Source organism: Carcharodon carcharias, chromosome 19, assembly GCF_017639515.1.
Source record: "Carcharodon carcharias isolate sCarCar2 chromosome 19, sCarCar2.pri, whole genome shotgun sequence".
NCBI classification, from domain to species: Eukaryota; Metazoa; Chordata; class Chondrichthyes; order Lamniformes; family Lamnidae; genus Carcharodon; species Carcharodon carcharias.
The window spans coordinates 29,478,454-29,766,811 of NC_054485.1; the positions used below are offsets into that span (position 1 = coordinate 29,478,454).

Here is a 288,358-nt window from a genome sequence, read left to right on the forward strand (position 1 = left end):
GTGCACTTTGATTGATAATGTTCTTCCACTTTTGTGAACAGGCTACACTTGCACAGTAATGAAGTCTGATGTGGTTTAATTGTGATTCGTACTCCTTAAGCCTGTGTGCACCGCACCCCTATCCCCCGAAACTTCAGGGGGATAGCCCAGGCTGGCTCTATGTCCCCAGAAATCATGCATGTGCAGCGAGGCAAGGATCTTTGCCAGAGCCCTTGTGAGCCGTGTGCCAAAAGCTGCCTGTGCACGCTCAGCCTTTATCCCATGCACTCATGTGTTGAAATGCCCCAGCAATGTTGATACTACATGCTGGGACTCCCCTTCTGTTGTCCTGTTGAGCTGACCTGCCGTTCCGCCCACCCCTGCTGACCCAACTCCCATGCAGCACCTCGAGGTCTCACCTCAAGGCTCTAGGTAGTTGCAAGTGGCCATGGTGCGTGTGACTTTTCTGGTTGAGTCCAAACCTTTTAACCTCCCCACCCCCCGCCCCCCCGCCACCCCCAGGGACCCACATCCTACCCCCATAACCATTGACCCTCCTGGTGTGACCTTACATCTCCTCACGTCACCCTACAACCCTCCTCCATCTCTCTCCGTCCCATGCAGGTCCCCTACCTTCCCAGGGAGCCCACACCCCTGAAAATAGACATTCACCACCCGCCCCCACCCTACCCCACCCCCAACCCCCAATCCTGCCAACACCAGGAATCTGGTTTTACTTGCATGTGCTCTCCATCAGCCTTCAGCGTCCCTTCACCTGTCATCACAGGACACTCACCCTCCCACCCTTCCGGCTCCCACTACCCCCTTTAACCCTCATCATCACTCCCTATCAACAATTCTCTCAGTATGCCCCACAGGAGTCCAGTTGACATCACAGACCCTTCCCTCTGAACCCCTTTGCCCTCTTCCCCCCCATGCCCGTTCACACCTGCACACCTCCCATGCCCATTCATACCTGCACACCCTGCCCAAACCCCTGCCTGCACTCCACCTGGCCATTCCCATCCTCCCACTCTATACCACCTCACCCATTCCATGACCCAACAGCATCTCTCTCTTTTCCTTACCAGCCCCATCCTCCCCCGCTCACCACAGGGCCTCCACCTCTTCATTCCTCTCCTCCCCGTCTAATCATCCCCCAGGACAGACCACGCGTCCAACAGTACCTCAGGCAGCTGTCCACCTGCAGTGCGAAGATCCACATGCTGGAATTTCCAGCAGCGCTATAATCCACGTGGTAGATGCTCCACCCACTGCTGCATGCGGTGTTCCAGGGTCCATGGTTGCTGGAGGGTTCCATCTTCCGATCTCCGCAAGCTGCCCCAGGCTTTCTTCCAGATGAGTCCTGATGTCCATGCCACGTTGGTCCGGAGTAGTGATATCCCGCTGGTGGCGCAGATAATCGGACAGAGGGAGACAATCCTGGTTGCGCCTTCATCTGCACCCCATTAACTGGTTGCAAAACGCCTTCACACTGGCCTCTGGTTGAAATGGTGAACTGCCAAATCAGGTGGGAGTGCACGTTCCCACCCTCATTTCACACCGGCAGGAAACCGGTTTTTCAGCTCCCGCTGCATTGTCTCCCCGACCCGCCATTAAACTCACCACAGGGGGTCTGGAAAATCTCAGCCACGGTCTCTACTTCAGTCAATAACTCTGATATTCCATGCCACAATCTTAAAACCCTCTGTGTAAACATGTTTCTCCTTCTCTCTATCCAAATCTCTTACATTCAATATATATATAAGATTATGCCTATATATTATTATATATAAAGCAAAACTGGCACCAATTTTTCCAGTCTTTCTCATTTGTACTTGCTCATGCCAGGCAATACCCTGGTCAATCTGCACTGTGCCCTCTTTGTTGTCTCAACATCTTTCCCAAAGAATAGAGACCAAAACGATAAATCGACTGTGGTATTACCAAGCTATCTTGTGGATTATATTTCGACTTTTATATTCAATGGCCACAAAATTTGATTGCGTAGGCTGTATTTTCAATGTTTTGTTTCAGTACCAACATGGCATCCATGCCGTGTGCACACGCTTCTGATGCAAGCCTGTGCCAGTCACCCTATTGGTAAGTTATTAACGCAGGCTCTGGAACCTGCACCAGAACTATGCAGAGAAGGCTGATTGTCACGCTATTTTGAGGCCAGTGGTGCCATTTTTGACCTGAACATTGACCTGAACATTAACCTCGCATGGCTGACATACATACAGCAAATGGAACTTAGTCCCCACTATAACCTTTTAAAGAGATCGCCTACTTTCAGGTTGGCTGCTGATTTCGATTAACTGTTGCTGAGTTAGTAGTTTTGCGGTTTGTATTGCTATTTAAAGTTGCTAAAGTCTACAGGGAGCTGTGTGGTGTGATCTTGGTTCTGACTTTGAGAGTTCTGCTCAGACCACTTCATCCTAATCATAGGCGATGTTTTTTTCTCCCCTCCTTGGCCTGCTGCACGAGAGGGAGGATGAGCAGAGACAACACAGAGGAGGATCACTGAGGGAGGAGGAAGAGAGACACCTGGGCTCTAAAAGGAAGCCATATCTGCTCATGGTCTTCAGGGAGCAGTGAGGGACTGTGGGCTGAATTTTCACCACGGAGGTGGGAAACAGGAGGCATGTTTGTTTCTGGATTAGGAGCCTGCTTCTGGCTGGAAATGGATGAAAGTTAACATTTTCAAGTGTGAGCTCTTTATTGGCATGGAGACAGGTTCCCTGTCCAAGTAAGGAAAGCCGTCCAGCTTCAGAGGAACATTCAGCTGCAATACAATTAAATAACTGGGAGGCACTTCAACAAGAAAGTACCCTCTCAACCACTTTTCAAAAACATTACTTAAAAAGAAGAAAAAGCAGCCAGGCCAGCACTGTTGTGGGGGAACCCCTATACAGGGTGCCCTTTGGCTGTACTCCACCTAGGCAGGCAGTTAAGGCCTGCAGGCCTCCCAGGAGCATTGGCATCCAAGCCTACTACTGGGTGCCCGCTTCCAGGCAGTTGATCTGCCCCCCTGCCACATTGGAAAATTAGAGGCTTACTGGAAATTCCCAGTCAGCCTTCTAAACATAGGGTGGAATCATCTCAGATTTGCACTAAGTGGGGTAGTAGGTGGGTAAAATGACATTTTACCCGCCGGCTGCAATGGTAGCTTCTCACGCTGTATTGTCCCAAACCCGCCACATTAATTATGCATTCCCAGGAAACACACCATTTCCAGGCGGGCTCACATTCACCTGCCACATCGTCACCTCACTGCTTCATTACACTGGGTGCCACATTTAAAGTGTAACTGTGCGCACACCACTCAGTGCACCAGCCCAGGACTGCTGCACAGAAGACAGGATGGCCCTGAAAGGCAAAAGGACTGCAGCCACCTGCTTCAGTGACGCGTTCCTCTAGCACCTTTTGAATGCCATGGAGGCCCACTCTGATGTCCTTTACCCCACCTTTGGCTGCAGGATGGGCAGCTGCATCACCAATCCAGCACGTGAGGTGATGGCAGTGGTGGTCAGCGCCAGTGCCCTGCAAAAGAGGACAGCCTTCCAGTGACACTACAGGATGAACGGTCTCATCGGTTCCGCCAAGATAACTCACTGTTCTCATCACTCTCATCTCACACACTCACAAACCCATCACACACCCACAGGGATCTTACACCTCAAGGGACAACACCACTAACTTTCACACACACCCTCACATCTCCATCAGGCTCATATCCTCTCAAGCTCGTGTCCTCATCCTGTCCGTGGCTCTGTTCACCACACACACATTCCATGCAGGGCCATGTGTCTGGCTCACACTCTATCCATCTGTTTCTACACAGGAAAAGCTGGCTCATAATAGCAGGGAGAGGTCCCAGAACAAGGGTGGAGTGGCCCACATTAAGTCCTCATTCACTTCAAGGAGCATGCCATCTCACTGACTGGTGAGGACATGGACCGTGCCTGCAGTGATGGTGAGGTAGGCAGCAAACACCCACCTAAGGATCCTGCACTATGTCATCCCTCTCTCAGCTCAACTGTGAGTGCTCTCTCTCCTGCCTTTGACTCTTGCTGCCATGCACTAACTATCTCTCCTTTGGTTCACAGGGAGTTCTGCCAAGTGACCAACACCCTCTACCAGCCAGTCCCTCAGCTGCATCCAAGACTTCACCTCCAACCAAGAGGACACCTCCTCCATTGAAGAGCTGGGAATAAGCAGCCTGGTGGAGGCAGGTTCGGCCGAGCTCCCTGGTGCTCGGAGGACTGCTGGGGAAAAGGAATCTATGAGGTCCGAGTCAGATGATGAGCCTCTGGATTTGGCCTTCGAACTGACCTGTGGGGTCAGTAGAAAGCGGGGGAAACCTCATGTAGAGCTGTTGGAAGCCCTCAACAGAGTGGCACGCAAGTTGGGGGAGTGCCCACATGTGTGTGTATGGAGGTCTCCATGGGGAGGATGGTGAACGGCCATGGCCCAGCAGAACATGGAGATTTATGCAGGCCTGCACTCCATCGCAGGTGAGTTCCTGCAGCGGCAATATGAGAGGGAAACGGGACATCTTGACGTCCCTCCAGGTGCTCCTTCCCCTCAAGGAGCCAGGCCAGGGCCCCCGGGCATCCAAAAGTAGGAGGAGCGGCAGCTGGACATGCCTGGGTCACCCTTCCAGGAATCTCAGAGATTCTCCTTTCTCTCTGAGTTCCCTTTGCCTGTGAGGCCCTCAATCTCATCCTCTGTCACCGCAGGGAGAGCAGCTGACCCACAAGTGAATCTGGAAGGAGAAGTGCTTGTGCCGACAAAGCCTTTTGGAGCCTCATGCAAGCTCTCTCCCACATACGCGGATCCTTCTCATATCACACTCACCTCAATGTCCTGAGCATTTTCAATGCTGTGAACTGGGGTTCACTTTCAGTTGTCCTTCTGAGCTGACCTGCATCCCCACCCACTCAATCGTCAAACTCCCGAGAACCTGATCTCGCCCACTATGACTGTTGTTTCACTTTCGATTTAGACAGCATGATCTTGATTCAGTTTTTCATGAACTCCCCAATCTTTTCTCCTCCCCTATTCACACATTTCATTTCCCCCCCATCACTGTTGACCACCCCCACCGGCATCACATTTCACCTCCCCTCCATGATCTACCTGCCACAATCCTTTTCTTTCAGGGATGTGCAGGTGAACATGCACATTCCCTGCCTTCCTGAAAATCCCACCCCCATTGACATTCGCCTCTCGACCTCCTCCTTCCAACCCCCAGGGTCCATGTCTGCCTCTGAGTCCCCATCAACCACCCTCACCATTCCTTGTAACGCCACCTTCGAACCATCACCCTCCCACTGTCCCGACTCACTCTGCCCTAAGCCATTCTCACCAATCTTTCATTCTGCATCCACCCTCAGCTTCTCCCCAGGACGCAGTCATGGACTCATCAGATCTCTCCTTTGCACATTCACCTGGTCTTCCCCCTGATCTGGACCCCTTCCTCCCTTGGAACCCCTACCCACCTTGGAACCCCTTCTCCATTCTGGACCCCTTCCCCCCCCTTGGAACCCCTACCCCCCCCGCACCCTCCCGGACTCCTCACCCCTTGATCCTCCCCCCACCATGGGATCTACCCCTGCTTAGTCCTTTCTCCTTCCTGACTTCTTCCGACACCCTTACTTCTCCTGCCACCCTTAGTCCATCCCCCCTCCCAACTCTTTCCTCTAGCCTTACTTCTTCCTCCAGCATTACTTCTTCCCACTTCCTGACTCCTTCAGATGCCCTTACTCCTTCCTCCAGCCTTACTCTTTTCTTCAGTCTTACTCCTTCCTCCAGTCTTACTCCCTTTGCTCTCCAAACTCCTTCCTCCCCCTCAAGCTCTGTCCCCTTTCAGCACTCCTTCCTCCCTCCCGGACTCCCTCCCCTCTCTGCACTCCTTCTTCTCCCCAGTCTCCTTTCCCTCGCCACACTCCTTCCTCCCCCGGACCCCTTCTCCTCTCCAAACTCCTCTCTCGCCTCTCCCCACCGAAGCTCTTCCCTTACACCTTCCATCCTCCCTTACACCTACCTCCCCAGTTGCTGTCTTACCCCTTTTTCTCTTCTACTCCCCCCCACCAACCTCCCCCCGACACGTTCATTCCCCCTTCTCCCAACCTCACCCCATCCTGAGACCTTCATTCCCCCCTCCCAACCTTGTACCATCCTGTCACCTCTTTCTCTCCCAGTCAATCCTAGGCCTTCTTCTCCCACCCCCCATTATATCTTCCTCTCCCAAACACAGCTGGACCTTCCTCTCTACCCCCTCGACCATCATCCGTTGTGAGCAGACCCATAACAGTGACTTTCCAACTTCCGTGAGCTGCTTCGCAGCAGAGCCATGTCCATGAGAATCCACCCAGCGTGTCACGGATGTTCCTCCAGTGAGCCATTGCTGTCAGGCTCCAGCACCTTCTGCTCCTCGTTTGTCCGCGATGTGAGCAAGGCCCTGGCGGTAAGTCTCAACTTCTGCACATCACACTTGTCAAGACGCGTTCTGCACCAGCATGTTTTCCTGCTGATGTGTTTGGACAATCCAGCATGGGGGGATGATTCCAGCAGGCTGGCCTTATAATGATATACAGATCTATTCCCTACGTCCAATGGCAGGGAACGCAGCCCGCCATCGACAGGCTGAGCGGACGATCGCAAACTGGTTTCACGATGTCATGAAAGCGATCTCTGGTCTTCTCGCCATATTGTCCACTCACGCAGCCAAGCACGCCCGATGCCAGCGGGCACGGAAAATTCCATCCATAGTTTTAACAAACCCTTTAAGGAGGTTGATTGTCATACCTACCTTGTGGGGGTAGGCGGTCTTTCTGGATCCCGAAGTTGCCTTCCCCAAAATGGAACAACGTCCCAAAATTGACATGCCAGCGGCGTCAGTATATTTGGGTCCCCAGCCTCTGTTCCCAACCTCGGCAGTGCCTGAAAGTTCGGCCCAGTGTGTGTGATATCTCCGCTTCACTAAGGAAGTTCTTACTGAAATCTGCCACCTGTTGCCGGCAGAACTGCAGGCGCAGAACAAAGACAACATTGCCAGTAGCTGCGAAGGTGACAATGGCCATGAATTCTTTATACGCCAGGCTCCTTCCACATTAGAGCAGACAACATATCCACCATCACCTAGCATCACATCCACTGCTGTGTGAATGAAGTTGCTGAAGCAATGTATGCAAAGAGAGCTGAGTACATTTCTACATCTCTTGCTGGAGAAAAGCAGATGGAGCAAGCTCATGGTTTCACCAGGATCAGAGATGTATCACAACCAGGAGGGGTTATGTTCCCTCAATGGCCAGTTGGTGTGTGATTATACTCATCACGCAGTTCAATGCCTGGCATCCTGCCATCAATTATGATGCCCTCATTCTGCAGCAGCCCGCTGAACCAATCAGCATTTGAGGCACCATGAGAAACCAGACAGTGGCTACTGGGCGACAAGTTCTATTGGCTGACAACATGACTCATGACTCCAATGTGCAACCCATGCAGACAAGGGCAGCATGAATCTAAAAAGAACCATGCTGTCACATGAAATATTGTCAAGAAGACCATTTGGGTGCTTAAACAATGTTTCCACCGCCTGGACCTCTGTGGAGGAGCTCTGCCGTGTTCACCAGAGTGCCTGTGGTGAATTGTCATTAGCTGCTGCATCCTGCACAACCTCACCATCATGAGGGCATAACCTTTGCCACCAGCTCTACGGTGAGCTGGTGAGGAAGAGAAAGAAGAGGAGAAGGAAGGGAGCTGGCAACCGACACATCCTCTTTCCAGCCATGTTGCCTGTGATGGGCTCATGCATCAGTGATACCAGAGAAAAGAAGCCTAATTCCCCACTAACCAACAGTCTCACATCTTATCTCCCCTCTGTTACTGACCATTACATCAACATCTTGGCCACAATGCTGAAATAAAAGGCACAAAACAAACCATTCAAAACCACTTTAAAAAATAAATCATTCAATATTCCATACACAAGTCAATTAATTACCTTTGTTCATTCCTATGTTGCCTGCCTTCTGTGTGCCTTTGCCTGGTTTAGTGCTCCTCTGCAGTGCTACGTCAGTGGCTGCAGCACAGCTGGTGAAAGGCTGCTGATTCTCAGTGACAGAGACTGCAGGTAGTCTTTCAGAACAGCCTCGAGCATCTCTGAGCCTAGAAGGTCCAGCTCTAGACTGCACCATCTCGGCCTGGGCAGCAGCAGCCTGGGCTGGCGAGCTGAGAGGCAACAGCAAGAGCACTGGCAGAGTAGCAGTAGTGGAAGCACATGCTATCATCCTGAGAGGGGACAACAGGTCTTTTTCTCATGGACAGCTCCATGCACCTTGATGGAAACCCCTGGCTTTCTGGCAGGCCTGCCAATGCAATAAGCTTTTATGTGTACATGTCCATCAGCCTTTTTGTGTACGCTGCCCCATTGAAGGTCTCATCTGTGTCCTCTGTAGCAGAACTAATTTGTGAACTTACCTTCCCGGAAGCTGATATCTCCACTATCCTTGTCTCCCTGCTCTGACTGCAGGCCACTCAAATTGGTGTCTGACCATGTACAAATCCTGCCTCTAAATTATCCTGTAAATTATGTACAATGCCAGTACCAGAGCTGGTGCCTGTGAGCGTCAGAGTGAGTGAATTTGTTTCTTCATCTTCAGTCTTCTCCTCCTCCTCCACTTCTTGCCTCTGCTTAACCAAGTTACAGTTATTCAGTATCTGAAAAGAGAAAGGCATACGTCTAGGGTTGTAGTGAGGGGCTGAAAGGAGGGTTCCATGGTGGGCCAGGAAAGCAAGGGGTGCATACTTACATCATCCGCAGCCTGTATTGTGGGATGAGAGGGAAGTGGAATGTGAGAAGGAAGATTAGATATGAACATATCCAACACCCTCAATGGCTTCAGCCCTGTTGCTAGCCACAACCTCACTCAGGGTCACTCTGCTGATGGTGAGCACCATCTCCTCCAATAGGGTGAGGACATGCAGCCACGCCTGTCCCTTGCCAATTATCTTGTGCTGCCTGTGATTGTGCATCACCTTATCCTACAAGAGAGAGCGAAGTGTGGACAGTGTGTTTGAGCGATGTATCTGTCCTGGTTGAATAGCTGGCAATGTGTGCAAGGTGTGAGATGTGTTTGTGAAGCTTGCAGCAGTGCCCAGTGTGTGAGGGTGAAGTAGAACCATAAATGTGTGGTATGAGCCATGGATAGAAACTGTTGGTAGGCGGGTGAAGTGGGATGGTGAAATGAAAAGTATGTGAGGTGAATGGTTCATTTGGTATGATTTGGCATTCAAAGATGTTTTCACTAACCTTGGCTGCTCATTTGAGGGTATTGAACTTCTTTCTGCTTTACATCCAGGTCCTCGGTGTGACACTGCTGGCATTGAGTGCAATGTCTAGCTGCTCCCACTGCCTTGTCTGGAGGGCCTCCTGGTCTGCTCCTGACCACTTCCTGCACTAAGGCTCCAACACTACCTTGGAGCAAGCTCTCTGCCTTCTTGCATCATTTGTTTTTTCCCACACCTGCTGCAGCCTGAATGCACCTCCCCTTTAAGAGTTATGTCGTGCAGGCTAGCTTTAAGCGGTCTTAACCTCGCACAAACCAGGGCTCCCTGCTGAGGCGTGCAGCCACTCAGCAGCCAGTTTAACGTTAGCTGCATGCTACAATCATGGTAATGAGCAGGCACCACAAGATTTGCATGCTGCCTGCCTTGGAAAGGATCAGCAGGGGTTAATCATACATCACAACCCCTGTGTGCCTGTGTTTGGGAGAAATCCAATGTTGTCCCCTCTGTCTTGCTATGGAACTCAGTAAGTCATTTTTAAAAAATGTTTTATTCCACTTTGGGTGCTGCTTTGAATGCCCTGTGAGCCAGGATCCCAAATCCTTCTGCTCTTCCACCTTCCCTCATTCAAAGTTTACTTTGATTGTTTTGTAAAAGGTGTCCCACCTCACATTTACTGACATGGTGAGGTAGTCTGCTTCTGAACAAGCTGCCTCTATTAAGTATCAGCAGCCCTGGAATCAAACGTGTGCCAGTGGGCCTGAGAAATAAGTCGAGCTGCTGCAGAGACAAGTTGGCACTGAAAACAGACAGCCTGGGGCATTTTCCATCATACCAGTGGGATTCTAGGACTCTACCCTGCTTTCTTGCACGTCAAATTCGGTCATCAGGGGAGACACTGGGGTCAGTCACTTTGCCATATCAGAGCTTCAATAAGTTTATTTGCAAAGTCCAATTATTTTAACCTCTATGTTTTTAAACTGGAGTGGAATGATTGTTTTATATTGCAGCCTTTATATTATGCCAGTTTTAAGCTAGCTTTTCTCCAACACCGTCAACACCGTGGAAATGGCTTCCAGGTATGAGTGGGGCCAAACCAGTTGGATATTGATTCAGTTCAAATACATTTCGCTTCCTTATACCCTTACTGAATTGAAAGTAAGATTCGTTGATCCGAGCGATACTCCCCCACCTCACCACCACCACCCCGCCCCCACCACCCCACCCCGCATAAAATTCAGCCCAATGACCTCTCCACAGTAGAATTTCTCACTAAACTCAGCCTTTCCTCAGGTTACAATCCAGAGGACTTAAATCCCAAATAAAAACAGAAAATGCCTGAAATGCTCAGCACCTGTGGAGACGGAAACATGGCTAACATTTAAAGATGTTAACCTCCGAAACATAAACATTTTCATCTCCGTCTACCAGTTCTTTATGCATTTCTGATTTCCTCAAATTAGGCACTCCAAGAAGAGAAAATAAGAAAGAGGAGGCTTTTAGATTTGTCAAGTCCATTTCCTTCATAAACAATGTACTATCAGATTCATATGGGGACAAAATTGGTGTACTTGGCCCCTGTTCTTTTATCAATAGGATGGACTGTACCCAGTTGCAATGGCTAGGATTTTACCAATGCCCAGGAGGCAGGGTGGTAAATGGAGGGGTGGCGGGGGGGAGTGAGCGGGGTGGTGGAGGTGGAGGGGGGTGTGGTCTGGTAAAATTGCAAGGAGCTGAGTTGTACAAGCTCCCCAATGTCACCACACCATCAGGGCACACCGACAGTGGGACCGATGAAGAGCCGAATTAGGGGCTGCTTTATGGTGCCATCAGCATTTTGCTGATGGCAGGGTGATCCCCCACCACATGGAGAGGCTGCTGGTGAAGTGGAGACAGCCACCTTGCAATGGCCCAGTGTGTTGGTTTAATGTGAACAAAGAAGGGGCTGTGAGTAGGGAAGGCAGCACCCGCAGCCCCAACAACCTCCCTGGAAGGGTTTCCGCTCTGAGCCTGGGCCCTATGAAATTTAACTTTTTTTTTACTTATCTGATGATCTCCTAGGGTCTCCTGCATTCCTCAGCAGCAACGACCTGCCAAGTGGCACAATTGTGGCTTCAGAGGTGCCAGTTCTGTGGTTGGGGCAGTGACATCAAGATCCTGCCCACCATCCTTAATTGGGCAGTGGTCCCACAGGCCACCTGTGTTAGAATTGCCGAGCAGGTCCTGGTAAGTAGGGGTGCAAACCTGCTTTTTACCCTGTCACGGAATCCCAACTCAGCTCATTTGTGTTTGGGCCACTACCAAATTTGTTGAGCTCATTTTTTCGATATCCCTGGCTGTCGACCATAACAGATTTAGGATGCTTGCATATATCAATGATGGGCATCGTGCTTCTTTCAGGACTCTGCGGGATGTGGGCGTCACTGGCTAGGCCAGCATTTATTGCCCATCCCTAACTGCCCTTGAGAAGGTGATGGTGAGCTGCCTTTTTGAACTGCTACAGCCCATGTGGTACACCCATGGTGCTGGTAGGCAGGGACTACCAGGATTTTGAGCCAGTGACAGTGAAGGAATGGTGATATATTTCCAAGTCAGGATGGTGAGTAACTTGGAGGAGAACGTTCAGGTGGTGGTGTTCCCATCTATCTCCTGTTCTTGTTCTTCTAGATGGTAGTGGTCGTGGGTTTGGAAGGTGCTGTCTAAAGAGCCTTGGTGAGTTCCTGCAGTGCATCTTGTAGATGGTAGACACTGCTGCTACTGTGCATTGGTGGTGGAGCGAGTGAATGTTTGTGGATGTGGTGCCAATCAAGCGGGCTGCACTCATCTAGGCAAGTGGAGAGTATTCCATCACACTCCTGACTTGTGCCATGTAGATGGTGGACAGGCTTTGGTCAGTCAGGAGGTGAGTTACTCATCGCAGGATTCCTAGCCTCTGGCCTGCTCTTGTTGCCACTGTGTTTATATGGCTAGACCAGTTCAGTTTCTGGTCTTCAGTGACCACTGCAGCCTAAGTGGATGCTGCCACCTAAGTAGGTTTAATGCTGTTGCGGAGCCAGTGGAGGAGGGGTGCACCTCAACTTAACAGTATTCAGAATGGAACCTTCTCACCGCCCACCATTTTTGCCCCAACCCACTCCTCTCCCTAGGGATTAGCATTGGCCTTTGCTGCCAGGTTAAGCCACCCAAATTACCTTTAGTTCCAATGGCTAAATTGCCTGTGGAAATGTGACTGGTGCCGGCAACCCACCAAATTAAAATGAATGAGAGTCAACTGCCCATTTTGCGTTGGCTTTAGGCCTCCTGATTTGGATTCGCGTTGTGGCCACAGCACTAAAACTGTGCACCGTTGATTTTCTATTCCACGAATCAATCCATTTAACCTCCTGAGGAATATGGGAATAGTTCTTTAAAGTCCTCCAAATAAACCCAGAAAAATCCAAGATAGATCTTCTAACTACAGATACTATGTGCAACTCCTAAGTAGCTGCTTCCAAATGCTTGAGAGTTTGGAGGTGCCAGGGGTCAGAAGCCATCATGATTCACAGAGCATACAATTATCTTTATCTGCGATTAGCCATAAGACCATTCCTAATCAAGCCCTTTCAAAAGGTGTTAATTGGCTTGTGATTAACTCTAAGGAATCTAATAAAATGTACTGGATGGAAGCCCAAGGACATTGAGCTAGCAAATCATCAGCAAACTCCAGCTGTTTTATGGTGGCAAGAGTGGGGATGGGACATTGGATTTCGAAGGGAGGAAGATGGTGAAGTCAGAGCTGAAGCATTCAGCATAGGCTAGGGAAAGAGAATCAGCAGAGGCGAGCAGAAGCACTTGGCAAGTGGGAGGGCAGAGAAGCAGGGTATATTGGATAAAATGGCCCGAATGCAAGAGTAAATGGGAAGCCGTCATGGTGGCTGAAACACAAGTTGAAATTGCTTTTCAACAGCCTAATTGCTCCTTGTCACACGATAATGATAATCTGGAATCTGATTGATCCATGATATGGTGTGGTTCATTTGGTCCAATCAGCAACTTTAGAAGTAAACTACAATTTACTAACATACAATGTCATAGATGCAAAATTTTAACTAATGTAAGTAGATAGGTGTTCACTCATATGCCTTAAAATGTTGTCTAGAGATGCACCCTAAACCAAGCTAATGACGTTAAAAATTGTTCCAACACTTGATTTTGTGGCACCTCTGATTACCTCAGCTATAGGTATCAGATTAGCTGAAGGATTTTTAATAAGACAATTGTAACGTGATAATTATAGCTTTATAAATAATCTTTTTTTCATCTCACTGAACAGTCCCACCCATTAATAATTCACTTAACCGCAGACGAGACAAAAATTATGTGAACTATTCATTATAAATGTTGGCACATCAATGATTCCGTTTTTGTTTTGAAACTGGTTAAGTGATAGACAAAGAGGCCTTCAGGGCACACCATAACCTTATAAGCACTGCCAAACATCCTAAATGTAAAAACATCTTAACTGCATGCTCACATATTTCCAAACATGTAATGTCTTCGTTCTTTACACACCTGTATTTTGATAAGTGAGATGGTTAATATGTGAGATTTGTATGATGTAAACCCTCCAGATTCTAGTTTTGGAATTTCTATTTTCTTTCTATTCTTCATGATAAGTTCCATTGTCCAGAGAGGCGCTGTCACAAAGTCTCCTTATGTACACCTGAGTGGGACTGACTTTACTAGTAACAGCTGGAGTCGCTCAGCTATGTGGGTCATTCCATAAGAAAACTGCTTTTGTTTCCTTTTAAGCTAAACTCCAAGAAGCTCATGTTACTTTGCAGAGCCGTGTAACTCTTTAACACGGCTGTGATGGTGCAATTATATTCTATATTTTTCTCTTTGGTGGAAGCATTAATCGCAGTTGAGTTAAACTCAGTTCCTTCATACTGGCAACGACTTCAGGCCTCTTCATAACATTGTCACTTCTAACCGCTTTGTGATTTCATCCCACCTACTTTAGCCTGTATCCGTCCAGCTATTTAGCAAGTAATCCTTTTGCCAGTTTGTTATCATTGTTTCTACATATGGATACAAGCATAAAACATTGTTACCCTGTAGTGTGGTGCACAACATGTACAGTGGTTATGATCTGTATGAGTTTATATGTTGCAATAACTATTGGGTTTTATGGTATGTGTGCTGTTTACAGTAATACTGCATAATTAACAAGTCTATTAATACACCTTTTACAATGATAATGGTTACAATGAATAACAATTAACTTTAGTAATCTTTTATTTCCTATGCTTCTGTTCATTTTTTGAATATTTTTGTTTAGGCATACTGATGATGTCATTGGGGAACTGGCAGGGAAAAAAAATGAACAACTTGCATTCATATAGCAACTTTCATGACCACAGGACATCCCAAAATATTTTACAGCCAATGAAGTAGTTTTGAAATGTAGTCCCTGTTGAAATGTAGGAAACACAGCAGCCAATTTGTGCACAGAAAGCTCCCACAAACAGTAATGTGATAATGGCCAGAAAACTTGTCTTTGTAATGTTGAAACATCCATTCAACATCCACCCTATCCTCTCAGTAACTTATATGTCTAATAAGATCAGACAATCTTTTCACTCAGAGGTGAGGGTGCTACCTATCGAGCCACAGCTGACAAGTTATTGAAGGGACACATAGGGGCACTGAAGAGACATTGAACCTCCTCTGAGCAGGTACAATAACAGCAATATAGAAGCACCTGGTTTTAATGAAAATCTCGGTTTTCCAGAATAATAATTACAATACTATGCATGTTTTTTTCTGGCTACATTTCCACCAAATAATCATTTCTTGATGGCAATGGAATATAGGTGTTGCAGGGAGCTATCTATTTTCCATTAATGACAAGCCCATTGCCTCATAACTGCAAGATTCATCTGCCTCACATTTCCATTGATATTAGTTCAACCCCTTCCTTGAGTCAATATAGGTAACTCCTCTATCTTGAAGTACTCACTGCTTTATAACAATTATAAATATAAAATTAAAAGTGAAACAGAAAAATGAGATGGCTAGGCTAATCATAAATTATTTCAATGGCTTAATTTTTTTAAAATGCCATTGATGAAATACTCTTGATTGGTCTTTAAATCAAATATATCGTTAACTTATAGCCTCCACTGACTTCTGCTACTATTAGCACAGGACAATTTTCTCTACAGCATGCATCTATCATATTTCACGGCGTATAAGTTGACCTGGTGTATAAGATGACCCAACTTTTTGGTGGCAAAATGCAAATTAGGCCTATATGTCTAAGTATAAGTCGAACCCCCAGCCCATTTTTCAGCTAATAAATGTTCTTTAGGGCTATACTTTCATTAGGAGTCGGTCTCAATTTTCAGCTCAGAAATACACGTTTAGTGCTATATTTGCTTTATAAATCTGCGCATGGAACCAAGCAGGCAATCGGGGCCTGTTGTCAAGAAGATGCATGGAAGTTTAAGACACACACGCAGAGTAGGCTGCTCATGGTGACTTTCTTCAAAAGGAATGAAGCACGAAGCTACTTTCAAGTTAAATGTCGTAACATTTGCTAATGCTTGAAATCACCATGCTGCACTGAGGGAATTCGATGTTAGTGAAAAAATGGTGCTAGAATGGAAAAAGAAGGAATTCATCCTGAAAAAGATGCCCAAGACAAAATGTGCCATGAGAACTGGGACCAGCCACTGACCTGATCCTGAGGAGCATATATTGGAATGAGTCCCGAAAATCATCTGAATGGTTACATAGTCACCAGAAATGCAATGCATTTAAGTGGGCAAAGTCAAGCCCTGAGTTCAGCAAAGATTTCAGAGTAAAAGCTCGTGTAGCTGCGTTATGGACTACCGAAAGACATCAGTGCCAAAATGACCAGTTTTCAGTGATTCATCATCAGACAGTGGCAAAAAACACGAGTATCCATTATGCCATGTCAGCAACATGGATAAAATGCCCATGAATTCCGATATGCCCAACCTCCGAACTGTGAAGTCGGAAGGTTCGAAAGCAATTCTGGTGAAAACCACAAGACATGAGAAGACAAGATTCACAGGGATACTAGTCTGCATAGCCAACGGAGCAAAATTGAAGCCTATGGTAATTGTCAAATGTCTGAAAATCAAGTTTCCTGCAGGAGGATTTGTGCATGTCCATGACACGTTGGATGGATGAGGATGGAGTGAAGTTGCAGATCAATAATATGTGGAATAGACATCTTGGTAGTCTACACTAAGAAAACAGCTTATTTAGAATGATGGAACCATAGAACACTACAGCACAAAAAACAGGCATTCGGCCCTTCTAGTCTGTGCCAAAATATTATTCCGCTTGTCCCATTGACCTGCACCTAGTCCATAACCATCCAGACCTCTCCTATCTATGCATCTATTTAATTTATTCTTAAAACTTAAGAGTGAGCCCGCATTTACCACGTCAGATGGTAGCTCGTTCCACACTCTCACCACTCTCTGAGTGAAGAAGTTCCCCCTAATGTTCCCCCTAAACCTTTCCCCTTTCACCCTAAAGCCATGTCCTCTCGTGTTTATTTCTCCTAATCTAAGTGGAAAGAACATACTCGCATTTACTCTGTCTATACCCCTCATAATTTTGTAAACTTCTATCATATCTCCCCTCATTCTTCTACGCTCCAAGGAATAAAGTCCTAACCTGTTTAATCTTTCACTGTAACTCAACTCCTTAAGACCTGGCAACATCCTAGTAAATCTTCTCTGCACTCTCTCAATCGTACTGATATCCTTCCTGTAGTTAGGCGACCAGAACTGCACACAATACTCCAAAGTTGGCCTCACCAATGTCTTATCCAACCTCACCGTAACATCCCAACTCCTATACTCAATACTTTGATTTATGAAGGCCAGTATGCCAAAAACTTTCTTTACAACCTTGTCTACCTGTGACGCCACTTTCAGGGAACTATGTATCTGAACTCCCAGATCCCTTTGTTCCTCCGCACTCCTCAGTGCCCTACCATTTACTGTGGGACATGTTCCACAATACCGATGAGATCAAAAGGCACCTGCAAAGAAATAACACCAAAATTGCAGTTATAACAGGGGATCTAACATCCATAATTCAATCTTTGGATGTGTGCCTCAACAGGCCATTCAAGGATCATGTTCATATCGAATGGAGTAGGTGAATGACTGACTGAGAAAAAAGGCTGCACAAAGAGTGCATGCAGCCCTGCTTGATGTTTTGTGGTTTCTTCATTACATCGTGGGATGCTATTACTGGACAAACTGGCATCAGATTGTTCCAAAAAAGTGGAATATCCAACTCAATGGGTGGAGAGAAAGATGATTTATTGTGGAGGGATGCTTATGAAACTGAAGGCATCATATCAGATCCGGGGTGGGATCCTTATGATGATGCCATTGCCAAAGTGACTCAGAATGAAGTCAATGAACTCCTTGTGTTGATGCCGAAGACGATGAATTTGATGGCTTTTTAAAACATTATGATTGTAGATCAAACTAGCCCTGTAAAATTATTTCATTAAATAAAATGTGACACGTTGATTTAATTTGAAGTTTTATTTTATTTTCACTTTTCAAATTGGTGACCACCCACGCCAAAATTTAATCATACTGAAAATAAAAGTGGAAACTTTAATCACGTGCAGTTCCCTTTAGGCTCAGGTGATGCCAAGAGCTTGTGTCTGTCCAGGAGACTGTGGGCTGGGTTTGAGCTCTCACTGGCAGTTTATATTTTATACTCAGCATATAAACCAAACCCAGTTTTTGAAAGGATTTTTTGAAGATACGGTCTGTTGTATGTAATAGTATAAAATAAGAACAACTTACATTAATATAGTGCTGTTAATGTGGAAAAATAACCCAAATGCTTCACAGAGCATCATCTAAAAAGAAAAGACATGAAGTTTAGTCAAAGACATGGGAGTAGAAACTCATCTAAGGCTGTGGCACAAAACGGGCATAAAACACGCACTGTCGGATAGAAAACATGCTTGATATTCAGTTCCAAGTCTTAATAATAAGAGAGTGAACACTGTTAGGGTTTATGGGAATATGAACCAGAGCAGAGAAGAGAATCAAGCGTGGCAGAACATCTAGGGAGCAGTAGTATTGTGGCTCCAGCATTAACACACCTGTTTCTGAAATGGGATGCTCTGAGTTCGATTCCCTCTCCAGCACTTGTCTGCCACAAAGAACCCAACCACTGGTACATGAAAGCCTGTGTGTATTGGTGCCACTCCCCAGTCTAGAAAAAATTAGGATGGCTAGTGAGAGGAAGGGCATCCAGCTGTAAAGCTACCTCACAAATCCACAAAAGATGATTGATACAAATAGAGAAAGGTAATGAGCCAGCATTAAGGCAACCCCATGTAAAATGGGAAAAAGCCAAATGAGATAGAGAGGACTTCTAGGGAGTAGTGATCAATATATAAAAAGAAATAAGTCCTGGTTGGCAAATTGCTAAAAATATTGCTGCAAAAAATGCTTCCCAGTTACAAAAATTACTCTTCAAATACCCCAAACACTTCTGTTTCAAAAGTTCCTCACTTCTGCCTGTATCAACTGGTCCTGGTACCTGCAAGACCTTATGATTCTCAGAAAAAAAACAAAAACAGAATTACCTGGAAAAACTCAGCAGCTCTGGCAGCATCGGCGGAGAAGAAAAGAGTTGACGTTTCGAGTCCTCATGACCCTTCGACAGAACTACTGATTCTCAGTCTGTTCTCAAAGTGTGTTAGGAGTAAACCTCCAAAACACTGCACCACTGACACTTATTATACTATGTAAAAACAGGACAATCAGGATTCAGCAGGCCAATTGGGAATGACCATAGAAGTGTAAGGAAACTTAGGGGAAAAACATTTATATGTGGAAGTCAGGAGGAATTGACTTCCACCCAATTCTGCTGGAACAGTTTCCTGCACCTTATCCATTATGCCAAAAACGGAGAGTAAATTCACTCCCACAGACTTTTCACCATGTTTGTTAATGCTTGCCATCCCAAAAAGTGCATTATTCACTTGTTTTAATTACACATAGGTCCTGTGTATGTTATAACATGGATTCTGAGCCTGATATTATTAAAGCATTATGACTGTGAAAGTTAAAAGCAAAATACTGTGGATGCTGGAAATCTGAAACAAAAACAAAAATAGCTGGAAAAACTCAGCAGGTCTGACAGCATCTGCAGAGAGGAACACACTTAACATTGACTGTGAACGTTTTGGTTCATTTTTATTTTAGTTTATCTTAATGATTATTTTTGGAATTTCACATTCTTGGAGCTGGCATCTTTCAAAGGGGGTATCAAAATGGAACATTAAACCAAATATGTTTCAGTACTTCAAGTGGATATTTACAATCCTTTGACGGTAAACTGTAATTGTCATGGTTTAAATTAGAAATCTGTGGATTGAGATTCAATAATAGGATAGTAATTGAAAGAATTGGCCCTGATGACATACGGACACAGAATAAGAAGAGGAAGTTCTCTGGGTATGTTAACTAATAGGGCAGAATTTTGCCGTCGGTGAGCAGGGGGCGGGGCCTGCTCGCCAACGCGTAAAATGACGCAGGATGATGTCGGGCGGAACCCCCTAAGTCATTTCGCCCCATTTAAATTTTCAGGAAGGAGGAGGCACAGCCACATCAGCTGTGTGCCCGCCGACCTGTCAATGGCAGGATGAAGTTTCATGCAGGGTTCTAAAAAGTTTAATTATGTTTCACTGTAATTTATGAACATGTCCCATCTCATGTGACATTGTCACATGAGGGGGACATGTTAAGGATTTTTTTTTCTATTCTTAATATTTTTAAAAGTGTCAGTGATCTCCCTGAGGCTGCACTTTGCCTCGGGGAGATGTGGGCTCTTTTGTGCGCATGTGTGAAAGAGCGCAATCTTGCTTTTAGGGAATCCCCCCACCCCTGCCCACACAGGGAGCGCATAGCACTTCCCGCCGGACGTCATGCTGGGCAGGCCTTAATTGGACCCCCCATGTAAAATGGCGGCGGGGCCCATTTCTCTGGCGGGGATCGGCTCTCTACCTGCCGGGTATTGGGTCAGGCCTGCCCGCCTGGTGGGCAGAAAATTCTGCCCATAGTCTTACTTCAACCAATGCCACCAAAAACAGATTTATCGATCATTCATCTCATTGATATAGGTTGGATCATGCAATGTGCAAAATGGCTGCTGTATTTTTTTGTCACTCCGCCTCAAAGCAATTCAATGTATATGAAACACTTTCAGATGTGCAGGACTCTCACCTTCCTCTCCCTCCCAGAACCATGATAGGGTCTCCCTTGTCTTCACTTTTCACCCCACCAGCCTCCGCATTTATAGGATCATCCTCCTCCATTTCCGCCAACCCCAGCCTGATGCCACCACCAAACACATCTTCCCTTCACCCCTCCTGTCAGCATTCCATAGGGATCGTTCTCTCTGAGACACCCTGGTCCACTCCTCCATCACTCCCTACACCTCAACCCCCTCCCACAGCACCTTCCCATGCAATCACAGAAGATGCAACACCTGTCCCTTTACTTCCTCCCTTTTCACCATCCAAGGGCCCAAACACTCCTTTCAAGTGAAGCAGCAGTTCACTTGCACTTCCCTCAATTTGGTCTACTGCATTCGCTGCTCCCAATGCGGTCTCCTGTACATTGGAGAGACCAAATACAGACTAGCTTTGCGGAACACCTCTGGTCTGTCCGCAAGCATGATCCAGGCCTTCCTGTCGCTTGTCATTTCAACACACCACCCTGCTCTCATGCCCACATATCCATCCTTGGCCTGCTGCAATGTTCCAGTGTAAACTGGAGGAACAGCACCTCATCTCCAAATTAGACATTTTACAGCCTTCCGGAATTAACATTGAGTTCAACAGCTTCAGATGATGAACTCTGTCCTCCATCCTCATCCCTTTTTGGTCCCCTTTTTTCAAATATTTATTTTTAAATTTTGATATATATTTTTTCCCACCTATTTCTATTATTATTTTTAAAATTTATTTCTATTCATTGTTCTATCCCCACCTTTTAGCCGATTTCTATCTTTTCACCCACACCGTCTTCTCCCCTCCCCCCACCCCACCCCAACTAGTGCTCTCTGCCACTTGCTCATCCTGCTTTCTACTCTTAATGTCACCATTAGCACCTCCTTTAGCCAGTATCATCACCATCAACACCTTTTCATTCTTTTGTTTATAACATCTTTGTCAATCTCTCCTTTGCCTCCACCTATCACTGGCCTTCTATCCAGCTTCATCTGTCCCACCCCCCTTAAACAGTATATATTTCACCACATTTCTCCTTCTCTTTAGTTCTGAAGAAGAGTCATATGGACTCGAAACGTTAACTCTATCTCTCCACAGATACTGTCAGACCTGCTGAGTTTTTCCAGCAATTTTTGTTTTTGTTGTATATAAATGCAAGTCACTTTCTTCCTTACCCACCTTCTCACCAGGAAATTCCTTTTTGTGGGTAAACTGTGGGCTTCTAAAAGTTATTGGGAGTGATTACCCATGCTGGTTTACCTACAAATTTCCTGTTTCCTATCTGTGGGCTGAAACTGTGGGATGCCTCTCCCACACAGTACGTCAACAATTGAGGTGGCGTTCACAGTCTTTGAACAAATAGTGCAACTAGGAAGGCATCTGGAATTACAGCCTGCTTTTATCAGTCTTCTATGCTGCTTTTCTGGTTCACTCCTAGTTCCTCAGTGACAATTCTTCTGCTATGGCATTGATATCTGGTTCATTGAGAGTTGAGATAAGGGCTCTGCAAATAGGAACATAGGGACAGGTGTACAACAATCAGTCTCTTAACATGTTCCACCATTCAATCAGATCATGGCTGATCTGTACTTCAACCCTTTTGATCCAAATCCTTTGATACCTTTCCCTCATAAAAATTTATTGATCCTGAAAATTCCAATTGACCCAACATCCATAGCTATTTGGGGGCAGAGAGTTTTCCGCTCTCCATTGCCACCCCAGCCAGCTAGGTTTTGATTTTATTCCTTTGCATTTCTGTAGGTTCTTTCTTTGAGTCTGACACTGTCCCTCACAGCAAAACATTGTTGACCATGTATTAGACCATAATTATTGTGGAGTCCATGGGGAGAGGGATTGTAATGTGGGGCTGGCCCGATACTTGAAGATACCAATAATTCTAGTTGCAGCATCAAATTTGTTGCAGCCATGTTCTGCTTCCATGCTTAACGATGCATGGCTGTCATGCTTATTATCTGCATGGAGTTCTTTGGCATTTTTGGAGCAATGAGTTCGCTCTTAATTCCTCTTCAACTAAAGATTATCTCAAATAAGAAAGGGAAGGCTTTTGGAGAAGCAGACATAAGATTGTGTGCTGGCGGTTACATGCCTTACCCACATTGATGGTAAAAATGCCTTCATGTCATATAGAACACAGTAATTGTCCCTGAGGTCGCAAACAGCAACATGGCTATAAGTAATGGCCCTGGAGACTCTGATAAAACTTGCAGTTCAGCAGAATTGCATTGCCTTCTCATGTTACTGCTTTGGCCAGTGGTGAACATGATCAAGTCATTGGCTAGGAATGTTCAAATTATGTCTCAAATGCTTTATGTGATTTATAAGACCAAACCAAGAAAGAGAACAACCAGCTCAGCTTGGCAAAGTTAATTATTATCTCCAATCAACCTTATTCTTGATGGGACATTAAATCATTTTGTCGAGTTGGTCATTTTCTTTCCTGGTTTAATGGATTAATCACATGAAAGGGCAGGAAAGCGATTTAAACTTTCTGAGTGCAGCAGCCAAAATGAACGCTGCACTTCCACCAAGACATGCTAAAAATGTAAATGTTTACAGAAGTTTTGACATTGGACTTTAAATAGTTACCTAATGCAAAACTGTAGCTTTGGTTCCAAAAAATTGGAATTGTCACAGTTTAAGTATAACTTTGTGAACTGAGGTGGAATCATAAGACAGTATTTGAAACAGCTGGTCCTGGTGATATGGAGACATCGAAATGAAATTTATGAATGAGAAATAAAACAAAAATAATACATTCTCACACTTATGCCCATCTGAGCTAAGAACACTGTGTCTGAACCTTATGTCTCCAACACTTCACAATTCAGTAATTGCTTTCAATCCTGACATACAAGGACCATGGTGACGCCATTTCAAAAGGTTGATATAGTACATTGTGGAATTGGCAATGTTCTTCAGGAACATTGCAAGATAACTTGCAAAGTACTTTTTCTCAATGTAATTAAATACAAAATCCTTGAAATGCCTGATGTGTGGAGGAGAGCACATGCCTGGCAGGTACCCAGTCCAGAAATGTAATGACAATGCCAAGTGCAAGGGGATCCAGCAAGCTCAGGAACTCCCAGTTTTCTGGATTCCAATTATAATTCACCCATTTACACTCTCTTCATTAATTGATCACATGATGATCTCAACCCACCTCCAAAATATCCAATTCTGAGCAGAACTCCATTTTTACTATTCCATCTGCATATCAAGTTTCTGAATGAATGGGTAACTCAAGGTTGTCTTGAAGTGATCATAAGCAGCACTTTGGGACTCAAATTCCAAACTGACCCTGGATGCATCTCCAGTTAAGTCCATGATATCTGGTTCTGACAAGTTCTGCCAAGGTTCTGCCGCATTTTAAGGAGATTGGAAAATTCTGGCGTGGTGAACTGGCACAGATCTTCTACCAGCTCTTCTACATTAAGGGGCATGGTTGGCAGAGCTCTGGTATGAGCCTTACAAAGGTGCCAAAATGCAAGCGGGAGGAGGTAATCAATCTCAGAAGAGCTGAATTGCTTTCCATAGTTGGATCAACAGTTTGGGAGATGCACCCACTCTGGACCTGGGAATGGCCTTTTAAGGCCCCCTAAGCATGATATAGCTCCAACTTTCAGAAGGATGAATAATAAGGTGGAGTGCTGATGGCAGGTTCTAAATCAAGAAGTCGGCAGCGGTCCAACTTCCGTTCCCGTCATCAAAACACACCCAATAGTATGTAAATTGCCACTCGTTCATGATAAGGGTGGGTTAGAGGTCTTCATCCCACCCAATCACTATTGGAAGGTGGGATGTCCAGCCTCCAAGATCATTGGCTGTGACCTGGAACAAGGTCACGACTGGTAGTTTAAAGGGCCCCCTGGCACAGGACAATGTCAGGTGACCCAGCAAATGCAAGGTCACTTCAAACCTTGCAGGATAATTTGAGAGCAGTTTGCAGGCTTCTATGGTGAGTGCAGTGTATTTTGAGTTCTGCTGTCTCCACACCTTGGCACTGATCAGAGGTGGCATTCTTTTTTAATTTGAACAAGTTAACCACTTATTTTCATGAAGGAGTTGTCTAGTTGTTGCATGTTTCCCTCCAGACCTGTCTGTGCCATTGTAGTGAGTGGAGAGGTGGGGAACAGGGCCAAACCAGCACTTAGATTCAACATGGACTCCCTCAGAGGCCTCCTATGTGCAGTCCCTGACCAACGCAAGCAGCCGATGCCTACCCCTGGTAAGAGGAGGAAGCCAAGCCAGACACGTGCAGCCTGAGCAGAGATGGCCAAGGAGCTCAGTAGTTTTGAGCTGGTCAGAAGGACATGGTCCCAATGCCAGGAAAGGCTCAATGACATATGGAGGGTGGCCAGGGTGAGTAAGGCCTCAGTATATGCAATCTTGAGCCAGTGTGCTACAGGGAGCACTCATGAATGCAGGGAGAAAGTCAGTTTGGCTGGGCCTCAAACACAGCAGTATTCGACAAGGACACAGCTGCTTTCGACAATGTCATTGTACATTTAAAGCTCTGGTCCAGTTGTAGGACGAATAGGTGGTAGAATGAGCACATGACAGATGAGCGCAGCATCCAGGCTGCCACGCACTTAGCCAATAACGATCGGTAACATGCCTTAAAATAATCTAAAACTGTTAATGAGTGCACTCTTACACACCCTTTCCTCCTACAATGCCCGTTTCTCTCTTATACTTTATAGCCCTAGGAGATGGCCAGGAATAAAATGTAGCACTTGGCAGAGCACACAGCAGCTTAGAAAAGGCCTCTAACTCACATGATTTTAAGATGGATAGTCTGCTCATTCAAATAAGCAAGCCCAGCAGAGTAACAGATCTGCTAACTGCTAAACAGAGAATCAGGGCTCAGCTGTATCTTTTAAACCCACCCTAATAAGCCGCCCCTTAAAAAAAAGGAACCACATGTGGCGTGCATCTGACTCTAAAGACATATTGTAGTGCTCACACTGTATAATCAAGTTGTTAAAGACCCTAAATACACTAATAATTGACATTTACATAACATAGGCCGGGTTCTAACTTGTAAGACCGCCTGCCTGCTGTAATACAAAACTGGTGTGATGAAGTTGGGAACGCTGCTCAACATCATCACACCCGATAATACGCCTCCAGATGCGGAAAATGCTTCTGGCCAGAGTATCCGGGGTGCCCCAAAGTGATACTTCATGCAGCTCCGATCTAATTGAGATGGGCACTTTAGATGGGAGATAGTACTTAATGTAAAGTGTCTCAGATCATCTATTTACTTCTCCAATTGGGAACAGCTAATATATGCATAACTGGGGGGATCCAATCAGAAAGTCCACACTCCCTGGTCACTGAAACTATGGAATACCTAGTACATGATATCATTGTTTCTTATGTGGGTGTAAAGAGGTAATTTCTGAAAGGAGTGCCTGTGGTAGTATATGATAATATAGAGGAGTTCAATCGAGGATAATATGGAATGCTTCAGCTATCTCCAGCCGGGCCAAGTCATTTCATAATAATGAATGTCCGTTGACACATAGGTACAACCATTTTTAATGCTTGACAATGTTTTTTGACCAACAAAGCAAGCAGCAGTGAGGAATTGGCTAACACGTCCTTGCAGCTATAACATTATGCATGTGCTATTCTTTTTAGAGTGGAACTCTGTAGCCATGTATATACATATAATCCTGTGTACTGTTGTTGAGCAGCTTACACTGGGACATTATGTCTGTTGTGCTGCTTTAACCGATGTTAACCCTGAATACAAAGGAATAAAATTAATATTCTTGTGCAGGAGATAACAAGTGACGTGATTCTCACTTCCAACAGGGAGCAGGTCTTCAGTAGTACATTTGGGAAAGTTTATGGATGTACCCTGTAATTTTTTGATCTATTTAAATGAATAACTAAAAGGGAATTAATTAAAATGAATGGATGGCAAATCACAGGCTACATAATCCATGGAAATAATGGATTGGACAATCACTCCTAACTGGTCTTTATTTCACACATTCATGGGCCATCAAGCAAGTTTATGGTAAGTCAGTCAGTCTGAAATTGGAAGATGTTACACACCAAAACAGTGACCGGGTGTGGATATTTTAGGGTCTTCTGAAATAGGGATAAATGGAGGTCGTTTCTCCAATCTTTTATGGAACCGATTTATACAAGTTACACATCAGGGTCCTGCATGATTACCAACAAATGTGTTAACTTTTTCAAATTAAATTTATTTATGAAGGTGTTGACCTATTTATTTTAATAAGATTATTTCCTTTGTTAGAACAGCAGACAGTGGAATCACTTAAATGTGTTAATATTCATATATACATTTTGCAGCATCTGCAAGAAAGTGCAGAGTTGAGCTTCACATATCCTAAGTTTTCTTTCTTCCAAAAGGGTACATACATCAACATCAGTTTGTTCCACAAAAGAAGGAAATTACAGTGTTAGTATCACAATATTATAATATGCTACGTGCAATAAATCTTAATTGTGAATGAGAAGGTCTAGCTTTTTGGAAGAAGTGGCTATGCCTTATGGCTAGATTTCTAAAAAGCTCAATCTTAGCAATTAGGGGGCAGAAGGCTAAAGGTTAACGACTTTTTCCTGTGTTTTAGGTCCTGTCACTGCAGGTATTGAAAACTGGCTTCAAATACAGTCTACAAAGAATAATAATGACAGCATATATTTTCCATTGAACATTTCAACCCTTCTATATTTATAGGGCTTGCTAAATTTCCCAGAAAGAATGATGTGAATACGTATATGGGGAGCAAAGTAAGGATTGCTTGTAACCTGTTAGAGAAGTAGGAGTGGTAGATAAAGAAGTAAAATGTCAGGGAAGTATGGGGAAAATGTACAGTCTGTGCTGTGTTCAAATTTATTCAAACCCAACTCCTCACATACAAGTTTATAAGAAATTGCCGAGGAACACTTGTGTAAGTTAAACAAGTATTTTACAATGATGGATTTATTTGTCCTTTCTACACACCACTAAGAAGACAAAAAAGTTACATTTTGCTGTTTCACATTCAGCTGTTTTTATACTATTTCTTGGTACAAACAGGGGATGTGGGGAAGGTAAGGAGCACTTAAAGTTGGAAATGTGTGATGTGTAAGAAAGATCCATTCAAGATACGCAAGAGCTGGTAATTTCACTTTACAGGAAGTCAGTCCCTTCATTTCATCCTACAATTAGGGAGGAACGTTTTGGCATCATTAAAGCAGCATGATATTCCTGCTGGCGTATATTCCAACGCGTATCAATTAGTTAAAACATTTACATACATGTCCTGTTGGGATTATTATGCATTCTTATATGTTAACATGTTTTATTGTTTAGAAGTTTAGAAGCAAAACTAGGGATACTTCAAATGAATGCAGCCTTTGTACAGACTGTTGCTTGATAAATGCACTGCACCAACTGGATTATTTTCAAAGTTTTAAAAATTGAAGTCAGTATGGTGTCCTTTCATGTTTCAGCCCTGTTTCCTTTTTGTACAGGGATCAGTGAGGCAGTATGTTTGTGAAAAAAATCAACTTTTGCATTCTCAGATGGAAAATCGATTTGGGCTTTCCTAACTGAGTTCTGCTGGCTTGGTTGACATGCTAACAGCAGTCAGGATTTGCTAACTGTGGCATCAGGAGCGAAGGCCAGCAGAGGCTAATAAAGAAACATAGGGTGGAATCATCCCAGATTTGCACAAAGTGCGGTAGCATGCGTGAAGAAAGACATTTCACCTGCCGGCCGCAATGGCTGATCATCACACTATATTGTTTCCTTCCCAGCACGTCCTGCCTCATTAATAATGCATTCACGGGAAATGTGTTGGGTTGCTGGCGGACTCAGATTTGTCCACCACACCATGACGTCAGAGCTTCCTTGCTCCAGGTGCTGTATTTAAAGTGCACCAGAGTGCAGCCTACTTCATGTCTACAGACTAGGACTGCTCCAGGCAACAGATGGACCCGAAAGCAAAGGTGACGGCAAATCCCGAATTTAGTGACCCCTCTCTGGGGCACCTACTGGATGCAGTGGAAGGCCCGCCACAATGTCCTCTACCCACTCTGGCTGTAGGAGGTCCACCAGAGTCACCATCTGGCCTGGGAGGCGGTGGCAGTGATGGTCAGTGCCACTGGAGCACAGAGGAGGTCAGCCATTCAGTGCAGGAAGAGGATGAATGCTCTCATCTGTTCCACCAGGGTACGTCAACCACCTCATCATCTCAACTCACACACTCAGAAACATACCACACATACACAGGGATCTCACACCTCAAGGGACAACACCACTAACTCTCACACACACCTTCACATCTCCAGCATATTCATACCCTCTGGAACTCGAGTCCTCATCCTGTCCACGGCTCTGCTAACCACACAAACGTTCCAGGCAGTGCCATGTGTCCTGCTCACACTCTCTCCATCTGTTTTCATGCAGGAGGAGCTGGTTCACAACAGGAGGGAGAGGTCCCAGACCGGGGTAGGGGGGGGGGGGTGGGTGGAGTGGCCCACATTACACCCCTCACTTGCTTTGAGGACCGTGCCATCGGCCTGACTAGTGAAGACGTGGACCATATCTGCAACAATAGTAAAGTCAATGGTTAACATCCACATGAGGACCCTGCACTATATCATCCCCCTCTCAATGCAACTGTTAGTGCTCTCTCTCCTGCTTTTGACTCTGCTGACATGCACTAATTATCTCTACTTTGGTTCAGAGGGAGCTCTGTCAAGCAACCGATGCCCTCAGCCAGCCAGTCTGTCAGCTCCATCCAGGTCCTCACATCCAGCAAGGAGGACACCTCCTCCATTGAAGAGCTGGAAAAAAGCAGGTTGGAACACCCATCACAGCGCTTACACACACGCTCCACCAGCGCAGAGACACACACCTCAGTGAGACCTAGATCTAGAGCAGGCTCGAGTTCTCATTCTGGTGGTCACAGCACAGACACATGTCCACAGCAGGAGGAGGCAGATTCAACCCACCTTCCTGGCACTTGGAGGACTTCTGGGGAAGAGGCATCTATGAGATCCAAGTCAGATGACAAGCCTCTGGATTCAACCTTCCAACTCATTGTGCAGAGTCAGTGGAAAGCGGGGGAACTCAACAGAGTGGCACGCAAATCAGAGGAGTGCGTCCTCCTGCTCTCTGATGAAGTGGTGCGCACAAGTACGTACATGGAGGTCTCCATGGGAAGGATGGCGGACGCCATGGACCCTGGTCCAGCAGAACACGGAGATCCACGCTGTCATGGGTGAGTTCCTGCAGTGACAACAAGTGAGGGGGAAACAGAACCCCTTGATGTCCCTTGAGGTGCTCCTTCTCCTCAAGGGGTCAGGCCAGGGCCCTTGGGCACCCGGAGGGAGGAGGAGCAGCAGCTGGACACCCCTGGTCATCCACTCGGGAATCTCAGAGGCTGTCCGCTCCCTCCGGGTTCTCTTTGCCTGTGATCCCCTCAACCTCATCCTCTGTCACCACAGGGGGTGCAGCTGGCCCACAGGAGGACTGCCAAAGCAGTCCGGGGCCTTCAAGGCCTCAACTCTCCAGAGGATGCATGCTGAAGCCATCAAAGGCAACAGGGTCAACCATTGCATAGACTGTCTCTACCCCTCCTGTGGGTGTCAATGCAACACGCAGAAGAAGTGGTAGGCCTAGAAAAGTTAAAAAACCATGATCACAAGTGGTTGCTTGGGTGAACACATTTTGCCACTTTATAACCTGCAAGTATATTCACTTTCACTGAATAATGTGTAATGTTGTCTTTCAGCTTCATTTACAGGCTTCGCGTGTCCTTGCACTGCATTCCACCCCCGCCCCCCCCCACCCCCCCCCACCCCAAACCACCACCACGCCCCCACCCCCCCACTAGCAGTTTAGCTGCACACAGCTGGATCACGAGTGATTCTGGAGGGAGAAGTGTGTCTGTGGCAGGGTATTATGGAGCCTCGTGCAAGCACTCTCCCAAACATGCGGAACCTTCCTCCATCACATTTACCTCACTGTCCTGGGCATTTTCAATGCTGCCTGCTGGGGTTCTCTTTCAGTTGTCCATCTGAGCTGACCTGCATCTCCACCCACCCACTGATCACACTCCCATGCAGCACCCATGCCCGTCCAACGTGAGGCTCTGCTCACTTTCGGTTTGACAAACATGGTAATCGTCACATTTCAGATCAGCTCCCCTGTCCTTTCCCCTGCCCCAGTCACCCATTTCCTTTCCCCCATCACTATTAACATCACCTTCGACCTCCCCATCTTTAGCCTAATGCCCGAACCTTTGTCATTCCAGGATGTCCATGTGAACGTGTACATTCCCTACCTGCCTAAAAATCCCACCACCTTTCACCCTGATCTCTCTAACCTCCTCCTTCCCACTCCCAGGGTCTGTCCTCAACAACCACCCTCGCTGCCCCGTCTACCAGTGCCGACGCACGCTCACCCTCCCACCCTACCGACTCCCTCTGCCCCCTCTCACACTCATCATTCCCTCCTACCACATCCACCCTGAGTTCGCTCCCCAAGAGGCATTCATTGACTCCACAGATCCCTCCCTTGCATGTTCACCGTGACATTCCACTCCCCCTAACTCCTTCCTCCACACTTACTCCTTCCTTCACCCTTACTCCTTCCTGCCCCTGGAAACCTTCCCCTGCCTAACTCCCTCTTCCCCCCTGGAGACCTTCTCCCCTCCTAACTCCCTCTGTTACACGTTCCTCCCTCCTTACATCCACTTCCCTACTTGCAACATTTTCCCCCATTACACCGTCCTCCCCTGCGCTCCCTCCTCACCCATACTCTGTCTTCCACCCGGACACCATCGTTACCTCTCCCAACCTCAACCCCACCGACACCTTCATCTGCCCCCCATCCAACCTCACACTTCACTGACACCTTCGCGCCCCCAACACCTTCGTCCCACCCCAACCTCTCCCCCCCGACACCTTCGTTCCCCCTCCCAACCTCTCCCACCAACACCTTTGTTCCCCCCTCCCAACTTCTCACCCCAAACAACTTCGTCCCCCACCAACCTCATTCCCCTCCCCCCCAGTACTCGTTCCTCCCCCATTCACATCTAGACCTTCCTCTCCCACTGCCTTCGCGGGTCATCCATACCAGCCTATGGCAATGTCCAGGAAGTTCCGAAGTTGGCCCGAAACATGAACGCATGTCCGCGATCTGAGAAAGGCCCTAAAGGTAAGTCCTGACTTCTACATGTCCAGCTTGCCCAGGCATATTCTGGGCCAGCGTGTTTTCCTGTGAGCGGGATGCAAATCGGGTTCACGCTGGCCTCTAGCGGGATTTGCAGGAACACCATCAGGTGATCTCGCTGTGAATTCACGCTGGAGTGAAACCGATTTTTTGGGCCTTTTCACCATCTTGACGGCTCACGCCCACCATGACAACCACTGCCAACAGGAGCAGACGATTCTGGCCATAGACTAGAAAACAGCAATGTTCGATTCAAAAGGCATGAAGGAAATGGAAAAGTACGTAAATACCGGACACTTAAATGTCTATGTCCATACTAGAAAAAATTGTGCTTAAGAATGTATATAGGTTTTGTGCTGTGTGCACGTTAAAGAAAAATTATTGTACTGAACTGTCCCTGTAAACCTCGTAGTACAGTGTGATTGTCACAGTGAATACATAGGGCAGTATTTTACATCCCACGGGCAGGCGCATGCCCGACCCGATCGGGCGTAAAATGGCACGCAATGATGTCGAGTGAGCGTCCTGATGTCATCACGCTCTCGCGCGACATCTCAGTCGGCGGGTGCACACAAGAGTCAGCAGTGTGCCCACCGACATTTAACAGGCCTATCAAAGTTTCAGTTAGCGGGTATATTCCGCTGCCCATCCAACGTTACAGTTGGCAGATGGGAGAATCGGCCAGGCGGCCTTTGCATTTTTGGGGAAACCTCATCCGAGGGCGGGATAAGCTTTCCGAGACTCATTTAAAAAAAGATAAAAATGTTTGGACATAAATTTCAGCATCCATATGTTTAGGTGACTCACCCTCCTCCCACCCCCCCACCTCAGCAGCGCTCAGCATTTCAGCATGCGCTTCACCCTGCCTGACCTTTAATTTGCCAGCCAGCGTGAAGTCATGTTCGGGGGCCGATCGCGGGTGGCGGTCCATTCCCCAGCCCCTCCCAGGCCCACCAACCTGAAAATCCACCAACCTGAAAATCCTGCCCTTAGAATCAAGTTTTCTTATCATGTCAACAAACTCAGGCTGCTACCCTGAAATACTCCTGGATGCCCCACCCTTTCCCCACCAACTACAATTTTAACTTGTCTTTCTAGGTAGGGGAGGGGGACACCTGCCAGAAACTGGCAGAGCCCTTCGTTAAGTATGAAGATCTAACTCCAATGATGCAATTGAGACCTGACTTCAATTTTAACCATCGGCAATGAGCCATGAAGCCACTGTGCCTTTCTTGCTTGATCAAGCCACCAGGAAGAGGAGTCAGAGCCAGAAGAGACCCAGCGACATCAATTCTTTTTTTCATAACCATTTTTGTTACTTTTATTGTGCACCCAGGAGAAGCTGGGCTTATAGCTTCAGTTGCAGTAAGGAAACCAAATATCCCAAACAGAGTCATGACTTCATTAAAATAAAAGCAAAATACTGCAGATGCTGGAGATCTGAAATAAAAACAGCAAGTGCTGGAAAACTCAGCCGGTCTGGCAGCACCTGTGGAGAGGGAAACAGGGTTAACTTTTTGACTCCAGTATGGCTCTACTTTGGAATTCATGACTTACCTAATCTTGAAGTGGTATAAATGGGAACAAGGCGCTCCTATACATTTAACCCTTAGATTGCTGGTAGGCCGAGGCACATCAACGTCTTGTATGTTTTCAGCTCAGTCATTGTTACATTAATAAATCAGTGTAATTGAAGTAAAACTATTCAAGTTCCAGGAGTAGCTTTTACTGTAATTTTAAACTTAAACAACTAAAATACTAAAAGTTCCACTTTAAGTCAAATGTAAATAAGTGCCTGTGCTGTACCCCTTGTTCCTCCTCATTCTCTCTCTGCTGTGTTTCAACATTAGTTTTGATTTTATCCCTTTACTAGCTAATATAATTTATCCAACATATCCTTACTCATTTCATATTTTTCTGAGGTTTAAGTCATTAACTTACCAATTTTTTTCTGATGTTCTGCCCTCACAATCAAAGAAAAATAGCTAAAATTCAGTTACAAAGAGCTTTTTTAAACAATCAAAAGTAGGAAATCCTCCATTATTTATTTCACAGAAAGATAACATTTATATAGTGCCTTTGGCATAATACAACACCCTCAACCAGATACAACCCCAAGCCAGCATTTCCGCTTTTTCTCCCTCGAGCAACGGTCAAAAATTTTTGTACTTGCAGCAGCCCCACAGAGTCTCAATTGTAGTATAAAGGATTAACAGATGGGATGTGCTAATGCATGACATAGATGATAACATACCATTGACATCAGTCAGTCATGTGTTAGACTCATGAGAGCAAGGGAGAGCAAGGTTGGAACACCATGCCTAGAAGCAACGTGCCTACTCTGTAACCTGTTTAAAAGCAGTGCTAATAAACAAGTGTTAAGCAGATACCAGCATATGGCTGCAGTCTGTCCACTAACCAAGTACCATGTGTAGACTCCACAGATAGAAGGACCATCTCAGAACTTGGTGGCAGCAGGGGAGGCATCGATGTACATCGGTGTTCTCAAAGGAACCATAGAGAGAAGAAAACCTTGATAGCAACTCGTAACAAATTGAGGGAAAGAGGAGCCAACTGGACAGAGGTAAAAATGTCCGTGCCAGGTGAGCAGTCCCTACCTCTATGCTGCCCATTTGACTGCCTCAAAGGCCTGCAGAGAGGCCAGCAGTGGGAGTTATGGAAACATCATTTTCTCTGGTATCAAGCAGTATCAGGCCTTCACAAAAATGACCAAAAACATCAAGTCAGTTCCTTTCTTTATGCTGTAGGTCCAGTAGCAGATGACGTTCTCCTAAGGCAGGGTGTGGAGGAATCTGCTGTGGACTTTGAGACCATTCTTAAAGCCTTTGACACTTATTTTAACCTGAAGCAAAACTTCGGAATTGAATGAGCATGTTTTAAGCAGCAGTCGCATTGACCTGGGGAATTGACTGAATTATTTCTAAGCGATCTATATCACCCAGTAGTCCTTGCAAATATGGGGCGCTGAAGGATGAGGTAATCCATGGTTGCATAGTTGCAGGTGTCTGGGATGAAAAACTCTCCAACTTTCTGTAGACCAAAGATGAATTTACTCTGGATCAAGCTGTCCAGTATGTGAGACAGGCCAAGCTTAGAGAATTTAATTGGGCTATAATTCGGCACTGCTCTGCGGCTTCTCGTGACTCCATTGACTGGGGACACCCACAGACAGTGGCCACACCCACAAGGAAGCTCACTAAACCAGGCGAAAGGACAAGAAACTCCACACCAGCAACCATTTTGAGGTGCTTGCATTGTGGTGAGAAAACCCAGCATCGACTGCCCAGCAGGGAGTGTGGATTGCTTCCACCGCCAAACTGAACATGTCAAGTGTTTCTACAAATCTAACAATTTTAATCGAGGTAGAAGACAAGAAAGTTTTTATGGGACACACTCCATTCCAGAAATGGAAAATCTAAATACAGACGAAATTACAGAGTTCCTAGGAGAAGTTGATTGTCTTAGTCCAGACTATTGGTCAGTTACAATGGAACTTCAAGGCTGCGATGCCACCTTTAAAATTGATACTGGAGCTGGCGTTATCATCTTAGCAGATTACTTCAGCTGGCTTCAGCCAATGACCCATCGTCCATCAAACATCAAATTGCAAGGTCCAGACGGCAGAGACCTTTCAACTAAAGGCAGGATTATTGCTCCTCTTTACTACAAGGGGTGACAACTTGTCGATCCTCTCTATGTTCCTCACAATCAACGCACATCCTTATTGAGTGTGATGTTGTCATAATTCTAGGAATCCCAGGAAAAAACAGATGCCCACCATTTGAATGACTCACTTTCTTTTTAGCAACAACCTTCAAACTTTTATTTAGAACCAGTAGACCTTCGGCCTTCAGAAGCTGAGGAAGTTTATGCACTCAGCAGTAAGTTCCTTTCTTTTACAAAGACACCATCCACTAGATCCCAGGCAGAGATTGAAGTTATGGATCTTTCAGTTCTTCATGAAGACAGGCCAGAGGTGGAGGATACAGGATGCACTGCAACAGGCGGTGGCTAACCAATACTAAAGAAGGTGGCCATGGAAATAGTGGATGCATTGGTTGTCATCTTCCCAAATCCTGTAGATCCTGGGACAGTCCCAGCAGTTTGGAGGTTGGCAAATGTAACACCACTATTTAAAAAGAGGGAGGGAGAAAACAGGAAATTACACACCGGTTAGCCTAACATAAATGGTAGAAAATGCTACCATTGGGAAAATGCTAGAGTCTATTATAAAGGATGTGATAACAGGACACTTAGAAAATATCAATGGGATTAGACAAAGTCAACATGGATTTATGAAAGGGAAATTACGTTCAGCAAATCTGCTGGAGTTTTTTGAGGACGTAACTAGCAAAATAGATAAGGGGGAACCGGTGGATGTGGTGTATTTGGATTTTCAAAAAGCTTTTGATAAAGTCCCACCTAATAGGTTAGTGTGCATGGGGTTGGGAGTAATATATTGGCATGGGTTGAGAATTGGTTAGCAGATAGGAAACGGAGTAGGAATAAATGGGTCTTTTTCAGAATGGCAGGCAGTGATTAGTGGGGTACCACAGGGATCAGTGCTTGGGTCCCATCTATTCACAATATATACCAATGATTTGGATGAGGGAACCAAATGTAATATTTCCGTTTGCTGATGACACAAAGGTAGGTGGGAATGTGAGTGGTGAGGAGGATGTTAAGAGGCTCAATGCAATTTAGACAAGTTGAGTGAGTGAGTAAATACACGGCAGATGCAGTACAATGTGGATAAGTGTGAAGTTATTCACTTTGGTAGGCAAAACAGAATGGCAGAGTATTATTTAAATGGTGATAGATTGGGAAATGTTAAAGTAAAGAGGGACCTGGGTGTCCTTGTACACCAATCAATGAGAGCAAGCATGCAGGTGCAGCAAGCAGTTAAGAAGGCAAATGCTATGTTGGCCTTCATTGCGAGAGGATTTGAGTACAGGAGCACGGATGTCTTACTGCAGCTGTACAGGGCCTTGGTGAGACCACACCTCGAGTATTGTGTGCAGTTTTGGTCTCCTTACCTAAGAAATGATATACTTGCCATAGAGGGAGTGCAGCGAATGTTCACCAGACTGATTCCTTGGGATGGCAGGATTTTTGAGGACACGAGATGTGACGAGACCATTCTCATGAACAGCAAATGTATTTACAAAGGTGCATGAAATATACAAGTGATTGAACACCCATGACCCAGAAGTGTATCAAAGCTCCTTAATATTTCTAACACTTGCTCTACTTCTTGTTGTATGAGGAGAGGTTGGGCCGACTAGGTCTATATTCACTGGAGTTTAGGAGAATAAGAGGGGATCTCTTGAAACGTATAAAATTCTGACAGGGCTGCACATACTGGATGCAGGGGTGACCTTTCCTCTGGCTGAGGGGTGTCTAGAACAAGGGGTCACAATCTCAGGATATGGAGTTGGCCATTTAGAACTGAGATGAGGAGAAACTTCTTCACTCAGAGAGTGGTGAATCTATGGAATTCTATAACACAGAGGGCTATGGAGGCCAAGTCACTGAATATATTTAAGAAGGAAATAAATAGATTTCTGGACTCTAAAGGCATCAAGGGGTATGGGGAGAGCGCGGGAGTATGGCATTGAGATAGAGGATCAGCCATGATCATATTGAATACACGTCATGTGAATGTGAGACTCACAAAGGGAGGTGATCACCGAGTGGGAAAGTGGCTGATCCTCGCAATAAGACCCCGCTTTCAAGTGACGAGACCATTCTCATGAACAGCAAATGTATTTACAAAGGTGCATGAAATATACAAATGATTGAACATCCATGACCCAGAAGTGATATCAAAGCTCCTTAATATTTCTAACACTTGCTCTACTTCTTGGTGAATCCCCGACATCCGCAGCAGAAGTGGAGGCAGCCGGCTGACTGTCATGCCCTGTCATCTTTGATGACTTTGGCAGGCGTCCTCTAGAGGGCTAAGAGCTGGAGGGCCTCGGCCTGCTTTGGGTGTCATGCTGTGGGGCAGGTGAACCCTTCTTGGCCTGTACAGCTAGAAGTGACGGAGTCACAGGCAGAGGGGCTGGACACTCTCGGAGTCACCTGGGTGGATGGCCTTGGGGTCTCCAGCTGCTGGTTCTCCCTATGAGTGCCTGAGGGCCCCTGTCTGACTCTTTGGGGAGAAGGGGCTCCCAGAGGGAGGTCAAGGTGCCCCCCACCCTTCGCCCAGCCACAGATGGATCCCACCAATGCCTATAGCAATGGAGTGCAGGTCCAAGCGCAAATCCGGCAGGATCTGCTGGACCAAGGTCTGCCACCCTTCCATGGAGACCACAAGGCACTTGTACGTCAGAGGCACAACATCAGACAGAATGCGGACAGACACCTCCATCTTTTGCTCTAGTCTGTTGACTGCCTCCCGCAACTCTACCTGATTTTCCGCTGCCTGTCGTTGCACCTCCAGCATGTTAGAGACGGCCGTTTTCAGAGGCTCATCATCTGACTTGGACTCAGCGATTGTCTAATCTCCAGCAGTCCTCCGAGTGCCAAAGGCCTGGGCTGTCACTGCCTCCGACTGCTGTGGGGATGTGCCAATAGGTTTTTCCCCAGAAAGTAACCCCAAGCCTAATCTCGGACTATGACCCACTGGGGTGTGTGTCTTTGAGCTGGTGGAGGATGCAGGTGAACACAGTGACGGGTGTTCTTCAAATGAACGTTCACCATCCTTCTCTAAGGTGGGCTGGGGGCTGGGGCCTATGTTGGCTCTGCTGGTCTGTTTGGACCTGTTGCTGCCTGTAAGAGAGATGTTAGATTTAGATCATGAACAGGCTGAATACAACATTGCAAGCCACTAACTGAGAATATTAGGATTAGCTCACGGAGAGCTCATCCATACTGGTTTGCTGGGAGATGCTGATCTCGCCTTCCCCACAGGAGCGACCTCTGTCCTCCCCCACCAACTCAGCATCTTCCTCCTCGAATTTGGAGAGCTCCTGGATGTCAGCCGTGCCTCCTCCCGTCTGGGACCTCTCCCTTTTGTCGTGGGTGAGCTTGGCCTGGATGAAGACAAATGGATGGAATGTGATGAGAAGGGATGGAGCAGAGGTTGGGAAGCATGCATGCCTGGTCTGTTTGTGCTGAGCCCTACCCAGTAAGGGCTGAGGAAGGAGTTTGTGCAGCATGATTATGAGATGCTGGTGATGTTGAAGCGTTCGTGTGACAATTGGTGCCGATGTGTCCCCCGCTCATGTTGTGTGAGATCCCCGAGCAGTGTCACCCTTTGAATGCATCATGCCATTATGAGAGGGTGAGATGGGAGTGAGTTGAAGGTTGACTTACCCTGGCAGAGTGGATGAGATCATTCATCCTCTTCCTGCACTGGGTGGCACTTTTTGGGCAGTTACCTGACAAGCTAACCTCCCTTGCAGCTGCCTCCCAGGCTCGCGAGGTGAGGCTGATGGGCCTCCATTCCGTTGCTGGCAGATTCCATGGACAAGGGCCTCAAGGGCCTCATTACTGAACCTTGGTTCAGCTTTTTACTTGGGCGCAGCCATCTTGAAACGTTTCTTCATACAGCTGGGCTGGAGAGAATGAATGTGTGTGCGTGGGTGGTGTTTAAATATGGCGTCCGGGCCTTCAACCCCATTGGTTAACAGCAAGGTGGAGGAATCAGTTCCCATCCCACCACGTGATTTGGAGAGCTACTTGTCCATGCATAATTAATGAGCGTCCGAGCCTGAAATCAGGCGCGAGTTCCCATCACGCTGACCAGTGGGAATCCTGCCACAAGACCCACCCGCCACCGCACTTAGTCTCCAAAATGGAAAATTCCGCCCATGATTTTATGTTCTTGTTGAAAGTGGAATGGTGGGCAGAATTTTGCTCTTGGTGGGCGGGCGGGTCCCACCGGCTTGGCGGTGGGCGGACTATCAACCCCCACCACTGAAATGGAGCCCGCCGCCATTTTGAGTGGGCGGGCCAATTAAAGCCCGCCCGGCGGGCTGCCCGACAGGAAGCGCTATGCACTGCCTGTGCACCGGGGCGGCGGGGGGGTGGGGCGGGTGGATTCCCCAACTGTCAAAGTGCGCGCATGCTTGCGAAAGAGCACACAGCTCCCTGAGACTAAGTACTGTCTCAGGGAGATTAGTGACAGGTTTAAAAACTCTAAAAATAGAAAAATAAAAACATTATTAACATGCCCCCCACATGTGAAAATGTCATACAAGATGGGACATGTTAATAAGAAGCACTGGAACTTTATTAAAGTTTTTAAACATGAACATGAAACCTCACCCCGCCAGTGGATGAGGTTTCATGTATTATCAGAAGCCCGCTGGGGCTCCTGGCCTGCCCGCCAGCCTTAAGGTTGGACAGGCAGGTCTTTAATGGTCTTAATTATCCTGTCAATGGCCTCAATTGGCCATTGACAGGTCAGCGGGCTGTCCGCCTGCCTTCCTAAAGATTTAAGTAGGCCGGGATGATGTTGGGGGTTCCTCCTGACATCATCCCACATCATTTACCCGTCGGCGAGTGGGCCCCACCCCCAAATCGTCGACGGGAAAATTCTGGCCAGTATACTTGTGGGGCAGATGTAGTATAAAGGGTTAACAGATGGGAGGTAGATGATGATGTACCATTGACATCAGTCAGTCATGTGTTAGACTCTCGAAAGAGGTTGGAGCACCTATGCCCAGGAACAATATGCCTAGAACAACCTGTTTAGAAATAGTACTAATAAACATCTGTTAATCAGAGACCAGAGTATGACTGCAGTCTGTCCACTAACCAAGTACTACGCCTAACGTCCACCATCTCAGAACATCAATAATTTGGGTCTCCTTCATATTTTAATTAGGCCATAATATTTGTTGTCAGAAATTGCTTTAGGTATCAAACAGCAGCTCCATTCAATGCAACAAGTAGGGGGAGAGTGCAGGGGAATAGGACCAGCTAAATTGCTCTTTGCAGTTAGCTGATGTGGACTTGATGGGCTGAATGGCTTCCACCTGTACTATAACGATTTTATGATTCTATGATGATAAAAAATTGTCTTAGGGAGATGATTCGGAGCCACTGACCCTGATACTGTCTGGATACTATTGCATGCAACATAAAAAAAATCAGAAAATACTCCCCTTACATTTTTATACCCTTTTTGTGTTATTTTTTAAAGAGTATTTTTTCCATACCTGATTGCAGTTACTTTCACTAATGTGTAGGAGTGTCAATTGGCACTCATTTTCTCTCATCCTACATTGTGAACACTTGGGAGGTCCCTGTTCTCTGAGGCCTAAGATTAGCTATAGCTCTGGAGTGTCTGATAGTGTTGTTAGATAAAAGAGATCCAGTGTAAATAAATTAACAGTGTAATAGTTATCAGGTAAGCGTTGCCTGTCAGTATACTAATTTTTATTGGTGTGTAATGATGCTCACATTGAAGATTTAATAGTCGTTCCATCATTATTACAGTTTTAGCAAGAAATCACTTGCAGTTGAGTATTGGTAAATCTATTGCTGATTATCATCTGGCAAATCACGGAATCAAGGCCTTTCATGTCAGCAATGGCTCCCCAAATGAGTGACTCCCTTGGTCTCCCGCTTTCTATGATGAAGCCATATAATTTAAGTGAAATTTAAAGTAGTTAACAAAATCAGAAGAGAAATCTTACTTTTACAGAAAGTGGTTAAACAGAAGTTAACAATATGCTTGTGGGCACAGCTAAGAATGAATATGCAGTTTTATAAATACTACATGGCTACTGGGATATGCAGTCTAGAAAGCTACAGTGTACTTGGGAAGAACAGCAGGTCCTTGGTTTTTGTGCATGTGTTTTTAATGGACTTGTCATTTCCTATCCATTACTCTGAAAAACACCCCCTCTCAATTACACAACATGTCCTTGATTTACATGCATCACAATCTGCTCAAACCATCAATTTTGATCCTATTTTTGCCACATGAAAAATATCCCGAATGTTTCATTTTACCACCACATGTGGAGTCTGAGCCACGCCCTAGGTGGAGAAGGATGAAGGGTTATTAAACTGTTCTGCGTTTGTGAACGGAAGAAATTGCAGCTTGTTGTAGCTGGGATAATAAGGAATGTTAAAAACAGAGAGCATAAACAAGGGTAGCGCGGCGAGCATTGAACCAGATTAACCCTTATAATGACAGCAGATACAGAGATAGTCGTTTTTACAGCAACATGGACTGATTGCATGTGTAACCATTCAAAAGTCAAGACTACTTGCATTGCGTAATATTAACTCTATAAACTGCTAAAATAAACATCTAAAACTGAATTCTAAGTAGAAACAAAAATATTTATTATTTTTATTATTATTAAGACCCATTATCTCAAACCTTCCTTTTCTCTCCCTCCCGTTGTGATTTTAACTTTAATTTTACTTTTTTCCCCAGCTAGTCTAACCTATTATCCTTCTTGTAGTCCTCCTACATCTTTTATTTTCAATCTTCTTTCTTCCTCCTGGCTCATTGTCCCGGTCAGATTTTGGACCAACTTGCAAAAAAAATCTGATTTCCATTTGCTGAAAATCGATTTCAAAGTGAATTTCCCATCCAACCGATAGCCCGAAGTGTAATGATCAGCTAGGTCAATTATTGACATAAAAAAGGTGTTAAACACTGGAGAAACTCTGCTAACACGCCCACTTGGCGACAGCTTCTGGAGAGACGGTTCCCACGAGTAACATCTGTGACACTGAAAAAGTCAAATCTTATTTGTCCCACTTCCCAAATCTAACAGCCTTTACATTTCCCACCTACTGGGAAGGAGGATGGGCAGCCGGAGTGTGCAGTCAAATTGCCATAATGCGGGTGAAATTCTTTAGGGAATTGCCACTATGGAAAAGAGTTTTCTTGCCGCTGCAGGGCTTAAAGATCTGGAAGAAGAAAACACCCAACTTAGGAATTTCTAGCCACCCTGGAAACCAGGAACCCAGAAAATTCAAAATTGTGACACCTATTTTTTTGGATGAAGTGGTAGAAGTGCTTCGAACCGATTTGGTAGTGGGTGGTATCCTTGTTTAGAACTCCATCACTGTGATCAGCATGGAGAGCTTGGATTAGTAGACACTTCACATTCCTCACCCATGAAAATTGTAACTGGGATTCTACAATTAACGTAGGTCCCCAATTTGCGTATTTAAATGGCTCTAACCCCATTTTGGGTGAAATTTGGACAGCAAATTCAAGAGAGTGTTGAATCAGGCAAGCAAATATGTACCGAAGGCTCCCAATCGGATTTTTCTCTCTTGGAGCAAATATTGGAGTCACTGTTTGAAAATCTACCCTACCTCCATCACAATCAGGAATTATTTCTGTTTTATTTTTTAAACAGTGGCACATTCCTATCATGGACCAGTCCTTTCAAACTTTTGTCGTTGCCACCTGTAAGCACGTCATCCTTCTAAGCTCATTCACCTGCTTAAATTACGTTTCAATGAGTCTTTTCAAATTTTGTAAAATGTATTAATTTCTTGATGTTTCTTAGCCCAGAAACTCAATAATTAGCAGCTGCTGTAAATCAGAGGTGAAAATGTCCTTCCTTTAGTGAATTATTTCCACAAAGTTCCCGTTCTCTGAATGTAGTTTCCACATTACTTTGGTTTTGTAGGTGATTTTCCTGCATTTATTGGCACATAGCTAAAGCCACAATCATTAGTGAAGTTTACTGGTTCATCTCTGGTTGTTAAGTTGCGATGTGTGCATTGGTAGAAGCTATATTCCACTTGGTGGCTTAAGTTATCAGCAGCAGCAATTTACTCTGCCAGAATGTGAAACGTGGTATCCCTGTGACTCAGTGCACCAATACTTATTGCAGATAGAGTTACTATCAAAGTGTTTTACACGTGTGCAAAGGATGATTCAATTCTATATCATTGTGGCATGAGTCATGGTACAATGGGATTGCATTGTGACTTACAATGTACAATAACACTGCAGTTTGAGTAGCATGTTTGTAGCACACAGAAAATTTTCACTATTGACTTTGAGGTGCGTTGTAAAAGATTTCAAACCAAAATATCTTTTTGAATCACTGCTAGAACATTAACACACGGCACAACTGAACCGTTTGAGTGATATGGACAAACTGCATGGAGTTTACTATCACAGCTTAGATAATGTATACCTCTCAATATTTTCATGTGTTGTAAAATGCTTCTAATTATTAGTTCTGTTGCGTCTGCTGGGAATGTCAAGTATTGAGACATTAACAGGAATCAACCACATTCCAGATTTTGTGATAATATACCAGAAGCAGAAGAAATCTACGTTTCAGTAGGAAGAAGAAACCCCCAGAAAAGGGGAAGGACAGCCTGACTCTCCTTGGTTCTCATAGTTTGCTTCCTCCTTGAACACATACTTAAACCTTGAATGTCTACAAATACTATCATTTCACATTGGCTACTAGAGTCACTGTGAATGGGAATCAGACCCTCAATGAAACAGTAATAGAAAAATACTTATACCAGCCTTGGTGGTAAAGATCATAGGGTCATTATATTTGCTATTCAAATGTATGTTTTTATGTACATTACTTCAGTGCAATATTGAGGGAGTTCTGCAGTGTCAGAGGTGCCTTTCTTCACAGGAGACATTAAAATAAGGTCCCATCTACTACTCAGGTAGACATAATAGATCCAATGGCACTATTCGAAGAACAGAGGCAGAGATGTCTCCAGTGTCCTGGCTAACATTTATCTCTTAGCTAATGTCAATAAAGCAGATTATCTGGTCATATTCTCATTGTTGTTCGTCAGACTTTGCTGTGTACATATTGGTTAACATGTTTTTGACATTACAACAGTGATTACACTTCAGATATTTCTTTGGCTGTAAAGCATTTTTGAACATCTTAAGGTTATGAAAAGTGTTATATAAATGCAAGTCTTTCTTTCTTTCCTGATTTACCTAATTTATTCTGGTGTGGAGACAGGGATAAATAAGAACATAAGATGAAGATGCACACCCTTCCTTCTCAAGGGCAACTAGGGATAGGCAATATGATAGCAATGCTCATATCCTGAAAATGGTATAAAAAAATGTAGCCCATATACCCGTGTATACTCCATATCTATTGACTAAATGGGGTCTGACCTGGGCTCTGCACAACTGAGGCATCACTTCCTGACTTTTGCATTCAAACCCCTCTGAGATAAAGGCCATCATTCTATTAACCTTTTTTTTAAATTACTTTTTGTATCTATGCACAAGCTAAACTATTTTTCTCCTCTCCAGCTCCTAGCCTCTCACTTCTAACTAAATATTCCAATTAGTCTTTTTTGCCATTTTTACATATTGAAATCCATTTGCATAGTGTTTCCCACTCACTTACTCTGTCAAAGTTCTTTTATAGCTCCCTGCTCCATCTACACAACATGTGACAAGTGGTGTCCCCCAAGGCTGTGCCTCCTGACTTAGGCCGAGATTTTCATCCAAGAGTTGGGTACACAGAGTCGGGAGAATTGCCAACTCTGTGAACCTGACTTTTAAAAATGTCTGCCTGTATGTCAGATTTTTAGACCTGGGGTGGCAGGTAAGTCTGGAAGCAGTGAGGTTGGAGGTGGGCCCGGCGCTCGCTGGGTGACCCAAGCGTGTATGAAAAGCAGACTTTCAGAAAGGTCCGTTTGGGAGGTTGGTCATCCATGGTTAACTTCCTGTGCATCGGAGAAGACGTCACTGACTTGTCAGGTGAGTGTGAACAATGTAAATGTTATTCAACTGTTAGCTGACCCTGGAATGGATGGCCCATCATGGGTTTTCCCTATGGGAGAATTGTCAATGTTGCTGCCCAATCAAAGTGGACTCTACTGAACCACTGAAAGCATGGAGGGGATTCTCAGGACACAGCCATTAAAATGGCATTGTCTTGCCACCACGACCTGGTACAAAGATAATGCATCAAGTTGTTAGTTGCCAAGACCTAGTGGATGAATGATGGACAGTGCCATGGTCATTATACTATCCGCTTACCCTCTTGGCATCCATCTATCAGGTGTTGACCCTTGACCAGATCCCTCAAATCTGCACATTGTCACGGTACAACAGTGTGACTATGAGAAAGTAAACCCGTAGGGCTGTCAGTTGTCGTGGCACACTGCATGTTACCTTGGAGTCACAGTCCCAACTTGCATGGCACTTGTGCAGAGCATTCTCCCCACCACATGTTAACAGTAAACATTGATGATATGGAGAAAATTGTTCATGCATGTGAGCTTACAAAAGTGAATGAGTGCATGGTAGTTGAAGTTGCTCAAGAGCCTTTTTGCCTTACATTTTTATTGATAGAATGTCACACAGAGGAGATGCAGTGGAAAGGATGGGTCCAGCTGCCCCATGCTTCTCCGATTAGGACCTTCAAGTGTTAATGCAAGAGGTCCAGAGGAGGACGTGTTGTACCCTGCTGGCCATCGAAATCCACCTGCCAGAACTAAGAAGGCCTGGATACAAATTGTGGCTGTGGTGAGCACAGCAGGAAAGCGTGAGCATTCCTGGATTCAGTTCCAGAAAAGGTTCAATGACCTGTTGCATTCTGGCAAGGTGAATAGCTTGGCTCGTCCACATGGAGCTCCAAGGGAAGGGTCACATCTGCATGCTGCAGCTAAGGAACGAGACTTGGGACATACCTGTGCTTCAGCATTGAAACTTGTATGTGTACTCAACTCATGTAGGTACACACAGACGCTGTGAAGAAAAATATCCCTCTTTGCACTCTATATATATTAGGCTAACATCAATTCATATTGCCATTGCAGTCAAAAAGGAAGAACGCTAAGGTGATGGGCTGGACTGAGGGTTGGTCAGCCTGACTGAGAACAATTCATTTGGTTGGCCATGAAGATTGCCGGGGGCTTGAAAAGCTGTTGGTGATGGTGAATCACCGTTAGTGGGTGATAAAGGCAGTGTTGAAATCACCTTGGCAGATGGTGGTAATGTTGGAGGTCAGGATGTCACTTCACTGAGTACAGTGGGACGTTGGCATGAAAGGGAGTGCAAGGATGGGGTGCATCATAAGGGCAATGCAAGCATAGTTAAGGCAATGGCTGTGCATCAGCGCGTGCTTTCAAAATGTGAAAGGCCATACCTAAATAACTGCTTTTGTGTCTCACACAGCTCTGCTCACTCACTCACCACTCCCACCCACCCACCACGCTCACCCTGGGCCACCTCATCCCTCAGGTATCAGGAGAAGGAAGAGATGCCTGAGGAGGCAGTGTCCCATCTTACTAGCCCACACACCACCAACTCGTTTACAAGCACTTTGGAGGATCTAGTGTTTTTGTGTAGAGTCGGTGACACAGGGTGAGGGGCACTGCAGCAGAGCGCAGGAGGAGGTATCAGATTAGAGAAATCTGTGCACAGTCCCCCTCAAAGGAGGTAGAATGGTCCTCCATTGGGCAAGAACGTGGAGCCTCAGGAGTCACATTTTGGGACACAGTATTTAGATAATCAGCAACAGATGTATGGACATCTGGCAGAGTTCCTGAGGAAGTGGGAGCTCTTGCACTGCGAATGGAGAAGCCCATCACAGTCATGAACTCCACATTGTCCCAGGAGCTGAACCACATGAGCTCTGACCATCATAGATTGGCCACTCTCACAGAGACAAATGGAGCAGCATTCGGAGTGGATGCAAGGAAAGAGTATAAGCCTCCCTCAGTAGCCTGGATCAGTCCACTCAAGTATGAGCTCTGACATCCATGGAATACATGAGGAGCTGCGTTTCCTTAACAGGACAGTTTCACTGTTGGCACAATGGTTGTTGGAATGGACAATTGCTGCACACCAGCAGTCGGCCCCATCAACCCTATCTGAAAGCCAACCCAGGGTTATGGAGGCTACTGAGGAGGGTGAAGGTACCAAAATCTCCTCAGCACCCTCATTTTCCTCCACCTCCCCAGCCCCTCTGCCAGAGCCCTTGTCAGCTGCATATATGCCAGTGACCAGGGTTGCCCATGTAGGGATGCAGAGGGCACAGTCTAAGGAGGGTCCCCAATAGGTGCCTGCATGACATGGCAGGCCACCACACTCTTCATTGCTGCATAGACAGGGAATTGAGCAGCCTGCCTCCACCTCCGCTAAGGCAACATGTGGAGGGCACTTTGGAGGAATATGCGAGAGCGAAGAGTGCAGTCTTGCCTAGGGCACTAATAGGTTCGCCATGGTTAAACATTTCACATTGTATCTAGCATATTTCAGCATTCTTGAATTTACTTACTTACGCTTGCACATAACTCGAGACGCATTTGTATACTAGACAGCTCAAAAATTTATACCTTTTAAATCATTTATTAAGGGAATGTAGGCATCGCTAGCTAGGCCAGCATTTATTGCCCATCCCTAATTGCCCTTGAGAAGGTGGTGGTGAGTTGCTTTCTTGAACTGCTGCAGTCCATGTGTGTAGGTACATCCACAATGCTGTTAGGTAGGAAGTTCCAGGATTTTGATGCAGCAACAGAGAAGGAACGGTGATATAGTTGCATGTCAGGATGGTGAGTGATTTGGAAAGGAACATCCAGGTGGTGGTGTTCCCATACATCTGCTGCCCTTATCCTTCTAGGTTTTGAGGTCATGGGTTTGTAAAGTGCTGTTAAAGGAGCCTTGGTGAGTTGCTGCAGATGGTACATGCTGCTACCACTGTGTGTTGGTGGTGAAGGGAGTGAATGTTTAAGGTGGTAATGGGGTGCTAATCCAGTGGGCTGCTTTGTCCCAGATGGTGTTGAGCATCTTGAGTGTTGTTGAAGCTCCGTTCATCCAGGCAGGTGGGGAGTATTCCATCACGCTCCTGCCTTGTGGTTTGTGGATTGTGGACAGGCTTTTGGCAGTCAGGAAGTGAGTTACTCCTTGCAGAAGTCCCAGCCTCTGACCTGCTTGTTTATATGGCTGGTGCTATTCAATTTCTGGTCAGTGGTAACCCCCAGGATATTGATAGTGCGGAAATTCAGCAATGGTAACGCCATTGAATGTCACAAGTAGATGGTTAGATTCTCTTTTGTTGGAGATGGTCATTGCCCGGCACTTGTGTAGTGCGAATATTACTTGCCACTTATCAGCCCAAGCCTGATTATTGTCCAGGTCATGCTGCATATGGACAGGGACTGTTTCAGTATCTGAGGAGTCACAAATGATATTGAACATTGTGCAATCATCACTGCACATCCTCACTTCTGCCCTTATGACGGAGGGAAGATCATTGATGAAGCAGCTGAAGATGATTGGGCCTAGTACACTACCCTGAGGTACTCCTGAATCGATGTCCTGGACCAATATAATTGACCTCCAACAACCACATCCATCTTCCTTTGTGCTACATATTACTCTAACCAGCGGAAAGCTTTTCCCCTGACTCCCATTGCCTTCAGTTTTGCCAGGGCTCCTTAATGCCACATTTGGTCAAATGCGGCTATGATGTTAAGGGCAATCATTCTAACCTCACCTCTTGAGTGCAGCTTTTTTATCCATGTTTGGACCAAGGCTGTAATGAGGTCAGGAATACAGGTGGAGGAGGATGAGAGGGCTCGTCACTCACCTTTGGATGAGGAAAACATAGAAAAGGAGCAGGATGAAGATAGGCCATCCATTGCCAGACCAGCCATTTACATTGCTGCCAGGGTAACATTATGAAGGCGGCTCTTACCAGTAATAATGATGATGCTATGCTGAGGTAAATCTTGATGTGACGTCATGAGGAGCAAGATTGTCAGCTGATTTGTGATGCATTCAAGGCTTCTTCCTTCTCTGCTGTATCACATAAGATTCCATTGTACAAAGGCTCAAGCACTGAGATACTCCTTGTGTCTTTCATTGTCTATTCGAGCTTGACTTTAAAGGAGACTTAATGATCAGACTCCATGAGGAAATGCTGGGTAGGACGTGCACCTGAAGCATGAGTGCTGGGTTCAAGGCATTTATCTGCACTGTAGTGTTACACATTGTCCTAGGTGTAGGCATTGCAGCTCAAGAGGCCATGTATGCTCCAGGTAATATTGCTTGTTTGTTGTGTCCACTCCTTTGGCTGCATTTGCCTTCCAGGCTGTGTCGGAGGATGTGATTTCTGTGGGAAACAGAGGTGTATGTGTCACCCATTCAGAAGCTGAACCATTGGCCAGAATGGATGATATACAAGTTCTTTCAAGGAACACAGTTATAGGCTGGTCATGCGCAAGATGCCTTATCTGTATGTATGCTGGAACATACAATCTTCCTATCAGCATGTAGAGGGTATAAAATCTTAAATCGTGTAACTCTCAGCATTGTGGGCATGATTTTATTATGGACAAGGTGGCAGCTTTAGCACTTCATTTACTATCATTGGCTTTCATGTGAGAGGGCCAGGTTGTGAAGGACTCATTACCATGTGTGTTTGCCTTATGATGAGGCCTGTGGTGATGATCTGGTTGCAGTAATTTGAATGTGACTGAGTCAAACTCATTGATGTTGATTCTCTCAATTATGGTGGAATCAATGTACAAGATTCTTCAGGTAGAAGTTGCTCACTAGGGATGGACTGATGGTAATTGCGATATGAGAGGACCTTATGAGAATCTATTTTGCACAAGGGCCCGTCTGGCAGTGATTCCCCTCCTGCACAGAGTCAGCCCTGGCTTCATGGTTATGCATCCAAGCTACTCTGTCATTGGCAGCCTCCTCATCCTCATCCAGTTGTGAGTCTTCTGAATGAACAGGGGCTTCCTCCTCCACAGAGGTTGGAGCTCTGCCCATGGTGTCATCATCATCGATTTGTATGGCCCTCTGCTGCGCAATGTTGTGCAGCATCCAGCACACCACTACTATCCTTGATATCCTTATTGGGGCATATCGCAGAGCTCCACCTGAGCAATTAAGGCATCTGAAGAGCATTCCTGCAATGCCAATTGCCTACTCAATTGTGACAACATGGCTGCTGTTATAGTTGTACTCTGACTTAGCCTGAGGGGTCCCAAAGGGGATCATTAGCCAGATTCTTAAGGGGCATCACTTGTCCCCTAGAAGCCAACTGCAGATCTCCATTGGTGGCTGAAATAGCTGAGGGAATTGGGATCTCCTTAGTATGATGGAGTTGTGGCAACTGCCAGTGAACATTGCAGCCATATGAAGGAAGACCTTGTTATGTACATTGGTTGAGTGAAAGAGCTTTTGGTTGACAAAGGTGTCTACATTTCAAATTGGGGCCTTTATGGCAACATTAGTGCAAAATACCCTGCACCTGAGGGATTCCTGCTAATTGGGTAAAGGCCATGGCTCTCTGTGACTGAGATGCCAAATCTATAGGGAAATTAATTTGATTCTCCACACAAGCAAACAGGGCATTAGTTACAGTCTTAATGGGAGACCAAATGTGTATCCCTAGAAGATGATCCCTAGAAAGATCCTGAGGCAAAAAAAATGACAGCCACGGTTACCTTCACAGCCACTGGCAGAGCATGGGGGTCGATGGGTAACGGCTGGAGTTGCTGCTGGACCATGTGACATTTCTCTGTCATCGCCTCATGGCTTAGCCTCAATCACGTTCAACACTGATGTCCGTCATATTGAGGTATGATATCCTAGATCTGTACACCCTTCCCACAGGGTAGTACCTGGTTGTCCTGCCTCTCTTCCTCCTCCTTCCTGCTGTGCATGCAGCAACCTCTTCCTCCTGATCTTCTGCCCTCCCTCTGGCCACCTGCTGCTCAAGGTAACTGCCTTCTATGATTGCTATGTGCGAGGGTACCATACCCATTCTCTATCTTCCTTCGCACACAACACAATGAGCTCTTCTCCAGCACAAAGTTCTTCCTGGCACCAGGGTGCATGAGTCAGCAGGGGCAAAAAAAATTGCTCTGCGAGTCCCTCCTACCCCCTTGGCTTAAGGCAAGATGGGTGGAATTGAGTTTGTGCCAGTGAAGACAAATTAAAGCAAATTCCACAGGGGTATCCACATCTCTCCAAATGAGTACCCTGACTATCCAAAGAAATGCACAAAGTTCAGACCTGCTCTCACCAGTTCTGTTCTGCACACTTCGAGTTCCACACTCCTACGCTATCAAAACCCGACTTGAGTGGAGGCAGCCGATGATTCAAATGGCCAGCTACCTCCGTGAACTGCACATGCACGAAACACTCCCGTGACAATGGGTAGAGCCTTGTCTAAGGGCGGTACTTGTGCTTTCTGTGCTCCTTCACCATTTTCACCATGATGCAGAGGCTGTCCGTCATGGTGAAAATCTAGGCCTTAGTGTCATCTGCAGGTTTGGGTGTACAATTCACTATTCCTTCATCCAATCATTAATATATGTGATGCAAAGCTGAGGACCCAGTATAGATTCCATGTGAAACACTAACCACATCCTACCAGAGAATGTTCCCTGGGTAGATAGGGAGCAACTGCTTCTGTTAGTTGAGTAGGACTAGCGAGCACAGAAGAGGAGTGAAAGAGTGAAATTAAGTAACTCTTTGACACACAAAGGGTGATAGAAGTTTAGAAATTTCCTCTGCAAATGACAGTTGATGCCAAATGAACTGGTAACTTCAAATCTGAGATTGATAGATTTTTGTTAAAAGAAGGTATCATGGGTTATGGGGAGGGTATCTGGAGTTTGGTCACAGATCTCGATAGGGAACAAGCGCAAGGGGCTAAATGGCCTACCCCAGTCTCTATGTTATCCCTACTCTATGTCTCCTGCTTTACAACTTATTTTTAATTCATTCTTGGGACATTAGCATTGCTGGCTAGTCTAGCATTTATTGCCCATCCCTAATTGCCCTTGACAAGGTGGTGTTGAGCTACCTTTTTTGAACTGCTGCGGTCCATGTGATGTAGGTACACCCATAATGCTTTTTGCTGGGGCATTTTGATATAGCTGCTGGGCCATTTCAGAGGGCAGTTAAGATCTGGAGTCACATGTAGGCCAGACTGGAGAAGGATGGCAGATTCCCTTCATGAGGGTCATTAATGAACAAGATGGGTTTTTACAACATCCAGTAATTTCAGGATTACTAGTCCAGGAACATTACCATTATGCTACAGCCCCCTTATCAGTCAAATGCAGTAAGATTACCCCATATATTTTCATTTCACTAACAATTTCTCATGAGGGATCTTATCAAATACCTTTTAAAAACCCATATGGACAGATCCATAGACAAGCTCCTAACCACAATGGCAGTGAACTCCTCAGGAAATTCAAATAGATTAGTCAGACATGACCTACCCTTCACAAAAATTTGCTGACTGTTGCCCAAATGTTCAGTCACTGTCTCTGATGACCGATTCCAGCAACTTCCCACAACTGAGGTTAAATGAACAGCTCTGTAGTTGTCTGGGTTCTCCCTTCCTCTATTCTTAAATAATAGAGTAAGAGTTTGCAATCTTTCAATCCAAAAGCATGATTCCTGAATCTTGAGAGTTTTGACTAATGTACCTGCAGTTCCGTTATTTGTTTCTTTTCTTGGTACTCCATCAGGGTGCACAGGGGGTGGGGGTCTACCATTGCCATCAGTGACAAGCAGAATTGCTCTTCTAACTCTTCTGGATCCACATCAATATAAAATAAAATTAAACCTATCCTTTCAGTGGCAGCCGCTGGCTAGACTACATCTGCATCTAGACAACTTGAATGGAGCAAACATGATGGCTGATGTTAGACCTATCATAGGCATGCGCAAGCAGACAATACTGAAAAATGGCCCATATCTTTACTTGCACCAAGGTTCACCCATCAATGCTAACAACGCCTCAAGTTTAAAACTCTCATCCCCATGTTTTAACTCTTCCATGACCTCACTGCGATTCCTATCTCTGTAACCTCCTCCAGCCCTGGAACCCTCCAAGAATTCCAATTCGGGTCTATTCTGTATCCCTGGCTTCCTTTATGCCTCCACTTGTGGCTGTGCCTTCAGCTGCCTGGACTCCAAAGACTGGATTCCTTCCCTAGACCTCTCCTCCTCTCTTACCTCCTTTTTAAGATGCTTCTTTAAACCTGCCTTTTTGACTAAGCTTTGGGTCAACCTGTGTAGTTAGTGTCTCATTTTTTTTCTAATAATGCTCCCATGAAGTGCCTTGGGACTTTTGCTATGAAAAGGCACACTAAAAATGCAGACAGTTTGTTATATTTATATACTTGCCAGTACATATAATCAGGAGATTATATAGACAACAAGGCCGGGATTTTCCAGTCCCGTAATTGGCGGACATCATCATGGGCGGGACAATGCCCACCGCTGGCTGGGGCGGAAAGTCCCGGCCAAAATCTTCCATCCTCTGCTGTTCTTTAATTCTACCCTAGAGTTTCCATGGCCTGACCTCTCCTTTCTACTGCTGTCACTGCCTTTTTTATCAATATTCCTTCACCCCCATGGCCTTTCCCAATTTCCATCTCCTTGCTAAAGATCCTGTCATCTGGGATATTTAGCTTCCAATGATACCCAGCTTGTAGCCAGGTCTCTGGTATGAGCATTACATCATTCTCTTAAAGGTGATTTTGTAATTCCAACTATATTTCTTATTCCATGTGCATTTATGTACAGAGCTCTTATTTGGTTAATGACACCACCCTGCCCAATTGTTATGTTGGTCTTTTATTCACACTTATTGTAATGCTTCTCTTCCTACTCCCTAACTAGTTAAAAGAAAAAAAGAAAGACTTGCATTTATATAGCTCCTTTCATGACCACCAGATGTCCCAAAACACACTACAGCCATGAAGAACTTTTGAAGTGTAGTCACTGTGGTACTATAGGAAACAAAGTAGCTAATCTGTGCACAGCAAACTCCTACAAGCAGCAATGTGATTATGATCCATTTTTGTGATATTGATTGAGGGATAAATATTGGGCAGGACACCAAGGATAATCCCCCTGCTCTTCTTCCACTAGTTCCATGGGATCTTTCACATCCACCTGACAGGGCAGACAGGACCTTGATTTAATGTTTCATCTGACAATTTCTTCTTCTTAGGCAGTTCCTTGGGATCAAGGACAAATTCCTTCCACTTGGGTTCGATGGGTTCTGACATGACTGATAAGTCCAATGCATGATCTTCAGACTCTGCCACATGTGAGGCTAGCGGTGCTTGAAGGGTTGGATAGGTTGGCTGCTCTGGCACCTCGACTTTGCCTCGGCATGTTCCTGATGATATTCGGCACCTTCCTGAATGAACCGTCTCCATTTGGTTGGTCACAAGCCAGAGACTCCCATGAGCCAGCAGGGATGTTTGACCACTTCAGGGATGCTTTGAGGACACCCCATTGTCCTCCTGGGAGCCTCCTGCTGCAACCAAGTTCGGAATAGTTGCTTCGGGAATCTGGTGCCAAGCATATGAACTATATATCCTACCCAGCGGAGCTGGTTTTGAGTGATTAGTGCGTTGATGATGGGCAGGTTGGCTTGGGAGAGGGTGCTGCTGTTGGACCAACTTCCTTGCCACGAGGTTTTGAGGATATTGAAAAGCACCATCGATTTCACTTCTCCAGTGTTTTGAGGAGTCTGCTGTAGGTTGCCCAAGTCCCCGAGCACAAAGGAGCACTCCCTTGGCGTGGCATTGGACTATCAGCTTTGATTTTTGTGCTCAAATCCTGGAATAGGACTTGAAGGCAAAACCTTTTGACTTAGAGGCAAGGGTTCTATCAACTACATTTAAATTTATCCCCACTCTCATATTCACACTTCTCGTAAGGATACAGATGTCTCTATGGTTTGGGTGAAGGCCATTCCATTTGTATAAACTTCACAGCACCAAAAATAGTCCCAGTGCCCCATGAGTCAGAAATGTATGTGGAGTTTTACTGGCCCCCAGGCAGTGGGAACAGATATGGGGGGATGGGGGAAGACACCCATAAATTGCCATTGGGGTGGTTTAACAATGCAGTCCCACCACTGGGGAAGTTTCCCTCCATTGGGTAGGCAGCCAATTTGAATTATTAATAGCCCTATTAAGGGTAATTTTCCCATACCGTTGGAAGCAAATGACGCACCTGTGGCGCTATTGCTGCCACTGGAGAGGTTCTCTCTCTATTCTTCAGGCCCTGTCTGCTTGACCCATTCAAAATGGTGGTTCCCTCATGAGCTTATTGGCTGCCTCAGCGCTGACCACTCTCTCACTGCTGCTGCTTAGGTTCCAGAGGTGCCAGCCCTCTGACTGGGTTGGCCGGTTGGAAGGCACACTCACCTTCCTTAACTTGCTGCAAACCATGTCTGCTGGCTCTGCCTGGCAATATCGCATGGGATGTCCCAACTCCTGTCCGAGCAAGCTGGCTACCCAGAAACCACCTCAATGAAAGGACCTCCATCTCTTCGGCCAAATCTCCTCCTTGGCGAATTCTGCACAAGCATTTCCAGCAACATGTTGACAATCCTAATCTTTCCCTGTCTGGCCCAGGGTATAGTATTGGATTACCATTCTGGTGGCACTGCTCATCCAGAACTTAACTCCTTGAAATCCCTTTGCAGAACCTCAAACCTACTCTTATCTATGTCATTCATTCCCATATGAATCATGGCCGCTGGCTGCTTGCCCTTCCATTCCAGGACCTTTGTATTTGCACAATCCTTAACCCATAGATCTATGTCGACTGGGTTTGTGAAGCAGAATGCAACCTTAGAATTATAGACATAGCACATAGTATACTGGCTCAGTACTGTAATAACTCTGTAAATACTGGGGAACAGATCTGTTCAAACTTAAAAATATCATATGATTGCAGGAGTATTGATCAGAAACTGAACTGACCAGCCATATAAACACTGTAGCTATGAGAGCAGGTCAGAGGCTGAGAATTCTATGCAGAGTAACACACCTCCTAACTCCCGAGGCCTGTCCACCATCTACAAGGCACAATTCAGGAGTGTGATGGAATACTCTCCACTTGCCTGGATGAGTGGAGCTCCAGCAACACACAAGTGGCTCCACACCATCCAGGACAAAGCAACCTGTTTGACTGGGACACCAGTCAATATCTTAAACATTCACTGCCTCCACCACTGACGCACAGTGGCAGCAGTTTGTACTATCTACAAGATGTACTGCAACACCTCACCAAGCCTCCTTCGACAGTATCTTCCAAACCCATGACCTCGACCACCTAGAAGGACAAGGACAGCAGATGCATGGGAACACCACAACCTGCCAGTTCCCCTCCAAGCCACACACCATCCTTACTTGGAAATATATCACAGTTCCTTCACTGTCGCTGACTCAAAATCCTAGAACTCCCTCCCTAGCAGCACTGTGGATGTACCTACACAAATGGACTGCAACGGTTCAAGAAGGTGGCTCACCTTCTCAAGGGCAGTTAGGGATGGGCAATATGTTCATGACACCTTTGTCAATCTCTCCTTATTCTCCACCTATCACTGGCCTTCTATCCAGCTTCACCTGCTCCACTCCCCTTAAACAGTATAAATTTCATCACATTTCTACTTCTCTTTAGCTCTGAAGAAGGGTCATATGGACATGAAACGTTAATTCTGTATCTGTCCACAGATGCTGCCAGACCTGCTGTGTTTTTCCAGCATTTTCTGTTTTTATTACACTGTTTCTTAATTTCTCCTGACTAGGTGAAACATTTCACCCCCTCTTTTGAATTCAAGCTACTGAAAGAATTTTTTTAAAAAGTATGATTATGACACCGAAATTAATGAGTCAATTTTTGATACTCATGATGAGAATGTTAAAAAATTCAAGACTGCTAAGCACCACCACTCAATGTGGGCTGATAATGTAGACTCAAAACCAACCTATTATTTCCACTGCACGATAGTAGCATTGAATGCCTTCCACATTGGGAAAACTATAATTGCATACAGGAGCCACTTTCAGAAATAATTCAGGAGGGGTAAGAACTGAACACACAACTGGTAAATATTTGTGTTTGTTTCTTGTGGGGAAAATGTTTTGTAGATGTGACAGCAAAATGTAAATGAGATTCTGTCAGGAAGATATAATAATTTTCATAATGTTATTGGTACTTTATGAAGTAGAGTAATAGTGGGTGTGTGTGTGTTTGTGTGTGTGTGTGTGTGTGTGTGTGTGTGTGTGTCTGTGTGTGGAACTTAATTAAATTAAAGACATCTTGCCTGAAGGCTTTGATGTAAGAAGAGAAGCTAGGTTTGGAATGCTAAATAGGGAAACCTGGATGAAGTTTTAGAATGTATTTTTAAAGAAACCAGCGTAGCTTGAATTCAAAAGAGGGATTAAAATGTTTCACCTAGTCAAGAGAAATTAAGAAACAGTGTAATAAAATCAGAAAACGCTGGAAATCTCAGCAGGTCTAACAGCATCTGTGGAAAGAGAAACAAAGTTAATGTTTCAGGTCCATATGACCCTTCTTCAGAGCTAAAGAGAAGTAGAAATGTAATGAATTTATACTGTTTAAGGAGTTGGGAGCAGGTGAGGCTGGATAGAAGGCTAGTAATAGGTGGGGGCTAAGGAGAGATTGACAAAGATGTCATGGACAGAAAGACAAAACGAGTGTTAATGGTGCTGGTAAGGGCTAAAGAAGGTGCTGATAGTGGCATAAAGGTAAGAAAGCAGAATGTGTTAATAGCGAAACAAGGGTCAGCACTCTGTGAAAGAACAACATAGAACATGTAACAGATGGCCCTTATGGGGGGCATGAGGGGGAGGGGGTGGTTAGGGAAAAACAGATAGAAAAGGGGATAAAAAAGGGAGGATAAAAAAGGGGATAAAACAATTAATGAATCAAGAAAAATAAAAATAAAAAAGTAAAAATGAGTAGATAAAAAATAAAAATAAATTTGAAAAAGGGGGTTAAAAAGGGGTGAAGATAGAGAGTTCATGGTCTGAAGTTGTTGAACTCAAGGAACAGTATGTTTATTTTTCTCAAAGATTGCTGGTAAAATTGTTACTATGATAGATTTTTATTATTCTGAGAGATAGAGTCTAAAGACATAATGAAACAATTGGAATTTGCATTAAAAGGGGAAAATATATATAAAGGAGAAAAGGCTGTGTGCAAGGGAAGGTGTTTTGTAAGATCTAAAACAAGTGCAAGAAGCCTCAAATTGCCGTCTCCAAGGAACCGAAGCAAAGAAAAACTCACTTTGAATTTGACTGTCCAGGGTGTGTGCTTTGCCTGGTTCTGTTTAAATCTATGTGTCTTACTGTTGCCTTAATGGAGGTGTAACTGGGAGTTAGATTAATCAGGGGAATGAGGTGTTATCATTGTAGTAATTTGTAGACCTGTGTACTTAAGCGTTACGTGCTTAAAATCTTTTTATTTTATTAATAAATGTTTAATTTAGTTTTGTAAAAACCCTTGAAGACTCAGTGGACTTATTACTACTGAATTCAAGGCATACATCTCGAAATACATATACAAATTGCAAAACAGTTTTGGCAGTTGTTTCAAGTTTCCCTTTGGGATTTGAACAGCTCAGCATTTACCATGTGCTGTTCCATAACAATTCTCAAGGGCTTCTGCTGCATTCAATTTGCTGATGTGACAGCACAGACAAAAGGTATTTAAATTACATGCAAATTATACGAATGATAGGGCTGGGCCCTAATTGCATGATTGCAACATCTTTAAAATGTTTAAAGTTCCTAAATTGTTAAAGCAAATTACCAATGGTGACAAAAAATGTCAAAACATGTAAAAGCAAGGCTCTGTGAGAATGAATGACTGTGCTCCCAGAATTGCAGTAAGAAATGGAGACAAATTTCATATGATTAAAATGGCTTTGCGATATAACACCGGTTGCGTATAATGCAGATTGGAGATTGCCATATGGACGGATATGTGAAGGAAGGCTTTAGAGAGGGTGCAGAAAATATTTTTTTTCTTTATTCTTTCACAGGATGTGGCATCACTGGCAAAGCCAGGATTTGTTGCCCATCTCTAATTATCCTTGAACTGAACATTTCAGAATACAGCTGAGTCAACCAGATTGCTGTGAGTCTAAAGTCACATGAAGGACAGGCCAAACCAGGTAAGGGGGCAGATTTCCTTCCTGAAAATACAATAGAGAGTGAGCCAGATGGGTTTTTACAACAATCAACAATGGTTTCCTGATCACCATTACAGTGGCTAACTTTATGTTCCAGGTTTATTAATTGAATTTAAATTCCATCAGCTGCGATGGATGGGATTTGAACCTGTGCCCCCTGAGCATTAGCTTGGGTCTCTGGATTATTAGTCCGGTGACATTATCCAATGCCACATCTGCTCAATTACAAAAATAGTTGCATAAATGAGGGACTTCAGTTACATAGGTAGATTGGAGTCTGTTTTCCTATAGCGAAGAGTAGGGCTTAGAAGAGAATTGATATGGATGTTCAAAATCATGAAGGGTCTGGACAGATAGAGAGAAACTGTTACCATTGGCAGAAGGGTCAAGAACCAGAGAAAAATAATCAAAGGCAACAAGAGGATAACCTTTTTAAGCAGCGAGTGGTTACAATCTGCAATGCACATCTGAAAGGGCGGTGAAGGCAGGTTCACCATGGCTTTCATAAAGGAATTGGATAAGCCCCTAGTCGAGAGAAAATTTGCAGGGCTAGGGGTTAAAGTGGGGGAGTATGAGCAGCTAAATTGTTCTTGCAAAGATCTGGCCTGGGCTCGATGGTTACGGAAGGAAGACATTCTACACTCAGAATTTCAGAAGGAGGTCTGGGCCTAACACAGTTCCTGTTCCACTATTGTGGTGAACTGAAACGCAATAGGCACTGTACATTGACAAAACATGCCACAAAAATTATCAACTTCAAAAGTAATAAGTCATCTGTAAACGGATTGAAAACACACTCCAAGGTGTAGAAATTCATCTTGAGTGGGAGCACAAAACAGGTGGTATTACATTGGCTGCCTGTTGCACTCCCCACCCTGATAGTGAATGCCATTGTCTGCAATGGACTGAACAAGATGGCCACCATGGAGATACTGCCAGTTTTGTACTATAGTCCAAGCTGATTTTCTACCTCAGAATATTTGTATCCAAGATTTTGATACTATGATTTAGGATTAAAGAGATAGAAGGACTCAGAAGAGGTACAGGCAGTCTTTTTTACCACAGACAATGGAACTGGTGTGACAAGGCCCTTCAACATAATTCTCATAACTAACTTTAACTGCACTCAACAACTCTAAGGTGAAACACAGTACAACTGCTTATTTAACCAGGAATTCTTTTTATGGGAGCAAGGGAAATGCGAGCACTAACCCTCCCTTGTTTATGTCACACAGCCAGCTGCTTGCCCAAAATGCACAGAAAGAAGCAGCTGGCCAGCTTTTGGGACTCAAATAAATTGTGCAGCCCGAAGCCCACCTACTGGCACTTGGCTAATGTCATGAGCGGGTACTATTCACAGGTACGAAGGGGGAACCTGGGACAGCAGAAGCCCAGATGTTTCTTATAGGGCCTAGAAAACACTGCTGCTTTTCCTGGCCCAACCAAGTTTTTGACTGACCTTAGAGAACCTCTTCTTCTTTTATTTCCAGGAATTACTGAGCTAGTGGCCCACATCAGGCACCCTGCTCAATAAGGTCGTTAAAATAGGGGCATTGGGGTCCTAATGACATCATGTATTAATTATTATTAATGATGCACCCAACTTCCATTTGACCCACCTAAAACAATGGCTCATTTAAGGTGATGGCAGGCAGGAGCTGCACAGGAATGGTGTGGGAAGTCTTTGCAAAGCTACTTTAACTGTGTGCTCACTCCAATCCCACTAGACGAGGTGCGTTAAAAATCCCTGCTATGTATTTTGCAAATGAAATTACATTTGGTAGACTATGCTAAAGAGTGAATAATTTTTTACTATGGGGGCAATTTTTCTAGGATTCTGACCCCGTAAACAGGGTTTCTGCTGAACATCATCTGTTGTTGGGTGTGACAGACTAAGGGAACTCCTACCCAGAAAATTCACCCCACCAGTAGAGAACACATTGAACACAGCAGTTTGCATTGTGATGATACTTAGCATTCAGCATCTTTCAATTACTTTAAATCACTAGTTTGCATTGAAAAACAGAATCTGTTCAGCTCTGAAATCAGTCGGATGGTGAGATCTCCTTGTGTTTCAAAGGGAGTGGTGATCAAGCTGCAGCAAGTTTGATGGAAAGTTTTGCATGTAATTTTTCTTGCTACCTCTGCTGTTTTTAAATGCTTGCCTCCTTTAAAAAATAATGAAACCCTCGAAGGCAGTTGCTGAACAAACCTGTTGAAGAGTACTGTGAAAATGCTTAAACTCCACTTTTATGAGAATAACAAAAATGGGCCTGAACTGGCTCGCCTATGTCAGCGGTTCAAAGGCCAGGGTGCACTGAATTTTGCACTGGGAGTCTCTTCCCCTAATTTGACAGGTTACATGTGAGTTACAATAAAAAGGGAAGTTTTGATAATGGCAGAAACAGTTGGCTAATTTCTCACAGCAGAGATATGAGGACATACTGCTCCCCCTTGGTGCTGCTGCAGGAAATGCCCCGAAGGAGGATGGGCCTCTGTGTGGCTGAAGACCCCCCTCTTGTAAAAATACCGGTGAGAGGTGTGATATCGCTAACCAGGTCAACCTGGCTAAAAATGAAAAATAAGCTTCTTGGCATCAAGAGTAAGGTGATAGGAACTGTGATTCTCACTTAAACAGACATTTCTCCCGAAGCCAATCAAACCTGGCACAAATGTAAAATAGGACCTGCCACACCCACCCTCTGGGACATACTATTTAAAGCTCCCTACACAGCCATTGCCCTTTTTCATTGCGCCGCTGCTGGATTATACACTTTTCTTGCATGTGGAGGTGGCAGCCAAGGAACAACAAACAGCTGCTCAGGCAGGCAGCCCTTGATGCTCCTCTACTATTAGCAGCATTCTCAACAGAGGCATGGATCCAGATGTTGGGCCTGGTCTTTTATGACTCATTCATCAGTGCTTCTTCCCTTTCCAAAAATTCAGGCTCCATGGACTGCCTCAGAATTCCTACACTGACATGCACAATGATGGGTGGAATCTTTGCCTTCCCCCATGGTGCGTTTGGTGGCCAGGGAGGTGGTGGGGGGCATTTAATCAGGTGGAAGATTGTCAGGTTGGTATCCTGCTGCCTTCCTGCCTCCACCCCGATTAAGTCTGTGGCAGGAAGGCTTGTGTAATGCCTTCGGGCCCCGCCGCCAATTGAGGCACTTAAGTGGCCAATTAATAGCCATTTAAGGGCCCCATCCCACGGCTCATGGTCCTAACCCAATGACATGCAGCGGACTTGCCTTGCAGGGAACACGACAAGCACATCCTGCCACCTAGCGTGTCAAGCTTGCAGGATCCCAGCAAGGTTGGGGCAGGGGATGGTGATGTCCCTCATTCAAGGGCACTTAGTGACTGATCAAGGGAACAGGCACTGAAAAGAAGGGCTTTGTCCATCTGAGCTGACCTGCATCTCCATCCGCCCACTGATCACAGTCCCATGACCAACACAAGGCTCCCCTCACTTTCGATTTCAGAAGCACGCTGGTTGTTAAGAATGTTTCAGCTGCCCCATCCTTTCCCTTCCCCCAGTTACCCATGTCTTTTCCCTCAGCACTGTCGCCACCAACCCCCCCCACCCCACCCCCAGCATCACCTTCCATCTCCCCACCGTAACCTACCAGCTAGAATCATTTTCTTTCCAGGATGTCCAGGTGAATGTGCATGTTCCCTATTTCCCGAGAATCCCACCCCCATCCACACTGACCTCCTCCTTCCCACTTCCAGGGTCTGTATCTGCCTCCAAGTCCCTACCAACCACCCTCACCATCCCTTCTACCGCGGCCATTGCACACTCACCTTCCCACCTTACTGGGTCATGCCTTTCTCTTTTTCATCATTCCCGCATACCACTCTCGCCCTCATTTCACTCCCCAGGAGGCAGTCATCGACTCCACAGATCCCTCTCTTGCACATTCATCTGGCTATTCCTCCCCCCAACTCCTTCTTCCGCTCTTACTTCTTCCTCCACCCTAACTCTGTCCCCCCTTCGAACTATTTCCTTTACACCTTCCTCCCCACTTACAGCTATCTCCTTAGTTGCCGGATTCTCCCTCGTTACACCCTCCTCCCCCCCCCCCGTACTCCCTCCCTCCTACAACCTCACCCCCCCGACACCATCAGCGCCCCTCACAACTTCACCTTCTTGACATCATCATTCCCCCCGCCTCCCAACTTCACGCCCTCAACTCCATCGTTCCCCACCTCCGAACGTCTCGCGCCCCCCCCCCAACCCGACACCATTGCTTCCCCCGCTCCAAATTGTCCTCCCCCTCTCAACCTCACAGCCCCCCACCAGTACATCTTGCTCTCCCAGTCAAACCTAGACCTTCCTCTCCGCCCCCTCAATGGTCATCCAAGACACTGATGACCCAAAGCAGACCCCAGGTATTAAGGGGGACCTCCCACCTTCCGTGAGCTGCTTCGCAGTAGAGCCATATTCATATAAATCCACCCAGCATGCACGTGTTCCTCAAGGGTCTGGATGCTGTAGGGCTCCAGCATCTTCTGCCCCTCAAATGCACAACGTGAGCAAGGCCCTAATGGTAAGTACCGACTTCTGCACGTCACACTTGTCGAGACGTGTTCTGGGCTGGTCTGTTTTCCTGTCGACATGGGCAGTAAATTTGACTTGGGAGGATGATTCCAGTGAGCAGGGCTTATAATTAGGTGCAGATATATTAAAATGATGTTTCCGATGTGGAGTGGTGGGAAAGGTGACCCGCCATTGGCAGGTGGAGCGGACGATCACAAACTGGCTTCACAATGGCGTGAAACCGACTTTTGGCCTTTCCAACATATTGTCCGCTCATGCCAACGGGGACAGAAAGTGTTGATTCTGTTTTGCTTATTTAAAAATGAACTTTGCTGAACCAAAAGATGGCCACCACAAGTCACTTCTTGTCTGGAATTTTAAGGTGACTGTTAAGAATTGCACTGGAGACATCCCCTGATACATTGCTTATGAGACCGCATGCCTGGGACTGTCAAGGTCCATTTCAAAAAGGAACTATTGAAAAGAAATGGACGTCATTTGCCTCTTTATAAGCTTACCCCTCTAGCAGAGTCCGAGGGTCTACCAAGACAATAGCTACCTGGAACAGGGTCGCCAATATGGATACTGACTCTCTCAGAGGCTAATGGCTGTGCCATTATAAGCCACAAAACAAAAGCCTATTCCAGACACCAGCCAAGCATCCCTTTATGAAATCATTGTGGAGGAAGGAGGGCACATGACTCGAGTGGCCATTCTAAAATCTCTTTATACGGTTGAGAGATCAATGGCAAGGCAGACTGCTGATTTAACTCCAACCTTCAAACATCTGGCAGCAGGACACCAGGCTGACCAAGCAGCCTGCAACAGGCCCTCCTCGAAGCCTGTTTACCTGGAAGCCACTGGACACTGCCTGCCAAGCAGACCAACTCTCTGAATGTCGACCTCAAGTCACTACATCACCAGCATTTTTAAAGAAATCTTGCACTTCTGCCTGCAGCCAGGAACCTGGCTGAACTGGAACTTCTCTAAGAGGGAACCCCCTCTGGATTTGAACTTACCGGACTTTGGCAATCACGTGATCTGATGTGCATTTCTGTGGTTCTTTTTACTGTTAAGTTATTAAGTTTTATTAAGTTTTAAAACCCCTCTTTCCTATTCCATTACTGTTTACTTATGTGTGTGTGTGAAGTTGCAATCATCACCCCCCCCAGGTTTGAAACTGTGAACAAACCAAACTTCTGATTTAATCCTAAGAGAGTTTGCTGTGAGTCACTTTAAAAACAGACTACATAAACAAAGGGTTTTTGGAATAAGTGCCACAGCCAATTTTAAAACAAAAAACACCTCTGCTTACGGACAAACGGCAAGAGAATAAAGGAGTTCAGTTTTGCCTCTCACTCCTGTCAGTAAATATGTCTTATTTTTCTAGCTGATTTAAAATAAACGATTATTCAGCATCACTTCAATGTAATTTTGGAACATCATTAACTAAAGTTTGTGCAGATAAATGCATGGCTGGAGAAGTGGTGCAGGGATGAGGGTTTCAGATTCTTGGGACTGTGGGGCAGGTTCTGGGGAAGGTACACCTGTACAAGATGAATTAATTGTGCCCGTACATAGCCAGGACCAAGGTTCCTATTGTGAGGTTAGCTAATACTGTTGGCGAGAATTTAAGCTCATTTGGCAGGGGAGGACACCAGAAAACAGCAGAAAGCAATGAAATCAGAGGTCAAAGAGATATAAATAGCAGTAATCTCAGAAATGCTGCAAAAATTGCAGGGACCAGGTTGAGGAAAATAGCAAAAGTGATTCAGTCTGTGTTACACTGTATGTACATCAATATCCATAGTTTACTAACTTGATTGGTGAGTGACAGGCACAAATTGCTACATGGGATTATGACATGGTTGCAGTAACAGAGACATGGCTCAAGCAAGGCCAGGAATGGGTTTGTAATGTTTCTGGTTATCAAGTATTCAGAAGCAGTCAAGAAGGAAAAAGCAAAGAGACCCATGACAATATTGATTAAGAATGTTAACAGTTCTTCTAAATAGTTCTGGAACTGAAGCTGCTTGGCTTGAGTTGAGGAACAGAGGGGGGGCTGTTACCTGGAGCTCCAAACAGTGAGAATTAAGGAGATAGAAGAGAAAACTTGTTGGCATGTAACAAAAGTCGAGTAGTAACCTTAGGCAACTTTAATTACCCTATTATAGAAACAACAAGTGCTAAGTGTAGGGAAGGAGAGGAATTTCTGATATGTATGCAGAACTTGCTTGATCAATATGTTTCTAGCCCAACAAAGGAAGCAGAGTAGGAGGAGAAGTAGGGGAAGTGGAGCACATTACAGTAGGAGATCATCTAGCTCAGGGGTTCTCAAACTTTTTTGTTGCAGGACCCCTTTCCACACGGTTTAGTAATCAAGGATGCTCATCAAAATTATAATACAATATAACGTTCATAATATGAAAGTCCTGCATGTGTTTTTAATAAAGCTTTTGAGAATATTCATTAATGTCCTTTATGGGAGGAAATCTGCCATCCTTATTCGGTCTGACCTGCATGTGACTCCAAACCCACAGGTTAACTCTTAACTGCCCTCTAAAATGGTCTAGCAATTAAGTCACTCAGTTGTACCCAACTGCTACAGCAAAGTGGCAGGGAAATAAGGTGGACCATCCAGCATCAACCTAGGCACCAGGAATAACAAAGGCACAAGCTGTTGAAGTTGACCTTGCAAAGTCCTACTCGCTATCATCTGGAGACTTAAACCAACATTGAGAGAGCTGTCCCACAAATCAGTTAATCATGGGTTAACCTTGACTCGCAATCCCTTCTCCTGTTTTTGGGGGTATCGAATTTTGCCCCCAATATTTTTCTGAATTTCACACTCGTAAAAAAAATTAATTCTGCAGTCAGCTAAATTAATATTTGGAATTGTCTACCCCAGAGGGTTGTGCATGTTGCATCATTGAATATACTTAAAGCTGAGATGCACATAATTTTGGCCTCTCAGGGAATCAAGGGATTTGCGTAACGGGCAGGAACGTGTAGTTAAGGTGGAAGATCAGCCATGATCATATTGAATGGTGGGACAGGCTCAAGGGGCTGTATGGTGTACTTTTGCTCCTATTTCTTATATTCTTATGTTCTTTCTACACCTGCAGAACTAAGAACTAAATAACATCTCATTCTAATTAATTGAGACTGCACTTTTCATTTTTATTAATATACAATGATAAGTTGTGGGGTCAAATTAATTGAATGTGATTGTGCCTGTCAGTCTGTACATTCAACTTACTGTGAAATAATTAAAGCAGCTTATAGATTCATATAAGGCCACATATCACCAAATGTTTGTTTGATCCGTCTTTGGATAGATTGAAGAAGCGTTTGTGCAAAAGGCACAATTATCAATTCAGATTATGAGCGGATGCTATTATTATGTCTCTGGTTTACATTATCATACTAGTAGATATAGGCATGTGAAACATAAAAATAAGACAGCCAGAGCACTTACGAAAGCAACAGACGCCACTAAACCAAAGTAGATATTTACAGCAGAGCAACTTTTATAGAACTTCCACTCTGACATACATCATTGTGTACTATAAGAGGCAAGTGGCAGGTCTCCAAAGAAAAAATGGGGAAGGCAGAGGGGGAAATCAATAATAATTTTACTAAAGGGTTTTCCATCAATTTTTCAAATGATATATGAGGGGAAGTATTTCATTCTGAGGATCAGCCCATGTTAGTCTCTTTCAAACAAACTGGCAGATGCTTGATCTGTTCAAATAAAAAAATGAAAATTATCATCCACTCCTCAGCACATAAGAACACAGAAACAGGAGTAAGACATTTAGCCACTCATGATCATGGCTGATCTGTATGTCTAGCTCTGCCCCAACTAGATCAGTGGTTCTCAAACTTTTTGTTGAAGGATCCCTTTTCAAATGGATTAATAATCATGGATGCCCATCAAAATTATAATACAATGTAATGGTTAATGAAAATCTATTAATCCCAGATTGATGGAAGGCTGCGGACTCTCACAGGAGGAACTGTAGATGGGAGTCCAGGGTTGTAGAGGAGAATTTTGTTGTCATTGGTGGGGTTGGACGGGAGCAGGTGCGGGTGGGCGCGTAGCCAATCACCGCCCGCTGGAGACTGCATCTCAGCATGGGCAACAACTGTCTAGGCTGGCAGGTTAAGAGACACTCAGGAGGGGATGGCTGGAGTGAGGGAAGGAGGAGTTGGGCAGAAAGCAAGAGGTCCATTGTTGCACCACCTACAGTTTGAACTTCACACCAGATAGCAGGATGAAGATGAGGGAGGGAATTGAGAACTGGCATAAGGCTGTAACATCACTCTCAATGTTCTTAGTGATGCCAGATGCAACGAGCTCTGTTGCTGCTGAACCCATGAGACAGAGCACCATCTTCTACATAGGGCTCAGGGGATACAGGCTTGCCTCTGCCCTGCCACTTCTGCTCTGCTGTTTTCCATTTTGTGCTACCTTGTCTGGCAAGAGAAAGGGAAGAATGCCAGTGACAGTGTTGCACTACGTTTGGGTGATGTACCTGCTTGAGGTATTTGGAGGAAGAAATGGGTGTGAGGCAGGCATCAATGGAAGGTGTGTCAGGGTGCAGTGAGTATGTGAATTTTAGGCCTGAGTCCTAACTCCTAGGGATTGCTGATGGTGAGTGATGGAAGTGTGGTGTATTGAACAGTGTGCGAGTTTGATGGTGTGGTGGGTACAAGGTATCATGTGAAGATTCATTCACTGACCTTGAGCACCCTTGTGAGGTCATTGAGCTTTTTCTGGGACTGCTGCCAGGTACTCAGCACCAGACTCCTTGCACTGACCTCCCTGGTTGCCTGTTCCCCCTCCCTTTCAAGGCCTTGATGGCCTCCTGATCCCCAAAAGCAACATAAACCCTCTCCTTCTGTCGACCTCCATGACTATGGCCTCTCGTGCCATATTTATTCACCTGGAAGCTTTCTCTCTGCACTGGTGCTTTATTTGCTTTGTTTTCAATTGCAGTCCTGGCAGTCAGCAGCAGCTTCCTTTCAGTCAGTGCAGCGCCCCTTTAAGAGAGACAGATTGCCTTCAAGAGCTGGACCCTAGCTGAAACACCTGCTAACCTTGCTCCCTGTTGAGTGTGCAGCCAGCCAGTAGTGCAGGTAGAGCTTTGTTACAGGCAAATAAGGGGGCAGCACGAAGTTTGCTTGCTGCCCGCCTCAGCAGGACTGGGAGTGTGGTGGGGAGCGAGGTCACAAGTAGCGATCCCTGTGCCCGAAAATGGGTGCAGACCAATTTTTAGCCCATAGAACCATAGAACCATAGAAAAGTTACAGCACAGAAGGAGGCCATTTGGCCCATCTTGTCCATGCCAGCCCGAGGACACCCAGGTGCCCTTTCTAGTCCCACCTTCCTGCACCCGGCCCATAGCCCTGCAGCTTACAACTCTTTAGGTGCAGATCCAGGCACTTTTTAAAAGAGTTTAAAGTTTCTGCCTCTACCACCAACTTGGGCAGCGAATTCCAGACACCCACTACCCTCTGCATAAAAAAGTTCTTCCTCATGTCCCCCCTACACCTTCTGCCACTTATCTTGAATCTATGTCCCCTGGTTCTAGAATTCTCCATCAAGGGAAACAATTTTATCCTGTCCAATCTATCTATTACCCTCATAATTTTGTACACCTCAATCAAGTCACCTCTCAGCCTTCTTTGTTCCACGGAAAATAACCCCAATCTCTACTTGTAGATTCACTTTTCTAACCCTGACAACATTCTTATAAACCTCCTCTGTAGTCTCTGTAGAGCTATTACATCCTTCCTGTAATGTGGTGACCAGAACTGCACACAATACTCCAGTTGTGGCCTCACCAGTGTTTTATACAATTCCAACATTATATCCTTACTTTTATATTCTATACCTCTGCCAATGAAGGAGAGCATTCCATTTGCCTTCTTTATAACCTTGTCTACTTGAACTGCTGCCTTCATGGACCTGTGTACTTGTATGCCAAGATCTCTCACTTCATCTACCCCTCTTAGTATATTCATCATTTTAGCATTTTGTATTTGTTCAATCTAAAAATGAATAATTAAATGTAATCCCCACCCACCCACCCCATCACCCCCCCTCCCCCCAGCCTCAACCAGGCACAGCTATCACAAATGGTTGAGAAAAGTTAAAGTCATATAGTGCTATACTGTCAGACAAATACATGGGCTGGCAGAACTCAAACATATGGATCGGTAAACTCAAGCCCTGAGTTCTGAGAACATCAACTGTTTTTTTGGGGGTTTGGACTGAAACCACGACTGTTCGGTGCTACACACATTGCGAGCCACAAAGACAGAAGAGCTCGCACAGGGAGTGAAACTAACCAGTAAAGAAAAAAAGCCTCAGATCAAAACGGAGCATCGTTATTATCAGATATTATCATAGCAGCTACAGTATTTAATGCAGGCGTTTCTCTCACAACTTGCTAGCCACAAGAAATTCCCAGTGATTCGACCAAATTTTGAAGAGCTCAACCACGGGCTCACCAATCTTCTGCTCTAAACCAATAGCAAGGGCCACATACTTAAAGAAGTTTGATGACCTCATGTACCATGTGAGACGGTTTTCCAATGAGCAAGTGACTAGCTGGAGATTCTTCAGGCACAGAGCTCTGGTTGAGCCGACACTCTCTCGGGCCTCACTTTGAACCACAGAACCACAAGTGCGGTGCAGCCTACATCTCAAGACTGCACCTGAACCTCAGCGGATTTATATATTTTTTTAAGCAGGCTACCCACCCCACCTCCAACCCTAGCTGGACCCTCCGCATTTACGGTAAGCAGTACCCCCTCATTGAGGGACTTCATAGAGATGCCACACTTCCACTGCTGCTGCTTCTTCATAATCGCTCTTTATTTTGAGTGCCTGCATATAGCTCTTGCTAAGCTTGTGGCTGAGCATTCCTGTGGCAGTATAAACCCAGACTCTTGGTTACAAACAGACACTCAGTTTCCTTTGGGATTTTTCAGCTTTCTCTTGCTTATTTCAGTGTAACGTTCTAAAGAGTGACAAAGGAAAATACCACAAGGACCGAGAGTATCATCTGTAACGGACCATGGCATCCAACAGCATATTCGATTCATTTACAACCTATCCACAGACCTTCTTGCGGGGTGAGTACAGGCCTCTTTTGTCTTTCAAGGCAGGAAACCTCACAGTCTAAGAGTAATCTTTTTGAAGATGTATCACTAGTTCTAGTAAGTTCAGTTCAGTGCAGCTTTCCAATGACTACAAGTTATACAACAACGAAATGAAATGGAACAGATCAAAATGCTTTGCATATCGGATTGAGTGAATTAATGATTTCAACAGCTTTGGTATTTAAGAGTGAATTTGTGGCTTCACAGGACAGAAAGGTAGGAGCTGTGACCAGCAGCGCAGCAACCAAGTCATTATTTTCCAACTCTTTGCCTTGTAATAAACTTATAGCACATCAGACGCAGTTTGAAGTCAGCATTGACCACAAGGATTAATCACTTTTTCAAAGCTACATTTCCATCTGACTAAAGCTATTTCTTTACAGGAATGGTTCACCATTATCCAACACCTCCCCCATCCCACGGCCCCGATTCCTAACAGGGAGGTCAAAACATATTCATTTCCTGGATTTAGATGAAATGGTTTAGCTGTAAACCAGATCTTGAATTTTGCCCCTGATGGCCAGAAAACAAGACTTAATTATTGCTTTAGATTGAATGTGTTAAATTACAATGTTTCTTCAAATTGTACCACTGACTTCCTCGTTTCAAACTGTATCCGAAGTCCTGCCCTCAGCATTCTAATTGGTTGGGCTACACTTTCTTACTCTATTAGAAGGAACACCAAAACCAGACTCGAATTGTTAAATTGCGAAATGATTAAATATTCATTTACATTTCTTATATGCTAAGTTCGAGGCACTTTCCAAAGCACATACAAGTTGTTTTATTCCCATTGCACAACTTAAAGTTTACCATTTTTGATAAATTTGCGGAACAATATGGCACTTGGAGGTTGCCATTTATTTAAGAGCAAAACTTATCCCAAATTTCGATATTCAAGAGTGATCCAAATAAAATTTTACATTCACTAAATGAAAATAATACATGTCTGAACATTTGATTTTGCTCAACTGAGAATATCACTTCAGGTACTAGCTTCCTTTCAGCTTCATTGCATTTCCACTGTGAGCTGTCTTCCAACTGGAGTATCTGGTTGGGAGTGCTGAAGGCTATTATCAGTTCCTTATGTTACTTATATGATTCTGGCAGCAACACCTATGAAGTACAGCAGTTACCTTTAGTGAGTACTTCTGCACTGTTTTCAATGAGTAATCCCAACTGTGGTCTCAGTGAAAGAGATCTATTCCAGCCACGGTTTTTAAAATTGAACTGTTTTGTTCTCAACTTGTGGGTTTGAGCATGTAATTGTTTTATTCAAGAGGCCAATTACAACTTTGGTTGGCGCATTTCACTCAGCAAGCTGAACATGAACCATTTCTCCCCAGTGTATCATTGCAATCTCAAACTCTTTTCATTTTGATAGAATATGAGAATGCATTTGTAGAAGTGCAAAATTTTTTACTATTGTGTGTGCTGCAACATGAAAGTAAAATTGCAACTGGCTCAGAAACAATGAATGGGAAAAATAAATCAAAGGCGGTAACTAAGGGTAAACTGATGTCATCTTCATGCCATCAATGTAACTGGCATTTTATGCTGTTTGTATAAATTAGGTTATATTCACTTCACTACAGTACATATAGCCTACCTCGCATTCAGTCATTTCACCTGAAAATGGTAATCATTGTGGAAAAGAATTTTAAGTATTTGCTTCACAAAGTGTGACTTTCTTTTTAATTTTTGCTTTACACTTGAATTACAAAGATAAGCCTATGCCAAATTTGGTTGTCAGTGACCATAGAGAAGTCTGCTACCTCAACCGCCCAAGCCTCCTAGCCAAAAGAGGAAGTATTGCAGTGGTGGCAACACTGGTAAAATTTGAAAAGGGAAATGGGGAAAATTAAATTAAGTTTAACAAAGAGTTACACTAAATTCCAAATATCACTTTTATGTTTTGTTCGGTTACAATGAAAGTTCCATTTTCTGAAAAATGCTTCAGTTCATTACTGTTGAGCATTAGAATCACCAAAAGCAAAGGCTTAATTAAATAGCATTCCAGATTTAAAGAGAATTCAATGGTCATGTGGGATTTACAAGAGTTTAGTTACCAATAGCTCATACCACTGCTCCTGACCAACTTCCAGATACCTGCTGTCTCCATATTACTCTGTCTCCATAAGTAACACTACAACGCTCACCAGCTAATGGGCATCTTGTTAACAGGAACATTAACTTAAAATAAGACCTGTGCCCACTAACAGGGTGCTCCCATGGAGAGGCTTCTACTGTATGTACGTCAAAGCCACATATTCTTCTGTTCTGTTAATCTGTTCCGTTCAAAGGCTGGTGGTCGAGGCTCGTCACAAAATGATGTAAGTGAGATTTTATGAAAGCGCTTGGCATTGGAAGGTTTACAAAGATTAAGATGACAATTTTTCAAACAGCTTTGTGCAGCTAAGCACAAATTGTAACTAAATATCACAGAACAGCTCATAAACATCTTGGACATAAGCATTTAAAGAAGGAGGGGGCAGTTTGCCTCACTTGAAGGAAAGTCAAACTCTAAATGTGGTCTACAGGCCCAGTGTTCTTAATTAAAGGCAATGCTTTGCCAAAATAAGTTACAGACTATTTAAGAAAAAAAAATTGTACAATCATTTTCAAAACCTCCTACTTTTCCTCTGATCCAGATGTGCACATTGGGGAAGGTCCTAGAACAGTCATTTAATTCCAATTGGCAAAAAGCTACAATTTACTAAACACTTCGAATATTCTACACAGCTGCTGAGCAATTAGAGACTCAAGAAGAATATCCCTATTGAACATTGTACTTAACATTTGTAATGGATATATATTAAAAGACAAAATTTCTTTAGAGATGAGATGATCCTTCTGAAGGTACAAGTTGAGGAAGGGAGAGACAAAATTGAACCTCACTTTTTTGGGTGTGAAACAGGTCCACGACATAACAATTTGTAGTGTAGATTGCACACACCCAAAGTGCATTGATCACCATATTGGTTCCACATACTTGCCGAAAGCCAATTAAAACATTTTATTGAGGGTCCTTGCACTGATTTAGGACCCAATGGAGAAATTAGTTTGTACCAATCCATGATATCTCAGTTCTTAAGCCAACCTAGTAAATCTTGGAGGCATCAGTCAGGAAACAGCCTTCACAGCTGCTATTCAAATTGCTCTTCCCCCTCCATTAAGGTAAGTCACTTGTTTGGTTATTTCAGGCTATTTGTGGAACAATTTTAGCTGTCATAGCAGTACTTTAGAACATCTTCAATCTACCTTTACCAGGAGGATGTATCCCCTTGTGAGGGAGTCTAGAACTAGAGACACAGGCTGGAATCTTCCAGCCCCCCTTCAGCAGGTTCTCCAGGGCAGGGCCAGCGAGCCATTGAAAGCTTGGCAGGACTGGAGGATCCTGCAGACGGTGGGGCTGGGAAAGGGTCTCCTTTTTAAGACAGTGATATGGAGAAATGTTTTTCTCTCAGAGGGTCATTCTGTGAAAGCCCCCTCCGTGGAGGCCGGGTCATTGAATTTATTTAAGGCTGAGTTGGACAGATTTTCGATAAAGGGAGTCAAGGCTTGGGGTGGGTGGGCGGGTGAGGTTGCAGACAGGAGCTGAGACCACGACCAGCTCTGCCATGATCTTATTGAACGGCGGAGCAGGGTCAAAGGGCTGAATGGCCTACTTTGCTCCTAAGTCCTTTCTTTTTACAGAGGTGCGGCTTTATTATCACCTTTACAATTCTTCACAATTGCTGCTGTCGTGGGTGTCCTGCTAGATCCACCATTATGGCTGCCAGCAGAGGAACAACAACACCAGCAAGAAACAACCTTCAGAACTGCATTTGCTGCAAGAAAAGGGAGAAGGATGTCCGGCCACAGGACCTCAGGAACCATCGTACATCACGTTCACTGATGAGCAGTGTACCAGACCTCTCTGCTTCACAAAGGAAGTGGTCACAGAGCTGTGTCGCCTATTGTAGTACAAGCTCGAGTGCCAAACCAGGGTATGGAAGCACTGCCTGTGGCTTGCATTATCACCATGGCTCCGAGTTTCTATGCCACACAGTCATTCCAGGAAACATCAGGTGGCATCACTCAATGTGCTGTGTATTGCTGTATCAGGGATGTCCCCGAGGTTCTCTGGTCCAGGATGGAACAAATTCATTTCCTTTCCCATGGAGACAGCGAAGCAGGATGAGATGGCCAGGAGCTTTTCCATGATTGCAGGCTGCTCATGAACACAAGACTACACCCACACCTTGCATGCTCTGTGTTATGGCCTGCACTTGAATGTCAACAGGAAGGGATTCCACTCCCTCAATGTGTAGGCAGTATGTGAAAACAGGCAAACGTCATGCAGGTCTGTGCATGGTTTTCTGGCAGTAGTCATTTTGACTTAAATCTGACCCAATCCTCAATATCCCCTGTATTTTACCCAAACTATTGTACATCAGGTTGGTCACCAAGAGAGGGTAGCCCTTCTCTTGGCTCATGCATTCTGTCAGGTACAGGAACATAGAACCCAATGAGTGCTTTAATTTGATCCATGTGTCCACCAATGCTTTAATTAAACATCAACCTTCTTAAGCAGAGGTTCCACAGTCTCAACAGCTTGGCCTAAATAGCCAAGTGGTTATGGTACTGGGTTTGTAATCACGAGTTCAAATCTCACAATGGCAAACTATGAAACAATGATTATGAACTTAATGAGTGCAAAAACAATGTGTTAATTTTGGCTTGGCCTAAATAGCCAAGTGGTTACGGTACTGGGCTTGTAACCCCAAGATCAAGAGTTCAAATCTCACAATGGCAAACTATGAAACAACGTAACTTCATCTGAAACAGATAGAAACGTGTTTGTACTCGAAAGAGTTACAACATTAGCAGACCTCCAATGCTCTGGCACCTCACCTGTATCCAATGGGGATTGGAAAACGATGGTCAGACCCTCTGCAATTTCCTTCCACAGTCTCAACCATTTAGGAGAAATTCTGCAATGCAGCGTCTTGGGGTCTTGAAATTCATGGTTGAATTTGCATGGTATGTTTGCTCTAAGCCCTTGGAACCAACTGAAGAGGTAGTCAAAGCTTCAGGATGATGAGCAAGTTGCGAATGAGAAGAAAGAAATGGGGGTGCAGAGGGGTGGAATTTATGCTGACTGTCAAACAGCAAATAATCAAGAGACAGTCACCTGAACACTCCCTGATCCCATCTCATCAAGTTCACCATGGTGGTTGGATTTCTTGTTGCATTGCAGCTATGTCCTGGATGCAGTGCTCCTCCACATCTTGACTGGTCACCTGTCAGGAATTTCCCCATTCATACCCCTCCATCCCCCAGTAGGAAAAGCATCTCCCATCACTGGTGGACTGCACTCACTAGGATCACCAGTGCAGCACGTGAGAACCAGAAGGCTCTCATGAAAATTGTTTTAGGCATGTCTGGTGTCCACAACAGAATCTAGTATTCAGCAGCCAAAGTCCACCTGATGCAGACTCCTTTTAAATAGTGTCATGGACATCTCATTTCCAGAGCCCCAACTGGGCAAGCTCCAATGAGCAACGTAAGTAGCACTGGCAGCAACATGAATAGCGTTGGCAGCCAGCCTATTCAATGTTAATGGGTTACAGTGGCGGTGTAGTTGGCGGGGTGGGGGGGGGGGGGGTGGTGGGGGGGTGGGTTAGGGGGGTGGGGGGGGGGGTGTGGGGGGGTGCACAGTTTCACTTCTTAACAGCACCCAGGCATGGGTTGTGTGCACCATGCCAATTTGTTGCACACAGATGGGTGCAGACCATTTTCTACCCCAAGGATTCTGCAACACAACTGATTCCTTATGACTGAATTATCCAACCACATTTGCTTTCGTAGTTCATTTTTACATAATTGTTTCTGGTGATTGAATCCCATTGTATTTCTACATACATTTTTTAAAATGACTCAGTTGGCTCCCCCAATGGGTCAGCAAATTTATCCAGTGTAGCTAGTTGCACAGGACTGAGAGCAGCTAACTCACCACAGACAGAATGTCGAAACTGGGATCTTCCAAGTTTGCACAGCTTAGCAACTTTATCTAGTGAGTGGCTGAGCAATAGAGATCAGAAAATGCCCATGTCTGAAACCAAGCCTATGTTGAGTTAGTGGATCTTGAATAAGGAGTCAATTTCCCCTTCACAAGAGAAAAGAAAATTGGTAAGAGAAAGATCAAAAAATCCAACGTTACAATAATGACTATTTAATTAGTATTCTAAGCATAACCAATCAAATGGAATCCTCCTCAATAACATTTAAAAAGTGACCCGTCGATTGATGGTAATTTTTCATTCATCTAAATTACGTTTTCATTCACTAAAACCAATTGCCTGAAGTTCAACCTTTGAACAACAATCTTGATATAAAATAACTAGTCAGTAGGGAAGGGAAATGGTACAGCAAAAGGGTAGTGAGAAAATTAAGGGCCTGCACAAAAAGAGACAAGATTATGACCAGTAATCAAGTAAATGAGTTGGTCATTGAGCTGGCTTCAACTGAAATGTCCAAATACGGTTGGAAAGTGAGATTCTCAGCCAGAAAACTATAGAAATCCCAAAGAGGTTTGTTTTAATACATGGAACTCAAATTGTTACAGGATTCCACCAGAAGAATCAGACACTATATAAGCTGCTGTTTGCTCTAAGCTCCCTCCATGTCATAAAATGTTAAAATAAGTGGACGTGCATTGTTGTGAATAGGACAATCGAGAAGCATGAATAATTCAAAAGCTTTATCTGGAGTCTTTAAGGGCCTGACACACAAATTGGCCCAATGTTCCAACATCACTTTATAACTGGTGGCAAATTCTTCATCCCATTCTCAGAAATATAAATGTTCGAGATTAAGGGCGGCCTATCACCTCAACCACTGATCTTATTTGATTAATTATGTTATGGCCGGGCTGCTATATAAACTCAATGTAGTACTGGTGGATGGAGGGGCTATCTGAGAGGCACAAGCAGACACAAATGGACTAGTTCTACAGAATTGTGCCACCTCCCCTTCTGCTCAATTATGAAGCGCCATAGTTCAAAATTCATGACCCAGACCACCTTACTCTGACTGGAAGTTGTACGCTGATAAATGCATAGTCAAAGGCAAAAGATTTAAGGCTTAAATAACAAAGGACTGCACACGATCTTTATATTAGAGTTATGAAAAGGCTTAACCTTTCACTTTGTACCATAAGTGTCGAGAGAACTTGTGTTTTTTTTTCTCTCAATTAAGCATGATAACACATTTTTAAACCATTTGGTCCCTCGTCTACATAAAGATTGTGACAAATCCTCATGTTTACACAGCAGAAATTACCCGAACTCCTAATATAAATAAAGCCATAATGATAATCAAGAACAAAATAAAATGAAAGCAATATGGTATAATCAGGGTAATATCTGATCATGTAGTTTGATTCCACTCATTTAGGTCAGCTCTATTGCTTGCAACTAGTATGGCCAACCTTCTATCATGGAATAAAAGTCATATCAAATACTTCATCACATAGTTCTCTGATTCACAATACCAATGTAGGTAATGTCGTCAAGTCAGATTTTCACCGGTATATACACTGCAGAATTAAACTTGAATCATCATCTGATGCCAACATCCTGAACGTACTGTCTTTATTGTTGTCTGCACTAAATATTAGAAATGCTAATCACAGTTAAAGTAATTAAAAATGGAATATTGGCTAACCTGTGTTATTTCTTGTTTTGCAACTGTCATTATAAATGTATGAAGGAATCTATTTCTAACAAATAATTATAGCTTTACAGAAGAGTGCCTTTATAGAAGGAAATCAAATTCAAAGTTTTGGTTCATTGTGTCCAACTCATGTTGCAGTCTGTCTTTATTGGGATATTGGATTGCGATGCATATTATCAAAGTTAACTGACATTGCAATCTGAATGAGCCAGGGAAGGGGTTGGACCATTTGAGGCTATGGATTTTCATGGTTGTGTAATGCTGGAATTTGAATGCTCATAACTGTGCTGACAAGTTTTTATTGAAAACCGGCTACAGTATAATTCCAAACCCCAAATGCTGGTCAAGGACCAAAGACTTAATTCTAATCAGTATGCACTTATTATAAATTGGCATGCATTGTTGGTGAATTTGATATGTCAAGCTAACTCAGGTGAATGATGATTAGAATCAGGACCATGGCTGTTTTCATAACAAGGAAACTAACTAATCAATGTATTTGTAGTTAGTCATTACAATCTGTGTAAATCAACCACAAAGGACTATTTTATCTTACTACTTGATCCTAAATATGTTAGAGATGCGCCATTGTGGTGAATGTTGTACATAGTCCATAAAAAGATATCACCTCAATAAATCAAATATTGCTTTTCTCCAGTTTTCCTTTCTTACCAATGAATTCTATAAAATCAACAGCAACTTGCATTTATATAGTGCTTTAAACATAGAAAGACATTTCAAGGCCCTTAGCAGAGGTATGAGGAAAAACACTTGTTGAAATAAGGAAGAGAGATTTGGAGGGGTGACCAAAACATTGTTCAATGAAGTAGGTTTCAACGAGGGTCTGGAATTAGAAAAAGTAGGCCCTGGGTGGTTGAAGCTAAATGTCCAATGGTGGGGCCAAGAGAGGGGGAGATATCCAAGAGTCAGATGAATGGTGGGGGTTGGGTACATGGTAATTTGTGAAACAGAAGAAAATTACAGATGAAGGCATGTGAGGTTGTAGGGGTACTCAAATATAAACCATGCCTGTAGAGGAGGCACCTAACCTTACTGACATTCCTTGATCTTAAATATTCAACTTACAATTAGGCAGCATGGCAACCCTTGTTTTTAGTTGCTTGTTATGATTTTATTTTCTTCTTTATTGCATTTTTCAGAATTGATTTCCAGTAACATATATTGTGACTCTATGATATGCAAATTTTTTAATGGTGCTTAGAGTAGATCGGGGCTTGATGACTGGCACGGACACAGTGGGCCAAAGGGCCTCTTTCTATGACTCTACTGGAAAGTGCCCATCACGCATTAGGCGGTTTTAAATGATTGGGAATGCTCAAAGCCCAATGCATTATAGTTGAAACATTACAATTGGTTTTGGTCCCTGAGATTCAGTTGACTAGAGAGAACATGCCCTCCTGGGTCATTTTTATTGACTTATTTCCCTTCTCGTGTTGGTCTCCTTATTTCTTTTGGAAAAAGTCTTGGGCTTTTGGGAGGAGAGTCACATTCACCAAGTACTTCTCTAACTCCAGGCATTATTAGTTCCAACTGAAATACCATCCTATCAGTGTTTTACTGCAGAGAGGGCTGCATGACATCACAGGAGGAACATACAATCTTGCTATAGTTAACAGTGAATTTTATGCCAGCCTGTGTGTTGCTATTTGACAATGGCTATAGGCCTCAACCTGTAATGGTTCCTAGGCCTTTATAGCAACTTTGCCTTCTCAGACTATTGTTCAGATTGGTTGAATATGGGAATATGATCAAAACATGCGTAGTAGAGTAACCATCAGGCTGCACCCCCTTTACACATCCAATTAACTGTACCTTACTGTAACACATTTATTCTGCCAATCTATTTAGGTTATTCCAAGATCATTATTAATTTGTAATTATAATTGATGGTTGTAAATTTCTCCCCTCCTAACTTAGAACATCACCAGATAGAAACTTGAGGAGAATCAGTTCTGCAACTGAAATAGGGAAATGAACTGTGCATTACTGAAGCTAGAAAAGCTTTTCATTATTGAAAGAGATAATACACTGGGTTGAAGTGAACCTCTGACTGTTTGGAATGTACTGTTGTCTTACCTTGGTTTGTGAATTAAATGTGTTTACGTTGTATTTATGTGAACTGGGAACTTTGCTGTGCCTATCATTTTGGTTCAGAATGGTATATAATGATCTGGCTTTAAATTATTGTAACTGTTAGGAATGTTTGCATTACAATTACTGCAAATGAGAGTCAGAGATGTTTGCATTGCATCTATTAGGCAAACCTAAATGTGTCTAAAGGAATGAGAGGTGAGAATGAATTATCCAAGCCAGGAATGAAGGAGGAATGTTTGACATTATTTCAGGACTTGTGTACTATCGCTAAGTCCCATAATGTGGCTTTCAATCTTAAAATGGAAATTCTGAAATTGTAGTTTACTTTGTTAATATCATCATTTTACATTGAAAACCTTTTATTCAAAAAAGTTTATTTTACCATTGCTTATTAATTCTCAATGTTATGAATTGTGTTGAAAATTTTATGGAACAGGATCTACTTTATGTGTAATTAAGCCATTAATTGATAGAATCTGACAAGACAGTGAAAGACAGTTGTATGAAACACTCATATAGTAAACAAAAACTCTTTGTACTTAAGTGCTTAAATACCTTTGGAACTTAAATACAATTGTGGTTTCATTCAATGTGATCTTATAGTTTCTCTAAGTGAACAAGATTCTTTTCTAACTGAAATGGTCAAGAACGAAATGTAGACCTGTATTCATTTATATTATGCTTGTACAAGTTAGGTTAAGAACAGTAGCATCAAGAAAGCATGAAAATCAATTTCACAATTTTAGGTGTCCCTAGCATCACCTCACCCATGCAAATAGATACATTGGTAGTTCTGTGAGTTGGCCTGCTTAAAGAGGATTGTTAAAGGGAGATTATTGTCCCACAACTGTTCTTACAAATGTTTGTTTCCATTTGCAGTTAGATTTTAATATATTTTGTTTCCTCTGACCCATAATACAGATGTCCAACCTCAATCGTTGCATTCTGCCAAAGCTGGGCATCTGTCAGCGACAGATTAATGGAACAATTTTAACAGAAATTCTGTTGGAATGATAACTTGCAGCAACAAAGTTAAGCCTTCGAAAATCTGCCAGAATTGCCATTCCTATTTGTTATCCAGCCCTGTTGGAGAGTGGATTTATGAGGACATTGTTATTTTTATCTTCAGTTAACATAGTTTCTTTATACCAGTCAAGTTGGCTAACTAACAGCATTTTGACTGAAAAATTCAATTCCCTTATAAACTATTGTTCATATTGACAACAGTAAGAATGGACTCCAATTTCAGATTCAATTCTTATCCCAGAGTCTAGTGTGAAAATTCCTCATGTCATTCAAGGAACGTGGAGATAAATTAATTCTTTCCATCCCCTCTCATGATCATATTGAAAGATGTAAATGCAAACTCACTCATATGCTGGTAGACTTCAGACATAAATCTTATGAACATAGGACGATGTACAAATCCTTTACCACTTTCACTGGTTGGTTCACTGACTAATGATCCATACCTCACAACTCCATTGCCAAAAACTGATAATCCCACCCTGCTATGGATGCATTACATATACCGTACCACATTATACTATGTGTGCTAATTGGGGAAATAGGTAACATTGAGTAGACAATCATTTATTGGTAATGATTTACAAAGAAAGATAATAATAAATTAAAAAGAAAGCATTTAAAAACAACTTATCTTTGTTACTGAAGAAACCTATGGCAATTTACAGAGAATGGTGCCAGACATGCTGTGCACAGTGAGGTTTATTCTTTTAAATATTCATTGCACCATTTAAAAAAAAACATATAAACTGGCTTCCCAATTATCTGAGTGGGTATATTTTGCTAATGAGCCATATTAGGCCTGGAAGGTCCCAGCTTTAATATGTGTTGAGTTTCAAGACTTCAGGTAAAGCAGTAATGAAGGCACTGCAATCGGCACCAGCAACCTTGACATAGGGAAGATTTGACCAGATTTCCTGCAAAATCCCATGATCCCTATTGGAATTGCATACTGAGTGAGAATAGAATCTGACCTCTCTATGAAGCCTGCACAAAATCTTCACTAATACATTATTTAGAGTTATATTTGAAGAGGGGTACCAGTGGGTTACTACTACCATTATCATGGGTGCAAATTAATGCCCTCCTCTGTGGCAAGTTTGGAGGTGCAGGGGCATTTAATTGGGTGGGAGAGTGGCAGGCGGGGACCCCACCACCTTTCCGCCTTCACCCTGATTAAGTCTGTGACAGGAAGACCCGCAGATAGCCTTCTCACCGCACCACCAATTGAGGCACTTACGTAGGCAACTAATGCCCACTTAAGGGCTTCATCCCATCACAGCTGATATTAACCCAGCGTTGGGAGGGGAACTCATCATGCAGGAACATGACAAATCAACCTGTGTGGGGTTGCTTGCAGGCTTTCAGTGGTGTTCTTCATGCAAAGTGCCTGATTGAGGGATTCTGCATTGGGAAGTGGTCGGGGGGGTGGGGTGGTGGCCTGCAGAGAGCTACCCCCTTGCAATGCTGCTGACCCGCTCTCCCTCCCCCTTGCAACGCAGCCCCACCCCAACACCCCCCACCACTATCACTCACCCATAGCCTGGAATCCTTTGAGTGGGTGTTGTACCAGCAAGTGCCACTAGCTCCTTGGTGGCACTGCCATTCAGTAGAGACTGCCAGCCTCTGATTGGCCAGCAGCTCTCAGCAAACAGGACTTCCACTGACCTCGGGGAAGCCCTGCTGCTGTCCAGTTATGTGCCTGTCCTTAAAAGAGGTGACGTGGGGCTATCACCAGCTTGCCAGTCGCTTATCATGGCATGAGTTAGCAATTTCACAAATGTCAGGGGAAAGGTACAAGCCTAACTGGATTGGATTTAATTAGGCCATTTGACTCAATTCAACTTGTCCCGAAATGACTGAAATCAGTTCTGGTCCAAAATTGATTTTCAAACCTAAAGTCTCTTAGCAACACATTGATGCTGTGAACATGTCTTTCATGGGAGTTTTGATGCAGTCTAATTAGATAGACTGAAGCAGATAAAAAATTCATCAGACTGGAACAAGTGCAAGACTGAAGAGCGGGGAGTATTAAAACTTACTAGGCCAAATATCAGGCACAGTTTACATTCTACACCAGAGCCTTCCATGTCAGAAATTCCAAAACTGTTACCAATAATATCAAAGGCTATCTCTGAGTTTGATGTTTCATGTAATATGTAAAATCAAATTTATGTCACTGAAATAGTGGTTAGATGTCTGTCCTCAGGCAGGCTCTTATCAATTATTGACAAGCGTGTGGTAAGTTATACTAGCAAGAGACTTCACCAAGGTGTTAAACCAGCAATCTATTTAAAGAATAAAGAAGTTGTCATCTGTTCACCTTCATGTTCAAAAAGAGCAATTTCAATACATTCTCAAGGAATAGTGTAGATGAAATCATTCAACAACTAAATTTCCTGATATGCATTCTATAAAATTCCAAATCCTACAAGAACATGGTAATATTAACAGTGCTTTAAAACAATAACTGAGGTATTTCCCCAACTTCCTCTTAGAAATGCTTTGTCATGTGTTAAAGTTGGAAGTGTCTTTTAATGATTTGTATGACTAATTTTTTTTGCCTCTAAGGTTGTTTTTACAATGTCTTCTAAGATGCAATTTAGCTGGCACTCTGCTGATAGTAGTGTGAGGTGTGTTACAATAAATAAGCAAAAAATAATCATTAGTATATGATTCAATCATGACTGAAGTTTCTTCCAATTTGTATCTAGCATTTGTTTAACAAGAGCATGCTTAACAATTTGCGCTATGTGTTCTGCTGTTCTATTTGAAGCAGGATGATATGATGGAACTCTGGTGCATTTTATCCCATTCATTCTCATGAAATTTGAAGACTCTTCTGAACAAAACTGAGGCCTGTTGTCAGACACAATTTCCTCTGGCAACCCATAAGCAACAAACAAACTATGCAAAATATCTAGAGTTTTGCTAGTTGTTGTTCGATTCATCGGAAATCCCTCAGCCCACTTTAGATGGCTATCTGTCACAATGAAAAGCTGTTGCCCTTCAAATTCTTCAAAACCTATCTGCAGCCTCTGCCACACTCTAGCAATCATGGAAATGACCAGCTAAAGTACCGATGGCAGTTTCTCTTCTATAGCTTGACATACTCTACACTGTTTCACTGTGCACTCTATATCCTTATCTAACCCTGGCCACCAAAGCTAGCTTCTCACTGACTCTTTGTCAAGCTCATCCCTAAGTGTTGATCGTGAAGATCATGTTGCCACTGCAACCTGTACCCTTCAGGAATTACAACTCTAGCTCCCCACATAAGACAACATTTATCAATGGACAACTCATTTTTATGCATAAAAAATGGCCTGATTTCGAAATCCATTATCTGTATTTGCCACCCATTTGCAATTTAGTTGTATATCCTTGCCAATACAGGGTGCCTGCATGTTTTACCAATGTCATCTGCTGTGACTGGCAACTCATCTACGTGTGAAAGGAAAAATACATCCTCCCTGTTGGGCTCTTACCTCAACCTGAGGGGACTAGTAATCTAGACATTGCATCAGCATTACAATGATCTTCTGATCATCTGTATTTAATGTCATGCTGGTATGCAAAGTCAAAACCTATCTCTGCACTCAATTTGCAGCTAAAATAGGTACTGGAGGCTTTGGAATCAAAATAACTGTCAGTGGTTTATGATCAGTTTCAATCATGAAACTATGACCATACAAGTCTTTATGAAACCTTCTTACACCAAAAATCAAAAACAATGCCTCATGTTCTGTCTGAGCATAATTTTGCTCATTGCCAATTGGAGCGGATGAGGCAAATGCAATCATTCTCTCCTCGCCAATATCCAATACATGAGAGATCACAGCACCTACTCCTTATGGAGAAGCATCACATGTTAGCTTAATCTTCTTGGACATATTGGAATGGACATTGTACCATTTCCAAGTTGACTTTTACATGACTTGAATGCATTGCCACACTCCTTTGTCTAAATTCATGGAAGAACCTTCCTCAAGAGTTCATTCAATGGATTCAATAATGTTGCATCAGCATTCTGGGGGTTACCATGGACCAGAAACTGAACTGGACTAGCCATATAAATACTGTGGCTACAAGAGCAGATCAGAGGCTGAGAATTCTGCAGCAAGTAACTCACCTGACTCCCCAAATCCTGTCCACCATCTACAAGGCAGAAGTCAGGAGTGTGATGAAATACTTTCCACTTGCCTGGATGAGTGCAGCTTCACCAACACTCAAGAAGCTCAACACCATCCAGGACAAAGCAGCCCACTTGATTGGCACCCAATCCACCACCTTCAACATTTACTCCCTCCCCCATTGATGCAGAGTGGCAGCAGTGTGTATCATCTTCAAGATGCACTGCAGCAACTCACCGAGGCTTTTTGACAGCATCTTCCAGACCCATGACTTCTACACCTAGAAGGACAAGGACAGCAAATGCATGGGAACACCACCACACATGCAAGTTTCCCTCCGAGCCATACACCAGTCTGACTTGGAACTATATTGCCGTTCCTTCATTGTCGCTGGGGCAAATTTCTGGAACATGCTCCCTAACAGTACTGTGGGATGAAAAACAAAGGCATGAATCCACATCCTACCCCATTCTTTTTTACAGTGCCCTGGTCAGTCACCATGGTGCTTCATTGTTATCACTTTATAAAAACACAATGTAAGACTTTTTACATGTAAGAACAGACTGATAAATATTTATTAGACATAGGTATTAAGTAGTAATCTTTCAATACGTGCAGTATTTCAAGCCATTCCACGCACTTTTTGATACCATTATCAACAATCTTGTCCAACTATTTATAATTCATTTGTTTATGTAAAAATGTGATCAGTGCTCCAAGGGAAAGGTCTTTGTGATTGGTTATCTATAAGCAAATAACATTTTACTAAAGTACATACATTCATCTAATAATGGGTCCATACATGGACCTGAGAAGAGGTGCACCTGTCTTAAGTTGGATTTTGATTGTTATACAATCATGGAAAATTTCTGAAAAGAGGAACACATTGCTAAAGCTCTTTGTCTTGCACTCATTTGAACAAAAGCAAGAATGCTAAATTTCAAATGATCACAACAATTAATAACAGCCAATTTAAGATTATCTCTTGAGCTCATAAAGTGGCTCATTTACGCTTGCTACAAGTGACATACATTCATGTGCAGGGACTTGTTCTCTGCACCCAAGAGGAATATGTTCAAGCCTTGTGCATTTTTTTGAATTATCAGAGAGTTTGGAAAGCCTATAGTTCCCAATACCTCGCCAATCAGAGTCGACTTGCCAACCAATCTGTACGCTTTTCTCCTGGAGTATAAATTGTTGAGGTCTTTTGAAATTTGACATTCCTGCATTTATCCTGAAGAGCGCAAGACAAAAAGCTTTGGCAACCTGTCTCTCTTTTCAGCAATATTCAAGTTCAGTGCTACCAAGCGACCATTGAAAATTCATTCATTTCTGTTGACATGTGGCAGCTGGAGAGAGGTACTTTTCCAGCTGTAGTTTTAGACAGAGAAGCAGTTGGTGTAGTACAATTGGCCTCAGGAATCCCTAGGCTAGGCAGCCAAGATAAGTGAATATCCAGTAACTCCTCCTAGAAAGTATGTTCACTCGAGGACAAGATCAGGCTCAATGTCCAGGATCAAATAGCCTGCTCACACCAACAGATTGGCCAGTTTGATAAAGTAGTGGAGGGTGGGTGGAACCAGTGGAGTCATAATCCAGCATCAGCCTGCAGCTTTAGCAGAAGAAGAAAGAGCAAATGCAGAAAAAAGTAACATTTGTGACTATAAGTAGTTAAACATCACATGTTCTTCTTGACCTTAAAATCAGAGGTGAAAGTAAGCCAATACAGTCCAGTATGGCATATCGGTAAGAAAGTGGCAGAGGAAATGGAGAGGAAATGGGAATGCAGAGACGTGGGGAGGGAGAATGACATGTGGCATCTGGAAAAGGTACTTTTCCAGTTGTAGTTAAGGAATCGAGTGGTTAACCCATTGAATTGTGTTTAAAGGACTGAATGAGAGGGGAAATTGGAAATGAGAATGGAAGTTACTCAGTTGTAGTTAATTATGTCTTAGTGTGGGTGTGTGGGGATGACAGTTTCTCTCAGTTTCTGTGTCGACGTTTCACGTCTTTACATAATGACCACTATTAAAACAGATAAACCAACTGACTTTGTGTGAGGATTAGTTTGGGCAGAATATGGCGGATTTTTTTTTATTCTTTAAGTAAATAAAGGGCACTTTTTTTCCACGCTTTTTGTACAGTTGGAATTTAAAATATTGCATGTTGCTTTGGTCTGCTTTCATCCCGTCACTTGAAATATGAACAAGCACCAAACTCATTCATCATAGCTGATTGCGATGCTTTGACAATTTCCACCACCAACATTACTTGATCCCAGAGACTTCAATGGTTGGCTGATTGTTGTATTCATGAGATTGATAGGTGATATTTTCGAAAGTGCACTGCCACCTTTTAAAGCTGGCCCACTGCAAATCAGAATATTCCCAACGCAGTGAGGAATCATGAGGTTTTCTCATTAGTCTTTTCTGACAGCGGATGGCTTGTTGTGAACCAATTTGGTTGTCCAAGGTTTAGGGAATGAGCCTGTGCTGTTGTTTGTGGATTATTGGCTGTCCAATCTGTCCAGTTCTTTGGTGCCAATCATGGTGTGAATTCTTTATTTTGTTCAAACATGCCTTGGGGGCAATGGATTGATAATCAAAGTGCTTTGAACACGGAAACCACAAATTCAATAAAAAAAAGTGGTTACTGGTCGAAGAAATGACCTTCCACGCATTAAATTATAATTAGTCAAAGTTGGGATTCATTATACAACTGTACCAGTAAGAAATTCAAGTTACTTTCACCCTGCCTAAAATGTTAAACAAAAATATTCAATCATGTCGCAGATTTACATAAAGCATCATATGGTTTCTCTAAAACCAAAGGTTTATTTTGGCAGGAGTTTCATCATGTTTAGAGCTAACAAACTGTTTACTGCCTTTATTTGAATAATAACACGCAACCTGTAAAGCCCATCTGAGTAGGCCTCAATTTGACATCTCAAAGGATGGCACCTCTGATATTATAGCCATCTCTCAGTCATATAAAGGAATGTCGGCCTCAAATCCTGAAAACTCCTGACCCAGAGGTGAAGGAGCTTCAGCCTTGATTAAAGTGGCACATAGCATATTTACAACTAAACATTAACCGACCTGTACAGCAGGAGTTTTAAAATTTTTGCTTCTGAGGCCCCACTCCCATGTTATAAAAAATTCATGGACTCCCTTAACACAGACAATTTTTCTGTATAAAATTTAGTTATACAATTAAACACATATTTATTACTTTTGGTTCACTTACTGAATGTAAAACTTGTTGCTGGTGCTGAGTAACAATTCTGTCAAGGCAAGCACATGCACATGTCATGGTCAATGCTCATCCAACCTTGGTATTTTGTTTTCATTGGAGACAAAGGTGAAAACCCAGCTTTGCATAAGTAGATCGTACTAAACGGAACCAGTACTGTGAGTGCTGTGGAAAAAAACAGTACTGTATTCAGCTGCATCATAGCCAATATGATCCAGCTCCATGCGATGTCCGCACGCATGTACCTTCTGGTAGGGGTCACTGGATGGCAGTCAGGAGTGGGAATCCTGACTTACCCTTCTAAAAGATGTTGGAAGCACTCTATTACAGTTTGGCTGTAGATGGTTAACTGAGCACAGCCCAGGGATCTCACCAGGACAGTCTTTTGTGCTTGTATCACACTGGGTTTGTACAATTTACTCAGTGATTGTCCCACTCAGAAACCTTTTCAATATTAGAAGTGAAACAGTCTGATAGGGTGGTCATCGTGCCTGCCCACTCTAAATGGTCAGAAAACCCGAAAGTCAGGTGCAAATGCAGCGGCCCGTTAAAAAGTTACTGACAAAACATAATGCTGAAATTCTGGGTTCCTAATACACCACTGGCTCCACCCACTGTGAGAGGGCCTGGCAATTAAATGTCAGTGCAAAAAGTATAGAAACTGTCAGCAGTGGGTTGAATAAATGAATGAAGATGGAGGAAAAGGCATATTGTTCTCCTGAAGCAAATGGTGGATAAAAAGAGGCACACAGTAGAAGCAAGATTGGGGGGGTGGGGGGTACAACTAATTCAACCTGACCTGTTTTTAAAAGAAGAGGTGCATAGGTTATAGGTTTTGATAAACTAATTGGAAACAGTAAATGCAGCAAAGGAAAGGTTAATGTTTGAGTATCAAAAACATTCAGAGAAGCTTTGCTGAGGATATTTCTGTTGATTGGAGAAAGATCACCCAGAAAAATATAACGGTTTAGTATATTTCTCAAGAAAGGCACTTCCTGTAGCCAGGGAGAGACAGTGGCCGGAATTTTTCGTGCCCGCTGGCATCAGGCATGTTTGGTGGCGTGAGTGGACAACATGGCGAGGAGGCCAAAGTTCGGTTTCATGTCATCATGAAACCAGTTTGAGATCGTCCGGTCCACCCGTTGATGGTGGGCCACGTTCCCTGCCATTAGAAGTAAAACTCATTGTAATACATCAGCACATCATTATAAGGCCAGCCTACCGGACTCATCCCGCCCCCACACCCCCACTGCTAGATCATCTGCCCACGTCGGCGGGAAAACACACCGTGTTTCACAACAGCACACATAAGGCATGCGCTTGGCAGGCTGTACTTCATTCGGGACTTCAAGGTTTATTTGCCTACTTTGCTTCAGGCAGCACTTGCGGTCATCAGCACCAGGCTTCACAGACAGCACCACGTCGCTTTTGGGGGCTGCTCACGGGTAGGTCTCTATCTACCAGATCAGTCATATGTGGGTTGCTTTTCAATGGCTGCAGGGCAATATCTTGCTTGGAGAAGAGGGAGAAGTGGCCTCAGGCAAGGGAAGAGGCTGCAGGACTAGAGCGGTACTGGGGGAGGAGGGTATCCCAGGGTGTGTGTGAGGGCACATGTTGATTTGCACAAGTGGCCTCAGGATAGTGAGAGCTGAGGAAGCAGTCTCCAGAGGAGATGAGGTCAGATGGACATGTGAGGTTATATGTGTGAGCATGGATGGTGATGTCCCTTGAGCTGGCAGTGAGTGAGATGCCACTGAATGTGTGATGGGCTTGAGTGTGTGAGTTTAGAGTGATGAGGTGGATGCATCTGGCTGCACAGATGAGATCATTCATTCTCTATCTGCACTGGATGACCAACTTCTTCTGTGCAGCATTGGCACTGATCACCACTGCCATGGCCTACCAAGCCAGAGTGGTAATGTAGCTGTCTCTCCTGCGGCCAGAGCGGGGGTAGATGACATCACAGCGGGCCTCCAGGGCATCCAAAGGGTGCCCGAGGGCTGCAGTCTCCTTGCCTTTCAGGGCCATGTCTTCTTTGCTGCAGTACTGAGCTGGAAGCACTGAGTGCAGCTATACTTTAATTGTGGTGCCTGGCGTGTAGAAGTAGTGAGGTGATGGTGTGGCTGGTGAATGAGAGCCCACCCGCCATCAAAACGGCGTGTCTTCCAGGAATGCATAAGTAATGCAGCAGGTTTGGGACGATACAGCGTGAAAACCGCCATCGCAGCCGGTGGGTAAGACGTTTTACCCACTCACTACCGCACTTAGTGCAAATCTGGGATGATTCTGCCCAGTGTACCTGATTCTGGGACTCCCAGATAGAACTTGCAATTTTCAAAGGAGGATCTATATTGTGTAATTATTTTTTGGAGGACCTCTTGAAACCTTGCTGATACCTGGGACCCGTAGTTGAGACCCCCTGCTGCTTGATATTAGGTTTTATGTAATATTTTCATGAGAGGGAAGTTTTCCTCTATTCTCTAATTGTAGTGAGACGTAAACATTTTCTTTGCTCAGCCAGTCAGGATGTTCCTACAAATGGCAAAAGGAAAATTTTCCCAACCTTGTGGTCTCATTAAATAAGTTTGTGTCCAACAATAAATCTGGTTAACGTGGCAACGGTGAGGTGAATTTCCTCCCAGGGGGTGGGGGGGAGTTATAGAAAATGCCACCATAACTTCAGCCTAAGATCAAAGGCAAACAAGATTTCTGTCAAGCCTTCACCAAAGTTACAACAGAGGCTGCAGGAGAAGCCCTGAGGAAATTTCTGGCAACAGGATGTTACATTCATGGTAGTATGCTGCCAATGTCAATTCCTCAATATAAAAAAACCCAAATTAATTAGCACTATCAATTTCATTAAGCATGGCAACTTTCTCATCTTTAGAATTGCAACCAATCGAACAATCTATACTTAGGTATGCTTTGTGTGTGTTAGACGTGGCTCAGTGATAGCAACCTCTTGCCTCTGAGTCAGAAGATTAAGCACAAAAATCTAGACTAATTGATCAGTGCAATCCAGTGCAATACTGAGGAAGTGCCATACTGTCAGAGGTGCTATCTTTCGGATGGGACAGTAAACCCTCCTAGGTGGATGTAAAAGATCCCATGGCACTGTTCGAAGAAGAGCGGGAGAATTATCCCTGCAGTCCTGGCCAAACAATATAACTGAAACAGATTATCTGGGCAACATCATACTGTTGTTTGAGGGAGCCATGTACAAATTGTATGTTTCCTACATTATAACACTGGATGCATCTCAAAAATACTTCATTGGCTGTAAAATGATTTGGGACATCCTAAGGTTATGGAAGGGGATATTTAAATGCATGTCTTTCTTTTATTAATCGTGCAATTCAGAGGCAACAGTGCCTGAGCCACAACTAACAAGTAGATTGTTCAATGGTCACAATTCTACAGATGAGAGAGTTGACATGCTTTATGAGCCTGAAAGTGCATATGAATTTGGGTCTTTTATATTCAGGAAATGGCATTGGCAGCATTCTGCCATGAATATAATATACTGTTGCCAGAATTATCCTCAAGCATTCTCCTGAAGCTTCTGTTGTAACTTTGCTGGAGGTTTGGCAGAAATCTTGTTTTGCCTCGGTAGCCTGAAGTTGGTGGCGTTTTGTATAAATCCTCGAGGAAATTCACCTCACCATCTCTACACCAGATTTTATTAAACATAATCTCTCAAAAGGCAAATGACACTGCAGATTAAGTCAGGAAAACATATTTAGTAACAGTAAAGCAGCTACACACAGAAGGAAAGTTCATAGTCAAGGAATCTGATTTCATCACGTCACCCAGATTCTAGAACAATTGCAGGGCACACAGCCAAGGCACTTAGTGACAGAGAGTTGTTAATGTAATGACAATAGTAAGAAATGCAAATAAAATGTATTATCAAATCTGTTTTTGTCCCCAAACATATATGGCTCATTACCAATTTAATTTCAATAATAGCTATAAAAACAGGGGTGTGACTTAAATGGTGGATTTTGCAGTTACCAAGCTGTCAACCACCAAAATGAAAGTTTCAGTTATCACCTTTCCCGGGCGTGTCACAGAACAAAAACTGCCATTCTTGAGAGCCCACTGTAAATGTTCACTCTGATTCACAATATGCAAAAACAAACATCAAAATATAACACCCTTTTATTGCAGCCTTATCTGATAATCGCATCTAACTTTGCAGAAGTACTTCTGCCCCTAAAGAGAAAATAAAGATTGCAATCATTTTGTTCAGAGGATTAGGGAGGGGTAGATTTAGAAACCTTTAGTTTTCCACAAATTGTTGTCTTGTAATATTCAACATTTAAAATGAATGGAAAAACGTCACTGTAAATGGAATAGGAAAGATGCATTCTGGAATTATAAGATATAATTCCACTTAAAGTAATGGATTTAAAAGCTCTATGTTATGATTTTCTGTGGAGTATTACACTTTTGAACTTTTCATATGTGGCCGTAGAGAAGTTAACTGACATAGTTTGGGGTGCAACTGAAATAGTTTATTATTGTGGTGGAACATATGAAGCTGTGGGTGTGGGTTAAATAGCATTCTGAATTCTCAAGGTGAGAAGGTAGAGCACAATTTACACACATGTTTTGGACTGGTTTAATAAAGCTATCTGCAACAAATGCAAATTGAAAAATGTTCTATAACCAGTCCCAGCATAAATCACTTAATTGCATAAAGACAGTCTGATCCTTCTATTGCTACAACCCTCTGTACATATTCTTCCACTTCTGTCATTATATGAGCCATACAATCTGACCCTTTCACCTCTTCAAGCCAACACAAAGTCTCATTCTTCGAACACTACTTTAACCCACACATTCTTCCATCACTGTCTTAACGCCAACAATTTCTCAGCCTTGCACCATTGTATAGAACTTTAAATTCACACTTACGCTTGCATGATAAACATAAATGGATTGACCTTTTGTCCAAATAAACAATCCATGCATCTGAACACAATGGCTCTTGACAATTAATTACTGCTCCATTCCTTTGAGTACAGTTGCCAAAATTAAAAGTCATATCTGGGTGCCATACTGAGGGCATTGTTAATTGCCTCACATGTAAATCAAGAATGACTTTACCAGACTGACACTACAAACTCTGTCTAGCAATATCAGAAACAAATGCTGGACACAGCATCTCAGACGCAGATCTTAATACTGATCTGAGTCTTTCAATAAGTGAACTTGGATAGTGATCAGATTAAAAAGCAATCTACTTTACATGGGATTTATCTGAATTCCAATTTTTTGATTACAATGCTATGGTCAGATTATAGTTTCAAATAAAATGTATTGCAGATGTGCTTTATAGATTGAACATTGTTGAAAGAAATCTGTTTTGCATTATATTTAGAAGGATTAGGTGTGAGCAATGATTTATAATTTAAAGCATGATCCTTTAAACAAACTGAAATTCAAGATATATTTCTTGTAGATCTACTAAAAGACAGCAAAAGTTCTAAAGGCTGTTCAATGTATCCTATAATGCAGGAGATGACATGGTTTTTGAATGGAGGCTGCTACACTCAAGAATTTACTTCACAAAAGAAAACACAACATATATATATATTAAGAATCATCACAAGGGAATCATATACTTCTAAGTCCAGTCCTGAGATATCATAATGGCAAAAACATTAGTCACGAAAATGTATAAGCAAAATACGGCGGATGCTGGAAATCTGAAACAAAAACAAAAATTTTTGGAAAAACTCAGCAGGTCTGATAGCATCTGTGGAAAGAAAGTCAGAGTTTTTTTTTAATTATACTTTAATCATAAAATATCTGGAAGAACATTACAAAACATTTCTAATTCGCCATCACAAAAAGTATTATCAGATTGAATTTTTACACATGGATCATGAGATGCTTCAATACAATCAATGAATATTACAATCGTTTCAATATGGTCATTACAGACAGTCAGACAGTGCAATGGTATTGGAGTTATCGATCATTAATCATGCTGCACTCTGAGGTGCTTAAATACAATTAGTATTCAATGCATACATTCATTGTGAGCCGTACAGCCCGAGAGGTCTATACCTTTCCCAGCTCCTCGGTGCAGGAACGTTTTGAGTTCGTATGACTCTTCTTCAGAACTAAAGAGAAGTAGAAGTGATGTGAAATATATACCGGTTTGGTGGGTGGGGGGGGGTTGGTGTGGCAGTGGGACAGATGAAGCTGGATAGAAGGCGATAGGTGGAGGCAAAGGAGAGATTGCCAATGATGTCATAAACAAGAGGTCGAAGGGGTGTTGATGGTGGTTGTACTGGCTAAATGGGGTGCTAATGGTAACATTAAGAGTAGAAAGCAGGATGAGCAAGTGGCAGATGGCCCTAGTGAGGGTGGGCTGGGGGGAGGGGACAGTGTGGGGAAAAAGATCGAAATAGGCTGAAAGGTGGGGATAAAACAATGAATGGAAATAAATTTTTAAAATAATAATAGAAATAGGTGGGAAAAAATATATATTAAAAAATTTAAAATATTGACAAAAGGAGATCAAAAAGGGTTGAGGATGGAGGAGAGAGTTCAGGATCTGAAGTTGTTGAACTCAATGTTAAGTCCGGAAGGCTGTAAAGTGCCTTGTCGGAAGATGAGGTGCTGTTCCTCCAGTTTGTGTTGAGCTTCACTGGAACAATGCAGCAAGCCAAAGACGGACATGTGGGCATGAGAGCAGGGTGGTGTGTTGAAATGGCAAGCAACAGGGAGGTCTGGGTCATGCTTGCGGACAGACCGAAAGTGTTCCGTGTTTGGTCTCTCCAATGTAGAGGAGACCGAATTGGGAGCAGCAAATACAGTAGACTAAATTGAGGGAAGTGCAAGTGAAATGCTGCTTCATTTGAAAGGAATGTTTTGACCCTTGGATAGTGAGGAGGGGGGAAGTAAAGGGGCAGATGTTGCACCTTCTGCGATTGCTTGGGAAGGTGCCGTGAGAGGGGGTTGAGGTGTAGGGGTTGATGGAGGAGTGGACCAGGGTGTCCCGGAGGGAACGATCCCTATGGAATGCCGACAAGGGGGGTGAAGGGAAGATGTGTTTGGTAGTGGCATCATGCTGGAGTTGGTGGAAATGGCGGAGGATGATCCTTTGAATGTGGAGGCTGGTGGGGTGAAAAGTAAGGACAAGGAGGGCCCTATCATGGCTCTAGGAGGGAGGAGAAGGCGTGAGGGCAGAGGCACGGGAGATGGGCCAGACACGGTTGAGGACCCTGTCAACCACCGTGGGTGGAAAACCTCGGTTAAGGAAGAAGGAAGACATGTCAGAAGCACTGTTTTGGAAAGTGGCATCATCGGAACAGATGCGATGGAGGCGAAGGATCTGAGAGAATGGGATGGAGTCCTTACAGGAAGCAGGGTGTGAGGAGTTGTAGTCGAGGTAGCTGTGGGAGTCATTGGGCTTGTAATGAACATTGGTGGACAGTCTATTAGCAGAAATTGAGACCGAGAGGTCAAGGAAGGGAAGGGAAGTGTCAGTGATGGACCATGTGAAAGTGATGGAGGGGTGGAGATTGGAAGTAAAATTAATACATTTTTCCAGGTCCAGACGAGAGCATGAAGCGGCACCGAAACAGTTATCGATGTACTGAAGAAAGAGGTTGTGGGAGGGGGCCTGAGTAGGATTGGAACAAGGAATTCTCCACATACCCCATAAAGAGACAAGCATAACTGGGGCCCATGCGGGTACCCATATCCACACCTTTTATTTGGAGGAAGTGAGACAAGTTTAAGGAGAAATTGTTCAGTGAGAGGACAAGTTCAGCCAGATGGGGGAGAGTGGTGGTGGTTGGAGATTGTTCGGGCCTCTGTTCAAGGAAGAAGCGGAGAGCCCTCAGACCATCTTGGTGGGGGATGGAGGTGTAGAGGGATTGGACGTCCATAGTGGCAGTTGGGGCCAGGGAACTGGAAATTGTTGATATGATGTAGGGCATCAGAGGAATCACAGATGTAGATGGGAAGAGATTGGACAAGGAGAGAGAGAATGGAGTTCAAGATAGGAAGAAATGAGTTCCGTGGGGTAGGAACAGGCTGGCACAATCAGTCTACCGGGACAGTCCTGTTTGTGGATTTTGGGGAGGAGGTAGAAGCGGGCTGTCCGAGATTGGGAGACTATGAGGTTGGAAGCTGTGGAGGGAAGGTCTCCAGAGGAGATGAGGTCAGTGACAGTCCTGGAAACAATGGCTTGATGTTCAGTGGTGGGGTCATGGTCCAGGGAGAGGTAAGAGGAAGTGTCTGCGAGTTGACGCTCAGCCTCTGTGAGGTAGAGGTCAGTACGCCAGACAACAACAGCACCACCCTTGTCAGCAGGTTTGATGACAAAGTCAGGGTTGGACCTGAGAGAACAGAGTGCATCAAGTTCAGAAGGAGACAGGTTAGAGTGGGTGAGAGGAGCAGAGAAATTGAGACAGCCGACGTCACGCCAACAGTTCTCAATGAAAAGATCAAGAGCAGGTAAGAGGCCAGAGGGAGGGGTCCAGGTGGAGGGGGAATACTGGAGACAGGTGAAAGGATCCGTTGAACGGGGGGAGGACTCCTGCCCAAAGAAATGAGCATTGAGATGAAGGCGGTGAAAGAAGAGTTCAGCATCGTGCCAAGCCCGAAATTCATTGAGATGAGGGTGTAAGGGTATGAAACGGAGTCCTTTGCTCGGTACTGAACTAAAGGAGCATTAAAATGTAACTGATCTTTCATGACCAGAACACTACGCAGTTAGTGATTTTGAACTGTCTTGTTCAGGTGGCAACTTTAAATTATAGATAGAAATGCAAACTGAATGCTGGAAATCTGAAATGAAAACAAAACATGCTGGATATGCATAGCGGGTCAATAAGCACTTGAAAGGGAAGTGAAACAATGTATCACAATAGGTTTGCAGATTTAGTGTCTCATCAGAAACATTAATCTGCTTTTCTCTTTCAGATGCCGACTGGCCAGCTATGTATTTTAAGCCCTTTTGGGTTTTATGTCTGCTTTATAAGTTGAACAATAGAATCTTACAGCACAGAAGGAGGCCACTCAGCCTTAAGTGTTTGAATGGTTCTTCGAGCGAGCAATACACTGCATCCCACCTTTCCTCACAGCCTTGCAAATTTTTCATTTACAAGTGTATATCCAACTCCATTTTGAAAGTTCCTATTGAATTTGTTTTTCAGGTGATACATTCCAGATCAATTACATGAGACCTTTAAACCAACTCAAGTTGACTATTGGGCACATCTTCTTCTGGTTCTGATTCTGTCAATGTATTTTTACAAAATGGGCATTTGAATGGTGTTGACGTTTCACTGATCTCTTCATTTTAAGTTTATTTTGATTTCCCTAAATTTAACACCTCAGTTAGCTATCAGACTCACAGGTTGGAATTTAATGCCCTGCTCCGTGGCGGGTTTGCTGATGGGGGTGCATTTAAGCAGGTGGGGGGGGTGGTAGTGGGTTGGAACCCTGCCGCCTTCCTGCCACCACCAGAATCAAGATCATGGCTGGAAGGCTCATGGACAGCCTTCCTGCTCTGCCGCCAATTAATTGCCCGCTTACGAGTCTCGTCACACCACCGCTAGTATTAACCCAGCGGCAGATGGGGGACTCACCATGCTTGGAGCATGACAAGAAAACCTGTACGTGGTTGCTTGTGGGTTCCTGGGATTGGGGGCGGGGGGAGCCCTCATTCAAAGGCACTCAGAGCCTGATCAAGGAACCCTGCATTGAGAAGTAGGGGCCCACACACAGTCATCCCCTTGCCTTTGCTGCCGGCCTTCTCTCCAGCAACGTCCCCTCCTCCAACCCACACTCAACTGTGGCCTGGGACCCAGTAATGATCTTAGACCTTGGATGGGTGTCGTACCAGCAGCAACCACCACCACCCCAGTGGCGCTGTTGTTCAACAGGGTTGCTGGCCTCTGAATCCTCAGCTCCTGTTGGGGGGGCACTTTCATCCCCAGAGCCCTTAATCCTGGGAAAGGTCCGCCACTGTCCAGTTAAGTGCCTGAGTGGCACCTAATTCAGTGGGCCTTCCCTAAAGAAGCGACATAGGGCTTGATCGCTAGGTGGCAGGCAAGATCCCCGTCACCTCCATTCAAAACCACCCAAATCCTACTGTGCATTGTTATACAAATAATCTGTTTCATATCAGAACAGTGTCATTTATTGGGCCTGATGAAAATCTGTAGTTCAAATTTAAAACATGTCCCTTACCACAGAATCCTCTTGGAATTCCCAAAGGATCTTACATTCCATAACTAACAATAACTATACTGTAGTATTTATCATTTGTGTTATGCAGCATTTATTTAAAAGCCTGCAAAAGATCTAAAGTCTCAAAATGGATTTGAAGAATATCTGAAACCTTGTGATGAAGTGATTCATATTTTGGGTAAAAAAAAATACCTGAACGGTTTTTATGAATCTTTGTCCAGCTATAGTGGAGAGAAAGAAAGAAGGAAATAAGGAAATTGGAGGAGGTCAGAAAATGGAAGTAAATTTAAAGCAGAAAAAAAGTAGGAAAATTGTGATTAAAAAGCAGAAAATGTGAAAGGTGAAAAATATCACGTACTCTCTACACAGTCTGGTAAAAGAAACAGTAGCCTCTTTGAAGGGTTGCATAACATAGATTTTAAAACTGTCATAAATCAAATTGAAAGTACCGTCATTTCCCAGCCTTGTGTGAGAACGTTAAACATATTTTTGATATATTTATTCTATACGACAGCGCTACCACAAAAACTGTTCATTAAACAAAATCAATTGCAAGATTAAACCAAAAAGTAAAATATAAACAATCTAGAAAGTTTCTTAAAGCTGAGGAGTTATTTTGTTCTGTAAGTAGTTTAGCTTTGCAATATAAACATCAATAACTGTAGTGAGCAGAATCATAATGCAGAATAAATATCGTTAACAAAGTTTAGGGTGGGGTCCAGATTTTTAAAATACGTTGAAAATACTTCTGATGATTAACGCTTTAATTGTGGACTTTCTGTTTATTTAATGACACATTACTGATATTTTCATTTGTATTTTGTTATGTGAGAAATGCATTCCCATTTAATGCAATAAAGTGTGCCTAATATAAACAGATTAAGCAATGCAAATACTCGGGAAATAAGTGTTTCCCTCTCAGCGTAAACCAGATTCTGCTCCATATTTTTGGCCAGCTTCATTTAGTTCTTCCTGATCTGCACCTGGAATAACAACTGTAAGGTCCTATAATTAAATGATTTATTTTTCTAAAGTCGTCCATGATTGGCCAATCTGAATCTTTATTTACTGAATCTGTGGCATTGAAGAAAAATACCGGCCAAAGTGTGAAATTGCCGTCAGCCCTGTATTGATTGTCCCAGCTCCTTTATTTTTAGATGCATGGGGCAGGGGCTGGTGGGCAATGCAATCACCTCACAGCTGTGTAGCACTTGGCATGCCATTGCATAATAAACAGATAATGAAAAGTACTGCCTGTGATACCTTCCAGAATATTTCAGAATTCCACTTGTTTCTGGGACTACCATTATGTGATGAATAGAAAGAAGAAATTCAGCTATGATTTCAATCTGAGCAGATCAGAGATGGTGTGGTAATCTGAGGTGTAATACACCTTTAAGAGAATGTGAGTAGATCGGCCACGTGACTGTAAGACTCAATAGCTGTTGTAGCGCAGGCTACCATGTTAATGTTAGTCTAGAGTAGGGTCTGGTTGAAGAAGCACACATCATGTCAGTGCTCTGTTGTCTGTGTAAATAAATAGCATATGCTTCATTCCATATTGGTCTCTGCATCTGCAGTATATTGTAATCAATTCACCTGCCGACAGATAAGTGTGCAACCGGTTCACGAGCAAAGCGACCCTGTAGTAGAATACAACAGATGGATAAAAAATTCTTGGAGCGCTGGACACCAAGAACATTCAGGGACCTGCCATACCTACATGAACAACTCTCCCCACTGCACCACCACCACCACCACCCCCCCACCCCCCCAACCACCCCCCCACCACATGTCAATTAAAACACACCCATGTGATAAAATGAAGAAGAAACAAGAATATTTACAAAATATATTAATAGCAAAGCAAATCATATCACCATATACTCTACTTAATTGAAACCAATCTATCTGTTGTATACAGCTTTTTTGTATTATGTTGAGTATTATCAAGGGCCCGATATCTGACTAGAGCTTCTGGGAACAAGTTTCTTGGGCCAAATGTTAATCTGCCCCTGAAGCAGATGATTTCAGATCATTGGATCACTATGACTTAGTATGTGGTTCTGCCACTGTGAAAGTTAGAAATGAAGATGGACAGAGTATCATAGTATGATTAATAAAATTGTCGATTTAGAACCAGAACTCTGAAAGATATATTTAATTATTAGAAAAGAATGGATGTCTGCGAGCGATTTCATAGAGCACATGAATACCTGAATAATGAGGACCCAAAATGATTAGGTGGAAAGTAATCAATTCCTGGAATGATGAAGTACGAAATAGAGAATACCTGGAGGATATGGCATACACAATAGTGCTACATTGAATGATTGCAAAGAGGTCAATTTTCACTTGTCAACATAAGCGTTAATGGGGCAGTAAAGGCTTCAAAATGTGATTGTTAAGCTGTGCTCCTTTTTCACCCACTATCAGCTGCTTTTAGTGTACTAAGCAATTGCTTCTTTAGGGCAGAACTTGTCAAAGTCTACAGTTTTACTGCTGATTCAGCTGGTGGGCCTGAAAAGATTTAAATTATTTTCCTCCCAGCTCCACTAAATGTATCTGAGCCACTGTTGTCTTAGGCTGCACCCTCCCACAATTGCAATTTTTCCCGCGTACTTCATCAATATCCTCACTTGGGTTAACTTGCTTCTGCCCAATATTGGGCTCACCCGACTCATATAAGCTGTGTCAGGATGCCCATTTAGCACCCTCTGATTGATTATTCCACTTAAATAATATCTGGGTCTCAGAGTGGCTTGAAGCAGCTTTGCCCCTGAATGGGTTGTCTGTCATCACATTCCACTGGTCAGACTCTGAAAGGTTAAAATAAACCCTATAGAGAGTCATGGTCACTTGAAATGATAACATAGATTAATTACACAGAAAGTAATGGACACCCAGCGATTAAATAGAGAGTAATGAATACCTGGAGTGATTATGCAGAGTAATAGATACTTGGAATGATTAAACAAAGAATAATTGATACCTGGAGCAATGCTTCCTTTTTATTTATTTATTCACGAGCTGTGAGCTTTGCTGGCTAGGCCAGCATTTTTTCCCATCCCTAATTGCCCTTAAGAAAGTGGTGGTGAGCCACCTTCTTGAACCGCTGTAGTCCATGTGGCGTAGGTACACCCACTATGCTGTTAGGGCTGTGAAGAGTAATAGATACCTGCAGTAATTATATAGAAAGTAATAAATGCTGGAGTGATCACACAGAGAAGAGTGGATATTGGATTGGTTACACAGATAGTACTGGATGTCTGGAGCGACAACACAGAAAGTAATGGGAATCTGTCACAAACAGGCAGTTCACAGAATATCAGGACCTTCCGTCATAATCCTATTGGATGAGTTCAGGAGAAAAATATCAACCTCAAACAATTTATAACGGCCATCCACCAGTCTCTAAATTTAAATTGATTAATGTATTCCACTTGTTTTAAGTTGGTCACAGTGTCAAAACTGACACTGATGGTCACTTGTTGTCTGCACAGAAGGATTAATAATTGTGCTGTAGTTGTTGGTAGATTTGACACTGATAATTTGAATTGATTACCAGATGGTCACCATATCACTATACTATAATCTGCTAAAACTTTCGGCTGAATAACTAGGGAGTTATCCTCAGTGCCCTGGCCAATATTTAACCCTCAATTAACATCACAAACACAAATGTTCTGGTCATTATTGCATTGCTGTTTGTGGGAGTTTGCTGTGTGTAAATTGCTGTGTTTCCTACATTACAACAGTGACTACTCTTCAAAAGTACTTCATTAACTGTAAAGTGTTTTGGGACGTTTTGAGATTGTGAAAGGTGCTATATAAATGAAAGTCTTTCTTTTTTTAACATTATCCTAGAGGGCTTGTGCAAAATAACAAGAACACATGCGCACATGTTAAAAAGTATCCCACTAATCTCCAGCAATTAGTCTATTTATATATTTGAGGCACCTTAATAAACTAAGAAGCCAAGAAAATAAAAGTCTTTACAAATAACCTCAGAATAAGGGGCTGGATGCTGAAACACATCTGTCCACATTTTTAAACATAATTACTTATTCCAATCATTCCTAGCGATTATTTTTGCTGTGGTATTGTAATGAAACAGCTTGTTAACCTTGAGAGTTCTGTTAAGTCATTTTTCCTGCTGCATTAGACTGTCTATATATTGTGAATGAGAAATTCTATCAAAAATATCCTGAACTTATTATTACAGCATTTCACAACTTAGGTTATTAAAGACATTTTGGAAAATAATTGCACATTAGCAATCATAATTGCTACAGACCATCTTTTCATAATCTCTCCACAGGGCTAAATGCCACGTCAGTATGTTATGCAGTGCATGTGAAGCTGTGCTTTCTCTTTTCCATTGATTTCTTTCATAATTTCAGGTCAATTGCACCATCCAACCAGTGATCCCTGTGTGCTGATATTGATTTCGGAGTGAGCACTATTAGCAAATAGACAACTGCACTTGTAGTTTAAATACAGCTTACACGTAGAAACTGATATATTTGCTATTAGGATTGGCACTAATGCAATGCTGATGTTTGAGCTGAAGTAATACTCTGGCATTTTATACTATAGTGCCACCATTCAAAGTGTATTTATAAAGCACCTTCAACAGAAAATAAAATGGCATGGTGCTTCACAGAGTCATCAAACAAAAATGGGCACAAAATAGAAGAAGGGTGGTCAAAGAGGCGGAGAATTATAAATTTGAGGCATTGGGGAACTGGAAGCCAATGTATTTCACTGAGCAGAGAATTGAAGTATGGAATAGGCTAAAGGTAGCATAAGTTTGTGATGAGTTGAAGTTAATGGAAGGTTTGACTATGAGCGTGACCAGGAGATTATTGGAATAATCGTGTTTGGAGGTAACAAAGAGATTTGGCAGCAGTTGACCTAAGGCAAAGGCAGGGATGGACAACGTTACAGAGTTGGAAGTATACAGTGACAAGATGAGGGTGGAGAAGGCATGTGGAGAGATAGAAGGGAAACTAGAGAAAGATGCAAATTCAGATCTAGGGCAGGAAGAAACGTTAGGGGAAATTTGGCTTTTTGTGCTTGGGGAGAAAGAGGGAAGCTAATTGGATAGTTTCAATCTTAATCACAAAGAAGCCCATGAGCTCCTTTCACTTGTTGAAGGTGAGGGTCAAAGGGACAGGAAAGAAAAGGTTTAAGAAGATGGCTTGTAGCAGAAAACAGAAGCTGGGGTTTTTCTGCATTCCAGGGTAATCCTGGAAATATGAGCAATTTTGGTAGAGTAGAGCAGGATCCAGTTGTGCTTTATGTGGTTCAGCCAGATCTGTTGATGAATGGTTAAGCCAGTTGTCTGCCATCAACCTTCAAGTTTCACCCTTTGTACTTAAGGTCTCAGAGATGGGGGCCTTTCTAGGAACATGGTCAGGCAAGAGAAAGTAATTATTTTAATTGAAACAAGTGGAAATGAGGATGTGATTGAGCAGGTGGGTGGCGCAGAAATGTTGCGGCGAATGGAGGGCCAACAGCTAGACAGTAGGGAGTTTGAAAGTGTCATTGTAAGTGACTTGGGGAAGAGCTTTATTCTAGGAGCAAACACAGATGAAGGAGGGATAGGGAGGGGAAAAGGGGATGTAAGCAGAGGGTGGGGGGGCGGGAATAAAGGAAGTGGTCAGAGATGGTCAGGGTATCTCTGCGTATGTGATGGGTGAAGAGAGGCCACATCAGATGGCAAGGGGGTGGCTGTGAATACAGATAGGCAAGTTTACATGGAGCAGTTGAGGCGAATAGCTTAGATGCATGGAAAGGAAAGCTAGGTATAAACATGAGGGTGATGGAATAGAAGAATATGTTGATGCGGTGCGGTGAAATAAGGTGGGAGGAGGCTCGTGTGGAGCATAATTATGGCATAGATCTGTTGGGCTGAATAGCCTGCTTCTGTACTGTATTATTCTTTGCAACTCTACATAAGAATGGTGGAAACCAACATCTGAGGCTCTTTCCTGAATCTCTGACACGATCAAAACTAGTCCAGGCGGCTACGCAGGGCCTGATTAATATCATGCAATAGCTACCTTGTGATCTCTGATCCAGCCAGATACAGTTCCAGCCCTTGCTTGAAGAAAATCAGCAAATTGATGTCCACTGAATGAGCTCACAGCCTGATCCGTAGGCTCACTAGTCAATGCGTTTTAAAGCACCAAAACCATCTGGCCCAAAAGGTTTACAACAGTGTTTATGCTTCTCGTGAGCCTCTTCTGACTTTACGTTCCCTTAAATGCATCTATGCTAATCACCTAAACCACTCCATGTGGTAGTGAGTTCCACATTCTCATCATTATCTGAGTAAAGCAGTTTCTCATATTCTCTGGGCAAAGAGCCACCTCCTAACATCTAGCCTAGTTCTGGCCTTATATAACTTGAAATTGCCGCCTGGTCTTCCCAAACCTATTTAGTTGAAACAAGCTGCCCACTCAAAAAGCTGCCCACTCAAATACAATCTATTCCCTTCATCATCTTAAACCTTGATCAAATCACCCCTAAATCTCTGGTTCTGTAAAGTATAGAGTCCCAGCTCTTTTAGTCTATCTTAGTAATTAAGATAATTGTTTCTAAATGGTTGGCTTGCTTTACTTTTTCAAGTTTTCTGCCACTAGGCACGTAACTAGCTGCCTTTTCCAACATTCATATTATTTAAATCTTTGGTGCAATTGCTTTCATACTGGCCTCTGGAGATGATTCATCAACAAACACACATCACGGACACTAAACCTCTTGGATGGGATCAGCTTGCAGCTTTTCAATGTTCTATAGATCCAAGAAAATCTCACAATCCGTGAATGAAGTCTAATTAAAGTAGGTGGTATTCTAATTCAAGAAAAGTAAGATATCTATTTATGTTTAAAGTACAAAAAAAATCAACTGATACAAAACTACAGTTGAGTGCTGAAAAGGTTAATTTCCAATGAATCATCTTTAATGTGTGCATATTATATACATATCATTCCCACAATTAAGGCCAAGATACATCTGAAATGATGTTTCCATGGGACAGATTTTGTTTTTCTTTGGGAATGAATAATTTGCCATTTAACTGCGTCTGAGTATATATACTCTTCAGACTATATGCTACCACAGATGGAAAGCAAAACCAACATTGCAATCTGCTTCTGCAAGTCAAGCAACCTGCAAAGCTGTGCTCACAGATAAGGTTCAAACTTTACCACAAGAGCTATAGTACTCACGCTATGCTAAGCACATAACCACCATTTTGTCTGGCAAGTTCTGCATTTCTAGCAGGCTTCTAGTCTACCAAACCAATTTTCCTGCCTGTGAACGAGACATTTTTTTCTCTCCTATGTCTGAAGCTTGAGTTTCAGTCCTGTCCACAGACAAACAGCTGACCAATTCAGACAGACATCCTCTGTGTGGTCACAAACTCCCAATAAGGAACTGCTGCAGACTTCTCAAGAGCATAAAAGATTGTGGCAGCAATTGTTACTCAACCATCTGCTTCAAATCAGCTCATAGAAACGCTAAATCATTATAATAGAAATTATAAAGTAGCAAAATATAGCTTTAGCAGGACGGAAGAAGATTTATACATTTTTAGTTTATTTCGACTGATTCACCAGACATAGAGATTTGTGAGAGTTTTGAAGACTTTGTGCCTTTCATTTTGGAACATTTTTAATTAAATATCGACATCAATCAATGTATTGCCTGCATTGCCTCTTTTTAAAGAAGAACATGAACAGATAGCAGTCTCCTCCATGAGTCCTTGAGCTGAAGTGATTCCTTATAGCAAATGTGAGTTGAGTTGGACAGAATATCAGAATTTCCCATAGGGATAGACAATTTGGGCCCTGATTTTGGAAAGGTATAGAGTGCCTGAGCCCCAAAGCAGGTGATGCACCCATCCAGATCAGTGATATAGAGACCCTGCTGGTTTTAACGCTGGGGCTTGATTTAAGTAAAACCAGAAGGAATCGCACCCAACTAGTGGATGGGAGCGGGAATTTGGTTTCAGGCAACCACAGCTGACAACCAGCGGGAGTGGTTTCCCCGGCAGTCACTGGATGCATTGGTTCCAGTGGGAGGTATTTGAGGGGAGGCCAAGCCCAAAGACTCCAATTCCACCTGACCCACAAGGAGTTGGAAAGGGAGGATATCTCTGCTTGTCAGACAATGCTTCCAACCAAGGGTCTGCGAGCAGACTGTGTGGAAGTTCCCCTGGTTTGCCAATAATATTACTTAATGGCTCAGATGATGTTAATGAGCCGCAACATTTGGATCTTAAGTAGGACCCACCTGCTTTGAGGAAAACCTCATTCATAACCTGAATTGACACCATTAATATTAAGCTACCAAGGACGTGGTGGATTAGAGAAGGAATCTCAATTTTAGAGGAGAGGTTGGGGTTTAAAATCAAGACTGCTGAGTTTCTATATTGAGAACCAAACCAAAATGACTCTGTGCAACACACATTTCATCACGTAAACTTCTCTAGACAATAATTATTAAAACCGGTTCAATGGGGTATCAATGAACTGGAAATACCCAAGACAGAATTAAATTCTTTGGAACATTAATATTACTCATGAAAATAGCAATTTCAGTCAATAAAAATAATATGGTTATAATTGTAATTAATTTACCAAATACTAACAGACTAACTAATGAACTACAGATGTATGTTTGCCTGAAAGAATTCCACTAACTCAAATAACTAACATAAGATGTGTATCAAAATGCATATTTTTTTTAAAAAGTATTTTTAACTAGGTTTATTTTTATATTAGAAAGCGTTTTAGACTTTGTATCAAATTAGCAAAGTAGTACTTACAATTGTGCAGACATTAGAGTTCATTGACCCCAGGAAACCAGACTAGTCACCTCTCTAACCTGCTGATACATAAAGTAAGTGTTTAAATTAGGAAGTGCGTTTGACAAAAAAAAACATAAATTTGCACAAAATTTTACAACATCAATTTCTTTCTTTAGCAGATGTTATTTTTGAGGAACATATTTTCAGTAGTCTTTTCAAAATTAATACCAGGTGTTCAGTTGTGTTCAAGATATGTAGACCTCAAGGTACATTATGAGCAGTTCCCAACAAAAATTCACCATAAGTCCCATTTTTGCCTCCAATTATTTACATTTTCTGCAGATCAGGATTGTTTCAAAGTAAATTTGACATTTTAAGGTCTACATTCAAATAACCTTCAAACCTTCAAAAATCAAATTATGTCTGTATGGAATTATCAATGCAGCGCAAACTATCATGAAGAAACTGTAAGAGAATGGGGAAAAAATCCTTTACACCTGAACAACACTTCAAAATTTTCTTAATTTTCATTACATTGAATAGAAGACTAACCAACAATTTTGCCAGTAGTTCTATCAGCCATAGGCCAACATTCTTCTCCAATAATTTTAGCAAAAAGTTAGACCAAAGCAAAGATGTTGTTACATCATGAAAAATTGCCAAAGGAGTATTTTTTTGTGTTTAGCACTGATCTTACAAGAATTTAAAATAACTGTAAAAAAAAATAGAAAAATTATCTGGATTTTTTTCTTAGTGGGACACTGTGCTACACAGTGAAATTAAAGAGTGAGTATTTGACTAAGTCAAATTGAGTAATTAGGAGGTTGAGTAAGTCAGGCCTGGAGTTAGCAAACTTAATAAGGGGAAAGATTTCAAAGTATTGATGAGAACAGTGAAAGAACTCAATAGCATTAAAGGATTTTCTCCCCAACAACACGGGTACAGCTGCTGTTGGCTGGTATATCTCAGTGGAGCAGCAGGTGAGTAAGAGCAGGTAACCTGGAAGTATCAATTTCATCACAAGGTGCACAATACACAGTAAATACTACCCTAGTAACTCAACAGTCAATTTCCTGAAATGACGGAGAGTCAATGTGTGAGAAGCCTTATTCCCACCAGTGAAACTTTGACTGAAATTTGTCACCTAGTCCACGCAGAGCTACAGAAATATTAGTTCACTTACCCTGAGCTTTTATGCCTTGAGGCCCTTCAAGCTACCTAGTGGGCACAAGAAATGAGCTAGTTATTTTATTTCAATTTTGGGCAGCTGAAGGTTTATTTATTTGTACAGTGAAAGACTGATAGAATGGTGATACACTAATAGACTTTGATCTAATAAATGTGAATTCATTTTATTCAGTTGTGCAGTGCTGGTCGTATTTTTGTTAAATGTGTTTGGCTTTCATAAATCTCCATGACGTGCTCTCTAAACCACCATTCCTCCCTAAGACAGCACCACTGGTAGATGACTGCAGAAATTATTAAGCTTCAGATGATAGAGAAGGCATGTTGTGCATCTGTAACTAGCCAAGATGGCAGTGCATCAGTGAAGGGGTTCCTTTGCTGTAGTTTGAGGTCATTGCTTTCAGCATCATCTACTGTCCCTAACATGGGGCTATATAACAGAACTGCCCTTGAACACAAATGCCAACCAGCTGATCCCTGTCACTTCATACTTGCAACTGCTGAAGGAGATCTGCTTCAGATGTCCCCTGATCTATGTGAGCAAAGAATAGTGACTGCAGTGAAGATTCAGAATCTGTCCATCACAGTTACCTGTAACTATAAGTGAACAAAAGCTGGCTATGAAGGCATCTTGGACTCACAGCATTCACAACAGCAAAGACAGCATTCATAGAAAATTCTATGCCAATGGCTGGTTGTAGTAACTGAAGGCATAGCCTTTCGTGCTGTCTGTCAGGGTTCATGTGATGTTCTTGGAGGCTCAGGCCAATAGGCCCTAAGAGTGGGCAATCCAGAGGACGGGACTTCCTGACAAGAATCCTGATCGAGCATTTAGCATCTGAAATGCTCTCTGTAATAAAATGTACCTGTTTCTTGTTGAAACCTGTCCAGTATGTCAAGTCATTACATTTGGCGATGAGGGTAAAATAGCTCTGACGCTGCATCTTATCTTGTTAACATGAGTACATGGAAACTTAAGAAAAAAGAAAAGACTACTCAACAGTCATGCGACTCTTCGGCAGAATTGATCCCTATGACGCAATTATGGAAGACAGGAGCCAGTATATAGAGCGCCTTGTTTTTTTATTTCAAAGTGAACGAAATTACCGCTGAGGAAAAGCAGGAAGCAATCCTTTTGAGTGTACATGGTAGCAAGACATACAATCTCATCTGCAGTCTGACGGTCCCAAGCACACTCAATTCTAAGTCCTTTAATGAATTAGAGGACCTTGTGAAAATGCTTTTCCAACCAAAGCCATCTGTAATAATGCAGAGGTTGACCGTAAACAAGACAGCCAAACTAGATAAGTACCCTGTTCCAAGGATAGATGACCTATATGCAAAACTAGCTGGAGGCAAATCCCACACTTGCTTACCAACAATTGGAGTATACATGACTATCAACACACACAAGGGTCTTTATCAGTAAGCTCGCCTACCCTTTGGAGTGTCATCTGCATGTGCAAACTTCCAAAGGACAATGGAAAGTCTTTTGCAAGGACTTCCCCGAGTGGTAATTTTTTTTAATTAATTTACGGGATGTGAGCTTCGCTGGCTAGGCCAGCATTTATTGCCCAAGCTTGGTGCCCTTGAGAAGGTGGTGGTGAGCTGCCTTCTTCAGCTGCAACAGGCAATGTGATGTGGGTACACCAACAGTGCTGTTAGGAAGGGAGTTCTAGAATTTTGATCCAGCGACGTATACCTAGATGATGTTCTGATCACAGAGTCACTGGAGGCCAAGTACTTGGCCAACCTGGAGGAGGTGGTAAGAAGGTTCATAGAAGTTGGTGTATGATTAAAGAAGGAAAAATGTATATTCCAAGCACCAGAAGTTACTTATATGGGTCACAGGGTGGATGCTATGGGTTTAAGAGAAAGTGCAGGCAATAAAAGATACACCCTCACCATCCAATGTAACCAAACTTAAGTCTTTCCTGGGCATGATCAACTATTATAGCCACTTCTTGCCAAACTTAACAAGCACCATTAACTTTTTGTTAAAAAAGAAGCATTATTGGACATAGAATTCATAACAGGAAGAAGTCTTTGTAAAAGTAAAGAACCTGTTGCTTTTGTTGTGTTTATTGGTACACTATGAACCATCGAAAGAATTGGCATTAACATGTGATGCTTCTCCTTATGGTGTAGGAGCTGTGTTATCACATAGGATGGAAGATGGATCAGGAAGGCCCATTGGCTATGTCCCGAGAACCCTATCCACAGCCAAGAAGGGTTATTCCTAGCTGTAAAAGGAAGGTTTATCAGTGGTATTCAGAGTGAAGAAATTCCACCAGTACCTACATAGATTACATTTCATCATTGTGTTGGACCATAAATCATTAATGGGTTTATTCAATGAGGATAAGGCTATTCCACCAATAGCCTCAGCAAGAATACAATGTTGGGCTTTGATATCATCTGTGTATGAGTATAACTTTATGCACTGTCCTGGCTTGTATATTGCAAATGTGGACGTACTCAGTCATCTCTCATTACTAGATAGCATTGTACATGCTCCAGTGCCACAAGAAGTTGTCCTACTGAATTTCTTGGATTCTTTGTCTGTTAATTAGAAAAGCAAATTAGAAATTGGATGAGCAGAGATCCAATTTTGTCGAAAGTCAGGGACCTTGTTTTGCAAGGCTGGTCAAATTCACCTATTTCTGAAGAGTTGACATCATTCCATGCCCAAAAATCAGAGTTAAGTTGTCAAGGTGGAATCTGGTTGTGGGGATCAAGAGTTGTCGTCCCTTTGCAAGAAAAAGAACCAGTCTTGACAGAGCTTCACAGTGTGCATCCAGGCATATTGAAGATGAAAATGCTTGTGCGAAGCTATGTCTGGTAGCCAAGCATAGACAGCGACATTGAAAGCATGGTCAAGCACTGTCTCCATTGTCAGAAACAATAGAAGTTGCCTGTTTCAGCTCTACTGCATCCATGGGAGTCGCCTGCTCGATCCTGGGTTAGATTACATACTGATTATGTAAGACAATTTTTGGGTGCCATGTTTTTGTTGATCATAGATGCACATTCTAAATGGCTAGATGTATATGAAGTCAGATCACCAACATCGTGCGCAACCATCGAGAAGCTACGTCATTGTTTTAGTATGCATGGCCTACCTGAAATCATTGTTTCTGATAACGGCACAGTCTTTACCAGTAGAGTTTCAGAGATTCATGAATTTACTAGGAATCAGACATATTAAAATAGCCCCATACATTCCCTCATCAAATAGTTTAGCTGAGAGAGCTGTGCAAACTTTCAAATCTGAAATTAAGAGGTTATCAGAAGGGGCACTAGAAACTTGACTTTCCCACTTTCTTCTCCGTTATCGTGCAGTGCCTCATTCAACTACGGTTCAACACTGCCTGAATTATTGATAAAACGCTGCCTATGAACACGGTTAAGCCTGGTGTTTCCAAACTTAGAGGGGAAGGTAGAGTGGAATCAGAATAATCAAAAATTGAATCATGATGTTCATAGCAAAGCTCACACGTTCACTGTAGGAGACACAGTATTCGTGCAGAATTTCAGAAGTGGGCCTTGTTGGGTTCCTGGAACCACTGTCCCAGAGACAGGTCCCTTATCCTTCCAGGTGAAAATGGAAGACAGAATTGTTTGAAAATATGTGGACCATATTCATGATAGAGAGACATTCCAACAGCCAGTTATTCTACCTACGATTAACATCAAATAATCAATCCCTGAGGTGACAGATCAACCTAGACTAGACATGCCCGATGTCTCGGTAGAGTTGCCTAACCCATAACTGCCACTTTCTAATGATGTGTCTCTTGCTGCAGTTCCTAATCATGCCGATCCTGTGAAGAACCTCAAGTAGTAGAGCTACACTGCTCTAGCCATATAAGGAGAGCATCTCAGAGACTTAATCTTTAATCACCTGAAATTGTATATATATATATGCTGTTAGATATTCAAATGTACTCTGTAAATAGAAACTAAAAAACTAAAGGGGAAGCAAATGTAGTAACTGAAGATATAGCCTCTTCTGCTGTCTATCAGGGGTCACATGATGTTCCTGGAGGCTCCAACCAATGAGCCCTAAGCAAGGTCTGGGGTTGGGGCTTCCTGACGAGAGTCCTGATCAAGCATGTAGCATCTGAAAAGCTCTCTGTAATAAAATTTATCTGTTTCTTGTTGAAACCTGTCCAGTCCATCAAGTCATTACACTTGCGTAACTGAGAACCCCACAATGTTTCCATATGCTCAATGGCACACAAAGCATTCAACTGGTGTTCCAGGGCATCACTCATGAAAGTGACAGTGAGTGTATCTGAATGTTGGACTGACCCACACCACCAATATGACCATCTATTACAATAGGCAAGGGCTAAACAATGATATTATTTCTTTAATAGGTGACCTACTGAGATCTATATCCTGATACAAGTGATATCTCAACGTGCTAGCACCTGTTTTGTACCTGACCCTCATCAACTATCATCACTGACACTCCTTGCTCACTAATATCTGATGCTTCACCCTATGCATCCTCATAATCATCAAGTTTTACTTATAACTTGTGTGCTGGTCATTGTTGGTGCTTATGTGTGTGCTGCCCTTCAGACTGTGAAATCTGAGAACAGCAGCATGAATAATTTGAGTACATAAAAACAATTATCCACTTAGGCATTGTCATTACATCTTTATTAATAGAAATCAATACATATGGACACATTGGTAAAAGTACAGGTTGTTTATAAAGTCCTTGTGGAACTTTAAACTTTAATAACTTTGGATGTACGCATGATAGAAGCAAACTAAACAGTGTATGAAAGCACAATCCACAATGTTTTAACACAATACAGTGCAAATCTCTAGGCTTCAGCTTAACCATCATGTTTTGTGGTATAATAACAAAAAATGCTGGAAAAACTCAGCAGTTCTTGCAGCATCAGTGAAAAGAAGGACAGGGTTAACGTTTCGAGTAGGTTTGAAGTATGAGTCCGTTTTTGTTTCAGATTTCCAGCATCCGCAGTATTTTGCTTTTATCTATGTTTTGTGGTATATTGTTCAATCTGATTTTTCAACAGCTCAGCTTTTTTTCTATTCTCACCATTGACATGAACATTAACAATTAGGGAAGTTTTATGAATTATGCTTTCATAAGCTATTTAAGACATATAACTTCTTAAGACATACAAGATATTTTAAGACACTTAACTGAACTTCCAGCTAGGTCAGCTGAGTAACTAAAATGGTGCGCACACACTATAAGCACTGTCCCCTGTCCAGAATATCCGACTGTTGTCTTGCATCATTTTTGAAGTTATGTGCATTGCAGAATCTCGTCATTAAAATGGGATTTCCTCGCGTCTTAACTATTTACAATCAGAACTGTATACTCCACACCTGTATTAACAAATGCATGAATGTTTAGTCTTACTAAGTGACCTAACTGCTGCTTGAGAAGTATTAGGATCAAGATTGCTCTCAAAGACAGACTGAGAGTTTTCCACTTGTTTCAAAGTTATATATTCTTGTAGATTTGTTTGTTGTTTGTTAATTATACTGAAGAAAAAGACAGTGCTCCTTTTTTTATTGAGGGGTGTTGGTGTCACAAATGGTTTGCCAATGCTCTGTGGAAGGTACACATATTATTGTACAAATTGATTTCCCAGAAAGAGATCACTGTATTTCTTATAGGACTGGTTTTTAGTTGTGATCAGTCCATTTAGCTATAATGGGTGTCTGATTCTTAACTTGTGTCACCCCACCACCCTGCAACATGTGAGGCTGCTTTTCGAGAGCTTACTGATTGTAAACTATCAAAATGTGTGACTCCACCAGTCACTTTTTCAGACCAAGAAGTAGTGTGAACAGTTACCTCCAAGTCCAAAATCCTATCACATCTTTCTCCTGGCAACTGGTCTGCCCTCTACAGTTTGGCACAATACACCAGTGATGCTTTCACTTCACTATTTCAAAATGGGCTTCCAGATCTTGGGTCTCACCAGATAGTCAGCAAAGATTCTAATTCTTCAAAAGACTCTTGTTTTAGCTCAAAACATCACATTTCTGTCATATTACAATTGCGTAACTGATTATTGGGCCATAACTTCTGTGGAGTGGCAATCAGAGTCGGATTGCCACTCCGCTCCTAGTTACTTAATCTGCAATGCAGCCACATCTTTCTCACCCAACCTTCTGACTCAGGCCGGGTGAGAAAGCTGCAGTGCAGCGGGTTCCAGAAGCCTTCAATCAGGAGCAGGACAGTCAATGGTAAGGAAGATACCTAGCTGCCGTAAAAGCAGGTAAATTTTAGGCCCAGCTCCTTTGAGAAGCCAGGGAGAAGGTAAGTGTGTAATTCAAGTGGGTAGGATTGGTGGGTTGGGGCTGGAGGGAAATTGTCAAGTGGCGGGGGGTGCTGGGGTTGCTCAGTGGGGGCGGTTGGTCATAGGAGTGGGGGGGACGGTGGTCAGTGAAGGTAATTGGGGAATCCTTTGGGGGGGGTGTCAGTGCTATAGTTACCCAGGAGTTAGAAGTAGTTTTAATTCTTCTAGATTGTTCTGGATAATTATTCCTGTAAGACAGTTGGAACCATTCAAAATCTGTGATTTAAATCAAAGTATTGGATGGTTCCCAATGCAGTGCAGTTGCCCAACAGAAGTTTGAACTGCCTGGGCATTTGCCATGCGATCTTTACATGGGGCTTTCTGGAGGGCAGTTACCTCACCTCCAACACCACTACCGAGTACAACACCTCAGAGATTGGAAGTTATGGGCCAATGTAAATAGCCAACACTGAAATGGCATCACGATCATTTAGAGAGTGATTTGTTTTTTAATCACAGCAATTTTTTTAAAGAAGTAATCATTCAATATATACACCCAAAAGCCCACGTTATAGATTGGATGCACCCCTATTTGGGGGAGGAGGTGGGTTATTAGGATTCCACTTAAAGGCAGCAGCACTATTTAAAGGGACGCTCCAAGCTGGCTTCAAATACTGGGAGAACTTCCTTGAGTTGAAGAGGATGCTGGAAAGATGCATCAAAAAATAGCACACACCACGTATAAAGTCTGCTTTACTACAATGAAAAGAGTGTTCATAATGCCAATTTAGGACCATATTAGGAACATGCTGGTGGGACACTTGTATGGCTAGCACTCATTATTTTTAGTTGTTGTGACTTGGACATTGCATTTATCATTATCAACATCAGTTGATGTGAATATTGTTTAACCAAATCTGGAGAAGCCAGTTGAATCCCTGCCATTCTGTTCAAACTTATAAAAATTTGTTCATTTGAATATGTGAAATTCTGGGGATTTCCACAACTGATCGTCAACTTATACCTCATCTCAGTGCAGCTCAGTCATAGTACGCTGAATGTCCTTGCAATTTTAATGAAGTTTAGTGAAAACATTTTGTTTTTGATCCGGTATTTAGATTATTTATCTTTTAAAAAGGCAAGGGAAAGGAAGTTTGGGGGGCCACAGGCAATCATTTTTCTATGACAGAAAGAGAAAATGCTGGCAATTTAAAACAGAGAAGAACTAGGTTAACTTTTTTCCATGGTGTTTGCAGGAACCGGTGTTCCCTGAGTGTACATTTTAGGAAATCTCAGGTGTGCAGCCTGAAATTTTCATAACAATCTGCACTAACATTCAGTTAGATCCTGGCTGATCTGTACTTCAACTCCATTTGCTCCATATCCCTTACCTAACAAAAATCTATCAGTTTCAATCTTGAAATTTTCACTTAACTGAGCATTCAGGTATAGTTCCACATTCTCATTACTCTTTGTGTGAACAAGTGCTTCATAACATCGCTTCTAAACCGCCCAGCTCCAAATTTAAGATGATACCTTCTTGTTCAGGATTCCCCACCAGAGCAAAAGGTTTCTCTGTATCTTGAATCCATTATCATTTTAAAGGCCATAATCAGATCACCCCTCATTCTAGTATACTCCAGGGAATGTAGACCAAGTTTATGCTACCTGTCTTCATAATTTAATCTTTTCAACCCTGGCATTTTTCTGGTGACTATGCATTCTATCTCTTCCAAGGCCAATATTTCCTTCTAAAATAAAAGCAAAATATTGCAGATGTTGGGAATCTGAAATAAAAACAGAACATGCAGGAAAAAGTCAGCAGGTCTGGTAGCATCTGTGGAGAGAAAAACAGAGTTAACGTTTCAAGTCCAATATGACTCTTCTTTGGAACTGCTTTTTTCCAATATTTCCTTTGTTCTTGTTTGGTGCCCAAAACTGAATGCAGTTCTCCAGATGTAGTCCAACCAAGGTTGAGTACAATTGATGGATTCACTTTCTCACTTTTGAATTCCACCACTTCTCCCTCCAACCCTTGATACAAAAGTCAACTTTCCCTGTGACTTCCTTATTAATTTTTGGACCTGTACAAGAGCTGTTTAGTGATTTTTATACATGGCGCCTAATCTCTTTGCTCTTCCACCGTTCTTAACCTCTCATCATTCAAATAATATCCTGATTTAGCTTTCTCAGATCCAAAATGGATGATCTCACACTTCCCCACTTTGAACTGTATTTGCCATAGTTTTGCTCACTCAGTTAGTCTATATGCCCCTTTGTAACTTCCTGCTCCCACTCAAACAAATTACAGATCACCCATTAATTTTAATAGATGGAAAGTCAAGGACCCCAAGCCCCACAATGAGCTCCTTATGAGTGTGGCGACCTCCAATTGGATCATGGAATTAGATGCTTTGAATGGAGATTGTTCATCAAAAGTCCAGCAGTCAGAACAGCTCGCCATCCAAGTTGTTAATTTATCTTTTCTTTTCCATATATTGACAGATTTGTTGTGTACTCCAGCATTATTAGCTGTTATTTCTGTCTCCAATATTTGCAGTTTTGTTCTATTTTTTTATTTGTTTATGGGGTGTGGCCGTCACTGGCCAGGCCAGCATTTATTGCCCATCCCTAAATGCCCTTGAGAAGGTGGTGGTGAGCTGCCTTCTTAAACCACTGCAGTCCATGCAGGAACACCTACAGTGCTATTAGGGAGGGAGTTCCAGGATCTCGACCCAGCAAAATTTCTATTATATTGTTTGCAAGCAAGTAAAGCATTCAAGCTGGCAATTGGCAGTCATTTGGATATCATCGCTTTGTCACTGTTGCTAATTGGACATATTCACATGGGATTTAATCTTAAAATATGAGGGTCGTAATTTATCACAAGAATGGTAAAATTTACCATTAAGTGAGCTGGGGTCTCAAGTCATTTTATTCTTAAACTCATTTCAAAAACATTCTACTTTCAGTTTTGCACAATGAGTTTCAGTTTGCCACACTAAATGGAATGGAAACAGAAACTATCATATGTAACTCTGGTTGGGTTGCCTCACACCAAGTGGCTGATTTTAACTTGATCAAATTAGTGTTAACAAATGGGGTTGATAGACGTGTTGCTCCAGGTCTGACCACTTTAAGAGGGACCTGCCATTGGGTGTTCCAAGTGCCTGACTATTTCATGTGGTGGAAACTTTTAATATTTAAATCAGGTCCTGTGAAATACATAGAACCCTGATTGTCATTTTAGGGTAGAACAGAGTGCGTAATTTCATCAAAGAAATAATTTATGATGTTAGCATGGGCTGAAGTAACAGGTCAACTTCTGACTCCCTTATAAAATACCACGGTTTGGTTTGATGTATCATCATAGTGAAACCACCAAGTACCCTTTCCCCACAACCTACTGGACTAAGCGACTAATCGTATTCTGTCACTACTGCTACGAATATAATATTCCCTATTAGATTACCAAGAATATCACCTGCCAGTGTTTTAAAAAAAAACAAAATTGCTCTGGTTAATGCAACTGCAAACCAGCACCTCCTCACCCTTCTAATGTGACCGCATCAAGTAGGACATGCACAGTAGTGGCTCACATATAGAGAGCGCGTTTTAATCAATTGGTCCATTTCTAATCTAAAGTGAACTGGGCTATATGTATGGCTTTTGATAATGAATGTGAGATTGTGTCAGCTTCAGAATCCATATTGACTGTTATTGTCCCCTCACACCTAAATCTTAAATGCATTTGGAAATTTTCCAGGTAGCATTGCTGACAATCATGTTCACAATCCTTCCTGATGTACCAGGCCATGAACTTATCCTAGCTTTGGATTATGCATGTTGCACTCTCCCTGCCTCTTTTATGTAGCATTGGGCTAATATGAATGTGTAAAACCCTAATAAACAAGTTAATAAGGAAGAGCATATATTTATATAGTTCTTTCATTTCTGGCTCAAAGTATTTTGCAGCCAATTAAATACATTTGTGAAGTGTAGGTAACTGTTGCAATGTAGGGAAATGCAACAGCCATTTTGTACTCAGGAAAATCCCACAAACTGCAATGGGATAAAAACCAGGCAATCTGTTTTGGTGGCATTGGATGATGGATAAATACTGGCCAGGAAACAGGGAAAAATCCCTTCTCTTTTGTGCTATTTTAGCACAGTTTTTAGCCTATTTCTTTTAAATGGATAACATCCATGCTTGAACAGTGAAATGTATGTAAGCATTTCAACAAGTAATCCAAAAGTAGTCCAGAGGTAATTAAATTTGCAAGGGTCAAAATAAAACATGTTTTTAAAAAAAAAATTGCATGCCCTGAATCATGCTTTTCATTACACATTACTAGTCGTGTAGTTTTTAATAGCATCAGAGGCTTAGTAGCAAATCTCATTATGGTGTGCTGTCAATCTTAACTTCTTCTCACTCCAGGGAACAATTGTTGGTCACAAAAATGGGTTAGCCTTCTACGATTCTGTCTCGAAAGCATGGCACTGGATCAATGCAAGATTGTAATGGGTTTTCCCCAAACCCATAATTTAAACAAAATATGACCTATTGCTATTATCTGCTGTACTCATATCAATATCATAGCTCTGAAATGACCTTTACTCGCTCTGAGTAATCACAAAGTTTCTCATGGGTGCTTAATTCAATGAGGACAGTTACCTGTCGCCTGTTAAAAAGCCACAATATACATGACAATATTGAAAATCAGATTAACATTACCTCATTATACAAATCTTAAAACTGAAATGAGGCTAACCCTAACCCAATTACAGATGGTTAAAAAGCAGCTTTAGAAGGGGCAAAGAATAGGAAGTGTTTCTTAATTTGTTCTTCTTGGACTGAACTTCAATTTTTTGTACCATTCATTTGCAGTAATTCTACATTATTCCTCAGACTGTTTAGAGTTAGGCCATCATGTAACAGCACAACGGTTAATTTATGATGCTTAAAAAATTGATACTGATCTACATCTCTCTTTCCAATATTATTAAACATCTTGTATTGGTGTGAATGTAGTGACGCAATGTTAAATGTCCTAAAGCCCATTCCCTTTCATCAATCAGAGATTACTGTCCCTTTAACCAATCAGATCACAGAACTTCAACCAACCAAGTCCCAGATCCCAGTCCTTTCCATTTATCTGTCTAACCAATCAAAATCTAAAGCCAGAAATTAAATCAATAACAGAAACATGTTGCTGGTAATGATCTGATCTCAGAACCACCTCTGTTGTGCCACTCCTGACTGGTTTACCATGTTTATAACAACAAAAAAGTACAACTGCTTCATGATAAATCACTAAGTTTTATCACATAACTAACATATTCTTCAAAAATCATTAATTCCACTCATTTCAGGTTTTAAACCAATTTGGGCTTAATGCCTTAAGGCCCAACTGAAAGAGCTCCTGATTGTGCAGGATGTAAAAGCACACATCTGCTGACAACTCTATCACCTCCTGCTTCACAGTGCTCTCTCTACCTACTCTATGCAGTATTTTTGCTTTGTTCATATTTTCTACCAACATTCTCCCATCCCTCCTCCTGTCCTGAAACTACTTATTTCTCAAAATAAAACCAAACTACTGTGGATGCTGCAGATCTGAAATAAAAACAGAAAGTGCTGGAAAAACTCAGCAGGTTTGGCAGCATCTGTGGAGAGAAAGAGACAGAGTTAATGTTTCAAGTCCAATGTGGAACGAATTATACTTTGTTGGGTTATTGTTCCATGGGTGTAAGTCACTCTCACCCAAGTGGCCATTCTTAATGTATCATTTTAGAGTTACAGGCTGTTCAGTCATGAAGAACATTAGAGTCGAGGCTTAGCCATATCCTAATGCAGCTTCCACACTTACATTTAACAGAATTACTGAAAAAAGATCAAGTGTGGATGTCTTGAATGACTCTCTCTCCTCAAACCCATGGGTAGAATTTAGCTCTTGTCGGGTGGGCCCAGTGCGGACGAGCAGGGCGATCGGGAAGCCAACTGTCACCCGCAATCGGGACCAAAAGGCAATTTCATGCTGGCAGGCCAATTAAGGCGTGAAACGCGAGCGGGCAGCGCTTGGCGCTGCCTGTTGTTCATGCACGCGGGTATGCGCTTGAGAATCTCCCTGAGGCACAGAGCTGCCTCAGGGAGATGAAGAGTTTTCAAAAAAAAATTAAAGATATGAAAAATGTAATAAAACATGTCCCCTCATGTGACTCTGTCACATGAGCAAGGACGTGTTATTAATTACATTTTTTATTTTATTTTTATTTGCTTTAGGAAATCTCATCCCACCCGTGGATGAGGTTTTTCTAAAAAGTATAAAGGCCCCTTGGCTTTTTTGCCTGTCTGCCAACCGTAAGGTTGGACAGGCAGCAAAAAATGTCAGTCATTTGAGACTTTAATGGTCTTAACAGGCCTTTTAATTGTCAGCAGGCGTGCAGCCAATTCCTGAATGCACCTGCTGACCAAAATATCACGCAACTGCGTGTTGATGTCAACGCGCATCATTTTATGCTTGAGCAAGTCGGGCGCGTACCCACCCACCGAGGTAAAAATTTTGCACCATGGATGCTGAGACAAATTGTAGTGCCCCTGTACTACCACTCTGACTGATAGCAGCTATTTCAACATTGAATGGGGATCAAACCCAGGATGTTGATAATCCAAAAAGCTCAGGCACTCATTACCTTAACCAATGAACTCTCAGAGGGCTTCAAAACTGATTTCAATGAAACTAACTGAAACTGAATCTTAGGAGATAGAATTAGAGAAAGCAAAATGCACAGTATCACAGATAGTTCTTAAAGAAATACCGATCATGTTTGGTTAACTTCTTTCTATTTGTGCTTAAATAAACTGCATCAAATATATCACTTTGTCACATTTGCATGATGTCATCACTAGAAAAATGGCCCCTTTCCTAATCAATAATAAAAGTCTTCAAATGAGTCTTGTTTTTGATAAAAGCAGTCAGCCAAATTTCCTCTGGTCTTCTCCTGCTTAACTTTGGTGGAAACCCCAACTCTGGAGTAGGAAGATCCTCAGGGAAATTCCAGGTGTCCTTGAATTCAGAACATTCAAGGAAGGAAAGAAAGACTTGCATTTATATAGGGCTTTTCGCATCTCAAGACATATCAAAGTGCTTTACAGCCAATGAAATATTTTAGTAGTGTACTAATGTAATGTAAATATAATGTAGGAAGTATGATAGCTAATTTGCACAGCAAGCTCCCACAAAAAGCAATATGTGTACAATGGACTGAAATAAATATAAATTGTGAAGCTTGTTCCCCACTGAATTAACTATCAACACACTACAGATTTTCTTACATTGTGTTCATATACTTGAGGAAAGCTAAGAATGAAGAAATGGAATGGAGTTCTGTCTAGTATGCAGACTCAACAATAAGTGCCTGCTATACTTTTATTTAGACACATCAAGTTGTTTCTGGTTCTCAAATTAATAAAGAAAACATATACCAAATCTCTCTCTACACCCTTTAATGCTGCTTTCATATGGTTCCCAAAGGGAGTGCTATAGAGGCAAGCTACTGTAATTTTCAACATTAGAAATTTATGTAAAATCCAATACAGTTGACCCTAACTATAACGAAGTTCTAAGGAGCCAGACATTTACTGCGTTACAATGAGGTGCATGCATAAAGCAAGAGGCGGTGAAACTCTGCTCCCTTAGTTGCCTTACTCTCTGTGTGTCTCCATTACTTAACAAAAGACTGCAGACTGAGCAGTCTGAGCGTCTCAGTAAGAGTAATTGCCTCAGGCAAATGGTGCTGCTCTTATAAATACTAAGGCCAGATAGTGCGAAGAATGAAATTAAGGACTGCATGAGTTTCTCATTTGCTGTTATTAGGCCATAAGTAAGGATGGGGTCAGTGATGAGTGTCCCTTCTAATATAATCTAATGCTCCATGTTAGCCTGTAACTGGTTGACAGTTATTTCAATTATTTAGCTATGGCTAGGAAGCACTTGCTCAACAGACTGATTTTTGCTCTTAACTGAACTTTTGAAGCATCACTGACATATGTGGTGTCACAATACAGTACAATTGCAAATGGCTTAACTTCTAGAGGACACGGTGACAATATTATGAGAAAAAACTGGATTTTAAAATGAAATTCATTCTAGTGGTGTTACAAAGAGTAATTTTGTGAGGCCCTACTAACAGCATGGAGGAGGGTGGCAGTATTAGCCCCTTTTCCAGTTTATGCTTCCATCTAGTGCGATTCCATCCTGCTAGCCTCATCTCACAAAAGTTTCTCTATTAGTCACTTCCTCACTTCCATTTTCCTTCTGTCAGAGATCACTGTTGCTCCTCTCCCTGCTTCCTTTGCTGAGCAGGATGGGACAGATGGGCTGCAAACTCTTTTTTGTTCATTCAAGGAATGTGGGCATTGCTGGTAAGTCCAGCATTTGTTGTCCATCCCCAATTGCCCGTGAGAAGGTGCCAGTGAACTGCCTTCATAAATATAAATATATGGCTTTCTAGGCCATTTCAGATAGCAATTAAGAGTAAACCACATTGCTGTGGGCATAGGGTCATATGAAGGTCAGGCAGGGTAAACATGACACATTCCCTTCTCTAAACGACATTAGAGAACCAGATGAGTTTTTACAACAATTCAGTGGTTTCATGGTCACAATTACTGATACTAGCTTTTTATTCCAGATTGAATGAATTAATTGAATTTAAATTCCCTAGCTGCCATGGTGGGATTTAAATTTATATCTCCAGATAATTAGTCCAGACCAGTAACATAGCTACTATCATACGTACTCCTAAAATTGTCCTGATTGTTGAACAGGAAGAACATTACTTCTCAATACTACAAAACTACTGTATTCAGCCAATGAAACCCTTCTGCTGAGTTTGAATGAAAGTTGAATTTGAGGTTTCTGAACAGGAATACCGTTTGGGCTGGTAAAATAATCCTGGGGGACTCTGGGGTCTCAGTGAACACCAGGGCCCAACAAAATGGCTACTAACTCTATCATAACCAAGGAAGACTTTCATTCATACAAGTTATTTATTTCCTGTAGCACTTTTCCAGTTTACTGATTATGCCATGATTATTAGAAAAAAGGATATTGACCCCATGAGCATTCCCTTAGGAGATCTGCTAGTGGCATAGTAAATATCTTCAGTTGTGCATATTTCTGCAAGTGTCACACTTTGTCACGGATTTCCATCACATTATTTCAATAATGCTATTACCATTACACCTTTCAGTCACATTTTCTCTCATCCGTAATCTTACCTGCTGATATTTCTTACCTTGCATCAGTTTTTCAACTTGTATCTCCTCTTGTCGTCGAATCAACCATGGGCAGAATTTTGCCATTGGCGAGCGGGGGTGGGGCCCACTCGCTGATGTATAAAATGACGCAGGATGATGTCGGGTGGAACCCCTGACGTCATCCCGCCCCATTTAAATTTTCAGGAAGGCGATGGCATAGCCTAATCAGCTGCGGGCCCGCCGACCTGTCAATGGCCAACTGAGGCCATTGACAGGATCATTTAAACAATTAAAGGACCTGCCCGTCCAAGCTTAAGGTTGGTGGACAGACCAGGAGCCCCGGCGGCAAATAGAAAAAACATGAAACCTCATCCACTGGCGGGATGAGGTTTCATGCAGGGATTTTAAAAGTTTAATAAAGTTTTAGTGTAAATTATGAACGTGTCCCACCTCATTTGACATTGTCACGTGAGGGGGACATGTAAAGGATATTTTTTCTACTTTTAATGTTTTTAAGTGTCAGCGATCTCCCTGAGGCAGCACTTAGCCTCAGGGAGATGTGCACACTTTCGCTTTTAGGGAATCCCCCCCTGGTCTGCACAGGAAGCGCAAAGCGCTTCCCGCCGGACGTCACACTGGGCGGGCCTTAATTGGCAAAATGGCAGTGGGGCCAGCTTCTCCGGCGGGGATCGGTTCCCTGCCCGCCGGTGATTGGGTCAGGCCCGCCCACCCGACAGGCAGAAAATTCTGCCCCATGAGTTCTGGGGGGGGATTCATTGGTAACGCAAATTAGAGAACGGTTAAGGGCAAGTTTCACTTATTCCCACATCTGTACTGACATCAGAAAATTCTGCATCGTCATCATCTGCCTGACCGCTAGTAACAAAAATTCACCAGAGGAGCAATAAGCCATCATCAGTTCTCTGGGTGTCCTGTAGAAATTACCTGCTAAGTGAAAGGCAGGTACAGCCCTCTGAAAATAGGTGGTAATGAGTAGGCCATGAAATTACTTAAGATACAGGCCCAGATTTTCGTTCCCAGGTTGGGTACACTGAGTCGGGAGAATTTTGAACTTTAAAAATGACTGCCCGGGTGTCAGATTTTCAGTCTGGGGGTAGGCTAGAATAGGAATTGGGTCAGGCGACCCCAGAAGAAGTGAGGAGACTGCCAAGTGCGGAAGCGGGCTGGGCGGAAGGCCTAACTCGGGGCTCTGGCCCCGTAACCAAAAATAACAAATAAAGATCAAAGCTAAACATGCCTCCAGCCCTCACCCCTCACAAGCCCCCATACACTCCTCATGCCCCGTCCATGCCAACCCATGCCACTTCATGCCCTCCACCTACCTTCCATAGCCTTTTATAGCTCCTAAGCCAACTTAGTGCCAATCCATGTCCCAATCCACCAGCCTTTGCCCTTACACCTACCATGCCAACTCACCTAGTATCCACCATGGGAAGACCTCAGGGCCTATGTAGAGATGAGATAAAATAAACTTTATAAAGTTCTAAATTTCTATTGCAGACTTCACAAATTGAAAAAAAACACTTCCATTCATAAAAAAGTCCTATATTTACATTCCTTCAACTAAATAAAACCTAATAACAACAAACATTTCATTCAAGTTCATAATCCCTTAAAAGAACAAGCATTAGAATTCATAGTCCTAGATCAAAGAGTCTATAAGCACTTGTACGTGTCAATCAGACTGTGAAACGTAAGGCACCTACTGTGATAATGGATGATTATGAAATCAGTCATGCAGTCCTAATCCAGTAATGGAAACCCTTAGGCTATGTCAACAGATGAGTGAAATAGCAAGCAATCTTTTTAAGCTTTCCTGACATCTTTTTTTCCAAAGATTTGCAACACTGGACTTTTAAATGCAATTACAGCTGGACAGCTCCCTTTGACAGATCCATTTGACAGATGCTTCTGACAGTTCTGACATTTGATTTTTGACAGGTCTGTTGACAGTTCCAATGATCTTGACAGTAATGAGTTAATGCACTTATTACGCACATTTATGCCTAATTTTACACCTCCAAAGGATACCTGACCTACCCCAAAGGGCACCTAACCTCCACCAAAGAGCACCTTACTTTCCCCAAAGGTGTCCTGGGGCCAGAGCTAAAAGGGTACCTTACCTTTCCAAAGGGGAACCCTGGCTATCCAAACAAATTCACCAAGTTCAGACCAGCTCTTACCTGGTCTAACCTGCATACAGCAGGTTTCATCCTTCAGGACTTCTGATTTTCAGGCATTTCACTATTTTTGTCACGGGCAGAAATCTGGGCTATTGTGTTTCTTGTCCAATCTATATGTAGAAATACACACTCCCTTTTCAACCTGAGAATGGGTGTGTTATTAAATCAAACAAATATTCTTCTGCTTTCTGTTTAATTTCATACAGAAGCTAGTCAGACAGATTAAAAGATAAAACGTCTATAATTTTTCAGTAAAACAAACTGCAGGCTCCTTGAAAATCATGCTTGTAGATAGATAAAAATCAGATAGTTTAGTGGATTAGGTTTTGTATTAGAAGTCTGTAGATTGTGGGTTCAAGAGATAGTGGAAATAATTTTCACTTTAACTATATATTTTCTGGAAATATATTTGAACTGTAACACTGACTATCTCATATTTACTCTTAAGATATAGTTTTACTGAATGCATCAATACCTGTTTTGTCAGATAATTTGGAAAGTGTAGGGATTGCACAACAGAAAGGAGAATTAAAAATGCTGCAAGGAGTTTATTTAGAGCTAGTAAACTTAATTACATTTAAACAAAAATAATAAGGGTTCTTCCTAAAAATGCTTCTTGCTCATTTTCTCTGTTCCTCCCCCGAACATGATGATGCATTGCTGAGGCCCAGTTGCACAAATAGCAAACACTTTCCAACGCCTTTCTGAAGTGGGCATTATTTTGTTTGCATTCTGAGTGACTGCTGATGGGCCAAATAATACACCAGATGGTGCATTCACCTACAAAGCCACAGAGGGGGTAGTGAGGGAAACAAGGTGTATCACCAACACTGTATGATTGCATAAATATAATACCTCTTAAGAGTTTGCATTGATGCAAAATGATTTTGGCTTCATATCAATGCACATTGTGCGGTGTAACTTATGTTTGAGGTCACCTGAAGTGCACTTCGGCAAGGGGAATGATACAATCTAGACAACATGACCCCACATAGTTTGAACTTCACACCCGCTGAGGTATTACTGCAGCCAAGTTTAACTTGCAAATTTAACTGCAACTAAGTTCATTTGACTCATTTCACCACCTGAGAATTATTGTAACTTCTTTTTAATTTGTTTTCTATGCTAGCAACAACCCATTGAAACAGGCAGTTCCATACCAACATTAATAATCAACCAGTGTTTTAGTTGCCATTGAATGGATCTCTGCACATGTGCACTGCTCCTTTTTCACAGACCAAAGGTTGACACAGGACTGGCAGAATTTTTTTTAAAATATACTTTATTCATAAAATATCTGGAAGAACATTGCAAAACATTTCTAATTGGCCATCACAAAAAGTGCAATCAGATTCAATTTTTACACATGGATCACGAGGTGCTTCAATACCATCAATGAATATTACAGTCGTTTCAATATGGTCATTACAGACAGTCAGACAGTGCAATGGTATTGGAGTAATCGACATACATCATGTTGCACTCTGAGGTTCTTCAATACAATTATAATACAATTAGTATTCAATGCATACGTTTATTGTGAGCCGAATAGCCCGAGGGGTCTAAACCTTTCCCAGCCCCTCGGTGCACTATGGCAGACAGGTCTTAGACAGCGACCTTTCCCCATTGGGCTTTTGCGGCAGCTGCCCCAAGCTTTGCTGCATCCCTCAGCACATAGTCCTGGACTTTGGAATGTGCCAGTCTGCAACACTTGGTCGGGGACAACTCTTTGCACTGAAAGACCAACAAGTTTCGGGCAGACCAAAGAGCGTCTTTCACCAAGTTGATGACCCTCCAGCTGCAGTTAATATTTGTCTTGGTGTATGTCCCTGGGAACAGCCCGTAGAGCATAGAGTCCTGTGTCACTGCTCAGGATAAGCCTCGACAGAAACCACTGCATCTCTCTCCAGACCTTCTTTGCAAAGGAGGTGAACAACAGTCTCTTCCCCACCACAGCCACCTCGGGGGCAATGTGCAGACTCCTGGCAGGTTGGAAGGATCTGACGGGGAGGGCCTTTCTCACCACCAGTCAAGCAACATCTTGGTGTTTGTTGGAAAGTTCTGGTGATGAGGCATTCTGCCAAATGACTTCGACAGTCTGCTTGGGGAACCAGCCAAGATCCACCATCTCCTTTTCCCGCAGAGCCTCTAAGAAGTTACATGCCGACCACTGCCTGATGGATTTGTGGTCAAAGGTGTTTTTCTGCATAAACTTTTCCACGAGGGACAGGTGGTATGGCACAGTCCAACTTGGAGCATTCCACAGCAACATGGCCAGACCCATCCTTCGCAACTCTGAGGACAGGTAGAACCTCAACATGTAGTGACACTTGGTTTTTGTGTACCAAGGGTCTATGCACAGCTTGCTGCAGCTGCCATCAGTGGCCATCAGGATGAGGGCGATGTTGGGCACATGTTTTCCCCCTTTATCTAGAGGCTTGTATATCACGTCCCTGCGGACACGATCCATTTTCGACCTCCAGATAGAGCAAAAGATGGCTTGGGTGATTGCCATCACGCATGGGTTAGGAATGGGCCAGGCCTGTGCCACGTACAGCAACAGCGAGAGCGCCTCACACCTGATGATGCAGGTTTCTGCCCGCGATGGAGAGGGAGCATCGCTCCCAAATGCCCAGTTTTCTTTCCACCATAGTCACTCACTCCTTCCAGTTTCTAACACATGACCCGTCCCTCTGAACCATATCCCCAGCACCTTCAGGCTGCCTGACCTGATGATGAAGAGTACAAAGGATAGGTCAGCCCAGCTCCCAAAGAACATGGCCTCGCTTTTGCCACGATTTACCTTTGGCTCCCGAGGCCAGTTCAAACTGGTTGCAGATGTTGATCAGTCTACGCACCAACAACAGATCCGAGCAGAAAACAGTGACATCGTCCATGCACAGGAAGGCTTTGACCTGGGTGCCTTCACTGCCTGGGATCATCACTCCTCTTATGTCCGGATCCTTCCTGATGGACTTAGCAAAGCGTTCTGTGCAACACACAAACAGGACTGGCAGAATACCTTTGGTCAGAAGACTCCAGGGTTCTCAGCAGGTACAGGTCTCAAACCAAGGCCTGTGGACTAACACAATCGCTTGCAAATCAGAGTATGATGTTTTTAATTTATTTGTTCATGGGATGTGGGCGTCACTGGCCAGGCCAGCATTTAGTGCCCATCCCTAATTGCCCTCAGAGGGCATTTGAAAGTCAACCGCATTGCTGTGGGTCTGGTGTCACATGGCCAGACCAGGTAAGGATGTGTTTTTACAACAAATGGCAATAGTTTCATGGTCAACATCAGGCTTTTCATTCCAGATTTTTATTGAAATTTAAATTTCACCATCTGCCGTGGTGGGATTTGAATCCAGGTCCCCAGAGCATTACCCTGGATCTCTGGAATAACATTATGCTAACCCCCTCCTCCTGCAGTCTTACAACTTCTGTAACTATTTAGCACTGAACATTCAAGAGCTGCAGCAGTGTGTTCATGTAGACTAACCACAGTGTATCAAGCAGACCTGTGAATGAACATCACTACCCCATGTACTCCAGAGTATTAGCAGCGTAGTACTGAGTTTTATCTCAATCATACTAATAGTTCAAACATAATGTATTTTTACAATCTTTTGTTATAGAATTGAATAATCAAATAAATAATTATATCTCACTCGTACCATAGCCAATATAGCGTTATAGCCTGAGACAATAAGCTTCTATGTAAAGGTCAGTAGGTCAAATCGTAAAAAAACACTGCTGTTCCTTGCTACAATAAGCAAATAGTATCACTTTTTTTCCAACAAAGGTGCACTCTTTCTCTTTTATGCACACAAGTGCACAATGACAAACTCATTCAGCCACTCAAACACAGAAATGGAGCTCCCATTTATTCCTACACAGATACACACGCGCACACACACAGTGGTCCCATTCATTCACTCACTCATTTACTCACTCACTCTCCTCTCACTCTCTCACAGATACATGTAAACCCTAACACTCAATCTTACTCACACATGGTGCTTTCATTCAGCCATTCACTCACACACAATGCTCTCTCTCTCTCTCTCTCTTACACACATTCCTATTCAATCCAATGCACATATAAATGGACTTCCCATCACTCAGTGACAGACTCAGATTGCCCACCTACCATTCACTTGTTCTTACACATGTGCAGCACTGTTAACAATACCTGTTCCTTTCTAGATCCAAAAATCTATGGTGCTAATCATCTGGATTCTGCTATATTGCACTTAAAAATCATTGAATATAAAGTTTGGCTATTAGTCCATCTCATAACTGATCAGCAGACTGGGCCAGATGACAAGCCCTGGAAATGGCCAGAGCACAGTACCGCACACATGTACAAAATGGATGTTCTCAGCAGCATTTTTAGTGCCAAGTCTTATAGATTGCGTAGTGGCTCAGTTCATTTTAATGGGCAGGTTGAGCGGTGGAGGGAAAGCACTGCAACTTGGAACCAAGATGCAAACTTTTATTTCCTTTGGCAGCATTACCATTTTGAAAAAAATTTGCTTTCCAATTCAGTTTCTTTCAAGCCCTAATAATGGTGGTTTCCTTCGTCCACAATGACAAAAATAGCCCTATCCCTTCAACAATAGAGTGAGAATTTTTTTTGGAGGACGGTAGAGCTTGCTGACATGAAATGCTGGCTTGGTCACTCATGTCTCCCAATGCTGCAATGATAGTGAGGATTACCCACTAAGCAGCCTGGTTAGTGTTCCACATTGTCATCTGAGACAAGTCACTTCTCATCGAGTCCTGAGTATCTGAGAACTTCATAGCTGGTTGCAGCTTGTAAACCTTCAGCTAACAGACTGAAATAGCAGAAACCTGGACATCATTGTCAGTGTATTGATTTGCATATGCCCTGGTTTTCCACTGGGCAGGTGCTGAAAGCCTGTGATGTTCTGCAGCATTAAGCCCCATTACACCATTCATTTGAGGGTTGTCACTGCCAGTCTGGGAAATCCAATATATAGACACCCCTTAAATAGGCCTGCACTGTTCACTTTTAAAAGTTGGAGCAGATAACACTTCTTAGATGCACAGCAACCAGAAGCAGTTTTGCTGAGATTAATCCTCAATTTTATTGCCATTTTTGATTTAAGTGTATTCCACCAATACAAGTTGCTTAACATTGAAAGTTTATTTGTTACTTTTCAGTTGATTTTAATTTAGCTGCTGGACCCGCTATTCAAAGTATCAGCCCTAAATGTGTTTTTTTTTTAAGTTTGAACCTCTGACTAAATGTCCAACCCTCACAACTTAATTTGGAGTAATTCTCCTGATTTAAGGTTTTCACGTCATTTATTCTTGCATCTTGTTTTTTAAGGAACAAGGTCTAACTGGTACTCATTCACAGGTAGAATGGCAGCAAACGGGTGATGAGAAATGTGTTATATGCTTCTTCTTAATGGGCATGGGTACACATTCATTGGACATGTAAATGTGTTACTGTTTTGAATATGATGATTAATATTCATAAAATATATTATTTTGCATAGAGACATGGAAAAGCATGCAAGTATTCTGCAACAGCAGTAGTCAAGTTCTTTGCCCTATTGAGAAACACCACCGTCTATAGATAGACCTTTAGTCAGTGATTGTTTCTAGATCCCCAATATGAATGGCTATATCATATGAAAAGTTATATTCAAAAATAAATGAATGCTTAAAAAGTAAAAAAAAATCCAACCGAGTTCTGTGGGTAGTCTTGTCTAAGAAAGCAGTCAGTTAGTCTTCCTGTTCTACATCTAACAGCCTTTGTGTTAAACTTTGCCTCAGCAGGGAAACCAGTCTAGATTAGAACTATCCAAGTAAACTTCTGTTTAAAGGTGAGGGGTAGATTTCCATCTTTACCACAAATGTAATCTGGTAATGTTAATGGGATGAAAATCAGATAAATTCTATAAAAGGGCTTGTGATCCATCAGAGGACTGAGCAGGCCCTTAAGATCAAATGTCATTCTTCTGTTTAGAAAGACAGTAAGTGGCATTTTTATTATTTTACATATGAAAGAAAGTGGAAAGATGTAACATTTTGTTTTGCAAAATATCATTCATTCACCTGCCTTATGTAAATAAAACCATTTGTTGATTTAGAGCCTGGACCTTGTTCTGATACAGTCAGTCCACTTTGCAGAATGGAGAATCAAATGGCAGCACATGATATATTCAATTAATGAGTGAAAGGGAGAGCGAGACTTCTCTGTTACAATCCCTGGGTCTCCCTGCCATTTACCAGAATGTTGGGCAGAGAAAGACAGTGTGGATTGTTGGGGGTATGAGGTATGCTTACAAGAGTAGCCAGCCATGCTGAAAATATCTAGCATCAAACTTTCAAAATGTACGTGTCAGGGGGCATATGTAGCTTTTAATTAGCAATTAGCCACATGGAGAAGACAGTATGGAGCTCTTCTACAAATAATAATGTCAACAACAGTTTCTTTTTTAAAATGTAAGTGAAAATAAGGACAATTGGCATTAAAAGCAGAAGCTAATCCTGTACATTCTGTGTGCAGAATTCCAACTTCTTACCTGACCCAATCAGGATAAAAAAAATGAGAGATATTGAGAAATATTGACACTTGGGAGAAATGTATGAGAGATATTGACACTATATAAACTTTTGTAAATTCTTAAATCACTATCAGCCGCACAATTGTAAGTTTTCATTAGCTTTATGATGTGAAACTCTAATTTTGTGCTTTTACAACCCAAGCTGTTCTCAGTGGCGTAACATAGTGCTGCGTGTGAGAGAGGGGCAGGGAAGAGATGGAAAACTGAATTGGTTGAAACGATATTCTTTGCCTGGGTGTATAAATAGTGCTTTTTAAAAATTCCTTGGGGAATGGGCAATATGAATGGTACAAATAGGAAATACTTACTGGTTTACATTGAGTATTGGAATGCTGGGCTGTACAATAACATCATTCCCATCAAAGGCAGCAATTCAGCTTAATTTTCACACTGCTTTTCAAAGCTACATACTGTCAGTGACAAGGCAACTTCTTCAATTATTATTTATAATTGCTAAAGATTACAGAATTGCCCCAAACATTGCTAGGTTTTCCAACCACAGAGATAACAGTGCTAAGTGTGCTACAAACAGCCACAGCAAACCTGGGTAAGGCAAGGAAATATCAACAGTGAAAATATGAACAGTGACAGCTGATTGCTGTCCAGTGACCCCTGCTGGACACAGCATATGTACAGATGCCAGGTGGTTAGGACATGATGAGACTTGGCTGTGATGCCCCCATGGTCAAATTGCCTGCTGCCACTTGCTCCCTTTAGCCATGCAGTTGCCTATATAAAAACAGTTACTATCTTCAGAGGACTTTGTGGTCAATGAAATGTGGAGACACAACATCAGATACTATATAAATCCAAGGTTTTCTTCCTTTTCACTTGAAGAATGGCTGTTTAGGCAAAGAACCAGAAGAAAGAAACCACGCCAGAACATGAATCAATGCCTTCACAGTGAGGAGGATGCTGGTTGAGGAGCAGACATGGGCCACAATTAGGAGAATGATCAGAACCAGAGAATTTCTCACCATTTTTAAAATAGAAATGTCCCAAAATTCCTAAACAAAAAGCACTAATGCCTCCCACCTATTCCTCATCCCAATCTTACCCACCAATCAACCTCCCATACCATCCTAATTCCACCCACCAGATGTGTACAGACACATATACAACTACTGGATTCATTATTCGTTATCCTGTGAAGAATTAAAATACATCTGGTGTCATTTTGTGAGCCCACTTCAGAGGCAGGAACCTCACCCATCAGCAGTTCATATTGGAAACTGTGCACATCAACATCCCAACATGCACTTCTGCCCCCACCATAGGATCATGATGTCTTACCCCGTTAAGAGATCATTTGCCCATTGTGTCTGTATTGTCTGTTTGATAGAGCAACCCTATTATTTCTACTCTCCTGTTTTCTCTCCATAGCCCTACAAACCTTTCCTTACCAAGATTTTATGTTACTCTCTTGAGCATTCGAAAAATTTCTGCCACCCTCCCCCCACTTTCATTTACTCTGAGATAAAAATAAGAAACATTAATGACTGTGCTCCATGCCTCTGTTGAGAACTGCTGTCTCTGCTTTTGGCTGCTCACTTTCCAATGATTTTCTTATGGAAATTTATTATAACTAATTAAAAATTCAAAACTTGTTCCTGAACTTTGGTGACCTGAAATTTTAAATAGCTCATCAGATCCAAATATGAGATCAATAAGGTATTTTTAGTGTTCTGAGATCATCTTCCCATTTCCATTCTTTGATACAGAAAAGTGCATCGTGCCGTGTGATATGGACAATAATAGTTTTGAAATATATTTGATTAAAATTACTTGAACTATTAAATGAGAAAGGGACAGAGAAGGGAAAGAGAGAGAAGAAATTGATATTCCAGTTCCTTTCGCTCTTGTACTGAAGATCTGACTCCTCCTGGGGTACCGCTTGATCAGTTCTAGCTACCCTCCAGTATCTTGTCCATCTAGTTAGTCTTAATGGCTGGGCCTACACGGTGAGTGCTAGTAGATTACTTGACTATAATGGTGCTGGATCTAGTTCTCACCTAATATCCACACGAGTCCATTTCCAGTAGGGGTTGCTTCACAATGATTGTAACCAGGAAGCTTATTTAACCTTTTTCCTTTCCTTCTCGGAGAAGCTGTGGTGCTCTTACTGTCAGAATCTGAGACCAGCTAACTAAGCAGACATCTTGAATCAAACGAGGGACCTGCTGAATCTTTATGACTCAGTATGACACTGAACAGTATTCTCACCAATTGAGCTATCAGAGCAGCAACGAGAACCACAAGGATTCAATACCCGGGTGTGTTGCAGGACTAATAATCCAGAGAACATAAATTCAATCGCACCATGACAGATTGAAAATTTGAATTTAGTTTATGAAATATGGAAATTTATTTTTAAAAGACCAATAGAAAAAGTGACCATGAAGCTCTGGGATTGTCATAAAAACTGAATTGGTTCACTAATGTCCTTAAGGGAGGAAAATCTGTTGTACTTACCCAGTTCAACCTTTATATAACTTCAGTTCCACACCAATGTGGTTGACTCATAACTGCCCTCTACAGTGGCCTCTAGCAAGGTACTCCATTAGATTTAGGGCCACTGGGGATGGACAATAAATGCCAGCCCCAGCAGGAAAGTCTACATTCTAGAATTATTTTCTATGGTGATTTGCGGAGCCACTACATCACGGTTTCCCTAGAAGACTCACTAACACCCCTGTGAACATTTCAGCATGTGATTCCAGAAATTTTCAGTATACTGTAACTTCCTCAGGATTTGGGGATAGCAGCAGAATTCCTGTCTTTCAGCAGAAGATAATATAGGCAGTTACATAGAAAACCGAGTAGAGGTCTCTAGCACTGTGCTCTCAGTTCACTGAAATTCCTGTATTGGCCACTCACCTTTCCGTGAGTTGCTCTAAAGCAGTGGGGGAAATTACCTCTTGTCAGAGCAACCTTTGGAAACCAATGGACTGAACTTCAAAAATAAAGCATTTTGTTTGATGACTGGCAGTATGACATCAAATAGGAAATCCCTTGGCATTTATTGACTGACAAATATCAATCTGTCGTCTTATTGAACCTTTCGCAAATTGAAAACTGACACTTTCTTGTGCCTTTGTCATGGGTCATAATTGGGTGACTAATGCACAAGCCCTTAGATAAAAGGGCACAAAGTCACGATTTACAGCACACGTTCTTTGGACTAATTTATAAAAGAATGCATTGAATGTACTGGCAGGTGAAAAGTATTCTTTGTTCTCCTGGGCAGCCTGATTAACACTGACTAGGAATTCCACAACTATTTCTCATTCTGGTGATGTGGACTTCACTAACAAGGCCGACATTTATTGTCCATCTTTAGTTTGACCCTGGGAAAGTGGTAGCAGGCCTTCATCTTAAACTACTGTGATCCATGTAATGAAGCTACTTGTACAGTGCTGTCAGGTAGGGAGTTGCAGGATTTTTGCCCAGCGGCTATGAAGGCAAAGGCAATAAATGTTCAAATCGGAATGGTGTGTGAACTTGGAGTTGGTGGTGTTCCCATGCACCTGATACCCTTATCCATCTAGGTGGTGGAGGCAGTGGGTTTGGGAGGGACTGTCGAAACCTCTCTGGATTCTGGTGGAACTATTTAGTCAGTAATCTGCACTCATTCACTGGCACTTGGTGCACTTTGTGGAGTCTTGAGCAATTGTACTAACCTTGTACAGTCTTTAATCATTGAAGAATGTTACTAATGGTAAATAGGCTTCTTTTTGTGTGATACAATTGCAATAATATCCGTATCCTTAATGGCAAAGTTCCCAGCTAGACAGCTTTAAATTATACATGCTAATATGGATCAATCCAGGAGGAAATTGATATGATTGGTAAATGGAATAGCTTATCCTTAACTGTAATATAGCTTCATAAGCTGAGAGGCATAGAATCTGCTCTGGATCAAAGCTACATATAACAAGAGTTTGATGAGATAGAAGTTTCATTGATTTCTATTTTCAAGCAATATCATAAAAATATCAAGAAAATTCCCTTTCATTCCTATCTCTAGCTAAAGTGTAAACTCTTGCTTTAGAATGCTTTCATGATTTTGCAGCAAATGCAGGAAATCTTTCTGTGACATTCACGATGTAATTGGAATATAATGGAAAAGGGAAATCTTCCCCAAAGTTACCCAACAAGTCGTGGTTACAAGCTTTACCTACCTACATAGCATCATAAAATGTACAAAGACATTCCACAGGAGCACAATCAGAGAAAAAAAATGACATCAAGCTAAAGAACGAGACCTTAGGACAAGTGATCAAAAGTTTGGTCAAAATGTTAGTGTATAAGCAGGGTTTAAAGGGGGGAAGAGAGTTGGGTTGGTTTAGTGAGGGAATTCCAAAGGTTTTAGATGGCTAAAGGCTCGGGTATTAGTGATAGGGCAAAGGAAGCTGGGGATGCACAAGAGTCCAGAATTGGTAGGAAGCAGAACTTTCAGAGGGTTGTGGGATTGGAGGAGGCTAAAAAGGTAAGGAATGGGAGGTCATGGGACACAAGGATGTGAAATTCAAATTCACAGGTGTTGGTGGCCCAGGATTTTACGTAGAGATTTTACCTGCTCAACTTTATAGTTCTCTACTTCTGTTAGAGGGAAACTAGATGTTTTTCCATTGTGTTCCATATCAGTACAAATCATTATCTACATTTATATTTATGTCCGTCTCTGTGAGGAAAGGAAGAATGGTCTCAGATACAATTGTGAAACCATGGATTAAGCAATGAAAAGTAAAATCCAACAAAATGAAAACACAACAAAATGATCTGATCCAGTCAGTATTCAACTAGATGGGTTAGGCTAAAATTATCCCCGTAGCTCCAAAATATAATTTATTGGGACAGTTGTGAAAGCAATTCACATAAATGTGTTTGTTACCATATACAAGCATACATATGAACATACAAACGTGCAAATTAGGAGCAGGACTAAATCGTTTGACCCCTCAAGCCTGTTCCACCATTTGATAGAATCATGGCTGATCTGATTGTGACCTCAACTCCACCTTCCTGTCTACCCCCTATACAATTTGGCTCCCTTGTCAATCAAGAATCTATTATGAATCTTCAAAAGATCATTCAAGTAAAAAACACAAAAATTGTTTCAGAATATTATGTTGTAATGTGAAGCGTAGTCAACTCCATAAGCTGATCTAAGCAGAATTCTAAACAGAGAATTCCATTGTACCATCCATTTCCTTTTCCCTCCTGTTATATAGAAAGTTTGGTCCAAGCAAAACAAGTAAATACAAAATCTCAAACTGGACATAAAATATAACCCCTTGTTCTATGAGTCAGAACACACAAAATTATCAACTGAAACACTTGAAGATACTGACATGTTATAGTAAGTTAATGGCTTCTATTTAAATCTAGGTTTTTTTTGCCCTAAATTTTTTGTTTTTTTTGGTTGAATCACAGAATGGATAATTAAGTGATTGTAGTCCAAGTGTTTGGTAACTGCCTGTTTTTGTCTGAAGATTATACAAATTACAACCCAAGCATAACATTTATTAATAAAGTAGTTATGCTTTTATCAGGATTTAACTGTAATGCAAATTGATTTCTTTGAATTTGTGAAATATTAATTAGAATTAGCAATGAATGAGACTTAACCCCCCCCTTCCCCCACTCATGCATTAGTAAGAGTAGGTTCCATTAAAGGGCTCAACCTTTGCCCACTCTGTTGAGGATTATAAGATCTCTATCGATCAGAAATGGAACAGTTGGATCAGTCAAAAGGTCTACGAAGATTTCAAATATAGCTGTAGAAAAAAGAGGGAAGCTCTTTTCTCAGAAAGCAGAACCAACATTTTGAAGGGTTCATTTTGAATATGACCTGGCAATGAAACAGTTAAGCCACGCCATTCATGGTTCTGAGGATCACCTGCTTTGGTTAACATTGCCCTAACTGTGTGGGAAGTAGTGGGCGGTTGTTTTATGACAATTAAACAGAAGATATGGGAAACACATGAGTCAAAACATGAGTCAAAACATAAGTAAACGTGTGTTGGTGATGTTCTCTCATCATCCCCTGTCAGATTGAAGTCCTGACATCCTGTTTAACCCTTAGTTCAGTTTTGGACTCCACATCATTTCCATTATTTAAATTGTTTATTTCTTTCTCTGTAACAGTGCCCACCTCTGTTCATGCACCAGGTCTTTTTCTGCGGATCCTAGAAAATGCCTTTGCCATCTCAAGACTCAACTACTTCAACATTCTCCTTGCTGGCTTCCCGTCCTCCATAAACACTAACTTGTCTAAAACCTCACTGCACGAATCCTGTCCCATACCAAGTCCTGTCCTCATTGACCTTAATTGGCTCTCCAAAAGCTTCAAGTTTAACATCCTTGCACTTGTCTTTAAATCGCTCCATGGCCTTGTCCATGCACTATGCACAACCCTTTCCGACTCTTTGTTCCTCTGACTCTGGCCTGTTGCGCACCCCCAACAACATCCCACTCCTACCCCAACTGTCCCCCTCTCCTTTCACTCCACCATTGATAGATAGTCTGGGTTCCACTCTCTATACATCCCTCCCTAAATCTGACTGCCTCTCCACCTCGTTACCTTCCTTTAAAAAATCCCTCAAGATCCATCTCTTCAGCCAAGCTTAAGGTCACCTTTTTCAGTCTACTATCTATTTTCTGTACACCCAAATGATGTGCCGTTAAGGTGCTTTACAAATGCAAGTTCTGAATAATAAATTACGAAAAGAAACCTTTGATTACCAGGATTCATATTTCTTGCTGCAAATATAATGGATGGAGTTTGGAGTCAACAGCAAAGGAAGAGTGCTCATTGCTGATCTAGTGCTCTCTCTATCAAGAACTTTATCCCTATTGCTGTGAAGTGATGCTGCAACTTATTGCAGCATTCATTATTGGCCATTCATAGCATGAAGTTGGAGTGATGTCATCAGGGTCCCCAAGGAGCCAATTACATTAAAGGATTTTCACAGACCCCCCCACAAACAGGAAACAAAAATCAGTAACAATTTAATACCTTTGATACAATATTGAATGAAAGCAATGATTTCTAATCTAAATGCGCGTGAAAGAGCACAGAAATCTCCCTGAGGCACGGAGCTGCCTCAGGGAGATTAAGTTCAAATTGAAAGTTGGAAAAAAAAAGTAAAATTATTCAGACATGTCCCCTCATGTGACAGTGTCACATGAGCTGGGAAATGTTTATGAATTGTCACAAAAATTTTTATTTCATTAATAAAATCTTCATGGCAAGTAACATTCGTGCCACACAAGGGCCAGGAATGACCATTTCCAACAAGAGAGAAATTAATCATTGTCCCTTGACATTCATTGATATCACCATCGCTGAATCCCCCACTATCAACATCCTGGGGGTTACCATTGACCAGAGCCTGAACTGGACCAACCATATAAATTTTGTGGCTACAAGAGCAGGTCAGAGGCTAGGAATCCTGTGGCAATTAACTCACTTGCTGACTCCCCAAAGCCTGTCCACCATCTACAAGGCACAAGTCAGGGGTGTGATGGAATACTCCCCACTTGCCTGGATGAGTGCAGCTCCAACAACACTCAACACGCTTGACACCATCCTTGACAAAGCAGCACGCTTGATTGGCAGCACATCCACAAACATTCACTCCCTCCACCACAAATGCACAGTAGCAGCAGTGTGTACTATCTACAAGATGCATTGCAAGAATTCACCAAGGCACCTTCCAAACCCACAACCACTACCATCTAGAAGGACCAGGGCAGCAGATAGATGGGAACACCACCATCGGGAAGTTCCCCTCCAAGTCACTCACCATCCTGACTTGGGAATATATCGCCATTCTTTCATTGTCGCTGGTCAAAATCCTGGAACTCCCTCCCTAACAGCACTGTGGTGTACCTATTCAAGAAGGCAGCTGACCACCACTTTCTAACGGGCAACTAGGGATGGGCAATAAATGCTGGCCCAGCCAGCGAAGCCCACATCCTGTGAATGAATGAGAAAAAGGGGAGATTGTAATGTAGTGGCATTGTGACTGGATTAATCCAGAGGACAGGGCTAATGTTCTGGGGACAAGAATTCAAATCCCACCACAGAGCTGGTGGAATTTAAATTCATGTCAATTCATGAATAAATTCTGGAATGGAAAGCTAGTCTCAGTAATGGTGACCATGAAGCTATCGTCAATTGTCGTAAAAACCCATCTGGTTCATTAATATCCTTTAGGGAAGGAAATCTGCTGTCCTCACTGGGTCTGATCTAAATGTGACTCCAAACCCACAGCAATGTGGGTGACTCAAATAGCTCTCTGAAATGCCAAGCAAGCCATCCATTTGCAATGTCAATTAGTGACGGGCAACAAATGCTAGCCTTGCTGGTGATGTCTACATCCCACGAAAGAATAATGTAAAAAAATCTGCTCAAAGTAACAGACAGATTTGTTGATGATATTGAAATATGACTAATGCAGGAAGAAGAAATATTAATTGTGTGGTTGAATTTGCTTTCAATGAGCATCACTGGACATATAGCTCACCTTCTGTGCATCTTGGAGAATTGGAAGCTGAGTAATGGGTTTGGGGGGGGTCGAGTGAAGGTAAACATTTAAGAGGAAAACTGTCAATATCAGATAAGTGAAATCAAAGTTTCAAGGCAATAACATCATCATAAAGGGAATTTATGATAAACAGAATTCATATGATCTATGTACGTTATGTTATTTGAGTCCAATACTATGTTTTATTCTTTAATTTTCTATTGAAGGATCATTAATCTTTATTCTTTAATACTAATTAATTCTTTGCCTCCATCCTCAAGTTTTCCTCTCCTGTCCTGAAGATGTGATTCATTCTTAAGTGTGATTAAATGGGAATCAGTAATCCTCTGTTTTTCATCTAAATAACTACTCTGCATGCATCAGCCTAGAACATTGGGTTTATGTATGTTATTTGACTAAAGAGGGAATCACAGTTAAATCTGATCCTTTTCATATCCTACAAGCAAAGGCATCCAACCTCCAGCAGTCTAGTGATGGCGATCAGGAGCTGACTCCCTGGCTGATAGTGTTTCTTCCTCCCACATGCATGGAATATTGACAAGAACAACTAACAAGTGAGGCTCTCCAGCATTCATAAACTAAACCTTGTGGTGGAGCAACATTTTAGCACCATCCTGCCAGGATCAGCTAACTCAGAACAGGCCAGGAATTGAGCTTGGGACCTACCTAACTTCTATAGCTCTGCAATACACCACCAGCACATTTATCCCCAAGGCAATCAATTTTTTAATAGAGTGCACAATTTCAAACTTTGGCTTGTGGACTCTCCGTACATCTCACAGCAAAAAAAACAGACTTGCATTTATATAGCGCTTTTCACGACCAGCAGACATCTCAAAGCACTTTATAGTCAATTTAGTAGTTTTGAAACATGGTCGCTGTTGTGATTTTGCATTTACCTCAGCTCTTTGGTCAGTGAAATCAACTCATTCATGTTGCCTGTACACCAGGGCAGTCAGATGAGTGATATGAATCATAGGGCCGATAAAAGACTGCTACAGCATCATAGCAGTGAGATAGAATTTTTAAATATATATAAAATAAGCAGAATCCTGGCATGACACGACTTAAGCATATTTTTAACCAAATCCAAGTTTATTCCTGACTCAGCCCGAGCCGTTCCTGTAAGATGGAATTCAAATTATAAACACCTCTTTCTCAGCCAAAGCCCACCTCATATTATGGGAATGTCTTAAACTACCAGCCTTAAGAAGCTGAGGCGGCAGGGCTGGGGGGGGAGGGGGGTTGTGGAATAATGCAATTGGCAGCTAGTCAGGCTGCAGTCAACATCAGGAACAATATTGGTTAATTCTGGGGATTTTTTTTGCAAAAATGATTTCAGAGGAAAATGATCTCTGTAGCATGTGGTTTGTGCTTTGAGGAGGAATGTTTTGAACAGCATTCCATTCTAACCACAGTAAAAGAAAGATTGAGGTCTTACTGTGCAAAGGGCAGCCACTCAACTCTCTTCTCATGGAAACTAATTGTATCTGAAAAAGGCATTAGGCAATCCTTGATGTTCCATAAAACTCTGTTGGTCTTTCCAGAACACACATACACAGACACTGGGGCAAAGGGTTTGGGTCTGCATGTGTTTGTCATACTTTAGTGTTTCACTGACAGCCTGCTGGCTGAAATTAGAGATGTTGGAGATATGTATCATTGAGTTCTAGTTCACAGATAGCAGTATAACTGGAATTCGTAATTCTGAGTGACACAGGAGTGAGCAGCCACAAAGACCTGCATTGAGTGGGATTTTTTTTTTAACTATAGCTTTTTGATGTGCATTTTATACATGCTAAATCTATGTAAAACACTAATTCTGCCCCAGCCAAAGTATTCTGTCTAATTCTGGCCACAACACTTTGGGAAGGATGTGAAGGCTTTAGAGAGAATACAGAAGAGATTTATTAGAATAGTTCCAGGGATGAAGAATTACAGTTAAATAGCTGGGGAAACTGGTGGTGTTCACCTTAGAGCAGAGAAGGCTAAGAGGAGATTTGACAGGGATGGTTAAAAGTATGAAGGGTTTGGAAGAGTAATAGATAGATAAAGAGAAACTGTTTCCAGTGGCTGCAGGGTTGATAACCAGAGGGCAGAGATTTAAGGTGAATGGCAATAGAACATGGGGGCAACATGAAAAATATTTTACACAGTGAGTGGTTAGTACTTAGAATGCATTGCCTCATAGGGCAGTGGATACAGGTTCAATGGTAACCTTAAAAATGAAATTGGATAAAAACTTGAAGGAGAGAATATTGCAAGGATCTAGGGATAGAGTAGAGGAAGTGGGACTAACTAGATTGTTCTTGGAGAGAAATAAATGGGCTGAATAGCCTCCTTCTTTGCTGTACAATGATTTTCCAGCCTGTCATGGTGGGACCCGCCACAGAAGATTCGGCAGTCCAGCCAAAAGTCCATTGGCTTTCAACAGGACAGAACAATCCCGGTAGCGGGCAGGGCCGCAAAATCCTGCCCTATGATTCCCTGTCCCATAAAACATGACATTTAGCGCACGTCCCTCAACATCCAAAAGACAATGCTTCAAATTGTCACACTTCGACAATAAGCAGAAAAAAAATTTATGTAAAGCTAGTTGTCTTTGCCCCAAAGGCTGAAGCTTTTGAGCAGTTACTGTTGTCTTCTAATTAATTGCAGAGCCTGGATTTCAACCTCTAGTGGGAATGGTGCATGCAGGATTTTCTAATCTTGGCAGTTTACTACTAACCATCTTCTCTCCAACTTCACATCACATGTCATTTTAAACGATGCATTTTGGGCAGCATGTAAAGCACTCCATGCTGGGAGAGGGAGACATTAGGATCTGATGTCAGCATTGATTCATGCATCAACATGACTATAACTCTAGGATGTGTGATTCACGCACTGTGAAAACCACACCTTGAGAAGCACCTGTGCAAAGCGTCCAGGGCCAGAAGGGGCCCAGGTAATGAAAGAATTTTAATTTTACTTAAAGGCTTTGTTGTACTCCATACTGTGGCAGGAATGTTCCTCTGGGCCCCACAAAGAAACCTGCTCTAGGCTTCCTTTCCCCTTCTCAAAATTGCCATCATCTCTGACACCTAGTCGTTAACCTTATGCTAGGGACTTTGCTGCAATTTCCCTTTTCCACCCATTAGCCGTTCTTGCCGGTGTTCAGTGGGAAGCAGGTCTATGGTAATGATGTCCGGGAATTAAAATGATTCTGGCCTCTTATCAACAAATTCGGGTGAAAACATCACTTGCCATGCTGTTTCCATGCTAAACTCTCATGCTGAATTAAAATCGAGGCTCAGAGAGTTTGCAAGCAGTTACAAACATTATCGCTATGTTGCAGGCCCCCATCCAGGCATGGGAAATCAGCCAGTCAATACATACAATATGTGCAGGGCATATACAATGTAACACCAGATTCTAGAACACATGCACTCGCATCATATGACTCCATCCTCCAAAAATTAGATTCTTTGCAATAACATATTTGTTAGTAGTCACACTTGTGTGGGTTGATCATCCGATCACACTGTGCTGTACCTGGTCAAGTAAGCTGAGAGAGCCATATAACGTCACTGATGCTACCAGGCATGTATATTCCGTGTACTGAAATAGATCAAGTGACTAAGTAATTGAGGTGGAGTCATTTCTAGCCTTGTGATCATAACGGATCAAAATTTTTAACAAAATGAAAGGGTTTGAAAGTGAAATTTCAGTGAAATGTGAAATGTTTATATAAATAAACGAATAAAGTCTTCAATGTAAGGATCACATCAGGTTCACATTTCTGCCAGTATTATTTAATTTAAAAACCAGTATTAATTGTATCGTTTCTTCCTACGCTGTTATAAAAGTCCATATTATTTGTGTTCTCCCCATCATAGTTAATATAATACATCAATAACTGTAACATTTCAGACAGGTTAAAAGAAGATGGCTATAAAGAAAGCTTTTGTTTTGTTTAGGGGACAACTCTCAGGAGTGTTATTATATATGTATGAAAGGCCCATAGCCTACATGCACCATTCAACAATTACAAGTTGTCCTGTTTATTTTCTGCCTTTCAAAAACATGTCCACCATTTCCCTCTGATATTCAGGTATAATAAAGTCAAAGATAGACAGATTTTGATGACCCAAGTATTTCATATGCTAGTTGCATAGACTATATTATCTAGAGAGACTGTAGTCTTACTCTGGTAGTTACCTCAAATTGGCTTATTAACACTGTGCATAAGATAGGTTAAAGAGTAGGTATGTCTCTCCTGAGTACAGACACAGTTCCAGTCTCTCTCCCAAGTGTCTAGCACACGACTGCTGATGTCACTGTTATATCATGGTTTACATCACTCATTACCACAATTATTCTATTAACCAATTACACTATGCTAAGGGAATCAAGGAATGTCGAGGCAATGTGGGAGGGTGTAGCTGATGTAGTTCAGCCAAGATCTTATTGAATTGCGGAGTAGGTTCAAGGGGCTGAATGGCCCTCTCCTTCTCCTATTTCTTAAGGTTCTTATGGTCCCTCCATTGCCAGAGTGACTACCCTTCAAAAAGTATTTCATTGGCTGTAAAGCACTTTGGGGTGTCCTGAGGCCATCAATTACAAGTTAATTCTTCTTTCTGTAGTGCCAGGTGGCACTATGGTAATGAAAAGAATGAAATTGTAACTCAGTAAAGTTAACTTTTAACACTTTAAAAAATCAATCAATATTCCAGCCAAAAAAATTGCAGCTCTCGAACATCTGGGACCTGCAAAATCAACACAATTTAGTCCTGAAAGCATTTTGGTGTACTGTTAGTCGAATTAACCCCAGTCTAAAGTGCACCACTTTCTAATGAGGCTAAGGAACAGGGTAAAATATCTGTTGAAACACATTTGAAAAGCCAATTGGATGGAGCACAGGGAGGAAAGTCAGGAAAGGTGGGGGCTGTAGGGGGATTGCCCACTAATAATATCGGATGAATTCTTATCCATTCTTTTTTCATTTACAATAGTCGAATGAAAATCACATTGCTTCTGGGTTTTCATCTCTGCCTCTCTGCCCAGGCCATTCTTAATGGCCGGGCAGTGAAGTTAACAGTCTAGAAATCTATCTAGAAGGATATGCTTTAGGAGGAGAGGTGACGGGAAGCACATGTGCAGCACAAATGCCAGCATGGACCATTTGGACATTAACCTTGGTGATATGTATATAACCCATTGGAGATCTATCTTATTGAGAAATATTGTGGATATTTTACATTGACTCTGGTAATTCTATTTTTTTTATTCGTTCATGGGACGTTGGCATTGTTGGCTAAGCCAGCATTTATTGCCAATCCCAAACTGCCCTTGTTCAGAGGGCATTTAAGAGTCACCCACTTTGCTCTGGGTCATATATATGCCAAACCAGGTAAGGACAGCAGATTTCCTTCCCTAAACGACATTAGTGAACCAGATGGGCAATGGTTTTGAATTCAATTCAAATTTCACCATCTGACATGGTGGGATTCAAACCCAGGTCCCTAGAGCATTACCCTGTGTCTCTGGAATACTAGCCTACTAGCCCAGTGACAATTCTAGTCCAGGTAAAATATATTCAGGAATACAGAGCATTGTATTGAGATTGAAGTGTTTCTTTGCAAGTATCTCTTGCGCTAGTTTTATTTTCATTCCTGTCAATGATCATGTTGGGAGTAGGGAAAACCTCAATTACACATTAAAAGAATAGGTGAAAATGCAATATTAGGACTGCCTTTTTAAATTAATCATTATGTAAGTTTAACAACATCAATCAATAATTACTTTGATGATAATGTAACAGCCACTACTTCATGCCTACAACATTCTCCAGACGTTCATAATTCTGTCAATAAGTTTTCAAATGACTGTTTTAATTACTATGTTCACAATCATTTATGCAAACAAGTGTGTTGTTCAGGAAATCGTTTTCGTGATTTTAATGTTCAGAGGCTGGTACACATAACATTTCATTCACAAAAGCAAAACATTTCCTGACATTAATTAATATGTTTTTCCATAAGTACTGCCAACACTGTCAAGCCAAATCCTGCTACAAACTTCCCACTCCACCAAATAATTTTTTTTAAAACTTTGTAGTGCTTCCTTTGGTAATAGTTTTTTGCATGAACTATGAAAGGAAAAATTACTATATGAAGTATTTTTATTGTTTCAGTGAAGTACCTCATTAAGAGATACCAAAGCATCCATCCAAATGTTGCACCTGTAATGAACACAATGGAACCAGGCAGTGGGTAATAAATTGTTGGACGCAGCATTACCACTCCACATACACAGAAATCCTTGACTGTTTTCCTGGTGAATCATCCCAAATATTTATGTGTGAAATAAACACAGGGCAGAGCGTGAGATGTGATACTTATGTAACAAAAGGATCCAATCCAAAAGAACAGCCACGTGGCCTACTCTTGTTTGCTGGGTGGGATCGAGTTTGATTTGGTTCTGTTGCTGTGAACTTTGAGACTGCCTTTTGTGGGGCAAAGGAGTGGGATACTTGTTCTGGTGAAAACAACATGGCTGAAGGGATGTGGAAATTATGACTAGAACTTGCCAGCAGGTGAGCAACTTTCCAGCTTTTAACTTTGTAGCTGGAGACTTGGTTGATCCATTGCACCTTAAGGTTTTATATATATTGTTCATATATTTTGTATGTTTCAGCATTAAGCCAACATAAAGTAAACATTAAGCCAAATTAACACAGTATGCTTCATATTTTAGCTTAGATCTCACACACGAGTATTTGGAACTAGATTTGGCCAACTGGTTCTTATTTTTAAAGTGGTAAAACACTCTAGAAATGGGCTTTTTTATGTGTACTAAACACTGTTGGGAGTCACCCTACTAGAATGTAGGCAAAAAAGAAAACATTTGCGTGTTTTGGGCACATCTTTGGGTCCAAGGCAAAATTCAGCAGTGCTTGGCCTTATACTTTTGCTGTTATTTTTGATTTAAAAGCAGAGGATAGAAAAAAAAAGTGGTCCTCTTGGTAAATAAAAGGATTATTTAAGGAGTTCGGAAACAAGCCACCGAGATATTACATCTGAAATAATTGGGGATTTTGGAACTAAGGTTCATCTGAAAAATGACAACCAGCACAATTCCAGGGTTGACTTCCTGCTCTCTGTGGTCACATCACTGTTTCTACCCATCAGGGTCCCCTATAATAGTAGGAAGAATTCAAGATTTGCTATAATATCCCAGTAAACAATATGATAGTGTGAAGGCATTTGGTGTGGTTTATTTAAATAAATGTTTACCTCATAACTTTGATTCTAATGGATCATATTTGAGAATATACTGAGGGAGTGAAGGACCCCTATTGTTCTACTGTGGAACCTGCACTGCTAATAGCTTTCCTTTAACCTATAGATTATATTATAAATTGTACTTGCTGAGTACAGGGGTTTAATTTTTCTCTGAAATAGATGTCAGATTTACATTTCAGTCTGTTGGCCAAATTTTAGACTGTGCTCCTGAACTGAGGGGACCTCTATTGTTCCACTGCAAAATGAGTATTAACTTATCACTTCCCTTAACACACTGACAATTGTATTATAATTTGTGTGACATAATTGATCAACTGCTTGCCAGGCTTAGAATAAAATTTTAACTCTGAAGCTCATTAAATTAAATTACATTAAATTAAGTTACATTAAATTATGCTGTTTATAAAGGGAATGCATTGAATTACATAGAATTTATAGCACAAAAACAGACTATTTACTCTAACTGGTAAGTGTGGTGCCCATGCTCCCCACCACCCTCCTCCCACCCTACTTAATCTAATCTTATTTATTGTGCTTCTATTCTTTTCTCCCTCATATACATCTATAGCTACCCTTAGACCAGGGTTGTCCAACATGTAGCCCACAGACCAGTGTTCAAAATACAGATAAGTGGAAGTGACAGATTCAGCAAGGAGCTGCTCCTCCAATCATTGGCAGATTCATTCCCACAGTTGCTGCTTATAGGCTCATTACTGAACCTATCAGCAGCAAATGCAGGAACAATACAGTCTGTGATTGGAGGAGCAGTGAGCAATGGGAAGGTGAGTGGCAGCGCTGGGGCCTGAACACTGGAGCATTGGCAGTGAGTCTACAGGCAGGGAAGAGAGGATGCGAGGGAAAGGCTGCCTGGTGGGGTGGGAAGAGGCTGTGAGGGAGAGGCTCCTTGCTGGGAGGGGTGGGGGAGAGGCTGCGAGGGAGAAGCTGTCTGCCAGAGGGTGAGGGAGAGGTTGCAAGGGAGATGCCATCTGTCAGTGGAGTGGAGGAGAAACTGTAAGGGAAAAGTTGTACTGCCTTAGGAATATGTGCATGGCATGGAGTAATACATTATTTTCATGAAATGAGTGAGTGCTCTGTTGCACAAAATATGACAGTATGAGAAGAATTTAGGTAACATTTTGTTGATATGGGTTTGAATAAAATCACTTTGGCGATACCTGGATGCTTGTCCTTTTCGTTGCACTCAATGTCTAAATTTCCTCTGACTCTGATTTCAATGTGGCAGAATAGTGTAGTCCGTTTTTTTGTACACCTTTGAAAACCTGAAAGGCTGGCACTAAACTAGCGACTAATGCTGTGGGAAGGATGGAGGGGAAGTCACTGCTGTTATTAACAGAGAACTATTTCAACACCTTTATACCATGACTTATATTGCCATTTGGGTTTCTGTGACCATTTTTTTCTCCTGATTGACACCTAGATATGATGTCTTAAAAGAAGCAGAGAGATTTAGGGACGGAATTCCAATATCTCAGTATATGTTTTGTGGAGGACTTGACCTGATCCATCCCCATAAACTCACCATGATGGATTGTGCATGCACAGGTAAATGAGAGATGATTTAAATGCGTGATGGGAAATTGTTTTAACGGTGTTGGGTTATTTTGGAATCACCTACCGCCTTGGTATAGTGGTTACAGTGCCAGATATCTCATTAAATCAGTCTTCAATAGTGCGACAAGAAAATAAGCTAATAAATTAGTCTTAATTCAAGCCTGTTGATAAAAATGCACACTTTTGTTGTTTCGATTAATAGCAAGATGAATTTCTAATGTCCTATCTTTCCGAGATTTACCCACTGGCCCCGAGAGTGAGAAAAAAATTAAAATGTGGCCCCTCACATGAAAAGGTTGAACACCCTGCCATACACGTATCTAGATATTCATGTCCACCACTCTATGTGGCAGCAGGTTTCACATTATAATCACTATCTGCTTTAAAAATCTTCTGAATTTTTTATTAGATTATGATTACCTTACATTTATAAGCCCTAGGGTAAAATTTTTCGCTCAGAAGGCGGGCGCACTCCCGACCGGACCAAGCATGAAATGACGTGCGATGACATCGAGTGAGCGTCCCAACATTCTTGCACATTTGCGCGATATTTTGGTTGGTGGGCGGGCACCAGGATCGACAGCATGCCCGCCGGCATTTAAAAGGCTATTAAGGCCGTTAAAAAGTTAATATAAAAGAAATTTTTCACTGCCTGTCCAGCCTTACAGTTGGCGGGCAGGCAAAAAGGCCAAGTGGCCTTTGCACTTTTTTCAAAACCTCATCTACAGGCAGGAAGAGGTTTCCAAGAGCAAATAAAAATAAAATAAAAGTTTTACAATTGGATTAATAACATGTCCCTGTTCATGTGACATAGTTTTATTACTTTTATTACTTTTTTATTTTCTTAATTTCTTTTATATCCTTTCGTCTCCCTGAGGCAGCTCTGTGCCTCAGGGAGATTATGAAGCACTCGCTCGCACGCATGCGTGAAGTTCGTGCTCAGCCCCGCACACCCTCCTTACCACCCACCACCCCCCTCCCCTCCACACCCACCCCTGTACAGGCAGCACTGAGCGCTGCCGCTCACGTTTCATGCTGGGTGGGCCTTGATTGGCCCACCAGCATGAAATCACGGTGGTGTCAATCGTAGACAGCAGTCGGCTTCCCGTCTGTCCCTACCGAGCCCGCCTGCCAAGAGCAAAATTCTGCCTCTAGTTTTGGACTCCCCCATAAAAGGACATACCCTCTCTACACCTATCTTTATTAAACCCCTCCATACTTTTAAAGACCCCAGACCCAACACCCCACAATAAACCCAAATTTGTCTTCTGTATACAAAAGAGTTCCAGCCTGTACAGTCCTTGCTGAGACACTGTAACCTCTTCGGTCCACATATCTATTGTTCAGAAACCCAAGCCAATCATCTCTGCCCATATCTGCCATATCTTCATCACCTGGAGATGTGGGCGGGCAGGGTTCAGGTTTTCCAAGCCCTGAGGCAGTGTCAGAGGAGTGCAGGTGCTAGGGCAGGATGGTTACAAGGCCCACCTCGGTTCTCAAGAACATTGACCCAGATCTCCACATCATTCTTAGTCCCCCCAACCCTCATCCTCCCTTATGCCCACCCACCATTTTCCTCCTTATATACCATGTCACCTCATTTTCCCCAGCCATCCCATGCCCCCTCATACCACACATAGTCCCTCCATGTCTCCATGTATCCTCCAAAGCCACTCACCCACTACGGCAAACCTCAGGTTATCTTTGACATGGATATTAAAAAATAGACTTCTAACACTCTTATAGAGCTGTCATATTCAAAGACACTTAATACTGATAAAAACCTCTCTCATTCAAACCCATTCAAAAAAAGTGTAAATCCCTCAAGTGGTCAACCTGTTGTTAAAAATAACAAACACTTATCCATTTACTGCATCAAAGGCAGATAATCATTTAATAACCCCTTAAACTATCATTCAAAATGTGAATTCAGCCCCCTTGCTGAGGTAAGTGGTCTGGACCTTTTGAAACTCAGCAAAGCATTCATTATAGCCCCAGCTATCAAAACAGATACGGGGAAATCTCAACAATGCAATCCTATGAAACAGAAATACCAGATGGCCCTTTTTTAAAGCTGCAGATGGTGTTCATTTCCATTTTAAATCAGATTGCATGTCAATCATTGAATTGTATCAAGTGTTTAGATTTATAAAAAATTCAACAGTAGGGCCATTTTTTCAATGCTAAAGATCCATGGACATTTAAATCTATTCATAATACATGACAGGAGAGCTTCCCAGCACATTTTACCACAGTTTTGAACGCATTATGTAATTTTCTCCATTGGGGAAAGTACTGTTATGCATGTTAACACTTACACCATGGTGCTCAATGTAATGGTCAACTTACCTTTGCAGAACAGAGCCCTGTGATCAATCACTGCATTAAAAACACATCTACACAATACATCATCTAATAGTGAAATTTGAAAGTGCCAAAACATTTAACATTTAACTGTCAGAATGTTTCAGTCTCCTCAGCAGGCTTCTCCTGGTGGTCTTGAACTCTTAAACCTGGTGGATTTTTAGAGGGTTTCCAAAACCCACACACAAAAATAATGTAGTGAACCAGATTCAAGTTTCCTATGGTCCTGACAATGGTGCCCCTGATCTCAGCAAAGGTGGTGTGCAAGGTTCCCACTCAAGACCTTCCCAACCCGCAAAAAGGCCAGACAAAAATTGAGTGGCATTGGGAAGTATCCTAACTTTTTTACTTTTCTGATCCCCATTCCCATTTCCATAGGGAGACGAAAAGCTGGCCTGAGTTGTATAGAAATGTTTTGAGCGGACCCATGTAACTCATGACCTCATTTTAGTACTTTTGGCACGGAAACATGGAAGATACAGTATTTGGATAATTAAACCAATTTTTATTACTGCTTTATAATATTTTATCACTGTTGCTTCAGATAAATATTTGTATCTAGTGTGTTTTCTAGTTCAAATGCTTGTGATTAAGCACTCTAACATCATTCTATAATCCAAAAAATTCCACAGTCCAGAAATGACTTGATCCTAGGCATCCCAGACTGGAGAGGTTACAGTGTAGTTATAATCTCTCAGTTCTGGTATCATCCTTGTTAATTATTTTTGCTTCCTCTCCTGTGCCTCTACACCCTTTTTGTAATATAAAGGATAGAGTTGTACAGACTACTCAAAGTGTAATTTAATCAAAGTTCTATATAACCTTACAGCACCTTACATTTGTGGATACTGAAATTCATTTGCCATTTACACACTCATTCTGCAAACTTAATTGTGTCTTCCTGTATTTTGTCATGGTCTGCCTCAGAATGAACTACTCCGCACCACCCATTTTGGGGACATCTGCAAGTTTTGAAATTGTATTTCCAATTCCCGAGTCAAAATCATTCACTTAGATTGCAAACAACAGGGATTCCAGCATTGATCCCTGTGGAACACCACTTCACATCTTTTGCCAGTAGCTATCCTTTTCCTCACTCTCTGTTCTGTTTTGTGGCCAGCTTGCTATCCATTCTGCTACTTGTCCTCTGACTCCAAATGCTCTGATCTTATTCTTGAATCTACTATTCGGTACCTTATTTAATGCAGATTTCAGTTTCAACCACTTTATGTTTTGTTCGCTGATACTCTCAGGGGCCAACTCAGTTGTTACTCATTTGAACCTGCTTCAATTTTTCCTTTTAATCAAGGTTGTCAGCAGTGTGATGATTTGAACATTTCCAATTGCTGCATGTTGGAGAGTGAGAACTCCGTTTGGGTGCAGCAAATATCAAATCGGCTAGTGTGGTAAAGAATTCTACTATGGAGTGTGAATGGATGGTTGAACGCTGCTTGTCCAATATCCATGAACTAACACTACAATTTGTATTTATATCACACTCCTAACATAATAAAACATTCTAAGGCATTTCACAGGAGCATTATCCAACAAAATTTGGAACTGAGCCACAGAGTAGCTGTTTGTCGACATAACCAAAGGCTTGGTCAAAGTTTATAAGGCGATCTTGAAAGAGGAAAGGGAGGTAAAGAGGTGAAGCGGTTTAGGGAGGGAATTCCAGAGCTTAAGACCTTGGCAACTGAAGGCATGGACTCCAATGGTGGAGCAATGAAAATCAGGGATGCTCAAGAAGCCAGAATTGGAGGGGTGTAGATTTCTCAGAGGGTTAAAGAGCTAAATGAGATTACAGAGTTAAGAAGCGGCGAGGCTTTGAAAACATGGACGGGAATTTTAAAATTAAGGTGTTGCTCAACTGCGAGTTATTGTAGATCAGCAAACAAGGGGTGATAGGAGGGTGGTATGAGTTAGGACATTGGCAACAGAGTTTGGATAACCCCAAATTTAGAGAGGGTGGAATGTGGCAGGCCAGCCATGAGTGTTTTGGAATAGTCAGATTTAGAAGTAACAAATGCATGGATGAGGGCTTCAGCAACAGTTGAGCTAAGGCAGGGATGGTACTGAGCAATGTGGAAAGAGGTGGAAATAGGCAGTCTTAGTGACCGGACATATGGTTGGAAGCTCATCTCAAGGTCAAATAAGACAGTCTGCTTCAGCCTTAGATAGTTGCCAAGGTTTAAAGTTGTTGCCTAAGGAATTGCAGGGACTGAGGACAATGGCTTCAGTATTCCCAATATTTAACTGGAGGGAATTTCTGCTCATCCAGTGGCAGATATCGGGCCAGTGGTTTGGCAAGTTAGAGATAGTGGAAGGGTTGAAGGAATCAGTGGTGAAGTGATGCTGGGTGTCATCAGTGTACGTGTGAAAATTGATGCTAGTTTTTTTGGGTGATGTCACTGAGAGGCAGCAAATATTTAAGAAATAGGAGGGGACAAGGATGGATGCCTGGAGGAAATCACGGACAGGAGCAGGAAGAGGAGCTATTGCAGGCTATCCAATGCTATAATTGGATCAATAAGAATGGAACCAGGCAAGTGCAGTCTCACCCAGCTAGTAGAGAAGAATTGGAGGAAGATATTGTGGTCAATCATGGTAAAGGTTGCTGACAGGTTTAGAAGGGTGAGGAACAATAATTCACCTTTGTCACTGTCATAAAGGATGTTATTTGTGACTTTGATCAGAGCTGTTTTGGTACTGTGGTGGGCATTCTGATTGGAGGCATTCAAACATGGAGTTCTAGGCATGGGTTTGGGAGGCAACAGCACACTCAAGGACTTTGGAGAGGAAAAAGAGATTGGTGATAGTCAGATAGTTTTCAAGGTCTTGGGTTGTCTATTTGAGGAGAGGGGTGTTGGTGGTAGCTTTGAAGGAGAAGGGAATAGCACTGGTTGAACAGAAATTTCCCAATTTAAATACTGGGAAGGCAGAAGCTATTGTTTTTAGTCACTACTACAAACATTACTTCCTGACCACCACTGTCTGAGGTTGAATCAGGCTGTTTCCAACTTTTGCATTGTACCTGGCCCTGAGCTGTGCTTCTGACCTCATATCCTCCCCCACACCATGAGCGCCTACTTCCACACCTGTGATATTAGGCATTTCTGCCCCTGCTTCAAATCATTTGCTGCTGAAATCTTCACTAACTTTGATAACTCTAGACTCGACTATTCCAAAGATCTCAGGGCTGGCCTCCCACTATGCACCCTCCATAACATTGTGCTCTTCCAAAACCCTGCTTCCCTTATTCCTAACTCATAGCAAGTCTCTTTCACCCATCATCCCTGTACTCACAGACTTACATTTACTTCCAGTCCAGCAAAACTTTGATTTTAAAATTTTCATCCTTGTTTTTAATTCCTTCCAATGGATTCATCCTCCCATACATCAGTAACCTCCTCTAGCTCCACAACCTTCTCTAGCCCCACTACTGTCTGAGATTCACCAATTTTAACCTTTTGAGCATCCCACAATTTTCTTCATTCCACCATTGGCAGCTGTGTCTTCAGCAGCCTTGGCCCTAAGCTCCTGCTTTCTAAACCCTGCCTTTCCTAAACCTCTCTGCCTCTCTCTCTTCCTCTAAGACACTTCACAAAACCTAGCACTTTGACCAAGTTTTTGACCACCTGTCTTAATGCCCCCTTATGTTGCTCAGTCTCAAATTTTACTTGATAATACAACTGTGATGCTTGGGTGTTTTATTATGTTAAGTGCACTATATAAATACATGCTGCTGGCGTCTCAGTCAGTAACGTGAAAATGTGGATACATTAAACTATTTTCTGGTCGTATGGTACATCACTAATAAAAAGATAAAGCAGTTCATTTTTCCGACATTGTATATTGCAGTGCATTAAAATTTGTTAACTGTATATGTGGAATCAATATAGAAAACATTATGGCAAATAATTATGGATAAATACAGAGCACTCCATGAGCATTCCTGTAACAAATCATTCACAAAAATTACTCAGTTCTCTTTTACCTTGTAAATATTATATTAACAGACTGCTTTAGATATCAGTAAATCTACTTTGCTTAAGAGACTTAAGACAGTAACATCTCTGTGATGAAACAATAACATTTGGTTTTCACTTTTGAATAACTTATTCCAGTCAGCGCTGTTAAATTTTAGTTCATAAAAATTTCCTCTTGTAGAACATACACTTTACTTTTTCCTTGGTTACTGTGTTTTTTCTAAGATCTAATCCAAGGCCTTTGCCAATGCTACCCTATAGCCGGTCAACACATGGAGGGTGAACAAATCCTGGGCAACTTCATTGCTAAGGTCCCAAAGCTCTCCATGAAAAATTATTCACCTCCACTCAATACCAAGGCTGATATGTAGAATTCAGCAGGTGGAGAGCAATAAGCACAACAAATTCCTATGTACCATCAATGACCCTTATTAAATTTAACTCCAAAATACGTGTTCTACAACTGCTTGGAGGTGGAGATTGTTCATTCTTTTGTGCTTTATCTCTGTTAAAAGTGCCTGGGGATTTTACATAATAATTAATGCATGGCAACTCTTTAGTGTAAATGAACAATTTATAAAATCAAATTGTTATATTTGAAATTGTTGTTGTGAGGAGATTTTTTTCCAGTACTATATTAAACGCAATTCGGTACCACAAAATCTATCTTATATGTCAACCAACCAACTCAAACAGAAGTCATAGATAATAAGCGATGAAATGTGAGCCGTCTTCATTCACTTGTATTGACACACAAGGAGATATGTCCAAAATCTCCATACTTGAGATGTAGGATGCTGACAGCACTAGCTTGGGTAAGATGGGGGCCCTCGCAATATGTATGAAAACAAAAAAACATACGAAATGTGCGAATCCCCTGAACTTCAACTGCATACACTCACTCAAGGTTGCGATGCTTGAGAGTTATGATGACTGTTAGAAATTTTTTTTAGCCTACTACATGTGTTTAAAAAAACAACTGCGCTAATGTCACTCTCGAAGCGGTCAGATTTGGATGAGTTTCCAAACTCAGCTTCTCAAAGCTATAAGCAGCTTTGCTGAATTTTTTTTGCCCCTATCAGTACAACGAAGGCGCCAACTAGCGGCAACGTTGTGGCATTAGCCGTCAACAGTCCTGAACCAGAGAAACATCCATTGAGGAAATTCTGTCTCCTATACAGAGCTACGTACTCCTTGTGCAAACTAACAGACCCAACTGTATGATGTTGTTGGAAGTAATTTCTAATTGAATAGTTCAAGGGGGTGGGGGGGGGGGCATTTTTTTAATATAACCATGGCTTCGTCACGTCCTCAATTTAGGAATAAAAGACAATTAGAATTTGAGACAATTTCAGAAGTTGTCTAACTTATTAAAAGATTGCTGACTCTAATTTCTGAATTTAAAAAAGATCAAGTGTAAAATGCAAATGTTGTTATACTAAGAGATGCATAACTCTGTGATTATGTGATTGCTGTTGATGTAGTAGCTCCTAGCTAGGAAACTGAGCGATACAGGGTAAAAGTGGCACCGTGGTCCACAGACGCGCGCAGCCTTGAAGAATTTCGGGGTATGAATATATAGCTTTGCTTTCAGGTTTACCTATTGGTCTGTGTGCGATTTTACTCCGAACAGAATGATTTTGCAAAGACACTATTGATCGTCGAACCTTTGTTAAGCTGTAACGGGGAATACCTTCAACCTGATGTTGGGATAATTTGGGAACAGGGAAGACGGGAGCTGCTGTAACGGGGCAGCCTTTTCGAAATCGGCAAAATTGGCGCGATTAACTTCCCATTCGACCATTCGAATGAAGATTTTAAAACATTTATTCTTAATCTCAATCACATTTCTCGACCAGAAAGATTTCATGAACAGGTTGGATTATCTGATGGATTGTGAAATAATCATAAATCTATATACATCCAGCTCAATCATTTTAAAATCACGCAGGGGGATTTTATTTTGCACATCTTCGGTGGAAACTGATCCAAATTGATTTAAGGCGTTAGTTCGACAGCTTTGAAAATATTGACGCCTCTCAATGCCCATGAATTTCAGCAAGAATGCGTGTTTTCGTTAAATATATTTGCAACACTTCATATTGCAAAATCTGGAGCAATGTAATAGCTGTCTAGGTCTCATGAAAATCCGGCAGGTATTCGACTGGCGACAGATTTGAATGAGACACCCGCTCAGTGAGACACACACCTAGAAAACGCCCTCTTTCAGATATTTCGTTTCCTAACTTCTGCTGAAATTCTGGGATAAGGATTAAATAATCAATGAAGGAAACTACCGAGGGAGTTCTTAGAAAATAGAGGGTAATATTTGATGACAGACTGACCCTTCCGTTTTCCCCTGAATAACTATCAGTCCTTTTGGAAAGTGAGCCCTTTGGCAGCAACCGCCAGCAGCGGATTTTGTGTGTGGTGAAAACGGAACAAATGAAGCGTCAGTGATTTCAAAATTTTGATGAATAGTGGCTTAGATTCCATATTTTGTAATCTTCAGAAAAGCGCTATTAAAAAAAAACCCATGTTGAAGCCAATGTTGCCTGTAGTAACTTGCACTCCAATAGGTAGAATGAAAATAGCATCTTGATCTCGGCAAGTACTCGCAGTACATGAGGAATAGCAGCAACATTTTTACCAGTTGCTTATGCTCTCAATGCCAGTAGCTCTACACATCTCACTGCATTGTCCATGTGCAGCTGTGGCTGAGAGACAGAAATCCTGACAAGAAGCGGCTTATGGTAAATTCTTGTGGCTATTTTATGGTGAAGGTTATTGACAGGTCTTACACCGCACTTAATAAACAATCTGTCACCATTCGACAATCCTACCTGTCATTTCAAACAGCGAGCTACATACTTCGAAAACCCAATATAGGTTTAAAGAGTCCTTGTTAAGTGGTCTGAGTGGTAGTTTGAGAGGCTGGGTTGTGGGGGGGGGGAGGGGGGGCAGATCAGTGGATATTCATTGTAAACCAAACAGTTTGGAACTAGGCTATTAAACAGAACGATAGAGTTATCTTCAAAAAAATAATTCAGGTCTTAAAGCATCATTGCGAGCTGAAATTATGTAACTGAACAGCATCAAATTCACTATTTTTATTAAACTAACTTGCACTACCTGAAAAATCACTAGCAAAAATAAAAATAAATATTTTCCTTATCAGTTGCACCAATTAAATACCTGCAATTTAAATTCTTCGTTTTACTAAGGGATGCTTAAGCACTCTGATGGGATATTTCAGTCGTCAAATTTTCTAAATATCTGTATCATTTAATTTGAAAAGTTTCAAGAGAGAAAACCAACCCCTTTGGTTTCCTGATTATAATTTTGCAAGAATTGAACAGAATGTTCCTATATTTATAAAATTCTGACCACTGCATTCGATAGTCTATGCTTTCTCGGGTTTGATTGGGAATGTACAATGCGGTTGTACATGTTACTTTATTCTTATAAAAACGGAATCCCATGTAATCAAACCGATTATGCAGGTGACCAGCTAAAATTAAACCGCAAACGTTATTTAACAGGGGAAATGGCAGATTATTGTTCCAAAGAAAGGTTATAGGAATTTCTATCACGCTTGTTTCCAAATTGTATTGACTACAATGGATAATATTGTATTTAATTAGTAAGGCAGCGCAGAGTACAGAACTGGTGATGGTTTTGGTGATTTCTTCTGCATGTTAATATCGCACAAAGAGTCGAATTTCATCCACAAAAATTAAGCCTAGGCGCCCATGTTCCTTGTGTCCCGAGCCGGCGATGAGCACAATGCTCTTATTGCCACATTCCTGGAAGGATGCTTGTGATTGTCTGACACCTGGGTTTGGGGGGGGGGGGGGGGGGGGGGGGGGGGAGGTGCTTTTCACCAAAATTATTACATCTATGTAGTTTCGTTTGTCCTTGCCTGGTTTTGATGAAGACACTTTAATGATCCCCCTCACTAATGGAGTGGGCGGCTATGTCATTATTAAAGCTATACCCATAATCATTTCAATTGTGCTAAAGAAAAAGATAATATAAAAGATAATATCATGACATGCATACAAAATATCATCCCAAAATGTGTGTGTGGGGGTGGGGGGTTAGTGGTGAACATCTAGGCTGGAACCAATCTATCCAAACCTGTCTGTAATCACATTTATTATGTGATTTATACGCAGCGCATGTAAATGGCATAATGACCTGTTCCTGCAAACACTCGTGGAATACAAGGATGGTCCTAAACAATTGATTTTACTGTTTATAATATTTATGTATATAAGAGTGCACATGCATGCATTCCATTTAATCTTAGTTTACAGGGATCCGCATGTTAATGTAGAATTATCTGCGCAATGTTATGTTGCATGTCCTCGCTGCCTGATCTATCCCCACTGTTCTTATTCCGAGTTGTGGAAGTCCTATAGATGTTAGCCTTTCGTTATAAAGCAAATAAATCCTGTTCTAAGCAGCACTGACTTGTCGACCTTTACCCAAGGAAAGTACTGTTTGTAATTTTCTGTTGAGCTATGTCAGCTATGTAAACATATTAATAAAACGCAAAACGCATAAGCATCTGAATGAGGTTGGGCTCAAAACGTGGGGGTGGGGCGGGACCCAAGGGTCGCTCCACCTTCTTCAGGGCGTGACCTGCGCTCATTGGCTGCAAGAGTTTCAAGGGCGACATTAAAGGATGTGACTGGCTGAGAGATCTGTCAATCACTGCCAGCCCCCTCAGGTTAGGTGACGGAGGCTGTATATTGGCAGCTCAGTGCACTTCCCTGCTCTAATCTGAGGAGCAAGCAAACTTTTTGAAAGAAACCCAAGGATTTCAGTAAATTTATGTGGAGATTCGTCTAGCAGATTGCAACCTTTAGGAATACTGTAAAAAAAATTGTTTCTTTTCTGCATAAATTGTTTTGAAACGCTGCAGCGTCGGTTTGTGTGCGCGTTTGGAGGTGGTCAGATCTCTGTCTTATTGACGTTGACGGGGCTGCAGTGATACTGAGAAGTCATCGTCGCCTCTCTGGGTTAGCTCGGCGTGGGGAGCTAGAAGTTACGGCTTCACGATATGATCACCACGAGCTACATGGGGGGAAATGGTTTTCAGCCGCTTTGAAGTTGCAGAACTCTTGGTTTGAAGAGCTTGCTGATTCTGAGGTCGTTTGCAAAAAACACAAAACCCTCTTGGCACCAGACGCGGATCCTCATACTTCTGAGTGATCTATGGGCAGGAGGAATGGACTATTCAGTATCTCAATAAATAGGAAGGAATCAAGTTGAGAGTATTTGGAACTGAAAGGACATTTCGATTGACGATTTGAAACGTGATTGCGTTGACTGAAAAAAAAAGTTGATCGGTTTTTTTTTCAAAAGTTGGCCTTTGAGAGGAAAGACTTTCTCCAAACAAAAAAAAAAGACACAGGGTTATTTAACCGCAGCCACTGTTTGAAGCGGTTGATTGCCGTTGCCTGAACCCTCCTTGTTGCTGTCCTCTAACCCGAGTGTTGTGATGCGTATTCCCGTAGATCCCAGCACTAGCAGGCGCTTCACTCCTCCCTCCACCACGCTGACCCCCAGCTCGGGGAAGATGAGCGAACCGGTTTCACTGACCCAGCCCAACCCCGCAGGGCTGTCCCGAATCCGGCCCGAGACCCGCACCGTGGTCGATGTCCTGCAGGATCACGCTGGCGAATTAGTCCGGACTGACAGCCCCAACTTCCTCTGTTCGGTGCTTCCTTCGCACTGGAGGTGCAACAAAACACTGCCTGTGGCATTTAAGGTCAGTAATCTTTCTGTTGGCTGAAACTTTTTTTTTTGTCAAATTGGAAAGTTTCTGCCGCATTACAACCACAACCGCAATATTTATATGCAGGTCGGTGTCTGTGTAGGAACTCAATAATGTTGAGTATAATCTCTAATGTTGAATGAAAACCTGAGACTTTTTTGGGGGGGAAAAACACATTAAAATGTAACAAAATAAGCATAAAATTACTTTTAATATCTGCACCATCCGTGCAAAGAGGTTCAATTAGACTGTGTTATTGACAATGAAAGTGTGGATCATTTTTAAAATTTATACATAATCCTCTTTAATTAATAAATTGTTACTAATCTAATGGAATTAACAAGGCAAGTGTATACACCTCCAGACAGTGCGGGACTGTAATGCCTGTCTGGTACGAATACAATTAAAGAGCTGCACAGATATGGTGCTGGATCTGTGATAACCAACCTGGCAAATAGCATAATATGTGCTGAATTCACCTAAAACATACAAATTGACGGCTAAAACCTCCCCGGCAGCTTTTCATCATTTTAAGAAAATACACGTTCGATTTTTTTCTCACTCTCTTATTTGGAGTTAAGCAAACATTACCAACGATTGGAGACTTCTTAATGTTTCACCGTCCTGTTCCTGAGCATGAGCCCCGCAGCTGAGGCGGATGCCCTGTCAACTAAAGTCAGAACGTGGGCCCAGTTGCTCTCTGCGGTGTTAATCACAGCATTCTGGAGCTGAGAGAAAGGTTTATTTTTGTCAGTGCGAATTATGCCAAATGCATAAGCAGCTACTAAAATTACACCCTTCGACACACAAATTGGACGCATCAGAATTTCCAGATAACTTAACATGGACAAAGACGTTAAGTAACTGAAATGAGAAAACAATCAAATCCTCCCTTTTAAATGTGCAGGATATAAATCGAAATGGGTTCAGCCTTCGAATTATAAGGGTTGAGGCGAGCTCAGTTTGTGCAGGTGTTCAGCAATCCGCCTGCTAACATCCAGTTCCTGCAGTTTAGAACCAGGAGAGGGGATATAACCCTGCTTATGCCCGCCTTCATAATAACACCAATGATTTCACCCAATCTCGGTGCAAATTGATATTTAAAAAAATAATAACGACGCCAGAGATTTTCGCCAAAATTCGAAGTGGTGAAATGAATGCCGGATTGCTGCATTCGAGCACAAACTGATTCAGGGGAGGCAAAAGCCTGAAATTGGCTGAAATACGTGGACAAGGTTCCAGTTACTTTTCGTTAAAACTGATGACCTTGTTCAGGACAAAATGTCCAATAAATTGGGTGTTTTGTTCTTATATATTTAAAGAAGTATTTATGTAGACTGGCGCCGAATGCACCGAAAGTTAAGGTCACCCCTTTTAAAAAAATATACTATGGGGGGGGGGAGTAATAATGAAATCATTTATAGTTATATCTAATGGTTGTTGATTTTCTGACAGTTTAGGTGCATGAATTGACCTCCATTACCGTGTGGGCAGACTTTCCCAACTGTCAGCGCGTTTTGGTTCTGTGGGTTTCAGTTGTTTTCGAGATGTTTAACCCCGAGTAAACGATTCGCTTCTGTGCAGGTGATGGCCCTTGGAGACGTTCCCGATGGAACCCTGGTCACTGTGATGGCTGGAAACGACGAAAACTATTCGGCCGAACTGCGGAACGCTTCGGCTGTCATGAAAAACACTGTCGCCCGATTCAATGACCTCAGATTTGTGGGAAGAAGCGGACGAGGTATTTGCACCAACAACACCAAATGCTTTGTGGTTTTTGGGGGTTCGGGGTTGACATTAACCTTTTTTCCCCTTAACACCAGGGAATGCTTTGCGGGCTGTTTTCAAAGCGGTTGAGGCATTTGGCGCACTTTTTCTCCACCGATTTGAGGCTTTTCAATTCACCTGTAATCATTTCATACCGCAATTCACCAGCTATTTGACCGCACCAAATCTATTCTCTTCCTTGGAAGGCTGTGACAACCTAAGGTTTTGGCAAATCTTTTTAAACTTATTCAGTGGTTTTCAGTGCATTAATTTGCAGTTGTTTCACAAATTGAAATTAACACGTGGACAGTTTGCCATGAATTGAGGTAATTTCTGTTTTGTATCCCCTTGTAAATACCACAAAATTTTCACTTGTTCTTTGATTTTTTTTAAAAAATAGGAAAAAACAATGTTCCCACCGTTAAGCAAAGCCCATTCGATTAAAAGTGAATTGTTATTAGACAACTTCGTATTTCTTCTCCGCGAATTAGGATATCAGGAAATACAGTCAGGTTATTAATGAACTTCGAGCTTTAATAGGGGGCTCATTTTAAACCTGAACTCAAATTACTTACACTGCCTTGTGGCATTTCCCTTTTCCTCCCGATTCTCTCCTGCTTTGCCGATTTTCAAAAAAGAAACAAATTTCTAACCACTTGTAGAATGAGGAAGGATTCCATTCCCTTTACGACTTCGTAGCAACATATTCTGAAGTGAATTATAATTACAGAGAAACTGATGCTTCTTTTATAGTTTGGGTGAAGGTTATGTTTGAGCCGTTATTCATAGATTTTTTTTTAATTCGCATACATCTTTAATCTGGGCCGACTTTAAGGTTTCACTTTGATGACTGACCTTCCCTCTTTTGTTCGATCCATTAGGATCTTGCCGCCTTTTTATTAAAGGACTCCCTCATCTTCTGTAAACGGCCCACGGTCTGTTAGAATTATAATTTTTCTCAGTAACCATTCCACAAAATTATCCAAATACACAAGAACAACAACAAAAAAGAGCGATAGCTCTGAAGTTCCGACGTGCAATAAGTTTTTTTTAAAAATCGCAAGCTGTCTGCAGGAGGTGAAGACACCGATTGGAAGATAAGCAGAAGAGTTGTTTTTCAAATTGGCCTTATTTTTTAAATCGTTGCAAGTAAATGCTACAGCTTATTTATTCAGAAATTAATTTCTGCCTACGTTTTGCGCCATATATTAATTTTGCATTCAGAATGGTCCATAATGACCATTCACAATTGCCTTTTTAAGAGGGACCACCTGTAACAAAATAGCCATCACATACAAAGCATATGCTCTTAAATAATATAAATCACCACAGTACAAATATGTTATTCAAAATTTAGCTGTCTAATACCCTTAAGGCTCATGAAATCTGGGTACCTTAAGAGTATCAGCTTCAATCTGTTTTCATGCACATCTATTTGTTCTCATGCAAGATATGATCTTTTGCAGTTAAAGCCATTTAAGAAAGCAAGAAAATGTAAGATTGTTACCATAAGAAAACTGGCATGTAATTTAAGTCATAAATATGGTTTAGGAAATATTTAAGTAGGAAGGGCAATGTTTTATTAACTGTATGATGCATTGCTAGGAGACAATTTCCTTAGTAAGAGCTCTGCGTAGACACAATTCTTTCACTAGCCAGTTGTGCAAATGTTGATGCCTTTTTTTAATTCATCCATGGGATCTTGCCATCACTGGCCAGGCCTGCACTTATTTCCCATTCCAAATTGGAAATTACACAGGCAACTGTGAACCTGACCTTGGATTTCATTTCTGCTTCTCAATTATTGGTACATATTTTAGAATATTCCTGCTGGACTACATCTGCGGTTTAATCAGCATTCCATTCACAAAGTGCCACACAAAATTTATTAAAATCTGATTTTTGCATCCGCATAAAAACTTAATGCAACCCCCAGGTTAGATTTAGATTTTTATTCCCTTATAATTAGCATTACCAATGCTTCACAACTGTGTTTAATTCTGAAAACTGTGAAGGATTTGACCAAATAAGGATAATTTTTAAATTTACTTTAATGACACCATTATTCAAAAAAAATCCTTTACTGATAATTGAAAAATGCTTTAGATTTTGTGACCAGGTGCATTTTGCAGCCAAAGCATTGAAAATAATTTCAATATTTAGTCTTTCCATTTACAGGAGATGCTGTAGAATAACACATCCAAGGTAATTTTAGTCAAAATAAATGCAAGAATAGGACAGTGGCTGGAAGCCTTTGAAGTACGTTTGTGTACATTCATAGCAGTTGCTTATTTTTAAAAAATTGTACATGGGGGCAGTGGCCCCTTTCACTGTATTTTGCTTATTCAGTTTTACAATTCCAAATCTATTAATTGTGTCTGTAGAACGCATTTCTATAACTCACACATAGGAACCACAAAAGAATATTCAGTTCTAATGAGTTAGCAATAATTGACAGGTGTATTCTTTTAATGCTTGGAAAAGTTTTTTTTAAGCTTTTCCAAAAAAGTGAACAGATTCAGGCAAATAGGCAAATACTGTATTTACTTATATAATTGTAGTGTTTGAACATAATGTGAAGCAACTCGTAGCTAGGAAAAACAAAAACTCCAGATGAACATTGTATATAAAGAACCTAACCTGAAATTATATAATATAAAATTATACACAGAAGGAAATTTTAAACAATCAATTGATTTTGACATAGAACAGTTTCAGCAATTAAACTGACTTGTAAACATAGTATTTGATCTCTTGGCTCAAACATGAATATTATTTTGTAAATTTGACGTGAACAAAAAAATGTTCAGAAAACCTCTAAATTAGAAAATGTAGGAATTATTTCCGTTTTTTAATCTGCTGAGCCCACCAAAAGTATTATTTAACTTTCAAAGGTAGTCTGTAAATAAAGATACACTTGCACATTTTTTTTGTAAAAAATACACTGGTTTAAAATTAATCTTAATGCAAATTCTATTACATCTATCTAGTATTATGGCAGTTTTTAATGCTGGGATTATTGCTGTTTGTTCAGTGACCTTACTATTCTATTAGTATACACTAGTCATTTTCACTATGTTAATGTTCATAATGGCCTTGCAAACATCATCTTCCTGCCAGAATGCAGTTGTTGGTAGTAAACACAACATGCTAAGAAGCACCAGAGTACAACCTTCTGTGTTAACATGTACCCACTCTTGCAGTCCTAAATCTTACATTCATAACAAAACAAATCTTTCCACTTAGAACCAATCATATTTCTTGTGCAACAAATAGAACTCCTTCAATCTGTTTTAATTAATATGAATCCTCAGCTAATTACTTAGAAACTCTAGTGACCCATTTTCTGTGGGTTTTGGCTGGTGACGATATATGATGATATAAACTGTATCAAAAATAGAAGCTGGTTCCTGTTGAGTGGAACCCCTGTTTACCACAACTTAATGCCAGCTTGAAAGCACTTCACTCAGTACATTACAAGTATATAAACTGATGAGTGAATATTTCTAATAATAAAATTGAAAATGAAAAAGTTGCCAAAATATCAGTCGATGTAATTTGTATTTATAAAATTTGATTTCATAGTTCAGTTGTATATTTCTGTCACGTGAATGGTTTCCCTCTTCCCCTAGCCCATGTTTACATTTACAGTCCAGGTTACCTGCAATTACATTGGAAAAACCTTTTCACAGAATCAACCAGAATAGAACAAGAACACCGTAAGACTTAGGCTTACTAAGTGTTGTGCTGTTCACAGTTAAGCGAGAAAGCTGGCAGTAATTCAGGACTACAAAGAATGATTCCTATTGGTGGAACATGGTTTCATTCATCATTTTTCCTGTCAGTGTTTTTACTTAAAAAGACCAATGTAACGTGCAGGACAATTTCACTTCAATCAGACTATACCAGATTTACCTTTATAGTACTCATTCCTATTGCTTGTCCAATTAACAACTGACGTGCTCTGTTTGAACATGGCCTTCTAACATCTGCTGTTGCTAATGTGAAACAAACTGCAAAAAAGATAGTGAAATTATGGAAATGTTGCAAACGATTGCCCAGACTATTATTTCCTTTTAATCTATTTGATAAATATTCCTGATCAGTGAATAAGAATTGAGTTGGTAAATCCGACTACAGAGCAATGGTTTATAATAAATATAATAATATTAATAAGGCCAGTTCGATTCTCCTTCTCACAGACCACAATGAACCACAAGAATGCCCCAAAACAACAGTAGGCAGTGAACCACATCACAGGACTGTGTTGAGCACCATGTTACCTCTATTAAGTGTCAAGCACCACACCAAAATGTAAACTTGAAAACTTTAAGAAACAGCTCTCGAAATCTTTTGAAAATTGGAATGCCTGTTGTAATACTAACATCATACTTCTCATTTGTTATCTGGCAAACCTTTAAAGCTTTTCAATTTGTGTAATGGTGCATGTAGTGTGATGCAAAAACAAAAGAAAATCAGAAGATGGTGGAATAATAGATAAGCTGGGTTGGTACAAGACCATTGTAATGATGCGGTGGCCTTGCATGCTTCTCAACCTGAATCAGTGCAATTTTACCTGTATTGCGTGCTCTCTTTTCCAGTAGCGGACATTTCAAACATTTATTTACTTAATGTTGCCTGTGTGAAATTTTACAGAACCAAAACTTGTGATGGTCTAACGTGATTTTGTCACAGTGGCTAAAAGACTATGGTTACTGTTCTCAGCTGCAGTCACAACACAGTGATGAGCCTTTCTAAGCTTCATGTTTCCAAATTTGTTCTTTAGTGATTCTTCCCTTAACTTCCTGACCTTTGGAGATCAGAGTTTTGAGGAAACTGAATAATATATATCCTTGTTTCTCGATCTAACAAAGATTAGGATTGCTCCTCACCTGCAGAAGCCCTGTATAGGGAAGGTTAGCTGATTCTCCCTTATTCAGTAGCATAAGATAGATTTATGGGATTATAACCTCTTATTCTCCAATCATTCTTGCCAGTTGTAAATAGCTAGGTTCTGTAGGTTAAAAAGATACAAGATAATTTTTATTATTTAAGGATGTCCACTATTTTAGTCCTTACATTCCCTGTGCAATTTGAAAATTACACATATCGGGGTAGAATTTCTGCTTTGGGCGCAGTTGCTGATTCTGGTGCAAATTCTGCCCCAGATTGTGCCTGTTTTGAAACATATTTATTTTTTCTACCCCATCCCCCCAAACCCCCCAAGTTTTTGCTCAAACCCATTTGCATGAATTCAAAATCTGCCGTGAATCAATGCAATCGGGTAGTGTTTTAAATGGTAATTAAACGATGTTTGTTATGAATAATTTTCCTTCATATATTTAAAAATGGTAACTGGGTGAAGCTTGATTAAAGCAGCTGAAATTAAGGTTATTACAAAATTAAACATTTGTAATCACAGTGACAACCCACCACATCTGAGTAAAACAAAACTAAATTACTGAAATTCACCTTTAAAAATGTATTAAACTATTTTCCAGTTATTTAGGCGTGCATTAGTCAGTTTCTTTGCAAGTTAAAACAAAAATCACAATTTAAAACTTCTAAAGACCTTTTAATGTCCTTGCAAAAAGTCATTTTTACAAAATGTTGCCAAAAGAGCCAGCTTAAATTTTAAAGCCTCCTAGAAGGCCTGCAAACTAGTGCAATTAGTGGAAACACCTAACGGTTATTAATTCACCTTGGGGCTGTGGTCAGTTTTGTGAGTGGGGCCTGCTTGCAACACAAAATGTTTTTAACACGAGCTCAAAAGACCTTGGAAATATCAGTTACGCTGAACTTAAATTGCACATAAATCTTTTGCACAGTTTATGCTGATTTCACCTGAATTTCTCGGAAAAATTCGGCCCAGTCAAGTGGAAATTCCAGGTCATGCTTCCCATGCTACAGGGTCGCGAGGGTCAATATTCAGTGGAGGTGAAGTGCTGAACTGTATGAAGAGGAATAAGATTAATTTATCCGTAAAATTCTCTGAATAAAGCAGCACTTCTAGATAAATTATTTCCGATTCAAAAGAAGCCACACAACAAACCTTCCCAGAATAATATATTTGATGGAAGTACACTCCCTTTCAGAATGCAGGAGTTTATATTGTCATATGATGGACTGTACTGCCCTGTCAGACTAACACGAATCCATTTGTGAAAATAGAGAATTGTCTCATTCAGTGAACAGGCATTCCTGAATGGTGCTGACAAAATTAACCCGCTATTGATTGTAGCCTCAATGTGAGTGAATGCTTGAAAGTGACCAGGAGATTTAGCTTCATTCTGAGGGCTGCCTGGATTTCCACACACCGCTCTCAGCTGGTTGATTTCTTGATAGTCACTCCTGATGCAGTTGATGACCACTGTCCTACTGTGGGCGTCACCTTTCCAGGATCAGAAAAAGACCTTTCAGAACCCAAGTTGTTCTATTTGAATTCCACCTGCAAATAACAGACCGTGGAGCGAGCAGTTGATGACCAGGAGATGACAGAAATATCCCATTTTATTGATTGGAAGATGGGGGGGAGGCAAGTTTGGCAGGGAGTGGGAGTGGCCAAGAAGCTTTTTTTAAAGAGCAAGTCGAGATAAGACAAGTTAGCTCTTCACTCGCAAAAGGTACTCCCATAGGGGTGCAGCATGGAACCAATGAAATCCATCCCTAATGCATCCATGAGGTATATTTCATAATAAAATTTAGTTTTCTGTGTTTAAAAACAATCCACAGTGGAAAGCAAAGCTATCCTACATGGACAGGCTGGGGAATGTTGTCCCCTTCCTGTTCCCTTTCCTTTCCCAGTCTTCAATGCTTGACGTGTCTGGCAGAAACATGGCAAAATAAACAATATTTTCTATTTCTCCCCTTGTAGGTAAAAGCTTCACACTGACAATCACTGTATTCACTAGCCCTCCTCAAGTTGCCACCTACCACAGAGCCATTAAAGTCACTGTGGACGGACCCAGAGAGCCACGCAGTAAGTTAGAACTCATTTTATAAATATCAAACATAGAATACATTCATTCAGGATTAATTATCATCTGAGATTGGTGCTTTAATCAGCAGCAATTACTGCAAGTAAAGTGTTCATGAATAGGTTTATTCACTGCTCGAAATGCGAATTCAGAGTTGTGTTGTACAGTGATATCAAATATTATACATTTACACTGAAAACTTAAATACATGACAAAGATAACATGGAAGGTATTCACACCAGGATTAACAGTCATTTCAAATCAAAGGTTACAATCAGCATTAATTAACTACAGTATTTAAGCAATGAATGGGCAGATTCAGTGCTAAAATGCAACTGAATCTTGAAGTATTATTTAGTATTTTTAAGCTAATAGAGAGGGATCTGAAGCTATGATATTTAATGGCTAAAGATGAATCACATCTGGAAAAACAATGAATTGGCCAACATGAAGTATAATTTGTATTCTTGGTAATGGAATTGGTGTGAGATACTGATGTTAAGCCATGATTATAAATAGAACTGTGACACTGAATGGTTTATTTGCTCCTTGACTGTAGTATGTACATTGTAAATAATCAACTTCTTTAGCTGAATAATTTGTTCCTGCTCCCTTATTATCAATAAATAAATAGAAGCAGACAAAATAGATTATTTTGTTGAGTTTAGCCAGCTTGGGTCCCTGCAGACTATAATCCTGGCTGAAGTGTCCACAATGCTTACCCTTTATGTTCAGATATTTAAAGCTTGTGTTTTTCAGCCAGAGTTTTGGAAATAATAATGGAATAAAAACATTTTTAAAATCACATTTCAGATGTGCCGTGTCACAGAAATGTACTTTTTGTGTGACAGAAACTGAACTGTGGAACCATGCAGTTTATTTGCTAACTGGGCTGAACTCTCCTCTTCTTTGAGAGTTCCTGCCAATCAAAGAACGAGGAACTGACAACAAAGAGGAGAGATCAATTAGTCAGGGATAAACACTTGTCAAATAGTTACAAAGTTGTTTATTTATTTTCTTATGTGGTTGTTGCACTATTTGGAGAACTCAACAAGTCATTTCGTATTTTTCAAACATACCGCTATGGAACACAGAAAATTGCAATTTTTTAGAAAACTCCTTTAAATATTATTTTCATTGGACATCTGTGGCCTAGCTGGGAATATAATCCTGTTGATAATAATAGTAATAATATAATATTATTATATTATATAATATAATAATAATAAAAAAGTCAGGTCTAAATATGTAGTAATTTGGAAAAGGATAAGAAACCAGTTTAGGAAAAGCATACCTCTTTACCAGCACAAAGAAAGTTCAGAAAATGCCATTTTCTGTGAGTGCCAGTGAGATGTTATGAAATGCCTCGCTTTTCTTGTGGATAAAAGAATGCTTCAAGCAGACTGTCATGGATAAGAAAGTGTTTATTCCATCATTTGCAGTTGTGTTGCGAGTGTAGAACCTAGGCCAGGCTTGGTGCTGGCTGTGACTGGTGATGGTGACATGATAATTTGACGTAAGGGACTTGATTTAACCTAAGTAAATTATTGCCTGGCTGTCCAATGAAAAGGAATAAAGGAATTTTCTGAAAAATTTGCAGATTTTCTGTGTTCCATAGTGGTATGTTTGAAAAATACAGAATGACTTGTTGAGCTCTCCAAACAGTGCAACACCCACATAAGAAAATAAATAAATCACTTTGTAACTATACAACAAGTGTTTATCCCTGACTAATTGCCACTGAAGATTAACTCTGGCAGCAGCATTAACACACAGTTTGTATGGGAAGAATTTTCCCGTTGGCGAGCGGGGACAGGGCCCACTTGCCGATAGGTAAAATGATGCGCAGTGACATCGGGCAGATATCCCGATGTCACCGTGTGTCATTTAGATTTTCAGTTTGGCGGGGGCGCAGCCCGTTAAAGGACTATTAAGGCCTGTTAAAAACTAATTAATTCAATGTAATGAGCTGCCCGTCCACCCTTAAAGCCCAGGCGGCCTTTGCATTTTCCATGAACCCTCATCCACGGGCGGGATGAGGTTTCATGAAGTGTTTTAAAATCTAATAAAAATTTATACTTTTATTCTTTGACATGTCCCAGCTCATGACACATGAGAGGACATGTTTTAAAAGTGTTAAAAACCTTTATTTAAAATTTTAGCGCTGAAACAAATTTCCCTGAGGCACCTCCATGCCTCGGGGAGATCTCTGCGCTCTTTCGCACGCATGCATGAAAGAGTGCAGGGAACCTCTCGGAATTCCGCACCCCCACCCCCCTGCCTGCACAGGGAGCGCTTAGCACTTCTGGTGAGCGGCACGCTGGGCGGGCTTTAATTGGCCCACCAATGTAAAATGGCGCGTCCCCAATCAGGTCTGCCAATTGGGTTTACGCCCGCCCCCGCACAAACCCCCCCCACCCACCCCCGATGGGGGGAAATTTCTAGCCTGTGAATGGGCATATTCAAGTAAGAAGGTGCCAGCTGTGTGATGACAGAAAAGAGGCACATGAAAGCTATCAGACTGCCTTGATGTATATTTAGTGTTCTATATGAGGATAAGACAGTTTCAGAGCAGGCCCAACTAGACTTGGAAAAAACAATTAACTCTTTAAAATTATCCCCAAGTTTGAATTATTGATGATACAAGACTTCTGGGAAGAAGTAAGTGAACCAGTTATCCAAACAGCCATTGATAATTGTTAAAGGGTTATGTTGCACAGTGAGGACCTTTTGGAGGAGCTTGACTCCTACAACAGCCAGGAACAGGTCAAGAATGTCATTTAAATGTCGATTATCTAGCTTTGTTCTGAATGTGTATCTCTTTTTATTTATTGCATCAGAGTATATTCATTATAGAGTTTGATAACCTGCAGTTTTCCAACTTAAAGCCTGCCTGTTCTGCTTTGCTTTTAATTGAGAAACTTCAGGTGAAAGTCCAAGGCCTATAGTTTACGAGCCCATCAGGCACAAAAAGAGAAATGAAGTAAAATGAGAAGTACAGATTTGCTGACACCAAGATTGGGTTTAAATGCCTATGGATTGTAAGAATCTAAGAAGTTCTACAATTCTGCAACTTTGAGGTATAGAGGAGAGTTTGTGATAAGTCTGGGTGCAATTTGTGAGGCCACCTGTTGGGTGCTATTGGATAGTAATTCCCCTAAAACGGTGGAGAATGATATGACATCTCATTCCTGTTGACGATGCAGCCAATGCCATCTTCATTTAGGACCTTCTGCTGGGCACCTAGATCACATGATCCTGCTAATATGCAAATTGTGGTACAATGACATACATCGATCCATAACTCAACCAATGGAGCATGCGCCATGCAGATTATACACAGTTCCAGCAGGTGATCTGGCCCATGAGGAGCCAGAAGTTAAGATTTAAATATTTCTGTGGGGCCAGAAAGAAAAGAAATGCTTCCCCAGGTTCCACAAAAATAACCTGAGCCATTGTTGCAATAGGTCACCCTCCATTTTTCGCCCATAGCTTTCATGAGGCCTGACCTGGCCCTCAAAATAGCCCTCTATCAGCATTATTAGCCAGCTGGTTAACTTATTCTGCTGACTGAGCATCCAAAACCTGAAAAATCTACTCTAACATGGTAAGACTACAAGGGGAGAGAAAGCATGGAGAACTTTCATAGATTTAGGCCATTGTTACAAATGGCCTGTGTCAGTGTTTCTAATGCTCCATTGGGGCCTCCTCCCACCTTAACAGTATTTAGAGCTGGGGAATGAGAAAGAAACATACAGGGTAGCAATGACTACTGTTGCGTCAATAAATAGAAAGGTAAATATAATTCAAATCCAAGCTTAAATGTACAATTCTGTTCAATCTTATGATTAAAAGACAAGACTTCCATATGCAATTGTACAGATAAAATATGCCTAATTATTCATATTTTAAAACCCATTACACTAAATGAAGCCATGATTTTGCTATAATTTACCATATGATATAAATAGATTTTGACAGCATAATCTCACTATAAGTAATGGAGGCTGCCATGGTGAGAATATTTACTATTCTGTGTTGAACTTACTATATGAACTTACTATATACTAAATACTGCCCAATATTTTTCCTTGTTAATTCCTTTCACTTTCCTACTTGTCCTCAATGTACTGACTGCTTGTCGCTTTCTGGTGAACATGTCTTAGTCCTCCTAGTGAGGGACAGCTATTTGAAGCTTGGCCAGCTTCTGCCCTCACCTGACATCCACACATGTGCATTTCCAGTCTGATTCATAATCCCCACCAATACCCTAGCTGAGGTCAGCTAGCTTCATATAGACCAGAGATTAAACCTGGGACCATTTTAAAAAATATATATTCTTGGGATTTAGACAATGCTGGAAATGGCACATTTATTACTCCGCTATATGTGCTGAAAGCCTTTGTGATGACAGTGCTCCTGCGATAGTGTTAGGTCGGGAATTTCAGATTTTCAGATTGTCTCAGTGATCATGAAGGATCAGAATTATATGTCCAAATCAGGATGATGGTGCATGCCATTTAACTGAATGGTTCGGGTATTCAGTGATCACTCGCTGAGCCATCATGGGAGCACTACTACCTTCATCTTTGTGGAAAACTCTGGCATAAAATACATAACTTTTGTTGGCTAGTTATTGCTTTCATCAAGGTTTAAAAGATCACTAATTGCTTTCAAAAAGTTCAGTTTATGGAAGCATTTATTTCATCATCCAAATATTTTAAATTAGAAGTTGTTGCATAGGAACATACTTTCATCATAAAAGGAAATTAACATTTTTAAAAGTGCATTAAAGGAAATGTAAATTATTGATGATAACAATTTCTTTCCTCACATAATTGACCAATTAAGCATATTGCTGTTTCTAAGTGTCAGTTACATGGTTTTAAGGTGAGTTTTTTCTTTAAATAAAAGATTTTATGAACAGGTTCATAGCAGTGAGGGAGCTCTCCTTGTACATTGTCTTTGCTCTCCGCGTGAGTTGAAGTGAGTGTGCATTGAAATAGGGTGCAGTGATTTCAGGCTGAATTTGTGCACAGGTTGCAAAACATTGGCTCTTTGCAAGTGGGCAGGGCAATAATGAATTAGATGAAACAGTTCATATTTCAAGCAAACAAACTGATAACAACACCCACTTTCACCATTGCAATACACACAAAGTTCATGAGCCTGTCCCACTGCTGTGAAGTTTATTTTCTATTTCACACTTGAAGTCAATTTCAAGACAATTAAAATTAAGAGACTCAAAAGGAGTACAGAAAATTATAATTAGAGGAAGGAAAATTTTTTAAATTCCCGCAGTGGTTGACCAAAATGTGATAATAGTTTTAAGTTTAGGCATGTAGGTGGTTGATACCCTGAATGTTGCATTTCAGAAATATTCCTGATTATGCTGTCACAAACCATGTTATGGGTATGGTCCATATACACATTCATTTACAGCATGTTACATACTTTTGAAATTTGTACTGTTTTCAAATGCTTACTAGTAGGAGAGGTTTTCAGTGAAATTATCATGCTGGTTATGCAGCAAAATTGGAATCAATCTAGCGCACATGGTGAACTGCACCAGTCTCTCATGAAACCGTTCAAAACAAATAATGTATTTAATTATTCCCCATCAAGCCAACCAATAACTGAATATTCAGCCAGCATGTCTACGCAGGATTCACTTGGATTTAGTTATTTGATATTAGACCATTCAGGGAGTTCTAAATGAGTGGCAATCAACAAGTTTAAAACATTGCCCTAAATCCAACAAAGTAGTTATCGGTGCTGAGAACTGGGAACTGGCAAAGAAAGATAACATTTTCCTTAAATGTTGAGGCCAAAATTTGGTGGTCAAATGTTGGGTCAACAATGACTACCTTAGGCTCACTAATGATTACTGCCTGAGCAAAATTATGTTTTGTGTCATTTGGTGGGGCTCACAAAGGCCAATCCCTAACCGGCAAAACATGAAATAAAAGTTCTATTGTGCTGTCAATGCACAAGCTTGTTCACTGACTCAGGTGTAAGTTTTTAAAACAGTTGAAGAGCACAGTAGTGCAGCTGCTGAATATCAAACAAGTTTAACTACGCATTTAAAAGTAGAACACTGATCAGCTAAGTGTGTGACAGAGCAAAGCGTGAGAGTATTTTTGAAAGTTGCCAATCACACCTCACACTAAAGGGATTAAGCATGTAACACGCAGATATGAAAAAAATGTTACTCTGAATGTGATACATCGCTATGAGGAGATGATTATCATCTATGTTTTTCCGTTAAGAAATCGCGCCTGCTGGTTTTTTTTAAAACACTTAAGTACAAAGTTGTGGTAGAAAACTACTTAACCCTTTGAGCACTGTAATATCTTTTCATACCTAAAGACACAGTGGACGTCACAGCATGGCCTTTTAATGAGATAACAGTATACAAAGGAAAACATTGTCCATTTGTGTAAACTGCTGTTATCTGATTTTAAAATATTACTTTCAAATGTACAAGAGAGAATGTCAATGGTTGCATGCTGCACAAGGCTCTACATGTTCATACACCTGAACCAGTCTTTGGAGATTAAACATTTCCTGGTGATGTCTTATTGTTGCAGAGTTTATGAAATTGGATATGAACCAAAAATTTAAATAGAAAATAAACTATAATGAAAATGAATCATTTGAGGGCTTCATGATATTTTTACACCAGGTATCTAGCATCTAAGGAGCTGGATGAGTAGACAAATTGGCGTAACCCAACAATCAACAGACTATCACTGTCCCTTGAATATGGGGCGATCTAATAGAAATTACTTGATAGGGCCCATAGAGGGAATCCATCTTCTCTGGTTGGAGAATTCAAAACACGGGGGAATGACCTCAAAATTAAAGCTAGGCCGTTCAGGGGTGATGTCAGAAAGCAATTTTTCACATCAAGGGTAGTGGAAACCTGGAACTCTCTTCCCCAAAAAGCAGCTGAAGCTGGGGTTGGGTGTGGCGGGGTAGGGAGTGGGGTGTGAATTGAAAATCTCAAAATGGAGACTGATAGATTTTTGTTAAACAAGGATATTAAGGGTTACAGAAGCAAGGTGGGGGGTGGTGTGTAAATGGAGTTAAGATACAGATCAACCATGATATAACTGAGTGTCGGAATAGATTTGAGGAATTGAATGACCTACTCCCTAAAAAAACGGGTTTGGACTGAACAATGATGTATTTATCTTTGCATGTGTTTATCTATGATTAGCATAAGTGTACTCTGATTTATTGCACATCTATACATAAATATAAAGCTCAATATACACCTGGAAGCCTCCTTTACACTTAAAAAAAACACCTGATGAAAGACTACGCTTAAGGTAGTGAAACAGTAAGGCAGTATCATCAAACCCACAGCAATACCAAACCTGCTTAGACAGTTTCTTTAAAAGTAATTTTGTTAATGTTTTGGTGGAAGGACTGAGTGAGACAGTGCAGTTTATTCACATCCATAACTTTTGGTGTGCAATGCATACTTGTATATAAGACACACTCCTAACATGTTGGAAATTAATTTCTTATGTTACATACATTTGGGTTTTGCATCTATTTTCCAATAAATGCTCGATTCGTAAAAGAAAAATAATCACTGGCTATTCAATTTGTTCAGTGTTTCCATTCATAGTACTTAGCATTTTTAATTTTTGGAATGTGATGTATTTCTCTAATGAGGACCATAGTGAAGTATCTGGTAATTAGGACTGAGAATTTGGACAAATTTGAATTTTACGTTTAAGTGGAGGGTGGAGGGGCAGTGTTACAAAATTTGCATTCCATCAATTTGACATTTCAACAAGATGCCAGTAGTGAGATCAAGGAAGACCAAAAATACAACCACATCTAAGAACTATAGGCTATGTATTTGCCTCAGTCGAACTTCAGGGAAATTAGATACATTGTTATACCCAACTATGTGTCAGCACATTAGAAAATTTGGACACATCCCAACTATTAGGAAAATTAACATAAAATAACTAAATCACAGAAGTAGAAATTCAACTGCCATCATTAACACAAACAGAAACTCAACTAAACCATCAATTAAACAATCAGAATTCCAACTTAACCATTATGAAACCTGAAACCAACTAAAGCATTTCTAAAACACTAATCAAACTAATCATCAGCTCTAGTGATACTGCCACTTTTGTGGTAATGCAAAACAGCATAAGGTGAACATTGATGTGAAATTGGTAGTATAATGAAGGAATCCAGTCCCACTCGGGTGACTCCTGAGTGCACAAGCAGGGTGATATGACACCTTCTCAAAAAGAGTTTACAAACTATTTGGGCTCTTTTGTAAAATGGCAAAAAGCTTCAAATTGATTTGAAGCCTGAACTAAAAATGTTGCGCAAATCTGTTGGATCTCTGGGCACTTTGTAAACTTACAATTAAGTCTATTTGAAGATCAGAAAGTCTTACTATTCTCCTGACAAATATTCCTCCTCAAATCAACAATATTAAAATCTGTTTAATTAGTTATCCATGGCATTACTGGTTGCAGAATCTTGCTGTGAATAAGATGGCTGCTACACTGACTACATAAGGATGTTCCCTGCACTTTATACTGGTCATCTAAGACATTTATAAGATGTGGTTAGGTGCTCTATAAATGCAACACTTTTGTTGTAATAACAACATTATAAGTCACATTCTCCTGTCATTAATAAAAAAACCAAAAGAATACAGCACCACGGCATGCAGATATAAAAATAGGAATGTACAGCTTTTTCTCATGGACAGAGCGAGAGGTGTCAGTAGTACTTAGCACTTGACAGCTATCAACATTAGATTGTTAGTGCATTAATAAGGGCGGCCTAAAAAGAACCAGCTAAATTATAACCGCTTAACAAAAATCGGTATGTATCTACTAAACAAACAATTTTAAAAGATAGATTTATGGCATTAAAGCACTAAATAATATCACTGCTTGCCTTTTAAATAGTCACTTGCCTTTGTCTGCTTACATCTATCCTGCTGCAAGGAATAAAATAAAATTACACTCGGGGAGAGAAAAATACTCCAGTAAGTTGTGCGCGTGCAGGTTCCCATTTTATTAAGGGGCCAGGCACATTCCAATGCGACGTGTCCAAAATTAGTCCATATCTGAATTTATCAGAATAAGCCACTTAAGATTTGCATTAACTCTGTCAAAACAGTAGACTGTTTTCTCAGAGATTTGGGTTAAAATCCAATTAGAATATATGGGGAGGTGATAGCAAGCCTTGACTCCTAAATGGAAGAGAGGGTATTTCAGTGTTAGTTTTTAAAATATCATGGCTAAGTTTCCACTACTGTTATTCTGTCTCACTGAACAATGTTTCAAAGCTCACAGAATTATTCTTCATCTTAATGTGTATGTATATTCCCAAAGATCACTGTATAGACATTCCATTCAACAGACTGTATCTGGGGTTGTGTCCATTATTCACTATATAGTGTTCTTGGTCTTAGCTAATCTTTGTAGAGAATACCAAATGTTCTTCAAGTGTCAGAGAGAGAAAGAAAAAGTCAGGGATAGACTCGTTAAAGTGAGCACTTTGATCATCACTCAGTGGCTGGGCATTCATTTTAATGATCATTTAGTTGGGTTTGTGCATGTCTCTAGATGATTTATTCATGTTTGTTTTTTGTGATGGAAAGTATTTTAAAAATACAAACATATGTACCTTAATTTAGTACTTATACTAAACCCAGCCAATCTAACTTCCTTCCACTTATCTTCACATAGAGTGGTAGACGCGAGGGAACCTGTCACCTGTGTCTCTGTACTGCCTAGTCTAAAAATCATATAATAAACACACACTTAATTGACAGGTTAGTGGTAAATTTAATCTGAACAATTATACTAATGAAAGAAAGATCTTGCTGTGAGATATTGAAAATACTGTATTGATGGAGAATATGAGCTCAGAAAGCTGTGGTTACTAATTCTATTTCATTATCCAATCCAGATTTTCAAAATTTGCAGGCCACAATCAGCTTGGCACAAGGAATAAGACGACTAAATGTGGAAATTGTGTCATTGTGGACTAAACTTAGAGATTGGATAGCAAAATGTTTCCCTTCTCCCATCCCATTTGACCTTGTGGTTTGGAGGCAGATGCTCCAATTCTTTGGAACAACATTAGCGAAACTAAGTCTGTACTCACGACTACTAACAGCAGGCCCACGGGGGTTCATAATCTCTCCTTTTATGAGTTTTGACTAACACGCATCCATCACACTTCAGATGTCGCACTTTGTTGCAGCTGTAAACTGACCTTAGATAAAGAGAGAAAGAAAGCTAACTCCTTTCATGTCGAGCTTTTCAAACCTGCAGCCAGATATTTACAAGATCTGACAATTACCCTCTGACCGATCCCAGGAGTTTACCAAGAGCTCCATCTAGCTGGCTTTGTCTATGTAACCACCTTATTTGAACAGTGACCTTAAATAAGGCAGACCGCGTTAAACATCACAATCATGATCAAGACCTCAAGTTACCCTCCCCACAAGCAATACCAAGGGAAATCTGTGATCATAGGATTAAATGCACCACCATGTTTGGTTGCATCTATCTTGTTTCTCCATATTTTTTTTATCTGTTTGTTTTGAAGTTTGAAAAACTCAAGCTGGGGAACCTGTTCCCATCTGATTTAATTTCTTTGCACTGTACTGACATGCAGTTCAAAGAACTAAGCTGCTATTTGATCGTGTTTGGAGGCAAGGCTGGAAGCATGATTGAGGCTTTGAGGGCTTCTTACTTGACCAAGAAAACTCCACCCTTAGTTAAATGCCAACAGCTTCAGATGTTTGCAGCTGTGGGCAATAACAGATTTTACTGGTTACAATATATAACACTTAATTCAATAGATATGAGCAAATAAGCCAAACAATTGATGGGCAATCATGCATGAACATCATTAGTTTAACTGAAATATTGGCTCAATTAATGAGATACTTTATTTTAGTACTTGTATCATTTAAGATATTTACAATATTAACAAAAAGGAACATTTTCACCTGAATAATTCTTAATTCTGTGTGCAAAATGTTGAATTTCATGATGTGGTTTAGCACTACCATTCATGATTTTTGGTAAAGTAATATTAATTGTATTCCAGTCCTCCATTCCATGGTTTGTGCTATTGAGTTTTGTTAATGGCAGACGCTGAAGAAAGTTCCTTTTAATCTGTGTCATCTCTAACAGGGTTGTGGATATTTCTTTATCAAAAGGCAGCACCAAAGCTTTGCCTAATAACTTACTCTCCCACTCCACAAGTTTAATGTCCCACGTAAAGCACAAAGTGCTTGAAGTGTGGATCACGTGGCAAAGCTCTAAGTGACTCCTCCAGATGTCTCAGTTCAATTCTTTCTATATTTCCGCTGTAAGCTGCAGCATCGGTACAAAAGTCAAACTGCTTCATTACACTACAACATTACAATTGGAGTGTGAAATGCATTGAAACTTTCAAGTAATCGGGTGTATCCACATTGCACCTGTTGCAATGTCACCTACCCATCTAATGCTGCCTCTTTGCAGTTCAAAGCAGTGCAGCAACGACAGTCTTCTGCACCATTCTAACATTTCACAAAGCCACACGTTGGAAAGGGCGTATCCAGAAAAAAACCTTCAAATACCTCTGGTACCTAATTCATTGTGCATTTACTAAAACTAAATAAAGAGCATTTTTTTATTGCTATCATTCATAAACTCCACATCAAATTGAAATATTGAAAAGATTTATAATCACGAATTGTAAAAATCTAAAGAGAATACATGCTGATGTCAATTTACATTAAATTGCAGGTTATAGATCTTAACCATGCACAATTCAGATTCACTCTTTTAACAATAGTTACACACTGATCTATCATTTCACATTTCGCTGCAGTAAGTTACTGCCTTACACTAAGGACATTAACCACATCATGGGTGTGACTGGTGCTGCAAAGGTTATAGGCCTCATGCTTTAGACAGATATTTCTCCCCAACACAACAGCTGCTTTGCCATCAAAATGTCACCTAATTCTGATTTGAAGAAAGATTTGCTTTTATGTAGCACCTCATCATATTCATAGGAAGCGGCAAAGTGTTTTGCAACCAACAAATTTCTTCCACGCCCCCAGCCCAGAAAAGCACTGTTGTGTAGACAGACTTAGTGGCCAATTTGCGTTCAGCAAAGTCCTTTTTAAGCGGCAAATGAATGAATAGATAATCCGTTCAGGTGGTGTTGGGTGAGGGAGGAATGTTGGCTGGTACCCCAGGAGAACTTCCTGTTCTTCAAATAATGCTATGAGGTCAATTACATACACTTCAATGGACAAATAGGGTCTCGATTTAATATCTCATCTCTGACAATACATCACTCCCTCTGTGCAGCACTGAAGTGTTGGCCCAGCTTATATCCTCAAATCCTGAAGTGGGGCTTGAACCCATAACCTTCAGGCTCAGAGTCAAGCTGACCAGACTGATTAAGATATTCATGGGGTGGAATATTCTGGTCCTGCCAGCAGAGGGTAGTTTGGCGGGCGAGGTAACTTAATTTGCCGTGAGGCCAAAAATCAGTTTCACAACGGCGGGATGAACTTTAGCAAATATGTTCTTGGGGCTGTAAAGGCAGGTTCCTGATGAACAGTGTCGGGATGTCCTTTTGCACTAGCATGTCATGCATGCTTATTAAAAGGCCAGCTCGCCGGAATTAAGTTCAGTTCCCCACCAAGGAGAAATTTGAACGTTCACTTTTACAACTGCTCATAAGTGGTGCACCTGGCAAGATAAACTTCTTCACTGCGATTAAAGGTGAGTTGCCACTGCAGTAGCATTGTCCTCTTTTGGGAGTGTCTGTAAATGCCAGCCAATGCTTGAGAGCAGGTGGTGGCAGTGCAAGTTGCGTGGTGGGTGACCAAAGAAGGGAGGAAGGGTTAGTGGGGAAAGGTGAAGTGGCCAGGCAAAGGTGGAAGGGATAGTGCAGGCTGTCCGGGTGCCCTTTAAGTATGGCAGCCGGACCTTCAACCCCATGATGTAACGGCAGGGATGGCAACTTCCTGTCTGCCCGTGCCGTGAGAATCGCTGAGCTCCTCGCAGGTGCATATTTAATGAGCTGAACAGTGCAAGATTGTGCGTGATCAGCCGTTCCTCCTGCCCTCTAAACCAGCGGAAATTCCTCCCACTTATGCCCGCCACTGAACTTAGACTCCAAAATGGAAGATTCTGGCCACTGATATTTTTTCCCATGTTTTATACATCTCCATGGTGCAACATAGTGTAATATCGAGCATCAGGCAACTAAAAGAAGCAGGACTGATCCAATTGTGCAAGAACCAATCCAAATTCTTAATATAAAATCAGCTTTTACTGGTAAAGTTGAAAGATATGCCTGGAGGCAAAAGCCTCTACAGTCATGCTAGTAAAGCTTGTTTTTCCCAACAAAACAGATGATGTCAGTCAATGAGAGTTGTTTTGCTAAAACATTCCCTCACTTACATTGTGGCTGAAGAAAACGCTTCAAACACTGGGGTAGGAGACAGGTTTTATTTTCAAACTTTGTGTTCATTGAAGGAAAATGCAAAGGAATAAATGTGCATGGAATTGTCCGTTTCCTCTCAATTTATTTGAAATATTTTGTATTAAAATATAACATTTATATATTTCTGCAAAGATGGCTTGACTGAATTTGAAAGGGGTACCCAGCAATCTGAAAGGGCCCATCAGCCTCCCAATGAATTACCAAGTCACTTAGTTAAATCAAATAGTTAAACACAGAATTAAAAAATATATTTTAAAGTTTCTCTGATGTTGTGTAACTTGTTTCACTCTGACTCTATATACTTCTGATTGACACAGGCTTATTTTTTACTGGTTGAGTCAGGACACCCACAGCTCATAAAATACAAGCTACCTACCCAATCACACAGCCTTCATAGCGAGAAAGTTGCACCTAGGGCAGGCACAGTGCTCATTGAAAGCCACTTCTTCAGGGCAGATAGCTTTCATATGGAATCACACTGGGTACAGACGATGCTGATAAAAGCTGCCTATCCCATTCACACAGCTTTCCTACAGCGAGAATCACATACGGCAGGCATAATGCTTACTGAAAGCCACCTGTGCAGGGCACACGGCTTTCATATGGATAGTTGCAGAAGGCCTAATGACTGCCACCAAGTTAGGCTACATTTCATACTGAGAACTCTGTACGTGCATGTACTGTTCATAAGGGAACATGCAGGCAACTGACCTCTGCTCATGTTGACCTTAAACCTTCTGCTCGTAGCTATGCCAGAGTAATGTGGATTAGCCTTGCCATCCCATTGCCCCCACCCACTCCTTAGGGAAAGATGCTTTGCTTCCTGAGCTAAAGTACTTATAGGGAATCGCTACACAACTATTCAGTAGAGTGATCCAATGCACAGCCCAGAGGTGACAATATTTTGATACAATCGCCCCTTCTCCACATCATGAAGATCAGAGAAGGGAGAGCAGAAAAAAAGTCAGGGACATAAAATCTGCGAAATTTTAAATTCAGAAGATTTATTTTCATCCTTATTGTCAACATCAAATCCTGTAACATGAAGCAGACGACTTTTAAGATGAGAGTCAACATGCCCTCACTTTCATTTTAGTACCTAGGTTTAATTCTGGCACTCCCCTTTAATTCAGAGCACTGTCTATCTCTCCCCCATTAATTTCTCCTATGAATTCAGATTACTATTTCAGTTCTGACACTCCTCTTTAATGCTGAGTACATCCAAGCTGTGCAGTCACCAGTCAGCGCATGCTTTTATTTTCACTGCAAGCTTCTGTACTAGCAAGTCGACAAAGTAAACAAATCATAGACATGAGGAACCAGTTTTATTGTTGCACTTTATTTTAATGCAAATACCAGGGTAGCTAGTCAACCTGGGGAATCTTCATTACAAGAGACCTGACGCACATAAATAATGTCTAGACTGCAGGCGTCAAGTAAAATTCTATTTACAGCTAGGAGCATGTTGAGCAGTAGTGCTCGTCTTTTGGCCAATATCTGAATGTTGCTATCTGCGGATGGAAGACAAGCTTGTGCCTCACTGCTTATATACTGCTGTACTTTTTATGAATGTGCAACTGGTCAGTTGCACAATGAAGAGAAACATTTTTTTAATTAGAACAAATTGATAACTCCCTCCTTTCAGCCCTGGCTGGCTTTAGTTAACTGGATTCCACAGTTTAACACATTTGCTTCTTTAACACTGGTGAGAAAAGGTTCCACAACATTAACCCTTTAGCTACTAAATGCTTTGAAAACATACAGCTGCATCATGTGTGAAGATAAGCAGAATCAGAAGCACAGACTAAGCCTTCATTGAATCAGTGGTGTTGTTGGCATTTTGTATTATTTATACTTTTTTGTCCTCAGCAAGGCTAAGGATGTTACTGCTGTGTAATAGAAAACCCTTCATTTAAGGCAGCCAGTATCAGCTAAGGCACTAATATAAAGTTCCCTCTGTTTTGCTGCAATCTCAGAAGAGCACCCTCTACTGCAACAGTGTTGCACTTACTCCATTTCGCACAGCAACCATTTTCATGGCTGCCGGAGTGACATGTCCAATTAATTCCAAATTAGTATTATAGACCAATACACACAACAAAATTGACTGAGATTGTCCAAACTCATTTCACACACAGACCTTACAAGCACAGGAAAGACAGCAAAGTCTAAGGGCCCTGACAACATTCCGGCAATAGTACTGAAGATTTATGCTTCAGAACTAGCCTAGCCAAGCTGTTCCAGTACAGCTACAACACCAGCATCTACCCGACAATGTGGAAATTTGCCCAGGTATGTCCTGCCCAAAAAAATCAGGAAAAATCCAACCTGGCCAGTTAATGCCCCATCAGTCTACTCTTGATCATCAGCAAAGTGATTGGAAGGTGTCATCAACAGTGCTATCATATAGCAATTGCACAGCAATAACCTGCTCACTGACGCCCAGTTTGGCTTCCACCAGGGCCACTCAGTTCCTGACCTCATTGCAGCCTTGGTCCAAGCATGGATGAAAGAGCTGAACTCCAGAGGTGAGGTGAGAGTGACTGTCCTTGACATCAAGGCAGTATTTGACTGAATATGGCATCAAGGAGCCCTAGCAAAACTAGAGTCAATGGGAATAAGTGGGAAAACTCTCCACTGGTTGGAGTCATACCTAGCACAAAGGAAGATGGTTGTGGTTGTTGGAGGTCAATCACCTCAGCCCCAGGATATTGTTGCATGAGTTCCTCAGGATAATGTCCTAGGCCCAATCATCTTCAGTTGCTTCATCAATGATCTTCTCTCCATCGTAAGGTCAGAAATGGGGATGTTTACTGATGATGACTCCTCAGATACTGAAATGATCCATGTCCATATACAGCAAGACCTGGACAACATTCAAGCTTGGGCTGACAAGTGGCAAGTACCATTCACATCACACAAGTGCCAGGCAATAACCATCTCCAAGAAGAGAGAATCCAAACATCTCCCTTTGACATTCAATGGCATTACCATTGCTAAATCCCCACTATCAGCATCTTGTGGATTGTGATTTGCCAGAAACTGAATTGGATGAGCCATGTAAATACTGTGGATACAAGAGCAGGTCAGAGGCTGGGAATTCTATGGCTAATACCTCATCTCCTGACTCCCCAAAGCCTGTCCACCATCTATAAGGCACAAATCTGGAGTGTAATGGAATACTCCCCACTTGCTGGGTGAGTGCACCTCCAAAAATACTCAAGAAGCTCGACACCATCCAGGACAAAGCAGCCTGCTTGATTGGCACCCCATTCACCACCTTCAACATTCACTCCCTCTAACACCGACGCACAGTGGCAGCAGTGCGTACCATCTACAAGATGCACTGCAGCAACTCACCGAGATTCCTTCGACAGCACCTTCCAAACTCGTGATTTCTACCACCTGGAAGGACAAGGGCAGCAGATACATGGGAACACCATGACCTGCAAGTTCCCCTCCAAGCCACACACCATCCTGACTTGGAACTATATCACCGTTCCTTCACTGTCGCTGAGTCAAAATCCTGGAACTCCCTTCCTAACAGCAGTGTGGGTGTACCTACACCACACAGCACAGGGTGGCAGTGGTTCAAGAAGGCAGCTGACCACTACCTTCTCAAGGGCAAATAGGGATGGGCAACAAACATTGGCCTAGCCAGTGATGCCCACATCTTGTGAAAGAATTTAAAAAAGCACAAACTGAAGAGACTGCCCTCCCACTTGTCTGGTTTTAATTTGAACTCATGTTCCAGCAGTGAAAATTCATAGTCCACCCCTCTGCTTCACCACCCAGTTCCCTTATTTTCAATTTTATTTCAATGTATGAATGCTGCTGACACCCAGAAAGTTAAGGTACAGATCAGCCATAATTCTAACTGGATGACAGGACAGGTTTGAGGGGCTGAATGGTGTACTTCTGTTCCTAAAGGATTAGCCTGGTAAATCTCCTCGACTATTATCTGTAAGCATAGCTGGTTTTAAAGCTACCGTGATAAATTTTGATAGTTTTCAGCACTTACATGACAAGCTGGGGAGCTCAGGCATATATTTGTACAGCTAGAGATTGTGGCTGAGGGCTGGGGTGCAGGAAACGTTAGTAAAATGTGACTTTTCCCTTCTCCACCCTTTACTCTCACTTCAGAAACCATTCAGTTCCAGACCGCCTTCTTCAACCAAGAGAGTCATTACCACAACCAAAGATACAACATAACTATTCAGCAAGGTGAAAGAGAATAGAAGACAGTGACAGGATCGAGGCTAAAGTATTTATATTGTGTTCAAGTGTCCCAGGTTTGACCATACCAGGCTTTTTACAGCACATGTAAATGTGCACGGGGTATAAATCATATTGAATAGTTTTTTTAATTGATATATATTTATATAAACAATAACAATGAGATTAGAAATAATTATTTTGGTGGCTGCACCAGTTTGCTTTTCCAGTTAACTGTGTTTACACAGAGTGAAGTGATCAATGTAGTAAACGTTCCAGATACATATCAGAGTAGGAAAACTGCTTTATTGGCCAATGTAACTGTAAGTATTGTGGACACTTTAGCTTATACTGTTTGAAGAAGATGCATCCAAAAGACTTGAATGTAACTAGAGGTTACATCCCTCTGTTGCATGTGAGAATGTTGCTGTATTTTCATATCAGGTCTGCTTGAACTACAGTACTAAAAACAGATTGGATGACAGGTAGGCTTCTAGAACTTTGCCAAGTTTAGGTATGCCATGAAAGTGCAACTCTGAGCAGGGCTGTCTATTTGCCTTCACTGTGACATTGAACTCCATCTAATAGCTTGGCTGAAATTCAATGAGATGCTCTCAAATGCAACAAGGGAGATCCGGTGATAGAATTCCAACTGCCAGGTTGGGGAAAAGTGCTCTCCTGCTCCAGTTGGAGGATGGGGAAGAATGAGTAGACAAAATGGGAAGAACCGAGGTCAAAAAAATCCTCTAAACTTTACAATCTCTTTCTAGGCTCCCCCCACCACACCACCACCACCACCACCCCCACCCCACCCCAGAAAATCTGCCTCTCTCTCTACCTTTTCAAATATTGAGCAACGGTTTCCATAACTACTTTAAGATGATAAAGAAATTTAAAAGCGGAGATGTGGAAAGGATGTTTCTACCTCTGAGGGAATCCAAAATTAGCAGCTATAAATACAAGATCGTCAGTAATAAATTCAATAAGGAGTTCAGTCAAAACACCTTCATTCAAAGCGGTGCAAATGTGGAACTTGCTACCATGTGGACTGGCTGAGGCAAACAGCATAGATGCATTTTAAGGAAAGCTGGATAAGCACATGAGGGAGAAAAGAATAGAAGGATATATTGCTAGGCTGAGATCAGGCAAGTTGGGGGGAGGCTCATTTGGAGCATAAACACGAGCATAGATGTTAGGCCAAATGGCCTGTTTCTGTACTCTAAATTCTGTGTAATTCTATGTGCTGCAACATGTTGGGGTTCAAATTATTTTAACTTTTTCCAGTCTAGTTATGCTTTGTCACCTCCAGAAATAAACCTGTACTGTTTACTGGCCAAGGCAGTCGGCTGTGGCACGTCTATTGGCTGCAGGCCATATCCTAGTTGAAAAAGAAACCTCATTTCTGCATTCCTTGCTAACTTGTTTGTTCTGCTTGCAGAAAAACAACAGGAAGAAAACTGTTAGCTGTAATTTTACATTACAGGTATATTCTTGACCAACTTTATTTATACTGGCATTGTTTATCAGTGTCTTTGGAATAATGGTCTTGAATCTACACAGAAGAGATTTGTATCATGGGGGATTCATCAATCATACCTAGCTGCATATAGTGAAGAGCCTTCATTATCTCAGTGAATAAACATGCTGCTGTTCACATGAGCTGGCAGAAAGTCATCAAATAGATACCCTGATAGTTCCCTGAGGCAAGTAAATTATGGGATGTGTAATCAATTCTTCTTTATTTTCGTTTCTCTCCTGCTGTCTCCTTTCTTTAAAGACTCATCGCTGTGCCTTCCACTCCCATTACTTCCTTCTGGATTCAGAATTCATTCTATTGACAGACCTAGCAGAAAATGCCAAGGTCCATAGTGCAAAGCATCAGCACGGTTGAAAAGGGTAAAAGTTGAGGTAAAGGAAGAATTAGTGATTAGCTGATGCCAAACTTGATACTAAAAACCTAAAGATTGTGGGGGAGAAGGAAAGACTGTGGGAGGAAAGGAGTTCTGTAGTTTGCATCATGGCACAAAGTCAGAATACTTTACAGCGAGTCTGATTCTACAGTGAAGCAGAGCCAGGAAGATGACGGTGCCCTCCCAGCTTGGTGGGAAGTAGAGAGCGAGGTTGAGAGGGGCACTGAACAGGCTTAGATTAATAAAATACAGATAGGGGCATCAGTGCCATGCGTTTCTTCTTGGTCTATCACAACAGTGATCTATGATTAACCAATAAGAGGTGCATTTTTGCAGGATGGGTTTGGTCTTGCTTTCTGTTCTTTTCATTGCTGCATTTCAACAAGTGCTTGACCAAGAACCTTATCATTTTCCTCAAGACAGCAGGAGAACTTAAATGTTATTCTGGACTTGCATTCAGGCACATTCTTATAGAAGGGCATTTTTCATTTGATCCTAGAATTAGTTTAGCATCAGTAACTGTACATTGGTAATTAGGTCATATTACAATTGATCGCTGGTTGAGCTGGTAACATTAGAATGCAGCCAGTAATTACCATTTGTTTTCAATATATTCCTGTCTCTTAAGCATCTAGGTAGATTGTAAATGACTGGATGAATTCTTACCATTATTAATGGGCCAGAAATTGTCAAAATTTGGTTGTTTGCATGCTGTTGCTTTTGTGTAAGTTGTCCAACTATTTGTGGTGAAGAGGAGATGGCCCGAGCTTTGCAAATCACCACAAGCTGCTGGACAATCTGCACCGCTCCATCATTATCTCATGGAAACTGCAGCTTGCCCACAGCTTCGCAATGATTTTCAAGAAGTTGCTGTATTTGTCCGTTAAAATCACCTCAAAAACTTAGGGCTTATACTTAGCTGAGCAAATACTCTTTCAAATGAGATTTATATTCCTGCAATGTCATTCAACATTGTCAGCCCAGAAAGGGAACAGTTGGAACTGTAGTCTCATTCCTGCAGGTAGTAAATTGCTGTTTGAAATTTTTAACATTTTAAGTGTTTTAATATTTTTCATACCTTTCCCTTTTTTCTTTCTCTGTCTTAATTCAATCTCTTTTTCCCTTTCTTTATTTCACTAGGACTGTTACACCTGACATATTACTACCTATTCTTGCAGTGGGAGAGATAATAATGCGAGCATCATAAAGAGTCCAGTTGCACAGCACTTCTGTCTGTTGCTCACATTAAAAAAGACCACATTGAATATTACTCATTGTTAGTATCTTTTTGGGTGCGTGCCTTTTAGCTTGTGCTTAACAAGTTCTATATAACTGAGTATATATTCATATGTCTGCTTGAGTGTTTCTTCCCCTACTACAGACACAGGAGAATGAATTAAATTGTGAAGGTCAGATTCTGAGAGAATTTCTGCAAAATGTTATGTTGCTTTACATGCTTTGCCACTCCATTCTCCCGAACTTTCTCCTCACTATTGTTTTACTTTTGATCCCTCCTTTTGCTCTGACCTCACTCCTGCATCTCACACCTGTGCTGCCAATGTCCTACCTATGTGGGTTTCAGAGGTAAATAAATTGTAATATATTGGTGGTATTTAAGTTTCTATAAGTGATCTTACCAAACACAAATTTGCAGCACATACCTAGAGTGTTGGAAATAAATCTGCTTTCTTACAGGCTGAAGTGATTGCTCAGTTAACAACAATACTGGGAGCAACTGGCAAATATTGTGTTTTAAAATAAAATCTGTTGTTTCCAATGTCAACTGATAGAAGGGGTGCTCTTTAGTGCCTCCATTTTGCCTGATGCCATTTGGGTCTGCAGCTACCCCTTCAAATGTGCAGCAGTAAAATAGGCTTGCTGTAGCTCCTGGCTAAACAACACCTCAATTCTAAAACTCCTATTCTCATTTTCAAATCCCTCCATGCTCTCTCCATCTCTGTAACTTCCTCCAGCTCAACAGCCCTCAGATCCCTCTGCTCCTCCAGATCTGGCCTCTTGAGCATCCCTGATTTTAATTACTCCGCCAATGGCTGGCCGTGCATTGGCTCTAAGCTCTGGAATTTCCTTCCCTACCCTTTTTGCTTCTTTATCTCTTTTTCCTCCTTTTAGTCAAACTAAAGCAACTCTTTGAAGAAGCTTTGACCATCTGCTCTAATATCTGCTTATGGGGCTCGATGTTAAATTTTGTTTGATTATGCTTCTGAAGTGACTCAGGACATGTCTTTATGTTGAAGGCACCATATATAAGTCGCTGTTGATGGTGATTCTTACTATCTCATTGAGCAGTTTAGGAAATGTTGGGAAGAGAAACCCTATCTATTCTCTATTGCCTCATACTGTATTCCACAATCTCCTCTAATATCAGATGGAGAGACGATGACTTTTTCTATACCAGCACACCTCAGCTGGATGGTACATTAGGTAACAGAGAGACTTGGAGACACACCAAGCAATTCCTGTATCTCGGGTGCCCACCAACATGGTACAAGTGCCCAGTGTGTCAACATCTGCTAAACGTCTATCGCTCATTATTAATAGTTTCACTATTCAGGCCATGCTTTTGTTGTTGATGTTAAGAGAAAGAGCATAATGGGTGTTCCCTTAACTATTCAGCTGCTCAGTATCTGTTAATTCCACTTATAGAGAGTATCCAGTATTTTCTAAAAACGTAATGGAACGAACATGTTATAAATGGCTCCCAATAAGAATGTGTTACAAATGTGTTATCAGGGTATAATGTATAATATAAATAGTAATTATTCAGCTGTCGAGTGCACATTCCTCTTAGATGCAATGTGTATTACAAGTGTGTTATTACAGCACAAGAGAGATTGTGATGGAACTGTTATAAATGTTCAAATGTTTATCTCATGTTATGTTGCTCAGAATGAGAGAGCATTACATGTATATTATGAGGGGAATATGCATTTTATAAATGGTTCACCTGGTCAGCGCATATTTCTGATGCTAGCAATGGGACGGGCAACTGCAGGTGTGTTAGAACAGTGTAACATGTGGTTCATAAAGAGTTAAACAGCTCAGTGCATGACTAAGTGACAAAATTAAGGGGAAAACATGTAATGGGTAGGTTATAAGAACATAAGAGTGTGTTATTAGCAATTCAGCTGCTCGATGCAGGTTCCTTTTTCCTGGGAATGAGAGAAAGCATTACGACTATGTTATAAATAGTTCATCTGGCCGCCACAGACTTTCATTACTTTCAACAGGACAGAATGTGATCGGTGTGTTATAAAACTGACTATTATGCTTCCGACTGCTTTTGCCTTCTGTATAGTCCTGGACTTCTGGAAACTTTACCTCCACATAATCAACATCAGGCCTTTAATGAACATTTCCCCCACTGTTCTGACTAAAGGCAGTCCAAATCTCTCAGACTTCAGCAGCTGACATCCTTCTGCCAACTGGATGCCAGCCAACCTATTTCCCTTTAAATGGATATTTTCTTTACGCCTTTAGAGGCAGCCAATTCATCACAAGTGTAATATAACCTTAAGCAATATGAATTATTGTAGTGTTGGAATGATTCTTTTTTTTTTCTTGCCCTATATTTGTTAAAGCTGGTTTTAAAAAAAAATCCGAGCGAAGCACAGACACTTTGGCTTTGGGCGGGTTTCTTTTTTAAAAGTTGACATTTGGAACGTTGTGGGGAGTAGACAGTAGCTGCAGTGTTTAAGCAGAACAGAGTACAGCCAAGGCAAAGACTTGGCGTGACTGGATCCCTTTCCAAATGGCGCAAGCAAGCCAACTTCAAACATGTGAATAATAATCTATCTGTGACTGCCTCTGTTAGTCGCTAGAAGAGTCTGTTCCCTCCTAAATATTTCCCTGGCTGTTTATGCTGGGTCTTGTGGCTTTTGCGTGTGTTCAATTATAAGATGGGATCTGTGTTTGGAGCTTTTTTTTTTAAACTAAGTTTTAACTGAAAAATTTCGTGAATAAAAATATAGACCAAATTACTCATGGTAAAGAGGCATGGAAATTGCCAAATGCCAAGGGTGTAACTGTTAACATATCAATTAAATTTTGGCAATAGGAATTAGAAACCCCTTTGCCTATTTTTTCTGACTGATGAATATCTGCAGCACATTGCTGCCTTACCAATATTACCTCATCCCCTATTTTGGGTGAAGTTACTCCTCTTCAGCACTGGAAATGCAGGCAAGTGTCAGAACTGAGCTGTGTTCTGTTTTAGATTGGGGAACAAAAAGTGAGCTCAGTGTTTTTTTCTTATTCTGGGCCAGGAGGTGCTGCTTTCTAGAGGACAAGTGGTACAGAGCACAACCATCTCCTCGTCGGGCAATTAAGTTTAAAAAAGTGCAAATTTCTACCCATTGTGGACCAAATAGCAATGGTCGCTGTATCATTTTCAGAAGTTTTATCATCTTGTTGAAATCACAGTGTATATAGCAGGGAGGTGTGGTGACAACGTCATGGACATTTGATTGGTGAAGCAGCTCCCATGAAATGGAGTGCTGCAGTTCCACATGGTGATGTCTCAGTCTCAACTGAATGAGGTAGAGAACTTTAAGATGAGGCATTTCGCCACCAGGTGCAGGAAGGAAATGGTGGAGAGCGAGTTATTCCGTGTCGCTCTCCTGAGAGAGCAACATTGTTTTGCTAGTTGTATTTTCATATAGAATTTTCCAGGGTTACAGCCTGAACGAAGAGCCAATTAGCATCACACAGTGAAGCTGAAAGTGGGTAAATGATGGTCAAGGCTGTAGATTTGATTTTGTATTTAGTCCAGTACATTCCCAAGGCAACTAAAGACTATCCATGACTGTCTACCTCAGTGTGCATTTTCATTGGTTAATCATATTTTTGTTGTTTTTGAAGGTCATGATATATAAATGTAGATGATGCTTACCCTGCTCAAACCCAATTTTCCAGAATAAAAATAATGAATATTAAAACTCAACCATGACTTACATTACTATGTTGTAACACAGCGATTAATGGGTTAATTTGGAGATTGCCTATATTTTTTATTGCCTATTTCTGTGTTCAGTCATTCTTGTTCAAGGCTGTGGGATCTGAGTCTGCAGTGCTGAATTGTTCCCATGCTCACAATGAGCAAAAAGCACCAGCCTTCTCAAAACAGTCACTGCCATTGAGTTCAGCTTGCTGTATATTCTGGAAACTGGAGGATCTGTCACTAGGTGATAGAAAATTAAATACCCTTTAAAATTCAAAAATATGATTCAAAATAAAGAGAAGGGTTCACACTGGGACATAAGATAAACATAAAACAGAGACGCTATTCAGGCAATTGAATGCTGCCGGCTTTGAACCATGTGATCATTAATAATAATACATGCATTTATATAGTATCTTATCACGTTGAAAAGTTTCAGTGCTTGACTCAATGAATTACTTTGAAGTGCAGGAACAGTTAGGGCAAATGATGTAACCATCTTGTATTAGCAATATCCCACAAATAAGCATAAGTTCCACCAGCCTCCACATTCAAAGGATCATCCTCCACCATTTCTTCCACCTCCATCGTGGTGCCACTGCCAAACACATCTTCCCCTCCCCTCCCTTGTCACCGTTACCTCTCCAACACCTGGGTTCACTCCTCAGTCACCCCTAACTCCTCATCCCCTTCCCACCGCACCTTCCCATGCAATCGCAGAAGGTGTAACACCTGCCCCTTTTACCTCCTCGCTCCTCACCGTCCAAGAGCCCAAACATTCCTTCCAGGTGAAGCAGTGATTTCCGTGTACTTCTTTCAATTTAGTATGCTATATTCACTGCTCAGAAGACACAGTCTCCTCCACTGTGGGGACTCTAACTATGTAAATTGGGTGACTGCTTTGCAGAACACCTCTGCTCAATCTGCAACTGACCTCAAGCTTCTGGGTGCTTACTACTTTAGTTCACTATCTTGCTCTATCACTTCTGTCTCCGGCCTGCTGCAGTGTTCCACTGAAGCTCAGTGCACACTCAAGGAAACAGCACCTCATCTTCCAAATAGGCACCTTACAGCCTTTTGGTCTCAAAGTTGTGTTCAACAATTTCAGCCCGTGAACTCATGTTCCCCATTTTGATTCTGTTTCTTTTTCGCTGTGTCCCAGTCTGAATCCTGTTTCTCGTGATTTTGCTTTTGGACAGAGTTGTTCATTATTCTGCCATTTACACTCACTCTGGACAAATGCTTTGTTTCTTTACTACAATCATTACCACTTCCTTTGCCTTTTATTCCATAGCATCTTTGTCATTTACTCTCTCCCACTCTCTACCCTTTCCCAGACCTTCCCTTTTAATCTCCCCCTTCAATGACATAAATCCCATCACATTTCTACCTTCCTTCAGTTCTGAAGAAGAATCTTGTTCAACTCGAAACATTAACTCACTCTCTTTCTTCACAGATGCTGCCAGACCTGCTGAATATTTCCAACACTTTGTTTTCAGATTTCCAGCAACCGCAATATTTTGCTTTGATTTTACTAGGAATTGACGTATTTAATCTATAAATTTAGCTATAAACTTTATGAACATTGGATTTATGCAGCTTTGCTGCCTCTAACAAGAAATATGTTTTCTTAAATTGATACAAGATGCTTTAAATCATTATTTGCTTAGTCAATTTTGAATTGAAACTATGCCTTAATTGCCAATTTATTAAACAGCACAGGTTAGGATTAGTTGTAAATACTTAATTTCATCTCATGCCCAAACTGATCCCTCTGCACATTATAATTAGCAATTAACACATTCCTTCAGTTGTTCTGTTGCTTAATCTCATAGCCAGTAGGATGGGCAGAAAAGTACATTGACTTTCAAGTATATTGCTTGAAGGCTGTTTATGAAACTTTAATGCAGCAACTGGGCACATTTACAATATAAAAAATTCAAAGAGATTTTTGTCACTTTTCATCTCTAAGCTGCACATAGTTAAGACCTGGCTTTGGTCAGTTCTGTTCCTGGTGTGACTATTTGCCTGCTTTTAAAACATGTTCAAAAATAGGCATCTTTGCACAATGTGCCCAAAATAAATTTGAATGACAACTTTTTGCTGCATGCTGTAGTATAGCAACAAGAGCAGCAGATGCATGGGAACACCACCACCACCTGCAAGTTCCCTCCAACTTTCACCCTGACTTGGAACAATAATTCCTTCACCTGTATCACCGGTATCCAGGCTGTATCAAAAGCCTGGATCTCCCTCCCTAACACCATTGTGGGTGTACCTACACCACATGGACTGTAGCAGTTCAACCTCCATCTTCTCAAGGGAAATTAGGGTTGGGCAACAAATATTGACCTATCTAGCAAGGTTTGCAAACCATTAATGAATTTTTAAAAAAGGTAACAATAACTAAAAGGTCCAGACCTATTAAGATCTACTTTATTTATGAAGCTCTTAGAAATGGGGAATAATTGCAGCATATGGCAGGTGCTGCTTTAACATTGTATCTGTTTCCAGCTGTATGTCGACTACAAACCTACTTCATATTGCTCGTTAGCCAGGAGCATGTTGTTAGTCAAATGACCATAGTGCATACCGTTTATGTTAGCGCAATGTGGACGTATGGATTGTTGAAGAATGAAGGAGAAACAAACTAAAAAAGTTTACAATGAAATCAAAGACATTGAAAGTCCATTAGACTTTGAAAGCCTTCTTTATGGTCTCCAGCAAGATTGGGTTTGGGGAGAAAGAGATTTTGTTAATTTAACAGAATTCAAACTGCCAGATTAAAAACCCATCTGGCCCTTGTTCCAGGCATGCGAATCTACCATCCCTCCCCTGTCTGGCCCACCTGTGTATCCAGTCTCCTGTCACATGCTTGATTCCAGATTGGTTGGCAAGCCAGTCAGTTGTAAACCTATTGCTAGGAAAAGAAAACTCTATTGCCATCTCATTAGAAGGCCTCATTAGGGCAACAGGCCTGAAAAGTAATGTGGCCTCGCCCATCTAATCACGTCCCAAGAAGAAACAAAGTCCATATCAAAACCACTATATACTCAGTACTTCTATGCAGACTGATAATTTAAATAAACCCAGGCACTAGTTAGTATAGCAAATTAGTAACTTTAAATAAATCTCTGTTCCTCACATTGCTAGCCAGGTAAGTTCCAAAAAACACCACCCCATTTGTGTGCCTGGTAGCTAGTGCTACATGCCAACATACTCTGGGGCCTCTGTGTGAGTCTTTCAAAGCTGGAGAACTAGTGTTAAACCAATACAACTACCAGCAGCTTGCTAGATATAAGGCGCTTGGATTTCGTAACGTTGGAAGGAGGAAACTCAGGAAAAATGAGAAAAATGTTTAGAGTTATACATGTCGCTTGATCAAAGTTTACTGAAAATTCTAACAGTAGCTTGGGTTTCTTTTTGTTTATTTGTTCACAGGGTGTGGGCATCGCTGGCTAGGTCAGCATTTATTGCCCATATCCCTAATTGCCCTTGAGGTGATGCTGGTGTGCCGCCTTCTTGAATCGTTACAATTCACATGCTATAGATACACACACACTACTATTAGGAAGGGAGTGCCAAGATTTTGACCCAGTGACAGTGAAAGAATGGGGATATAGTTTGTATTATTACTTCTCACCTGTTGGGAAATACCTCAGAATGTTTTTATCTGGAACTAATGAAAAAAAAAGTCAGTTTGACCCCTCCTGTACTGACATGTTGTACAACCTTATCTTTCATTTCACATCTGTATAGATGGCCCTGCACCTGTGTAGGTGACAGTTATAAAATATAATTGGGAAAAATGCTTAGTTCATAGTCTTTAAGAATTTAGATATAAGTTTCTTCTGGTTCGGAATAAAGCTTGTAGTGCTGAATCAGTTTTGAAACTGAATGAACAGAGCAAATGATTCTTAGGAGAATATCTAAACTGCCATTATGCTGATTAAATTTATCATGTTTAATGGATTTTACTTCATGAAGTCAATGGTATTCAGTATGCTCAGCAGATATTAAGAGGTAGTGCCAATCTCAGTGCCTAACACCAGCAGGATTTGTGGCAGTGTGCAACATAATAAACATAAAGTACTCATAACCAACAAAGCTATGAAACGTTAATCAGTTCAAGACAAGGAAGGTGGTTCAGGAACCCCCCCCCCCACCCCCCTCACAGATGACCATGACTTTTGTCAGCCTTAATTGCATATGTTTTGTCAGTTCTCTACCACACCAGCAGGTGGAGTCATTTGTTAATGCTGTCCTACTGGTTCATCATCATATAGCAGACAATAGTATTGAAAAGGATGGATGTGATGAAGTAGCCATTTTGAATGAAAAGACTGGGTAAATAACATTTGCCACATACTGCAATAGGAAGCTGGTTCCCTTCCAAAAGACAACAAAATAATATAAAATGCACATATTTTGTCCAAATTTGAACAAGAAATCCCTACCTTGCATCTGTCTTCAATTTTTACTGAAGGATGTGAATTTACCTATCTGTCCCAACTCTCACTTCTAGCTAATTATAAAGATTTTTTCTTCCCTTCACAAAAATTTGTACAGCAACAGGTTTACAATTAAAGGAAGATTCACTGGTAGAAGCTAACAGCAGTGTGAATGAACATGAAGAAAAAGTGAAAAGACTAAAGCGTTTTAATGTAATGTGTTATATTTTATTGCAGGGCACAGGCAAAAACTTGAAGACCAGTCAAAACCAGGCACACTTTTCTCAGATCGCCTAAGTGAATTGGAACGTTACCGCCAGACAGCCATGAGGGTTGGTCCTTCAACGCCCAGCCCTCGACCTCTTGGAGTGCCCACCCACTTCAGCCCGCAAGCTCAAACACAGATGCAGGGTAAGTGGAACATAAATGTGCCTTTGGGAACAACTCTGGGAAATGCTTGCAAACAGTCAAAAATTAAAATATTTCCGTACAATGATGCATCATAAAATCAATTAATATAGGGAGTAAGCATGGTTACAAGTTACAATAAACACTTCTTTTTGTTTTGGTCGTGAGAAGCTTTTGACATTCCTGTGCGGTGAGTTCAAGTTTTCTTCCTGCATCCAAGTCCCCTATTTTCAGCGTAGCTTAATCCATGCCCAGATTCACATACGCTTCTTGTGACAGCATTTTATCTAACTTTGTAGAATCCGTGTAAAAAATACTTCTGATAAATGCAGAACTGGACTACGTGTGCAGTATTTGTAAAATGCTCCAGTTAAGTATTGCCGGTGAAAGCAGCGTAGAGCCCCCTACAGTACATTGTTCCTATCAGACTTCAGACCATGTAGTTACTGAACTGAACAACAGCACATTGCATCACTGAAAATGCACAGTAAACCCATTGTTCTCTATGATATACATCAGCGCTATATCACATATTATTGATGACTCCCTGGTAGAAAAACAGTATTATTATAGCACAGGTCTGTTGTCAGTTCTGGCAAAAATATATAATTTATGGTTCTCGGATTATTAAAGCTCACAAAATAACTTCATTCCAATTCACCATCTACTATAACCTGTGTTCATATTACATAGAGAGGTTTACTGCATCACAGCGCAATTTGCATCATATTTGTTCAAAGTTATTTACCTAACACTTGAATAATACTTTGAATAATACCTTGGTGTCAAAAAGCTTTTGGAGTTCAAAGCAACGCAAAGCTGATCACATTATTGGTAGTTTCTGTTCTATCCACTTGTTGTTATATTGCAGACACCTGCATTTTAGCACATTAAAACAAAACAATTTAGGAATCACAGAATCTCACAGTGCAGAAGAGGACCATCAAGTCTGCACCGCCACGTGAGAAACACCTGACCTACCTACCTAATCCCATTTTACAAGCACTTGGCCCATAGCCTTGAATGTTACGACATGCCAAGTGCTCATCCAGGTAGTTTTTAAAGAACGTGAGGCAACCCGCCTCCACCACTCTCCCAGGCAGCGCATTCCAGACCAAATGAAAATCTTTTTCTTCCATTCTGTAACCCACAAGAACTTTTCATGACAACGAATCAACAAAATAAATTTATTCCCCTTTCTTTGAGAAGGAATTTCTATTTAGAGTTTAGTGCCGTATTTTGGTGTATGGTCTCATGAAAAATGACAAATAGTATTAAAAAGTGATGTCAAGAATGGGATATAAATCAGAATTGGCAGGGAGATGTATGGCCCGGACAGTGTAGATGAACAGGTGTCTAATCCAACCAGAGAATTTCGACAAAAACAGCTCCCCTATTTCATTTGGTCCTCTAGAAATCAAGTTAGAAGCATCTTGTTTATCTCCTCTTAATCCAAGCCTAGAATCTGCAATCTCCCAATTAATGAACTACTTTTGACCTAAAACTAGTTTAGAACCCAATTCTACAGCTGCAGTGCACGCAGATTAAAGTTAATTTGGACCTGAAAGAATAACTTCTTAGTTTTGGCATTTTACTAGACAGATTTCCTGCCATTGCCACTTTTGCTGCATATTTATGATGTCATATGCAAATACTGTGATGGTTTAATGACACAAATGGCATCCGTGTGTATGCATCATATCCAAACTAAACTGAAAAGCAGTCCTCATGACCACTTGTGGTTAGTTGTTATATAATTCCTGCCCTTAGCCTGTTTTCATGCACAGGTCTCAATATTCCTTATGCAATAATCTTTCACAATTATAAAATACAAAATTTCCTGAAAGAATAAGCTAAGCAGCATTAATGGACTTATGGGACAGCGTAACTGTTGATCTTGAGATATATTTGTAATGGAATGCTTGCTTGACTACTCATGCCCTTGTCCATGTTGCTGCTCTCATACTGCCAGTAATGTACTCCCACGCATGCATTTTTACTTAACAACAAACACACCCACTTTAGTGCGTTTCCAGTCAAAACAATTAGACTGGAAGGTGGAGATCAGACCAATTCCTTTTTACATAAAAAAACAAACACACAGCATTCCCTCTGTGAAGCAAAGCAAGCCCAGAATGGAAAAAGGAAAAATCCTTTTCATATAAACCCAACCAAACTGAGGAGGCAGAGTGTGCTGGCAGATCCTTCCCATTCACCCCTTCTTTTGTAATGTTATGAAAATAAACGTCACAAAGAATTATAATGTGACTTAGAATTTCATGTAAATAGGAACAAAGAAAATCAAACAAATGTCCTCTGATGTGGTTCTTAATATGGAACACCTGCTTTCATACTAACTGGATGGTTGGTTAAGATACTTTGGCTGCCTAATATTCAAATCTCTCTGCCACATGTGCCAAGTGTGTTTTCTTGATCAGTTTGAGAGAATAGATTCTATAAGGGAGATAAAAAAAATTGAACAAGCTTCTTGCCAAGTGATCATAGACCAGAACTGATAGTGGTCATGGAGAAGTGAGCTGTATATAGATCATCCTACCATCCACGGTCCTGGTGAAAGGTAACTCTGATAGGCAATAAAGGAAACAAAGCCTGGGGGAGGGTGGGGGGGTGGGAGCGGAGTGGTGTTGGGGACGGGGAGGTTAGCTGTTGTATATTTTATATCTCGGAGCAATGCCAAGTTGACACCAGTTCTATGTGTGCACCGGGTTTTAGTCAGTGCTTTAAAATGTCTACTCCATGCCTACAGCTCGGGCTTCCAGCTTTTTCTACAGTTTGTTTCATTTTCTCTGAGTCCACACCTAGGCTTAACCAATCAAGTACAGTGAGCTTGGATCAGTCACCAAACTCTCATAATAAAAAGCACAATTGAAAACTATAGAAAGAACAGATATTAAAGCTGCACAATAAAATCTTCCAAGGAGAGAGGAAAATGTAGAATGTTTTCTTTATCTGTAGCCTGCCAATTGGTCTCCAAAGAATGACAAAGTTTTCTGGAACTATATAGTGCTCTGTTCAGATCACATCTTAAGAACTGCTTACTGTTCTGGTCACTGAGATAGGAAGATAGCTAAGTACTGGAAAGGAGCCTTGAGACTGATCTCCAGTGTCACAGGCCAGAGTCATGAGGAAAGAAAGTAGAAACCCGTGCATTTTATACTTTAAAAGTGACCTTAAAGGTATACAAGCTGATACATGATATGGAAAAAAGATATTTCAAAGTAAACCATGACATTAGGACAAGTGGACACAAATTCAAAACAGTCAGCAAGTTTCTTTTACTTCAAGGAGTGGTTACAGGGAACGGAGTTCTGTGTTAGGTAGTGAAATGGAAAACCCTGGAATCTTTTAGGGAGTCTTTCTGGACAAATGAGCTTCAATGGGCCCAATAGGCTTCTTCACCTTTGTGGAGCTTTCAGCTTTATGCTTTGGTTTGAAAAAGATAATAGGCTAGAAATAGTTGTTGTCAATCTTAGCAGTTAAGATATTTATGTGGTGTATCTCTGTCCATTATTTTAACTGAGGTGTGAACCCTTGCTTGTTTAAAGAGGCCAACAGCTGCTTTAAGATGATGGGCAGAAGAATAGCAAGCAAGTGTATTGTCCACTCATTATGCCAAAAGTAATTTGTGGCCTCTATGGATTACATTTTAATTGGCAGAGTGTGTTTTAGGTGCTGCCCCCAAACCAAAAATACAAACAGTGTGCAGTTATGGAAACTCAAAAGAACAGCCAGGACTGTGATCTTATTAAAAAACAGACTAAAATCTACATAGATTGCAACTCATAATAATGATTACATTACACTCAACTCCAGCGAGACAGGAATTAAAAAACATCAGACCATTTGAGCCATTTTCCACAAATCCAATTTCAGGGTTCTTTCTCTGATTTTTTTTTTATTAGATCCAGTTTCTGTTATTAATTATGCTTACTTGTCACCTTGGAGTAATACTGTACCTCCAAAGGACATTGCATCTATTTTCAGGTCTTTTACACTTTTGAGGTCTGAATGTGGTTACAGCATGGCTAACTATCATGGGCTGAGCATATTGTCAAATTGTCAGAGCTATTTTCAGCAAGTAAACAATGCTGAAAGCCATTAGTACCAATAGTCTGCATCTGACTACCCTACTTGACTTTATACAGCACCATTCTGCCCTGATACAGGTAACACCTCTCACAAATGATGTATGAAAATAGATAGACAGATGGACAGACAGATCAATTACCCATTTATGAAGTGCCTTTCATGACTTCAGCAGATCCCACAGCAATTCATTTCCAGTGAAGTACTTTTGATGTGTAATCACAGTTGTAGCATAGGAAAGGTTAATTTACACACAGCAAGCTCACACAAACAAAGAAATAATGACTAGATGATCTATTTTAGTGTTGCTTATCGAGAGAAAATGTTGGCCAGAACACTGGGGAGAACTCATCTGCTCTTAGTTGAAAAAATGCAATGGAATCTTCTATGTCCACTTGAGAGGGAGGGAGGGGGCTTTAGTTTAACACCTCACTGGAAGACAGCACCTCATCCAAAAGACAGGGCAGCACTCACTCAGTGCTGCAGTAGATGGTCAGCTGTGATAAGTCAAGACACTAGAGTGGGACTTGAACCCACAGCCCTATGACTCGGCGATGCGTGCCACTGCTATAGTAATCAGGCTGATATTTGAAGTGGTACCAAAAGCATCCGCTTCTACTAAAAAAATAGTCACAGCAAAGGACATAAATAAGTGCAGCACCCAAAATTCAATGGATCGTGCCTTCATACCAGGAACTGGGAAGTTTTATTTTAGACTATTCCAGATTTACAATATCCCAGAATATCGATTCTCTAACTCGGAACTTTGCTTGCTATCTGATTCCACAGTTTCATTTGATTCTGTATGGAAAGGCTGCCTGGAACAAAATCAAATAAAATAGAACCCATCGGAAATTAAAAATGAAAATCAGCCTGGGCCGAAGCTGGGGCTAACTTCTAACCACACTTGTTACTTTGTATGGTTACTTCAAATAATAACTGCGGGTGGTGTTGATAATAGAATGTAGTACCCTAAAATTATTTTGCCAAACAAATGAACATAACCTGCCATCAAGGGAACATGTGGAGAGTTCTTTATTTGCAATTGTATAGAAATCTGCTCCAGCACTGCCCAGATACCCAACTAAAGGAGGACAAGGTCAAGTGGCTAAGTAGTGGTAGATAGTTTGGAAAAAAGGAGAAGTTTGAGGGTTAAGTGGCAATGGAGGAGGTAGCTGTTTGACAATGAGTGGCAGAAGAAGGACAATAGGATGTGAGGTTAAGTGTGAGTGAGTGGCTGTGCAGCATCATATTGAGACATTGTGCTGAGGTTGTGACATTTTACTGCCCACACTGCTGTTGCATAACAACAAATTAGAAATTTCAAAAGTGGAACTCCAGCAATGTGCTAACTCACTATCCTCAATTGTGGTTGCAAACAGATGTGAAGGCCCATTTGGAAAAGTGAGTGTCCGGCCTGCTATGAAGATAAGGTTTTGTTGTGTACTGAGTAAGACTAGGACATGTTCAACTGCAGACAGGCATTACTGAACTAATTTGATTTACACCTTCCCAGCAGAGTGGGCAATATAACAAAATGCTCAGATATTACAATAAACTACATTCCCACCTCACTTAAAAAAAATACTTTTATATTAAAATGTAAAATGGTACGTGTACATAATTTCCTAAAATACAATATGACCAAACCAACATCAACAATACCTGAAAATTTGACAGGTTGGGGTGCGTACTTGTTTTTACTGTAAGCACAACCAAAACATATATGACTGATACTGCAGAATAATTTACATGTTAACAAATGTTTTTCCTCAACATCAGTATGCATTTAACAAAAATATCATTCGATAAGAAATAATGAAAAGAACAACTTTTTTCTTTTTCCTTCCTATATACTTTCACTTAACTTATCTGGAATCTCTCTCTTTCTGTGTGGGTATCTCCTTCCATTTCTATTGGCTTGACTTTGCTCTCTTAATGTTTCTGACTGTGCCAAATCTTTGACTTTGACTACCAATACCACATAATGGTTGGGACTGTAACATCAATTGATTCGCCTTAGTCAAATATTCTGTAATACTGACAAACTTTTGGTTTCCTCAGTCTTGCATGCTGTCTGGATATAATCAACTTTCCCAAAGGCCTAGCACTTTGACTGGAAATGATATTTAAATGGTTGGTGGCTACCATGGCAATGGTAACATCTAAATTTCTGAGTCTAGAACTGTGAACTTGGCTGCTGTGAGCTGGATCTTGTTGAAATCTGGTGTACCGCCCATGCTGGCTCAGGCAGAGAACTTCCTTGCACACTGCAACTCTCTCTTTCTGCCATTTCCATTGCTGTGGCCTCATCACAGGTCTCTTTCCAAGTTAGCTTATTGCTTTTGCCCAAAATCTTAGCCTGGATTTTATTGTTTTTTAGACCTCCTGCAAATGTGTCTCTAAGGTTGATTAAGTTCACGCCATACCCACAATGGCGAGAGTGTATCTTCAGTTCAAGAATGTAATCTGCAACAGGCTCACTTGGCAACTTTCAATGCAATCTCATTCTCAGTCATGCCATGAGTCCAGAATCTCATTAATTCTAGCATATTCTATGGTACTGGGGTCTTGCAGGCAACACTGGATTGACACCACCCCAAAAGCTTCTGGCCGCATTTTGATGAAGAAAACATTTACTTTATTCTCATTTCCTATTTTATTCATTTTCGGCCAAATGTGTAACCTTCATTCCTAATTACACCTGTCCTCTTTGTTCGGGTTGAATTCCCCCGTTGTCCCCAAATATGCCTTCAATGCCATTTTTTTTCAGTTACATACAGCAATGGCTCACTGTGTACGTGATCACAACAATGTTCAATGTACACAATCTTTCAAATTGTTCAAACTTCCTCAAAATCAACTATCAGAGTTCCAAAAATGTGACACAATCTTCTTCAGGTCTTAATTTCTCAAATGAAACGTAATGTAAAAGAAAATTCCATCCCAGCTTTATCGTCATCTTTTTGTTGTGTATTGAACTAAGCAAGACTAGCTCAGCTGCAGGCAGCTATTATCGAATTAACTTTATTAACACCTGCACAGTGGAGGGGACAGCAGAGAGGGCAACAAAAAAAGAAATGCTCAGATCGAGCAACAGGTTTATATGCTGTTGTTACACTGGAACTTAAGTGCAGAATGGAATCCTATGCTAGAAAATGTCCCATTTTAGGAGGAACAAAAACAGAAAATGCTGGAAAAACTCAGCCGGTCTGACAGCATCTGTGGGGGGAGAAACAGAGTTAATGTTTCAGTCTGTATGGCCCTTCTTCAGAGCTAAAGAGAATTAGAAACGAGATGAAATTTATACTGTTTAAGGGGAGTGGAGCAGGCGAAGCTGGATAGAAGGCCAGTGATAGGTAGGGGTAAAGGAGAGATTGACAAAGATGTTGTGAACAAAAAGGACAAAGGGAATGTTAATGGTAGTGGTAAGGGCTCAAAAAGATGCTGATAGTGGCAAAGGTAAGAAAGCAGAATGTGATAATAGCAGGACAAGGGTAAGCACTCTGAAAAGAACAACATGAACAAGCAATAGATGGCCCTTGTCGGGGTGGGGTGGGGGGGGGGAAGGTCAGTGATGGCAAAAAAGGATGGAGAATGAGATAAAAAGGGGAATAAAAAAGGGGTTAGAACAATGAATAAAAATGAAAATAAATAAAAATAATTTAAAAAATAAAAATAAGCGGATAAAAAATAAAAATGAATTTTGAAAAAAGGGATTAAAAAAGGGGGTGAAGATAGAGGGGAGAGTTCATGGTCTGAAGTTGTTGAACTCAATGTTAGGAGGAACCTTGGTCAGGCAGGACTGGCAAACTGAGCGATTCTGGTGTGGATGTGTGTGACTTTCAGAATTTTCCATTCTAAGAGAGCCTGCTGCAAAATGTATAGAGCAATAACTGAGGTTGGTTAAATTGGTACCTGGTAGAGCACAGTCACAGGAACGTGCAAAATACATCTCCAGGGAGGCCACCCACACTAAAAAATATGGTTGGAATAAACAGTAAAGCTACTGTGCCTGCAGTGGACATGTAAACTGCTGTGCACACAGACTCAAAGCAGGCACAGTGTAGTGACTGGAAGGGAAACTTTAACTCTTATGTCTAGCATACACCAGCAGAGGCTAGAGTTAAAACCAGAATGTGTCCATTTTCACCCCGTGGCACCCACCCCCAGGCAGACTCTGCATATATTTATGCAAATCAGAGTCCATATTGTGCACAGGAACCCAGTGACTTTTTAAATACTGAGTGAGTAGGGCTCCTACAATGGCTACCTCATTTAGTGAAACAGACTGAATGAGGCCACATTGAAACTTTCCCTTGTGGGGCTAAAGAGAGCAGGAATATTCTCCTCTAGGCTTGATGAGGAAAGTCTGGGCCTCACTGGTCCTTTCTCACTTGAGAGATGCCTGTGAAACCACCTGTACTAAAATAGCAAAGGACTGTCATTCTATGGCATTCATCCACTAATATTGCAACAACACTTTTTAGAGTTGTGTTTTAATGGTTAAGAGATCAGATCAAGGAAGAATTGTAAAGTGGATGGGCACTTGGAGCAGATGAAGATACAGTGCAATAGGATCACTTTTGTATGGCCCCAATAAAGAGTTGGCACAGACATGATGGACCAAACCTTGTAAACTTCTTTGGTCTCATGAATTTGTAGTAGTTAACAGAGCAATCTTCCCTTTGCAGGCATTTTTGCAAATGGCTCATTTTTAAAGAATCACAGTCAAAATATATCTTTGAATCAGTGAGGTTTAACACAAGAAATTCCCAGACATTGGGCTGCATATTACAGGGGGGGTGGACGGCTCACCCCCACCCCCCACTCCCTCCACACACACACACATATACACACACACACACACACAACCAAACCCCCAAAAAGCCAACTCACTTCACACCAACCACCCCGCAGCCATAAGGCACTCTGAGTGAGTTAAGTAGCCACCGGTGGGACTTGCGTTGCTCACCGGGGAGGAATTCCCACCCTCGGGAGCTGCCAGCCAATCAGATTTTGGTGAGCAGGCTGGTAGGAAGAAAGGAGAGGGTATTGCCCCTTGATGAGCTAAAGGCACTCCCCGAAGACAGTATCCTCTTGCCGCCCTTTTGAATGTTTTTTGTAAAACTGACCTGACCACTTCTGCCTGACTGCCCACACCAACCATGTTATGGCGTGGGCAGTGTATTATTAGGGTCAATTGGCTTGTTAACCAGCTCAACTGACCCATGATTATTTATTTAAATTTGGCAGGTGGGCTGCCAAGTTTAACACCTGACTATCTAATAATGTTATGGGGGTGAGCTCGGGAGTGGGCAGGCAGGTGGTGGGATTGGCACCTGCCCTATTTTACATGCCTCATCACCAAAATCATGCCCAGCAAGGGGGGAGTTGTGGGGGGGGGGGGGGGCATGTAAAATCCAGCGCGTTGTATTACTCGAGAACTGTCTTCTCACAAATTGTTAATCACGCTTATGTACATGTTGTCAGGAATCATGTTCCTTTTTTATGACATACCCGATGATTGATGAATGTGTCTGTCACTCCATGAATCAGGCAGGCAGCAAGGTTTAATGTTTGTTCATCCCAATAAAATGAAAGAATAGTGACATTTGCTTAATAACCCAGGGAAAGAGAGATATTCTTTCACAGTTAGTGCATGTTTAAAATCTAACAGCTTCATGAAAATGAAAGCAAAATACTGCGGATGCCGGAAATCTGAAATAAAAATAGAAAATGCTGGAAAAACTCAGCAGGTCTGGCAGCATCTGTGGAGACAGAAACAGTTAGTGTTTTGAGTCCGTACGACTCTCATACGGATTTGAAGCGTTAACTCTGTTTCCCTCTCCACAGATGTTGCCAGACCTGCTGAGTTTTTCCAGCATTTTCTGTTCTAACAGCTGCATAGTTCGACCAAAAGCAGAGACATTTAAAAATCCTTAGAGCTTTTTAAAAGCAGATCAATGAAATGTTACTTGCAATCCCTACACACAACCTCCCCCCCACCCCCTGCATACACTCCTCTCCTGTCCAAATATTTACTGCACAATTCAAGTTACACTCACTTAAAATTAGAATGGAAATGAAGCTCTTTCTCCTTCTCAGGATAATTTTTCTTCTGTCTCATGCAAAACAAAGTGGGTTAAGACACTACAGTCATCTCTGGAACCTTAGCTTGAATTGAACCAAAGCAGAGGATATATTCACCACCTCTAACTAACTGGTGGCCGTACAAGCACTGTCTTCTCACCTCCGGAACCTCAGTTTGAACGTATCCTCAAAAGTAGGGCTACGGTAAACTGGAGAGCATCCTAAATACTGTTTGTTCGCCTCTGAGACCTTGGAAATTAGGGATGGAAAGTCTTTTTCTCTCCTAAGTAAAATGAGCTAGTAAGTACTTGCAGTGCTAAAGTGATAAACTGGGGGACCAAAGTTTAAGTCTTGTTCTTGACTGGCATTTGGCCTCAGGCTTGCCGCAAGAGAATGTGCCAATTCTGACCGGTCAGCCAGGCGAGATTTGGGTGGAGAATGTGCTCCACTCACATCCTGCTCAAGGACATGTGCCGATGTATTGCCTACAGAGCAGCATTAACAGAGGGTATGGAAATTCTATAACCTGCTCTTTTTCTTTCTTTTGAAAAAGATACTGCATGTGCCTGTGTTTCTCAGTGCGTACACGTGTGCGCGTGCGCAAGTGAAAGAGCCTGCCCAAACAGTCATTTCCGTTCTCATTGCACAAATGTTCCCTCAAATTAAACATTTACTAGGACTAAAGTAACATAAGAAGATTCAAACGAAAAATGAATACGGCTTGAATGTTTAACTGGGTGGGAGCCAAAGCAGTGGAATTAGTTGCCTGACTAAACTCAAAAAGTTATTTCCACAAAATGGGCCACTGACCAATGTGGTTAGGTTACAGTTACCATTATGTTAATAAGTCCAGGTATTTATCTCTTAGGTTGTGTGTAATTCATGTGTGTGCCGTGACCTGGTCAGAAACAAAAAATCTGCCAGTGCTGGGGTCCGACTCATTGCTTTAATTTTAGGTCTCTTTGTGCTCAAACAAGCAATTGTTATCATCTATCATCTCCCTCTAATCTGAGACTACACTGAAAAGCTGTATTTTTTTTATTGGCTTTTAAGAAAGAGCTTTGTGGTGAAGGGCAGTTTCAACTCAATTTATTTATCAGCAGAATTACCTACTTCCATCAAACAAGATCAGTGCATTTTGAGAAATTGGCAGTTCTTTATCATCAAAAGATATCACCAAATGTAAATTTGAAACGAAATGATTTCAGAAACTAATGTAAAGCAAAATACTGCAGATGCTGGAAATCTGAAACAAAAACAAAAAGAGCTGGAAAAACTCAGCAGGTCTGACAGCATCTGTGGCGAGGAACACAGTTAACGTTTCGAGTCTGTATGGCTCTTCATCAGAACTAAAGAAATATAGAAATGTGGTGAAATATAAGATGGTTGAGGGGGTGGGACAGCCTTCTGGACTTAACATTGAGTTCAACAACTTCAGATCATGAACTCTCTTCTCCATCCCTACCCCCTTTTTCCAATAATTTATATTTTTTAAATATATTTTTCTTTTCCCACCTATTTTTAAATTTATTTCGATCTATCATTTTATCTCCACCTTTTAGCCCATTTCAATCCCTTCCCCCCACCCCACCCCCACTAGGGCCATCTGCCACTTCTTTGTCCTGCTTTCTACCCTTGATGTCACCATTAGTACATTCCTCAGCTAATATCACCACTCTCAACACCCCTTTGTCCTTTTGTCTACGACATCTTTGGCAATCTCTTCTTTGCCTCCACCTATCACTGGCCCTCTATCCAGCTCTACCTGTCCCACCCCCCTCATCCAGCTTATATTTCGCCTCATTTCTATATTTCTTTAGTTCTGATGAAGAGTCATATGGACTCAAAACATTAACTGTATTCCTCTCCGCTGATACTGTCAGACCTGCTGAGTTTTTCCAGCTATTTTTTTGTTTCAGAAACTAGTGAGTCAGTTTGGCAAAGCTCACTGAACTGGTGTGTGTTGGTAATGTGATTTATTTACAAAATTCGCCTTGCGTTTCTGTTGATGACAGTAGTTTCCAGAGTTGCATAGTGCTGAATGAATGGCTGCCTTTGGAATGACTGTTTGTGTGATTGCATCACTGCAGAATATTTCAGAGAACCAGTGAATAAAATACTGGAAATGTACAAGATTGTCAGGATCTCCATAAGATATGAAACATGGAAACATAATGAATGGGAAACAATGACATGAAAAGTTGTCAGGTCTGTGGAACTCTGAAGTGATTGATCCAGACTAACATGTGGCAAAACAATCTGGTTTGGCAACCATATATTACTTATTTCTATAGCACCCTTAACATAATGAAATGTCCCAAGATGCTTCACAGGAGCATTATTAAACAAAGTATGACATTGACCCACATGAGGAGATATTGGTTCAGGTGACCAAAAATTTGGTCAAAGAGATGGGTTTTAAGAAGATTCTTAAGGGAGGGAAATGAGGTAGAGAAGCAGAGATGGGTAGGGAAGGAATTCCAGAGCTTGAGGCCGAGGAAACTGAAGGCACAGCCAATGACTATTAATGGTGGGGTGACTAAAATTAGGGATGAGCAAGAGGCCAGTTATCTTGTAGGGTTGTAGGCTGGGGGAGGTTTTTGTTATTCTATTTAGATTAGGAATCTAGTAATATCCTCCCTTTCTCTGGATAACTTGCCATAGCGACTATGGTAACAATTAGAGAGCAGGTCAATGACCTGTTTAAGTAACAAATCCTGCCCACAGCAGAGAATATTTCATGCATCCCCACAGGGTGGAGAAATTGGTGAGTGAGTCATCCCAGGCTGTTCTTGCACAACTACTGTATATACACCAGGGAATGGCTCACAGAACAGAGTGAGCTAAACAAAAACGTAAAATTGGAACGAGGGAGAGGTAAATTCATTTAAAAACAAATAAACCCTGTTGGTTTTGTAAAACACATTGCCTGCACGTGGGTGCTAAATCAAAGATGAAAGACTTCACTGTAATTCATTGTTTCTTGCAGTTTAGCATTTGATTACTGAGAGCAGTAATTTTCTTTAAATTACTGTCTCACACCTAACAGTCCACCCTAAAATTCAGACTTGATATCATCATTTAATTATAATGTTGTAAACCATCTCAAGTATGCTGATTAACAGTCTGCCCCTGTAGCATATTGTGTGCATGCCAGAAGAGTCAGACTGAGGTGCTGGCATACTTGACAGGAATTATAGCTTTATCCGAGAATGGCACCTCAGGAGCTCAGTTTCTTGCAGTGCACAAACAGCCGGCCTGTTTTTTTTAAACTGATCAGGAGGAGTTGCTACACCTTCTTCTAAAAAAATTGTTGCCCTGTAGAAAGTACTGCTGTGGAAATATTGCTAAAATCTGATTTAAGTACATCAGCTGAGCCATAGTTTATGTGTTTTACTTGCACTGTAAAAGATTCACTGTTGTCAGATGAAAAGTCTTTACAAAAATGTTTTGGCATTGAATTATATTAGATGATGTTATTTCCAATAGCTCCATGACCAGACTTTGCCAGCTAACCTTAGTAATCATATTGACCAGTCGTGCTCTCTCACCATCCTCTCTGCATGTGTGCTGGCCCTGGTAATGCTAAGCAAATGTGCAGAGATATTGGTTGCAACACTGTGGCTCCATTTCACTCCTTGTAAATATGGCTACCTGCCTGGACCTTGGGAACACAAAATTTACTTGAGTGATTTTACTACTTGCCCAGGTGGGGGTGATTCCTCACCAGACTTATTTTATGTGGAACCTTTGGCTTGATTCTGGTATGCTGCGAGTGAAACTACTCTGTGGCTGCTCTATATAATGTAAATAGAAATGCAGCTAATAGCTTGAGGCAGTACTTTCAAGTATTATCAGTTCCTGAAGCCATAGACTTCAGTAAATCACATTGCATTTTTCTACTGTTCACCTGCTGTATTAACCACATTTCCGCCATACAATGCTAGTAAACGTGCTGCACAAAAGAAACCATCTCAGGGTCATTTTAACCTAGCGAGGTAAACAGGCAGCTCACAGGACCAGGTAGAACACAGGTTTTACAGCCCGCTCATTGATTTCAGTGAAGAGTAAAATTGTATGGGCACCTGAAGCCATCAGTTTCCCAATGAAGTTAGATTTAAATTACCTCATTGACCTCCAATACAATAACAATGAACACAGAACTCTCTGTCAAAGTTCAGTAATGGGTACATTTGCCTTTTTGCATCCATACATCTACAATACTTTATTTTTATTGCTATGTCAATCTGGAGACAAAAATCACCTGAGAAGTAGGTGGGGTTGAAGTGTTGTAATCTCAGTTTTGGTTTTCCATGGAATCCAGATGATGAAAATTGAATACTTCAGATTTCTGGAGTTGATGCAATTGCGGAGGCTGGGCTGGCAGCAGCCCAGATTATTCTTCAGGACTCCAGAGGAGCAGGAGTGGTCCTCCTGGTCCAACAAAAATCATTTTAAACTGACTGGTATTGGTCCTCCAGTTGACTGTACCACACTGCTGTCTCTCAAAGTGGCAAAGTCCTATGAGCATCATACAATCCTAATTGGCATATTAAAAACACCTATCACCTGAAACAGGTGAGTACTCCATCCAGGCTCGTCTCAGGATTGGAGTGGGATTGGGACAGTAAATTTCTCTGTAATTTTCAGGCAGTATACTTAAAATCTGGAAACCAGTAAGAAATCCAGTCTATGGCAGAAAATGGACAAGTATATAGGTTCGGTCCTTTAGAAAATAAAAAAAGAAGCATGTTGAGATATAAAATTGTATGATATAAGAAATAGCCACTAGTTTAAAAACAGTCACATTAATAAGCTGACATATTTTGGTGAAGTTGTTGTGGCCTATTTGGAATCATTCCAGAGCGACAGCATACACAGATTCTGCAGAATGAGAGTCCTGTTGTAGTTGTGTAAGCCATTCCACATGGAAAATCATTGGAGTCAAGGGGTTTCCAGCAGTACATAGTCTGTTGCTTGGCTTTGTGACTCAGCGCTTTGGCTGGGTACTTTCCTGTTTGGGTTTAGCAGCCCTTCATTGACCAGTAGCATTGCTCAACATTGAAGCAGTTTCTGATTGTTTATGCAGAGGTCTGTACTCACAAGGCTTTTATTCAGCAGCAGGTTATAATATAATATGAGCGTGTTTATACTTTCTTTTGAATGATGCAGCTGGATTTTACAATCGCTTCCAAATGGTGCTGCACTGAACACAAACAATTCCAGATTTAAAAAATAAGGAGCCCTTGAGTATATACACAGTTCAGTGAATTAATCTTTTACTCCTTCATTTCTTCTGTTTTGACTTCATCTTTTTAAATTTAAATGTTTTATGCTCATAAATAAGTCAAAATATCTCAAAGGCATTTTAGGAGTTTTTTTCAAATGCAGTCACTATTGTATTTTAGGGAAATGCGACAGTCTAATTGCTCCCAGCATGGTCCCACAAACAACAATGGTGTAAATGACCAGTGACATTGATTGAGGGATTAAAAATTGGCCAACATGCTGGGAGAACTTCCCTGCTCTTCTTTGAATGGTACCATGGGATCTTTTTCACCCTTCTGAGGGGGCCTCAAGGGTATCGGTTTAATTGTAAATCAGTGTAAAGTATAGCTTCCCCAACAATGTTATAAGAATGCTAGACTTGAAATGCCAATATCATATAATGACCGTTCAAACATTTACTTTGATTTCCTTTTCCCTTAGGCACCTCTGACATCAGCCCATTTGCAGACCCTCGCCAATTTGAACGCCAGTTTCCTGGACTATCTTCGCTTACAGAATCCCGCTTTTCAGATCCTCGCATGAACTATCCCGGCGCTATGTCTGCTGCTGCCTTCACCTACTCCACCACTCCATCCACAGGCGGCATTGGGGGTATCAGCATGACAGGTATGGCAGCCACAGCCCGCTACCATACCTACCTGCCACCCCCTTATCCTGGATCAGCCCAGAACCAAAGTGGACCCTTTCAGACCGGTGTCTCACCATATCATCTCTACTATGGCACCTCTGCTGGATCATACCAATTTTCCATGGTTGCAGGAGGAGAGCGCTCACCAACCAGAATGCTGCCTTCTTGCACCAGTGCATCTAGTGGAAGCACACTTATGAATCCCAATTTGGCCAATCAGAATGATGTTGTGGATGCTGATGGTAGCCAAAGCAATTCTCCAACAGCAATGACCACCACAGGACGAATGGACGAATCAGTCTGGAGGCCTTATTAGAAAGCCAAAGATGTATGAGCAACAGTAATTATTCAAAAATTTAAACCTTATCTCTGTATACATTAATTCTAGCTGTAGCTGAGAGAATAGTGGAAAGAAAATATCCTAATATGTCCATGTACAGAATGTGATTTTTGGTTAAAGGTACTTATTGTATATACGTATTGTCAAATGGTGAGCCATGGTGGAAAATAATCAGTTCACCTTATAGTGGCCAAATACCCACCAAGTCAAAATGACTTCCAACCAAAGATGATGACCATCATATTTCAAAAACAACAAACAGATTGGCATGGGTTGGATATAATTAACATTTTAGCATCTCACAACCATCATTTGTTGGTCAATTGCAGTTATATAATTGTGATTGGCCACGTGGATACTGGATTGTTTTCTGCTATGGTGGGACCATAACGTAGTGTTTCAGCACTTGTGTTTTTAAACTGAATTGAAGTGACAGTATATTCTCTTAGCCTGCACAAAATTGCCACAGCGACTATCAAAAATATGATAGGCCTCTTTTAATTGACTACTGTGTAAAGATTAGAAGAATCTTGTAGTCACGCCTCCGCTCTTTAGAACATGCACAAATACTTGTGTATTTTATCAGAGCCATGCTGAAGTTCCCATGAAGACCAAAAAACAGAAAATAGGGGCCACAAGACATTATCTAGTGACGGTTGAGTAAACTTTGGAGAATTGTATTTTGATGTTATTGTCCATGTTACTTTTTAAAATGAGGCAGTGGTGCACGAGCCAAATGATTATATAAGCATTAGACGTTCATATTCTGAAGTCATCCAAGCCCAGGTACTTCAGTTTACAGCCTGTGTGTGATGGACGAGTACCAAACCAGAAACTTTGGTCCGAACCAAAGGACGCACTTGGAAATGTTTCTGAAACCCATGTATTGTATTGTATTTGTGTAAGAAATGTTTTGGAACTGTAATTTGGCATACTTAAAGATACCTACTTACATCTTTGTTCCTCAATGGGCAGGGTTGTACTCATGAAATAACTGTGGATTTTGGTTTTTGGTTTTACTGCACTCCTTAGAGCAAGCTGTGTATGCTGATTTAGGACACACTCTTTTTAGCTGAAATAGTGCATTCTATACTGGCAGAAATTAATAATTTTAATATTTGAGTTAATCACCACCAATGAGCTGCAAATGTCTTTATGTCCATATTACATTTATAAGTAGCAAAATATTTCTTTATATTTACCACTGAATTGACAAAAACTTGATATATGCTTAGGTGGATCCAGGAGTAGATTACAGTCCAATTAATTATTTCACTCACCGTGAACTGTAACTTAAATTGCACGAAGACACACAGTGCTACCAATCAGCTGGTGAAATTCTTTAAATAGTTGGTGAATTTGTGATAATTATGTGCTCTTATGGATATAACAGGGTGACAATTTAATGGCACATTACTTGAGATTGTCTCTATCCTATAAGCCCTTGCATGGCTAATGTGCATGTGTAGTATGTATTCCAAAAGCAGTGTTACAATGAAGCTTTCAGTTGGTCATCCATACTTTACACTCAGTAGCCAGCGAATGGTTGCAGCTTTCAACAAAAAATTAATTGATCAAAATGTAAAGTACTTTTTCAAATAATAATTTGTGGTCATTTCACCAGATTTTTGATTACACAAAAGTGTAAAGTATTGCTATTCATTGAAGAAAAAGCAATACTTCTGATTAAGATGATTTTTTAAAAAAGTACACTGCAGTCTTGGTTATCCAGAATAATCCTTATTGAACAGACCAGTAAATGGCAAACATTGCCTAAACAAGTTGAGGTTTCTTGAGAGCTACCTTTATTTTCGCATTGTTTTCTATTATACTGGCTGTGTTCCATTTAGCTCCATGTTTCAAAAGACATCCCGCCATCTTTTTATACTCAGTATAAATGATAGCATGAGGAAAGCTTCCAGTTTCTTTGCCTAATGGACTAATTTTCTTCAACATTCTGAAGGTGTGTAGTGGCTACCCGAAATTGCCCTGTAAAACATTGATGCATAGAAATACTTTCCAATTAAACTATAATGTAAATAGCCACTGGCAGCCTAGAAAATATATCATCGTTTGTACACATCACTAGGCCCTTTACCAATAATGTGGCTGTGGATCTGTTCTATCAGGGATTATTTGGATAATTAAGGTGAAAAATTGGAAGCTTTGTTGCACCTGTGTTTTGAAATCATCCAGTCATAGTTGGGGAATTAAAATCTAACAAAAGCTTTAAAAGGAAATCGCTTTATTCTAGATTCTCGATTATTTTTGGTTCATCAAAAGGTTCTCACACTAACAATGAATAAGATTTTCTTTATGAATGTCTGGCTTAAAATCCAAGTTGATTAAATCAATATTTCTATGCCTTTGTAAGCAATTTTTAACGTCAAATATAAGTTGCCAATCTTTCAATTTTTCAGCACACAAGATGGTGTCTTTTAAATCCTCAGTTAGGTACATTTTAATGTCGTCAGGTATGGAACATGCAACTTTCATGATTGCAGTATCTCTCTGAACCTTCAAAGATTAAGTCTTAGGAATTCAATAAGGTAATAGTGCACATTCAGATAAGACACAGATGCCACTACAAAGTCTCTCTACCAATTGCATGCTATGGATAATGCTGCTTCATGACAACCTAAGCCTGGATACTTAGTCATATGTGGAGAGCAGGGAAGATCTCACTTAAGTGCAAGTAGATTTTAAAAGGTTTTACAGGCTGAACAATAAACAGTATCCCATTGTTCCTTATTCCTTAAGCATGGATCTAGACTGGGACAACACTTGCTAAAGTGTACATTTTAAACACGTGAAAGCTATTTTGACATCTAAGATGTTATTACAAGTAATAAGTTCACCCACAGATGTTATTTGGTTGACATAAAGCAATACCCTTTTAGCCAATGGTTTGTATTACAAACCTCTGGTATAAATATATTTATTTTCCAAAAAGAGAAGCAAAATATAATCTTATTGAATACAGCCTTGTAGTTTCAGGAGGTCCAAAGCCTCTTTGAAAAAAAACAGTGCCAGCTTAACTTTTTCCGGCTTATCTCTTTTAAGCGTAAAGTCTCCTTTGTAATTTATTTATTAAGAGTGGGAGCTGGAAGCTGTCCACATACAGACATTTATATTTCTGTACAGATGTATCTTATTTGGATTAAGCAGTAGCACTTATACAAGGGTGTCGGGTTACACGCTTTTAAGTTTGTGTCAGTACGATTCCATCCTATTTAATAATTGAATATATTTGTTTTTCAAAAGATTAATTATCTGCCAAGCTGGGCTTTTTAGAAGATTGGAATATTATTTTTTTTCTTACTAGAGAAGTGACAATTCTATGCTAAGCTGTGAGTTTAGGCTGCAGGCAGCAACCTGGAAAGCAAAGTACCATATTAATTTGTTCAGATGTATCAAATGTTGCAAACTTGATCCTCACAAGGGTTTTCCAGTTAGCTCAATACATTGAGTCACATTGGGGGCATGGGATAGGAAATCCCTTGTTTGGTAATGGCCAATAGCCCATTGAGCCATTAAGAAAAATCTGGTAGCCAAAGGCATGGCCATTTAACAAGCAGTCAAATCAAGTTTAAAGCAGCTGCCCATTTTGGCCACTTTCCGTTATCCTTATTTGGTGACCAGCATCTAACGGTTGCTAACAACTGCCAGGCCACAGTTTCTTCAACCCCACCCCTACTCCACTGTGACTGGAAATGTGATAAAATCAGCCACAGAGTTGAAGAAATATTTGGATTAGAAGCTACAGGACAGGTGTTTAGATAATCTCACAGGTCATCGGTACCTGAGAAATGTGATGACCGTTACAGTGGATATGGGGGGGGTGGACTGAGAAATCAAAGTTTTCTTCAGTGGTTCAGTTCCATCCGAACAAGACAGACATCTTATAGAACCCAGCACCGGCATCAAGCCAACAAAGCAGAATCATATATATGTCCAACAAAAATATCATATGCACTAATAATTTTTTTGGATCCCAATTTGAGTTTGTAATTTTTTGATATCACTGAATATTTGCCTAGAACTTGCTATTACCTTGAGCCAAAAGTATAGATCTCTCCAAAATATCTATATTGAGTTTGGCTTGCTTTCTAGGCCTGGTTCCCAATGTATACCCCTACCAATGAAGGTCAATGAAGGTATCTTCTTTTCTAGGGGAGGAGAGGTAATGATGTATAATTCTATGATTTTTTTTAATTAAACATTTAGTTTTGACCTAGACTTCCGTGCTTGAAGATATTGGCCTAAAAAAAATTGAGGAGAATCCAATTCTGTAAGATAAACATTTTCCGTGCGTAAATGTACATTCTTATAAACATAGCAAAACAATGAAATGCTTGCGATATATTACCGTATGCAACTAAACTGCTGCCTGTTTTGTGTTAAAAGTATACTTCCTCAAGTCAATTCTGTCCCTGCTATATGCTTTGGCTGTATGAAATAATTGCTTTATTCTAACATTAATAAAAATGAAAAGAAACTCTGCCTTTAAAACTGCTTTTGATGGTTTGATATTGTAAAATAACTTAAAAAATATTGTTGAAATGGAATTACTGTACTTAGATTATATTCAGTCAAGATGTTTTTCATTTTGTTCTCTTGATTAATCACTGGATTTAAGGCTTGTGCTTCAATAAAAATGGCCTTTTTCTGATATAATAATTTCAGTCTAAGTGTTTGAATTAACACTCTTGGCCTTGTTAGAGCATTGTGTACCTTTCTCCTTTGGTTTTCCAGTGCTGCTTAACTAGCCAGATGAGTCAATTTCTGGCACAGGTTTGATGGGCTGAATGGCCTTGTTCTGTGCTGTATGATTCTATGAATCTGGGTAATAAATTTTCTTTTACAGGTACCATCAATACCATTACATTTTCAGTCAAATTGAAGGTTTGTTTCAGGGATTGGGGGATGGGGTAATGGTTTTGATCCACTTATTTCCAATCTCTTTGAATACTTTATCTTAAAATCTTTTACTATTAGGTGGTAATCTGGCAAGTCTCCTAGTCATAAACTGAATGTGCTGAGGACTGGGACTCCTATCTCTGGCCTTTATAGTGCCACGTTGCTGAAAATAGTGAACTGTCCTGAAGTTTGGTACTTCATGGACCAAAGCAGTTTTTTGTCCTAACAATTTTTTCCCCAGATACGTTGTTTTAAAGTCTTGTAATATTTGACAAAGATAACTGAAATTATTTTTATTTGGACCTTTATTTCTAGCATTTGTTTCAATAATAGAAGGACACCTGTTTATAAAGACTTGTCAACAGTTCTAAATGTAGCTGGTTGCTACAGCCAAGTTCCTCTTTCTATTCAAGAGTCCAATCGAGTTTACAGCACAGGAACAGGCCATTCAGCCCAAATGCTGTATGCTAGCATTTATGCTTCACGTGAGCCTCCTCCCAATCCTTTTCATCTAACCCTATCAACGTATCCTTCCATTCCTTTCTCCCTCATGTATTTATCTAGCTTCCCCTTAAAAGCATCTATTCTATTTGCCTCAACTATTCTCTGTGGCAATGTGTTCCACATTCTAACCACTCTCTGGGCAAAGAAGTTTCTCTTGAATTCCCTATTGCAGTTATTTGTGACTATCATATTTAAGGCCTCTAATTTTGGACACCTCCACAAGTGGAAACATTTTCTCTCTGTCTAGCCTATCAAACCATTCAGTCTTCTCTTTTCCAGAGAAAAGAGCCCATCCTTTTCAGCCTTTCCTGATAAGCCTTTCCTCTAACTTATGGATTTTTATTGCACCTCCTTCAATGCCCCTATATTCTAGTAATATGGAGACCAATGCTATTCGTAGTACTTCAAGTGTGGTCCAACGAAGGAGTGGAAGGAACTAAAAGATCAGTACAGTATAACTGAGCACCTGGATCAGTTTGTACGAAGGACCACCCAAAATTCAGAAAGGTCACAATCTGAAGTTTATATAAAGCAGGAAGTTGTAAAAAGGAAGACCCTCCTTAAACTACCACAGAAATTATATGCAAACCACCATGGTATTGTCATAAATATCAGGTTTCCCTCCCCTCTAAATTCTTAGGCCACCAACTAATTCGAATGAAGAATTTTTTTAAAATGCTAACAGTGACTTCATCCCAGCCAGCAGAATCTACCCACAAAATGTAGAGGCACACGCTACCTGGCACAGTTTAAAAAGTGACACTGAATCAATGTGTAAAAGGAACAGAGAAAGAAGAGTGTATACAAGCTACCCACTATACAAACTGTTTTCTTAAAAGGTACAGATATAACCAATCCAAGCAACCTGAAAAGATCCAAAGTTCAAGTATTACTTTCCAATATCTAAGTTTTGGCCCAATCTAGAATATTTCAAAATCAGTCATGTTTCTTGTCATATTAACTATACAGAATATACAGCACTAATCATAACTTGTCATGTACAAGAGGATAACATTTGTGGTATAACACTATAGAGGTTGTGTTTATGCAGCACGTTAAGGGTTACAGTACTAATCATAGTTTGTGATGTACGAATAGAGCCTCTGCACATTTAGCAGAATGAAAGGATTAACTGTTTAAGGCACTACTAGTCATAACAATGATTGTGTTCAGCATGTCAGGTTCGTGGAGCACACAAAGATTACTTTAAGAAGTGGCAGTTTAGTTACTTGCCAATCCATATGATGACATTTAAAGACAAGGCTCAGCTTATTTAGACTGCATGCAGTGAGTGCCACGTAAGCCCTATGTTTTCAGCATATTTCCTGTTCAAGGATATAGAACACAGTCAGTTTGAGTACCACATGTCTACCATGTAGCAGCAGCTAGTTTGTGTTTTGAAGCATTAATCAGTTACAGTGCTCTTAAAAAGTACTGTACTCAGTGATGTGCAGTGACCTCAAACCCAGCCACCGCAAAAATGCTTCTTTAAAAGAGAATAATAACATGACTATATTAAATTAACCCACTACCATCCAAAATGTTTCCAGCAAGATTTTTTTTCCCCTGACTCCCAGAAAACAGGATGAGCTCAGTGTGGTCAGTGCCAACATCCAGTAAATTAAAACTGACTCAGTTTAACTTTAATAAGCACCAACAAAGCCTTACTTAACAATAATGCAGAGTTGAAACACCAAGATAATTGAGCGTTGAAATTAGAAACTATAATTTATACAAAGACATTGTGTACCTACTTTGAGAGGCTGTGCGGTAATTGTGATTATTTTGGATTGTGGGTGGAGGGGATAAAGAGAAAAATGAAATGCATTTTTTTGTCAAAAAAGAAGAAATGCTGGAAAATTTGCAGTGCAAACATTACCTGAAAGAGAAACACAAGCACAAGTCAATGTTTTAGATTTGGTACTTCATTTAACAGGCCAACTAACAATTATTTTAACTGAGTATATGGCCTAGGAAATAGCAGTCAGCAGAGTTTAGAGAAGGAAGATCCCGCTTACCAACCTCCTTATGTTCATTTGAAGCACATTGTGGAAACTCCAAAACTCAACCAAAAATCTCTGTTAGGCTCAAGGGTCATGGATCTTGAAAGCTCCCTGGAAAACCTCAACCTAATTTTCCTCAGCACTTCACCAGAAGCAAGTTGGCTGCCAGCATGCATCAGAGAGCTGTGGGATATGCTGCCTGTGATTTTCCATCCATGGACACAAAATCACATTCAACATGCCAGTGATTTTCCAACATCTCGTTGGTTGGGCAAGGTTCCTTGTTGCCAGCATATCATTGAAAAATTCCCCAAGTCCTTGTGTCTCATTTCCAGTGTGCAGCATCAATGTTGTTTTCCTGACAGCATTATTTGGCCCGTCGGATATACAATAGGAACCCACAGAAGTAGTACTACATCACTGACCAAGTCAGGGAATATTGCTCTGTATACAAGCATGACAGCATATCTTGCAAAACACTTTAATATAGCCACAATACTCCATTAACAAAAATATATATTTTTATATTGCAATAAATAATGAAAAATACTCTTCCATCAGCAGCTGTGTTAGTTCAGTATGACTGAAGTGCTTAGGTACAAGAATTATATTGGGCCACAGCCAAACCCACTGAAACCTGATTAAAACAATAAAGTCACAGAGTTTTAATCATCTCATTTAAGGTTTTAAAAATCAGATTACTCTGTTCTTTTGTTGATTCCGTCTTATAGTTTAGAGAACTAGCTTCAGTGGAGTAGAATCAGTAGTGAGTGAAACCAGTCAGAGTTTAAACAGGAGTCAAGTTTACTCATCCCAACAGTCTGGATGCAAATTTTAGGTGTCTGTGCAAGAGCTTAGTTTTTAAAATTGGTTTACTTTAGGGATTAATAAATGCTTAACACTGAATCAGAACTAAGCCAAAACTACTGAAATTGCCATTCTCTAATGTTGCATAAAGACAAGGGAATTTAGCTCATCATCAAGTTTCTATTTTGACAATGCGGAAAACTGAACTAAAACAGAGTTCTTTACTTAAATGCCTGTTGGAGCTTGTTTTTTTTTGCCAAGTCTAACCATTGGAATCCAGCATTTCAGGCCTGCATCTTTATTTTTCCTTGTTGAAGTGTAACTTTAGCATGTTGGTGGGTTATTGTTACATTTAATCACATTGGGCAGGAAGGTATGCTGACAAAGCAAAACAGGCTCATGCCCGCAATCTTGTGGGCTATGCTACTTTGGGATTCTACCAAGTCGAAGTCAGGATTTGTCACCCAGTGACCCAAGCAAGAATGGCACATGGAACTTGGAGAGTTAGGCAACAAAAAAGGGGGAATAAATACCATGTGTAACTGTTGCACAATGCAGAAAATGATAATCAGTCAATTGTTTTGTACAAATAACTATATCTAATACAGCAACCAATGTTGGGATTCTCCACAATTATACGTAGTTAATGACATTTGCATTCCAAAAAATCTGTAAAGATTTCTATTCTCTAAGAAAACAGATTAGTAATCAGAATCCCTTTCATTTGGGAGAAGCATTCTACAGATTTTGGGTTTGCTTTTACCCTTGATTGAGAGGGCTGAAATTGATAGCTACACTTCAAGAAAAAAATAATCAAGAAAGAGAAAGAGCCATCAAATGACCCATTAGGTTAACATTGAACCTGAGTACAACTCCAACATGCAATAGACCACAAAGATGGTTACTCAGCAATAGCTTGCCAGGAACTTCAGGTCTCCCTAACGGACCAGTGAGTTTATTCAACGAGCAGCCAAGTCATGTAGCAGTAACTCCCCAAATCAATTCTTGGTCTAAATTAATTGATCTCTGCTAGATCAGCAGTAGGGTCACTCCAGTTAGCCTCAGCAATCCTGCATTAGGGATAGAAAAATTCCCCAAAGCTCCTGTTTGAGATTACTATCCAGAAAAAGTGGGCACAATTTTAACCAAACTTGCTGTTCGCGGAGCTGATGGGATTAGATACATTGCTGGTTTAGACTCCCAAGTCACCAATTCACAGAAAAAGCCCTAGTGTCAATCACTAGATCACTTCATTAAGTACTTCCTCCATACTGACATTGCTCCTCTGACAAGTACTATTGTTTCCATGCCTATCAATACCTTGAATTCTCATTCATTGGTGTGTGGAGGTCTTTTGCGGTGAGAGGGGTGGATTTTGTGATGTAGTGAGATGTTATTGAGGGCTTATTGGAGGATTTGGTGCTGTACTGAAGGATTTAGTGCTATGGTGAGAGGCTATTGCAGGAGGAAGAGAGTTACTGCCATGGTGAGGGCCTTTTGGGAAGTTTCTTTGTTGTGATGGGGCTTACTGAGGTGGTGCAGGCATGGGTTTTATTATAGGGTTAAATTGCTGAGATGGTGGGTAAGTGAGGGGGTTTAATTTAACAATTTAATTTGCCAAAGTGAGTACTCTATCGATGGGGATTAGTGCCTAGGCTGGGATTTGTCATTGGCATCAGAGGTGCAGGTTTGGCCACTGCAAGAGGGGCCAGGGAATGGCACACCTGGAGGACAAGATCTTATCTATATTTGTGGCAATCTGGGTCCTGCCAGTAGGTGCCTTCAACATTTACAAGAGTTAATGGCTAAGGGAGTAAACCCAAAACAAAATATGGAGTGCAGTCCCGTTGAACAGTTGGCGTTACCCTCAAGTAAGCACCTTCCAGCAACTGACTAGGCCCCAAGTATATAGACTTTCGTATTTTCTCTGGATTTCAACCTACAAAGTCAAAAGAAGGGTACAGATGAAAGTCTACACCTGCTAAAGCCAAACCGAGGCAGCACAGCAAACAAAGAAAAGTAATCTATTGTTTCACTAGTTTTCCAAGAGGAACTAAATCAAAGGCATTCTGGTACACAAAGATAGATGATCTTAAATTTGACACACCACTTAAGAGGTTTAGCCAGGGAGAATCTTGCTCTTCTTAATCTTGAATACTGAATATTGCTGAAAAAGTTACATTTTGTTTTTAGCAATGTTCAAGTTCTGTGCTACCAAGTGACTATCCTGAATACTGTTCACCAAACTGTCATGAGGAAGCCCTCACTTTCTGTCTCAATTAATTTGATTAATTTCTCAATTATTGATGTAACATTGATTAGCAATCCCCTTTTTGAAAGTGGGTTATATGCTCATTTACTTCCAATGTACTGGCATGCAGTGACATCACAAATCTCCTCTTTCATCTCACTAATAGATGGCACTCATCCTTTGGAGTTTGCTTGTTTTGAGTGCTTGAAGAGCTGAAGATGCCCTAACCCAAAGAGAGTTCCCCTTTCTGATGGAGCACTGAAGAAAGGTAATTGGCCTAAAACATTAACTCTCTGCACAGATGCTGCCTGATCTGCTGAGTGTTTCCAGTATTTTCTGTTGTATTTCAGATTTTCAGCATCTAGAGTATTTTGCTTTTGCTTGAGGGTTTCCCTTTAAGTGACTTAATTGCTAAGATAAGTGATAACTCCTGGATGTAAAACACTGGAAAGTTTATATTTGGTACTCAGTATGAGCTCATCAAAAGCCATATGGTAAAAGCTCTTAACACTCAGCCTGAGGTGTTTCATCCTGCTGTAAAACCTGTCCCAGTTTCATAATGGAAGCCTAGGAACAAAATACCAGAAAATGATGTGGAAATGTTTAGTTCTTAATATTATACTGTGTGCAAAAAGATTGTGGTTTTGTTTTTTAGCCTCTTAGATAGTTGAATATTAAAAATTGCTTTCAGTCCTAAATCCAACATAAACATTCATATTGGATATATTAGTAATGGGTGGGTCTGTTAGTTCAGTTGGCTAGATGGCTACCGTATGGATCAGGTTAATGCCAACAGCACTGGGTTTTATCCCCATTTTGGCTGTGATACACTCAGGGCCTGCCTCCACACCCTACCCATAGTAGAAAACCAATTTGCAGTGGTTTGGCAAATAATCACCAAGGACCTGCCTTTAGGCAGAAAACTAAGATACTAATAGAAAGATAATCAGCTACACTATAATCTAATTAATGTATTTAAAATATATACGAATAATAACTAGGAGTGGGAAAGGGGATTGTCAGAAATATTTGGATCTCCAGTAGGATGAGGAGATGGTCTCTGAGTGTGGCCTTCAAACTCTGAAAGGGCAGTCTCTGCTCTTATGGGTACAAACTGGTGTCTGACTCCTGCTCTGTGGTAAGTAAGAAGCCCTCAGGCCCGTCAAATTGAGGATAAGTAAAGCTGAGTAGGATGAGGGGAAATAGGTGTTTCTGGGGTGGGGGAGAGAAAAAATAGCCCTTGTGCGATACTTTGTGAGAGGATTGTTTCCAACTTGCCTGGAATGAAACCGGAAAACCCGCAGTCGATGGCTGCAGCCTTACTTTGGAGTAGGGATGTGCTGAGACAAACTGTTGTCTTCTCAAGGTGTTTCTGCCGGATGTGGGCTCCCAGCCCGGCAGCTGCACATAACCAATTAGAGTGATTGCCTGTATTTAGCCTGTACTTCTCCATAGCAATGAGAGCTTGAGAATGGCGCATGTCCCCCTCCACCATGTCTGCTCCAGAGCGGGAGGCCAGAGTTTCAGGACTCTTGTGGTGCTCACCTACCTGCAACAGATGGAAACACTGCTGTCTGCCTCTTTCGCAGCCTTTCCACTGGGAGGTCAAATCATGGAGACAAATGTAAAGGATATACATTGAACTTTTCATCCACTGAATCTCTCTGTTGGTGGACCTTCCCCACCCCTAAAGTGGGATTGGTACCCAAAAATGGTCGCAACCCTTGATTATTTTCTCTGCCCAGATGATTCCTGCTAATGTTATTTCAATAACTAACTGGCATACAATATGTTTTTATCAATGAAAGTGGAGTAAAATTTTGCATAACATTTAGAGCACAGAAACTGCTCATTGATCTAAATGGTCTTTATCCATGTTTATGCACCACACAAGTCTCCTTCATCTAATCCTACCCGCATATTCTTCAATTCCTTTCTCCCTCAGGAATTTACCGAGCTCCCCATTAAATACACCTATACTGTTCACCTCAACTATTGTGGTAGGAAATTCCACATTCTAACTCCAGTACTCTGGATAAAGATTATTGGAGGCACCAGCATGCTCCTTGGACCATTCTCTCCCATGCTTTCTATAAATTCACTTCTTTTCACTTCTCTAAGAAAAATGCAGTGATAAAATAAGTTTCCTGGCATAGGCATCCATTGATCTGTTGAGCAAGAATATTGATCAAGCACTTTGAACCCAAAGCACAAAGGTAAAACCAGAAGCTAAATGCCTGAAAGGAGCTGTTCTCATAATATCGGCAAAAAAGATGAGTAGCCAGAAGATTGTCTATACCTACATAATAAACAGGACATGGGTTTAAAAAGACCTTGTATCAGTCAGAAAGAAGAATATCTGCATGAGAAGGCTGTCTTTTTGTAAAGCAAAAAGTTTTTTGTTACTAATTTGCCCTAATTGTTACAATATCTTTGTCTGCCACCAAAGATTCAGAGAACAAAAAAAGCAGTCAGAGTGCAATTGACACACACAGTTGGCAGAAAAAATGGTTGCTAACTTTGCTCTCAGCACAATTGCGGACAGGAAACAACAGGCTCCAGTGGCTTTTAATTGTTCATTTGTTCAGTCTGATCACAGTAGACATTACGACCCTAAGACTTCCTTGGTCAACGCTACACAAGACACATCTGCAGACTATGGAAAAGGACATCCTTCCAGACAGTTTTCCTTCTCTCCAACAAATAACCCAGCTAAGGCTGGCAAAAGATAAAAGCATTAAGTGCAAATGCCAATCTAGACTGGCACTCCAATATCAATTTTCTAGTTAGATACCTCACACTCAAGCTTTGTGGCTGTCTGGCTCTTACAGTCATTCATTCATTTGATCCCTGGTGTTTGAGAGTGATTTCACAGTAATTTATATATGTAACATAAAGTTATTGTTTTTATTGGACTTTATTCACAGATTGTCTAGATTCTATTTGTTTTGAGGGGAATTTTGCAACATGAATTAATTTAATCTTCAACTAGAAACACTCTAACATGCCAAATAAGTAACTGATCCATTTTATGACAGAGTACTGAGGGAAATTTTGTAGCCCTAATGGAGCCTGTCTATTCTTCATGCAGTACATCAAACTTTTGTACATCTGCCTAACTTTGCATTTTGGCCAATTCCCAAAGTCTTCATTGTAGGCAACAAAAAAGCATCATTTATAACCCAGAGATAGTCTGCAAATCTTCGTTGTTGGCAGGACGTTTTGTAAGACATTAGAATGATTGAAATGAAATATTCTTGGCAGCATGCTATATTTCACCAGAATCCATTCGTGGTCGAAGGAAAGATCCGAAATGTAAAGCTCAAAATCATAAGGCGTAGAGCAGAGATCAAAGACCGGTATAGAATATTATTGAGAACATTCTGTCCTCCTGCCACTTTTGGAATTTCAGTAGAAAAAAATGATGCAAACAACATGCAATAAGCTTTCAGTCAATCATGGAATGCAATGCATGCCTTCCAGAAATCTTAATCGCAGGGTGCCACTGAACCAACAAATACAGCTTCTATCAGTGTCTATCACGCAAAGGCTTAAAGAAGAATCGTCTCTTTCAGACTCAGTAGAATCCAGCAACTGAACCTGTTGTAGTTCCATATACTGCCAAATAAGATTTAACTTGTCAACTCACACAAGCCTAGGTTTGCGCTTTTAAACAAACATTATAGAATTACATTAACTGTTCACCAGCAAAAAGGACCTTTTGTTTGTCTTCACGAGATTCTTTTGCAGCAGCACCATTGTGGAATGACACACAAGGCTATGTCACCATGGGTTGTTTGTAGTTGAAGCCGAGTGAGGACCTATTGCAGGCGACTGCTGCTTATAGGTAACCGATTCTCTACAGCAGCTGAGAAAACACTTCATCCCATTTAATGCAATACCAAAACATCAAATTTATCAAAATAAGGTGACAACAATATTCCTATTGGCTTATACAACCACCTAGTTTATAATAGGGTTTGATTCATAAGGCAATAGCTGTGGAATAAAGAACCCTGAATGTCCCCACCCTTCCTGCAGGCCATGTACCCTTTTGTGTGCCAGTGTTTCCATGCTTAACTGACCCATTGTGCTGCAATACACCCTTCATGCTTGCACATGCAGAATACTTTTTCCCCTAATTTATTTGACTTCTTTTGTTCTGATTTCATCTGCAAATCTTCATTCAATAGTTTGATGAGTGAGGCAGAAACCACTGCTGGGGACAGCGTATGCATTGTGTTCACCCACCATGAACAAATCTGAATACTTACATGATCCAGTAGCTGATTGTTGTGTCCCAAAGGATCTAGCCAGAAAATTGTTGCTGCTTTACTCCTGGACCTTCTCACTGCTGGCCTCAACTGTAGCTCATACTAGAAAGCTCTTCTTTGCTTATGAAGTAGACTCTGTATAAGGAGAGCAAGTGAGAATTTCTGGTCTGATAGGTAAAGAATTTTGACTCACAACCAGGACTGGCATGGAGAAGATTATCAAAGAGGACAAAAGGGAAATACTGTAGATGCTGGAAATCTGAAATGAGAAGAAAAAATGCTGGAAATACATTGGCCCATAAAACTTAGAATTACATATGCAAGTGGTCAGATGAAGTAGAGGTAGAAGGCACATTTGTACAGTTCTAAATTTACTGCCGTAACCAAGGAAAAAGGAAGAAGAAAGAACTTGCATTTATATAGCTCTTCCCGTGGCCTCGATCTTCTTCTTGAGTTCTCGATCTGCCCAAATGCAGGTCTGACCCACAGTGCCACGACCTCCATCATGGATAGGGCAGGGAAGCAGGTGCTGAATCCAACCCAGCAGGAATGGGGATTAAACCCTGTACCGTTGCCGCCAACCTGATCCACAGTGGCCATCGAGACAACTGAGCCAATCAGTCCCCCAAGGAGTCCAAGTTGCTGTGGCAACATGCACTTTTATATGCATGTTTACAAACTAACAAAGTGGGGAGGGTTCAGGTGAATGGAGATTTAGAAATCCAAAGAAAAAGGCTGAAACATTGGAACAGTATAGGGATGTGGGTGAAGGCGCAGAATGGATCAAGAAGGGACAGAGAGATTAATAAAAATTGTACATCAGCAATATCATGGATTAGAAGTAAAAAAATGAAATTAAAAGTTTGATATCTGAATGTGCGAAGCATCTGCAATAAGATGGATGAATTAATAGCGCAAATAGAGGTAAATGATTTAAATCTAATTACTGTCACAGAGGCACGGGGCAGGATTTTCCACTCCATGGTCTAAGTGTGGTGGTGGGCGGGAAAAGTGGCGTTTTTCATGTTGGTCACAATGGGGGATTTTTGTACCCAATGTCCACTTCTCCCCTCATTAAGTATGCATCCGTGGCAAACACGTCGTGTTGTGGGTGGGCACGGCCTGTGACCTGCCCACCCTCCCATGACCTAAACAGATTAACACAGCAGGCAGCATAGTTAAACCGCACCCATGCACAGCCTTCTTGATGTGTGCAGCCCAGGACGACCGCAACAGAGAGATGACCCCCAAAGGGAAGAAGACTGCAGTCCCCAAGTTTAGTGATGCATCGCTGGGTCACTTTCTTGACGCCATTGAGGATCACCAGCAAGCATTATACCCACGTGATAGCAGAAGGAGGTCCAAAAACCTCTCAACCATAGCTTGGAAGGAGGTGGACAGGAGTGCCAGTTCAGCCCTTAAGAGATCAGCTATCCAGTGCAGGAAGAGGATGAATGATCTCACCTGTTCCGCCATATAAGCCAACCATCTTATCACTCTCAACTCCTCCTTTCACAAGCCCATCAGAAAATTGCAGGCTGAGCCTCCACAGGATCTCACACACTGCCAGTTCAAGGGATATCCCCACTCAATCTCACCTTGACATCTCCATTTGTGTTCATATCCTGTACAGCTCACATCATCATCTATGCACTGCTCCGTTCAGCACCCACACAAGCCAGGCATCCTTATTGTCTGCCTTCACCTGATCACAATCTTGCAACCTATGTTTATGCAGGACAAGCTCACCTACAGTAAGGGGGTGAAGTTCCAGACCGGTGGTGGGATGCCTGAGCTCAAGGCCCTCATTCCCTATGAGGAGCATGCTGTCGAGCTGGCCGGAGAGGACTGCGACTGTGCCTGCGGTTACAGTGAGGCCGGCGGTGAGGACCCTTCACCAGCTGTTCCTTCAGACAGTGACACTGTGAGTGCGTTGTTGTGTTTTGGAGTCTGCTGCCATGCGCTAATTATCTCCACTCTCTTTAATAGGCACCACAGCCAAACACCCCAGGGACACCAGGATTCAACCCCAGGGACACCTCAGATGAGGATCCAGATGACACGCTGCTGGAAGATTCGTCACAGCGCTCACCCACACATTCCATCAGTGCAGAGGCACACGTCTCAGTGGGACCTAGAGCTAGAGCAGGCTCGGCGTCACAATCTGGTGAGCTCAGCACTGATTCTGGTCCACAGCAGGGGAAGGTAGGCCAATCCAAGAACACCGACACTTGAAGGATTGCTTGAGACGAGGATTCTGCTGAGTCTCAGTCAGATGATGAGCCTGTGGACTCAGTCTCAACTCAAAAGTTGGAGCTGCAGTGACAGTCACAGGAATATCAGGCAGGGCTATCAGATGCATTCCACAGATTGCAACATACCATGAAGGAGTCCCTCTGCGTTCAGTCTGAGGTCATTGTGCAAGCATGCCAGTGCACCAAGATTGACAATGGTAGGATGGCAGCCGCCACGGAGAACTAGATCCAGGACCTAGCGCCTGTGCTGCTGCAAGAGTTGCACTCCATCGTTGTAGATATCGGTGGCATCCAGCAGTGGCTATGCAAGAGGGGGCCAGGACACCTTGATGTCACTCCAGGTGTCCCTCCTCCTCAAGGAGTCAGTCAAGGGCCCTCAGGTACTCAAAGGAATGAAGGCCAGCAGCTAGACATTCTGGAGCCATCCACCCAGGTGACTTCAGGAGTGTCCAGCCAATCCCAATCCCCTTTGCCTGTGACCCCATCAACTGCAGCTCCATAGGCTGAGGAGGGTGCACCTGCCCCACAGCAGGAAATCCCAAGCAGGCCGGGGCCCTCCAGGTCTCAGCCCTCCAGAGGACGCCCGCCAAAATCATCACAGACAACAGGGTGTAGCAGTCAGCAGGCTGCCTCCATCTCTGCTGTAGATGTTGGTGATGCACCAAGATGTAGCAGTCGTTTTAGGAAGATCAGGAAATACTCAGAGCACAATGGTTGAAAGAGTGTTCACCAGATGTGCATAATTTCAAACAATACAAATAGAATTGCACCCATTCCACATCTCCTCTTGTGTATATCTCCTATGTATGTTGAGTTGGGTGATGGTCAATCAGGTCTCACACCATGTTCCCTCCCCAACTTATCATAGATGTTGCATCCTGTGGCTCAGGTCGATGTGCGTAACCATCTCATAACAGTGAGTTACAAACCCACCGACTCCCACAGCTACCTCGACTACAGCTCCTCACACCCCGCTTCCTGTAAGGACTCAATCCCATTCTCTCAGTTCCTTCGCCTCCGTCGCATCTGTTCCGATGATGCTACCTTCAAAAACAGTTCCTCTGACATGTCCTCCTTCTTCCTTAACCAAGGTTTCCACCCACGGTCGTTGACAGGGCCCTCAACCGTGGCCGGCCCATCTCCCGCGCATCCGCCCTCACGCCTTCTCCTCCCTCCCAGAAACATGATAGGGTCCCTCTTGTCCTCACTTATCACCCCACCAGCCTCCGCATTCAAAGGATCATCCTCCGCCATTTCCGCCAACTCCAGCATGATGCCACCACCAAACACATCTTCCCTTCACCCACCCTATCGGCATTCCATAGGGATCGCTCCCTCCGGGACACCTTGGTCCACTCCTCCGTCACTCCCTACTCCTCAACCCCCTCCTATGGCACCACCCCATGCCCATGCAAAAGATGCAACACTGGCCCCTTCACTTCCTCTCTCCTCACCGTCCAAGGGCCCAAACACTCCTTTCAAGTGAAGCAGCATTTCATTTGCATTTCCCCCAACTTAGTCTACTGCATTCGTTGCTCCCAATGTGGTCTCCTCTACATTGGAGAGACCAAACGTAAACTGGGCGACTGCTTTGCAGAACACCTGCGGTCTGTCCGCAAGAATGACCCAAACCTCCCTGTCGCTTGCCATTTTAACACTCCACCCTACTCTCTTGCCCACATGTCTGTCCTTGGCTTGCTGCATTGTTCCAGTGAAGCCCAACGCAAACTGGAAGAACAACACCTCATCTTACGACTAGGCACTTTACAGCCTTCCGGATTGAATATTGGATTCAACAACTTTAGGTCTTGAGCTCCCTCCCCCATCCCCACCCCCTTTCTGTTTTCCCCTTCCTTTTGTTTTTTTCCAATAAATTATTTAGATTTTTCTTTTCCCACCTATTTCCATTATTTTTAAATATTTTTAAATCTTTTATGCTCTCCCCACCCACACTAGAGCTATACCTTGAGTGCCCTACCATCCATTCTTAATTAGCACATTCGTTTAGATAATATCACCAACTTTAACACCTATGTGTTCTTTTGTTCTATTGTTGTTGACATCTTTTGATGATCTGCTTCTATCACTGCTTGTTTGTCCCTACAACCACACCAACCCCCTCCACTTCTCTCTCTCTCTCTCTCCGCCGCCCCCCCCACCTACCCCCCCCCCACCCCCAACATCTTAAACCAGCTTATATTTCAACTCTTTCTTGGACTCGAACTCAAGTTCTGTCGAAGGGTCATGAGGACTCGAAACGTCAACTCTTTTCTTCTCTGCCGATGCTGCCAGACCTGCTGAGTTTTTCCAAGTAATTCTGTTTTTGTTTTGGATTTCCAGCATCCGCAGTTTTTTTGTTTTTATCATAACAGTGAGTGTCGGTTCTCAGCTCATTCTTGCCATCAGTGAAATGTCACCCTCAATGTAAAGTGTGCTTGTACAAGGCATCTCTTAGACGTGCTTTGCAGGTTCAAGTGATGTTCATTCCTGGCTGTGTAAGATGGAGGCTCATGTAGTCCCCCGACTTGTCTGCATTGTGGAAAGGTAAAGGTGTAGTGTCGAAGGAAATATGTAGATGGATATGGAGACGGGTAATATTTCCTTGGCCTCCATGAATTCTCTGCCAGCTGTGAGGGTGTTCAATGTCTCAGCCCATACGCTGAGCTGGTCTGTGCTCATGTCTGCCTTCATTGTTGTCAACTTTCTGAGTGAAAATCTGCACCACGCCCCAATATTAGTGCACACCTTCCCACCTCAATGTTCCTGATCTCTGACCCTCGCCAACCAATTTTTGTCCTGGTGCTCAAAGCTACCGTGTTTATTGTTAGCAATTTTGGAGTTGTCTGCATTGTACCCAGAAAGCAATTGTGATCACGTTTGGATACAGCGCTGGGCCATAAATTCTGGTATGCGTCCCCTTACCTAAACCTATGGCGAGCTCTGCAATGCGAATTTCAGCTGGTGATGTGTTAGGCTCACTTGAACTGATGAGCCTGATCTGAATGTGCATATGTGAGCTCAATGGGATTACAATGCTGAAGGCGGAAATGGGTTAGGAACGAGGATGTAATGCAGCTGATGTGTGTTCTTTATTATCAATGATGCTGAAACTTGAGGGGTCCATGGTCTGTCTGCATTTTCAGACTAGCTAGGGCCATGTCTGACCATCAGGGGAAAATGACTGTGTCATTGAGGAGGCATCTTCCTGTGTAGCAGGCAGGTGTCTGAAGATGGTCCTTGTGAGATCCTCCATGCCCAGTGAAAGATCAGGCTGACTGCAGCCCTGCAAGCCTCACTGAGAGTGCCAGATGTCAATGTTATAAGGATTGAAGTAACGCTGAGGACTCAGTGCGATTGTAAGGCATAAGCACTTGGAGAACGTCTCCAGTTGGCTTGGCCCAAATCTCGCCTCGCATTTTCACCATTGAAGTCACACTGAAGGCATTGCCCTATAGCGGGAGATTGTCCTCCTTGAGGAGCCTTGTCAGATTGAAGGCATACTGCCACAGGTGCACTGAGGATTGTATTCCTGCTCCTACCACATGTAGGCTGCTGTAGCAACTAGGATGCTGGACAGATGCTTGAAGAGGCTGCACCATCTGACATGTGATGCTGAGACACCCTTCTGCAGTTAGCACCACATTTCAGCAAGTCAACATGCTCCCGAGGGTTCATCATCCTTCAAAGCATGAGGACATGGTGACCCGAATGTGTAGCTACTCATTCTCAGATTGAAATGGATGGTTGAACTGAACAGGATAGCAACACAGGTATTAATGTGGGCCCAGCATGGAGGCCAGTGACCCGAGAGCATAATCACTCCAACCCAACATCATCCTCCTGGAATCTGGTGGCTATTAGCACATCATGTACACACCTGCCTCATCTGGCCCATGCTAAGACCTCTTCTCCTGCAGCCTCAGCTTCCTCGCCCTCGGCCCTCTCGATGTCCTCATCTTCGAGGGAGATGTGCAGTTCCTCCGTCTTGTCATCTGGCAACTCCTTCCTCCTTTGCAGCTCCAGGTTGTGCAGAGCGCATCAACCCATAATGATCTGTGAGACCTTCTGCGAAGTGTACTGGAGTGCGTCACCGGAGCTGTTGAGATCTCGGAATCGCATCTTCAATATGCTAAAGGCTTGCCCTACCAACGTTCGTGTGGCAGAATGAGCATCATTGCACCTTTGCTCAGCTGGAGTTTGTGGCCACCTGACGGATGCCATCAGCCACGTCCTTTGCTTTGTGGGTAGCCTTTGTTGCCAAGGAGCCAACCCTGGATGTGCTTTGGTCCCTCCAAGATGTCCAGGATCTGCGATTTAATTAAGATGTAGGAAACGTGGCAGCTTCCTGGTTATCTTCCTCACGTTCTCCTCTCTGCTAAAACATTGAAGAAAAGCATCAGTGAACATCAGCCTTCAAGGCTCCTCTTCCTGTCAGTGACTAGTGAGTGACTGTGATTTCAAGAGGTTAGTTTCATCCACGGCACCTAATCGCCACGAAGTTCCTTGGCAGCGCAATGACAGTTTTCAGGAACACAGTACCCACCGCCCTCCTCCACCCCTCCACCAACCCACAATCCCTCTTCCAAGACCTAATGCAATGAGGCTGCTTTGGACAGGTGCTTGCATGTGCTACTTTTGTCCCAGGCGCAGGAGTCCTCATCCAGTGCATTCTACGACTACATCCTTGGAAAACACGCGAGGAAAAATGTTCAGTGAAGGAATGAGATTATTTTTGGCAGGGTTGGGGTTTCACTTCTCTGAACCTGCCAGCTGTAACGTTTGGAAGCAATAGTTTCCAATGGTTTTCTGCAGTTTGTCCAGTAGCCGACTTGGTTTTGGATTTATTGTTGCACTGGGGAATTTCTACACTTGAGACAAGGGGTTATTGCAAGGAGCTTGATTAGTGGCATGAATTGGAATTAATCTCGCATGAATGCACTTTACGAGTTAAAGCTCCTCCTGATTGCACCTCTTGCCATTAAAGTGCTCCTAAATGTCTCAGCGCTACATTCCTCCTCATTTAGGAATACAGATGTCAGCCCATCAGTGCAGTGATCCATTCCTCCCAGAAGCCCTGAGAGCCCTCCCCACCAGAGTGTTTACATAGATTCATTTTCTATTGAGCCATAGCTTCAGGTTGCAAGATGGTGGTGCTGAGGTTCTATTACGAGACCAGCTTCGACCCTCGCTGTGTGACTCTGGAAACCCCTCCCATATTCCTGGTGGACCATATACAGGCTTCCCTCCCTCCAAACTAGCTCTCGGTCCTCCCTCTATAATTCTTGATCCCATTGTCATTCTGGTGGATATCCCTGTCTCACCCTCTGAATAGTTTGTGTTGGGTGTGCCTATGCCCCATGTGTGTATTGTTTTTTGTTTGAATGATGCACACAGGCCGTAGACATTGTAGCTGAGTTAACTTTATTGATAACACATTTTCCTAACATGAACACATATCCGCAGTAACTGAATTCTATCAAGACAGGCTCCAACATGTGCTGGAAAAACTCAGCAGGTCTGGCAGCATCGGCGGAGAAGAAAAGAGTTGACGTTTCGAGTCCTCATGACCCTTCAACAGAACTGAGGACTCGAAACGTCAACTCTTTTCTTCTCCACCAATGCTGCCAGACCTGCTGAGTTTTTCCAGGTAATTCTGTTTTTGTTTTGGATTTCCAGCATTCGCAGTTTTTTTGTTTTTATCCAACATGTGCTACCTGACTTTCAACCCCCAGGTCAGGTGACCCCATTTCAAGCAGAGAGTACTGTAAAGTATATAATACTAGAATTCACAATGCCAATCAGCTATTATTATGACAATGTGGACCTTACCCCTACCCATCCTGAGGCCTATTGCACAGAGACATATAGGAACACCTCCGGTAAGACCACTGAGTGCCCTCTCCTTCACTCTTCCCGAGCTATAGGCTGCAGATGTCTTCCTTGGCTATGATTGTGCAATCCGCGGCATAGCATTATGCCCAAAACCTCTCGGACCATCATGCATGAGATGGTGTCCAGACCTTCCTGGACATGGACTGACATGCCCACACCCTCCCTGGGCTGGGACAAGGACAGTCTTTGCAAGTTCAGCAATCTAAGCTGAAGTGCTTCTTTACCCTGCTCACTGCCCTTTCTGACCCAGACTCGCTTTGGGACTTCTGCCTTAGGCTCACTTCCCATTCTGGCCCCAAGGACATTCTCACCACCCCCCACTCAATCATGTGTCTGAGTGCAGGCTTCCCTAATATTCCCCACCACCCCCAGTCAGGCCTTTGCCCTTCAGTCCCTTCCCTTGCCTCTGCCCTGACTTCCCACCGTCCCCCTAGTCAAGCCTTGCCCTCCAGCTCATTTAAACTCACCCCCCCTAGCCCCAGCCCTCAACCACCACCTTACCACCTTACCACTAGTCTGGCATGTAGAGCCTTGGCTCTGAAACCATGCTGTTGCCTGTGCAGCCTGGCGCAGAGTTGGAGGAGCTGTGAGCAATGCGTGATGTAAGGTAAGCGAGCATACTCTGAAGTCATGAGTGAAGTGCAGTTCGCCAGGTGCACGTCCCTTACATCCAATCGTGAATGATGCCAGTATAATTAGATGTCAGCATAGCCTTTTGATCCAGCATGGGGGTGTGATTTCGGAAGTTGCATTCATAATGAGCATTCCTGATATTCAAACGTATTCCAATGCCGTTTCTGACATGGCGCTGGAGGGAGAGCACACCGCCATTGAAATCTGGAGCGGACGATTGTGACCAGCTTCCACGCTCCCGTGATAATTCCCACTCCTGTCCACCATTACACCCACCACTGTTGGGAGTGGAAAATCCCGCCCATGGTTACAAAGTGATCAAGGTTGGGAAATTAAAATTCCAGGGTACACAATATTTCAGAAATACAGACAGAATGGCAAAGGCAGAGGGGTAGCCCTGTTAATAAAGGATGACGTAAGGACATTAGTGAGAAAGGATCTGGCCTCAGAAAATCATGAAGTAGAATCAGTATGGGGTGGAAATTAGGAACAGCAAGAGTCAAAAAATATTGGTGGAGTCGTTTATAAGCCCCCTAACAGTATTTATGTCGCAGAGCATTAAACAAGAAATTATCGGAGCTTGTAACAAAGGAAATGTAATAATTGTGAGGTACTTTAATTTTCATATAGACTGGGACAATCAACTTGAGTATTGCAGAAAAAAGAGACATGTCGAAGCTTTTCATCTTGCACTCATCAGGATACTCCCAAGAATACCAATAAAAGGGGAAAATAACAACTTATATTGCATGTGAAGAGTGTGCTGATTGGTAGAGGCATTGCCATGGAGAATGCATCAGTGAATGCACAATCAAAATGGTCTAGAAGATGAGTTTGTAGAATGTTTTTGTGACAATTTCTTAGAGCAATACATTGTGGAACCAACTAGGAATAAAGCTACCTTCAAGAATGAGTTGCGAAGAGAATATAAGGAGCCTACAAAGGGAAATAAATAGATTAAGTGAGTAGACAAAAATTTGGCAGATGGTGTCTCATGTGGGAAAATGTGAATTGGTCCACTTCAGCCAGAAGAATAGAGAAGCAGCACTTTATTTAAATGGAGAGAGATTGCGGAACTCTGTAGTACAGAGGGATCTGGTACATGAATCACAAAAAGTTAGTATGCAGGTACAGCAAGCGATTAAGGAAGTCAAATGGAATGTTGTCATTTATTGCAAGGGGAATGGAAAAAAGAGTAGGGAAGTTTTGTTATATTTGTACAGGGCTTTGGTGAGACCACATCTGGAGCACTATGTATAGTTTTGGTCTCCTTATCTAAGAAAGAATATAATTTCAATAGAAGCAGTTTGGAGAAGGTTCACTTGACTAATTCCTGGGATGAAGGGGTTAACTTATGAGAAAAGGTTGGATAGGTTGTATCCATTGGAGTTTAGAAGAATGAGAGATGATCTTATTGAAACATATAAGACCCTGAGGGGACTTGATAGGGTGGATGTTGAGAGGATGTTTCCCCTTGTGGGAGAGACTAGAACTAGGGGACATAGTTCAAAACTAAGGTGTTTCCCATTTAAAATGGAGATGAGGAGAAATGTTTTCTCTCAGAGGGTCATTAGTCTGTGGAATTCTCTTCCTCTTAGAGCAGTGGAGACAGGGTCCTTTAATATTTTTAAGGCTGAGCTATACAGATTCTTGATTGACAAGCGAATCAAGGTTATCGGGGGTAGACAAAAAAGTGGAGTTGAGGCCACCATCAGACCATCCATTACCTTATTAAAGGGTGGAGCAGGCTCAAAGTGCCAGATGGCCTACTCCTGCTCCTAATTCATATGTTTGTACTTTGTTTTCAAGTTATCGATCCTTACGGGAATCGGAACACAGTCTTGCAGGAGAATTTCATAGCTCAGTTTATGCTTACAATGTTGAGTTGTGCAGTTCCCTTCCACTATATGATCCTTTATATATGTTATAGCTAGCCATCAATGCAGACAAATGCTTATGTAGACATTACAACTGCATTGATTTTCATCAGTTTTCAGTCATTCAAAATTAAGTTATTTATAATGACTCACTGTGCCATTGGCACAGAACAATTTTGACCATCTCTTCCTACATCAATCATGTCACTTCCTGTAGCAAACAGGTGGTAAGCATGGGTAGATGTCTTTGAAGTCAGCTCAAATCGTAGGGTTGAGATCCCTTGTAATGAGGTCCCCTTTTGAACTATTTGAGCTGTTGGAAAAGTAAAATCTACAGCTTGCCCATCCACTCCCATTCATTCAAATGTAAATGAATCTCTTCCTGCACAGACTTGAGAAAATAGTTTCTCAAAATCTGAACTGATACCTCCAGTCCCATGTGCTATAGATTTACCTGCAATTGTTGGCAGCAAGAACATAGGTGGGGAAAGAGTTAAAGTGGGATTCCTCAATTGTAATTTGCAGTCAATCATAAAATTATCTAATTCAATGGATTCAGATTTCCTGACATTTAAAAAAGATGATGAAAAAACTCAGCAAGTCTGGCAGCATCTGTGGAGAGAGACAAAAACAGCTCTAATGTCTCAGTTTGATGATCTTTCATCAGAATTAATGTTAACTCTGTTTCTCTCTCATGCCCTTATTCAAAAAGAGGGGGAGGCAGAGATTCAATAACTATGGACCAGTTAGTTTAACTTCTATCATTGGGAAATTGTTGGAATCCATTATTAGGGAAGTAGTAATGGGGCAGTTGGAAAGTCAAAATGCAATACATCAGAGTTAGCGTGGTTTTATAAAGAGTAAATTGTGTTTGACTAACTTGCTAGAGTTCTTTGAAGATGTGACAAGCAAAGTGGATAATGGGGATCCTGTAGATGTAGTATATCTGAACTTCCAGAAGCCCTTTGATAAGGAGCCGCACAAAAGATTAATACACATGATAAGATCACACGGAATTAGGGGTAATATATTAGCTTGGATAGAGGATTGGCTAACCAACAGAAAGCAGAGAGTCGGGATAAATGGGGCTTTTTCTGGATGGCAAGCTGTAACTAGTGCCACAGGGTTTGGTCCTTGGGCCCCAAACTATTTACAATCTATATTAATGACTTGGATTCAGGGATAGAAGGTACTATAGCTAAATTTGCAGATGACACCAAAATAGGTGGGAAAGTAAGTTGCAATCAAGAAATAAGAAATTTACAAATGGATATGGACAAGTTAGGTGAATGGGCCAAAACTTGGCAGATGGAGTTTAACGTGGATAAGTGTGAGGTTATCAATTTTGGTTGGAAGAATAAAAAGGTGACTTATTATTTAAAAGGAGAGAAACTTCAGAATGCTTCAGTGCAGAGGGATCTGGGTGGCCTCGTGCATGAATCACTGAAAGCTAGTATGCAGATACAACAAGTAATAAGGAAGGCAAATGGAATTTTGGCATTTATTGCTAAAGGAATAGAGTATAAAAATAGAGAAGTGCTGTTGCAACTGTACAAGGCATTGGTGAGACCACACCTGGAGCACTGTGCAGTTTTGGTCCCCTTACTTGAGGAAGGATGTAGTTGCATTGGAGGCAGTTCAGAGGAGGTTGACTAGATTGATTCCAGAGATACAGGGCTTGTCTTATGAGGAGAGATTGAGCAGTTTAGGCCTATACTGCCTAGAGTTTAGAAGGATGAGAGGAGATCTAATTGAAGTATATAAGATGCAAAAGGGGATAGATAAAGTAGACGTGGAGCGGATGTTTCTCCTTGTGGGGCATTCTAGAATGAGAGGCCATAGTTTTAGGCTAAGGGGTCGTAGATTTAAATCAGAGATGAGGAGGAATTATTTTTCTCAAAGGGTCGTGAATCTGTGGAATTCACTACCTCAGAGTGCAGTAGATGCTGGGACGCTGAATAAATCTAAGGAGGAGATAGACAGATTTTTAATTAGTTGAAATGTTATGGGGAGAGGCCGAAATGAGATCAGCAATGATCGTAATGAATGGCGGGGCAGGCTCGAGGGGCTGAATGGCCTACTCCTGCTCTTAGTTCTTATGTTCTTATGTATGCCTGACCTGTCAGAATTTCCAGCACTTTCTCTTTTTATGTCAGACTTCCAGCATTTGTAGTACTCTGCTTTTGCAACAGATTTCTTGACTCCTGGATGTCACCCCAGTCACTGCAGGATTCCAGGAAGTTTGAATTAGGTCACACAAGCTCATTTTATGCAGTTTTTGCTATTGCTAACTGAAGAGTCCAACTCCACTATTTGCCCTAGTGCTGTATCTGAAATGGACAGGTAACCTTTGGATCAGGAATCTTTAAAGTTGTTAGTTATTAGGGCCTCTGTGGCCACATTGTTTTCAGGGCCACAGGGTTACCTCAGTTTGAAGGATGGTAAGCTGACTCTGTCTAGCAGTCAGCAAAGGATGAATGAAGATGTGAAATAAATGGATGAAAAGACATCTGGGAATAAAGACTATTTTTAAAAGTGAATTTACGCTCAGTCACTTAGCTAATGTGTGAAAAGTTTAAGGAGGTCCAAAATATTTGGCAATCCTCATGGAAACTCATACATCATATGCTTACAAATCTATAGTTTATATTCATATCTCAGACTATACTTTCTATAAAATACATTTTACACTGGTGTTGTGAATTTGCATTCATGTTAGAGACAGGCAGTGGCGTAGTGGTATTGTCACCGGACCAGTAATCCAGAGACCTAGGGCAGAATTTTCCCCTCACTGGGGGGGATGTTCAGGAGCGGGCATGTGCAGGCACACCTCCGATCGGTGTCGCCTTTGGGGCGCCCCACTATTTTATGTGGGCAGGCCAATTAAGGCCCGCCCAGTGTGATGTCTGCATGCGCATGAAAGAGTGCACTCATCTCCCTGAGGCTGAGTGGTGCCTCAGGGAGATCGGCGCCAAATTCAATAATGTTAAATATAGAAAAATAAAATTTCCCTGACATGTCCCCCCATGTGACACTGTCACATGAGTTGGGACATGTCCATCACTTTTAATTAAACTTTTATTAAATTTTTAAAAACCTACATGAAATCTCATCCGTCCATGGATGAGGTTTCATGCTTTTTCTGAAGCCTGCCAGGGCTCCCAGCCTGCCCACCAACCTCAAGGTTGGGTGGGCCTGTCCTTTAACTACTTCAATTAGTTTGTAAATGGCCTCAGTTGATTGTTGACAGGTCAACGGGGGTACAGCTGATTCAGCTGTTCCACCCGATGTCATCCTGCGTCATTTTACGCATCGGTGAGCGGGCCCCAGCCTCCCAGCTCACTGACCTCAATATCTTGCCCCTAGAGTTATGCTTTGGACACAGGTTCGAATCCCACCACAGCAGATGATGAAATTAAGAGTATAATGATGACCATGAAATGGTTGTAGTAAAAACTCATCTGGTTCATGAATGTCCTTTAGGGAAGGGAAAATCTGCTGTCCTTACCTGGTCTGGCCTACAGTGGTTGACTCTTAAGTGGCTTAGCAAGCTGCTCAGTCCTCAGGGGCAATTAGGGATGGACAATAAATGCTGGCTTTGCGACTCCCCCATCCCCTGAATGAATAAAATAAAAGTGACATTTCCAATTAGAACAGGCCAGAATTATTTGTTTCAATTTGGTCCCTGTTGGGCTATTATACTGCACTATAATCGCCATGCTGTCTTGGCAGGCTGTGGAAAGATGGGTCAGTAGCAGGCATGAATCTGATCCAAGACAACTTGTAGTCAAAAATGGTTTATATTCCCTCATAATTTAACAGTGAAAATATATTTTATTCCAAGTAAATTAATGGAGCGGGGTTTTAGGGAAGGTTTAGGGAGGTTGAATTAAGTTCTACCTGAATTATGAAGCTTGCCATTTGGCTCCAGTTTGCTTAATACTCAATTTCCAATCTCCAGAGCGAAAGACCATACAAACGCTTTACCGGGCTTTCCCCAATTTCTGTTGCAAGGCAAACTCCAGTAAAAGCAAACACATCAGCAGTGTTTGGAATTCAAATTCAGGACACTGTCCAATTGACCCTGAGGTTTTACTCAAATATCATGATGCTGATATACTGTCATGTGGTTGTAGCAAATGTAAACCGTGGGTAAAATACAGTAAAGGGTTTGCCATTCAAATAAACCCCAGGTTTATAAGAATGGGATTGGGATGGCAACTAAGAATGGTTTTGCCAGAAATTGCATGCCCAGGCAGTTTTGAATTGAAGAGAATTCTCCCCAAAACAAACAATCTAATGTATTCTAATGCGTCATGCCACACAATGCTTCTTTTTCCACATGGATTAAAATGGAGGTGTCAGCAAGTTCACGCAGCTGCACCAAGTGTACAATGTTCTTTTAAGTAGTAGGTGGTGGTTAAGATCTCATTACATTTGTGGTTTACAGTGTATTGAACCAAAACACAAATATCCGAAAAATGCACGAGAAGCAGCATAATGGAAGGTTAAGTGAAATTACAATGTATTGAATATTTAAGCATGTGTATATTTCTGATCTACATATTTCTTTCATACAGTATTAAATATATTGGGAGATTAAATTAAAGAGATTCGTTCACTGATGCAATCTCAATGTACCTTCATTTCAAAGCAGTAGCTGGAAAATACAAGCTGAGGCTGCTTTATTTGTATGTTTTTATATAGAGTTTCCCTGATGAGCAATACCCAAAGCCATCATCTAAAATAGCCCTGTAGATTTGTGCTCTGTACATGGTAGTTGACTTCATTTGGCAGGCAATTGGGTGATATAATTTAGGCTGGAAGTTGGGGGCGGAGGGGGGGTGTTGAGTAGGTGGCAACATCTGCTAAAAAATGAGCAGATGCAGGTGGTTGATGGGGACACATTTGGGCTGTCAAGTTCTTAAACGTCAAATAACCTTGATGTTGACTGGCTCACACAAGAAGACTGATTCTGGCTTTAATGTATTGTGCACTATAATAATAATGTACTTTCAAAAGGTAAGCTGCGGGGGTGGTGGGGAAAGGCCTATTCTAGGCTCCAGCCATTGTTGAAAAAAAAGATTTGTCCAAATTACATTGACTCAGATTTTGCTGTTAAAATGATGAGGCTAATGGTGCTCACAATTACTTAAGCATAAAGAACTTCAGACAACATGCAGTTAAATGTCATTACTTAAAAGTTGCTTCTAAAGTTGCGTTCCTTTGCCAATAGTTTTGCGAAAATGGGATCTTGCTGCCTTACCATTCAAATGCATTGAATGGTGTGAAGTTCCTGGATTTGTGCAGTAGCTATGAGCTAAACTTGCCACAGAAAATTAAGTCTTGTCGTTACCCTTTTAACAATGTGATAACTGTTAATTACTGACAATCAACCTCGCTGGCATTGAAAATTAAGAATTAAAAGTGTGGTCTCTCATTTTAATTGTTGGAGGCTTTAAAAAGGTCAAATTTGAAAATATATGGGCAGAATATTCCGGTCATGCCATCAGTGGGTTTTGTGGTGGGTGACAGTGGAAATTTCAGAAAATGGCCAAAAATTGGATTCTGCCAGCGGAAAATCAGTTCAGATTTTTCCCCTCACCATTGTCATGGCAGGCTGATGGCAGGCCAGGTTTCCCACTGATCCATGTAGGGAACATCATTTGCATGCATTGCCATGAATACTCATTAAAACACTACTTGCTAGAATCATTTTCAGCCTCCCAATCTTGCGAAATGCATACAGGAAATTAGATCGATCTAAATCACTTTTGGAAATGAGTGACGTGCAGCCACCCACCTCACTTCATTCGTGACTTCAAGGTTTTATGATGTGGCAGGTGATGTGTGCCAGATGGACCAAACCCACAGGGAAACTTGGCCATGTTATCACAACGGTTTTGCAATTTGCATTTATTACAAGAAGATGTGTGCATTGAATTCAGAAGCAATAAGTCCACTAAAAGATCTAGAGATTTTAAAAACAAAATTATACTTCTATTAACAAAAGAAAAGATTTCAAGCATATACATAAGATTACAGTTAATTAATACTATAACAAATCCCAAATTTTCTATTTAATCTGACTCCCAAGTACACACCCCCTTTAATCCAACAGTCCAAAGTAGATTTTAAATTTAAAAAGCAAGCCAGCAAGTTACCACATCCCACACTCAACAGTGGAATTCCAAAAGTCTTTCTCCAAGTTTAGTTACTGGACACAATAGACTTTTGCAAAAATAGCTGGAGGCTTCTTCAAGGCTGCTTCACACACTCCTGTTAGATCTTACATGGCCCCCCAACATAGTCTTTTATTCCTCTTTACATATGTTTCTCTCTCTTTAATCTGTAAATTCCATTGTTCCATATGTCTTGCAAATTTACTTTTCCCATAATATAAAAATCTTTCACAACAAAAACAGAAAACGCTGGAAAAACTCAGCATGTTTAACAGCATCTGTGGAGAGAAAAACAGAGTTAAGGCTTCAAGTCCGTATGACTCTTCTTCAAGCATCCGCAGTATTTTGCTTTTATAAAAATCTTTCATGTTGCCAATATGACCTCTTTTCTTTTGGGAAAAATAAATACACTGCTTGGCCTTGCTTATCTTGCCAGTTGTAAACACCCTACCATCCCTTTGAAACCCAAATAACTCCTTCACTTACCAAAAATTCAAATTTTCTTCACACCTTACATGCTAAGACCTCATCCTTGTTTGCTCATTAGCATTTCAAATACCCTTCTACACCTAACTCCTTTTGATAATTTCAAGCTTGCAGTCTAGTTCACTCCAATTCAATTAAATCACACAGAGACAGAATCATTCATACTTACCACTATAAACCAACTTTACAATAACCAACGATAATATTACAAAAATTATTATAGTTCTGTAGCTGAGGTAAGTGCAACATTCAAATCCTACCTGTAACAACACTGCAATGGTTTCTCAGCAATGACAGTATAATGCCACAATGGTGGGGGTGTAGGGTTGGTCTGCTCATGGTGTGTCCTCCATACTCCAGGAGGACAGCGCTCAGTGTGTGCATAGGCTTTCAGGCAGAGCTGCACTCTGAAGCAAAGGCCAGCATTGCAACCGGGGGTTGTTGGGGGTAGGGGTGGGAGGAGGGGGGCTTGGGGGAGGGTTGGGTGGAAGGATGATAGAGACATGGGGGGACAATGGGATATGATGGGGTTGTGGGGTGTGGAGTGGATGATGGCAGACAAAGGGGAGACCGAGCTTGGGAGATTGCAATGCCGACACAGAAGAGCGTGGGTGGGAATCAAACTGTATGAACAGGAGGGGATGCACCCATTTTCCAGAATAGGAGGGGATGGGGGGTTTGCAGTAGGGTTGCACAGACTCATGGAGGAGGGGTAGGGGAAGGAAGACTGTATTGTAAACAGTCAGGGGTGCATGGGAGAGCTTTTGAAAGACCGTCATAGTTACTGGTCTGGGAACAAGAGATCGGAGTGAGAGATTAAACCAGTCCTGGGGCTTTTCAGATTTAAGGCAAAGTGAGAGATTAAAGACAGAACTGGGCTTTGTGCACCTCATAGTCAGGATGAAAGCCTAAAGGTAGCCCTGGGGCTTTGCTGGCCATGCATAGCACACATGTCATAGTCCTGCTCCAGGGAGGGGGTGTTCCTGCGTGCTCGGGATAAGGCACATCTTGGTGTGCAGGGCACGTTCATTGTCTCACAATCAGTGGCCATGGGGTTGGCTGGCTCGGTACTGGGCTGCAGATGGGGTGGTCATGGTTAGGGGACGCATTTGCAGCCTGTAAATGGGGGAAACATAATAAAGCGGGGAGTATTTGAAGCTCTCCTTGGGGGGCTCTCGTCTGTATATCACCATGCACACAGCCTCGAGATGGGCAGGGGTTAGGTCCACATGGGGCATGGGGACATCAACAGTGATGAGTTCAGGGGGAGGGCTGGAATGTCCACAACAATGACAATGGGAGCCGGGCTGCAGGTCTTGTGCTTTGCCACTACCAATGAAGACAGCCATCTCATTTTGAGAGACAACTACAGCTAACCCTCCAGGGCTATTGAGCATGCCTTACTCCATGTTGTCTTATAAGGAATAGAGGCTACCAACGTATTTTGCAAACACTTCCAGTGAAGAGTTTGACACATCTCCCTGACATAACACAAGGGTTGAGTACGCATCACATGAATACAAGGCTCACAAAGGGAGGTGATCAGTGAGTGGGAACACAGCTCAACCTCTCAATAACAAGGAACTTGGATGCATATCCATGATGCTTTCAAATGACGAGACCATTCTCATGAACAGCCAATGTAGTTACAAAGGTGCATGATAGGTACAGTGATTGAACACCCATGACCCAGAAGTGATGTTAAAGTTTATCAATTTTTCTAACCCTACTGCCAAGCCTTGGTGCATCCCTGACATCCACACAGAGGTGGAGGCAAAAGCAAAAAATTGCGGATGCTGGAAATCTGAAACAAAAACAAAAATAGCTGGAAAAACTCAGCAGGTCTGACAGCATCTGCGGAGAGGAACACAGTTGGCAGCCTGCTGACTGATTCACCCTTTGTCTTCGATGACTTTAGCTGGCTTCCTCTCGACAGCCGAGAGTTGGAGGGCCTGGGCCTGCCTTGGGTCTCCTGCTGTGGGGAAGGTGTACCCTCCTCAGCCTGTACTGCTGGAGGTAATAGGGTGACGGGCAGAGGGGATTGAAGTCACCTAGGTGGATGGCCTTGGGCTCTCCAGCTGCTGGTCCTCCTCCCTATGAGTGCCAAAGGACAGCCTGACTGACTCCCTGAGGAGAAGGGGCTCCTGGTTGAGGTCAAGGTGCCCTGCTCTTGGCTGTTGCTGCCTCTCACAACTCTACCTGGTTTTTTGTCTCCTGTCGTTGCACTCTAGCATTTTTTTGACAGCCGTTTCCAGAGGATCATCATCTGACTCAGACTCAGTGGGTGCCTGACCCCCAGCAGTCCTCTGAGCGCAGAGACCTAGGCTGTCACTGCCTCTGACTACTGTGATGACATGTCCGTGAGATGTTCTCCAGAAAGTGATCCCAAGCCTAATCTAGAACTATGACCCACTGGGGTGTGTGTCTTTGAGCTGGTGGAGGTGCAGGTGAACACAGTGACGGGTGTTCTTTAAATGAACCTTCACCTTCCTTCTCTGAAGTGGGCTGGGGGCTGGGGCCTATGTTGGCTCTGCCTGGATCTGCTGCTGCCTGTAAGAAAGAGAAGATAGATTTAGATCATGAACAGGCTGAATACAGCATTGTGTGTCACTCACGGAGAATGTCGGGATTGGATCAACCCATGGAGAACTCATCCGTACTGGCTTGCTGGGAGAGGCCGATCTTGCCTTCCCCACAGGAGCGATCTCTGTCCTCCCTTGCCAGCTTAGCAGCATCCTTCCCGAATTTGGACAGCTGTGTGTGTTGGCATCCCTCCTCCCGTCTGGGACCTCTCCCTCTTGTTGTGGGTGAGCTTGGCCTGCATGAAGACAAATGGATGGAAAGTGATGAGAAGGGATGGAGCAGAGGTTGGGAAGCATGCATGTCTGTTCTGTGTGTGTTGAGTCCTCCCCAGTAAGGGCTGAGGGTGCAGTTTGTGCAGCATGATAGATGAGATGCTGGTAATGTTGAAGTGTCCTTGAGACAATCAGTGTTCATGTGTCCCCTGCTAATTTTTTTTTATTATTCATTCATGGGATGTGGGTGTCGCTGGTCAGGCCAGCATTTATTACCCATCCCTAGTTCAGAGGGCATTTAAGAGTCAACCAATTTGCTATGGGTCTGGAGTTATATGGAGTAAGGACAGCAGATTTCCTTCCCTGAAGAACATCAGTGAACCAGATAGATTTTTACAACAATCGACAATGGTTTCATGGTCATCATTAGACTTTTAATTCCAGATTCTTATTGAATTCAAATTCCACCATCTGCCGTGATGGGATTCGAACCCAGGTCCCCACAGCATTACTCTGGGTCTCTGGATTACTAGCCCAGTGACATTGCCACTATGCCATCACCTCCCCCCTCACACTAATATTGTGTGAGATCCCTGAGCAGTGTAGCCCTTTGAGTGCATGATGCCATTATGAGAGGGTGAGATTGGAGTGAGTTGAAGGTTGACTTACCCTGGCGGAGCGGATGAGATCTTTCATCTTCTTCTTGCTCTGGGTGGCGTTTCTCGGGCGAGTGCCTGACAAGCTGCCCTCCCTTGCAACTGTCTCCCAGGCCAGGGAGGTGAGGCTGGTGGGCCACCTGGAGCCATCCCTCGGGTAAAGGACATCCTGGTGCTGGCAGATTCCATGGACCAGGGCCTCAAGGAGTCATTGCTGAGCCTTGGTGCAGCTTTTTTCTTGGGTGCAGCCATCTTGAAACATTTCCTCACCACAGTTGGGCCGGAGAGGGTGAATGTGTGTGTTCAGGTGGTGTTTAAATATGGCGCCCGGACCTTCGACCCCATTAAGTAACAGCGGGGCGGGCGAATCAGTTCCCACCCTGCCATGTGATTCGGAGAGTTACTCGCTGGTGCATAATTAATTAGATTCCGAGTGTGAAATCTGGCGAGAGTTCCTGCCACGCTGCCCAGCGGGAAACGCACCGTGAAACCTGCCCGCTGGTTGAGGAGGAACACAGTTGCTTGCCGCATTCATTCAGATCCCAGAGGTCTTGTTTCTCTCGTTATCAACTTGCACTTTCAGCTACTCGCCATGGAAAAAAAATATAAAATCTGAAGGTGCAAAGGGTAAGTAGTGGCAGAACCCATTAGCTGCCTGACTACAGCAAAATCTTGGTCATTATCACTGAACAGATTCTGCTTCTGACTCAGCAATATTTTCAATTGATGACAAAAACATAATTCGAAGTTACACTTGGGCCCAGATTTTTGCTCCCGGATTCTCCCGACTCTGCAAACTCAATCTTTTGAAACTGGCAGCTCCACAGTTCTGATTTTTGTTCGAGCCCGATTTCGAATCCAGCCCCGCCACCCCAGGAATGAATGAGGAGGCTGCCAAGTGCGGACGCCTCTGTGCTGCAGCACTTTGTTGAATTTGATTTAAAAATTGCTTAGAACAAAAAACAGCCCACCAGCCCTCAACCCTCTCACCCCCTTACCACCCCATACACTTCCCAAGCCCCATCCATGCAACTTGAGCCACCTCATGCCCCCATTCAACCCCCTCCCATAGCACCTCATAGCCCCTATGTCAACCCGTGGCCCTCTAACTACCCCCATGGCCCTCATACCTCCTATGGATCCCACATCCCCATGGCCCTTTATAGCCCCCATTCCAACATAGTGCCAACAATCACCATTCATGACCCCACCCACTTTTGTCCTGACCCCCACCATGCCAACTCACCTAGTATCTACCATGGGCAAATCTCAGGAACCATGCTGACAAAAAAAAACAAAGCTATATGTCTATGGATGATGTCACAATTTGGAAAAAAACACTCATTGATTAAAAAAAACATTCAATACATAGAAATTCCTTCAACTAATCTCTTATGTAATCCAACATTTCTAGTCCATTACTGCTTGGATCTGTCAAACTGCTCACTTAACATGCACCCCACTGTGATAATGTTAGTTTGTAAAATCAGTCATTGCAGCACAAATCCTGTAATGATAACCCTCAGCTAATAGAATGAAATATTAAGCACTGATTTGTTTTTGAACTCCAGGCCATTTTTTTTAAATTTAAAGCCCAACAGAGTTAAATCCATTAACAGCTTTGACAGTTCGAATGAGTTTATGCACTTTTTACACACAACCATGTTACTTTTAAAAATCCCAAAGGGTGTTTTACCTCTCCTAAAATGTACCTCATCTCTTGCAAAGTGTCCAGGACCATATCCAAAGGGGTACATTACCTCTCCAAAGGGGTTCCCTGGCTATCCAAACGAATCCACCAAATGCAGACCAGCTCTTACCTGGTCTAATCTGCACACCTACCAAAATCCTACTTCAGTGGAGGTAGCTGATGATTTGGATGGCCAGCTGCCTCTGTAAGCCACGCATTGGTGAACTCTGGCTCAACTCCATTCCCGCCCCAGTGAAAATAGGAAGTGCCATGTTTGGGGGAAGAGCCTCTCCATTGTGGTGAAAATCTGGGCCTTAGTTTTTACTAGTGAGTGGTTAAATTTGATAAGAAAAAAAACTTGCATTTACATAGTACCTTTCATGACCTCAGAGTCCAACAGAAATCATTTCCAACCCCCCAAAAAAATTAATCAAAATGATCCCGGGACTGAAAAATTACAGTTATGACAAAAAGCTTAAAAAACTGAAACTTCATTCACTTTGATGGAAAATGTTTAGGCAGGATTGCCCACCTCCACCATTGCCTTATTCCAGCTTCTACTGAAGCTACCAGCTTTGCCTTTCTCCTCTTCTGTTCTGACCATTCCAATACTGTCCTAGCAGTTTCCCAATCTCGACCCTCCATAAATTTCAGCTCATCCAGAACTGCTGTTCGTAACCTAACCCACACTAAGCCCTGCTCTCATTGAGCTACGTTGACACTGACTACAATTCCCCAAATTGAAAATTCTCTTCCTTGTGTTCTTTTATACAACAAACTTTTTCATGGTCTCAACTTTCCCTAACTTTGTAATCTCGTCCTATTCACACAATCCTACACAAACTCTCCTTTTCCTGTCATTCTATCCTTCCTCTCGATCCACCATTGGCCGTTGGCCTTCAGTAACCAGGGTCCAAGTTCTCAAATTCTCTTCCAAAATCCTCTCCTCTCCACCTCTGACCCCTTCTTTAAAGCTTTCTTTAAAACCCACATCTTTGACCTACCTTTTGCTCGGCTCCTCCTAATATCTCCTTTTTGGCTCAGTGTCCACCTTTTGATTATGTCTCTGTGAATCACAATGTTTTTTTTCCCAATGTCAAAGGTGCTAAATAAATGCACATTTGTGTTGTTATAGCATCTAATCCCATTCCCAGATTTAGGCTCAGCATTTGCTGAAGGAGTTAAAATAAACATTGTAATTACTTTTTCCACAGTCATTACTTGGCGTTTTGTACCCTTCCTTGACACTAGTTAATTTTAAATTAGTGTTCTCAAGTTCCACAGTCAGAGCCCAAGTGAAATAGCCTCCATCATGACTACTTCTCAGCATTTGAAAGGATCTGGTCATGCCTGCCCTCACAGGCAAGACTGATGAAGGAAGATTATTTTGCAGTTATTTCACAAGTGTACTCAGTGAATAATGCAAAAGAGCTGCTGTGCTCTTATAAGTAGGCACACCTGACTTTTAATATCCTGTCCTAGTTCTTTATTGTCTAGACAAATAATTACAGCTATTTACCCTGGTCCTTTAGCAGTACTGTGAGGTACGGCAATGAAAGAACTGCACTAAAATGATGGCCAACACATCAAGACAGACAGCATGGAGTCAGCTAGTGTGACAGGTAGATACATGGAGCAAAATGTGACAATCACAGGGTATTTCCACAGTGAATACTTCCCTATTGCAAGTTAGAACAGAAAAGAATGAACCCTGAGGCCCACTAACCCATGTTTTCTATACAGTAATTTTCACATTACACGTGTGTGCATGTGCTGGAGGTAAGGTGGGGCAGTGGGGTGGGCGGCTCTCGCTGTAAGTAGTTAAAACACAAACTTTATGTCTACTGCTTGAAAGGCTGTGTCAGTGACGGAAAGGAAAAATAGCGACCAACACTGAAGAGATTTATTCCCCTGGCCGTGATCGTTATCAGTCATTGGCACCACTTACTAATCAAGTAAGTTGTCTCAATGGCTTATTGTTCTTGATTCCCTACCTCTCTACCCACAACTGGCAATGTACTTGATCCTACTCTAAAACCAGGATGATATATTGTAGTGGTCATAAACCTGCAATTCTCAGATCACAGGCACAATGTAAAACAAACCAGCTACCTTCCACGTGTTGTGGTTGTTAAATGGGAAGAAAGCAGCTCCTAGCTGTAAACAGTGATCCCTTCAGGTAAGAGAATTGGTTTCCCTCAGTAGCCCTTAACGAGTGCACAGAGATGCCAAAAAAATGTGACTGTGGCTTCTTATCACCTTCGAATCTAGACATTGCTATTTTTAATTTACATACTGTGTCTGAACAACAGCTTGCCAAATTCTCATGAGTCAATGCCGATATGTCCTGGAGGGTATTTTTCACTTACTCACAAGTTGTGTCTGACAGCCAAGCCAAATCTCCATTTCTCCTGCTTAACCCTTCAGGAGTCTTCCTGCATCACCTCTAATCTAGAGGGAGTTCTGTGTTTCGGAGAACATCAAAAACCCACAATTCAGTCCAGGCAAAACATCCTCAAAATTTACTACTAATTTATCCCTATTTTTTAGTAGGCTACAATCCTTTAGGGTTTTTTTAGAAGCTATTCCCTTTTGACTGTAACACATAGTAGGTTGCACTTTGAGGTAATACAAGTAAAGAAATCCCAAATATGAGGAACTGCCAGTTTGTTGCTAGGGAAATAGAGCAAAATATTATCCAGTAAAAATCTCAGACAGCACCATCTGTAAAACTAGTTGTTCGATCTGAAGGATGTGTACTGCTGTTCCACAACTTTGCATGAAAAATTGGGGTCAATGATGATCATCGTTGTCCTGCTCCCCAAATTAAGGAAAAGCCAGAAGTATTAAACCCAGTGGTTGCTGAAGTGGAGAAAATGGCATCTGTGTATTGATCATTTACCATTTGTCATTAAAGGGCCATTTTATTCACTATCCACTTGAAAAACAGCTCTCTGCCTGTTACCCCACATTCAGAAAAGGGGTCACTTATCTATCACTGAGTTTGCTTTGCTCTGTCAAAATGCCTCTGGTTCCTGGAAAACTTGAGTTGACTGACAGCATTTCCCCCAAAAACATCTCATACGCAATAACCAGGAATGGCATGACACTTGTTTGTAGCCATTCATCAGGAGTGGGTGGAAGAGGAGTTAATGCTTTAAAGGCTAGAGTCACAATTCTGCAATTAAAATTAAAAAAAAACCCCTGGACAGCATTGGTGGAATGCGGTCCTCCCACTTGTGTACCATGCTAGTGAGATCAGTATAGATTATATGTGCTTTGGAAACATCACTTACCTCTGCTTTTCTGGCTTCAGTCCAGACACTAGGCGCCAAGGAGAAACTAAACCTTTTCGTGGGACATCTACTGGCCATGTTCACAGAGAGATTTAGGCCCCCTGCACATTTGGAGTGGTGGGATACTGAAAATGCCCTTACACACAATTATTTTGTTTGTTTGCTCCTTTAACACTGACAGTTTTAAGTAGAAGTTCCAAGTTAGATAGCTGGGTGAACCTAAAAAGGTCATTTTAGGCTATCAATTTAGTTTGAGGTCAATCATAATAATAAAAAAAGAATCAGAAGCGTACTGGCCTGAACATCCAGAACACGGGAGGATAGACTGAGCTCCAAAACAACCAAAAGTACAAATCGTGTTCAAAACTGGCAGAAAACTGGAAAATAAATTTAAAAGCATAGGATTGCAGGAAAAATGAATTGAGACCGAAATGAGACCAAAGGGGAATTTTCACGGTCTCTTAGAGCCAGGCTTGTCTGGAAAGCAGCAGAAAGCCCACCAGGATAGCTCCCCAAACGTGGGCTCAGCTCCGGGTGAGTTTCTCAGGGGCCACCTACTACTGGAGTCAGCTGGACGGAAACAGGTGGCAAGCGGCATAAATAAGGCTTCAGTCGAAGGCCATTTTCTGTCATTCATCAAAGTTTACTATTGTCACAAGGGTCCGGGTCCCTTCCTATTGCCACACTGTGTTGGGAGCCTCTCAGCAGGAGGTAGAGGGCCATCAGAGGCAGAATGAAATGCTGCAATCAGGAAGCCGTAAGGCTCAAAGAAGAAGTCCAATCACGGTTGTAGGCATCCTTGTGGGGGTGTTCCTCCTTCACACTGAGACTCTTCACAGTTCTGGACCTTGTTCTTTTAAATTGGCTTTGGAACCTTTCATCAGCACCTCCATTTTGAGGCACCCCCCAGCTCCCCCTTTTCTTCAGCAGTGCTGAGCTCTCCCAGTGGGGCTGCCAGCAGGGACATTCCGGTAGGCCCTTCCACTGCCCCATCTGCATCCCTGTTCCACCTGCTATCCTTACCTGAATGCCGAATGCGAAGGAGGCCAATTGATAGGCCACCTCCTGTAAAATTGTGCCATTAGACACGAGCACTTAAAGCCCACAAATGGTCCCATTATTGGGTTTGCAAAGGGAAATTTCAACTCAAAGTTACTTAAAATACTTCTTAAAAACAATTCTAAAGAACACAAAAATAAGTGAAATAAACTCACAGAAGAAGAGCAAGAAAAACTGTTGCTCAGTTCAGGTATTCATTTATGTGAACTGAGAAAAGGTTGTTGAGACAGATTCAGTTTGGATTGTTCTTGTAAAGATCTGGAATAGACACAATGGACCAACCATCTACTTGTGTGCTGTAAACCTATTTGGTTGAAGGTTCTAGTAACACAACTAGATCTTGGTCTTGTTGTGGGGAAAAAATATAATTAAATTCCTCCAGTGCGATTTCAAGTCCAACAAGCAAAATGATAGTGGTATGATCAGCAACACTGCTCCCTCTAAAACTGGTTGGATAGAATACACCATGGGAATTGGTGGAAGACACAGTCAAAGCGCAATGAAATGAGACACAATGGGCGGAATTTTCTTATCCACTGGAGGTGGGCTGGGAGACAGGGAAGCCCATTTAATTAGGCAGGAAGGTGCAGCATTGTGACACCATCGCCTTCCTGACCAACGCCAATTAAATTCCAGGGTGGGAAGGCCCAAAGATGGCCTTTCCACCTGGAAGCCAATTGAAACTCACAAGTGGCCTCGTAAAAAAAGCCTCATCATGGCACTACTGGTATTTAACCACCTGCAGGTGGGAGCAACAACATGTGGACAACCTGCCAGGTAAACCCTGGTGAGTATTCTATGGCCTAGTAGGGGGTGTCCCTTCCAAATGGGCAGCCCATGCCCAATGGAAATACCTGCTGGAGACATTGGCTGCCCCTGGTTGAAGAGCCTAAATCCTTTTCGAATCTGATTGCCTCCTGTCTCCACCAGAGGCATTGGCCTGTCCTAAATCCTAACCACTCCCCTCCCTCATACAAAAATTAGGTACGGATGAAGATTAAAAACAATACGATTACAAGGTATAATTGTCTCCCTCTCTCTTTTGTAGCAATTAACGGGCAGCCAGCATGAAACTCGCGCGCTGCAGTGCTCGGCGCTGCTGGGGTGGGGGGAGGGTGAGTGTGGAAGTTCGTGAATATGTGCAATGAAAGCTCCTTGATGCACAGAGCTGCCTCAGGGAGCTGAAGATTTTATAACCTGAAAAATAAAAAAGCTAACCATGTTAAAAACATATCCCCGCTCATGTGACTCTGTCACATGAGCAGAGACGCGTTATGGATGAAATTTTAAAATCTCTATTTAATTTTTAATTGCTGTTGGAGACCTTATTCCTCCCGTGGATGAGGCTTCCTAAAAAATCCAAAGGCTGCGTGGCCTTTTCGGCCGCCCACCAACCATAAGGTTGGACGGGCAGCAAAAGATTTTGGTCCATTATTACTTTAATGGACTTAATAGGCCTTTTAATTGTTGGTCGCTGTCGACTCCCACCGTGCCCACCAACCGAAATATCGCGCGAGTGGGTGATGATGTCAGGATGCTCGCCCGAGGTCATCGCGCATCATTTTACGCTCGAGCGGATTGGGCGTTTGCGCGCCCGCCCACTCAGAGCAATTTTCAGCCCATTGAGTTTTGATACGAGTTCTGTCCATGGTTAACCAGAAAGATGAGTTGACTGGAATGCTTTAGTCCTCTTATTGAGGTTCCATCCTTAAACAAAGAGAGGTGTGAATTTCCTGGATGGCTGTGAATGTCCATATGTAATTAGGTATTTGCCAGAGTCTCAGGACTGTCTGGAGCTGATACTGTCAAAGGTCACATGATTGGCAGCACGCATTTTAATAATCTGTTTTTGTTCAAAAGTTTAAAGTATTGTCTGGAAGTTCATAATATATTACAGCGTGATAACTGTCATACCTTAGTAACCTACAAATATCTCCTCTTAAATCAATTGTCATGTTGAAAACTGATGGCTCAATGAAACTTGACTACTTCTCCAGGGAGGATACACATATCTTATTAAATAATGTACCTTGTAATACCCCAATTTTAAAATAAGTTTCAAACTTAAGTCAAACAGATTTATCATACAATCCTTCTTTTGCAATGTGCTATGCTAGAAGATAACAAGACAAACTGGTGTGACTACAATCCCTGACAATGCAATGCAAATAAAACTGGGACGGGGAGGTTTGTAAAAGTACTAGTAGAACACTAGCTTACTTCAATGGGCTGGAACTTGCTGGTGTAGGACATCATGCTGTGTTAGCTATTCAAGTTTTCCTGAACTCCTCAGCTTGAATACAATTTATACGATAACTAGCTGGAAGTGCGAGCTGATAACACACCAAAGGCAATGAGCCACTTGGGAGTTTAGTGAATGGTGAGACTAATGGTCTATCACTTAAACCAATGAGATATAAAGATTGCAAAAGAAACAGAGGAGAATCAGAGGAGGAACAGTGAAGGATGGTGAACTTGTGCCAAATCAGTACAGAAGGAGAAGTAATGAAAGGAAAGCAAGCTTAAATTAAGGCAGGGACAGAGAAGAAAAGAAATAAAAAATAAAATTTATAATTTAAAAATCTCCAACAATCTACCTGTAGGAATGAAACTCCACAATTTAATTTGTCCCTTCTGCAGGACAGGTCAATTGGTATTGCAGGAACATAAACCTTTTCATTAAAAACGTACTTGCTCTATGAAATACCAGCCCTAACTTTCTGTTGTGAGATTAACATGCAATTAATTTGCAAATCCAGCAAGTTCTGCGAAGTACTGGGTGAGTTGAGGGTGAGAGGTATATATCAATCCGCAAGTTTCCAGAGATTTGCAACTCATGCCATATCTCTTCTTCCTCTGAACATGTTGCCAATTTGTTCATTAATAACACGTCCAGCATGAACTTACCATTATTTGGCCCATTGTATCAGTTAAAAGCCTTCCGAATTTTCTTGTAAAGCCAAATTCTTGTGGATTGGGATCCTCCAAATTCCATCCAAAATATTCAGTTGTTTTGCAGAAACCTTCTTTCCAAGAATTTCCTCCTTTCTTCTCATTTAAAAGATAACTCCTTTGAGGTAGCTTTTTTGATCTTTCCATCTGACTTTTTCAAATGTGTATTAGTGTTCTTTAAGTTCTTTGCAGGAAGTCTAGCAGAGATTTCAAAAATTGTTCAAAAAGAAAATTATGAAAGCAGCCACAGTAAAGGACTAACTGAGTACTTGTAATTCTCCTTGCCATTTTTTTCCCATTAATTAGTTTTACCGAGACCAAAATAAGTACCCAACTCTGAATTATTCATTCCCAAACTCAAATTGTTACGGTACTTATTCCAGCAAAATTCAATTCTGGTAATGGCTGTACAGGTTCAAATGATATTAAAAACTTTAATTTTTGTCTGGTTTCATAGTGGGGTAATGATTCCCCCTGTTGACTATACATAACACAATGATCATTTAAATTTCTAGTTTTATTACACATATCACACAGAGGAAATCTTACACTGGGATTGGTAGATTCCCAAATCCTCAATGTGAGTTCTCCGCAGAAACCTGTAGAGAGTATCTTATGAACTTCAACCAAATGGGAGTCAGCCAACACAAGGACAATGTGGCTGGAATTTATCCATAATATTATTCCCCATCATAATAGACTATCCTGCCAATTGCCATTGTATTTTTGGCACGCACATTGGCACTAATCCATTATCATCCTTGTGAGTAGATGAAGATAAATGGAGGCAGACTTAGGAAATAACTGCTCTGGTCACCATGCCACAAGCATCTCCAGGCTGCTTGATCGACTAACTTAAACATTCAATCTCTCCACCACCAACTCACAGTAGCAGCAGTATCTACAAAAACACGATGCACTACAGCAACTCATCAAGGTCCCTTCGAAAGAAACTTCCAAACCCATGACCTCCACCACCTAGAAGGGCAAGGGCAGTACCTGTAAGTTCCCCTTCAAGCCACACACCATCCTGACTTGGGACTATATTGCCGCTCCTTCACTATCGCTGGGTCCAAATCCTGGAACTTCCTTTCTAACACCACTGTTGGTGTACCTACACCATATGGACTGCAGCAGTTCAAGAATGCAACTCACCACTGCCTCCTCAGGGACAATTAGGGATAAGGTTGCCAACCCTCCAGGTTGACCTGGAGTCTCCAAGAATTGAAGATCAGTCTCCAGGACAGTGCTGTGTGCAACCCTGGAGAAAAATCCTCAGGACATTAAAAACAATTGGTTTTTTTTGTCATTTTCTTCGAGCATTTCCCTTTACCAGATATAAAAATATTGCAAATGGGAAAAAAAAGGGCTGTCTGGCTGACAGTCAAGCATCATCCAATTGAGTCTTTTTGCTTTCCAATGGGCAGTATGTCACGAGCATGGATGCTTTGGCTGACGAATGGTTGGAGCGTGGAGGCAAGTCATGTGATGAAACCTCCAGGAATACATTTAATCACAGCTGACAAACCTAATTTGGGATCAGCAATAATTGCTGGCTTTGCCAGTAATGCCTATACCTTGTGAAAAAATAAAACTTAAAAAGCACCTTATGTCTCAGCCTCTTTTCCAGAAATTCAGGTGTGCCTAGATTACATTTTCTCATCTGAATAGTGAATTTGAAGCTCCCTAAATCTTTGGCTTCAGGCCTTGTGATAGTGATGCCAATATGGCACTGAGAGCCCACCAGAGAAGAGGAGCGCAAGGTCAGCATTGTAGCAGCCCTCAGCTAAGTGAATCCAGGAGTCAGGTTGAGGATTACTGGGGGCTGGGGGGGAGAGGGAAGAATATTCTGGACTGGATATTGAGGGAGATCAAGTGTTGAGGGCAGGTGGGGATAGAACAGTGGTGATGAAGGGGGAGCAGCAACTCTGGGGCGAAGGAGCAGCAGCAGTGGCCGAGATCAGTTCCTTTCATGTGGGATCAGGAGGAGCTTTCCTTATCCGCCCAGCTCCACATTCAGATAAGCTATTATTTACTTTCTTGGTTGGATGTAGTTGGAAACCCGTTAGCCTGTTTGGCCTGAGTACAGTTGGTTACCTTGAGGCATTCCAATCTTAGAGAAGGAATGTCAATTAGTGAAGGGTTCAATGTCCACTTTAAATGCAGGTAAAAGGCACATCCTATTTTATTTGTTTACTCAGGGCATTGCTCTTCTGGCCAGTGTTGCATCCCTATAACATGAAAAGAAATCCAGAACTTTATTTTTCTGCCATTTTTTTTAAATGACTTTCTGCTAAACCAAAAACCGATAGCTACTACAAGTCACATGACCACAGGGTTGGCACTTTGATCTGAGAGTTACCACTAGGAGTAATAAGAACAAAAGAATTCCTCCCTCCGCCTGTGGAATTTCACACCTCATTGTACAGACCTCTTGTAATCTATGAAAGCATAGTAGATGCAGATGAACTGGCTCCCCAACCTGAATTATCACAAAAGAGAGAGAATTGAAACTCATTAAACCGAGGAGATGCTTATAATGACCTCATATCTCTCCTAAGGAAGAACAATGGAATTCTGGCCAGAAGCACAGAAACTGATTATTAACATGCAATTAACCATTAATGGGCCATGTCACATGACCCAAACCTTTGGCCTTTTGGACAGTTTTAACATTACTTCTTTGACCTCACAGGTAGTCTGCTATTTAGCATCCAATTGGTGAACTCCCTAAGAAGCAGAACTCCAGGCAGAACAACAGCCTGCGCTTCAAAGCCTGTTTCTACTGAAAGATTTCCTACCATGCGCTGCAAAATCAACCCAGTTTTTGTGTGCTTATTTCATCTTGCGGTATCAGCACCACTGTAAAGTGAACTCTCCAATTACAGCTGAACTCGAACTCCTACGTGAAAGAATTCCTCATTGGATTCTGACTCTGGAAATTATGTGAACTAATATTCATTTCCATGGTTCTTGTGCTGTTACTATTTGTCCCCTTTAGTGTGTGTGTGTGCGCGTTTGAGTGTGTGTGTGAATTTGGGAACACTCCACACTCGGGTTTTGCATGTGAAATAAGCTAACCTCCGGAGTTAAAGGTTATTAGTGAATTGGATCACACAAACTGAGGGTTTGGGAAACATTCCACCACAAACTTTAAAAATCATGCAAAACACTTATTGCTTACGGACAGGTGGTGAGAGGAAGTAAGTATAGATTGCCTGTCTCTCTCCTGTCCATAACACCAGTACTGCATCCTCACCTCCACATTCATTGCCATAGTCACCATTAAAACTGTTAGTCTTTCTCACCCTGGCTGTTTCCCCCAGTATCCTCATCTCTGCTCCCCTAAATCTAAGAGATTGCAGACTTGAATGGATATGATGGATAATGTATTTAACCATTTCACTCCCAGATCTGCTGGATTACTTAAAGCACAACCAAATCCTAGGATGTAAAGATAATGACTGGCTTCTTTTCTCTACTGCAAACTGTGTCCCTAAACCCCTCTCCCCTTCTTCTCTAGCCTGACCTCTAACAACAAGTGCGAGAGGGTCCTGAACCTCTTTGTCACTAATATTGAGGCTATCCAAACCAGCTGCCTTTGCCAGTTTCATCCCTTCTCCCCTTTCCTCGGTCCTGAACTCACATTCATGTTTCGTTTCTCTCTTATCTCCTCTCACGCCCTCACTGAGCTCATCATGTCCATGAAACCCTACTCCCCAACTCCTGCTCCCTCACTTAATTCCCACTAAACTGCTGACCAAATAACTTCCCTCCCTGGCTTCCATTTTAGCTGATATTAATGACTATTCTCTCCCTTCAGGTACTAGTGTCCCCCTCTCCTTCAAATCTGCCATCATCACCCTTCCGTTCAATAAACCAACCTTTGACTCCTCTGTCCTTGCAAACTACCACCCCGACTCCAACCTTCTTTTTCTCTCCAAACGTCTTGAATACGTTGTCATCTCTCAAATCCTTGCTCACCTTTCCCAGAACTCCACATTTGAACTTCTCAAATCAGACTTCCACCACTGCCATAATACTGAACTACTCTTACCAAAGTTACAAATGTCATCCTATGACTATATGACTATGATAATTGTAAACTATCCCTCTTCATCCTTCTTGACTTGGATGTAGCCTTTGACATAGTTGACCATAGCATCCTTCTCCAACATCTCTCCGCTGTCATCCTGTTGCACTTGTTTGGTTCCATACTTATCTATCCAGGTATAGCCAGATAATCACATGTAGTAGCTTCTCTTGCCACTCCTGCACCATTACCTTTAGTGTCTCCCTACTTTTGGTCCCCTCCATAGAACCATTGAAAAGTTATGGCACGGAGAGAGGTCATTCAGCCCATCATGTCCACGCTGGCCAAAAAAGAGAGAGAAAAAAACTAGCCGCTCATTTTTAATCCAACTTTCCAGCCCCTGGTCTGTAGCCTTGCAGGTTCCAGCACTTCAGGTGCAGATTCAGATACCTTTTATATGAGTTGAACGTTTCAGCTTCAATCATCAATTTAGGCAATGAATTCCAGATACTCACCACCCTCTGAGTGAAAAATTTTCCTCATGTCCCCTCTAATCCTTCTACCATTCACCTTAAATCTATGCCCCCTGGTAATTGACCCCTCAGCTAGGGTAAACAGGTCTTTCCTGTCTACCCTATCCAGGCACCTCATAATTTTGTACACCTCAATTAGCTTACCCCTTAGCTTCCTCTGCTTTAAAGAAAACAACCCTAGCCTATCCAATCTTTCATCAGAGCTGTAATTTTTCAGCCCTGGCAATATTCTTGTAAATTTCCTTCGTACTCTCTTCAGAGTAATGATGTCCATCCTGTAAAGTGATGACCAGAACTGTACACAAAATTCCAGCTGTGGCCTAACCAGCATTTTATACAGTTCCATCATTATTTCCCTGCTTTTGTACTCAATACCTCATCCAATAAATCATTCTATATGCTTTCTTTACCATCTTATCCACCTGTCCTGCCACCTTCAGGGACCTGTGGACATGCACTCCAAGGTCTCTCACTTCCTCAACTCGTCTCAATATCCTCCCGTTTACTGAGTATTCCCTTTCTTTGTTTGCCCTCCCCAATGCATTATTTTTATTTCTCATCCACTCGTTGCCCCTCTGCAACATCACCCAAAATCACAGCTTAATTTTTCACATGCTTACTGATGACACTCAGCTTTACCTCAGCACCATCTCTCTCAACTCTTCCGCACCCTCCAACCAAATATTGGGAAAACACAAGCCATTGTGTCTTCATCCCTGTTGCAAACATCGTTCCTTAGGCACACTCCATCCCTCTCGTTGACTATTACCTGAGGCTTAACCAAACTGCATTATTAGTGTCATATTTGACCCTGAGATGAACTGTTGACCACGTAAACACATCATAATGAAGACTACTTATTTCCATCCCCATTTTATTGCCCGATTCCATCCCCGCTATCAGCACATCTGCTAATGAAACCCTCATCCTCGTCTTTGTTACCCCTAGACTTGACCATCCCAATGCTATCCTTTAACTTGAGTTCATCCAAAACTCTGCTCTTGTCCTAACTCACACCAAGGCCCATTCACCCATCAATCCTGTGCTTGTGATCTACACTAGCTCTCGGTAAAGCAACAGCTCGATTTTTTTCAAACCACTCCATGGCCTCACCCCTCCTTGTCTCTGTAATCTTCAGCATACAGACCTCTGACATATTCGTGCTTCTCCAGTTCTGGCTGATTTTAATCGATCCATCAATGGTGGCCAGGCCTTTCAGCTCTGGAGTTCTCACCCCAAAGCTCCCTGCCTGTCGCCCTTGCTATCCTCCTTTATGATGCTTCTTAAAACATACCTCTTTGATCTGCTCTGACATCTCCTTATATGGCTTAGCGTCAAACGTTGCTGAATGCTGTGATGGACCTTAGGAATTTTACAACCTCAAAGGCACAATACAAGTCTTTGCTCTTATTGGAAATTTGTGCACACCTCCTTCTCATCACATTGCAGTTTTAGTAGCCCGAGTAGTGCCTGAATAACAAGTGCTCTGAAGCCCAATTTCTTGTCATGAACAGCAGGCCCTGAATGCTGGTGGTGTTCACTACTTTGGACGTTAATATGACCTAATGCCAATACTTGATCGTTAAATATAGGTTTCCCACTCTGTGTGCATCTGGAAAATTATTTCTCTGTGTTTTTAAATAAAACCAGACTTGGAACAATCAAAGTCCTTCACTTGACATATTAATATTCATGATAGTGTGAGGTAAACCAAAGATTGTAAACTTGTTAGAATATTTTTCATTTGGACTAGGAAATTCTATTCTGTTATTTAGTGTATTTATGTTGATAGCCTCGAGCCACAATGTTTCTTTCTGATTAGATATAAATTTGCTTGATGAAATCTTCCACCACCAAAAGGAATTTGTTATAGTCACTACAGGGTTTTTTTTTACACCATGACTAAGTTGCATGAGTCAGATAGAAAAAAGTTTGCAAATGTTGTAAGCTGGATCATCCAGTCATACTCATCTCCAGTATCCGGGTTGGTTTAAACTACTCCAGTCATGAGTCACAATGATAAAGAATTCGATTACATTTGTTGGAAAGCAGAAAGATGATGACAAAGGTGAAATTTTGTTTGTGGGTGTATTTTATGCACTCCTACCCATTGACTTCTGCCTAACTCAATAGGTGGGTCTGTTGTCAATGAAGGATTATGCATTTTCAGGACTATAACTAGCCATTTTTTTTTTTACAAAAATCAATTCTTCTACATAGGGAATTTGGAAAGGGAATCAGAAAATTAGTAGAGTCCTGCTCAACAATATTTTTAATTAGGTAGTTCAAACTGCAATGAAGGAAGAAAGCTTTCATATTCTATCTGATGTTTCCCTTCCGACAGTCTTTAGAATTTAGGGGTGGGACTTAATGCCCCTACCTGGGTGAGCTTGGAGTTGGGGGGTGGGGGGGGTTGCTGGTGGGCTGCGTGATCGGGTGGGAGAGCACAGGGTGGAGATTCCACCGCCTTCCCTCTGATTATGCCCGGGCTGGAAGGCTTGTAGGAGGGTTTCCCGCCCAGAGGCCAATTGAGGCCCTTATGCACCTTATGCTGCCCCCATTGGTATTCAACCGGCGGTGGGCAGGGAACTCTTCATCCTGGGAGGCTGTCCAGCAAACCCTGTTGGATTTGCCAGTGGTCTGCTGGGGTTCCCTCATTCATATGCACTCAGTGTCCGATTGAGGCACTCAGCATCAGAACCAGGTGAGGGGCCCTGCGGGAAGCCACCCCTTGCCCTTCGTTCCAACTTCCTTCCCCTTTTGCTGGTGACCCCCTTCCCACGACTCCTGTAATGCCGACGCTCACCTCTAACTGGGAATCCATCGCAAGTTCCCTCCTGCAGGCTAAGTGCAGTGGCTCCCACTCCCAGTGGCACTGGTGGTCCTACATAGCTGCTGGTCTCTGATTGGCTGGCAGCTCTTGGGGGGCAAGATTTTTGCCATACTGAGGGCTTAATTGGACAGGAGGCCTGTGCTGCCCTGGTAAGTGCCTGATTGGAATTAAATGGCATCAGGCCTCCCAGAGAATAGTGACACACTGAGTTTCCGCTGAGAATTGCATGTGATTTTCTTGCAACTGGGGAAAGGGATTGCTACTACTCTCTCTCCATGCTACTCCAGCTCATCTTGGTACCCCCCCCATTTCAACTGATGTCCCTCCTCTGCCACAGCCTTCATGATGTAGATGCTGTGCACAACAGCATTATATATAGCATGCTGCAGTCTGTATCATAAGTTACTCCCAGATTTATCTAGGCTCTTAAAGTTCTGGTCCAAAATGCCACTGCTATGCTCAACAAGGAACTCTGGTGGAGACTTGCACTTCATTATTTAGGTATTCTGCTAGTGATCTGCCATATCACAGAGGTAACATAGGCTATAGCCACAAACTATATACATGATCGCTAAAGGACTACCCCAAGACTTTTCTGGGCCAAATAATTGTGGGACCGCAGTGGGGGTCAGATTTAAACTTTAGACTTCTTTAAATAAGTTCCACATCTTGTCACAGCTTCCCTGGTAAAGTGAAGCTTCTACAGACACAGGTTCTTAGACAAGTGAAGTGATGGGCATCTCTACTGCATACTCCAGTTTGGGGGAGCTCATGGGAGAGTGCAGAGGCCTTTGGGTTAAACTGATCTTTTTGTTTGTCTTCCTCTTTTTCTCTAACAGAAACTGCAAAAATCCCAATTATTGAAGTGTTACCTTTTGTCTTTAAAACTACTGCCCTTTGTGGTATTTTGGAAGCAGGAACTGAAAAGGTTTGCTTACCGCAATTGTCCCAAAGGCTTTACAAGAGGCTCAAAAGTATTGAACACACACCTTAAAAAATGCACAAAAGCTTAACCAATGGCCTGTTAATGAGAATTACATTACTGCTCTCTCGAAACTTGTTTCACACATGAATTTCAGTGCCTAGTATCCCTGGCCAGGTAATGAAGCAGCATTATATGGGCAAAAAAATGACAGAACAAATTACAGGAAACACTTCATAATATATTAATTTATTTAAACTTTCCCACATAATAACAATGTTTTCTGTAGCCAATAAAAGTCAGATCAATGAATCAAACTGAGGAAGAATGGGTGGAGATCTTTCATGACAGATCTCCACCCTACTTTCCAATTGGATTCCCTGATTTATGCCAAACATCAGACAAACCCAATTGGAAAATATACATTTTTATACTCTTCAATGCATAATGAAAATGAAGTAGGTGCCTGAAAAAGCCAGAAACTAAAATAATACTGATTTCACATATTGGCATTGCTCACCAATCAGTATTTGGGAATAAGCTACAAATGCAAAATGCAGTCACATTGTGACAACTCATGTTCAGTCAGTGTTAAGTAACAGCTGGAAACTATTTTACTGGTTTTACACAGCTGCTTTATGGCCTCAGTGGAAAAGCTCCTCTATTGCCCACTTATGCAGCTAATGGGAAATAGCATGAGGCTGCAGTTTTCACAACAGCTCAGTCAATCATAATTAATGTCCGAGATACTAAACAAATAATTTGATGAGTTGAACTTTAATTACTTCAAGACATTTCAATCCTGGATCATAATAGCAACCTTCATCAACTGCAAGAAGACTCATTTTAGTGGACTTGCATTGTTGAATGTTCTGAATTAACTTTGAGAACATAGGAAATAGGAGTAGGCCATTCGGCCCCTCAAGCCTGCTCCACCATTCAACTAGATCACGGTTGATCTTCTACTTCAATACCATCTTTCTGCACCATCCCCAAAACTGTTGATATCTTTAATATGTAGAAATCTATTGATCTCTGTACTGCATATAGTCCATGACTGATCCTCCACAGCCCCCTGGGGTGGAGAATTCCAAAGATAACAAGGGTTTTTGATCTACCTCATGCAGATTTGATTGATGATTTCTTTCTGTCCATTCCCTTGCCATATTATCCAGGAATGAAATGTGAATCATCCCATCAACATATAAAGAGCAACTGAAATAGCCAATGTCAAAGTCAAAGAACCAAACTGAAGACTACAACAAAAGCTGCAACTATAAAGGGTTTCAATCAGGCATGACTAAGAAAGAAAACCCTTTACACACAAATGGATCAGCCACTACAACAATGGTAGAAAATTCACAATGGGAAATACAATTCAAATGTTAGGCTCTGAATAACCAATAGTGAGTAAAATTATCAGTCTTTTTTCAGAAGAAACTGACATGTATATCCTTTCAAATTCCCGGGATTTCACAAAATGCTATTAAGTAATCACTTTTAAGTACTTTTGACGCCTAGTCACTACTATAACCTCGAGAAACATAACAGCCTGTTTGCACACAGCTAGTTCCCACAAACAGTATTGAGGTAAATGAACAGTTAATCTGTTTTAGTTGGTTGGAGCATAAATATTGGTCAGGGAGAGCTACCATGATCACCACAGAACAGCGTCAGAGGATCTTTTACATCCACCCAATAGATTAGATGAGACCTCAGGATAATGTCTCATCCAAAAGGCAGCACCTCTGACATTGCGACACTCCCAGCCGTCTTGCTGAAGTATCAGCATCAATTATGTATGCAAATCCCAAGCCCAAATCTTCCGGTCAGAACCGCAGCATTCAGCGCCAATCAGGCAGAAAACTGCGCACTGACCTGGTTTAAATACGTTTAAAAAGGCCAAACTTCAAATGTAGCATCCAGAAGAACTTCCTTACTGCAGGAATCCACATAAAGAGCAGCGAAGTGGATCAACACAAAAGATACTAACTCTTTTTATGGCACTAGCTACCATATTCTGGTAAGTATTTAAAGGTCCAGTCTTTTAATGAATGAGTGAATTTCCGGTTTCTGACGATCTGGAGTCTGTAAAATTTGGGCCCCAGAGTGAACTTGCCCACTGCAATAACAGTGCAATAACATACAAGCAAAATACTGCAGATGCTGGGAATCTGGAGTAAGAAAATTCTGGAAATACCCATCAGGTCTGGCAGCATCTGTAGAGAGAGAAACCGAGTCAAATTGAATAAGACCCTTTTCAGAACACAAGGTAGATATCTGTTAGGTTTTATGCCATTGTCAAACCTGAAACAATGGATCTGTATTTTTCTCCATGGATGCTGCCTGATCTGCGAGTATTTCTAGCAATTTTTGTTTTTGTTTCAGATCACCTGGACCTAAGCAGTCCATTTGATTGGCACCCCATCCACGACTTTAAACATTTACTCCCTTCCCCACAAGTGCACAATGGCAGCAGTGCCATCTACAAGGTGCACTGCAACAGCTTGTCAAGCCTCCATTGACTGCACCTTCCAAACATGTGACCTTTATGGTCTCAAAGGACAAGGGCAGCAAATGCATGGGAACACCACCATCTGCATGTTCCCTCTAAGTCACAGACAATCCAGACTTGGATTACATCGCTGTTCCTTCACTGACGCTGGCTCAAATATCCTGAAACTCCCTTCCTAACAGCACTGTGGGTGTACCTACACAGCGTGGACTGCAGCACTTCAAGAAGGCAGCTCACCATCACCTTTTCAAGGGCAATAGGGTTGGACAACAAATCCTGGCCTTGCCAGCGATGCTCATATCCCATGAAAGAATATTGAAAATGTTATGCAAATTCTAACATGATTAAACTGACTAATTCATTTTACTTAGTGCTGGTTATGTCCTCCAAATTTGGTTTCCAACAATGCTGGCACTGTGGTAACATTCTCAACATCTACCTTGTAACTCTTAAAATCAGGCTTGTGGCCTCATGCTCTCTGTCCCCTCCCCACTGCACGAATTCTTCCATCTCTGGAACTCCACTAACTCATGATTGATAACCTGATCAAGCCTAAAATTTTAATGTCCCATAACCACAGAGCCTCAAAGTTCACACACCTATCCTTTGGCTCGAAACTGCCTCAAATTTCCAAAAGTAATTTCAGTCCTTTTGAAATGAATACCATCATGGCAATGGGAAGAGGGGTTATATTTGTCAAAATGGTTTCCCCAGTCTTAGGAAAGCTTTAACATAGACGCTTATTTCAAATCAGATAGGGATCTGCGGCCACAGGTACATGTGGAAATCTTTCAAATAATTTTCTACTTTTATTGGTCATTGCTGTACCCTGGGTTGGTGATGCCATTTGGAATAAGCAATCCATTGGGAGTGCCAATATGAATATGTGTCCCTGGCATCTGGGAGAACATATATAAGAAAATCATCTGTAATATATTAAATGTTTTGTATGTGGCACGTTCATCTGTTTTAGTGCCACTCTTACTTCATGAAAGGAACAATTTTCTCCATCACACTCTTAATAACACCCGTTTTGTTAGAAAACAATGCATCCTCTGGACTTACTGTGAGCACACCATGAGATATATGCAAGCAGTCACGTTTGTTGAACCTATCTGCGTGGGACTTAACCACGGACGGTATTGTTAATCCAAAACTTCTAATTATTAATAAAGTGTGGAGAAAGCAGAGCAACAGCTTAATATGTTAGTGTTGCCAATGCAGATTCTTTTAAAATTTGATCAAGATGTTGGCAGCATTAGCAAGGCTGCATGTATTATCCATCCTAAGCACCCCGAGAACAAGATGATAGACTTTTGCCCTAAAATGCTGCAGTCCTAATTTAAAAAATTTTTAAAAATTCATTCTCGGGATGTGGGCTTCGCTGGCAGTGCCATCATTTATTTTCCAGCTCTAGCTGCCCTTAAGAAGATGGTGGTGAGCTGCCTTCTTAATCGCTGCAGTCCATGTGGTGTAGGTACATCCACAGTGTTGTTAGGAAGGGAGTTCCAAGATTTTTGAGCCAGCGACAGTGAAGGAGCAGTGATATATTTCCAAGTCAGGATGGAGAGTGACTTGGAGGGGAACTTCCAGGTGGTGGTGGTGGTGTTCCCATCTACCAGCTGCCCCTGTCCTTCAGCATGGTAGTGGTCGTGTGTTTGGAAGGTGCTGTCAAAGAAACCTTGGTGAATTCCTACAGTGCATCTTCTAGATGGTACACACTGCTGCTACTGTGCTTCAGTGGTGGAGGGATTGAATGTTTGTGGATGTGGTGCCAATCAAGCAGGCTGCTTTGTCCTGGATTGTGTCAAGCTTCTTGAGGTTGTTGAAGCTGCACTCATCCAGGCAAGTGGAGAGTATTCCATCACATTCCTGACTTGTGCCTTGTAGATGGTGGACAGGCTTTGGAGAGCCAGGAAGTGAGCTACTTGTCACTAATGATGATGGTGCTTCCCTAATAATGTTAAATATAGAATTCAGGATCTTGTTCGAGTGGCATAGGGAATACTGCAACCTGTCCAAATCTGGATGGCGTATGGCTTAGTGAGGAACTTCGGAGTTGATGATGACCCCATGGTATTGCTACTTTTGTTCATTTCAGTTGTACTAATTGCAGGACTGGGAGGTACTGTCAAATTAAGCTTGTAAAGTTGCTGCAGTATAACTGTGGTGGATACTAAACCCCGTGGCATGAACACAATCAGCCAGACTGCTCTGTCCTGGTTGGTGTTCATCTTTTCAACTGTTGTAGCTGAATTCATCCAGGTAAGCGGTGAATATTCCTGGATTAAGTCCTGACAATGGTGGAGGGGCATTGAGAGGTCAGGACATGAGCCATTTATTGCAGAGTACCCAGCCTCTGTCCTGCTCTTGTATCCATTATATTGACCTGGCTTGTCCACTTAAGCCTCTGGTAAATGGTACTTTCCAAGTTGTTGATGCTGGGTGATTAGATGAGGATGCCACTTTTTCAGGTGAGTTGGAGATGGTTGGAAACCATTGCGGGCAGTTATTGAGTTTTTCTTTGAACGCAGTGAGTTGTTGTAATCTAGAATGCACCACCTCAAAGTGAAATGGAAGCAGGTTCAATGGTAACATTCAAAAGGGAATTGAATAAATAGTCAAAGTGGAAATATTTGCAGGGGAAGTAAGTAGGAAGTAGCTCAAATTAGATAACTCTTTCAAAGAGCCAATGACAGGCAAAATTCACTGAATGCTATAAGTAATTACCACTCCCATGTAGAGTGGATCCCTCATTTAAATTTCTCCTCTTCCTACACCCTTCAAATACCCCAAACCATGTCCCCAGAATCTACTTATCTACAGAAGGAATCTAATATGATTGTGACGTTCCTGATTCACATTTGATAAACAAGCAAGGCAGCAACAAATTTGGAGAAGGGACAATTTTTCAAACCCTTAATCATTTCTTAAATTGGAGGCAGTTCCCCAAATCCCATGGAATTTCATCTCACAACACTCTTGCTGTAGGTTGAACAAAAAGTTTTGAAAGTAGCAAATACCAAATGAACTTTTAAGTGCAATGGCAAGTTAAACAATATCTATTTCGACATTTACATGTTTCAATTAAACATTTAGTTTGGCTTCCATAACATTATATTGGTACAGCTAAATAAACACTTATTGAATAAAGAAATGATTCAGTGCAGCATTAAATTAGGAAACTATACACCATTTGGCTACAGATTATAGAAGTGGGGACAATATATATATATATATATATATAAAAAACAAAATCTGCAGAATTCAGGTTAAGGAAGCCCTTTCTTTAGTGTGGATTCATACAAGCTTATAATTTTTCTCCAAGATCACATTTCTTCCCTGGTTTGGTTTGGTTTGGCCTCAGTTCATTTCACAGTAGCAAGTTACCAGTGTACATTAGTAGAAAAGCATGGATTTTCACAGCCTGGACAAGTTTGGCTTCCTGATTTGTTACTTGGTGAAATTTCTTGTCAAAGTTTCTAGTTTATTTAGCCTTCTGACCCAACGTATTCGTAATTAAATTTAAATGATTCAACTCAAGTTAATGTAAGAAAGATATAGTTAGAGCTTGTCGCCCCTGACAGTACTAATAATGGTCATTTGAATAAATTTCCTACCTACCATTTTCAGCCAAATATAGTGCAAAGACACGGAGAAACATGAAGGAGAGCATATAATAATATGTGCACATTCCACGTGATTCAGGAAGAATTCACAGGAAGTAATTGCTCTTGCCTTAAATTGAAATAATTATTTTCTCACCTGATGAAATGCAGCCAGAAAACACCCCCGCTTTTGATGTGTTGCATTGGAAAGAATTCTTCCAAAGTCACAAGATAATTACAGTTGAGGCAGAACATTAGGAGCAGGAGAGGAGGGCAAGCCAAATTTGTTCACCCAATGTGTTGCGGTGTGAGCTACCAGGCAAAGTTACAGAAACAAGATGTATCAAGAGATTTGAGACAATTAAATATGTTTCTATCGAAAAAAAGGGATTGTGGAATGTGATGTGAAGGTAGGTAGGTGGAGTCAATCCGTAAAAAGGTGTATTTTCTTAACAATGTTCATGTTCTTCATGCTTTTACATACCGGTTCCAAAACAGGTGTCGACCAAGACTCAGTGGGCACCTGTGCATCAGAGGATGTGGGGTCAAGTCCTGTTTGAGAGATTTGAGCATATAATCTAGCCTGACATTCTAGCGCAGTACTGAGGGAATACTTTACTGCCTTAGGTGCTGTCTATTGGATGAGATGATAAACTCTCAGGTACATAAAAGATCACATGGCACTATTTCAAATGAAAGAAGAGGAGCCCTGACCAATACTTTTCCATCAACCTCCAACTAAAAACAGATTAACTGATCATTATCATTTTGCTGTTTATGGGTCCTTGCTGTGCTCAAATTGATGGCCATGTTTCCTACATTACAACAGTAACTACATTTTCAAAAGTACTTCATTGGCTGCAAAGTTTTTGGGATGTCCTGAGGGCATGAAAGGTGCTATATAAATGTAAGTTATTTCTTTACTATCATTATTACAATGTTAATTTAATTAAAAGAATGCAGGGGATGTCATTCTTGCAGTTTGGGTTGTCCCTTTCTAAAGCAGCAAAAATTTGTACTTAGGCAGCGTTTTACTGCCATAGGTGCTGTCTATTGGATGGGATGATAAACCGAGGTCCTGTCTACCCTCTCAGGTCCATAAAAGATCACATGGCACTATTTCAAATGAAAGAAGGGGAGCCCTGACCAATATTTTTCCATCTTTAACTAAACAGCTGCAAAATATTCCACAACTTTATAGCTCGTGAAAGTGCTAAGTTACTAAAAGTAGCTCAGGATTTGAAGCAGATGTTTATTTAGGTGGTGTCTGCCATGAGAGTAATTTTCTTTACAAGTTAAGCAAACTGTTAAGATTGTTTGTTATCCACAACTACCTCTTTTGTAAAATGTGTGGTTTTCCGACACAGCATTGAGAAAGCAGAGAAGTCAATATACTGGCCATTTTCATCCAGGAGTGAACTAAGCCAAGTGACTTTGAAAATCATTGTTCTTCAAATGAATTTCAAGTGTCAAGAACCTCCATCTTTGAACGCTTGTGGCATGGGTTTCAACAAATTCCGTTTAAGTATCAATTCTGAAGTTTTTTTAAATCACCCATTCTTTAAACATGAAAACAAACAGGCTGAAGCTGCCACTGAAAGTTACAAAAACTTCTGCTAACTGGTTTGATTGACAGGTCATCTGATGTAGATTGAAAAAAAAAGCATTTGGCCATGTAGTTTCAACAGAGTTCTTTGTTGACGTTCCTTGAGGGCTATTATTGTAATCATGAATGCTTGGCTGAGTTTCAAAATCTACAATTATCTCAACAGCAGGTTCTGAGTTAACAGTTTTATTGACAGTTTAACTAAGCTATTAACTGATCAGTTGTTGATGTGGGGTCTAAACAGAAGTTTGTTTTTTTATAAGAGATTAAACATATGAGGAGGTTTAAAAGCTTTGAATGGATTTCATGAATGGGCATTTATTATCACTCTCAAGTGTGAAAGGGTGAAAGCTACATTAGATTGTTAGGACCTTTTTTTCATCACCATATTGCTCCTGAGGCCTACCAAAGGTGGATACTGGTTGAGTGACTATGGAGGTGGCATGGGGTTATGAGGGACCGTGGGTGTGGGTGGGGGTTATGAGTTGACACTTAGTTGGCATGGGAGCTATGAGGGGCATGGAGAGTGCATGGGGGCATGAGTTGGCATTGAATTAGCATGGGAGCTATGAGGCAGAATGGGGTTTGGTTGGGGGGGTGAATGGGGTATGAGGGCAGAGAGCTAAACATCTAAAGCAACTGGGACAAAATCTCAGAGAACCAAGGTGAACCTTTTAAGCACGCCCCCCCAGCATTCCCCTCCCTCACAGTGCCTCCCCTCCATGCCACCACACCACCCCACCCCCCCCCACCCCCGCCCCCACAACTTCCCTCTCGTCCACCCCATTGTCCCATGGCTGCCAAAGATCTGCTTCCAGTGTTGAGCAGCATGACTCTATTCTGCCCCTGGGCAAAAATTACATGTATCAGAACATTTTTTTACTGAGGTGGGTCCCACCAGTCATGAAATTTCTAACTCAAGCTACCAACCTCAGTTGCAAAAATTTGGTCTCTGGAGACCAACATCAATGCCCCTCAATGGTGCTCCAGGAACAATGAAAGAACAACAATATGTGTCCAAACCAGGATTCTGTTGGACTTGGAGGGCGACTGTTCAGGTGATATTGCTATTCATTCCCTTCTTGGTGGTTGAGGTTGTGGGGACAGGATGCCATGGGCTGGGGGAGGTTATGGGTGAGGAGTAGGTGTCAAAGTAACATTAGTGATTAACTGTAATGCATCCTATAGATGGTATGCACTGTAGTCATAACGTACTAGTAATGAAGAAGATGGATATTAAGTTCAGGAGCAAGGGTTTTGATTAAGTGAATTTTTCTACACTGGGTGGTGTCAAGCTTCTTGAGTATAGTTGTGACTAATTTACTCAAATTAGGAATCTGAGATGTTTGACCTAAATGGTGTGATAAATCCAGTTTCAGTTGAAGGCACTCTGCAAATAATATTGTGATCCTTAATCCCTTTTGTGTCATCAGCCAATTCAATTTTTGTTGGATTCTACCTAAATGCACAAAAGTGTCTGATAGAATGAAATGGAATTTTCTTTCTGAAGTACTTTCTCAAGATCTGGTTTGGTGGAATCTTAGTTCAAATAAAATTCACTCTTCATTCCCATTGTCACTTGTCTATCTCACCAAACAGTGCACACTTCACTTGTTATATCAACTATACCACTCGCAGCTGTGGCTTTTGATTCCTCTCCTCCCATCCAGATGGAATTAAGAAATTATTAAAATATAAATTAACTCAGTTGAGTGTTCTGAACTCCATTTATCTGATCACTGTCTACAGGATGAGTTTCCTTGATTACTTTAAAAGGCTATACCTTATCACTAAAAGTCAGTGTTCTGGCAGTGCATAGTGTCTGACAATTACCTACATAAATTCAGATTACCAGCCTTGGCTCAATTTCAAATGAAATAGATTATACAATGAACATAACAAACACTGACAGGAAATGTCTATCTAGCTTTTCCCACACTTGCCTTGTGTATCACAATGTATACACTCCCCACCACACCCAGAATGCAGATCTTCTGCAGGGAGAGGTGAAAAACCAGATGAAAACCTCAGTCAATTAGACAACTATCTGCAAAATTATTCTACGAAGATCGGGCAATGGAAACCAGGGCTGATACCTACCTCATGTATGAGGATATCTGCTTCCCAGCCAGAATCAGGTCCAACTCTCACTTGAAGGAACAAAAATGCTGGAAAAACTCAGCAGGTCTAGTATGCTGTGGAGAGAGAAACAGAGTTAATGTTCCAAGTCTGTATGACTCTTCATATGGAGCTCTGAAGAAGAGTCATACTGACTCGAAAGGTTAACTCTGTTTCTCTCTCCACAGATGCTGCTAGACCTGCTGAGTTTTTCTAAAATTTTCTGTTTTTATTTCAGATTTCCAGCATCCGCAGTATTTTGCTTTTCTCTCACTTGAAGGAATTCAAAGAATCAATCTTCATAACACATGTCAGCAATCTGTGCCAAAGGTCCACTCTTCTCTGGGTAAAGAACCACTTCTTAACATCTTACCTAGTCTGTCCTTACATACCTCGCGATTGTGACTCCTTTCCTCCCGAACCTGTGGTTAATGCTACAGTATGTTTTAAGTGTCTGTAACTTCTCTAAATGACAGGAAGGGGCAGTGTCCTCCTATTACACAGGGGACCTGCTATAACACAGACCGTTATAGTGTGGAACTTGATATAATGTCAGCCCCGAGTTGGATTCTGTAAATGCAGACAAAAGCCTCCCCCCATTACAAACACAGTCACCCACTTCAGGAAGCAAACTTCAAGGCAGCCTTACATTACTTGGTTGATTTTACACAGGACCTGTTTTATTCATCAACTTTGGAAAGCAAGAACTGGAAACTGTAGAGATGTGCACACAATATTGGCCCTGGCACTGGTAGGGTCAAGCCTGAGCTCTAGGCGCTAGCAATGAATTAATGCAGCCTCGCCTATAACATGGCCTCATGATATGGACCCTGTGGATCTTGTTATAATGAGGTTCTAGTGTAGTCTCTTATTATTTGGCTGCCTAGGTGGATTCAGACCTCTTGGTTAAGTTAGAAAGAGGTGTTTAAGCCACATTTTTATGAACGTGCTTCCATTTACGTCCATCATCACAATATCTTCTTCAACACAATTTTACATCATTTGGACTGTGAGATGTGAAGGGTTCTCATGTACCAGTACTACATCACCCCATTCCAGTCCTTCTGCCAACTCAGCCTTACATTACAATCCTGACCCTCTGACAGTTCTTGGTGTGCTAAGGACCTGGCAAACAGGAGTTGGTCCATTGAGCATGTTCCGCCATAAACAACTTCCATGGAAGCTACAGTTAGACAAGCTCCATGGGCTTTTTCCAACTGCTCAGTCACAGTGCTCTATTCAGAAATAGAGGGTGCTGTATAAGGCTTGGGCCAGAATTTCATGCTCCCCTGCCGGTGCGTTTGCAGGCCTGGGTGGGGAGGTGGTTGGGGGGTTGCAGGCTTCTGTAAATTTCCTTGGATAGCCTTCCCACTGGGCTCCCACCCGCTCCAACCTCTCTGCAATTTTACAATTGGACTGGTGAGGCCTAGGCTGCCCCCCACCCCCCTGCCTCAACCTCCCTCTGCCCTTAGTTCAACTGAAGCCTTTAAGTGGCCAACTAATGACCAGTTATGGACCATATCCCACCCATCCTGTTTTTAGGCTGGCAGGAGGAGTTCAGCAGCAGAGGGAATCCCAGAAAATGACCCTGCTCAGGCCTCTGCCAGGAAGGAGGTGGGGAGGTGCCTCCATTAATGGTCTCCTTTCAACATTGGGCAAAGTTTGAACCCCGCAGGTGTTCCCTCTCCCCCCCCCCCCCCATCCTCTCTAGCGACACCCCCCACCCCTACAACTCACCACAACCAAGCCTCACTTCCCCACCCTGAGACACCCACACTTACTTGGTCCTGGATCTAGGACTTTGGTTCGGCCCCTGCCCCCACTGAGATGGGGCCGGAACATTCTGCCCTCAGGCTCTGGGGACCTCTTGCCATCCCGGCCCTGACCACTGCAGCTTCTGGGACTGAAGAGCTGCAGGCTAATCAGATGGGCCAGCAGGTCTCCGAGGCAGGACTTCCTCCTGAGGGAGGGACGGAAGTCCCATCTTGAGCCAATTAAAGCTTTAATGCTCCTTGGAGTGTTAAGTGGCTGCAGAGCAGTCAGTGTTGGCAGTGATGTGTTCTCGGCTGGCTCTTTCGGTGGTAGGTTGAGAAAGCTCGCCATCCGAAAAATGCTGCCCTTAGCATTGCTGGCTGCAACTATGACTGAAGCACATGCTTTCATAACGCAATTTTACCATTTGTGATTTAACTTCTGACTAATTAGGAAGCCTGGTAGACACCGAATGCAACATGACTATCTCAGTGAGTCAGCTGCCACATTACAACACACATCTAAGAGGTGGAATTTACTGCTTGCCTTTAAAAGCTGATGAAGAATTCTTCAGAAATGTGCATAGTACTTAACCATTGAGACCGCCTGGCTCAAAGTTCTACCTGATCTCCTTCAGTTGTCAGTAGGAAGCGAGATGATGGCTTGGGCTATGGCTTCCAGTGCTCTTTACTGTAACAATAAATTAATACTTTTCAATTAAACACTTTGTTTCTGTTCTTGAAGTTGCAGGTTACTTTTGTATAAGGCTGGAGTTTTGGTTTTTCGCATAGTCCTGGGCTTTCCAGGCAGCAGTGAAGTGACAGCACTCGCCACCGTCCTTGAAAAATGCTGCCTCAAAGTTCTAGCAATTTCTGTGGTGTGGATTTCAACTTTCCCAATGTTGATTTCATTGCGGTGTCAGCTCAAGGTGAACCTCAGGGCCTAGCAACAGTGAAGTCATCAAGCAGGTTACAATGGCCAATCACATTGAAGAATTCTCATGGACAGCAAACCGGGAATTAAGAAGACCAGATTATCCTTCACTTTTTACTCATTTTACAGAGGGTGAAATAACATGGGACATATGCCTAGGCTGGGATTTTCCAGCCCCGTTGTGGCAGGACCACCCGCGGGGGATGCGGTGGGTCGGCCACAAGTCCATTGACTTTCGGTGGGACTGGACAATCCCAGTAGTGGGCGGGGCTGGAAAATTCCACCCATGGGATTAAGGCAGGAGCTGAATTATCACAAAAAATATTATTTTAAGAATATTATTTTTTTATTATTATTTTGGTAAGATTTGATACTCCACAGATATAATGTTAGTCTTTCAGGTTCGGAGAGGTTGTTCAGCAGTAGTTATGACTTAATACATCATTAAAGCCCCTGGTTATACCTCATTCAACAAGGTATATCTTTTCAAGAGCTTTTACAGCAAGACCAAGACTAATAGTTTACAAAGTGGCAACCTACATCAAGTGACTTTGGGGACTTCAACAGCACACTAATTGTATATCATTTTGGTTTTTTAATTGTACTCAAGTGCTGGATATTATTTGGGAACTTGGCTGTGCTTGTATATATAGGAGCAGACTGAAAGAGGGATTTCTTGTTGGAGGTGCATGGTATGCAATGTATGTCGCTGTAAATAAAATCTGGTAAGTGAATAAAGATTAGGCTCCAATGTTCTATCCTTCATCACCTGGCTATCGAGCTTTAAGACAGCGCACGATGCGGAGGAGCAGGGAACCACCAACAACACCTTCTGGGCTTACTGCACAGGTGCAGACACCAGAAGTTGCCACCAGTTTCACAGCTGTAATGCCTGCAAATGCTGACAGTTTTTCCATCGTTATAACTAAACAAAATTCAGGCTATTGACAACTGTTTCTGCCCTCTGTGTCTTATTTTGAACTTCCCATTACCGTACTAGATGCTTATGCTAATGGAAAGTACTGCAGCTGGTTTAATATAGGTCCTCTCTTTGGTCCTAGTGTTTTTCTCAGTTATAAAATGCCCCAGTGCTGATCAACCTCCTATGGTGATATATCCTGTGAAACAGGAAAGAGAGGAACTGTTAAGAAAAATATTTTCCAGGTAAGATTAATCTTTCCTGTTGAGATGAAAGTGTTTTTGTGTCGCACAGTTCCTTGGGATCTGCCCCATGTTACTCCCACTCACCATTTGGCTCGCACTCCAAAATATCAGAAAAAGAAGGAAGGGAAGGTAGAAGGATCCTGGGGGAAATAATTTCATTAATAAGGCTGTGTAGCATTCCTGCTCTGCCTCAATTGAAACTTAAATATTTTGCGTAAAGCTAGCATTTCCGTCTTTGTTTTTACAAGTGTCCCTTGCGAGAGAATTGCCTATGTATATTTAAGTAATGGAATCTTTCTCCCCCTTCCCTCCCGCAGCCCTTACCCTCTATAGAAGAGGAGATCCATTCTCTCTCTCTCTGCAGGCAATTAGTCGCTTTCCTCACTCTTTCTAGGAAAAATCATGTACAATTGTGATTTATCTAAAATCAGAATATTTTTCTACAGAATTTTCCATGCCAGTTTATTGCACAATTGATCATTGTTAACATAGCTGTACAGCAGTGACACCTAGTGGCTAAAGCCAGGTCATCCAATTCTGAGCAACTATTGATTGATTTGGACCATTTCCTCTTAAATTTATTGCAGCACTCACAGGAAAACTGTACCAATGTATCAGATGGAACAAATTAGCTGATGGACTGAGGCTTTCACACATAATAATAAATGACAGCTGATGCAATTGGCTTGTTCCTTCTACACAACTATAATTTCACCGTTGGGCTGAAATTGCAGCTAATTTCAGTTGACATGCTGAACTGGGAAATGATTTAATTCAAATTTAAATCAGAGTAAACACCCTCATCTTGTGATGCAGTGGGTAGCGCCCCTGCCTCTGAACCAGAAGCTCCGGGTTCAAGTGACACTCCAGGACTTGATGGCCAAGGAAGTGCATTCATAATGCGGCCAAACAGCTTGAGTGTCAGTGTGTAAATCCTTTCAACATACACCAATGGCAGGCGATAAGAGTGAGAGAGATTCCTGGTAATCCATGTGATGGAAAGAAATTTGGAGCCTCAACTACCACTATCCATAGCATCAATCTGCGCCATGCCTGTACAAGCGTATGTTGCTACAACAACTCAGGCTCCTTTGGGGTGGGTTGGTTGGCTCAGTTGGCAGGACGGCCGGTCTGGATTAGATTGGTGCCAACAGCATGGAGTCCGATTCCCCATTCCAGCTGGGGTGGATTTGGGGCCTGCCTCATTGCCCTACCCACGGTAGAGATTGCAGCGCTGCGGGTTGGACCTGCCTTCAGGCAGAGAACTGAAGAGAAGGAGGAAGAAGAAGAAACTCCCTCAGCAGCTAATATCAGCTCATTAACTTGGCAGAGAGTCTGGCCACTCATTATGTAAAGAAGAGCAGACAAAACTAGGACATTTTCACCTTTATCTTTAGTTAGTTCAGGACCTTTCATGAGCTATGTATGCTTCCCAGTTCTCCTTCCTATGCCTAACGCTTTATACTAATCAGCATTAAATTGCATCTGCCATTGTTTGACCCATTCATATCTCATTTAGCTTTTCCTGTCATTTCTGGGCTGCCTCCTTTGATGCCTTCAAGTTTGGTATCAAGTGCAAACTGGTTAAATTTGCATTGAGTTTCAGAATTCAAGGCATTAATGTAAGTTAGAAACAGTAGTGGTTCCAACACTAAGTCCTGAAGTACCACTCAGTACTTTTCCCTGATCTGGGGTTACCTCTTTAACCAGGGCCCATTGGTTTTTTTACACTTTAGCCAGTTTCGGATCTATATCCAGGTTTTGTGCTGATTCCTCACAGCTTTGACTTTAATTTGTAACCTTTCAGATGCAACTTTATTAAATGAGTCATGGAAGGACAAGGCTCATGGATTCTATGTTTCTTTATCTTTCTGGATCTTGGACCTGTGCTTTCTTTAAAAAATGAAAATAAGTGTGCAGCATCTACACAAGTTACCCAGGTCATAGGAATCTTGAAATAGCTAGTAAGATCCTCCAAAGAAGTGGAAGTGTGAGCTACGGTCTGTTTGACTTACTTTATACAGAATCTGTTCATTTCCAATTTTGACTCAGAAGAGAACTTGGCTGAAAGACATTGAGTGAGTAATTAGTATTTCTTCCCCCAACACCTCATTACCTTGAGGTGTCTGCTAATGGTGTGATCCAATTGATTGAATCACTGGCCTTCTATCCAGCTTTACCTGCTCCACCCCCCTTACATTTTTACTTCTCTTTAGCTCTGAAGAAGAGTCATAAGGACTCAGAATGTTAACTCTGTTCTTTTTCTCTCCACAGATGCTGTAAGACCTGCCGAGTTTTTCCAGCATGTTCTGTTTTTGTTTCAGATTTCCAGCATCCGCAGTGTTTTGCTTTTATGATTGAATTTCTGCTTAACCATTTCTGGCCACGATTTCCAAACTGCATTGGGTGCTATTTTAGCACTCTTGAAAGCACTTAGTGCTTAACAGCACTTTTCTCTAGCGAGGAAATGGAACATTGGGCAGAAAATGAGCCAGTGTAATAAAAGTGTTATCAGTGTCCAGCCAAACTCACCCATGGAAACAAGGCATCATATCAAGAGAAAAGAGACATTGTCGAGCTCACACCATCTTAATCATTGATGCCTGTTGCAAGAGGAACAAATATATATTGCATTTATATTGGGCTTTTCACAATGAAAAATCTCAAATTGCTTTACATTGCAAACTGTGTACAACAGAGTACCATTCAAAGCAGTAGGGGAAGCACCAACAGCCTATGACATTGAAGTTAGAGTTGAGCCTGTGGTGGTTAGCAACCTACATGGCAAGACATTATTTAAGATGACCATATATTATTAAGCATGTTTTCTCTGCGGCTTTTACATTCGGAGGTATGCCTTTGTATTACAAATAGGGAGAAGGGTTGGGAGCCAGATCTGCAAATGAACAAAACAATCTGATAAAAACATAAAAAATAGGAGCAGGGCTAAGCCATTCAGCTCTTCGAACCTGTTTCCCCAATTCAGTACAATCATGGCTAATCGTCTACCTCAACTCCATCCCTTAAATTGGGATGCTAATCAGTATTGCAGGGAGTCAATTGTAAACCAGCATGGTAAGCATCAAGTGTTATTGTTGCACTTCGTTCAGAAACTGACACTGTGGGAGATTCTTCTCAATATTATCAGACATATTAAAGCAACAACAGTGTGATTAAAGGCAAATTTTGTACAAGAACAATTTGCTTTTCTTTCTTCCCAACCTCCATGATTTCTTGTGCCATGTCCCATCTCCCTATCAC

General features: G+C 41.9%; 1 protein-coding gene across 1 annotated transcript; it reads left to right on the top strand.

Annotated features, from left to right (window-relative positions):
* The first annotated feature begins 70,990 nt into the window (after positions 1-70,990).
* runx3 (RUNX family transcription factor 3) lies at positions 70,991-223,202 on the top strand. Its single transcript, XM_041212871.1, has 8 exons — positions 70,991-71,124; positions 71,339-71,462; positions 163,620-163,873; positions 165,464-165,620; positions 172,521-172,625; positions 190,294-190,374; positions 201,921-202,094; positions 218,001-223,202. The coding sequence occupies exons 2-8, from the start codon at positions 71,405-71,407 to the stop codon at positions 218,522-218,524; spliced, it is 1,353 nt and encodes a 450-aa protein (XP_041068805.1). The 5' UTR covers positions 70,991-71,124; positions 71,339-71,404; the 3' UTR covers positions 218,525-223,202.
* The last annotated feature ends 65,156 nt before the right edge of the window (positions 223,203-288,358 follow it).

Coding starts and splice junctions, on each gene's coding strand:
- runx3 (XM_041212871.1), top strand. CDS start 71,405: ATGGCATCCAACAGCATATTCGATTCATTTACAACCTATCCACAGACC. Junction 165,621..172,520: donor TGTGGGAAGAAGCGGACGAG/GTATTTGCACCA, acceptor CTCCCCTTGTAG/GTAAAAGCTTCACACTGACA. Junction 190,375..201,920: donor CAACATAACTATTCAGCAAG/GTGAAAGAGAAT, acceptor ATTTTATTGCAG/GGCACAGGCAAAAACTTGAA.